The sequence below is a fragment of the Dicentrarchus labrax genome, unplaced genomic scaffold (genome assembly GCF_905237075.1).
Source record: "Dicentrarchus labrax unplaced genomic scaffold, dlabrax2021, whole genome shotgun sequence".
In the NCBI taxonomy this organism is placed as follows: Eukaryota; Metazoa; Chordata; class Actinopteri; family Moronidae; genus Dicentrarchus; species Dicentrarchus labrax.
This window is the reverse complement of record NW_026136718.1, coordinates 5237754-5526111: the sequence shown is the minus strand read 5'-3', so window position 1 is coordinate 5526111 and position 288358 is coordinate 5237754. Positions and strand designations below refer to the sequence as shown.

General features: G+C 39.6%; 8 protein-coding genes and 1 non-coding gene across 17 annotated transcripts; 3 read left to right on the top strand and 6 right to left on the bottom strand.

Annotated features, from left to right (window-relative positions):
- The first annotated feature begins 54916 nt into the window (after nucleotides 1-54916).
- Nucleotides 54917-106324, top strand: atp11b (ATPase phospholipid transporting 11B (putative)). 4 transcript variants are annotated; one of them, XM_051376964.1, is made up of 31 exons: nucleotides 54917-55292; nucleotides 63283-63399; nucleotides 64338-64427; nucleotides 66039-66119; nucleotides 66470-66577; nucleotides 67938-68066; nucleotides 68483-68586; nucleotides 69586-69633; nucleotides 70137-70201; nucleotides 70739-70820; nucleotides 70918-71068; nucleotides 72398-72595; nucleotides 73490-73648; nucleotides 74035-74222; nucleotides 75837-75905; nucleotides 76048-76121; nucleotides 76434-76537; nucleotides 77502-77683; nucleotides 79527-79730; nucleotides 80298-80451; nucleotides 80619-80721; nucleotides 80819-80964; nucleotides 81306-81365; nucleotides 81982-82109; nucleotides 82452-82590; nucleotides 84730-84795; nucleotides 85277-85380; nucleotides 86431-86596; nucleotides 88096-88181; nucleotides 91942-92078; nucleotides 94979-95078. In XM_051376964.1, the coding sequence occupies exons 1-30, from the start codon at nucleotides 55266-55268 to the stop codon at nucleotides 92027-92029; spliced, it is 3420 nt and encodes a 1139-aa protein (XP_051232924.1). In that variant the 5' UTR covers nucleotides 54917-55265; the 3' UTR covers nucleotides 92030-92078; nucleotides 94979-95078. The 4 variants fall into 4 exon arrangements, with proteins under 4 accessions (XP_051232924.1, XP_051232923.1, XP_051232922.1 ...); XM_051376963.1 differs by lacking the exons at nucleotides 88096-88181; nucleotides 91942-92078 and adding an exon at nucleotides 101109-106324 and having other exon boundaries at nucleotides 54918-55292; nucleotides 94979-95142; XM_051376962.1 differs by lacking the exons at nucleotides 88096-88181; nucleotides 91942-92078 and adding an exon at nucleotides 101109-106324 and having other exon boundaries at nucleotides 54918-55292; nucleotides 94979-95269.
- Nucleotides 106325-106975: 651 nt separating this feature from the next.
- Nucleotides 106976-116444, bottom strand: mccc1 (methylcrotonyl-CoA carboxylase subunit). The gene is made up of 19 exons (XM_051376975.1): nucleotides 116164-116444; nucleotides 115656-115699; nucleotides 115077-115216; nucleotides 114765-114860; nucleotides 114343-114464; nucleotides 114004-114151; nucleotides 113801-113922; nucleotides 113586-113697; nucleotides 113391-113472; nucleotides 113162-113289; nucleotides 112861-113044; nucleotides 112423-112532; nucleotides 112065-112281; nucleotides 111886-111972; nucleotides 110575-110624; nucleotides 110178-110315; nucleotides 109624-109731; nucleotides 108748-108819; nucleotides 106976-108658 (listed from the first exon to the last, which is right to left on the bottom strand). The coding sequence occupies exons 1-19, from the start codon at nucleotides 116217-116219 to the stop codon at nucleotides 108521-108523; spliced, it is 2154 nt and encodes a 717-aa protein (XP_051232935.1). The 5' UTR covers nucleotides 116220-116444; the 3' UTR covers nucleotides 106976-108520.
- A 295-nt stretch (nucleotides 116445-116739) lies between these two features.
- Nucleotides 116740-122826, top strand: si:ch211-198n5.11 (methylcrotonoyl-coenzyme A carboxylase 2). The gene is made up of 13 exons (XM_051377031.1): nucleotides 116740-116906; nucleotides 117684-117779; nucleotides 117943-118107; nucleotides 118189-118385; nucleotides 118563-118741; nucleotides 118848-118928; nucleotides 119752-119930; nucleotides 120039-120261; nucleotides 120548-120639; nucleotides 121242-121398; nucleotides 121745-121867; nucleotides 121966-122175; nucleotides 122321-122826. The coding sequence occupies exons 1-13, from the start codon at nucleotides 116887-116889 to the stop codon at nucleotides 122405-122407; spliced, it is 1809 nt and encodes a 602-aa protein (XP_051232991.1). The 5' UTR covers nucleotides 116740-116886; the 3' UTR covers nucleotides 122408-122826.
- Nucleotides 122827-123119: 293 nt separating this feature from the next.
- On the bottom strand, nucleotides 123120-131282 carry LOC127350407 (retinal Mueller cells isomerohydrolase). Its single transcript, XM_051377032.1, has 14 exons — nucleotides 131176-131282; nucleotides 130363-130445; nucleotides 129371-129521; nucleotides 127720-127827; nucleotides 126951-127092; nucleotides 126679-126826; nucleotides 126484-126565; nucleotides 126181-126313; nucleotides 125627-125769; nucleotides 125410-125539; nucleotides 125039-125153; nucleotides 124649-124743; nucleotides 124383-124494; nucleotides 123120-123953 (listed from the first exon to the last, which is right to left on the bottom strand). Exons 1-14 carry the CDS (start codon nucleotides 131184-131186, stop codon nucleotides 123790-123792), a joined length of 1617 nt encoding a protein of 538 aa, XP_051232992.1. The 5' UTR covers nucleotides 131187-131282; the 3' UTR covers nucleotides 123120-123789.
- A 1888-nt stretch (nucleotides 131283-133170) lies between these two features.
- Nucleotides 133171-143223, bottom strand: depdc1a (DEP domain containing 1a). 2 transcript variants are annotated; one of them, XM_051375711.1, is made up of 12 exons: nucleotides 143011-143223; nucleotides 140983-141248; nucleotides 140707-140851; nucleotides 140401-140528; nucleotides 140020-140150; nucleotides 139705-139752; nucleotides 139392-139529; nucleotides 137959-138972; nucleotides 136472-136644; nucleotides 136124-136300; nucleotides 135630-135836; nucleotides 133171-134799 (listed from the first exon to the last, which is right to left on the bottom strand). In XM_051375711.1, exons 1-12 carry the CDS (start codon nucleotides 143062-143064, stop codon nucleotides 134671-134673), a joined length of 2610 nt encoding a protein of 869 aa, XP_051231671.1. In that variant the 5' UTR covers nucleotides 143065-143223; the 3' UTR covers nucleotides 133171-134670. The 2 variants fall into 2 exon arrangements, with proteins under 2 accessions (XP_051231671.1, XP_051231672.1); XM_051375712.1 differs by lacking the exon at nucleotides 137959-138972 and having other exon boundaries at nucleotides 143011-143221.
- A 2141-nt stretch (nucleotides 143224-145364) lies between these two features.
- On the bottom strand, nucleotides 145365-145436 carry trnah-gug (transfer RNA histidin (anticodon GUG)). Its single transcript has one exon. It is a non-coding gene; the product is annotated as a tRNA-His (tRNA).
- A 641-nt stretch (nucleotides 145437-146077) lies between these two features.
- On the top strand, nucleotides 146078-166782 carry aspm (assembly factor for spindle microtubules). 2 transcript variants are annotated; one of them, XM_051375710.1, is made up of 27 exons: nucleotides 146078-146481; nucleotides 146635-146778; nucleotides 147402-148947; nucleotides 149413-149508; nucleotides 149667-149768; nucleotides 149875-150021; nucleotides 150162-150401; nucleotides 150514-150581; nucleotides 150697-150838; nucleotides 151590-151720; nucleotides 152591-152766; nucleotides 153877-154022; nucleotides 154825-154910; nucleotides 155024-155236; nucleotides 155710-155914; nucleotides 156502-156650; nucleotides 157130-157258; nucleotides 157574-157768; nucleotides 157959-160510; nucleotides 161387-162623; nucleotides 162825-162974; nucleotides 163114-163305; nucleotides 163710-163902; nucleotides 164472-164626; nucleotides 165933-166109; nucleotides 166267-166439; nucleotides 166533-166782. In XM_051375710.1, exons 1-27 carry the CDS (start codon nucleotides 146206-146208, stop codon nucleotides 166633-166635), a joined length of 9123 nt encoding a protein of 3040 aa, XP_051231670.1. In that variant the 5' UTR covers nucleotides 146078-146205; the 3' UTR covers nucleotides 166636-166782. The 2 variants fall into 2 exon arrangements, with proteins under 2 accessions (XP_051231670.1, XP_051231669.1); XM_051375709.1 differs by having other exon boundaries at nucleotides 157959-162623.
- Nucleotides 166783-167608: 826 nt separating this feature from the next.
- On the bottom strand, nucleotides 167609-189989 carry cfhl4 (complement factor H like 4). The gene is made up of 16 exons (XM_051377463.1): nucleotides 189821-189989; nucleotides 189362-189544; nucleotides 188823-188928; nucleotides 188599-188675; nucleotides 187888-188076; nucleotides 187534-187722; nucleotides 186353-186538; nucleotides 179032-179211; nucleotides 178457-178644; nucleotides 175686-175770; nucleotides 173731-173904; nucleotides 173116-173283; nucleotides 172305-172472; nucleotides 171535-171558; nucleotides 170035-170214; nucleotides 167609-167991 (listed from the first exon to the last, which is right to left on the bottom strand). Exons 1-16 carry the CDS (start codon nucleotides 189888-189890, stop codon nucleotides 167807-167809), a joined length of 2352 nt encoding a protein of 783 aa, XP_051233423.1. The 5' UTR covers nucleotides 189891-189989; the 3' UTR covers nucleotides 167609-167806.
- Nucleotides 189990-191639: 1650 nt separating this feature from the next.
- On the bottom strand, nucleotides 191640-202092 carry cfh (complement factor H). Of its 4 annotated transcripts, none has more exons than XM_051375714.1 (15): nucleotides 201926-202092; nucleotides 201614-201796; nucleotides 201297-201402; nucleotides 201063-201139; nucleotides 200700-200882; nucleotides 199519-199701; nucleotides 199187-199381; nucleotides 198898-199071; nucleotides 198283-198450; nucleotides 197471-197638; nucleotides 196426-196587; nucleotides 194209-194373; nucleotides 193581-193775; nucleotides 193329-193496; nucleotides 191640-192154 (listed from the first exon to the last, which is right to left on the bottom strand). In XM_051375714.1, the coding sequence occupies exons 1-15, from the start codon at nucleotides 201993-201995 to the stop codon at nucleotides 191928-191930; spliced, it is 2424 nt and encodes an 807-aa protein (XP_051231674.1). In that variant the 5' UTR covers nucleotides 201996-202092; the 3' UTR covers nucleotides 191640-191927. The 4 variants fall into 4 exon arrangements, with proteins under 4 accessions (XP_051231674.1, XP_051231675.1, XP_051231676.1 ...); XM_051375715.1 differs by having other exon boundaries at nucleotides 191640-192073; XM_051375716.1 differs by having other exon boundaries at nucleotides 191640-192028.
- Between the last annotated feature and the right edge of the window lie 86266 nt (nucleotides 202093-288358).

Below are 288358 nucleotides of genomic sequence, written 5' to 3'. Positions count from 1 at the left end.
CTTACTTTTTGATTGGTAATAACTGTTATTAGTGGCACTGAAGTAGTAATTTGCTGTGTTTCTCAATATTGGGAAAATCAGTATTATCACTGCAAGACATGTTATTCTGAGACAACACTCACGATTGTAGTCGTACAGAAAATTAATAAATAATGTCACTAGGACTAGAACCAACTTTGTGGCAACAGTTTGTGTTTTGCTCTAGGTCTATGAAGACCTTCGGTGTGGAAGAACTTGACAGGCCTGCACCGAGCTCTGACATCAACCCCATTTGCACCTTTGGGATTGACAGGAACACTGATTGTGAGCTGATCTTTATTTCCAACAGTGTTGGAGCTCACTAATGCTCTTGTGGCTGAATGGGAGCCAATGCCCAAAAGCCTCGTTCTTAAATCTGGTGGAAAACCTTCACAGAAGATGTTCAATAATCACTTATTAGTGTAATGTTCCGGTGTCTAGGTACTTTGTTTGTGTGTCCACAGACTTTTGGCCATCCTTTGTATAGCATTAAACCCCCTGTTGATTGCAGCAAATTAGAAGCTTAAAAAAAGTACAAAACCACGTCAGACTCAATTGAACAACTATAAGTGTGATGTTAATGTGTTGCTTTACTTGTTCCACAGTGTAGGCTTACTTTTATTTTGAAAGGGAATCCGGGGGGGAACCAATCTCTACTACACTCACAGTACAGTGTCCCATGTTCAGGATTTTTTTAGTTTAGTCTTTCTTTATTTTTGAGCTATGATATTTGTCATGCCAAAATGTCTTTAAAGGTTCAATATTAGTGTTGTTTTCGGACTTTGGTATTGTTTGACTCAGTTAATTAAGTTCTCCTTTCTCTAAAATGCACACTTGTTACTGTGTTGTTCCCCATAGTCTTGCTGTCCTCTGGAACTGGTACAAACAAAATCCTTTAAACTGACCATGTAGCTTGAGATGGCTTTCAAATGATTCTATGTTTACATGAGTGATAACACCAGAAAACATATATTGCTTATCATTCTACTTTACTGTATAATAAATCACCTCTCAGCCACTGACAGTTTTAGCCATTTATGAGTTTTTAAGCTCAATAAAAATACAAATGTTAACAGAGCAGTTTTCATTGATTTCAAGTGAACCCTGCGAAGATCACGGCTAGTGCTCATTGATCCTGGAAGTTGGGGAACCTTTATAACCCAAAACACCAGATGAGACAGTGAATGTCATCATGTATTCACACCTTAATGTGAAGACTAAACAAACCAAACTGTGCACATAGTTTGTCGTCTCCCCCCCCCCTTTCTCTCTGTCAGGCGGTTGAAGCATTGGACTTACTCTCTTCCTGTGAGAAGAGAAACTTGTGTTTGTGGGGATGGAGGGATGAAGGGATGGAGGAAGGAGAGGAGGGAGAGTTCTTGGCTTCTTTGTTTCCAAGCCTTGATGTGTGACCAGCAGCTCTCCTTCCCTCCTCCTTTCCTCCCTTCATACGACATACTGCCCAGCTCCTCTCCTTTTTTCTCCTTCCCTTCTTTCACTCTTTCCATCCTGCCTTACTTAGCCTTCTGCTTTCTTGTCACTTCTTTCCTCCTCTCCGCGCCTCTCCTCTTTCCTTCTCCTCCTCTTCTTCCTCTTCACCTCCTCCACCTCTCCTCCTCTCTGCCCACCCATACTGTCTCCACAGGGAGCTGCTTCACACTGAGAATGAATCAAAAGGCAAAGGAGAGAAATATCCTTTCAACATGCGTGCACACACACACACACACACACACACACACACACACACACACACACACACACACACACACACACACACACACACACACACACACACACACAGACCAGAGGACTGTGTGGGAATGAACCAAGGGGCCTCGCTCAAATCCCTGTCTCTAGGCAACCAGCAAGGATATGCTGGGGGAACAGCATTAAAGTTGGAGAAAAACTAAAAAAACACACACACACACACACACCGCAAACACACGCACAAAAATACACACACACACACACACACACACTTTCTCTCTTTATTTGTAAAACCAATCAGAAATGTTGCGCAATAAAAAAAAGGAAAGGTGAGTGTGAGTGATGCATGTTGTGATAGTGTGTGCTGAGAAATGATTAAGTGTCACACTGAGTGTTGACCTTCAGAGGTTTGACTCAAAACCAACAGTGATGCAGAGGTGAGCAAGAGCGCAAGAATGTGTGTGTGTCGGAGGAGTTGTGTGAGTGTGCAGCGCTAAAACTGAATCGCAACAAATAGTCACTTGTGCTTATTTTGTATGTGTGTGTGTGTTTTTATGTGAATGTGTGCGCGTTCATTTGTGCACAAATGTGTGTGTGTCTCAGTGTGTGTGTGTGTCTGCCACCTCTGCAGCTGGCCCTCCATCAGCAGATTAATAAGCTTTGTTGCCACGCCGACCGGAACCTAGTGACAACCATCCAGACCCGAGGCATTGTGGGTAACGGACTGACTGGCCGCAAGCTGGCCCTGTTTTTACAGCTCTGTTTTGTGCCACACCGCACTTCTATATGTGTGTGTGTGTGTGTGTGTGTGTGTGTGTGTGTGTGTGTGTGTGTGTATGATGGTTAATTGCTCCTCTCTTGCCACCCTTCTCAATGACATCACTGCGGTCACAGATGTTTTTTCCCACTTCTAGGACCCCTGGACACACACACACACACACACACACACACACACACACACACACACAGACTCAAACACACATACACTCACACACACAAGAGCTCAGGAAACACTTCCAGGCTTTTGACTCGCTCTCTCACTCTGTCTCTCTTCGTCTTTGTGTCTCTTTCTTCTTTCCTTCCTCCTCTTAGCATTTCCTTTAAATCCTTTAAATTTCTCATCATCAGTGCCACAATATTGTGAAAAATAAACCAGTTTAAAAGGGGGGGAAAAAGTAGTTTTATTGTTGTTACGTTGTAGTTTGGTTTTTGGTGTATTACCCAACAATGGAACATGCTGTGGTCACATTAAATTACTTTGCAATTCTTAAATTTGTCTTAATCTCTCCAGCTACCATACACTATTCTTTTTAAATTCTGAATTACTCACTGTTTGCCCCAGTGATTTAATATTACATACACATTATTCTATTAAGGTACAAGACTGACGAGAGACAGGTTTTGAAAAGAATGGTCGACCGCAGAAAACCCTGGATCCTACATTTCCCATAATCCAACTCAATTGTGTCTTTCATGATTAGAACCCCACACTTTCTCTTACAAATTTTAAGCCCCCACTTGCCGAGGTAACATTGGAATACTGGTAAATTTAACATTATGTGTAAAATTGGTGGAAGGCCCCTTTAATGTTGGTCCCAATCAGTCGACTAAACTGTGTGTGTGTGTGATCATAATGCAGAATTGTCAGATCAGGATAAGAAAGCGAATTCTGTCTTAAAGACATTCAACTTTATTAGGGAATAGTGTAGTCAAACTCTGACTTCAGTCTTTTTATTTCTCTCTCTCTCTCTCTTCCAGTGATGTCACATGTCCTTGTCATGTCTTTTCCATCTTAAAAAACTCTTTATTACTTCCAACTTTCAATGTCACTCTAGCTTTATATTCATTCACTCTTGTCCTACAGTATAAAGTATTGACAATTGTTATCCGGGCTCTGTGACTCTGACCCTTGACCTCCCATAATGTTGGTTGTAACCTTGGTGTTCTAGCTTTTTCAGGTCATTGTGTTGTTTCAGCCATTGTGAGTCACGGTTGCTGCTGACTTCTAAATGAGATGTATAGTCAGATCTGAGAGAGTGACATACAGGTCAAGACCAAGTCAATCCAAGGGGAGGCTGAATCCCACTTGTGACAAATGTTGTTTATTGAGTTGATTCATCTTTTCTTTTTTGTCAATATACTAGAGATAACTCAAACAAAACTGATAGAATACAAAGATTTATTTCTTTCAAAATCCAAGACAAAACTTCATCTTTGTCCACTTAAACAACTTTTTCTCATTTAGAGTGGAGAAATACATTTGATAATGATGTGATACTTACGTTAATGCTGAAAAACACTGCTTTAAAGACTAGAACTGAGGCCACAGAACAGACATGAGTAAAAAAAAAAGAGAGTTTCAGACGGACAACAGGCAAGTGACCTTCCGTCAGTCTGAAAGACAGGAGAAAGTATTGTCTTTGCCCCTAAACTCATCTGATCAAATCAACAAACTCAGTATTCTCTCGTAACTGCCCACTGTCTCATATACCTCCCTCTCTATTTTAGTCTTTTACTGTCCATTTCTGTCTACTTTCTGTCTACTTTCCCAACATTTATGTCCCCCTAACTACTTTTCTCATGTCTTTTTCTCTGTCATACTTTCTCTCTTTGTCACAAACTCCCACTACACTCCCTCCAAAGGCGTTCCTCCCTTGCTCCATTGCAAGGCCATGAAGTTGCAGTGCCCCCTGGTGGCCGACTGCAGTCACAACAGAGCTAAAACAGAGCCGGTCCTTAATAAGTAGATATTCTTTCATGCTTTTCTCTTTTCTTTTCTTTTGGTAGCTAAAGAAGAAGTTGATGGACCCCCTCATCGAGCAGCACAAACATCTGGTCATGTGGGTATTTAATTTTTTGAAAATCAGGATCGGGTCTTTTCAAAATTGACAGGGAAAGTCTGGGAATGTGACAACTCATAGAACGTCAGAAAATAATAAGAAATGTTCTAAATGTTTAACTTCACAGGAAGTAGACTATGCTTTGCGTTTTTTTACCTTGCACTACAGTTTTTGGACCATCCACTGAGAAAACATGACTTAAAATAAGGCTACAGAATGAATAAAATGAAGGCAATATGAGATACGGGATAATAGTATGAAAGCCATAGAAGCATTCTGACTTGAGCAATAGAGGAAATTTTATGCTGAGATCACAAAAATCATATTTTAAAATGACTCCAAGCCGCTTTCATCTCTGGTCTGTTTGTGAAACCACATTAAAGCAGCCGCACCAATAGAAAATACCAACTTCTGTCTCGTCACAAGGAGTATTTCTGTCAGATCATTTCCCTCACTTTTAATTTCTGATGCTTCTCCGAGCGGCTCTGAAGTTAAATCACTCTCTCCTCGGGCGTAATAGAGACATGTGAAACCACTTGCAGAGCGTTTTTTGGCTCAGGTGTGATTTCCACAAACAGGCAAGATGATTGACATTGGCTGCCAGACAAGAGAACATTTCTCAGTCAGCACATTTGTATTATGACTGCAGAAGAGGACAAAATAGAATAGAACAGAATAGAATGTATCGTAGGAGGAAAAGAATGGATTAGAATCAAAGTAAAAGTTGAAAATCACTTGACATTTGGTCTGTGTTAAATTATCCATGACTGAATGCCGCAGACTGTGGGCCTCAGTGAAAGCTACTTTGTCTGACTGAGCTCTGTCTGTCTTAATGAAGCTAAAAGAGTCTTAAACAGCTTAACACAGTCTTCAGGTTTCTACCTGTGTAAGGCAATACAGTGAGTGTAATGATGCACAGAGCAACGCTGTGTGTGTGTGTGTGTTGTGTGTGTGTGTGTGTGTGTGTGGACAAGAGAGAGGAACTTTGTATGTACTTTACTGTATGGTTGTGTGTGTATGAGTGTGTATTGTGTGTGTGTGTGTGTGTGTGTGTGTGTGTGTGTGTGTGTGTGTGTGTGTGTGTGTGAGACAGCACAGGCGAAAGCAGAGACGACATCAGAGTCCATATTAAAGGATAATTACAACTAAACAACAGGAGACTGTTCCCATGAAGAATCCTGGGGGATTATCACTGCTTATTGCTCCTTTACATTGTAGAGCTTTCATGCTAGTGTGTGTGTGTGTGTGTGTGTGTGTGTGTGTGTGTGTGTGTGTGTGTGTGTGGTGTGTCCCATTCCTCCACCTGGCCTTAAATGTCCTCTTCCTACTCACCTCACCACAGAGTGATGAGAATCTCTCCATGTTTCATGCTATAAAAAGTTATCTTTATTGCCCTTTTTCCTACTTTATTTTCCCTAAATAGAAAATAAGTAACTTCTATTTGCATATTAGGATTTCCAATTTCTAGCAAGAACAAAAGTAAATAAAAACTGTAATTTGAGTCCCAGCTTTGACACCAGAGACCAGGTTTTGCATCCCCTTTTACCAACATCTACCTGAACAAATCCATCCATTTGAATCCAATTTGTTATAGAAGGACTTGTTTTTCTAAAGTCACCTGCTTCCCCTTTACATGACATCAATTTGTCATATCTCTTTTTCCCTTCCGTATTTTTCCTGGCTTAGAGGCACTATGCCAGGGGGACTCCAACGGCAAATGTCAACACATCAGAAAAAGTGGTGTAACCACAAAAGTGATGAGCAACTGGAGGAAACATTAACATTCCCCAACAACAAAATATTATATATAATATATATTTTACATATCAAAGAAGACTTTTTATTTACCCAACATTTCCTGTAATGCATTTATCATTATATGTTCACGTTAATATTTGGCGTATGTCAAAGACTGAAAAATTTAGCTTACTGCTGCTGCACTGCAGGTTGTGTACCTCCGTCTTTTGATATATGTTTGTGCATACACTTGTACACCACTATAATTTAGTGGTTTGTAGCTGGTCTGACCCCTTGCTGTGCTTGGTGACCATTTGTTGACAAGGTCAGTTAATGTTCTCTGGGGGTTGTCAGTAAACAAAATAAAGTGTTTTACATAGTTTTTTTGTGTAGCTTATGCTTAAGAAAAAAAATTTTTTGTTACTTTTATTTTCAGGTGGTTAAGTTCTAGTACATCTGAAAAAAAGAATCCATTAATATTGCATCCAGTGTTGATTTCTATACAAACTGAAAACTTCATTGAAAGCCATATCGTAAATGTCCACGTCCTACAGCATCGTTTAGGGGAGGGAAGCAAAGTGATTTAAAATTACATTTCCCAATATTAACTAAAGCCTGTTTCACTCTTCAAGATCATTACACTTATTCTCTAAACAGAGTTTGTGTGTGAGTCAGAAACGCATTTTCTATAGGTTATAATGAGCCTTTGATTGCGGATTATGATCAGATCCCACTTTACACACCACACTAGGACCAAACAATTCAAAACATGGGAACATTTGACTGTAAAAGCACTGTTTAACTTTGTTCACACAATACAATACAGAATGATCCTATCCTGCTCTATTATCAACTAACAGGTCTTGTCTCACGATACTTTGCTGAGATTATTTTTTCACATCACTCAAAACAGCTTTTTAAACCTCATAGGAAGTTCATGTCTTACATTTATACATTTCTAATACAGCATTTTCAGAATATTTAATGAACTGATGAACACATTAGTGCCTGCAAATGATTTGTGAATCTTGCTCGTGGCTTCAAATCCAAACAGCATTAGTCACCAGAATTTAGTCACAAAACTTGCAACTGGATCAGTGAGATCTTAAAAAAGTTCATCTGTCCTTCGATGTCACAGCTCCGTTGCTGAGCTCTCCCTGTGAGACAAAGCCCGAGCCCCAGTAGAAAATTAGCGCATTTAGCTGTCATCGCTCAGCTCGCTTTACAATCCCAACCAGCATTCACACAGAGGGCCTTGGCCTCTTTTCTCTCCCTCCATCCATCCACCCCTCCACCTCCCACCCCCTACCCTCGCTTGCTTGCTTTCTTTCTTTGAGTAGGAAAGGCGATCCCCTGTATAGCGCAGAGATCAAGACAGGAAGGTGTAAACTGCAGATAAATGTGATCAAGTGTCTCCGCTATCACAAGCCCTCACATCGGAGTGGCTGGCTGGCTGGGTTTACCTCCCCCCTCCTCCCTCCACACCAACATGGATTAGCTGCCCCCTCTTTGTGCCTCTCGGTGGAAGCAGACAGGTAGGAGATGAGGAGATGTTCAGTCATTTTGGACTTGCAGACCTTTCAGACCTGCTCTCACAAGTAAAACGACACTGAGCGGCTATCATTAACCTCGTATAAACCTCTCAGTGACTCAAAGGTCATTTTATGGCCTGCTGGACAATTTAGACAAACCAGAAACAACTTAAGGAGATCAATACAGAAAGATAACATTATATAACATTTAATGTAGAAATAGTATGGTTAAAGCAGTAGTAGTAGTAGCAGCGAACTAAAGATTATCCTAGTCGACTAGTAGTTAATAGTTCAAGCCATGGGTCATCAAACTTATGATATTAATTTAAATACATATATATTTTAACAGCCGCATGTTAAATAAAAAAGCAAAAGTGATATTGATTCTGAATGTTTCAAAACAACCAGGAAGGAGACTGAACATTTAGTTAATTTATTTCGGCAGTACAATAACACACGTCTCATTGTTCAAAACACAGAACAAATAACTTCCAACTTTACAAAAATGAATACCTGTGGAGTCATCGATATGATGTATGATGTCTAACATTATTTACAAATCATCTCTCTTTCCCACTTCACGCCTCTCCTACCCCTGCCTGAACAGGCCGTGTCTTTGTCTTACCTGGAGCCGTAGTGCTGGTTGGAGCCGCTGTAAATCACCTGGCTGTGTTCTGTCCCAGTTGCGGTCACTGGAAGGCTGCTGAGCTGGGCTCGATCATCCCACTCTAGCTATGGTGCTCATTCCGGCCCAGTTCCCCGGCAGCTGGATCCCCCATCCCGGGCCTGAAAACCTCCTCCTGGCATTCCAAAGCTCCTATGCTAGAGGGTCAATCAAACCTTTCCCAGTACTTCGGGCTCACAGTCCAGGTAATAGACAGCTAATAGGACAGGACAGTTAGTAAGAGACTTCCTGTTTTCCAAGAGAAAATATCTGTGTAGCAATAATCCCCTGATACTTTTGTCCCTTTGACAAGGCACAGCCACTGAACAAAGTTGTTGCTTTTCTTTTTTTGCAACTCTCTGACTAATGAAAAGTGGGTTGACTAAGACTAACAGTTTAGTCGATGGGACAGCAATAAAAAATAGTGAACCTCTGTAACCATATACTATTGTGTGATATATTGATACTATTACTGTTCCTGTACAATAGTTAAACATAGATTCATTGATTTCTTTTTTTGGCAACTTGCAGGCAGCACTACAAGCTGCAAACTCAACACTGACATATTATCATCTTATTGAGTTGATCTGCTTAACACGTTAGCGAAAAGTGGCTCATTTACACATCCAGCTGTGATATGGCAAAATGAGCATTAACTTGGAGTTGTGTTTATGTACACATTACAAAAGTAACAAATCAGTCCCTCTAGGGTTTTGCAGCCTTTGTGGGGGATTGTTGCAGCCTAAAATGCCTGATTTCATGGCAACCTTTCTAAAAGATTGCTTGTTTAAAATCCTACTTGAGTGAAAGTTGAAAGTAGCTCATTAAAACATAGTTAAAAATACTTAATAACGTCTCATCTAGCAAGAGTTGCACGATAAATAGGCAGAGGTGATTTCACTTAAGGCAGCGTCAGTGAGTTAAAAAGTGAGCCTACCAGACCAACAGACGTCTGCAGCCCGCTCCCCATCCCATCAGGCCTGAGGCTACGTTAGCCGTTACTAGCAGACCCTAATTCACTATCTAAACTATCGGCAGTCAAGTTGCATTGTGTGCCAGCTTTTGTCACTGAAGAATAATGTGTGAAATAAATAACTAAATACAGTTCTGATTGGGGGGGAGGGGGTTTAACTGTCTATTGTGATTCCGACAATGATTGGTGGAGTACTCTGTTAAAAAGTTGAGAGGACCAACTTCAAACTAAATACTTTAAAGTATAAAATCAAACGGAAGAAGTGACACAATTTTACTTCTCTCTCTGTCCGTTCACAGTCAATGTAATTATAAACTCTGCAATACTACTTTTTATCTACAATCCTGTTATTACTACTTTGTGAAGTGATAATAAAGTGACTCGCCTTATACATTTTCATGTAGTTCAGTGTAATCTAAGTGCAGGTCAGCAGGGTCGGGAACAGTTCAAGGGTTGAATCCTTGATCCTTTATTTAAAGGTTGCAAGAGATCTCTGTGTCATATCCGCAGCTTTGCACATTGGGGCTCATTTAGAAAGCAGCTAATAGAAATACTGAAGCTTAGACAACACTACAAAGTAAAAGAAAAGAACATTATATCTCATTCTCTGAGAGGTAAAAATCACTGGTTGAAAACAAGAGTGGGTCTAATAATTTTTAGATATTATTTCCATGATAATGGATGCTAATTACATGAATCTAAGCACAGGGTGTAAAGTGCAGAACACTGCCAATTGTGTGCCATTGAGGACAATTAGCAAAGTTTGAGGGATGGAAGGGTTCATGTCCTTGTCTTTGCACTAATGACCCGTACTGTTTGACGAGCAGCAGATGGATGAGATAAGTTTTAACACTGAAAATGCTGTGCACCACAGGACTGGCTGCAGGTTCCCCTTCTAGTCACCAAAAAGCAAAGCAGTAGGCAAGAAAATACTACTTTACCGTCACTGGTCTGCTAAAATACCACTTTGTTTTAATGTGCCTGCATGATTACAGAGTCCCTTTAAAAACAGAATTACATTTGTTAGAAACTGTGATTTTTACTTGGTTTGTGTTGCACCTTGGTTTAATTAATTAGTCTCAATCAAAATGTGATTCTCTGACAATGTCTTTGACTACTCATGCTGCAAGCTATGGCACTATTACCGCAGGTGCTACCTCTATTAACGAACATAATATGTCTTCGTACATACATGCACTTTGACATTATCACATATAATACGAGATAGATATTTTTGCCACTGACAAAATTACTCAAGAAAAGGAGAAAAGGTAAGGAAATTCCATCACATGCTTGTGTTAACATTTTCATATGTCCTTCCTATAAGCATCTGCATTGTGCTGCCATTGAATAGGTGACAAGGTTCATCTTTGTGGCCACATAAACTGAATGAAAGGCCACTAGCGTGCAAAACATATGGACTCTGTTTTCCACCAATTTAGCTCTTTCAGAGGTATGAATATACGTCTGAGTATAAACTGCACTATTGACACTTCTTTTCTTCCACGTTCCTTTTTTTGCTCCATCTCTCGCTCGCTCGCCTTCTCGACACTTCACGTGTCTGATAAACCATTTATCCCTCCAAGGACGTTTTTCCCATCCGAGCGTCCATCCAGTGAAATTACACACTCAACACATAATGGATTCTGTTCCTATCGTCTCAGTACAGAGAGACCCAGAACCCACATCTGCTCCCGAATACCCCAGACAATAAACAATTCACTGCTCATGCTCAAATCTCATTTTTCGGACAAAGTCTTGACAATAAAAAGAAATAAATTACGCTGCCGCTGAAGGGGCCGCCTTAGCCATCCTGGAGACGTGGGGAAAAGTTTTTCTCAGAGTTTTTTCGCGGCGAGTAGATTCCTCTGAGCTAGCCATTATCTCAGGGAGGAAGTTAATTAAAGTGGCCCAGTCTGAATCAATAGGGGAATTTGCTGCCGCGCGACGGACAGACCAACGGACTGACGGGAAGAGTGGAGTGACGGCCATGACACCACTTCAGAAGAGAAGATTAGCCCAGAGACAAAACTCTCGGCTCTGATCAGCCCTACAGTGCGGCTCTCCTCCTGGATTACTCCTCTCCCACCCCTCCCTCTCCTCTTTTCTTTTTCTATCTCTCCCTTTCTATCCATCCATCCACGCCTCCCCCATCCTCCATCCCCAAAAGAACTTGAGGAGGCTTGTCTTCAAAGCTCGTCCCCTCCTTCCATCCCTGTAATTCCTCACATCATTACCAAGTTTCCAAAACTTAATTTTAGCAATTACACATGCAATTAATTAATAAATGTGCTGTCATTACAGCCCCTTGTGTGATCTGAGCCCCATGAATGGGAGGTTGAAATAAAGTGGTCAAATGAACTGGGAGGGCTTCAGAGAGAGACAGAGGGAGGGAGGGATAGAGGGAATGAGATTGTTATTAAGGGATTGCAGAGTTAATCGGTTGAGGGGCTGCTGCTCTATCAGAGGCAGAAGTCTGCAGGGAGAGTGAACGAGAGACAGACAGAGAAAGAGATAGGGGACAGACTGAGAGTGAGAGCGAGACAGAGAAGCGTACAGAGAAAAAGAGGAGCAGAGGCAGCGACAGAAGAAAGGCAGGATGGTGAGGGCGGAGAGGCAAGAATTAGACCAGAAGAAACAGGAACAAAAGAAAAACAGAAGAGGAGAAGACAGAAACAAAAGACAATAAGGGGAAAGGAAAGAGAAAGGGGGGGTGGAAGCTCTATGGAGCACGCTTAGTTCAGGCAGCCGGATTATTAATGAGATCAGCGAGTTCTCAGGTCACTACAGCAGCATGAGCAGCTACGCACAGGCAACACACACACACACACACTCGAAAACAGCAGTCTCGATAGTCTTCGAGATATAAGTTTGAACATATTTCGAGACAAAATTAATAATGAGAAACATAAAGTAACATCATATTCATTAACATTGTGGCAAGGCTATTCTAAATGTTCCAATTCCTTTTTTTCTTTAGAATCAAAACTTTATGAACAAGTACACCAAAAAGTGTTTTTTGTTTCCTGTAAAAGGAATTAAAAAAATTTCTAATTTCTAAGTTGACGAATAAAACGTGACCAAATGTTCCTTTTCAAAAATAAGTTTCGTTACAAACATAACACACATCTGTAGTTTGATTTCTTCTTATGTATTGCTGTGACAGAGCAGTTTCCTGTGTTGCTGAAGGATCTTATCTGAATGTTCAGCATGGAAACACAGGCAGACAAACAGGGTGCTGACTCATTTATCACTTCAGTGTGTTGACGGGAATCACACCTGATATGAGGAACAGGATCGAATTACAGACGTGTGTGTGTGTGTGTGTGTGTGTTTGTTTTAGTTGGATATCAGATGTACAAAATGAGAGCAAAGTCCATTAGCCAATATTCCTGCTTCATCAAGCTTCACGGAGCAGAAGTGTCGATGTAGGATGTATAATCACATGACGTGTCTCATGGAAACCTTTGACCTTTTGGCAAAAAACATTCACTGGACAGTCGTGACATTTTCATGGTCTGAGTGTGACTGGATTTGCCAAAAGAAAGTTACAAACAGATCCAGGTGTGGCTGTAGTTTTGCTAAAATATACAAAATGTAAGCTTGTTTCTGTTGCATTTTTGGCAGCCTACACCAGCGTCTATTGAATCCAGAGCTGGTATGGTGCTTTGCTTTGCAACGACTGGTGATGCTGAAAGAAGGAAAAGACCAAAAGTCCCTGACGTCGTGGAAATACTCCACAGCAAAGCCAAAAAGAAAAACCTGGACAGAAACAAAACTTTGACATCATTTTGGAAAATCAATGGCACCAACAATATCAATGCAGTAAGTGGTCACCAACTGGTCACAAAATAAAAGATGGTCAACGGTTAAAGCGTTATCACCATCAGCACCCACCGATTGTTATATTGAAGATTCATCAACTGACTCATCATGAGCATCTAACAGTTTCAGTTTTATGAGATAAAAGCAGAATCTAAATCTTTAGAAATCTAAAATTCCTTTTAAATCTCTCGCTTATGCAAAATGTGAGACAGATTTCATAAATTGTACAGTACAAACAGAAAAAGCTGACAAAAGACAGAGGTGCAGTATAAAGTGTCCAGAGGCTTAATGAAACCTCTCATGTTGAATGAGGAAAGAGGAAAACAAGATTATAAACAGAGGAGAAACCAAATGACTCTCTGTGTCGCCTCTCTGCTTCTCTAATCTGCTCTGAGTGCAGGCTGCTCGGTCGGGATGAATTAAAGATGAGGGTTAAAACAACACAGGTTCCAGGGTTAAGAGGAGAGGAGAGGAGAGGATTAAGAATTAGATCTAAAGTTGGTTGTTTTTTACTCATTCTGCATCTCTTTTTTAAAGTTTTTATCAAAGAAAATCTATTATAAATTAGTCTCTGGGCTGTCATGAATCCACTCTCACTGCATCAGTGTGTTTACCAGTTCAGGATATTCATTTTAACTCACTGTTCTACAGTATTTCTCCTGGCTTTACTCTGACAAAGTGTGTTTACCTCTGTCAAAACTGCCAGTATGTATGGGTATGGTCCGCACTCTGCCAATTCCATCCCAACACGCCCGCCTGTCAAAACAACAACTCTCCCTCTTTTTTAAAGAGAAAAAGGGTAATTCCATGAATTAAAATGCTTAAATGACAGTCAATCAGGCTTGTAATTCCGTCTGGTATAATTAGAGGCTGGGAAAACTAATTACAGCGGAGAAACCTAACTCTCCTCTCGCTCCCGCTCCTCTCGCTACTACAGCAACCCTCATCACTGAGATCAGGTGACAGCTATCAAACTCGTTAGGCTGCCACGCACCGCCACACACACACACACACACACACGCACACACACACACATACACGCGCTGTGTGGTTGAGCGAGCAGCTAGGCCAAAAAGAGATGGAGATGAGGAGGAGGAAGATGAAGGGATAAAAAAAAATAGCACTAGGTAATCAAGAAAGAGTGGCGACAACAACAGGTTGTGTTCTTAATCAGCAGCACAGAGAGGGAGACAGAGAGGGAAAGATGCACAGGGATGAGGTAAAACAAGGGAAAAAGAGAGTAAGACTATGAAGGATAAAGAGAGATACAGTAAGGGGGGGTGGGGCAGGGAGAGCATATAGACTGAAATGTAAACTACTTTGCATCAGGTTGCTCTCACCTTGATTACTGCTGGGAAAAGCTGTTTGCACTAAAAATAAAAAATAAAAAATTAGAAAATGTTTCTGATTATGCCCACGACCTGCTTACCCATCTAAATGACACAGCCAGCTGATAATTAGTTATGGCTATAATTTACTGCTTAAACTGCAGAATAACTTAATTTTGCTTAAAGTACTGAAGGACAAAGTCCTGGAACACCAACGCTGGAGTATAAAGTACTTCACTACCAGATGCTGTGCAATAGCATCAAAAACTGTAATAATATTGTGCCAAACTGGGTAGTGAAATACCAAATAATGTAAATCTGTACTGTAAAGTATTGTGGAGCAGCAAGTGTAAAGGAAGGTTTATGTATTGGTCATGATTCAGAGAGTGAGTGACATGAGTATGGCTCTTCCTTTTTTGCTTTTATAGATGTTCACTAAAAAAATATAAAAAAATTAGCACATCCCTTTACTATCAGTGCACCGATACGTTGTTCTTTTTTGATTAAGGAAAACAAAGTTTACCATCAACAAGGTTATCTTGCTCAGAGACGCTTGAGAAGAAAAATGCATTGAGATAGAGTAAATGTAATTTTAAAATAATTGTGATTGTGCATTTTTATATAATTTACTTGTTCAAAAAAGATAAATACGGAATACATTTATTTATTTTTTAAAAAGAGCCCTTGAAATGATGGTGTTGGAAATGATGATAATATGGACAATTCCTTGTGTCTGACATTACAAAACTTGCTATTAATTTGGATGAAACGGGTAATTCCACAGTTGTTTACTACACTTCCCAGGATGCCGTGGTGCCTTTAGACTCACAGCTGCAGTAAACTGAGACCTGCTTCTGGTTGGTCAGTTAGCAAAAGCCTGTTACGTTAAACACTCTGTAACATTTAGCCCCTTTTACTTCCCCGCCATGACACAGTAATGACCAGGTATCACCTTGAAGACAAACTCATTACACCGAAACCAATTGTCCAAAACCAGGTTTCTTAAACTACGGGTCGGGACCCAAAATGCGCCCGGGGGCCTGATTCTGGGCTGGTTTCCTTGTGAGGAGAGAAACAGGATACCTTGACTCCCTTCCAATTTAAAGCCACAAGCTTTTTTCCACTTTGCTCTATGTAGTAAAGCTTTCAGTTAAATTAATAAAATGAATACATTTTCCATGTTTAAGTGTAAACAAGGAGAGTGAAACACCTTTTGTTGGGGCATTTACAACCACACATAAAAGTGTTTCATTAGAGCTCTGACACATTGTCAGCTGAGTTTGTCTGTTTAATCTTATTTACTCTGTATTTACCTGTTAACCCCCCATGTGTCGTTGGCTCTCCGGTGAGAAACTGGCTAAATGTCACTCTACGTTCTCTCCAAACCACGTTGTGAAAGTGGGTGGGGGACCTGTTTCCAAGGCGACCAGGGTCTCATTTTTCGCCAGCGGCCCATTCCCAACCTGTTACCAAATGAGCCGGAGCAGCACCACTGAAGCTTCAAAGAGCAGCAGCCTCGGAGCCGCCACGGGGGCCACTAATGTCAGGAAACCCAATACTGCAGCTAGAGCTGGAAAATTTCAGCTAAAGCTATACGTAGACAGATGGAGAGACAGAGAAGTTGTTTAGTGTTTGATTTAGTGTAAGGAAATATAAATTCTGTCTTATCCAAATCCATTTTTTCCCCCCTGTTTCTATGTTCTATCTTTTGTTCTTACCAAACCCCAACTTCTGCTGATGGATGTGCACCTAATCCACATTTTACTTTCTGGGACTTTTCAAAACTTTGCGTAAAATTCACTTGATAGTTGCATGGAAACATTCAGTAACAAGTCTCTTCCTCATTCCCTCTTCATCTACCTGCATGTCTTGCTGTCTTTCCCCCCCCTCTCTCATTTTCCTTCGTGCCTGGAGGTTGCAGAGCTTCAAAGTTTATTTCCCTCCGTGTTAACTTTGGGATGGATGCTTGAAATGGAGAGAGGAGAGGAAAGAAAAAGAGAAGAGAAAGATACATTGCAGACTAATTTGAATAAAAAGAAAGACAAATTCTAGGATTTTAAATAAAAGTACAACCATGAGTTGCAATAAACTTAGGTAGATTCAGAGATTGTGTGACTGAGTTTCTTGTATCTGAATTACAAGTGATCAAAAGAGACTTGAGCCCACCCATATTCCCTATATATGAGTGCATATTTAGAGGTTAATTACTAAAGCTGATTCATTAACTATTCATTTTAAAAAATAATAACATTTCTACTCCGACGATGGTTCGAAACCATGACAAAACATCAAAATGTTTCTTCTTTCGTAAGCTTGTTTTTGGGCCTTTCAGTAGAGTGGATTCCACAGTACTTACACAAGTTAAACTCCTTACAACTGGTTTTCACATAAGAAGCCAGGAGCTGCTGACCACTGTGGTTGGTTTTAATGTCATAACTGTCAGCCTGCCTGTCATCTATGTGCAGCTTAAGCGATCTGCTGACAATCATACATATTGTAGAGCATTGTTGACATGTGGCAGGATGTCTTTTTCTGTACTATGGTTGTAGAGTGGTTTCGCATTGTATTTTACTGGGATCTATTGACAATTCTGTACAAGGATGTGTGTATGCGAATGTGTATGTCATTATCATGACTGCACCTGTAATTCCACAACTGTAATTAGATGAAGGGTCCACGCATGCAGCACAAACAGTACGACATAGTTCATCTTGTAAGGATTGCTTTTTGTAGTCTTTGTGTGTACATGATAACATTAGTTTAGTTTATTTCTCAAGTGCAGTACATTTTAATAAACACACTGAATCCCTGGATTGGTTAAAGCGTCTCCTCAAAACCCACATCTATAGGCAAGCCTTTTCATAGATCACCTTCTTTTGTTTGTGTACTTGTCTTTGTCTCTCCTTTTTAAGTTACTCTGTTCTTCATGTTCTTGAGAACATGTATGTTGATACATTGAAATCCTTTTTTTTTTTTCTTTTATTCATGACATATTTTTTCTAACCACCTTTTATTTACCAAATGCAACAGTTCTGTCAATGTACCTGTTAGTTTTACAGTTTGAGATGATCCCTGTAGAGGAGCAGGGAACTGTTTTTTGTGTGTGTGTGTGTGTGTGTGTGTGTGTGTGTGTGTCAGTATACCTCACTACAATCTAGGGCATGAGATGATATTACAGTACATGCACACAACACTGACCCTGTTTTCTCTCTCACAAGCACACCTAACAGTATATATCAGTTTATGACATGGACAAACTTTGTAAGCACCTTTTTTATGCAGCATGGACTCACATTTTAGTTGTACGTGTGTGCCCACGTGTGGTCGCTCCTTCCCTATCTCCCATATGTGCTGTTTACAGTAGCTTTGGCTTTTCCCTGGAATTGCTCTTGGGTGTGTGTGTGTGTGCGTGTGTGTCTGTGTGTCTGTGTGTCTGTGTGTTTTTGTGTGTTCACTGAAACAACAGCTGGAAAATAGAGGAGTCTCCTGTTCCACTCTCTCTCCTTCCCACAGCTCTGTTTCATGACAGATTTCTGTGTTTTTGGTTAAAAACTAGATAGAGTAAAAGAATCAGGCTTGATCAAGTTTGGGAGGGTTGCTAAATTACATTCCCCACCTCCCGCAGGAAAGTGACACACTTCCAGCCTCTATTCATCTCCACTTGTCCCTGTGGACGTCTTCTTGTTCCCTCAACCTGGCCTGGATGCGTCCGTTCATCTGCTCCCCACGTATCCACCTCTGTCGATCCATCTATCTGTCTGTCCATCCAGGCCTGTGTTCTCTCACCGGGGTTTGATTTCAGGCTGAATCGACGCCCTGTAAGACGAGTCGAAGCCAGCGGCTCCATGGAGGCTCCAGGGAGGGGAGAGGGGGCGCGCGGCCAGGTTTCATCCCAGGGAGGGTGCAGTGTTCTGGGGTTAGGAGTGGCCCGGGGGGCCCCTGGGCACGATGGAGGGACGGATGGGTGGATCCACTGACTGATGATTGTGTTTCCCCTGAGGCAGAGAGACATAGATCACAGCAGGTAGAGCGAGTGAGGAAGAGAGATCGCTGGGTAGAGTTAACTATTTCATGCATAACACACTTTGTAGAGAGGACTCATTGCCCCGTACACTATTTGAACCGGGGAAATCTTTATGAAAAAGCATACAAGAGTATTTGAGACTTTAGAGTCAAATTAAAGAGACTATCCTCCCAAGAAAAACAACAGATTCTGCTGTTTAAGCAAATGTAACAAACTAATGTTCTAAGTTTAAAATGACAAAGCAGTTATATGAAGTATGAGTCTTGTCTTTCAGGAGTGAAGGAGGAAATAATGCAACTTGATTATAGAGCCACAAACTCTGCTGAGGGAGGAAGCTGAGGTGGTTGAATGGGCCAGCAAAATGTTGAACATTGAGATTTTCTTCCTGATTCGTACCAACAGTCTCAGCTTCTCATATCTTTCCTTAATATTGGCCAGTTATTTTAAACTTACCTTTCCAGAAACCCTAACCAAGTCATTTTTGTGTGTAAATCTAACCAAACCTTAACTGTAGCCATTTCAGATCAGGTTTTATTTTTGCTCCTGAGGGATGTAGGAATCAGAGAGCGTGCACATAGAAAGGCAATCAAACCCAATGCTGCTGAAAGGAGCAGTCACTGACTGTGGCTGAAAAGAAGAGACACTGTCTGTACTGCCAAGTGACCATCTAGAGGGTAACCACGAGACACACACCCAGGTCTGATCAGCCACAATGGGCCTGCCCTGGCTGAGAGTGTCTTATGATAAAGGGCAGAAACACCCAGAGACGTTGGGGTACACAACTGAAGATGTGCTGTAACATTGGCAACAACACCCAGTGGTCATCTCCAAGAACAACCTGACTCACATCAATTGTAGTGCAGATACTGAAGGGACTGTAATACCCAGTCCTACAATAGTGAAATGATTGATTCATTATTTGTATGTAAAATAAAGTTTTTTGAGTTGCCTTGGAAAAACTTGAGTGGTCCTGGCACAGACCCTGGACCTCAACCTCATCCAACACCTTTGGGATAAACTGGAATGCCGTCTGTGAGCCAGGCCCAACATCAGTACCCACAACCACACTAATGCTTTCATGGCTTTATGGGAGTCTCTGCAGGCAGGTTCCAAAATCTTGTGGAAAGCCTTCACAGACATCTTAATGCCCATGGTTTTGGAATGAGATGTTCAACAAGCACATATGGGTATAATTTAAAGGTGTCTGCATACTTCCTTCGGGTGTCCACCTACTTTTCACCATGTTGTGTATGTGTGCGTGCTAGCAGCTGTAGTCCCTCTCAGGTCCCTATAGGACTACGTTGCTATGGATACCAGAGATCAATTAGCCCTGGCATGTCTTTTAATCCGGGCTAAATCATAACAGCTCCGGTTGGATTAACTCAATTTATTATTACAGGACACTGCTACCACTTATTCTCCGTCTCTTTCTCTGTGCCTTTCTGACTGTGTCTCTTCCTATATAATAAGTGACGCTAACATACCACACAACCCTTTTTAACACCAAATATAGATTCAGTTTCCACTTTAAGAAGGCTGTTTCATTAAGATGAGCGGTGGGAAGTGCTTTTTGGTGTAATCCTACTTGTCAAATTAACATCAAAGAATTGGCATGAAGAGACCGAGAGGAAGAACAACTTAGAGGGAGAGAAATATTTCCTGTAATTGACAGATTATCGAACAAAGAAGTAGAGTGATAAATTAAATTGTGACTCAGTGACTTCCGTGGTGTTTTGATGTTGCAGTTGGCACAAAGTTGGTGTGGTTACGGATGTGTGTTTGTGTGTACGTTTGCACTTCCGAAAGAACTATCAATCAGATATTGTGTTTAGTGTTGTCGCCTTTTATCTCGGATGTTGTTCTGGTGAAGTTTGACTTTCTGCAGCTGTCTCTTTGACTGTTTCCCTTTGCTTGGTGTCACTACTCACCAACAAAGCAAACATCTTTTTTTCTTTCAAGGAAAGTGGAAATGTAAGTTTAATTTATAATTTTATGTACACAGAGGATTTCGTTTTAACTGGAATGAGCCACTGTGCCACACTGTTGATGCTTTTTTTTTTTTTTTTGGAATATTAACAAATAGCACACATTAATTGCTATTTAAAATGTTTCTCTTATAACCCCCATTTTACAACTCACTCCTCAGTGCACTTGTTTTGGACAAGTTAGATATGGATCTGATACTAAAAAAAGAAAGCGAAGTGGGTTCAACTCTTGACTTTTTATGACACTCATAATTGTTTTTGTTCTTTTTTGTTGGCTTGATTGTTGCTTGTCTGACTTTAGACAGGTTTTTCTTGTACGTTGATTGTGTGGTCTGACTATGAATGAGTCATGTCCTCAGATCAGACAAGATTAATATCTGACGGCTCATAACACCTTGGAAGGAAGTCTGAGATGCATTTAAACCAGATGTCAAACAAACATGTATGAAATGTCAAGTATAAATGGGGCCTTGATGATAAGTTCAATTTCAAATCATCTTATGACAAAGTGTAAGTACCTGTGTGTTTACTCTAGCATAAAATTTAATGACAGAGTGGAGTAGTGTATGCAAATGTTTTTCATTCACGTCTCTTTTATGAACAACCTCATTTTTTCCAGGTCTTCTGACACTGAGTGACAGTCTGACTTTGTCACAGAGGGAACAGCATTACTAGCCCAAGGCCTGTGTCACTGTGTTTGCGTGTGTGTATGTGCCTTTGCGTAGAGAGAGGCAAGCAGGGGGGGAAGGTTCACCTCAGCTTTGAAGCAGTCTCAGGTATCTATGTGCCAGGCAGGTAGACAGGCCGCCCTCAGCCTATAGTCCATGGTACCCTCTGTGTGTGTGTGTGTGTGTGTGTGTGTGTGTGTGTGTGTGTGTGTGTGTGTGTGTGTGTTTCTGAATGTGTGTGTGTGTGTGCAGTAGTAAGTCTCAGGGGAGGTCTCTGGTGGTCGCAGAGCTCTGTCTGATACATGAAGGATGGTCCCCCGCTCTACTTTCTTTACCTTTCTCTACTTTCCACCGCCCACTATTTTCCCTCTGTCTGTCTCCCTCTATCACTCTTTACTCTCGCTTCACCCCTCCCTTCTCCTCCTATTTCCTCCCCCTTCCCCTCATCTCTGGCCTTCAGCTCTCGTTTTTTTCACATGCAGCGTCCTAATCAAAAGACTACGGTTGAAAATGCATATTGGAATGAATTATTAATAATAAAAAACATATTTTTGTATTATTATTAAACACATAATTCATCACTGTCCTTTATTGTGTTATCTTGATGTACTCACAATGACAACTAAACTTAACTAAACTAAATAAATACCTGCAAAATATATGTGAAAACAAGCAGAAAAGGCTTTTTTTTTTTTTTTTTCAGTAGAATGAACAAAATGAATTATTTTTATATATGATTCAAACATAAACTGATGCATATTTAACAGAGTTCTCAAACATGTTCTTTTTTTTAAATCTTGACTTGAAAGTGTTTTATCTTTATTCTGTTGGGTTGGGCACAACACAGACACATGGCAAATCATGAGCTGAAAGAAAACACTTATATTCATGAAACCCTTCATGTTCCCTCTTCCATTTGTCCTTCAGTGGCCCACTTTAATATCCTCAAGGTCAGAAGAAGCTGTTCCTTCTCTCTTTTGGTTGTTGTGTGCTCTTCTCTGTAATGGTTTTGGAATCACAGGATTTTTTTCAGATGGTTTGTTTGACCCTTCTACATACAGTATTATTTCTCAAGGGGAACACCAGGTTTCGTCACAGCCTGTAGCCCCAATCATCCATCTTTTGTTTAATATACATATATATCATACTTGTATTATCTATTATAGATAGGAGTAAGCATGTGCATACAGTTTCTTAGCTGGTACCAATTTTCTTAAGAGTGACTGATTTTGCCCACTAATCCCAAATGTTATCCTATCATTTCATGTTTACAGATACAACTTAATACACCGTCATTTATATTTCTGTTCCGATTTTAAAAACAGATGATTTTTGTTAAGATGCTAAGGAAACTGTTGTATTCCTTCAGAATCATATCAGTTCAGTATTCCTCTGAACAACTACAATTTAATACTTTAACTTTAACATGCGTATCTTATCATTTTAACATATGTGTGTTCACAGCAGATGGCTATGTAAAACATGATCAAAGACTGACAAAGTGATAATACTGCAGATAGTTATAGCTGATTAATGACGTGATACCTGGATGTTGATGTTCCTAATGACAGGGCAGACCGTTACAGCTGAATTATGCAAAAGGCAGATTTTCTGGTGCTGGCCTGACAACTGTCGCCTCTCACAGCTGTCTGTCTGGCTGTCTGCCTGGTTGTATCTGATCATATAGATAGATGGAGACAAGTCATGCATAACATTTCCAGCATAAAGTATGAGAGCACATAAAGTTACAGCTTGGCAACAATAGAGCAGTATTATTGCTTTCTAGAAAAAAAACACACTTTGTGCTATTGAAAAGTAAGCACCACCTTTATTTCCTTTTCTTTATATCCATTCCTGCCAACTGTGGGCTCAGAATTTATTGTAGAAGGGTATATAAGCAAAGCAAGTTTACAGTGAGCAACAATAGGAAATATAAAATATACTTTATTCTACTGCAATCCAAACAAGGTCACTTTTTCTATCACAGTAATAATCTGACAATTCTGACAAGGGACCCATACAATACTTATATGTACTTTTTAAAAACAGGTTCATTAAGAGTTTCTTGGTAGTTTCAGTAAAATAAAAAAAAACTGATAAAGAAGTTCCTCAATTGTTTTTAGCCTTCAACTATGACCCACTTGCAAGCTGTGAAGAGGTAAATGAGACAGGGAATAGGTCGTTCACACCCACACACACATAAACACACACAGGGGCAAAAACCCTGAGGCATGTTGGTGAGCTGAACGGGTGCATGGGTTTGTGGGTGGAGGGTTGTCATTACTGCACCATATGGAGAATAGTTAAAGTCAGAATCAGGCATATCTCATAATCTCTTTTTTCTCCACCCTTCTTCCTCTTTTTATCCATCATCTCTCTGTCTCCCCTTCAGTTCTTTCCATGTTTCTTCAGAACAGCTTTACAATGCAACCCACTGGTATCTCTGTCATTGATTTGTGACTTGATAATAGAATACAATTGACACGTTTTTAAAGATGTGTTTGTTATGTCATACATCAGTGGTGTTGTGTTTATTATTAATCCCATTCCATCCATTGTCAGTATTATTTTATCATCAGGTTAAGAATATACCATGTATTCAGGATTATACCATGTTATTGTATTTATTATATCCTATACATTGTGTACATCACTGTGCAGTGATTTCAACTTTGAATCACCTCCTACCACCTCACACTTTTCCTGCTGAATGTAATTTATTTGTACATTAGTAGTTTACCATCATAGGCAACTGAACTTTGGAACTCCTAAAAATCCCAATTTTCTCACTTTACAGCCAAAGACTCCTCACCTAACTACCCTCTACTCCATTAGCACATAGCAACTTTAGCTCATTCTGTTTTCCTTTGTGTTTGTGTTTTGTTAGAGCTGCAAAATTTGATGTTCTCAATTGGAATAAAGAGCAAACCTTTAGGAAGTCAATGAATGGATGTCAGTATTAAAAACAAGTTACAATATGCAAGTTTAATAGCACAATATGTTGTATATATATAATATAATATATTCCCAATTATGTTACATATCTGACAGGGCTTTCACACCAAAACATGTGTTTGATATTCACTGTATGGGCAGTGCCATTTTCTCCAACATGCTGCTTTCTCAGGCAGCTGCACAAGGTATGGCAGCACGTTTTATACTGATATTTCACCAGGTTAAGTAGCAAAATGCGCTGACCTCCACAATGTGTGACCAATGTGATTCTGTCATTGACAATAGGCAGCAGTTATGACAGCAACAATTTTAATGTAGAGAAAAATGTTGGAAAATGTATTTTTGTCCATCTTTAAATTCCCACATTTATGACATGAACTGAAGTATTGAGAAAAATAATGTCCTTCAGCCACTTCAGCAGTCAGATTTTAAACCTGTTCTTGGTTCAATAACTCTGCAAATGCTGTTGTGGATGACTTACTTGATAAAAAGCAACATGTGCACTCTTTCTAAACATGTCCAAGGCTTTTGAACGAGTGCCCAAATAATTGATAAAGGTGTCAAGGATCAGAATTAGGCCCCCTTTTTTGAATATGCCATCGGCAGCACTGTAAATAAGGTTATTAAGGTTACGGACAGCTTTTGATGCATTGAGGATTGCAAAATTTAAAAATTATAATTGGATTCTTGTGCTAAAACAGATCGTTTTTTCTCCTTTCAAAACAGAAAAACCATTATACAATCCTCTGTATTGTTTACGTTAGATTATGGAGATATATTGTAATTTTACCACAGTTTGAAAAGGTTGAATGGTCATCACTGATATCCAAGTGGTTGAGATATTTAAATTTCTCAGTTGACACCAAATCATAGCTATAGGTTAGATTTAAAAGCTCTGCACACCAATACTGTACTGGGAAAGACTGGCTTCCAGTACTATGCACCTTACTACTTGAATTAATTCCAACATAGCTTGAAGTTGTAGACACTCATTCCTCTGAGGAACTTCAAAGTTACTGCCTTATAGGATTATGTACTGCTCTTCATTTTGTGCTCCACCCTCCACCCTTGCGCATTTGATCTAAAACAACCGTAACAAAGAAGGTTAATAATTTCTATATAGAGTTAATTCAACTTCCTGTTATATTTTATTTATTGTTCTTCAATATAATATTTAGATTACTGTTCTTTTTTACCCATTTGGATGGATATTTACATTAGATTTGGACACATTCCAGAGGGTATCACAGTAGTTATTAGCTACAAGCTCCCTCCGTTCTCTCTTCCTCTTCTCGGTAAGAAGATGACAACCAAGTGTGTGTCTTGGTAGATTCAGTCTCCTCCCTCCTCCTCCTCCTGTATGTCATGTTGGTGTGTAATAAACCTCCTCTCTGCGCTTCCATCTCACTTCTGCCTCACTGTCAGTGTGTTTGTTGCTATGAATGGGATTTAGTGTCACACACAGAGAGCCAAGGCTTCTTAAAGCATGTTCTCACACACCCCTGTCCCTCCCTAACCACGCTACGTGTGTGTGTGTGTGTCAGGTAGGTTAATGCAGCCCTGTCATCGAAAGCCTTATCACTGTTGGACAGGATTCAGCACTCCACCTCAGTGTCAACTTAACACACAAGTATGCACATACACACACACACACTCAAAATACCATGACTTATTCCTTGGCACCTCATTAACGTTTCCCTGAAAGTCATGACAAACACCAACAAACTTTATTTACTTGTCAAACATCTGTGTGTGTCTGCATACTGTATATGTGCTCGGAAATGCCCAAAACATTTTTACAACCATGACTGAGTTGTGATCTTTCTACCTCAAACGCAGGGTTGGCGTTCAACAAAGCGATGAGTGTAGTTTGGGGTCTTATGGTGTTTATATGTACTGTACAACTGAGTTAACAACATAGACTGGACTGAAATTAATGATATTTAGGTTTAATAATTTAGAAATATCTTGCTTTTATCTGCGCTTTAACCAAAAATTGTTTGGTATTTTTTTATTAGGTGTTGTTACTGGAGGCATGTTCAAAAATGTTGTCACCCCATGTTCTATGTAACTGTTCTCTTTCTACAAATCACAATAACTTTTTGAGATAAAGCTTTAGATTTTGGTCCATGATGTAGTGTAACTCTTCCCAATTTACTATAATTTTTTGTACAAAAGTATACCTACAGTAAGTCCCCACATTAGTACCTCATTATTTGCTAACTTCACATCTTGTTCCCTTTACATGTATAAACGGGTGACAGATTAAAGGAAAAACCTGAATGAATGAGTGGAGTAAGATTAAAAAATGCAGTTGCTTTCATAAAGGACACAAGGGGTAATTGAATAGTTTGATGAGAATAAAAATTATGTGAAGCAATTGAACATCCATGGGGGGATGGAGATGGTTCCAGAGGCTGGAAGGTTTGTGTTAATTTTTCCCTGTAAGTATATATCTTAGTACGCAGCTACTATAAAAAAAAATTACACTGTAAATTGGGAAGAATTGCACATGACATGAACAAACTAATGCCTGCACACACATCAGTCAGAGCATAATGAGCATTTTATTGGAATTGTTTTCCTGTCCATCTTATAAATGTACAACCAGTTTTCATCGAATTTCCATTTTGGTCACCACCAAAGTTTGAGAAAAAAAATTACTCATTCATTTACTTTGGTTGCATGCCATTTCCTTCTGGGCACATACAGTGGGTACAGCTGTGATCTTATCTGAGATTGATTTCCAAGTCATGAGAGGGAACAAAGCAGCCCAGGTGCAGATCAGAAACCCAAAAGAATGCGGCTAAAAGTGACAGACCTGCAGAGATGTTGATTCACAGTGGGTTTGGCACCATAAGCAAACCTTTCACATTACAGATAGTCATCTGATTCAGTCTTAATAACAAATATTGTTGATTGGAGATTCAAAGGATTTTTAACAGTCCATGAGTTTTAGCAGGTGGCAATATTCTACAATATGTTTCTTATTATCCATCCTGAAAAGACCAACATCAACAATGTTTGTCTATCAGTACTTCTTGACTTCCCTACCTGTCTGAGGCTTTCAGCTCCAAGCCTGGTGATTTCAGTTTTTTCCCCTCCTACTTTGCCTCACTTCCACCTTTTATCCTTTGATATGACAGGCCAGTCTTTCTTCAACACAGAACCTATCTGTTAACTGAAAGCTGGAACATGAGGATTATTGTAGCCTCTTATTTGATGAACAGACACACAATCTGTTTTACCCTGCGCCTATGGGGTGCCCATTTAACAATATCCAACTTTAATGATAATATTAATGTGTACCAAGGCGAGTCAAGCAGAACAATTAGAGTCAAGCAGCCACAGAGTGTTTGGCAGCTTATCGCGGCGCTGCTACAGTCAAAGACAATTGGTATTATCTATAAAACAACTTATTACGCAGACTATCAACTCAAAGAGGAGAGAAAGCTGCACACACAGACATTCACAAACACATTTATACACACAGAGGCGAAGACACACATAGGTTTATCTGTAAGGCCAAACCTATCATTAACCCCAGGGGTCTGAGTATTAAACTCTTCCTCCTGACGGACAAAAGATCCACCTGAAGAGAATAACAATCCCATAACTACTGAAGAGGGAGCCTGATAGCTATTTAAAAAGAGAGAAAGCCACATGAAAAAGATAAATAAGCTGTGGTTGCCTCCTCCTCCTCCTCCTCCTCCTCCTCCTCCTCCTCCTCCTCCTCCCTCCTCCCACTCCCTCCACACACACACCCTGAGGCTCATGAGTAAAGCCTCAGTATCAGGTGAAGCCTGATTTGGAATTAGCACCATTTCTATTGTCAAAGGCCTTTTATGTGTCATATTAGTTACAGAGAGACAAAGGTGGGATCGAACCAGCGGAAACCAGGTACAGGTAGGGAGAGAGGGGCAAGGATGGAAAGACTGAGGGAAGGAGAGCAAGAGAGAGAGAAAACGGAAGCAGTCATGTTAATATCAAGCTATTTTTCCATTGAGGTCAGTGGGACAGGAACCCCTTGTGGCACACACAATGACAAAACATATCGCCCAAAGGGAAGTTCTTGTGACAGGTAAGACCGCTCTACCGTCCCCAAAAACACACAAACGAAAGGAAAGCCTCACATTTGGATGGCACTTTCAATTTATTATAAGAACAGTCTCGTTTTATACTTTTAACCGTTATTCCTGTCAGTCATAATAACATTGTATTGTTAATTGCTGGGATCTGAGAACACTACAGTCAGGTTTTAAACAAACCCACAGCTTAACCAAATGTATTTTAAACTTAACCGAACATAAGGTAAGTAACTTAAGTGGCTCGTACACTAATGATAAAATGGTTACCCAAATTGTCCATTGTACATCCATCACAGTTTACAGTCTTCCTGGTTCAACTTTGACCAGTCATACTTCCCATAGATGTGCACATACAGTTTTTCTGTGCAATAACAAAATTATTATCAACATTTCAGGAGTGCTCTTTTTTTAAAGGGAGTGCTTAATAGACTAAATAGAGTGTTTAGATAATTTGGCTAAAAAGGGTTGTATATGTAACCTGATTATTGGTGGCACTTGCTCACAGGTGTATTTATAACATCAATTTGCCTCCAAGAATGGCAAAATGTGTTATTCTTTTATTATATTTTTCTAATACACCAACTTCATTCAGAAGGTGCAGGTGGCAACAGTCTTGTCTTTCTTCTATTGCAGTTTACTGTAAATGCAGCCAGAAATGTTTTGAATATTAGCGAGGTGAGGAGCGGAGAAGAGAAGAGCTCCTCCACCCAACCCCAGGGGAGTGAAATGGGAACAGGGCTGACCAGTATAAGGACCCAAGGATGAACAATAAAGAGATATTTTCCCTCCTGCTCTTCCTCTCTGTCAGAAAGGAAAGGTGAAATAAAAAATGTTTTGATAAAAGCTAAGTGATATCAGTGATGGTCTAGTCCTGTTCTTGTACCATTTTAGCACCTTGATGGGACCAAATCCAAAGATACACTAAGACTGGCCAGTGTGTATCAACCACATTGTAGGGACAACCTGTTTATACAGTCACATTGTGGAGATTTGACTTCCACATGGACAGAAGTCTGATTCCAACCATTTATTTTAGGGTTTAGACATAGAGTTTTAGGGGTTAGGTTTAGGTTTAGACATTTGGCTCTAAGGATAAGCCTCAAGATTATTATGAAGTCAATACAAATTGCAAATGACAACAGGAAAAAAAAAGTGTGAGTGCAAACCATCCTATGCAGGTATGTGTGCTATTGCTGCTCCGCCATCTCTAATTAAACTGCAGGGACACTGTCTAACAAGAATCTGTGGCAGACAGAAGCCTTGATAGACTGCTGCTGCTCTCTCACACACAAACGCATACACACAGACAAGGTCATTTTTGACAGCTCTAACAGCAAACCTTGAGCCCCCGACAATTCCAAGATGCAGATCTTCTTCAGTCTTCTTCGGTGAGCATCAAGGTAACGACGTACATTCAGTGCCATCCAGCTGCTTCGATAAACAGCGGGAGTGGGTGACCTTGGTCGCCTGGCATGTTTCTCTATCACAGGGGCAGAAACTAACTTGGAGGTCATGTTTAGTCAATTTAGTCAACTGCAAAAGCAAAAGGAAAATGATTACCATTGTGCCTCTGTTTGTCCTCAACTTGTTTGTTTCTCTGTTCGTTTCTTTGTTTAGTTCCATACTTCATTGTAACAGTATAGGTACTCGTCCAGGGGTCCCCATTCATATTTATTACTTATTATATAAAATTGGATAGCATAAAAGAACATATATCAGTACACATCCTTCACATTCATACTCACAATAAGACTCAATACATAACAGTTACTAAGACACACAGCAACCAATACCAAAGTCTGTAAGATACATTTTATAGCTCTATAAAATAATTTAATCTCTTACATAATCAAGAAAAGAAATCACAACGCATCTACTAAGTCACAAATAAAAGTGGAACAGAATAGTTCTCTACATCCGTAGCAACTCTTCAGCGGAATAAATAACAGAAAGTCATATAATGTTTCACACTAGTCCTTGTGTAAACAAATACAATCTTAACTTTTTGTTTAAACATGAATTCCAATTTGTCCAGGCTCAGCACCCAGCTTTCTTCTTCATCGGTATACAGAAGCTGGCTGAAGTTACAAAGGAGTGTAGTGCACATCTGCTCCTCTGGATATCCTCTCTCTTGGATGGGTCAGCTGATATATTGTAATGCAGTAACTTTTTTACTTTAAAGTCAGTAATGACATCGCATTTGACATATTCCTTCCAGAAGAAATGGGCATTTTCCATTTATTTTTATAATTTTCATTATATTTGCTATTAATTACTACAGTAAAAAGAGAAACTCTACAAAGAAGAAAAATATGTACAGATTTATAAACGTATTATGTTTGACTTAGAAATGATTAAGTTGACAGTTGACAGGCATCTATTCTTTCAGTCATTGCACATTGGCACACACTCCTCCATGACCCTGAACAGTATACATTTGTAAAAAAAAAAACAATGGATAGATGAATGTTTGGCATCCAACTTTGGCAAGATGATAAATAATTATTAAATTTTTATAAATCTGTGCTTTTTTAAAAACCTTTTCTACTACAAAACTTTCTTTATGGAATACAGTTTTTCATTCTACTTTGAAGTTCAAGGGTATGTCACGAGTTTCCTCAAAACATGCAGGTTACAGTTCAGTTTCTGTTGGGGCCTCGTTTGGGTAGAGGGCTTGTATGTTTTGGCCACTTTGGTTACATCTCTAATTTCGGTTATGAACTGACAAAAGTTCAGTAATACATAGGTTTTAACCGTTTGATGCTGGCATGCTTCCTCTCTCCCATGGTGCTCTCTGGTTTCATGGCAGGTCAGGGTGGCATGAGAATGACCTGGCAAGAAGGGTCAGAGGTCACAGGGTCAGGGCTAGGCTCAGGTACGGGGGTCCGGTTACACATAAGGAGACAGGAGAGGGGTCTTGTCACTCACTGTCAGCAGATCACAGCACTGAACCATAGCCTTCACCTCGCTGACAAATCTCTCAGCACTGCAGCCTGCACATCCAAGGACCAGAGTCAGACCAGGAAACATCAATATGGATCAATATTAAGTTACTGGCCTTGAGATGACAGAGACTTTAAATCAAACTATATGCAAATGTCTTAGTTGAGTTTTTCAACAAATATTTGCAACTACTGCAGTTATATGTTACTGTTATATGTCATGTCATTTTGTCCATTTGGCACACTTCATCATGTCATGTCACAATTAGTTTGTTTTTGTTGGGTGCACTGGACTATGTCGGGACAATAGCAAGTATAACCAACACTGAGACAAAAGAACATAACTCAACTCAAAAATTATAAGAAATACAGAATTGAAATAATCACAATCTTGTACTGATGGATGTCAGATCTTTATATGTATCATTTTCATTAAAGTTTTATAAAGACATTTATGTGGACCCCAGGAAGATTAACTACTGCTGATGTTAGAATGGAGATCTACACTTTCAACATTACTTTATTAGGTACACCTGTACAATCTAATGCAATAAAATACAATACCGTTGTGGAAAACAGTACAAGTTACACCAAGTCTTACCATCTTATGTTGTTTTTATGAGTGCTCTGTACATATATCACATCAAGATATTTCATGTTTTAGGTTACTGATCACTATGATATGTCATGTCACATGTATGTTATCTGTTATCTGATGTCTAAAGCGGATTTTGATTCTGATTCTGTTATGTTGACAATTTCTATTTGCACTCCCACTAAATCTTTACACTGTATATCTAATATAATATCATATTCAAATCCACATGTTCATATTGTTCAGAAGGTTTAAAGCCTCTCTGCTTTTAATCTCATTCTCTGTCTCCCTCTAGTGCTAACTGGCCCCTGACTGCTGAATTTGGACAGTGAGCAGCTTTGTTTTCAAACTACACATGTGATGAAACAAATCTTACTTATTCTCAAAAAGCACTGTAACCACTGCTGACCTCCAGAAGATCAGCGTAAATGGCCAAAAGAGAAATTAACCAACGCAAACACTAAAAAAGTAGTACCATAGTAATTAGACTTGTCAGTTTTCATTTGGGATATTCAGCTAAACAAGGGAAATTATTCTGTAGTAGGTTGTTCCAACATGTCAAAGTGTTTAACCTGAGAACCGCAAACACACACAGAGAGACACACACACAGATTCATCAGGCTTTGGGATCCAACAGCTTAGCATGAAAGCAAAGGTGAAACTGAATCTGTAAATTGCAGACCAGGGAAAAGGAGAGAGAGAGAGAGAGAGAGAGAGAGAGAGAGAGAGGGTGAGAGGGATAGACACAGAGCTGTTATCAGAGCAGGGGTGTGTGTAACCTCATCCCCCTACTAAAGTTTCCTGATCGAGTCACCTGACCGTGGCCTCGGGGTGTGATTGGCTGATTGGCTCTTGCAGCCAGGTAATGATGTAAGGTGAGTGTGTGGGAACGGGAGAGGGTGATAAACCTGTGTGTGTGTGTGTGTGTGTGTGTGTGTGTGTGTGTGTGTGTGTGTGTGTGTGTGTGTGTGTGTGCGTGTGTGTGTGTGTGTGTGTGTGTGGGAACAGGGTAGGTTGATAACAGCTTTTCCCACTGCTGCCATATGACCCTCTCACCTGCCTACCTAACACTGGTTATCACCAAATCCTACACAGCAGGAGGTCTGTGTGTGTAGGTGTGTGTGTGTGTGTGTGTGTGTGTGTGTGTGTGTGTGTGTGTGTGTGTGTGTGTGTGTGTGTGTGTGTGTATGTGTGTGCGTGTGTGTGTGTGTGTGTCTGTCTGTCTGTCTGTCTGCAAATTTGTGTGTGCTGATGGAGGGTTTGTGTGTCTGTCTGTGTGTGTATGCGTTCATTGGTACATCTGGGTGTTTGAATAGCGTGAGTGAACAGAAAGTGTGAGACTTAGGAGAGTTTTGCAACTTAGAAAAAGAAACATGAATTTAGGTTTCAACAAAGAAATCAAATACAAAAGTTAAAACCTTGTATTTCACTGTTACAATACCTGCTATAGAAACATTTATATTTGTATCTCCATCTTTTTTATGACAAATAAAAATCTGATATAACTGGCGAAGCCTCCTATTGGCTCCAGCTAAGTTTTAGATTATGAAATGAGGACTACAGTGAATTCCACCGTTACAATGTCGGAAACAGGGGTGCAGCATCCAACAATATCTGTAACTTTCAAAAACATTTTCATTCACGCCAACTTTGCAAAGTTATTTACCAGGTTTGTGCAGGTGAGAAAGTATGCAGCACTTCTCCACTTTTCTTTCTCCGCTTTGGTCCAGAATAAAATATCTCAGCAATTATTGGATGAATTGCAATGAAATTTTGTGCAGACATTCGTGGTTGCCAGATGATAAAGCCTAATGACCATGAGGTTACCATTGATTTGATTTGATTTTTGTGTCATGCAGACAAAGTGCCCAACCCTCATGGGCCAAAAACATACAGTTGCAACGATCAAACATTTGATTCCATTATGAAATTACAAATTATACATTATAACAAAATATTCTGCCCTCTCCCAAGCTGTTGACATTAGTGATTTTCAATGAAATGTCTATCAATCAATATTAATTATTAACAACTATTGAATGGGTTTCTGTGACAATTGGTCATTCATGAGCCACACAGATTGACTTGTAATGACTTATTATTTTTACTAAAAACATCTCACAGGCCAAAGTGAACCTTATAGCAAGCAATTTTAAAGAAACTTTAAATACCTTGTGATTCTGTGATTTTGGATCTGCTTGCAACTTCACCAAGATTGTAATTTCTACTCTTGGAATTTATATAATAGTGTATACATATAGTCCATACTCTTCCCCCCTTGCTCCTACCATGCTACCCCAGCGACCCCACACACACATTCTGAAACATATACACGACCAACAACAGCTTCCAGTCACCCCCCACCACCATCATCAACACCGTCCAACACAGTTCCCATCCTAGTTGCCCAAAACCTTAATTGATCTTGGCCAGTGTATGTGTGTGTGTGCTTTCTGGACAGAGGGAGAGTGAGACAGGGATAGAGGGAGTGACAGTCAGTGGGAATAGATTTTCTGGGAACTGGGAGCCCCCACGAACACCACACTACATTTAACACACGCACATACACACAAACACACTCCTTCCCCCCTCGGCCCCTTGCGCTGGAAGAAGCTGGCTGGTTCTCAGACACCTGGTCATTACCATTGCTAATTAGGTACCATTAATCAGGTCTGTAGGAGTGTGTGTGTGTGTGTGTGTGTGTGTGTGTGTGTGTGTGTGTGTGTGTGTGTGTGTGTGTGTGTGTGTGTGTGTGTAAGTGGTGTGTTTTTATGCATGTGGGCTTGTGTGGGAACTAGACAGTAAACAAAAAAGAGAGTTTTTTAAAAGACGGAAAGTGAGTTCTTGAACAATTACAGTTATCTCGTTATATCTCCCTCTCTTTCTTTTCTGTAACCTTTTTGTAAATAGATTTTCTACGCTTTCTTCCAGTTAATGTTATAACCAACAAGTCCTCCAATTAAATGACAAAATCTCGGGAATGATACAAAGATGTGTTTTGTGATCTGATGCCATCTGTTGGCGGGATGATATCACATGTCTGTGCCTTCCAGAACTGTAACAAATCATGGTTGAAAAATAAATCCTTTTTTATGATGTGACAACACTATGGTTTCATTAGTATTAGGCACAAAAATGACACCACATAAAAATGTATTGACTTTTTGAAATGGGACACAAATAACAAAGTCATGGGATGTCCCCTTTCTATTTACTGTATAACTTGCATAAACACATCTTACTTTATATCATGGTGACTTGAACTTCTTGATTCTGATTGGCTGACAGGTTTTCATTATTTTCTTGTTACAGACAGTATAACTGAACAGTTTAATGCTTAATGTGCTTTATGTTCAAGTATTACATTTTAGGTAACAATATCATCCATAACTGGGTTTTAGCAGCTGTTTAGCTAAAGAGCTAAAACTAATTCAGAAAGGTATGGAAAATGCATTTTGGCATCAGTATGGTTAATATTATGACATATTGTTAAGTTCTTTTTTATGCACAAAAATATTTATTTTGAAGGATTGTGGCATAATAATCTTTTCAGTCTTTAAAAAAAACCTTCATGTTGTGTTATATTATTTTCTACTCTGTACTGTTCTAATAAAAATTATTCTTTGTGCAACTATTTATTGATTCAAAAAAATTTCTAATTTCCAAAAAAGAGGTTAATTTCCTTATTTACACTTACTTTAAATATGGGGTATCTTGAAATATTAATATCATGTTCTTCCAGTAAACTGGAGTATTGATGTCTTGAAAAATATACTGTGCATTATATACACAAATTTCCATTTAATTCCGCCTAGCATATTTAGTTTGTGTAGAAAATGTGTGATCCACAATATAATTACAATAAAGTATTTCTTGCATGCACTGAATTCTGTTCATATGACATAAGTTCCTAATGACTGACCCACCAGCTGGTCAGAGGTTGAAGAGGTTACATTGCTGCACACAGAGCCTCTTTCCTGAGAATTTCTCATGACAGAAAGATTAACACACAGTAGCCGTTAGTTTGTGTGTGTGCATGTGTGTGTGATGATAATGAGTGAGATGCATCAGTGAGCTGTGTCATCCAAGGGCACTAGGGAGGGGGGGCGGTTTAAAATCAGCGCGCACACACACACACACACACACACACACACACACCTCCCAGTGTATCGAGCACATTCCTCCAGTGTGAGCAGTTGCAGGCCTCCCTCGCCCCACTCACTCAACCCAAAACACAAAAAAAAAAAAAAAAATTTGAGGAAAATAACAAAAACCTTCCCATGTTCTGAGTCGTCTAATTGGATTTCATTGAAGCAGAAAAATTCAGATTCGGCACAGAAATGAATCTACTGTAAACATATTTGGCTGCATATATAACATACAATTGATATTGATGATGATTATTGATTATTATTGAAGTACTTCCAGGATGCATGTTTTTATTGCTACTCCAGAACTATCCTGAAAAATAAGGATAAATAATTTTCCTCCATGTCGATGAATTGTTAAACTAAACAGCATTGACTTCCAGTGGTCCCAATGGTTGCTCTTTTACTCCAGAAACTATTGGTCACGTCACAGAGAATACGTCCATTTTTATATATATAAAGTCCATGTACCAAACATATGAACCTTTAAAGGACCAGTGTGTAGGATTTAGTGGCATCTCGTCGTGAGCTGAAACCCTTTGACTCAACCAAGTATGCAAAACTGGTGAAAAATGTGAATGGCCCTGTCTAGAGTCAGTGTTTGGTTTGTTCTTTCTGGACCAAAAACATGGCGGTTCAACATGGCGGACTTCGTGTAAGAGGACCCACTCCCTCTGTAGAAAAAACATCTCATTCTAAGGTAACAAAAACATAATGATTTCTTATTATACACTAATGAAAACACAGTTATGCATATTGAGCCTATATTCCATATCTCCCAGTACATATGCTGGGTAATATATTCAGCCATGGCTTAATGTATGTTTACAGCAGCAGGATTGGGATTAAGTCAAAATAAACTGCACTTGTGTTCATTGTGATGAAGTAACATGTCAACCTGTGCAATAGTCGGGCTCATTTATTTGTTTTTGGACAAAAATGGAGTTTGGCGCAGAGGAATAAGCAAAATCAGGCATTGATACAAAGACAGTGCTTGTCAGGAGGAAATCATTATTGGTTTTGATATTTCCCTGGGATTTGTTTACAATGAGAAAAAGTCAAATTTAACAATCCTCATCTTAATAAATGCTACAGTGAGCTGAACATAGTAATTAAGGCCAGTTCCATTTGAACCAACAATGAATGAGAACATACATATACTTTTTTCTCTCTTTCTACTTCATTTGCTTTACTTCTGTCTCTCTCTCTCTCTCTCTCTCTCTCTCTCTCTCTCTCTCTCTCTCTCGCCCACACACACAGAGACACACACACACAGCTACACTGTGTTTGATGACCCCCAACCAACCCTCTCTTGTTAAGTACAGGAAATTCCTGATGGGTGTAAACAGTTGTTTATTAGACTCACTGCTAATTCACACATACAAGCACACACACATTCACACACATAAAACCACACATGCGTTAACTAGCAGCATGTATACACTCACATAAACAACACTCACGCACACACACACACACACACACACACACACACACACACACACACACACACACACACACACACACACTCTCTCTCTATAAAGGCTGCTTTACTTTACAGACAGCTACTGTTCCCTGCGTGTGTGTGTTGTCACCTTGTTAACAGCTTTAGTTATTACTTCACACCTCTGTTATATGGGACTAATGTGACCCCACACATCAACACACACAGTGTTTCAGTGTGTGTGCATGCATGTGTATGTCTGTGTGTTTCTCACTAATTGAATCTGTTATTAGACATTGCAGCTTTATTATACTGACCATGCCAGTCTAAATGTGTTCACAATACATCAGAATATATTAAAAATATACCAGTTTAAACATGCAAGTTTTGGAAAAAATGCTTATTTGCAAAGCTGTGAGTACAGTAAAGTCAGATGGAATTGTTTTGTTTTTACCCTTGCTTTAACTTTAATATGATTCAGAACAGTCAAAGAAAATAAATCAAGATCACTCGAAGTGTCCCAAAAATGACCTTCGTGTCCATCCTGTGATGACAAGAGGGTGATGACTCCACTGTCTCAGGCGTAAAGGAAGCCTTTCACATCCAAAGTGTCTAATCAGGTCCGGGATATGGCTGTCATAAACCAATCAGAGGTGTATTAAGACAGACGTGGAGCCAATAGGAGAAGTGCTAAGTGGCTAACATACAGAATAAATGGGAGAGGAACAGATCAGAGCCAAGCAAAACCTCACAACAAGATACAAACCATGTTAGACAAAAGATTACTTTTACATCAGGGAATGAGACAGAGCGTTATTCATCCGCGCTGGGTTATTAATAGTATATTTCAATAGTAGCCTCACGACTGGCAATATTCATTATGACTAACAGTGCTTGAATGAACTGGATATATTAAACATTTTGTATGAGGCCAAAGAAAGGCCAGGTGGAGCTTGCAGGACGTGCAGCCCATTAAGTAATTTATGTGAAACTGTAACCTAGTTAGCGATTCATCTGTTGGTGACAAGAAAAAAGCTTATTCATTTTATTCACTCAAAGGTTGGTCGGTTCATCTCGGAAAAAAGAGAAATCACAGGTTATGAAATCTGCATATTCTTTTATTCCATTATTTCTATTCCCTTTTCCATCTGTGGTGTTAAATTAGTTACAGACATGTAAACTGGACACAACAGGACCCAGCTGAAGCACTGAAATAAATTAGTTACTTTCATCATGTGTGTCATGCAATTTCATCTTTTCAGCGTTCCTCTCATTCTGCACTGTAACCCCCAAGAAAAACAGAAATGCTGAAAAAAATATTCCTTAAAAATGTTTCAATACTAGTACACAAAGTCTATTTCTACAGTCTATTTTCCTCCTAACCGCCTGTAGCTCAGTGTTTGAACCGTATTACAGCAGATAAAACCCATTCGGCAGATCCAAGGCATGTGGGAGCCAGATTACCAAATGTTCCACACCACATTAGTCCCATATTACATTAAAATCACAGCACTTTGGGTTTCATTTCAAAACATACCCAGAAATTAAAGCATTAATTACTGTAATGATGGTAATCTGAGGGAATGTGACACCACGTTAGAGCATGACAGATTTAGAGTATTTCTGAACGGGGCTAATTTAAAAATGGTTTAATTCTTGCAGAGGTTTGAAGCTGGTCTAGGAACTGTGGGGGATTGTTTGACACGCTGCCATCTTGACTAAATAATGACACACCAAGAAGTTCTCTCAACTTATTTTAAGTCTGGTTCAGTCCAGTAGAGGGGATGGCAGGATGGCCAGGTTGGTTTTAGACAAGGATTTAAGAGGTTTGTTTCTGGAGACGTAAACCCTGCTGTGAGCAAGTCGGCTGCAGGGAAACCATAAATGCTGATAGCACTACAAAGACGCTATACAAGGCTTTTAGGAAACATGAAGGCAGTTAGGGGTTTTCAAATGTTAGTGACGGTGTGATGGATTGCCCACTCTGTACACTTATTCGGAAGTAAAACTTTGAAAGAGATGTTTAAAGCTGTTTTAGCTCACATACATAACATTCACATTGTAGGTTGCATGCAACTATTGTAGGGTATGTTTAAAATTGTGTTTATAGCTGTTCTGAATGGCTACTCCAGATGGCGGGGTGAAAAGCATGCAATCACAGAAACGGCAAAATGTGTTATTCATTCAAATAGGGACAGTGTTGTGTACTTTTGGACACATCTCTTCTTAGGAGCATTCATGGAGTTGCACTCGCTATAGTAGTTATGTGGAGAATGACAAATGAGAGCTTAGGAGAAGCATACTTTTGCACCTTAGCACACATGACTAACCGCTACTTAAAGGACTAGTGTGTGGGATTTAGTGGCATCTGGCGGTGACATTGCACACTGGACCTTTGGCATGTTCGTTGGATGGTCGGTTTTAGAAAGACACAAAAATTGTCGCTCCACTAATTCGATGTTGGTTAGATGTTGGGAGGATGCGGTTTTAGATGCTTCTCCATGCTCTGACAAGCACTTTGTTTGAAGCATATTGACGCATTTATACTTACAAGTTAGAGGTTAACTGTATCCTTATGTTTCAGATCACAATATTAGCACCTTGAAGTTGAGCCACAGTTCAGTAACCATACCCAGAATGCATCTTTTTTTTCATATATACATTTTGGCTCAGGACTGGCAAAGTACATCTAAAAATTGTCAGACTCCTTATCAAAGTAAGAAAATAATGACCCTGGAGACAGAGGGAAAAAAACAGGCCAGTCTTTAAATCAACCCTACATGTATTATATTGGACTCAGAAGTGAATGGAAATCAGTGCTGGAGCTGCCTACGTTCATAGCCAATTCAGTGTTGATGGTCAGGAAAAGCCCCAGAGGCTGTAAACTGACTTGACTTGGCGTAGACCCCGCTAGCTTGAAGGCCACATTGGCGTGAGCCAGGGATCACACATGTTGGTTAAAAGGATTGATTGGAAAAGGTTCTTCATTTCATTCAGGCCATGTGAACAGTAACAGACTGTAAAGCAGCAGAGTCAAGTCTTGGCTCCCGAAAGAGTGTCTGCACAAATGTGTGTGTGTGTGTGTGTGTGTGTGTGTGTGTGTGTGTGTGTGTGTGTGTGTGTGTGTGTGTGTGTATAATTCAGAACCAGAAGTAGCACCAATTCGCTAAGTAGTCCAGTTGGAGTGACAGAATGACTAAATGGTCCAAAACGAACAAACAAAGATCCATATGCCCATACTGTGCATATGCCAGCTCTCTCTCTCTCTCTCTCTCTCTCTCTCTCTCTCTCTCTCTCTCTCTCTCTCTCTCTCTCAGCAGGCCAAGTCAAATCTTGTTGCTAGGTTTTACATGCTGGCAACGCTCCAAGCCACTCATGCATTGGAGTGGACTGTTGGACTCTGTCAGACGCGCACACACACACACACACACACACACACACACACACACACACACACACAACCATCATATTTATCATGCAAAGCAAAGTGAAAGCTCCCATTGATAGTAGAGCCAGAGCGAGACGGTAGCAAGACAGGCAAAGAGGGAGAGAGAGACAGGCAGAGTGAGAGGGAGGGAGACATTTTTCTCCCCTTAACAACCATCATCTTTAATCACCACTTCTAATTTCTCCTCCTGTTGGCTGTCACAGGCTCCAGATCCAACTCCCCGTCCATGCTATTAGCATTTTGGAAAGTGAAATTAAGTTTTGAGGAAGTAAACCATTCAGAGGGCTGATACGGGAACAGCACTTTAGAGCAAATAGTCTAGTTTGTGTGTGTGTGTGTGTGTGTGTGTGTGTGTGTGTGTGTGTGTGTGTGTGTGTGTCACGCTCTTGCTGCAAAAAATACTGGGATTCAACCTCGGTTATTCGACAATGACTGTATGACATTAAAGATGCTATAATCAGTATTCTGTAACGTGAACTGGATCAATAGTAGTGACCAGCGCACAGAGATCTATGACCCAACTCTGCATTTCCCCCCAGCTCGAGCATTTGACCCTCTTTCAGCTGAATGTTCAATCTCACAACACTCAGCATAGCAGTTAGTAATAGCTGATGAACATAGTGGAGCATTTTAGTGGCTACCTTTTAGGAGGTGGAGACCAAAATCAGAGCTAAAAAGAGAGTGAGTAATGGATTTACAGTAGTCATTTAGACTGAAAAGTAACACCATAAGGAATGCTTATGTTGCCCTATATCTAATGGATGTATAACTACTGTGGTGTACTCTGGCTGTTTGAGGGGCAGGAGCAAAACATTTAAAAAGGGCACCAGCGAGCAGAAAGTTGTGATGCACTAAGTAAAACAGCTTTGTCAGGGTTCGGATAAGCACCTTAGAGGGAACACTACTACGTTTTTCCACTGGAAGTACACCTTAGATAAAAAGCCCTTCATCACCACTTGTATCTACCATAGAGACATCCAACAGGGCACTTGTAGCATGTTTACTGCCGCTGCTTTTCTGACTCAGAAAAATGTCACACAAACAAGTTTTTTTGGTTTAGAGGTTTTTCTATGAAACTGCCAAACAGGGAAGATCTGTGACAGAATCTAACCAGATATCGGGACTCAAGTTCAGCTGGAGACAATTAAATACAACATTGCCTATTGTTCCTGCTTATGTACAGGTATGGTACATTACAGTTCTGTACATAGTGTAAATTCAATATACAAAAAGCTCACTGATCTATCTGGGGACAATTTTGGTGTCTGTTGACCAAAAAACAATTCCACCCACGTCCAAAAAAGTAAAATCTCTGAATGTTAAACTTTAAGTCAACCAGAAAGATACAGACACACCTGGGTGGGATTTGATGGGAGGAAGAATGTGAAAGTAGAACCTGTACAGTCATCAACATGTCTGAAGCAGGACAATGACTAGCCTTTTACCAGCTCATGCTCTCGTTTTCTTTCTCTTTGTCCCTGTAGAGCGGTTTTAAGTAACAATAGATGAAACAAAAATGCTGCAAACAACTTTGAAGCATTTAGAGGCAAATATTTACTCAATTTGAAAAAGGCGAGGCAGGAAGGTCTCATAGATTCAGGTGCCGTGTTGAGTGTGTGTGTGTGTGTGTGTGTGTGTGGGTGTGCATGTGTGTGTTTCCATTTTGGGTTGGGATTAACGTCATTACAAAGAGACAGCAGCTGCTTCAGACAAACAGCAGGTAAACATGGAGAGAGATTTTCCTGTGTATTTGCGTATGTGTGCCAGGCCAATGTAAAGAGAGCAGTTACCTACAGGTGTAGAGTAACATTTGGCAGATTAAGGAATGATGCAAACCCTGGGGAAACACATACACAATGGCACACATACACACTTTTATACTAGGAGCAGGACAACACAAGGTAAATGTGAGTGTCTGGAAGCACCTCTTGATAATTTGCATATGTTATTTGTGCCAATAAAACTGTGTGTGTGTGTGTGTGTGTGTGTGTGTGTGTCAGGTAATAATAGAGATTCCCTGAAGACACTGTTTCTAAAGTATAAGTGCATGTCATTCCTCATAAAATCATATACTACAAGTGACAGTCAGAGGGTTAGGAAACCATGCGGAATCAAACAGTGAGGTAAATACCAATGCAGCTCTGGAAGCAGTCCGGCTCAGTGCTTATTGCTGAGGATGTATCACCATCTAGTGGTTGGAAGGAGAACTTGTGGAGCCTCAAGATGATACAATGGAAAAATGTATCTACCTATGAGGTAAACTTTGGATTTGGACTACGTTTATCCAGTTCTCCAACTGCTGTTGAAAACATTGCTCAGTGCAACCTCAGGTTTCTCCTTTTTGTTTTATGGCTGTCATGCCAGATTAAGGCACTTGTTACTAGGAAAAGAGAATTGAACATTTAGTTCTGCAGCTAATATAACTCTACTGAAGTGAGATCACTGATTGCAATCACATGATCACATGCTATGTTTAGTAGTTATGTTTGGAGTATCCTACCATCTTTACTAGTCTTCAGTATATAGTAATATAATATCATAATTTCTGGCTGATGATATGAATGAGAAAATTTAAAAATAAGAAAAAAAATGTAATGCATCAAATTATATCTTAATGTTATTGACAGTTTACGTTAAGATACAGTTTGATTTGTTGTTTTTTTAAAGAAAATTCGCTTCATAACATGTGAAACAAAGATTTGAAATAAATGTTCTTATTTTTTACTTATAACATAATAAACACTTCATTATTATATCAGTAATGGCAGTCAATGCAGTAATTGTCATTACACAACATTAAGCAGATATTTATGACAGTAAAACTGACACAATAAAATATGAAAAGTGGTGTAAATTTTAATTTGATAAGATATTTTTCGTATCATTTCATGTTATGTCAAAGGCGTGAAGAAGACCTGAACTGCCACCATCATGAAAAGTCTATCTAAACCTAAAACAATAAACCATTGTAGATAAAAATAAAGATGGTATCCTTAGTTCAGCTCCTTATGTAAAAGAACTGATAGGACTAAATCTTGAGAAAATGTAAAAAATACATACTTACGTACTTTACTGACACAAGAACGTGAAGCATTTTCAAAATAACACGGATCTTATTACATACATTTACCCTCAGGAGATGAATGGCAGCTGTTTTAAGGTGCACATGTGCTCTAATTCTGTAAAACCGGATGTTCAGAATAAGACTTTAAATATGAATTATCTGGCTACTATTGCTTATCAGCTGTCTATGTGATTATTCATGTATCATCATTCAGCATCTTCCCAACCACACACACACAGTCATGTAATTATTGCAAACAGCTTGAAGATAATACGGTATTTACGTTAAGAAGTGAGACCACTGAAAGACATGGGCCAGTTTGAAGCAGGCCTCACAAACACACACACACACACACACACACACACACACACACACACACACACACACACACACACACACACACTTTTATGTACAGACACTTTTCAAAAGCCCCTCACTTTTTTCCTGCTTTGTCTTTGATAGTTGTGGGTGTTTAGCAGCATGCTGCCTCTTCAGAAGAAAAGATATGGGGGTAGAGAGAGGGACAGCAAGAAAAAGAAGGAAAGGGGGAGAAGCAGGTAAGACAAATGTTTGGTCTGTGCCTGATAGAGGCTTCAGGTAAACATGCTGGTCTGCCTGCCTCCAAACACACACCTGACTCCGTATGTAGCGGAGAGAAAGGGTAACTCCATTTCTCTTTTTACCTCTATTTCCAGTCCAATAATATTAATTGGGACGCACCAACTATTCATAATTCATATAATATTTGTGTGTAAAGTCCTTCCTAAGCTAACAAACTAGTGATTTACTTAAACAGATTGCAACATTAAAAGTAAGGGGACATTTCATTGAGTAAAGACTTAAGTAATGTGTTAATCAAAAAATAATTACCTTTAAGTAAACTGTAACATAACTTCCACATACCTGATTACACTAACCTAACTATTAACATTATTTGGTCATTCAATCTAACATTATTGACATTTGCATGGTTTATCTATTAACTGTTATTCATCATTATTAAAAAGCATTTTAATCAAGTCTCAAGTCAACCATTAGCCACACCTCCATTACCTCTTTTACTCCTCACTCTAATAAACTAGTTCACTAATGTTAGCTTTGTCAGTTGGTTCAGTAAGCTGCATAAGAGGTATCCTACTGCTTGGAAATATTTAGTTAGGAAGTAATCTGTACATAAGAACTAGTTTGTGTGTTAATTTAGTTCTAATCTTATTATATTGTTATAATTATTATAACATTACTTAGGATCTATTGTCAGAAATAGAATATACTATTTATAGGTATGTTTTTATTGGTGTTTCATCAACTGAATATAGGAGTCATGTTTTTGTTACCTTAAAAATGAGGTAAACATCCACCGTAATTTGTTCTTTGTATTTGGAAGGTGAGGGTGAAGCGAGGGAGTTGCAGTCTGCAACTGCATTGCTAGATGCCACTAAATCCTGCACACTGATCTCCTAGAAGTTTATAAATTACCATACAATTGAGCGAGCATAGAACATCCCTTGAATGCACACTCCAAAACTGGATTTGACCTGGAAGTGTCATTCAGCTTGACCCTGCCTTCCAAATATGGTCAGGTTCCTTCCCAGCCTGGTAATCTGTCCAGACATCCCTGTGAAACAAATCTGACCCCAACACCTTGCTTTGAGTGTGACCTTCTGAGTCATGTTGAATTATTGTCCCCTCAAGGTTTATCATGTGCTCAGAATCTGCAAACCCTCTGAACTTACAAAGCTGTGAGATCTCGTTTCAAGCCTGTTCAATTATTTTTTTAACATTGATTAGCTGTAAATTGCACAACCAGTAGCACTATGACATTATGTGTTCTGTCAATCACATACATTCTCTCCATGGATTTCATCAATGCTCACACTGGTATTCTCCTATTTTTTGCACAGACACACACACAGTAGCAGTAGTAATGGTAGTATCAGGCATTACTTCAGTCAGCGCAGATAAGGGAAGTTGTGAAACGAACTGTGCAAATCTTTCCACTTCAGCTCAAACTCAGTCTCATATCAAAGCTGTGGAGCGATAGCGGCTCCAGTTCGCACACACAGTTTTAGATAGACTTGGCAACTATGTTGGTGGTCTCGCCCCCTCTTGTCTGCCTCACTTTTAGATTAGCCTACTGACTGACTGGTATGTACGTCTCAATTGCCAGACATCATAGTCAGTCTCTTAGAGGCAACAGTTTTTGGCGAAATTCGATTTTTTTAATGTTCTCTCAACTGTGATCGTCAACAGTTTTTTTGATGTTCTGAATCTGAATTAATTGATGGAATTAAATTGAGGAGTTTTATTTTTCATCCATTCAGCTTAATACAATGATCTATATGTATTGTACTTCATGTAGCACACGTATGATGATTAAAACAAACATTTGATTTTAAAAAGTGCATCATTTTGGGAGAGCTCAGAGAATACGTAAATACATAAAACTTTCAATATCTTTCAGTACATCAAGTACAACTTTTGATACAAATTAGTTTTAGTTTATTACAGTTACCAGTATTTACATAAAAATATGTTAAATAAAAGTGTATTAAACACTTATATTATATAATGAAACTGCATTAGAAAACACATTCAAGAAAGTCCCTTGAAGATCACAATCACTGCTTATGATGATAAAATATCTCCTTCTGCACAAACAGGATGTATTAACTACTTCTACTTTTTTATGCACCATGAATGTAGAAGAAAAACTCTTTAGTTTTCTGTGTGTGTGTGTGTGTGTGTGTGTGTGTGTGTGTGTGTGTGTGTGTGTGTGTGTGTGTGTGTGTGTGTGTGTGTGTGTGTGTGTGTGTGTCTGTGTGTGTGCGTGTGAGCCTGCAGGTGTGCCATTTGTGTGTGTGTGGGACATTCTCTCCTGGTGCTGGAGCAGAACAAACATGGATTAAAGCCACACCATCATGCAGGTACCAACAACTCCCCGTCCATCTACACACACACACACACACACACCCACACACACACTCATGCACTCAAACAGCCAGCTGCTGCGGCTTACATGATGTCAGGGCCATTAAAGTCATGTACCTGGAGAGGGCAGACAGACAGATGAAAGGCCTGTCATTTAAACACAACGAACTATTAGAAGGCTTATAATCGCTGATGGACAGACAGGTTTGATCCCTCAGGCATGGAGGCTGCAACAGCCTGTAAGGTAGAGAGGATTTTATGAGTCTATGAGTCTAACAGCATGCATTTTACACTACACTATGAAAAACAAGTAATTATTTCGTTTTCTATCATTACTGAATCATAAAAGCTGCAGTGTGATGAAGATAGGGCCAGGCAATGCTGCAAGTCCCCCTCAACGGGTATGATTGATGACTCTGATGTTAGCTAAGTCCTTTACAAACACACACACATGCACTTGCACACTCGCCTACTGTCTTAGTTTGGATCTGCGCAATCCATCGGGAGTTCAACCAGAGGTTTTCCTGATAACATTCACACATATGTACAGTTGCACATGCACACCTGTGACTTGGCTGGCTGTTGCATCGCGTGCACACAAGCTTTACTCTAAGTCTTGTAACAAGGACCAAAGTGTTCCAAAACTGTTCCAGTACTTCTGCAAAAAGTCTACAGCTCTCTTCACTCTGGGAAACATTGATATATCATCATAGTTACTTACTTTACTTCAGTACAATTTGCACATATATTTGCATATATATTTTATTTGACTATTTACATTTTATGCTACAGTAAAGATCAATTTTTACTTTTTGCTGCAGCACATATACAGCCATTTAGCCTATCGTTACTTTGTTTAGATATTAAGAATTTGCTTCCAATCAGTTTATTAAAAAATGATGCACTGTTACAGATTACAACAACAGTATGTGGTGAGTCAAATCAGCTTCATTTCAACCGGATGCAACCTTAAAATGCTACTTTTATGTTAATGCCTCATCAATAATCCAATAATTTAATATATGTAATAATAATGGAATAAATAAATACAGCAATTTGCCTGAAAATTGAGTTTCTAACTTTTTACCTTTAGTAAAGGATCTGAGTACTTCCCCCACCACTGACTAAGTACATACAACTTAGCACTAAGCTAGCTGCCTGCTAAAACAAACCAGATGCCACTGAGCATGTCTGAACTCATGTAGACACACCAGTCCAACACCAGCTGCCGCTCAGTCAGCCACAAGCTGGGGAGCAAAGAGGAGAGAGGATACGGGCCCCCGGAAAGGCCAAGGTCACCAGGGGTCAGCGTTACCACAGCAACGTCAAACACACACTCATGCATTCACACAGGCAGACGCATGTTGTGAACTAAAAGGTTACCACAGTAACTTCATACAAAGCACACATACACCTCATCAGGAAGAGAACGAGTGTGTGGTTGACTTCGGAGGGTTTACACAGTTAATTACGGACACCTTTACGTATGGAGGCCCTCAGTGTCTCTCACTATTTGTATTCTCTGCTTGTAAGTCCTTTGTTTATTCCGACAGGAAAGAAAGAAGACTGACTTCGGTTTTCCTGGCACACATCAATAAAGAGATGATCAGTTTAGAGTTCAGTGACCAAAAGGGCGGAGTATATAATATGGTGATGACTGGAGCAAATGTTATTCACACAGTGTTGGAAAATCAACGTTTTCTGTGTAACTCTGAGTAACACTGACGATGTGACATTGATTTGACTTTTACCAGCAAGATTTGGCTATTTTTTTAAAGCAAAATGTGGAAATCAAATCACATTGAGCTTTGAACTTTTAAATGTGCCCCATGTAAATATATTAATAAATTAAATTTCTGAAGATCATACATGACTTTTCTGTCATAACAACTCTTCTATCTGTGTGATGAAGTCGTGAACTAACTCCATCACAGACAGGATTTCATCTATACCCTCCTGAACCAAACGTCTCAGAAAATGTGTGTTTGTGTATGTCAGAATGATAGAGGGGCGAGGGTTTGCGTTTTCAAGCAGCTGCTTGTCCTGGTAGAAATGAAGCAGATCGGAAAAGCAGAGAAGCACAGACAGCCCCTTCCCCACACACACATACCTTCACATCCTAACCTTGTGACATGAGATACAGAGCAGTTTAGGTGCTCTGTGGGTGGCTGTACTGCGGCAGCTGCCACATGGCACAGTATCTGGAGACTGTATCGCCAAAAACTATGAGTCATCTCTGAGATTCACTATCTGTTAAGTGAACAACAAATTGCATCACTGAGAAATGTGTTGCAATGGAATAAACTGCAGAATAAGGGTGGAGATAAAAAGCTGCTGTAAAATTACACCAATCCTATCAGGTATAAACCACTGAATATGAACGACTTGCAAAATTTAAAATCCCTAGTTATTAAGATTCTCAAGTTTCACACTGTTTAATGCAAATACTTCCACAGGTCTTTGTAATCATTGAGATAAGCTAAAGGAAATGCAACGTGTTGTTCTTGCTGCATTTTGGTTGGAAAGAAAAACACTGCACAGGCTCTCTCCTGGCTCGTCTTCTGCCTCCTCTCAGTGAAAGGAAAAACATACTGCACTGTATGTGGATTATTTATAAGGATTCGAGTTCATTCAACGGTGATCCATTTGATGCACACACACACGCACGCACGCACACACACACACACACACACACACACACACACACACACACACACACATACAATTTGTCATCCATGACCAGGTCCAGTGAAGTGGATGAAGAGCTGCCTTCCCTCCGTCTCTCCGGGTCACAGACTAAGGAGGTCAGGGTGTTAGGTGAAGAATTAGTAGCTCCTTAGGAAACCCAATACCACCCACCTGGCCACACACATACACTCTCATACACACACACACACACACACACACACACACACACACACACACACACACACACACACACACACACACACACACACACACACACACACACACACACACACACAAAAGTAGAGCTGCTGTGATTCACCCAGTTGTGACCAACTGCCTTTGGGAATCGTATGCAGCTGAGTCACACACACACACATACACACATACATTGGCACAAATGCCTTAAAAGCATTTGAGTTTTGCAAATGAAATCTTATCCTCTTACTGACTTACGTGTCATTTTTTTTTTTTTACAAAATCCATTACTGTAAATTGCATCTTGTAGTTGTAACACCTCAGTTTGTCCTTAAGAGGGAGACTCACACCACATAACTGATCTCCAACACAGCTTTTACTTTAGTAAAATTAAACGTAATTTACAGCTGTTGTTATTAATACAATGTCAATAATTGATGTTTTCTAGAATGCAGTAATATCCATTGCTACTTTTCTCAAAGTCCATTGTTCAACATCTAGAAAACTACACTAAACCACATCCTTTCTTAATGCCTTAAATGCTTGCCTTGATTTGAAAGCACTGTTTTATATATTTATTTCTTTTAGACTAATGGTCAATTGGTATTGATTCAGCCATCCTAGTTTAAAAGCCAATTCATTTATTTTCTATTTCCTAAGGGGCAGAGTGGCCATTTCAGCCAGGCTCCCCGGTGTCCTAGTCCTCACAGAGAGACAGTTATTCATGCTAATGCAACAAGACAGACACTAATATACACACATATAAAGTGGTACCCGAAGCCTGAGCAAGCAACCGTTACATAGAAATAGGGGGTCTTGGCAGAGAGAGGGAGAACTTGTCCTAAGCCTATTAGTACTATTAGAGATACTTGGTGGTAATGATTGAAAGCCACTTAGCGCTGGTGTATTTACCAAGAGGATCAGCCACAGCTTGGTTAAACAGGCCTGATGGATTAACTCAGTCCAATACTGAGACGTGTACACTGACCATGAGGAGAGGAGGAGGAAAGATCACTTCCATTTTCTTCTACTGCATGCCAAAATCTACTACATAGGAAGCAAACTGATGGATGTGGCAAGAAACAACACTTATATAAAACCACGTGAGCAATAAGTTTGTGAGTTTTATTATTTTCAGAGAAAAGGCAAATGGATTGTTTTAAATTAAAATTGAAAGCCGTATTTTAAAATCCCGTCGGAAGACTGTAGTTTCCTCTTCATGTACAACTGAACAAGATTGTTGACTTACATTTTTATAATTAATCAATAATAATATTGCATTAACACTTATACAGTATGCAGGTTTGGAAGTTTGGATGCTAAATGGTAAAGATGCAAGTATTTTACCTCTAAGTAATGCTAAACAACTATTTTATCAATAAAATGTAAGTGCAGTTAACTGCTGTCCCATACATTAATATGACTGTATATATGAGTCTAGATATTGTCTCGAATTAGCAAGCAAGAAAGCAAAACTTTATTTATATAGCACATTTCATTCCACAAGGCACTGCACAGACCGGAAGTTGCAGTCACACAAACTATATGGATAGCATAAAAACAACACATTAGACATTACACAATCAAAACAGACACATAATATGAGTTAATAATCTTTGTTGGGTTCCTTGTTTTAAAGGCAACATTGCAGTTAAATTAAATTGAACTTATTTATCGCTTATATGAATTAAATTAATAATAAATCCTGCTAATAAAAGTGCTGCACTTAAATGCAAATCTGAGGAACTTGTACTTTAGATGAGAATTTTAATTTCATGCTGCTTTCATGTTAATTTCATGCTGCTTTCATGTTCACTTCAATATAAGATGGTAATTATTTCATATTAAAGTGCTGCTTACATGTTAATCAATTTGTAATCATAATCCAATTATTGTTATTGTTATTATTATTATTATTAATTATTTTTCTACTTATTTCAATATTTTTGGGGGCTTTTTATGCCTTTTATTTGATAGCAACAGCTAATGACTGACAGAAAAGGGGGAAGAGAGAGCAGGGACGACATGCATCAAAGGGCTGCAGGCTGGAATCAAAGCTGGGCCACTGCAGAGCATGTGCTCTACTTACCTACTTTTACGTTAGCAGTAAAAAATAAAAAATAAAAAGTAAATCATTTAAAGCAGGACTTACTTTTAATAATACTTTAAAGGTATTTCTACACTGTGGTGTTGATACTTATTTCTAAATACTTCTTCCTTTGTGTGTGGAAATACTGTTTCATGTTCTAAAAGCACGAGTAAGGTTCCCCAAAATATAGTCACATTGATTATACCAATTTTTATCCAAGGTACACAGTTAAAATGAATTATGAGTAGCTAGGCCACACATGCAGGATTTCTACCCTTATCTGTGCAGTATGGTGAATAATTTCAACCTGTTATCCCAGAGCATTTAATATGACAAGCACTTGTAAGATAAAAGTATAACAGAAGCGAAATTCAATACGGAGCTGGGAAAGCAGCCAAACATTATCTGGTACCTTGCCATCCATTTCCATGACAAACATCAATGGCATTGTGGATCACTGGCCAGCAGTTTTCTGTCTAAGGAATGATGCTGTGCATTAAGCATACAACATTTCAACTGGCAGCCTCTGTGCGTGACCACAGTACATGATCTGCCTCATGTTTCATGAAGCCTAAAGTATATGAAATTAATTCAGCTAATATAATTTGTGTAATGTGAATTCAAGACATAAATAATAAGGAGAGGTTCTGTAGAGTGCAAACAACAGTATGGCACAAGGGATACTGAATCTAAGTATATTAAACTCCAAACAGAGGGATTAAGTTAATGTATTTTTCTGATGGTACAACATGTATAGGTTTGGCTCAAACAAAACATCACTACTTTTACTCGCCTTGTAACCTTGTAACTCTTGGAGATTACATCTGAGGGTTATAAGGGAAAGATTTCCTCAGTCCCTGAAAAAGTTGATATTTACAGATGTGAGTGTTTTCATCTTATCACCAACAACATGCATGTCCCTGCCAACCTCTCACATTAAAGACTAACATAATGCATCCAATCCAGCGGTGAGATGGGAGCTCCCAGATGTTGCTGCTGCAGTGGTGTTATGTAAATCAGTGTAACCTAGAGATTACCCTGACAGTCACATGGGTAGGACCGCTGGGCTCAGGCCTCACATACAAACACAGACAGATAGCGGATTACCCGCAGGATTTGCAGAGTAAAGCTGTCTTTTTATGATGCGTTTGTGACATTTCTGCATTTGCTTGATATAAAGTGGAAAAAACACAAAAAGACACGTGGCACTGGCTATTGTATGTGAAAGATGAGTGAGACTTGAACCCAAGATGTTGCAAACACTGTGGCACACTCAGTGCCTTACACTGCTGACTCACAGAGTGGCCTTAAGCTGTCTTAATCCTGGAGATAAATGTGCGTTGGTGGCGTTTGGTTTTTAGCCTTACTGTGTTTTCCTGGTTTTTTAAGAGGGCTTTCATGATGAAGAAGCCAGTAAGGGTTTGTGTGGTGGTGAGCTGAGTCACACAGGCACCTTAGGAACGAACATGAGGGTATTAAAAACAATGCAAAAACATGCAAATACATTTGTGTGTTTCACTTCTTCACTCAGCCTGCCAGAAAGAGGGAAAAAAAAAAACTTTATAGCTGCAGCTGTTCTGCTCCAAATATAGCTGCTGGAACACATTGATTACACAGGATATTAACATTTGTCATTTGCTTCTCTTGCCATTGATGGGAACATCACTTCAGTCTTTTCAATCATATACAGCATATTGAATCAATTTAGAAAGCACACCATACAGCCAAACCTTCCAAATACTGACTTGGATTTTCAAATGTCTGAGCATTTCTCATCCCCCCTGTGTGGTATCATTTATTATCTATACATTATTGACTGATTGGGATGAACTGCAGCCAAGTTTTCGAGGAGGGAGGAAACAGGAATTGATTCATCACTGGGAGAAAGCCTCTAATAAAAGGATGACCTCACTTTATGTGAGATGCCTTACAAGAGACATTCTGGAACAACACAGGGACTGGATAGCATCGCTGAGAGATTCAGAAGAAAGGGATAAAAGGGGGACGCGAATGAATACGAAAGGGACTCGTTTTTCAGCTCATGTTCAGTTAGGACTTGCTCCACGAGATGAGAAACAAATTCTCTCTGGCTTAAGATATCTAAAACACACTTGGAGTAAGCAAATCCACTTTAAGTCTCCGCTCTGTTGGCAAAGAGTATTCACCCGTTTCAGAAGTGCAGAGTAAGCAGTCTAGAGCCCCGCATTATCACAATTTGCCGTAGAAAGTATTAGCAGTTTTGCAATGCAGTAGGACCACTTAAAAGCACCACTGAATCATATACAGTATATCTACTTATGGTGTATGTTCAGAGCCATTCAGCACGACATGAAGAAGACAAACTTTACTTATTGTATGTTTTAATAGTCACTTCAGATGTTCTTATTTTGTTCATGGCTGGATTAACTTTCTGGGAGACTCAGGTCAACAATGAGCTTCTGGGTTTCCAATAGTTTCAATATCAGCTAAAATAATCAATAATTAATAATAATAATAATAATTGATACGGGAGACCAAAAATCCCCAAAAATTCAAAATAGGTCCTAAATATATCACATTTTCTCAACTCAAATGTTAACAGTAATAACTTTTTTTTTTCTTTTTTTTTTCTTATCTGTTTCTTATTTCTTGCTGTTTTTTTTGTGTTGTACGGTGTCCTCGAGTGCCCAGAGAGGCGCCTCTAATAATTTAATGTTATTATTATTATTATTATTATTATTATTATTAATGATGGCCCATTCATTCTTTCCAAGTGTCCCAGTACAGTCTGACAGTGAGCCAGCCCGCACAAAACAAGGACTCTGAAACTAAAGCAGCCATAAATTAATTAATTGTATTATGGAGAATTTGATAATCCAGCCTATATCTTTATTATACATAAAACATATAATGCACGGATTTTTTAAATTAATTATTTTTTTTTTTTACAGCTGTGTGTGCCTACCTACCTGTCTGTCTGTCTGTCTGTCTGTCTGTCTGTGGACGCAGACAGGTAGGGGGCGTTGAGAGGCCGCTAGAGAGCAGCCAGTGTCTGCTCAGAGCTGTGTGCTGGCAGGGGGAAGCTGATCGTGGCGGAGCACAGATGTAGTGTAGGTCGCTGGGACTCCGTGGCCAGCCGTCTGTCACTTTTCTTTTTTTTTATATATATATATACCGGAGGCTCGTTTGTGTGTCTGACATTAACACGGAATGGGAAAGACCGGATTTAATTCCTTGCACAGTTACGACGCATGAATGTGTCGCGTAAATGCGGCGGAGAGGAGCTTCCTTTCGGGGGGAAATATTTATGTTTCGGGACGGTTTTTGTTGGAGTAGCTAGTTGCTAGCGCTGGGGCTAGCGACTGTGCTGGCTACTTGGGACGTATTTATTTTCTGCAAGGATGCTACGGTGGATACGACAGCAGCTGGTAAACAACAACAACAACAAAACAACAACAAAAACACTGCTCTTGTTACCTTTCTTACAAACGCTAGCTCTCAGCTATTTAATGCAAAGGCCAAGCACACGGAGAGCTGTGTTAACTTTTATGGGGGTAACATTTAGCAGGCTAACGTAGCTGTTGCCGTGTGTGTGTGTGTGTGTGTGTGTGTGTGTGTGTGTGTGTGTGTGTGTGTGTGTTTAAACATTGTTGTGATGACAGCCAGGTTACGGTTAGCTACCTTACTAGCTAGCTACCGTTAATTAGCTGACAAAAGCGGGTTGAGGTTGAAACAACAGTCGGGCTGGTGTTGGGTTTATATTTTGAGATGTGGGTTTATTTATTTTAAGTTTAAGTTTAAGTTTAAGTTTAATCACAGCTGGTTGGTTTCCCGCTGGTAAAATATAACTGAGAGCTAGCTGGCTAACAAACTTGTGACTTAACTCCTATAGTTTACGACTTTACCTCACTCGACTTATTTATTTGTGCCAAGAAAAGAAACCAAACTAACTTTAACAAGTAGTTGGATATTAGTTTCAACTCTCGAGCAATAATTATAATAAAATTAGCACCTCTTGATTAACTTTCACCACCGGCCTAGTGTTGTTTATGTTGTGTTGTTAGTGTAAATGTATAAAACTTGGTGCAATGTTAACAGCCTATGAATATATGCTGCAGAGAGCATCCTGTATTTCCTGTAATCACCTGTTGTTTGCCTACAAACATGGCTGTGTGTTGACGAGTAGTAACCCAGAGCAGATACAACAATACCGGTCCTTGTCAGGCAAATGAGTCCGGTTTGATTCTGATTTTAACTAAGATAATGTTGCCAGGACAAAAAGGGAGAGTCACAGGGGACATAGCAGAAATATGCCAGAGGAATAAATGATCTGTGTTTCTTTGCAACCCAACAACACACCACAAAAGGTTGGTTACGTGATAGGATAGGAGTTAATTACTCTTTGTTAAAGTAGAGCTCATTGTTTGGATAAGATCCTGCATCGACATACAGTATAAATGAGAGTGGTTTGGCTTGAAGGGTGTGTGTGTGTGTGAGCATGTGAAGGAGACATGCCCATGTGAATGAAATAATGAGTGCATCTTATGAGATTAGCCACACATTGGCCAAATTGTTGATGTCGCCACAGCCTGTGAGTTTAATCAATGTTAAGGTGCTTCTCCCACGTCCTAGTCACTGAGTACTCCCTGTACTTTAGGGTTGGGTTATGTGACTCTTGCTCAGCTGTAAGTTTGTTAGTCAGGTACAAGTTCTCTTTCTGCTTTTAGAGGTCAGTTTTGGGGCCTACGCTTTTGTAAAGACCACCAGAGAGAGTTTGACTCCGTTAAAAAAAAAAAGGTGTCCTCCACCTAATTTCAGATAGCACCGTTCATTTGACCCACCCCATATAAATTGACCTGCCCAGTTAATTAAAAGTGTAATTAAAATGCATCTTAATACAATTGGCCTAATGAAAAAGTTTGTCAGGTGCATTTGTCTGACCTTGATATCAGCTGGAAGGTAATGCAGTTATGTTTATTCGCTTATCAGTGGCACTGCTGACATTGGTCCACATTAAGAAGGAAAAATAGGAAGATTCAAAGTGTGGTAGACTTTTTTTTTTTTTTTTTTTACATCAGTGGTGCTGAAATCATGCTTGTAATGTTGCACTTGCATCATAAAAGATCAACCCTAATTACAGTACAAGCAACAGTAGCAACTGGGAAAACCCTAAGACATCTTGTTCTGCAAGTATGACATGGAAACATTTTGTCAACTTCATAATAACTTCAGTATTACCTATGGGGAGTCACAGTGTGCAGTCTATTATTGCTGACTATTTGCTTTTTATATTGAGTTCCTATCTCCCAGGCAGCACTTGGTCCATGCCCACATGGTATAAAAGTAAACTCACATGTTCAGGACATCTGGCATGTGTGACCTGGCTGCTGAACAGCAGCTGGTGTAATGTAAGAAACTAAAACGTTCAGGTTGTCCCTTCTCATAACTTTAGTGATATATTATCATTGCTTGTGTTTTGAGTCTTATTTCCCAGAGGCGTTCTTCGCAAATGTGACGCTTTTCTGCAGCAAGGCTTGGTATGGCTGATTTAGGATTTTGGAGATTGCTTTACTGCACTAAGAGAGAAGAGTTTACAGCTTACAACTGCATTACATAGCAAAGATAGGCATAAAAAATACAAATATTTTTTTTTAAAATACTCACTTTGATGAATTGTCGGTATCTCAGTCAGGTTGCATTCTGTGCAGGCTTTATGCCATATTGAAATGAATACAAGCCTTAAGCTGTGTGATGTAAAAAGCTGGACATTGAGATGATTATGTGGATAAATGTTATTTGGTATAAAATTACACGTATTATGCATCTTAGCTGGTTGAGCGTACAGAATGTCCTTCACTTTTACAGTCTCATTCGGCGTCGCTCTCAGCCGTTGCTGCAGCAACCCTAATAATCCACTATATTAAAGCAGACAAAACATTTGATAATTAACTATCCCATCCTGCTCTTTGATAAACTTCTTAAAGTTCCTTTTAATCTGTAGCTTTGCTACTCATTTCATGTCACATGTTGTTAGATATCTTATTGGCATCATGCCTGCAGTCATGTTAGTATTGCTGTTGTCATCAGTAATACCGTCAATAGCAGCACCTACCGCATCTGACTACAGACAGTCTATTGCTCTCTCCCTCTCTCTCTGTCTCTCTCTCCCTCTTTGTGTTGCAGTCGTTCTGTCTTTACTGCTTGCTCTTTATTCGACTCCCTCTCTCCCTCTTTTCCATCTCTGATTAGTTCATCCCATTTTATTAAATGTCTCGTACACTATGATACGACTCAGTGCGTTGCTTTGGTTGATGCATTCTCCTGCCGTCGCCCAGCCATTGTTCAGGGCAATGATTCCCCCAAGGTACTGTGGGACTTGTAGGCCTTATGCAGGGAGTAATTACCTGTCGGCCTAAAAATTGATGGGGGCACGAGAGTTAGGGGACAAAATAAAAAGTCTGATTACAGCTGTTTGCCACAAATCCACATTGAAATCATTGCTATACTGCTATACTATTGATATACTGTCACAAAAAATAGAATGAGGCATGTTTCTTGGACACTTTAACTTCAACAGGCTGAAGTGTGCAACAAAAAGTGCAATATATTAAATATTTGGGACTTCTTCCTGATATTCAATATCAGCCTCTTTGCGCAATCTTAATGGTCTGAAAGCTTTGAAATCCTTCTTTAACTCATCTGCTACTTGTTATATCCATCTTTACTTTTGGGATTGGTATAAATTATAATCGGGGAGATAAAAAAATGAAAAATGGCTCTTACTTGGATTCACCTCATTGGTGTATTTAATGAAACGGCTAAGTGCCCCTAATATGTGCCAGTCATACCTATCCTTCAGCCAAATATGACATCAGCTTTGTGCAGTTTTCAGACATTTCTACTCGGTCTGTTATTTCCAACTTGAGGCAGTCCCAAATAACAAAATCTGGCTCTCTCGTCATAAGGTTAGGTCTATGGCTCATCATTACTGTTGCTTCTCAAGTATGTCAGATTGCTAAATAACATCTGAATGTTTAAAAAAAACCTACGTGTATTTTTATCAAGACAAGCAAATATTAAAGTCACAGACTGAATCCAGTGCATATTATATATTTTTAATTAGGACTGCTTCGTTGCTGTAGTGCAGCAGAGGTGTGCTACAATATATCTGGATCAAGTAAATAAGTTCTGTTTTGGCTGTATGAATGAAATGTATCTCTTGGGTATCTTGTATCTTGGGTAGAGTTAAATGACAGGATGCATGCCCTGAGAATCAGCAACAGCCTCAATCGGTCGCCAGTGTGTTTTTCCACAATTTAAAGTCCTTTTATTTTAGTGATTTAATTTGTTCCTCCTCAAACATTCAAAGGATAAATTGACAAGTATATGGTTTACCTCTTTAAGGTTAATGCAGCATGGTGCTCTGTGTGTGTAACACGTAACTGTATTCTTATTGGCATTATTTACAGGTAAGACTCATTTGCTTGGCATTACTGAGATATTGTGCAACATTTTTGTCATTTAATATATGCTGCCTGAGTTGATTCAGGATGGGCTCTAACACAAGGGCAATAAATGCTCTTTACTCTTTAATTGGTTTTAAAATATCCATTCCATGTCATTAACCGCCTGATAAAAACTGACCGTTAACACTTCAGTCTTATTCCAAAGATATCCTGGTGTGAGATTACTGTATTTGTATGATTATTTATTGTTCGTGTTACAAATCACTTTGTGACAGATTGATGTCAGATGGCCAATTTGAGTGTTGGGCCCTGAAGTGTGTGTGTGTGTGTATGCTCACAGCAGACCTTGATTGGAAAACAAGACACAGCATGACATTTACCATACTCTCATCCTGTTTGAGTACTTGCTGATCTCTAGCTAACAGTTATGCAGACATTTATTATCCAAATCATGTGAAGAATAATGCAATGATGTGTAGATTCTTCAACATTGGCCAAGAGGAACATTTTTACATATCATCCAACTCTTTTAAATTGCCCTGGAAGTAATCAGTCTTCTGCACTATTGTTATCCTTTATTGGTTGTTCACTTGCTAGTTCCACAAGATGAACCAGAAATGGGTGAGGTCCCTTAATTTCACAAGGCCACAGCTTTGTTACAGTTACACTGGGCAGTTGGAGTATGTCCTCAGTCAGCAGTTAAGCTAACTTAAGCTACTGTGTGCAAACATACTAATGATTAAGGAACTTGACTGATGGTTGATTGATGTGGTGGTGAGCTAGAATCTCGGACTTTGCAGACTGTCTAAAAAAAACTGGGCGGAGAAAGGGAAGAAAGTTTCTCCTCCAACAACAACAAACATCAGGCAGAAATCATGCAACTGTGTATTAAGTAAGATGTTTACCGTTGTAAAGTACAAAATTACCATTATCCATCTGCAGGGTTGTGACAGGTCATTGATCAATGCCAGTGACTCGACAGTGGCTTACGAAACTCACTTCCTGGCCCATCAGTGTCTGCAGTTCCCAGGCCATATCGGTTGATTTAAAAGCCTGCATTACTTAATGTCGGTTTAAATGTAACTGCCTCATTGGAGCCGCTCGGCAGCCAGTGTTTACAATAGTATTAGTATTGGGTAGGGTCCTGTTTCCTACTGCAGTGAACTCTGGTTGTAGAGGGTAAATCTAAACTCTGAATGCAGGACTGTATGTGCAACCGTCATGCAGGATGTTGCTTTAAAGGGTTTTCATGGTTTGCATGCTCAGTTGACCTTCGCTAAAATATTGAACAGAGTTTATCTCAAAGACCGGTGAAAAGAAAAGTCAACTGAACAAAATTCTTTGCGCTGATAAGAGTTGTGTTTTTGTTACAAATGGTCACATGTTAGATACCTCCCATAACTTTCGATTCAGTGGTTAGGCATTTTTAGGTTACTATTTAACAAAGGTTAGAGTACTATTTAACCAAATGTAACACTGCAGGATACACTGAGATGTTTTAACCAGGGCTCATTCATTTACTCTAAATTTGTGAAACCTCCTTTATCTTGGCTGCATTTCCCTGGTCGGGTATTCATAGTGAGTTGGGCAATGTTTCCCCGACTGACTCAGTCAGTACACTGGTTATACTGGTGTGGTTGAAGTATATATGTGGTTTTAAATCCAACTCTCCTACTGAAGGTCTGTGCATCCACTCCACTAATTTTACTGGTGTAATTACTGTTAAATGACCTGTTTACTGGTCTTGGCGAGTGCTACTGTATATGTGAAAGAAGTTGCATAAATGCTGTTGTGGCTCCAGAGCTAAATCTGATAAAGTGATCTCACCTGAGGCAGCGTCGGTTGGGGTGGAGATGAAGAAAATCTGGGCGTGTAGAGTTAGACACAAGCGAGGGTAAGCCTTTCTCATGTAGACCATCTTTTGAAAGCTGCGAGCAAAGTGGAAAAGAATGGATCAGAGCAAATGGAAAATCCTGAACATATTGTTTTAATTCCTAAGAGTGGAGCACTAGTTTCATGCCATGTGTTGACAGAAAGGAACGCTGTTTGTGCAAAGTTAATTCTTTCCAGCTTATGGCTCCTTGAAAGTGTTAGTGTTAGTTAGTGTGTGTGTGTATATATATATGTGTGTGTGTATGTTCAAGTGGGAAAGTGATATCTTAAAAAAAAAAACTGCTGTAGTCTAACAAGCATGCTGTTGTCCTCAAAGCTTAGTGTTAGGTGTGGTGCATTTATTTAACAAGTAATAGGAAAGCAGCAGCAGATGGAGAGCTTGAGAGTGTGAAACAGAAAGGAAGTAATGGTTCACATGTGTCCCTGAAAGGGGGTGAATCTGTGTGCTAGTGAGTGACGTGGCCCGGATACATTCCTCTGTGTGTGTGTCGGACCTACGTCATACAACATTTGCAAATATGATTGTGAGCATTTGCTTTAACCTTCTTAGTAGAGCAGACAGGTAGGGTGTGACACACAGTACAGTGGCAGAGCATTGTGTTGGAACTAAGCCAGAAAAAGTGCATCTCTTGGTTTTGGTCTGCAGATGAATGGATGACAAATGACAAACATTAAATGTACATATTGATATCGCATTAATAATTAAGACCTTACATTTAATGCGTTTTGACATTGATGTGTGTGGTTTAACTATGCTGAAATGACCACACCTGGTTTCCATTTCAATTTAAAAGACTGATCGAGCTTTTGCATAAATCATGTCATCATGGTTCCTCTTAATCCCACCTGCTGGCTAAATAACTACAGCTCATCACCGCTAGCCAGCTACTGTAGTGTAGTACTGTTCTTTTGTGTGGTTAAGGGTAAGACGGTTTGACAAGGCTAGAGATTAAACATTGATAAATGAGCTGTGCTAGATGTTTGGCATGTTTAAATGTATTTTATTTTTTGTCATTGTGCACATATTACATGCGTAGGGCTTCTATTTTTGTCTGGTTTGAATTCAGGGCTGGGCCTTAAATAAGTTCTCTTGCTTTCATGAACAAATTGTGTTGCTGGTCAAACTTGTTTTAGCCAGCTACACAATGAATTGAATGGAAACATACAGTAACAAACATTAGTAGTGCAAGAGATGTTCTTACTCTTGCACACTGTAAGTGTACGCTATCATCTGTACTTGTGTGTAGCAGCAGTGTAGTGTTTGGTACTATAGGATGCTGCACCAGACCAAATAATGGCCCATAGAGATATGGCTTTACCAGCCCAACTACACAGAAACTGAAACTACACTGAATAGAAGCATGAAATGTTGCCCCAGGGTAATTTTAGTGTGGTGTAGACTTTCAGGTGTTAGTCATGCTTCTGCTTAGTGCCAACAGTATAAAATGACTATGAAATAAGGTCATACAGTTCCCTTCCACTATCTTATTCTTCATTACAGTCAATTGCTTGTAAGTTTGATTCATTTTTAATGTAAGTACTCCTTACTAATGTAAGACAATTGTATTTTTTATGGTTGTTTTGCATATTTGTGACAAGCTTTTTTTCACCGACAAAGTGTCTGATTTACACTAGGATAGGGTGTGAATTTCCAAACATTTGCATTATACATTAATAAGACCATATGATAATTTCTCAATTTCCCAAAATATTTAAAATTTAAATTTAAGACGCTTTTACCAGTAAATCTTGGGCATTTTTGCTTGAAAAGTGATCCAAACGATTATGAAAGTAGTTGTCATTTCTGTCAGTTGATTTAATAAATTAATCTGCAAATTCTCTCAGCTACACACGAGTGTACATGAATGGACGTTAAAGGTCAACACTCAAGTGCAGCACAAATGCCCTATTTATAAAAGTTGTATAAAAGAGTTGTTTATGTCAGTTGTGCCAAGATAAAATTGGTGAGAACGGATGTACTAAGACTTGTTAACCTGCTGTCCCCTTTTTTCTGCCCCACCCCTCTCCCTCTCTTCTCATATATCCTCCCTTCCCTCAGGGCTTTGACCCCCCTCATCAGAGTGAAACCAGGACGATTTATGTGGCAAACCGTTTCCCCCAGCACGGCCACTACGTACCACAACGCTTCGCTGACAACAGAATCATCTCCTCCAAGGTACCAAATGTTGTTTAAGCCAGTATTGGAATTTTCCCAGTGATGTTATCACTACAGGATTTCATGTTAGTCAGTCACAATGACATTTTTTTATTGTCTACATAATAAAAGGTCTTAAAAAATGTTTTAACTAACATTATGAATCTTGAGATCTTTGATTTATTTCTTTTCTTTCTTTTTTTAAAATGTTAAAAATCATGTTCTTAAATTCTGTCATCACCACAGAAGCACCATGTTGGGACATTGCATGTTTAGCCATAGATTTAGGTGGTTTGAAGCATGAGCCAGAGCAGTGACAGCAACCATGGCTAAAGAGAAAGTGTTACAGAAGCTCTATAAACTCCTCATGAGCTGATTTCTGGCACCAACTTGAACAGTGTTAAAGAAATTAATCTGGAGCTCTGGTGTAGTGGGAAAGAGATAAGGAGTGAGGCACAATTTGTTGATAACAGGATCAACTCAAACAAAAAAAACTTTTGTGTTAGTGAGAGGATTAGTAGGTCGGTTGGAAGATTGTCTGGACAAAAGAATAATAATCTAAAGAGGCTGCTGCCCGGCACCAGCAGTGATGGCTGTCATTGATTAGGCAGTTGATTAAGTAATTGACAGTATGGTTAAGTCACCTGGGTCAGAATTAAATTGATTTAAAGTCATGCAACAAGCAGCTCAAATAAAAACAAGGTTAGTATTGGTGCAGCCATGGTTTTTTTCCTTTAGCTTTTTTTTCCATGCTGTACAGGAAGTGATGAACTGAAAAACAAGAGTGAAACAAAAACAGGTCTGGTGAATGTTGTACTGAGCACAGCTCGGTGAACCATTGAACCAGTGTCAGAATCACAATTATTTGAAGCCACGCTAAATACTCTCCTGCAGATACTCTGCTTAAATAACCTTTCCTTAGTCTTTGTCCTAAATGTTGTTTTTTCTTTCTCTTTCAGTACACAATTTGGAATTTTGTCCCTAAGAATCTGTTTGAGCAGTTCAGAAGGATAGCCAACTTCTATTTTCTCATTATCTTCCTCGTACAGGTAATAACGCTCACAAATGCACACACACACAATTCATTTTTGCAGGTACATGTCCTCTTCAGTCAGATGGTGACGAGTCAAGTGTGACCTCAGTTTTCCTCCCCTAAATACAAATGTGCATGAGTGAGTGACTCATCGACTTCTAGAGAGACAGGTCTGCCTGTGCATTAAAACATTACACCCACACATTAAGTATTATGGGTGTCTTTACAGTCGGCCCTAAGTGTTAGGCCTTCACTATGCATCAGTCAGCCTGTGCTGAAGTAGGATTTGGCTTTCAAATTTTCAGGCTTCTCCTTATTTATGTGGGTCTGTGTAGTGAAGCCAAAGCAATCGACTTGACTCTGTCTCAGTCTCTCTTTTCGCCCCTGCAACTTGTCAGTGAAGCTGAAGTCAGCTTAGTTTCAAATCACCGAAAGGAGGACCTCATTTCATCTTGGCGTTGTGAACATGACGTTTTCTTAGATGGCCAATTTGACCACTTTTGGATGGCCCTAGATGGATTCCTAGATGCCTGTTTCCCTTGTGAAATAAAGAAAAGTCTTGGTCTCATTATAGTTTATGTAAATTCTTATGCTAGAGTTTGTCTCTTGTTACTGTTGGTTAAAATGTTCAGATAAAACTTTGGTGTGTGTTAGGTACCCTGAGGGGTTTTCTCATAAACAAAGAATACATCCGATGTCCCTCACCTAAAGCCGCCATATTTATCGTTCATCAGTTCATTTTCTTAAGATAAGATAAGCTACGACCCTCTCGTGTCAAGCAGCACAGAGCAGATCGCACTGGCAGGAAATCAAACACAGAAACGGCATAGACACAATTTCCAACAAAGCGTGTGTAAAACTGCTTTTTCTGCTCAAAATCAGCTTGTGTGTTTCCGCTTGGATTTTAAAGTTTGGTTCAACCAAATTGTCTTGACCCCCGCAAACCGTGATGTAATATGCAAGACTCTGAGGTCTATTACATACGTTGACAGTCCTTAACAACCCTAACCCTCCCAGTAAATGTTTTAAATATGCTCGGAGGGTATGTATGTGGATCTATAAAATGTTAAAATGTAATCCAGGAACTAATAATAGAAACACTAAGAGGACGTTCACTGTGCCTCTTTGTTCTGTGCTTAAGCTATCATAAGCTAATCTGCAAAAAAACTTTATATATACACCAGGGCGGATTGGCATCATGTACTAACCACAACGTCCCCGTTTCCAATCTTTAAAAAAAATGTCCAAAAAAGAATAGTTGAAAATATGTGAATCAAAAAGTAAAATGGTATTATTGTTAACATTTGCAGAGATGGCTTGGCTTTCATTTTTGTATCATTGAAGATTTGTGCAAAATATGTGTGAAATTTTATAAACAAGCTGAGACGTGTCTGCTGCAATAAATGTTCCTATGAGTGTAATTCTTAACTGACAGTTTACCTTTGAGGGAAGTTGTAGGGGTTTCCTGTTTGACACATCAGCCACTACTTCTCTTTGTTGTGTTTCTAGTTGGTTTGTTTTCTCTCCAACATGGCACACCCACTCTTATTGAGTCTCTGGTGTCATTTTCTTTCTGCTACAATTTGTTGAACTCTCTCCACCACTGCCTCTGTATTTGTCTTTCCAGTTAATGATAGACACCCCAACTTCCCCAGTCACCAGTGGTCTGCCTCTCTTCTTTGTGATCACAGTAACTGCTATAAAACAGGTGAGAACACAACTTAGCTTTCCTCTTTGTTGGGCTGAAAATGGGGAACTGATATACATGCACAATTCAAATGAGAGTAATTGTAGTCAAAGACTTGTGATATCCTGCTTCGACTTTCAGGATTTAGTTGAATTAAAATTGTTCAGGAGAACCATTTTTGTAAATTTCTTCACTCACAATGTTAAATATATGATGCTTTATTCTCTAACTAGTAATGAACTGGGTATTGGTATAAAAAGATGTGTTTGGAATAACTTAAACATCAATGATTTATATCCGTTGATCACTGATTAGTCATGCCAGCATTGCATCACCAGTTGCTGTATGTGATTGAATGTATTTCGTCATAGGGCTACGAGGATTGGCTGAGACACAAGGCGGACAACGAGGTGAATGGGGCTCCAGTGTTTGTGGTTCGCAGTGGAAGTCTGGTCCAGACAAGATCCAAGAACATCCGGGTAAAATGGCAACTTTATTACTCCAGTTCACAAAGCTTTACTCGAGAACAGGAGAATACTTCTAGCAAAGTGAAGCATTGTGTTTGTTAATGGGGAAAGCCTGTACTTAAAGGACCAGTGTGTAGGATTGCAACACCCTCGCCTCACCCGCCCATTTCTAGCATGTAGAAGAAACTACGGTGGCCGCAAAAAACTCAAAAGGCCCTGTCTTCTGCCAGTGTTTGGTTTGTCCCTGTGTAGAAACATTGGCCCGGAAACAACCGTAGAAGAGGAGCCACTCCCTCTGTAGATAAAATCGTCTCATTCTAAAGTAACTAAAACACAATTATTCTTATTTCCGGGTGATTATTCACTAATGAAAACATACCTTTGAATATTATGATCTATTTCTGCCAATAGATCCTCCTAAATGTTACACACTGGACATTTTGAAATTACCTAAAAATAGCTTTTCACGGTGCATAGCCAACAGCCATAACTAACTTAAGCTTAGCTGTTAAATTCCTGGTGCTAGTGGTGTTTGTGTGGAGCTAGTCTGTATAGAAAGATAACATAAGATCATCATTTTGTCAATGAAAAGAGAACTGTTTCATATGTTAGGATTGCAAAAAACTGGGGCATTCATAGTGTTCAACACAAGTGCGACTGGAATGTTCTGTGAATGATGCATTTGTTGCAGTAACTCGAGTCTCTACTAATGCCACTGTTTGTTTCATGTTAACTGTGTATCTGTACTGGACTGGTTGGCATTATTTGTCTTTGCAGGCCATCATTTTCCTGAATACCCCTAATATACCATAGTGACCATTTTTTGAGCCGCTGGCATATTTACAGCCCACCCATCAGCAGGAGGAGTTTTTGCTGCCTCAATAAGCCTGTAACTCAGAACATTGCAGTGCACACAAATCCTCTGAGGTCAGGCTTCTCAGAGACACTGTAACTAGTGTGTCTGGAGCCATTGCAACGCTACTTAAATGACATGTGTCTTTTTTTTGTCAGCTACAGCATGCATATATCTCCTCTGCAAATCACCTGTGTTCTCCTTTTGAAAAAATAGAAACCAAGAACCAAAAGGCAGTAATTTGTATTCTTTATTTTTTGGCTTTGTGAATGCACCTTCTAGTTCTGCATTAAGCCAATCAAATCTTGGATAGAGCATTTTACAGACCAGATGGACACACTGAGCTAGACAGGAGCCTGCAACATAACACAAGACCACGTCTCCCCTTCTTATCTAACTTACAAACATTAACATACGTATTGTTCTGCAGCTTGTTGAACGAGTGGCCAAACAAACATTCACTGGGAAACAGTGCCCTTGACATTTTGTATGTGTGTGTTTTTCTGCCTGCCCATCCAGGTGGGGGACATTGTTCGTGTGGCTAAAGATGAGACATTCCCAGTTGACCTGGTGTTGCTGTCATCAGATCGTGAAGACGGCACCTGCCACATCACCACAGCCAGCCTCGATGGAGAGACCAACCTTAAGGTCTGCATGTGGGAGTGTGTTGGCTTTATGGGTATATGTGAGAATATTTGTGGTGTCAAAAAGGAAAGACTACTATTAATCAGTAGAAGCTCAAACAACCATTTGATAAACAAGATAGCCTCACATCCAGAACCAAACCTGGTTGCCAAAACTGGAGAAGCCAACTGGTAGAGTGTAAACACACAAGTTACATTCAGTAAAACACATACATACATATTAGGTTTGTTCTTGAGGCCTCAAACTTTTTGTAGATATAAAGCTTTATGTCCTAACTGTTTGTTCATGAGTTCTTTATGAATGAATGAATGAATGAATGAATGTATGACCTCTACTAAGTGTTTTTGTCCAATTTTAAATAATATTTCCCTTCCATCAGCATTAAACTGTATTTGCACGTTGTGTATGTATGCTTGTAGACTCACTACTCTGTGGCGGAGACAGCAGTGTGTCAATCGGTGTCCCAACTGGAGGCTCTGCAGGCTGTGGTGGAGTGTCAACAACCGGAAGCTGACCTATACAGGTAATCTGCATCTGTGTGTGTATGGACACCTTCAAGGTTCGAGCACAAATTCCAGTGTGAAGTCGCATACAGTAAACCCATACAATAAAAGACTACACCCAGCTAAACACATTTTGGAACATTAGAAATTAAGATTAAGATTCTGCCTTTCGAAATCCTCATTCCTGAACCTGTTGTGTTTATTCTATTTGGTCTAGCTTTTTATTTTCAATTGTTTATCTATCACACTAAGCACTGTATAGATAATTCATTTGACTGATTTCATTCCCTGGAATTGCCTAAGAACCCCTTGAAGTCTCCAGAACCCATTTTAAAAACCACTGTGATTAATGCGTGTTCGAGATGTGTTATTAAATGTGTGATGGGGTGAGATGACTTCATCACCTCTTAACAACCCCTGTTTCTCTTGTCTGTCTCAGCTGGCTACTTCAGGATCGATCAGTATATTTTTAGATCAGGCAGTTTGTTTCAGTGGCAGTTCACGCCCTCCCTCCTCTCTTGGTTACTGTCTCTCTCTCTCACTCACTGCATTTAAATGCACTTAACTAACACAGCTCTTGACCGCTTTTTGCAGTCATTTCTTCAACATCATATTAAATCAGTTTAAGGGATTAAGTTAAAGATTGTCAGAAATCTGCTGGAGGAACCTGATTTTATAAACTTTACCAGGTTTCCTATTGGGTTGTTACATGTGTGCATGGCAAACACTCCAAATAGGGAAAGCATAGCTGTGGCAGCAGTGCAGCAGGATAAAAATGAAGATCTGTACTCGTCATAATTCGTCCTTGTTTTCCTAATAATATAATCAAAAATCCAACTGAAATGAAAATAAACTAAATATGCCAGTTCCCTCTCCTGAACAGTTGTTTGTATGGTGTAAAAGCCATCTGGATTTCTTGTATTTGCACGATTCTTACAGCCCAGTTTCCTGTTTACATGTGAACTCTGTTACTCTCTCTATCATATCAATCAACTAAAATGGCTTTGGTTTTTTTCTAGGTTTGTCGGTCGGATTACAGTGACTCAGCATGGAGAGGAGATAGTAAGGTGAGACCAGAGTCCAGCTGCTTTGACTAATAATTAGATTAATGTTTATATAAGTGCTAGACAAGACAAGACACTACTTGACAGACATCTCCAAAAGACAGGCTTTGGATAAAGGGCGTTCTGATTAATGTAGGGAATGGTATCAAGGTTACAGACAAATTAAATGGGACATTACTTGGTTGAAACATCAAAGCATGTCTTTGTGAATAGTTGTTCATGCAATGTGCAGGCTTTAGCACTGGGTTACAAAATTACTAACCACTGGTCTAACGAAATGAAGCTGTCAAAGATATTTAATCAGCAGTGGGCTGCGATGCCACCAAGACATTTGCAGCTATATGAAAATGATCAATTACACATACAGAAGATGTATGAGACTCATAGACTGCTGTTGAGTGTTTTAATTTATATCAAGGTCCTACTGTGTCTTGTTTGTACCCAAATCCTACAGCCACATCCATCTTTGTCTGTATTTATGTTATTTTTGTTTGCTTTTATGTCAGACCGCTGGGTCCAGAGAATTTGCTGCTACGAGGAGCCAGGTTGAAAAATACCAAAGAGATTTTTGGTGAGTCAATACAGTTGGAATGAAAATACAGTAAAAAGGTCCTGCAAAGGCATAACCTCTACCTAAAAGGAACGCAGCTAGGGAAGTCTCAAGTTGAAGTGAGAGTTAAAGAAAGACAACATTTAGCGGCTCCAGAAGAGGTTGTTTCTGAATTGCTTCCAGTGGATATTGCAAGCATCAATGAGAGTTGACACAGCCACGTCACAGCTTTGACACAAACAAGCCATGTTCAGTGGACATTACGGGTAGGACAGGCCACTCATTATCATATGGATGAGGTCTGATTATGTTAACTGAAGACTGTTTGTGTAGGCTGAATCTTAAAAAGACTTTTATAGGAATGCCCCAATGCTTCACTAGTGTGTCTCTGTATCCTGTTTGTCTATCATAGTTTGGCATAGAGAACCAGAGCCAATGATCTACTCTGGATACATGGATCATTTTTATGTCTTATTTTCTCATGATTTCATGCACAAGTCGATCAATAGTCTAGTGGTCTAATGTGGTGTAATAATTTAACCAACTGTGCTGTTGCAGGTGTGGCAGTTTACACAGGGATGGAGTCCAAGATGGCCCTCAACTATAAGTGCAAGTCCCAGAAACGCTCTGCAGTTGAGAAGTGAGCTCTTTCTGTTGTCTCTCAGAGTAAAAGAAATATTGCTGTTTTGGGATATTCTTACTTAAACATTCAAATTTGAAATATTTTCCTGTGTCAGGTCCATGAACACGTTCCTAATCATCTACCTGGGCATCTTGCTGTTCGAGGCCATCCTCAGCACCATCCTGAAGTATGCCTGGCAGGCTGAGGACAAATGGGATGAGCCTTTCTACAACCAAAAGACTGAACAAGAGAGAAACAGCAGTCCGGTTAGTCAGCTTTCCATTAAGCACCAGAAGAATGCATTCCTATTGATTTGATTTTGTAAGTGGTGCAGGCTATCAGCCCCAGAGATAAGATGAGGTAAGATTTTAGCCGACATTCCACTTCCTTCCACTTCATCTCCTCGCCATATATTAATGGATATTTATTCATAGAGAAAGTTAGTGAAGATTTAAAAATGAGCCCACGCTTGAATTCACGTGTATACACATACACATACAGAGTCCTACAAGGGTGCTAGTAGGGCGGTTTTAGTGTCTAGATTATGTGACAAGGCATGAGAGGAAGTGCCTTTCAAGGGGCCAGTCTGCCGGCCTATCAGCCTACCTGCCAACACTAATCAGTCAGAGAGAACAGCAGCCTCCATGTATTGTGACAGAGGGGAATAAAAATCGCAGTTGTTCACTCGCCTTCCTTCTCCCTAGAGACAGAGAAGAATACCAGTAACAAATTAATGGCTGTGTTTTTAGATTAAGTATAACAGGTGCTCCAGAAACCTGCTGGCACTGTTACACTGTATACCCTCTACCAGTGACTGCACATCTCCACATCACAGCTATCTCCTCTCTCCTGGGAATCTACCGGTCCTTCAAAAGCCTGAAAAATGTCTAAATTTAAGGGCTAAATATTACAATATCTAAATCCACAAAGCACAACTACTAAAAGACTGTATTTGTTCTATTCCATGATAGGTACAGTATTTTTTGTTGCATGTCCCGTCCGCTGCTAGACACCAGTCATTTTTACTTTGATTTCTTTATTTTGTTAAGTAACTTAGTCAGAGCTCAAATCCATATCTAACATGTCATAAACTTGGCTTTTGTATAACTGCGGATATTTTCAGTCTGTGGCCCTCGCTCACTCTCCTTCCCTGTCACATAAAGTAATTAACTCCTTAATGGGAATGAATTACCCTGCCTGCTTTGATTTAGAAGGATCAGTGCTGAAGCACCATCACTCTGTGCGGCTTAGATGTGTATTAAGCAATTTTTTTTGCAATCTTAATCTTTTCTTCCACCTTCTAAAATGATCAGTTGCATTAAAAAAGGCTGAATGGAAACTGCAAAATGTGACATGAAGTGCAAAATCATTTTGTGCAGACTTGGAAAAAATGTAAAAGAAGAAGGGAAAACAACAACAACAAAAACATTATTGCACATTGTACATCAGACATGCCAAGTAAAGAGATTTGTCACCCTGAAGTGTAGTTGGTTGGTTGGTTTATCCTCCTGTCTTGTTTCACTGCTAATTTTTGTCATTATGTTGCTCTCCTGTTGTGTCTCACTCTGATGAAATCTACTCTTATCCTTCTTTAGATCTTGAAGTTCATCTCAGACTTCTTGGCCTTTCTGGTCCTCTATAACTTCATCATCCCGATCTCGCTCTACGTTACTGTGGAGATGCAGAAGTTCCTGGGCTCCTTTTTCATTGGCTGGGATTTGGACCTTTACCATGAGGAGAGTGACCAGAAAGCTCAGGTTAACACCTCTGACCTCAATGAGGAGCTGGGACAGGTATGGATTAGAAGTGCAGGAATACATACATATAGAAGGGAGTAAAGATACATACATATAATTTCTGTTTTTGTATTGTATATTTAAACTGGGCCCTATTTTTACATATTTTGGGGGTCTAAATGACTAATAGGTACAAAAAGCTCTGGAATTGGTCCAGGAGATTTTCTCAATTGGAAAACGGGGCAAATGCACCTGTGAGTATGTCCACTAATGGTGCTTGTTTTTGCCACTGACAGGTGACACTGGCACTGCTAAGATTGGTAGAAGAGTCTGACAACATTATGGAAAGGATCCCTACAGAGATAGACCTTTTCAGACAGCCTTTTCCAGTGGGGAACTGCTGGTCTACTACTGCCTCGATTAGTTAGATAGTTAACACGTTACTTTGAACTAACCCTTTAAAACACACACACACACACACACACACACACACACACAATAACACAAACAAACTGATCAGAGGAGTCTAGTGACTTTCAAGAGAGGCTTTAGTTCCCTGTCGGAAAGGGCTTTCTGAAAAGTTCTGTCTCTGTAGGGATCCTTTCCATAAATGTTGTCAGACTCTTAAAGTCTGAGCCTGTCAGTTGCAAAAACAAGCACTTTTAGTGGACATACGTCCGTGCCCCCAAGGATTACATTGCAGCCAATACAGCCCATTTCACCGTTGCCGACTTACGCAATCTAGTACACCAATTCCAAACTGTGTTGTATCTAATAGTTATTTAGACCCCAGAATATATAAAAATAGAGCTCAGGTTTTAAAAATACCAGAATTACCCTTTTAGTACACAGTGAACACATAAAAGTTCCTTTTGAATAGGATTAAAGGGAACTTGAACTGCACAATACTGAACTTGTGTGTGTGTTTATGTGTGTGTTTCTGTTTTTTAGGTGGAGTACGTGTTCACAGATAAGACGGGTACGCTAACTGAAAATGAGATGCAGTTCCGTGAGTGCTCAATTAACGGAACAAAGTACCGGGAAGTTAATGGCAAACTGATACCTGAGGGAATGACTGACGATTCGCCCGATGGTTCTACGCCTCACCTGGTAACTCACATATATATGCATTACATTCATATTCTATTTTTATATACACATTCTATAAATGTGCATTATTCTCAGTGCTTCTGTCAAACAAGCACAACCATAGCATATGAACAGATTAAGCTCAAATGTCGGGGATGGCTTTTGTGCCTCGAGCCGTTCATGTAATCAACAATAGATGATCGGAGTATGCACAAAACTTGCAAACATACAGTATGTGCATTATATGCTCTGCACCCCTTCCCATCAACATCTGCTACAGCTAGAGGCTGCTTTTTGCAGATGAAGTGACTCTGAATCACATCTCCTATGTTTACAATGACATACATTATGTCAGATCTGATGGCGTTTGTTCCTCTTTTATCCTTCCCTGTTTTCCCTCGAACCAGATTGGTGATGAATTGTTATTCGTCAAGGCGGTCTCATTGTGTCACACGGTTCAGATCAGCTATGACCAGCCAGACTGCCTGGTTGGGGGAGGAGACCCATTCTCCCATGCAAACGGTTTCTCCTCCACTCACATGGAATACTACGCCTCTTCACCGGATGAGAAAGCTTTAGTAGAGGCAGCAAAGAGGTAAGGTCACAGTAGACTTCTCTTCTGTGAGAACCAGCTAAGATAGCTGATCCTGAGCCTTCATCCCAGCTGTTTCCACCAACCATCAACAGTACAGCCCCATTTGATGCATGCCTCACATAATTAGGAGTGATTGCACTTCACAGCAAATTGAAAGCACTGAAAATGTAGCGTAACTCCAATATTCATGTGTAATGTGGTGTTACACAGTACATGGGTCTGTGATTGTTACAGCTCAGGAAATGTGTACATGCCAGTCATGGTCTGTGTGCAGGGGGGTCAAATGATAAAATAAAACAAAACTTATGATAGTAATGTATATTGTAATGTGTGATAATAATGTAAATGCCCTTTCTTAACCATCGCACTAAATCCTGGATGTTGATGGTGATGATGTTAGATATTTTTCTTGTACTACCTGTTCTGACAGTGTGTCTGGCTGCCACTTGTGGAGGTTGGACTGCAGGTCAAATGCAATGTGGCATTATTTCTTACTCACTTGTCCATTTTATTGTCACAGAAATGAAGTACAGGCAACAATTTAATGTCTAGGGAGTTGTAGAAAATCCTCAAGTAGGTCTGTGTAGAAAATTGATTCTTCTGTACTGGTTTAGTAAAGGGTAGTTAAAGACTTTGAAGCTATAAAACTCCTCCAGTTCTACAAGAAAACAATGGAGGATTGACAGTTAAGAAATGTGGCTGTGTAGCACCCATCTAAATTGTCAGACTTCATGATGCACGAATGAGTGATCCTGGCCAGTGTAGTTTTTACACCATCAAACTAAATTATGTCGAGTAGTCAGTGGCTGCACCCATGACCCAATGCTTCCATGCTCCATTGAGCTGCAGCCGGTCTATTTGTTTTGATTTAAACCGAAAGGAGACACAGTAGGAACCATAAATCATAAATCACTCAGAAATAAAACACTCCGTTGCAATCCCATTAAAAATGTAACCTCAGCATAAACTCAGTGGCAGTGCAATTAAAAGTAACTCATCATTTATAATTTAAAATTCCGTAAAATGAATAGCATGTGACTGACGCAATGCAAACAGCTTCATTAATTTTGTTTTATTATTTATTTCTGTCACCGTACACATTCAATGAAAAACCACACCATCGGCCTTTGGCTGCATATTTTTTGTGCTTGTGTGTTTCACATCGTTTTACTTACACAATCCAGATGACAATAGGATTTTTTTTCTTTGATTTTCTTTACCTTTCCATTTGTTGAGCTGTTGGTGTCATTCTTTACTGTGATTAGCACAGCTGTTACAACCCGATTAGACCAGTGATGTGACTGGTTACTGATTATTTATCAATCACCACATTTCTGATCTATATTTCACCCCACCCAGACCCTTTTTACTGCGCCGCTGCATACATGAATGCGCCAAAATGGCAGGTGCGCTTTGAGATGCCTACACAGTCTCCGTGCCCACTTGTTGTGCTTGCCCAGTGCTATAGCAAAAGTTACATTTCTTATCTTTTGTGAAAGCCCAATTACCTAACTACCTTAACACCTTCCAAACTCCAGATTTGATTTTCACCCGTGCTTTAAAGGTCAAAATGTCCAGATTTCTAGTTTTGACTGCTGTTTCTTTTTTCCTCAGGATCGGAGTAGCCTTCACTTGCTGCAATGGAGATACCATGGAAATTAAAACATTTGGCAAGTCGGAGAGGTACATCTAACCCTGTGCATCTTTTAAATGACAAATACCTATGCAATGAAAATTAGCCATGTAGTTTGTTTAAGCTACCTGTGAAAAAGAAATGTTCAGGACAGACCAAAGTGACTTAATGTGATTGTCTCTGCTCTCTCAGATATAAACTGCTCCATGTATTAGAGTTCGATGCCAACCGCAGGAGGATGAGCGTCATACTACAGACACCCTCAGGTAACTCCACCTTACACTAAAGCACCAGTGTTTTTAGCATCATTGACAACATTTTGACTGCAGCAACAAACAATGAAAGCTTGACAAAAGACAAATTGATCATGAGGTCAAACAGAAGACTGGAAATTAAGAAACATGAAAGGCTAATTATAAAAGTTAACACCACAAGAAATCCATGCAAATAAAAATACATTAAAATGGTTTGACAGGGTGGAGATAAATGTTTCATAAATTAGTAAATATATATATCATATTTAGTTTTTGTATATATTTACCTTCTACATTTTCCTCTTGTTTCACTTGACTTTCAAGGGGGCACGGTGCTGTTCACCAAGGGTGCTGAGTCGGCCGTCTTGCCTTTCGCTACCGGTGGTGAGATAGAAAAAACGAGACTGCACGTTGACGAGTTTGCCTTGGTGAGAATAATATTTTTACATAAGTCTTTGAAATGTATATGTTGTCTCAGTATGTTGTCCAACAGCTTGTTCTATTACAGCTGTATTATGCATCCATTGAGTGGGTAGTGATCAGAACATATTTTCTGTGAATCTGCACACAATCTGGACTCAAGGGAGTTATACTGACACAGTATATTCTCTACACTTGATCAACAGTACTTATCTTACTCTTTTAGATTACATGCACTTTATTTTGTGTTGAGTCACAAACTACCTGTGACACAGTCTGTGGAGTTCATATGATTATCAATCTTCATCTTTTCCCTACACGAAAGACAAGTAGTTATTGTCGACCCTTCGAGACACATTAAATAAACTTAATATACCAGACTTGCTACTTCAGGGAATTTCCTCACAGAAAAATGTCTCTTTAGCTTATAATGAAACCTTCTTAATATCCATATGTTCACAATTGTGCGTCTCTGCGTGTGTATGCCTGGCATTTCCCGGCGTTGTAGTGATTGCTTTTGGCTCTGTCGCTCTCTGTTCTCATTAGACTGTAAATTCTTCACCACAACAGCCACATACACACAAACACAAATCCACACGTATCTAGCCCCCACATCATGTCATAGGACGTCAGTACCCAGGAGTCGGTGCTCTGGACTGGGTTGATTTGTGGTCGTCTAGCCCTCAGGCTGGTTCCGTGATTTAAAGCCAAGCTTTGATAATTTGTTTTTCTGTTCTTTCACTCTATGCCTCCATTCATCTCCCTTTCCTTCTCTTTTCTTATCCACATTTTCTTGACTTCCTCGCATTTACCCTTCCTCTCGACACAAACTTATTTAATATGGTTATATATTTTTCTTCCTTTAATACTTATGTTCTACTTTCTTTTTGTTATCTATTGTTTTTTTTTATCTTACCTCTTTCTCCTTTATATCTCTATCCATCACCCTCCCTCCTCCTCCCCCCACTGCAGAAAGGTTTGCGGACCTTGGTGGTAGCATGTCGCCACTTCAGCCCAGAGGAGTACGATGATGTGGACAGACGTCTGAACGCTGCCCGCACCGCGCTGCAGCAGAGGGAGGAGAGACTGCAGGAGGCCTTCAGCTACATCGAGAAAGACCTGCAGCTGCTGGGAGCAACAGGGGTTGAGGACAAGTATGGAGACTTAACAAATACATTGGAATATATTGGTGTTGTCCCTTCTGAAAACTAGTTCTCATCCCCTCGTGTATATGTTCACAATCAGTTTATCAGTACATATAGAAAGCATTAGCACATTGCAGTGTTGACTGTGTTTAGGTTACCGTCTTTGGTCGCTTCTAATATATTTGTATGTATATTATATTAACTCATGCACACATGGGAAGAAATTTATTCTAAGTCAAGACTTCCATCCTTCCATTATCGTCCTGTGATCTGTGGTCAGGACGCAGTGATCGAGTAGGTCAAGTAAGGCACTCCTCAGCAACACCTTCCAGCTCTTCCCTGGAGATCCCGAGGTGTTGAAATATATATATATATGAAATATATAATCCAGCCAGTTCTGGGTGTATCCCGGGATCTCCTCCCATTTGGACATGTCCGGAAAACCTCCAAAGGAAGGCACCTAGAAGGCATCCTTATCAGATGGCCGAACCACCTCAACTAGCTCCTTTCAACACACCTCTATGACTAAACCTTTAAAACTAATGACATTCCCATTAGTCCCAGCTGGATTTTGTGTTAAGTGCTAATTAGCAAAAGTTAGGAAAAACATACTTAAACATCAGCATGTTTGCATTGTCTTAGTGAGCATGTTAGCATCCTTACAGTAGCATTAGGTTAAAGCACTGCTATGCCTAGATGTTGCCTCACAGAGCCAGTGGCTTGGCTGTAGACTCTTCAGTCTTGTGAAAATGTTTTGTTACTATAATATCTAGCAATCAGCTTTTTACACTAATTTATACACTCAATAACGATGGGAGTCGCTCAGAGCTAGAGAAGTAAAGAATAGATAACCAAACTGGGGCATTATAAAACAGTCAGAAACATGTGGCCAAAAAACACACAGATTGAGAGAGTGGGTGGGAGAATCTCCAAAAAAACTCACAATGTATAGTCAGCAGAAAGATAGAGACGTCACCTCACTGAGCCTCTCTGGAAATAAATGTTGATATGTGTTTGCATCCGCTCACCATCTGCTCCTCACATAAGCCCCTCGCTTCTCCCACTCCGTTTATTTTGCTGCTGTCTCTCTCTTTTCTCTCCACTGCTCTGTTTCTGTATCTGGAATGAATTCCTCCTCAGGCACACATGGTCACAATCAAGGGATCTTCTCCATTATGGAAGACAAGACTACAATTTCCCTTTGTTCTGAGGCTCATAGCATAACGCCAATAGGCATGAAGTATTTGAACATATTCATTGTCTATTAACCTCTTTAGGAGTATTAACTGTGGTCAGAAATAGGATGAATATTCTAACAAAACAAAAAAAATCTGTGCTGTGCAATGTCAGAGCCAGTTTTCACCCTCCTTCATTCATAAGACATGGATAACATAAAGCCAACTTTGCACACTGAGAGCCCTTAGTTTTATGCAATGCTGTTTAAGCAGTCTAAGACTACCTACCCACTACCTTTGTCTAACCATAATGCATACAATATTTTTTCTTTGCTTCTGCATTTTGAAGCAGATTTGTGCATACTTAAGGACTTTACTTGGGAGATAAAAGGAACTTTAAGAAATGCAGACTTATTGCCAATAGGTGTATTGAATTATTGACACTGTACTAGCAAGCCTCCAGGGCGTGTCCACGTTACGCCCACAGAATCAAAACACCTGGTTTAAATGCCAGCTTGCTTCATCACCTCAGTCAAAAAAAGTCTAAAACAAATTTTTCTTTAGGTTTATGTTACACTGTGGGTTGACCTCATATAATTCTATATGTGAATTTGCATGTACAAAACACATAACACGATTACATGATATATATTCTCTTTCTCCCATGTCTTTCTCAGACTCCAAGACAAAGTCCAGGAGACCATTGAGGCTCTTCGGCTGGCAGGGATCAAAGTATGGGTGCTCACAGGGGACAAACACGAGACGGCAGTCAGCGTCAGCCTGTCCTGTGGCCACTTCCACAGAACCATGAACATCCTGGAGCTGCTGCAACAACGCTCTGATAACGAGTGTGCTGAGCAGCTTCGCATACTGGCCAGGAGGTGAGTGTGTGTGTGTGATTCTTTTGTCAACAGAATATACACAGTGTATCTTAAAATACATTTTGAGGCCTTGTATTCTGAGAACATCTTTAACTATTAGAAAATAGGGTTTTGTTTTAATTGGATATTGGAGGGATTTTATAAGACATTTGAATACTGTCCTGTCTGAGTTTCTGCAAGGAAATTAAGAAGTAGGCAGGCTGAAATTGCTACAGTTTCCCAAGTAAAACATATGTAAAAAGTTCTTTATGTGTGTTTACTATATAGTCTAGCTCTGAAACTGAACCTAAACATCTTAGTTCCATGTCCTACAACATACTTTACATATACAAAAAATGAAGTTGTCAAAGCTTAAAAGTGTTCTACGTAATTAATCTTTAGAATACAAACAAAAAAGTTGAATGCATCTGTGACAAATGTGCATGAAACAAAGCATTTATATAACGAAATAACGTGCTGGTGAATCGACTAACAGTAAACTCTTATATGGCATTAGATGGTAGTAGTTGGTTGTCCATCTCCTCTCATATTCTAATGTTCTCTGATTCTCTCTCCATTGATTTCCAGGATAAAGGAGGATCATGTCATACAGCACGGGTTAGTCGTGGATGGGGCCAGTCTGTCTTTAGCGTTGAGGGAACACGAGAAGCTCTTTATGGAAGTGTGTAAAAACTGTTCAGCTGTGCTGTGCTGCCGCATGGCCCCGCTGCAAAAAGCTAAGGTACCAGTCCTCTGCCATACCCACACACACACACACACACACACCTACACACACACACCACCCACCACCCACCCAAATACATTGCCCTCATATTTGAAATGACTTTTTCAATGGTCACAGCATCATTTCAGGGGTGAAATTTACTCATGTCACTTTGTTCTGTCCAGGTGGTGCGTCTTTTAAAAACATCTCCAGAGAAACCCATCACCCTAGCTATTGGGGATGGAGCCAATGATGTCAGTATGATACAGGAAGCTCACGTGGGCATAGGTAAACACTTAGCACACACACACCCACACACACAAAGTCTTAAATCATATTTTGCAGTGTGTCACATGTGTGTTTGTGTGTGTGCATGTGTCTCCAGGTATCATGGGGAAGGAGGGTCGTCAGGCCGTGAGAAACAGTGACTATGCAATTGCCAGGTTTAAGTTCCTGGCTAAACTACTGCTGGTCCACGGTCACTTCTACTATATTCGAATAGCTACGCTTGTACAGTACTTTTTCTACAAGGTAAGACTTGGCTATGATTACAAAATATTTTTCAACCTTACCTGCACAATCTTAAATGAATAGCTATAATAATCCAGTGGACTCACTCACCTTAATTTCTGAAAAGAATAGGTCTTTAGTAGCTTAACAGGTTTTCAGTGGTACATTACATTTACATTACATTACATTGAGGTATTTTTTTTTTTTTTTTTTTGGAATCTCCCTGTTACACATTCATTTATGGATTACATTCTTTATTACAGAAATTAGATTTGACATCAGCTGCTAACAAGACTTCCTTTGACCATACCTCCTTTTTCTGCAAAGTTTAATGTTTCTTTCCTTCATTCTGTCTTTTCTAGAATGTGTGTTTTATCACGCCCCAGTTTTTATACCAGTTCTTCTGTCTGTTTTCACAACAAGTAAGTCTCTTTATCGCTCCATCTCTACACTCTCTCCTATGTCATTGTGGATTTGATTGTGGTTTTAATGTCGCCCTGTCTCTCATTGACTTCATAGAATGCATTCATGAAAATACTGAAGGTTTTTTGAGATCTAGCAGTTTGATATCTAGATTGATTTAAAAAAATTTAATTTGATAGCATTTATAAGTTTCAAAAGCCTCAACATAGAGTAGAGTTTCAGTAATGACTTTTACTTAAAGCTTATCATTAAAAAAGCTTTCACATTTTGCATTTAAACTCATCAAATATTTATTTAACATAGCTTTAGAACTTATGTTAACTGATTTATCACACTATTATTAACATTAAGTCGGTTACTAAAGCTTCATCTGTTATTAAGATTACTGTGTTGGACCTAGACAAAATGATATCGGCCCTATAAATAAGATTTGTATAATATTTGACTGCGATACGGATACAGAGATACAGAGGCAGTCTATGCCACATTATAACATGTAATATCTCTAAAACATGTCTCAAGTCAGGTTAGTTTACGTCAGGTTAGATGACTTAGATATGTCAATTTAAGATAATAAGTTGGTAATAAGTGAAATGTTGTCTCTCTCCATCCTAGACTCTGTATGACAGTGTTTATCTGACACTGTACAACATCTGCTTCACCTCCCTGCCCATCCTGATCTACAGTCTGTTTGAACAGCTGGTCCATCCACACGTACTGCAGAATAAACCTGGCCTGTACAGGTACATTTACATGTAATGTGTAGGTGCACACTGTAGTTTAGTATTAACTGTTTGCGGGAAGCTGCTTTGGTCAGTTTTTATATATAGTATTTTAAAAATCAGTATGTCTTCCATAAATTCAATAACCAAGAAATCTAGTCCTAAATACTACTTCCATGCACAATGTTTGACCTGCTGTTTAGTAAAAACAGCTAATAGGAATTTTATGTAACATTTTAGATCAGATCAAAACAACATGTTTTTTATTCGGTACTATTAACTAGTTCATTACAGTAAAACATGAAATGTATTTTGATGCAGAATATCTAGAAAGATTTTTTTTTTAATGGTTGTTTCCAACAGGGACATCAGCAAGAACTCTCTGCTGTCTTTCCGGACGTTCCTGTACTGGACTCTGTTGGGCTTCTGTCACGCCTTTGTCTTCTTCTTTGGATCCTACATACTGATGGGAGAAGACACTACACTTATGGGCAATGGACAGGTGTGTCCTTGGCTGTGTGCTCATGATGTACTGTATTTATACTCTAGTAGAATCCCTAGAAAAGAAATTGACCCTGCCGAGATAATTTCCCATAGCATATTAAGAAAATGTTGCGTTTGGATTGTAGGTTAGAGGACAACAGGTGTGTGTGTGTGTGTGTGTGTGTGTGTGTGTGTGTGTGTGTGTGTGTGTGTGTGTGTGTGTGTGTGTGTGTGTGTGTGTGTGTGTGTGTGTGTGTGACTGTGTGTGTGACTGTGTGTGTGAGTGTGTGTGCATGTTATGATGAGTTATTGTTATTGATGGGGCTGGTTGCCTGCTGATCTTTCTTCAGTGACTCCTCTAAATTTTGCTCTCCTCTTATTTGTATCTTCTTCCTCATTCTGTCATTTTGTTTAATAGCCTTTTAATAGTCTCTTCGTCTCTATTACTGTGCCAGCATGTATGTCATTCACTTGTTAATGAGTAAGTTCTGGTAATCTTACCTTTTCTTCTTATCATATATTCTGTGTCTATGGTCCTTCACCAAACCTGTTTGCTGCTGCATATCTTTGCCATCTTTCTATCTGTTTGAAGTTTGGTATTTCAGAAAGCACTCACTCCTATCGCTCGCTTGTCTTTTTCTTCTATCTTTTGTTGATTACTCTTTTTTTCCTTCTGCCTTCACGCTGTGCATGTCTTCAGATCTTGCGAGCTAACAGGCAGCTGGTAAGAGTCTGCTCAACAGTCGAATGCATGTCTCCTGGGGGGGTTAATGAAAGGACTATCGAGATGATTCCTCAACACACTTTTGTCTTGCTAATGATGATGTAGAATCTATCTATGCTCTATAGAATATTTACATGTTGCCTAACCTTGGGTGCTATCCTGCACTATGAGTCACAAAACACAGATTTTGTTTTCCTTTTAAACATTGAAATAAGCAGTATGACGGCAGTTATAAAACATGCAGTGGCTCATTGAATCCTGATGATTCTGGTAAATTGTAATCAGTTTTGGTTTCTCCATTTTGTCCTGAAGTTAATTGAGTGTTCAGTTCTCAGTTTTCATGTGTCTTGATCAAATGCAGTATTAGTAACCCTCCGTTGAAACAAGTATCCATTCCAATTTTAATTTTTTTTCTAAATCACACTTACAGACTGAAAATGTAAATTCACGCATAGATGAATCATTACCTATAAACACAGAATAACAAGGCTCACTTTGTGCTTTGATTATGACAGATCTGGACGAGGTGCAAGGTTTATATATATATATATATATATATATATATATATATATATATATATATATATATATATGTATATATGTATTACCAGTGCTGTCACTAGGGTGTTGAAAGGTGGGGATAGTTAAAAAAGCCATAGCCATAAATGGCCCATGTAAACAGGTCATAACAAAGGGAGCCTTTTTATCTAGAACAATATCCCTTTGAGGGGCAGAATTGTTGTCTGCTCGCCCGAGTGTTTCTGTTGATGCATCTTAAGTCTTCTCGGTGTTGTTTTCAGCATTCAGACTCCAGCAGGGTCCTGAATTGGCAGGCAAAAAAAATTATTCCCCCCACAGCTCTCAACCTATAAGTAGAGTGATTCTCATAGCAAGAGGTGGAGCTTCCAACCGTAGTCACACAGTCGGAGGGAAGTGCCTCATATAGACTCCGAAATACCACTGAACTTGTTAACCGAGGTCGGTGCCTTGTAGAACACAGCATTGCTCACCTTGTCCCATCTGTCCTGATTCCCACCTTTAATCCAAATTCATGGTTTACTTTAACAGTTTATAGTATTATACTATGCTAGCAGCATAATCAGTAAATATCAAATACAGCAAATGTGACTGGTGTTTTGGCTTTCCATTATTCATTGCTCATTCAACTGTCTAAACAAAATGTATATTTCAATAATATGTTCTAATCTAATAGTGCTGGGTCAAAGAGGAGTAATATTATGTTAAGAAGAAATTGTAAGCTATCAAAAGTTATATAATAATAAAAAATTGTATTGACCATACAATGATCTTACAATATTGTGATATTGCCAGTAGCTGAGTCCATGCATGTAAACATAGCCACTATTTCTTTGTTTAATCGTTGTGTGTAATAATGTTGACAGTGTCCTTAACAGTTGTATGTCTGTTTTACAGATGTTTGGAAACTGGACATTTGGAACGCTGGTCTTTACAGTCATGGTCATCACTGTCACATTAAAGGTAAATTACACCAAAGCTTATGCTCTGGCAACAAATGTTATTAGCGATTATTTTAATATTTCCCATTATAATTTTTATCCCAAACATCTTATAATGCCCTCTGTTTTGTACTGTTCTGTATTTAGCAAGCTAAAGACTTCGATATTATACTCTGGAATCAGTCAGCCAAATTAAACATAAAAGGCAATTTAATATTGGGCTAAAAACCATGTTTAGGTCCACAGGGACACACTTGTATTGCCACAGTCCCAATATGAAATACAGTATGTTGTGAAGTATTAGGATGATGTCAGTGGCCATTAACAGGAGAAGATTATTTGTCACAGTTGGGGGTCAAGGTCTTTTTTTTTTTACAGCACACAGACCGATTGCTGTAGTTTATTGATGCCCTACCTGTCCATGTCTCAGTGTTTTACACCTAGCTTTATTTTCCTCCCCCTCCTGTGTCTGTGTGTCTGTGTGTCTGTGTGTGTAATGACAGCTTGCTTTAGAGACTCATTTCTGGACGTGGATGAACCATTTTGTGACATGGGGTTCGATTGCCTTCTACTTCATCTTCTCCCTCTTCTATGGAGGCATCATCTGGTAAGAAGGACATGTCTTTCCTTGTGCTTTTACCCTTAAAGAAAATGTTTTGCCAAGAAGTTACATGGAGTCTCTGCTCAATTTGGTGTGTAGGTCTAACATAACACCTCTTAAATAATTCCTACATTAACACACTCATGTCTTGATTCCACTTGGTGTGGCTCGATGACATCGCACCTGTGACGCTGTTTTATTCATACACTCCACGTGGCTTCATATCACGCTGGGAGCGTTTCTTTATTGACTTACTCAAATTTAGCTGATTTGGTAATATTTCCTTACATTTTTGTTCTTTGTAGCATAGTTAAAGGCTTTCTTTTTTGTCTGTTTTTATGATCAGCAATCTGAACCGGGTATTTTATTTTGAAATTTGACCTTTATGCCATTTCTGTGTCTGATTTTGTAGTTAGTTAGTTTGATCTGCACTGTGTAATTTAAAATTCCATTAAAAATACACCTGCTGTGTATTCTCCGTGGACCAGAGTGGAGAACTGCCTCTAGGATGCTTCTGGGACACTTCTAAAATCCCTGCTAAATAGGTGCACATACTTTATTATGAGCCCAATGCTGAGGCTTGGGTTAGGTAAATCATTGAGGCTTTGACTGAATCAGCTTTGATTATCTGGTCGTGTGTTGGATTGATCAGATCAATTTTAACCTCTTTACCGTCCAGTGAACTCATAGGCTGGCAAGAGCCCTTCCTGATATTGGACTGTAATTGATATTTGTGGTCTGACATCTGCACAGGGGATTCAATTCTGTGGTACCAGAAAATAAAATCATTCAATGAGCAAGACTCAGCCGGCCAGCGCGATCATTTACAGTGAAGAGGGCCGAGCCTGGCTGCCCACGTCTGTGCTTGTTTTGAAAGGCTTTAGCTGTGTCCCCAGCCTAAGCCAGCTCTGATACTAATTTAGGCAAAACGGTGCTGTCATTTTCACACCAAAACAAGTTGTTGATGCTTTCCACCACTGATACAAAGCATAAAAATTATGGCGTTTGCCTTTCTTCTGCAGTATGTAACCATTGTGTTCCTTCCACTCTCTCCAGGCCATTCCTCCACACCCAGGACATGTACTTTGTATTCGTTCAGCTGCTGTCCAGCGGTTCGGCCTGGTTTGCCATCATCATCATCGTCATTACCTGCCTCTTTCCTGATGTGGTGAAGAAGGTCTTCTACAGACATCTGCAGCCCACCAGCACACAAAAGAGTCAGGTAACATGGGGAGGAGGGGCAGAAAGTAAGAACATGTAATCAGAGAAGACTTCTACAGGTTGATGTCTGGGAACGTTTTTGTTAAGAAATCCAGCCATTCCTCTGAAGTGGATTATGCTTTCTTTGGTAAAAAAGTACAGGCTCTATTTCAGATTGGCTGGGATTTAAAAGGGCTCATCCAGCATTTATCTTTTTACTTCTCAGAGGTTTTCTTGCGTTTCACCTGCACCTTGCTGGCCCGACACAAAGGTGCAGTATAGTCACTCTAGTCACAGCAGTTCTCAAATCACTGTTTTAATAGTGTTTTTGTGAAACACTTTTTCTTTTACAATATTGTGCCTTTCTCCTGGATGTCCACTCTATGAATGGCAGATGTCTTGTTCTTCTCCAAAGTTGTCTTTTAGTAGTGAGTAGCATCCAATCACAAACTGTAACTTGCATTATTTTAGCTAACTGTGGCTTAGTGACCAAAGCCAAGATCACATCCTTTTTGCCAAGGCCCAATAATGATTCAAAGAAGGCTGAAAGATAGGATCAGAGAAAGTCGGGCCAGGAAAGTAAAATAAATCAATCATTGCGTAAATGTTGCAGTGGAATCAAAAAGTTTGTCTGCATTGTCAGCATATTCAGAAACATTAAGCTTATTAACTTTGTTAGCTTCTTAAATTTAAATCAATAGGACCAATTAAACAGCTGTTCATTACCACAGTTGTAAGCTAGTCATACCACTTGCCTTGTGAAGAACGCTAGACAGCAACATCTATAGTTTTGGGCTTTTCTATAAGATCTGCATGGCCAGGCTCAAACGTAAAACTCATTAAAGGTAATAAAAAGGCACAGGGAAAGCCAAACACACTCCTGTAGTTAAACTGTCTTCTGTGTGCAGTGGTAGATTTAATACTTATTCCTACTGGTATCACAAAAATGGAAATTATATTTCCTGTAATGTGACAAGAGCCTGGAGGAAGAAAACAAACTAAAATGTCACGGTAACTCAGATTCCAGCCAGAGAGAGAAAATGTTCTGTGTGTCACATTGTTTAAATAGTTCATTATTTTCTCAGCCTCTGTGGTCATGAGTTACCCACTTCTTTACAGGAACAGCATGATGTTCAGTTGCACACCCTCACGCCACATGACTTATTTATGTCCCAATACCCACAAAAACATGCACAAACACACAGTGTGCATGGTCACCTCTCAGCAGACACCTGCTGTCATTGTATTGATTTGTCCAGCTGGAGACTGTTTATGTTTCTAACTTCCTCCTTTCAAAACTTTCCTCTTGTTCTTTAGATAAAGGGAACTGCCTTTTCCAATCCTATGTGGTGTTTGTTGTTTCTGCTCTAACCTTTTTCCCGTTTTGCCTGTGTGTGTGTGTGTGTGTGTCTGTGTGCGTGTGTGATGGAGGTTCTAAAAGTGGGTTTAGTATGCTTGATATCTAACCTCTATGTGTGTTTGTTCTTCCTCCTATCCTCTCTGTGTGTTCTCCCGGAGTAGATGTATTCCAACCGTGTGGCGATAGGTGATGACTTCATCGCTCTGCAGCCTCTGTCCAGAGCCAAGAGCCAGCTGGGCAAAATTAGGTAGAGGAGATGAGACTGCTTCAGTCCTGGGCTTAAAATACATCTAAAATCAATTCAAATAAAAGGAGTATCCCAGGAGTGCTTCATTCAAAAGCAATGTTTCTATATTAGCAGTTTTTGTCAGCCATCGTTACTGGCTCCCTGCATTGATGCTGCTCCTTCGGAATTTAATTTCACTTCCATTAGTATATATCTATATCTATATTTATGTAGATATAGATATATTTCAAACATTTTAGCATATATTTTTCTACAAACCACCACACATTTTTCTTGTTTGTATGATTTCTCACCTATTTCAGAAAAGTCAACAAATCTTACATTATCTGACATTAAGGTGTTGAAATGTATGAAATCAGTGACTCAGTTAAGATATTACAGGTCTAAATTTGTACTATTCAGTAATATGTCTATTTGCATTGCATGTTCACTTTTAAAATAACATAACAGAATATGATTAGCACCACAAAAGCATGTTACATACTGTACCTTTCTTTCCTGCACCTACTTAACCAAACACAACTTTACATGATTTCCCTTGACAATTCATTGGTGGGTTTTTTCATATACTTGTTATGAAACGTTCACACTTCAGAACGTCTTAAAAAGTCTTACTTGTAGATGTTTGATGCAGAGGTTAAGATGTCGGGTTAGAATGTCATAGGCAGCATAACATGGACAGCATGTAAAAAGTATAAAACCTTGCTTTGTGATGAAAGCACTCCTGTTTATGATCGATCATGAAATACTAAAATGTTCTTTCTCCCAGGTCTGGACTTGATTTAGTCCTACTGAGGCCTGTTTCTAACACTGGCAGTACACTGCAGAGATGTGTGCTGTTAATGTTGGAGCAGTTTATTTTGTGTCATGTCTGTGACTGCATGCCCTGAACAAGCCAATCAGCATTCTCCGTGATTGGGATGGGGGGGGGGAAAATCATATTTTAGAGATAATGCATAAGAATGTGTCATCAAGCATTTCAGTCGCTGCATGTGTTGCAAGGCTGACATAAAGAATGTGTTCTGAGACCACCACCCCTCATGCCTGTTACAGCATGGTACTGTCATTACTCCGCCTCACTGCATGAACAAACCGATGAATGAATGAGCGAATGTCAGATCACCTGGGAATCCTCATTGACTTAATTTTTACTCTTCCCCCTGCACTCATTATAAATGTGCAATGTTGACATAGAGGGGACCCTAGTTTGGGTCCTAAGTCTTAATTTCTGAAGCTCTGTTCTGACCGTAAAGTCCTGCATCTGCATTTGTCCCGAATCAGCGCACCTGGTCAGACCTGCCTCCTGACCATCCGCTAGTGGTCGTACAACCACAGTCTGGCATGCAACGCTCATGTTAAAGTGAAGCATCATACAGTTGCATGGTGCAGCCCATCAAACCCTACCTTTTATCTATAACATGGTCCGCCCTCTTGACCTATGTTCAGACCAACACCCTCAAACTGGATTCACCACTTGAGACACCTTCCTCACCTCAGAGCTGTCCACCTGCATGGTTTTAGCAGACCCATAGAACAAGACTGATACCCCACCGCAACTGCATGACAGACTCTTGGACTGGTCCGGGTTGCCTTGTACAGCAGCATGAGGCTGTCCTGTCAGAAGCATGACACTGCTGTGTTATTGTCACAAATATTTTAGACTGAAGACTTGAAGATCTTGTTCTGTCATAGCAGATTTCACTATAAACAGCCTACAAGGGAATGCTAACAATAGTGTGAGCCCTTTGGTGAAGGAGAAAAACCAAAAGCCAAAAATAATTCTTGATCTTTGACAGCTCTGTGTTGACTAGTAGCATAAAAGTATCAATGTGTTAGCGTTTTAATATGTAATTGTCAAATATCATGTGGATTATCCTTCTATAGACAAAAAAATAATGAAATTGGCAGATTAATTCATAATGAATATAATTATTTCTTGCAGCCCTAGAGTGTTTTATTTCTTTACAATGCTACTGTTTGCTGCATGCTTGCTTATCTTTACAGCTTTATATACCTTACAGCTATATGGCATGTTAATTTGGATGGTTCTGTAGCTGTTGCTGGAAAATGCTACTTCATATTTAAAATAATATCCTGTGTTTACAGTTGTTTACATTACGCTTCACCAGTATACACATTGCTAAAACTAATGGAGTCTAATACAACATGCCTTAACAAAGGTTTTAATGCTTACTACTTTTTTTTTTTTAACTGTTACAGAGATGTTCATGCAACTTAATGGTCAATTTTGATGCTCAAAAACCCTTTGATTGAGCATTAGTAGATACATGGGTAAAATCAAGTGCACTAGTTTTAGCTTGTGTATCTCAAAAACTGGCAACTGAGTGTGTATTCCAAGTCACTAACAATGTAGGTAATGCAGGTCCCATCCTACAAACTCAGTGAGCAGAAACAAACTGTAGACTGACTTATCTTAAGTGTTTGTGCATTATGGTAGGACACATTATGCAAAAGAGATCCTATTTCCACAGTTTGAGTAATTTGTTTGCTGAATTGCTAGAACTACACCAGATGCTCTTACTAGGTTCAAAATCAAAGCGTGTATTCATGTTAATGTGCTGTATAATGCAATTTATTCAGTTCTGTTGAAAGAATTCCAGTATCTTTCAATCTTTTTTTTTTTTCCTAATTAGATTAGAGGGAAGTAATCACAAAAGAACCCAGGGTGCTCTCTTGGGTTTTTCGTTGTTTGCCTACTCTGTAGCTGATAGATTCAGCAGCAGGTTAATTGCTTTGGATACTAATAGATTTGCTCTTATCTATGCTAGAAGGATCCTTTTCCCTCAAGACATCTTTCTTATGCCTGCAGCTTCTTTCTGCTCATTTGTTGCTCAATTTTTCAGCTATTTCTGAGCTAACCGGCTTTCTCACCAATGTGTTCAATTGTCTCTGCTTTCGTGAGAAATTAAAGCCCTCCTCAGGTGACCTCATCACCCCACTCAAATTTTCTGAAGGACCTCTTCTCAAGCCGTGATTCATGATTATCTCCCAGTCCCAATTAAAATGAGGTTCAGATCTGTCGCAGGGGAATTAGTCCTGAGATACACATTGGTGTCACGTGTGAAAAAGCAGGAAGCAGCTGTTTTTTAAATTGCTCTGAACTCTGCTTTGTTGAAGTTTGTTGGTGATGTCATTTGTGAAGGGCTTTAAAAAGTGGACTAGCATTTATTGGATATATCAGTTGCTATCTACTGTATGTGTAAGTGTATTAGGACACTGTAGAGAGGGTCAGGAATTTGATCAACTGGCCCCCTACAGCGCGGCCTGGACTGATTCGCTGACTAACTGCCCGCTTGTTTACTAACTGACTAATTAATCTGCTGGTCGGTAAATAAGCAGCACTGGAAATCAACTGTATCTGCAGTCTTTTGGTCTTGTATTGAGTCTATAGGTTTATGAAAAAAATTAAAATAATGCCAGTGGTATGAGGTGATTTAAAATTTTGCCTAAATGAAAATCACCTGAAAAATAACATTCTAAAAATCACATATAATTGTGTTTTTCGAAATGTATATTTAGTTTTTTGCGAAAATTCCTAAAATGGTAAACAGGGAAACTACATTTAAACTTCATAAAGACTTCATATGAGACAAAATGACTAATGTAGATATTTTTGCAGTGCAATTGGTTAGTTATCAGGCTGGCTTTACTGGTTATGTTGCCATGTTGTGTACTTGGCTGACTGATGAGCTGTTTGACTAGCCAGCGGGGCTCACTGTAAGCATCTTGTGTCCTTCAGATGGAAGAGGGTGAGGGTTCAGTCGGCCCAGAATATGACCCTGTTAAAGCCCAGCGGAGCCCAGGGGAGGACAATTGGCACCTGCTAGCTGCTTATCCTCCCCCTGCTGCCCCCGGCCCAGACCCCTGCTCCCCTAGGTAGTACCATACTTCACTCCCATTGTCCCCCTCGTACTGTCAATGCCCCAGCATTTTGGCTTCACCTGAGGATCAGCCAATCCTGTGCACCTCCCTGACAGCTTCAGTCACATATGCCCTTGTATTTGGTTAAAGCAGCCTGCACCTTCAGTCATTCACCCATGGCTGTACACAGCTGCCCCTGCACTTCCCTTCATATGTAAAAAGACTATTCCTGTTTGTCTCCCTGTTGGTCCCACTTATATATATATATGAATGACCCCATCCCCTCCCAACTCCATCCATCCCTACCCTCCAATGAATAACCTCATCATTCCCTACACCTGTATGACTGAACCCGTCTTCCCTTACCCAATCATGATTGTCCCCATCTTTTCCTTTTCCGGTCTCAATTCAACGCACACTGTTATTGATCAGATCTGGGTTCAGAGTTTAGAGAGAGAGAATGCTGTTGGCATGCTGACTTCATTGTCTTTGCTGTAGTTTTGTTTAACCATCTAATTCCGCCATACTCAATAATAATACTCCATATTGAAGGCTGAATAATATATCACAGTCTGCTTGTAAGTATTTAATATCTCATATAATCCCTTTTTGTGTTTGAAGTACAATTTGAAGTTATTTTCTCTTTTGTTCAATGATTTAAGGCTTTCAGTGTTTTGTGTACTTTGTAAGCACCATATGTCACACTATAAACCCAAGATCATTACATTTTCTTACGCTAAAAGATCATGCCAAAGATACAACATGATATTGTGCTAAAAGGACAGCGACATCTCAACTTCAGCTGAACTCTGTAGCTATCTAATTTAGTGAATCAGCCAGGTCATGATGTCACCCATATAGCTGTCACTGAAGCCTTGGTCCTTTTACGACAAAACCCTCAATCCGGGCATCGTTTTCTCGGAAAACCTCATTTTACAAGAGAACTGTTAATAATACGTTTGGGCTGGTTTTATTGCGGGCATCGTGTTGCTGCTGCTTCTCCAGAACTAAAAAATTGCTTGCACCAAACAGTTCCTTGGAAATTTCTTGTTCATCTTCCTTAAAAACAACACTTTCTTAAAGTTTTATTGTAACATGACATGCCAAACTGCAGGATCTCAACTTCAAGCCGTCCATTGCTTCTGATTTACAAGCCCTGTGATGACTGATTGCTGCTTCACAAATTGATACAATTGGTTACTGGTAGATGAATTCGAGCATTATCAGTCATCTTAGAGTTAATGAAAAGCGGACAGTTTTTATCACCCATGGTTATACCAACATATATACACCAAGGACACTTCACAAACAGATAAACAGTGGTCTAGGATACATTACCATCCATGGCTACAACTGTGTCTTGGCCGCTGTCAGTGCATTTACTGTGGTTTGGACTGCATTTCTGTTTGGAATAATCACAATCTCCAACCTTAATTTTTCTTTTTGCTATGGCAGCTGACTGTTGTATTACAGAAACAAGAACAAAAGCAGTATGTTCTCATAGAGGAAGAGCGACACCATGCATTTATTATCCAGGCACACCTGGCACTGCCAGGATTAATCATATTCAGTTTGTCCTGTCTGTGTTTTGCTGTTGCCAGCCAAGAAGCAGAAGTTTGGTTTCATGCCAACAGTCAGTCTCCAATTTCTGCCGCAGAGAAATTTAACAACAGCAACATCACAATCAAAAGCACTGAGGAATACACAGGTCACACATTCAGCTAAAAAAGGTCAGATATTTCTAAACCATAACCAAGCATCTTAATGTTTACATAGCTCTTCATTTGCTAAAAGAAACTGGAGATTTTAAAACTTTTCGTAGTTCAATTGTTGCTGTAGCCCAGAGTTGAATTTTAATCTTAAGAATTAGTAAATTGATCTATGGACTTATAAGAACCAGGTAGGTCACTAAAGCTAGCTGAGGTTAATCTGTAATTATGTTTTCCTGTTATGCTCTAGAACAGGAGGGTAAAGGATGCAAACTACCCGAGTGTAACCTCATACTCTGTATCCTCTTGGTCTCTCTGCTCTTCACTTTCTCTCTTTTACATTGCACACTCTCTCTCTCTCTCGGCTGCTGACTCAGAGCACAGAGACAGAACAGAGCTACCTGATCCTGCAGGTTTCTAGGCAGCAACTTCATTCAGCTTTCCCTACCAATGCATCACTAGCTCATTGAAAAGTTTGATTAGTCATAAAGTATATGTCTTATTATTTAGACAGTGAGAGGTTTCTTTGCACTGCAGGTCAACTTTTACATTAATACAGAAAGGGTTTTGTAGTTTTATACTGGTATGAAATAAACTGGATGGATGATGATGACACCGTCTTGTTTCTTACTATGTACATTTAATCACGCTGGTGATTTCACTACTTATGTCAAAACAGAAGTAGGCTGGATGTCCCAGATCTTTGATTGGACTTTCCACTATTAGAAACCTCGAATAAAGCCATTGTAGAAACTCACGTTTAACATCCTTTCTTTGCAAGAACTCCAAAATATACTGCAGAACATTTTGATTTAAAAGTTTGGGCTTTTTCATCTGTTTTCTCAAAGATTTCTTTACAGGTTTTATGATTTCCATATTTATTTGCAACATTTCCGCCCTTTGTGTGGCATGTTTTGAATGTTTTCCCTGTATATCATTGTTCCTGTGACAGCATGCCATATGTCATCTTCCAGTCATCCATCATCCTGTCAGAATGTGACAGCAAACGTGTATTGTGTTGGTATTCATTTCTTCTCTTTTCTCCTCTTTCTCCACTCACTTCTTTTCTTCTCTTTTCTTTTGTCCTCCTTTCTTTGTCATTTTTTTCTTACCCCCACTCTACCACTCTCCAACATTTCACTTCACCCTCTCCTTCTGCTCTTTCTCTGCCTCTCTGCCCTTTCACATTCTTTCTCCTGCCTCCAGTCTTTATCAGCCACCCAGGCGCAGGCCCTCAGCTGTGTGGAGTCCCTGTGCTGCTACCAACATGGGCAGAGCGGCTGTTCCCGCCTGGCCCGCCTCCTGGAGCAAATGACCGGGCAGTGCCAGTCCAGCGCCAACCATTGTCACACATCCAACCGCAGCAACAGGTGGGGAGGACGGCGACAGCAGGAAACTATGATTATGAATCCTGATGAACCCTCACCACCTCTTGGTTTCAAAAATTTGGGCTGCACTCCCGAGTATTTTAGCCCTTAATGTGGCTACAACCGTACTGTAAGTCTTCAGATTTGTAGTTGAGCATACAGTTGTGGTGGAGCAGGGTTTCAGACAGTCAAAGTGACTGGTTTTAGGGTACAGCTTAGCATAAATTTGGGACAGCAGCCCAAACGAGGAGTTCTGCACTCAGCAACTGTGCTATTGAGTTTCTTATTTCCATAAAAGTGTGTGTTGGGAGGGTCTGGAATCAGACCATTTTGATTTACTGGGAAGAAAGGTGTGCTTAATCTCATATCCACAGTAGTGTACTATCAGAAATATATCAGTACACCTTGTAACCAAAATCATAGAGACCAATGACTGAATAGATTGTGATGGCCATACTTTCCACATAGCATGCACACGTGGATGTTTGGCTGTTTAGCCAGGGTGAATTTGGATTCCAGCATTTTTATTACGGCCCCCACAGTAGAGACCTGCTGCGATATACAAGCACCTAACAGGTCTCAATATTACACCACGTAACCTGTCTTGTCTAGCCCCTACATTAGGGCGGGTCTGTTTGTTAGCCCATGTGTCTTTGTCCTAATCATCTATGCTATGATCTGTTGTTCTGTCTTTCCTCTCTGTCTCCTCTGTTTCTGTTCAACACTCCCTTAAAATCAAAGGTTGGTTTCCAAATTAGCCTAATTAGCCTGATTAGCCAGTTTTCAAGGAAAACTGCCTAACCTGTAATGCACTTTAACAGATGTCTATATGTCAGTTATTAAGTTGACTTATTAGCTTTAAGTTGACTCCTATATTGTTCAGTAGGTCCTCCTGTTCATTGGAGGGTTTCTCCACTTGAGATGAGAGGCCTGATAATGCTTAGCTGGTCAAATCATATGTGATCCGAACACCAAATCTGGGTGTGAACATCTCTAGTATGAACCTTTGAATGAAGAGATGTGAAAGTGCTTCATAAGTGACGGGTTGTGGTGACTTAACTTTAAAGCTGCACTTGGCAATATTGCATTTTGGTGGCCCTAAGTTGCAGAGAGAGGTATAAATAATGAAACATGATGTCAGTTTACTGTACAAAGTGAGCCCTCAGTAAGTGCAGCTAAAACTGCCTTCTGTTGTGCTGCTTTACTTTGTGATAAAGGATGATAAAGCATCGACAACTTGATTTTTATTTTATTTTTTCGATAAAAAGTTTTTTGCCTAGTGCAGCTTTAAAAACAAGTGAGCTGAGTTCACATTTTGCTGGACTGCCCAATCTGCAGTTTCAGTGTTATTGTGTCTTTTTAACCTGAATCCCAGTGACTCAGTGGGGTCATTGATTAATCGATCTAATCGGCCCTTTCTGCTGAGCAATCAATACTCCTCAAAACAACTTGGGACACTAAGTATTGATTTCATCAGTAATGAAGATGTAGCATTCTTGTTCTTTGTGTGTGAGTCTTTTGCAGTGGACCTGGCACAGAGTCGGGTGGTGTCGGCACGCATGTTTGTTCGTTCATGACTGTATGTGTGTTGTAAAGGTAATGACAGCATGTTGGTCAAATAAGAGATGCACTGTTCCTCCCCGCCCTCCCTTCAGCCCCTCTGGACAGCATCCTCTCTGTGGTCGAGTAGAGGACCGGGTCATCCCAGTCAGTCAGGCCTGGGGGATACGGCAGACTTATGAGCTTTCTTGTATTAGTGACATAAAATTGTGACTGGCTATAACAACATCTTCTTGTAACAAATGATATTCTGTGCCAGGCCTGTATTCAAATAAGGAACATCTTAGGCATCATCTGATCATTTTAAACTTTGATACAGCCAGTCAGGAGCATAAAATAGATCCTACATTTTAATATTTAAACCTTTCATCAACACTTAGACAGTGCTGGGTTTGATATGCACCATTAAATAATCTATTTCAATTGTTGTCAGGGTCACTGGAAGAAAGGAAACTCTTCCCATGCTTCGGGCTCAAATTACCACTAAATGTTTGATTCAATTTAGATTAATCTCTTCCTGTGGGAATGATTGATTTGTTTTCTGACCTTGGCACGAAGCAGCCGATTGGATTCTTCCAACTGAGCAAACGGCAGCCAATTTTTACCCCCAAAAGCATAAACATAAACAATGAACATAAGTAAAATGCTCTGCTGTGGTCTGCTTTATACTGAAAAAACGAAAAGAACACAATCAACTATTAAAATTGGGGACAAATTGTTTTCAACATATCTTCATCCGTCCCTCCCCTCCCTCCTTCTCTACCTTCTGAGTTTGAGGAAATAAAGCAGAAAACCACAAAGAATGAATGAAAGACTAGTGAGACTCAGCCCACATTTGGCCTTAATGCTACAATACTGCCATAGGGGAAAGGGAATATATCCACCCAGTCCTATATAACATGCTTAATGACTGGAAGGGACATATAGCAAGCATATTTAAAAACATATATAATATAATATATAATATATAAGTATTTATCTGTTATATATTCGAAGCCCAACTGTAGCTGGCTGCTTGACTTGGCTGGCAGTCGTTGAATGTTGGCCAGAGCTAAATCACGGCTAGAGGCGACAAAGCAGGAACGGACACGGATGTCAGGAGTCAAAGATGTTTTTCATAATGAGCGAGATACACACGCCTGTGTGTAGTTGTCAAATCCCGGCGGCTGCGTCTCCATCCAAATGTCAAACAAATTTTAGCGAGACCTTTAAATGTGAAGAAATAAAAAATAAAGTGCAGATGAGGAAGGATGTTCTATTGGCATTTCCAAAACGCTTTCTTGAACATGTGAAAACATAAACTAAAGAAATGTACTTGGTATTATTTGAATGCACCAATTAACATGCATATATCGTGTTGTGCAACAAAAGTGAACCATCCTACCTGATTGTTTCATCATCAAATGTAATTCGAAAAACCAGTTGGTTGGAAATTTGATTAAAAGTTGCACCATCTATTCATCTTTTATAACTTAATGCATTATAATTTGGAAAAATAATTCTTGGATGGAAACTCAGCTTCTGTCTGACACCCCTTGCTCCTCCTCCTCTTCCTCCTCTCCCCTAGAACTAGGGGACCACACCCTAAACCAGAGAGGCTGCTGGAAAATGTAGTCTCAGAGAGTCTTTTTTGCTACTTCCTGTATCTATTAGTCTTTTTCTACTGGATCCTGAAGCCTTATATGTGCTTCTGAGAAGAGGCCAACTTTGAGGGCATGCTCGTTTTATAACCAGGGGTGCTCCTGGTGGGTGGAGTTTACCTTCTCCACAAGTTTATATTCGAGTATATAACTCCACCTGTCTTGTCCACTACCGGCTACAAAACAAGAATGCCCCAGACTCTGTCTTGTTGCATGGGGGCTGCTGTTGCCTTTGGTACTTTGTATACAATGTAAACCTGTATGTATTCGTGCCCCCTCACACACTCCTCCTCTCACACTTGTCTTTTTCTGTCTTCTGTGTCCCTCTGTGTCTCTCTGTGTCCTCGTCCTTCTGTGTCTGAAATCTGCATAATGTTGTTCCAGATTAATTATTCATGTGCTGTTAATGTCCCCCGTGAGCTTCGTCTTGTCAGAAATCTGCCTGTTCCGTTCTTTTATTGGATTCATGTTCCCAGCGGCCTATCCCGACAATGTTTTTGGTGCTAACGTCCTCTTTGTTCTGTCGTAACCCGGGGAGCAAAGATGGTTTTAGCACTGAGATGTTTGAGTTTGACCCCAGCCCTGGTAGACAGCCGAGCTGGTGATGTAGCACGTGAGAGTGCCTCCAGTCAAACCACTATTTGAGTCATCAGCCTATTTAAAGTCCCTGGGTTGGCCCTGTTTTCCTGTTCACCAGGTCTTAAAACGGTTGTCTTTATCTCAGAGAGCAGCGGTAAGGGTCACAAGTAGAGCAGCTGACATTTAGAAATATCATAAGAAATATGTGACGACGTGGATGGACAGGCACAGTGATTGAGGTGAAGAATATTTGCAGTCTTCCTCTCGTCGCATATTCAGCCACAAAGCTATTCAGCGTGCAAAAGCTGCACCCACATTTCTGGCTTTCCTCGTGCTGTCATGTGAAGATCAGGTGTAGCAGCCAGAATGGAAGCGCTGTTTGAACTCAGAGGATGTTGAACCGCAGTTGCTTTGTTTCCTCCCTGCTGGTGCTTTGAGGCAAGAAGCTCTGATCGCTGACTACTTTGATGTGAGTCAGCGTGGCGGTGGTTGGTTTTGTTGTGACCTTTTACGATTCCAACTGTGGCGATCTGTGACTTTCATGATGCATCCGTGTTTTGTTTTCTTTGTGTTATCCAGGCAAATCACTGGCCATTTGGTTTGAAAAGGTTCTGAATGATCTACAAATGGATGCGATTGTGTACTAGATCAGTCTTTGTTAAGACACTTCCAAAGGAGATCCAGCTTGCTAAGCTAATAACAGAACGGGACTCTAATAGAAATATAAAGTATAGCATAGATTTTATACCAGATGCATATATGTTTACTCTTGTGGGAGATAGTATGATACCTATTTTTCTAGTAAAAAAGTGAAGATATTAGGATGTTATTATTCATATATATAAGGATGTATATTTTACCTGCAGAAAATCCGATACTAGTCCTGGTTATCTTGAGAGTGGATATGTGAGGCATGAATGTTGATGATGCTTGTTTATCATGATTTATTTTCTCTTTATGATGACAATATTTATTTTGATCCATGAGTTGAGTAGCTCAAGTCTCACCTCCTCCCTCCACGAAGAATAAACCAGAGGCCGGTCATGTGAACAACCAGCACAAAGAAATGTAATGGGATAGATTCGTGTTTTAAGAAGCATTTGCAGCAAAGAACCTTTACCATCATTTTTGAAGCGTGAGATCAGAGACGTGCAGTGTTTAAGGGCTAATGAGGTGTCTCTGAGCAGCTTTTTTTTAATCCCAACCTTGAGAGCGTCTCAGCACCAAAGCCTTTGCATCATTTGCATTTCCAAGCACTCGGCTCGAGTCCACACTGCTGCTCTTTCCATTAATGAAGCAGCATTGCAGTGGATATACCTAGTTTTTGTTTGATCCAGGGTATCAGCAGGTCCTCAGGCTGCAAATTTTAAGGCCTTAGTGCAGTAATTAGTGACCATATTTTGTATAGTGCGCTCATGTGTTTTCTTTGTTCTGTATATACTCTTAAAGTTTAATACATAACAGCATTGGTAGTACAGTGTCCTTGCACCTGCTTTACTGAACACAGATGGACGTCAGTGCCCCTCAAACTTATTATCCCGCTGTACTTTTTCCTCATATTCCAGTTTAGGTGTTTTAAAAAAATAAAAACTCAAAAACTCAGCTAATCTGCTTCATCACGACTGTGTGGGTGTAGTCTCATCACCACAACTTCAATTACATTTGAATTTAAATGTTGCTTATCTCTTATAAATAGAGATACCCTTTTCAACTGAGTCCCACCCTCTTCAAACCAGTGAAAAAAGCAGGCTAGAAAAAGGAAATAAAATAACCAAATCTTTTCTAACTTTGGCAAACAATAGTGAGTTCTTGTCGGAACCCATTGCTGATTGAAAATATGTTTTCGGGGTCTTAAAATTGAATTTTCTGGGACTGACCCTACCTAAATAGACCTGGGTTAGTGAGAGTTAACGAGGAGAGACTTTTGATACTCATCACTAACACCATCACACCCATTACTAACGCTTCACTCTTCCATCCCTCACTCTCTTCCGCTTCTGCCAGCCCTGATGGTGTGACATTGTAATCGCAAACCTATGAACGACAGTGTGTTAGCCAGTGATAGCCGAGAGGCCCCACCCACCACCATACACGCACACACACACACACACACACACACACACAATTACACATACACACACGTTCACTGCGTCAGTCTCCTAACCCTTAGTCACTGCTGCCTGTTTTCAGGTCTTGGAGCGACACAGAGAACTTCTACTCCAACGATCGCACCATCCTGACGCTGTCGCCCATCGAGGCCACGCACTGCTGACTCCCAGGGCCACTGCCTGTAACACACAAGAGTTTGGGGAGAGCTACTGCTCCGCTATGAGTCATAATCACGCCCCCACCCCTCTTGCCACCATTTTATAACCCCCTACTTCAGTTTAAAGTCGCAGACTGGAGCCGTCGCTATATGTGAAACCAAAGGACTCGTGCAGCAAGCTGCTTTATCCTTCACCAGTTTGTTTCCCCGAAAGAATCCATTCTTAGTAGAAAGGTTGAGAAGGACGTCAGATGGGAGCTGAAACGTGGAATTGTGGAGCAAGTCAGTGTGGCATGAAGCAGACATCTGCGGAGCTACTCCTGCAGGAAGATCTGCCCATAATCTGAGCAGCAACATCACATTCCTGCTGTTTACAGGGGATCTGCAAGTCCTGCAAAAGCATCGGAAAACACCATACGTAAATTCTGTACCTGTTTAATAGTTAAAGATGTGTCAGCTCTCTGAGATCAGCACAGGTACATGAACTCTCATGCAGCTATTTATTATTCATTTTAAGTACAGTTGCTAAACTTATTTTTTTCTTGCGACGGTCATCAAAATGAGCTTCTACTGCAAGTCTTATTTGTAGACACAGAATGGGGATTCCTGATGATCTGGACTTTTTGCTACAATATAATCTAATGTCAGGCATCAGTCACGCTCGAGGCATTGCAGCATAAGGACTGTGACCTACCTGAGCAGGTTCTGACATGCTTGTAGACACCAGCTTTCCAGATCGTCCGTGTAGCACCAGGACAGAAGCTCCGCAAACTACATTAGAGGAAACCTCAGAGGTGTAGCTGCTAGCTGCAATTCCCAACTTCATATTGCTTCCATAAACAGCTACAATGACTTCCTCTTTGAGCTGTTGGCCCTTCGCTGCACCATTGTTTCTCTTTCAGATGGAAAGGGGAAAGAGCTATACCACCCTCAGTCCTGTAGCATTCAGAGCCTGGCTGGCCCTAACTGCTAGACTTGTCTCCCTCAGACCTACAGTACAGACCTACGATACTTTGCAAGGAGATTTATCTCTGCAGTGGAACCAAAGACCAAAGGATTCAGACTGGAGTTTAAAAGATGAAGTGTTTATTTTTGTGCCTGATTGTACAGAAGCTTATATTGTTCAGAAGACTATTATTGTTCGTGCTGCTTTCTCGTCTGACTGTTCAGGCCTCTGTCTCCCCCCCCCGGCGCTTTTGCCCTGAAGGAGGCCTGATGGGGTCTGTTTAAAAAGCCATACATTTTCAAGAGGTTATATTATTGATAGATTATCGAAGGTACCGCAGATAGAAGCTGTTTGAGCCTGTTGTTGTTTCTGTGTTCCCCTTAAATGCCTTTTCTCATTCAGCCCGGTTAACAAAGGCATCTCAGCATTGAAGGCCACGATGCTCTGGGAATATTTTTTTTAAGGTAAAGTTTTTATAACACACAGGAGGTAGAATCATCCCTCTTGGTTTGCTTGAAAATATTTCCCCGAGTATCGGATCAGAAAATGGTACCATTTGGCTTTAATGGTGAGATGTTTTTCGGAACCGCAGCTGATACACGTCGACCCAGACGGCGGAATGTCTCTATCTTTAGAGAGATAGATATCAGATAAATAGAATTCAGCTTCAGTAACGATGCAGAGCGTTTGCACAAGTCACATATCAAAATCACATTTTTGTTGTTTTTCTCAAATCATTGCTTGTTTCTCACCATTGAAATCATCTCATGTTTTTGCTGTTACGTTGTTCTTACCACATGTTGATGAAGTGTGTGTGTGTGTGTGTGTGTGTGCGCGGGGAAGTGTTGGTGTGTTTCTTGTGTGGCAGCCATGTCGAAGGAGGTACGGTAGCCTTGTTGTAAGCTCTTGCACGATCTCAGCGGCCACATGCTGCCTGCAGGTCAAAGGTCAAGGTTTGTTCCTCTCTTTGTCCCAAAAAGGAAAAAAAATGTAAATGAGGAAAAGCTCGACAGTTCTTATTTTTTAGCAGAGTTCAGTTGAGTTGAGTGTAATGTAGGAACCTTTCAAGACAACCGTTTTAAACTTGACATCAACAGCCACACAACAATGACCGGTACATGCCTCGGCTCACACAGGGAATATAGGATGTTTGTGTCGCTACAGTAACTGTTCAGAGACATTTAGGTGTTCCTCAGCAGCTCCAAATCAGAGGGTCAATAATGTTTTCGTCAGTCAGTTCATTGAATATTCTATTTTCTATAAGGTACACGTTTGATGCATAATCGGGCCTGTTATATCCTTTCTGTTCATACAGGTGGCAAAGTGTCTATTTATTATCGCAGTACTTTTTTGTTTCCTGTGTTTTTGTTGAGCCTTTTCTTACATATCAATATATATATATGTGCGTGTCCTGTTCATGGCCTGAATGCAGCAACTTCCCAGGATGTTTTACTTGATCTTAGAGATGTAATCAGGAGGTTGAACCTCCATCGAAGCTATTTTTGTTTGACCTGAAAGGTGACAGCGTAGCTGGGAAGCTGTCAGCTGCAAACCTGAATGTTAGTTTGTTACAGGACATTTAAAAGGACACTTGGGAACTTCCAGTTAGATCACTCCATCCAAAAACCCAACAGTTCTTTTTAACCATTTGAGCTCATATATACTATTAAAATGTCTACCTGGATACACCTGTGATACCTGCAATCTGTACCTGGATTAGGAAAAATAATGCTGTTTAAACAGTTCACCAGTTTTATACATAAAATGTCAGTTTAGCTATCATAGGATCACTACCCAGCATGTGAAAACAGTTGTGTAATGTCCTCTGTGGCTCTGAAGGGAGCTCAGAAATCCACCCTGATGTCCTCTTGAGTTAGAGTTGAAACTTGTAAAACTAGGGGCATGGGGTTGGAGGGTCCAGTATCTTTGGAGCTTCAAACGAGAGGCTTAAATTCAGGATATCTTGGCCTCTGCTGCATTAATGTTGACCATTCTTTTTTTCTATGGAACTTTATGGAAATGCAATACTAAATCTAAGAGTACCCCTTTAAAGGGCACATTTGATGCAGCAGAGGCAGAGATGTCCTGACTCAAGCACCGGATCCTGCAAGCATCCAGCATCTGTCCAACTCCACACAAGTCATAAGCGCAAGCTGCGATAACAGAGTTAACTTAGAAAAGCTCCTCCAGAGCACAAAAGTAGAAAATAGCATACAACTGTTTTCACAGAAGAAGCAGTCCTGCCTTATGACAACTAAATGTTTCCAACATTGATGCATACAAACAGCAAACATGCAAAACCACATGCAAAGCTGATCAGAATTGTGTGAAAAGATAATCGTCAACTTAATGTCAGAGTGTGAATTCCACTGAAGGTCAGTAGTTGACATTATTGAATCATCCCCCAGCCCTGGAGGTGTCAGAGTCAGCCACGATCAAGTGTACAATATTCACGCAGGGAGTTACAAACCTAAAACTGGACATTCCTCCTGTCTGGGATAAGCATTAAACTCTGTGTTCAGGGGGGATTTAGGGGAATCAGAGCTGTGACCCTGCAGAGTTATTACATGATATCAGAGCAGATGGCAGAGGAGGGAAGACGAGTCCTCCCTGACCAAAGGCAAATAAGGCAGCAATGTGCAGAAACACCTACAGTGTTAGAGTAGTTCTGATGCCCCCTTGTGCTCACCTACGGAAACCCAAAGTTTTCAAAATGAAACCATGATGATATAAATAGGTGTGTCCTATTAACAGGGATGTACAAATAAATGATAGTGATGTATGATTGACAGAGAGTTGGTGATAAAGAGCAGCATTATAATGAAATAAAAATGACCTGCAATAAAACACTTACTGTGAAAAGAAGCAAGATGAAGTAGTTTTAAAAATTTAATGGACAATTTCTTGGTTATATATTTCTCATTTGGACACTTTGGGTCTCTCATTCACCTCTATTGAGAGTGGAAACAAAGGCACCATCCAGTCTCTGTTATCATCCAAAGCAGACAACCAGAATACGTGTAAATGCAGTTATGTAACTGTATTTTATCAAGACTGTATATCCAGGTACAGATTTTATATATAGAGAGAGAAGTTCATTAGAATTGGGGCCCAAGTGGCGCTCGAGCGATATCCTTACTGCTGTTTATGCAGAAAACAGAAGCTATATTTTTCTAAGATCATATCAGATGTGAAATTAACCAAGATGTGATTCTCCGAAGCATCACAGCGCTGACGTCATCCAGTCTTCATCACGAGAGCGCAGTGGGGTTCAAACACGAGGCCTCGGGTACTTCTAGAAGCAGGAGATTGCTCAGCCGGATCACTTTTATAAATGGTAGTTTAATATTTTATCAAGGCTCGACTAACAGATGATGATCATGTCATCCATCTGAAAGCCTCCCCCGTCCACGTTTAATTGGATTCCTTATTAAAGACGCCAAGAGCTGTTCAATTCTGTCATCGGGCGTGGTTTTAAACCAGATATTCCTGCTTCTGGAAATATAGGCCATAAATGTCACATGTGTAAAGAGCAGCATTAGCGGTACAGCCATGTGCGTCCTTCCCTCGAGGAACTTAACAATCTGTCTCTTTCGTTTAGTCTTTATAAATACAAATGATATCATTGGCAGTGACCAGACCTACTGTCTGTGATATTAGTCTTCAGAAATGATCCTAAACTATTCAATTTAAGTTTTTATGGTCATTGGGAAATTTTATTAAGGGTCGAACAAAATCTAGCACTGTCGGGAAGTTTTGTAGGAACAGAAGTTTTGAACTGAAAACCTGGTGACGTCAGTGCAGAGATGCTCTCGGAAAACTCAGCCACGGTTTACAGACACGAATCAAATTAAGGTTTCCTTGATCAAATCAGCTAAAAAGAGGAGTCTGAATTAAAATGTCAAGCGACCAGTTTTCTGCAGCGAAGCGTCCTGTGACTCAGCACCAGCCAGCGCAACACAAGGCTGCAGATCATGTCAGTGCTGAACAGTTTGTGGAAATCATTTTTAATCTCATCGATAAATCGTGCTGCACCAGACGATTAATAAACCACCATCATCACTCTTCGGTCTGATATCTGTTGATGTGTCTGTCTGTCTGTCTGTCCTCCCTCCTCCTCTCTGTAAATCTGTCTTATAGCTGATGTTTATGAAGATGCGGTTCTATTTACGAAATAAATAAATTTTTAAGAAATGTGTCTTTGGTGTGGAACTTCGTTTGAATGCGCTGTTACAAAAGCAGACGTTAACTGAGCAGAACCAAAGAGAACGACAGCAGAGCGGAGCGGCTCACGACTGATAAACAGCTCGGGAGAAATCTCCATGTAGTTAATGAAGGAGAGAGCGAACACAATTAAGACTGTGTGTCAGGCAGATAGCAATTAATGCAATAAACTCAGATTCACTCTTACATGACGATCTGAAGGGCTGCTCAATTACAGAGTACAAAGTTCAATTAAAAAGTTCATTCTGACTCACAAGCTGGCAGTTTGCACAGCTACTGATATAAAAGCACACAAATAGGACAATGCAGCAGTCAGTAAAGTAACTGGGGAAAATAAAAAAGGCAGTTTCATGGAAAACCAATGATCTACATGGGTGTAAGTTTTATGCTGTATTGGAAGTGTTTTTTAATCAGTATTCCTCAGTTTTACAAGAGAAAGGACTTCAGTTACTCTGATTAGACCTCCTCCACGTTGAGGTGGGGGAGTGGAGGGTGAGGGAGATGTCATTCAGTCCAACACAGACATGAGAAGAAGTCTAAATCAGCCAAAATAACACTTAAAAAAAAAATTGTATTACACTAAGCAATCCATCAAACACTTCATCAAATATGACATGGGGCTTTGCATGTTTTTATTATTTTTATTACAGTATCTTACCATTAAGATACCTTATATCATTTAAAAAACACAAACAAATCATCTGTCAAACATCTACAAAATGAACACAGGTGTTTATTACTTTTAGTCTACAAGGCCTCATAACACACCAGTTAGTAAGGAAAGCAGGAGATCAGCAGAAACGGGTCAATTTCACGTGTCGTCTGCGAGTTAAATCAGTTGTGCTGATGGCGGATTTACACAGAAACAAACCATCTGTCTGTTTAAAGCCCCCCCTGACCGACATTTCATCCTTTACGGGTTATTTTAAAATCAAAGCCGAGTCCGGTCGTGAAAGTCATTTACTAATTCTGGAGTGTTTTTCTGCCTCCCAGATTTAAAGGCCTGTCTCTTAAGTGCAATGTTGTGGTGTCCTCCACATTGAGCTTACAGCCGACCTCTGCGGTTTTATGGAGTTTGGAGTCAGTCTGGAAGGACACGATTGTACATTTTGAAAAACTGGAAATCAACAAACCCCAATATAATCTATTACCACAGCAGTAATAAGTTCAGCCTCTTTTCTCTAATGCCCACTGTGTCCAGTAAAAATCACGGTGCGGCTTCCAAGTGTCCATTTTTGTCTCGCTTTAAGCTTAGTGACAATGCATTATTAAATACTGAGAGCTTTTATGATATTTACAAGTGGTAGGGCAGTTTTCTTAACTCATAAAGGAGCCACATTATCACACATGGCTCTTATCGGACCGTGACTCGGTCAATAACTCCATGACCCTTTTCCACAAACAACCAGTTTAAAAGCATTACAAGTTGATTTTAAGGTCATGTAAATGTGAAGTTGTCCTCCTCCGTCATCAGTAACTATTCCTAAAGCCCGCTATGGCATAATTCTGCAAGTATTTAGTCTGATTTTTCACTTGCCATCCCACCTACTTTATTTATTATTATTTATTCATCTTCTGCCTCAGATATGCGTACACTGTTTGACAAGCGGGTGTCAATCTCGTCAGTGCGAAAGGGTACTGATGAAGAGAATACCAACTCTTATACTAACACAACACCACTGACAGAAACCCGTACAGAGGGGAGATTTGAGGGAAGAGCAAAACGATTCAGATTCACTGATTACTGCAAACATACAAACAAAGAAAAAAAGAAAAGAACAGAAACACTCAAAAGTTCTACGATCAAAATAAAGGTAATCTTCTGATGTGTAAAAGGCAACTGTACATGAGAGATTTTTGCTATGAACCTTTTCACTGCTGTCAAACCGGGTAACATTTCAGGTCAGTGTAACCGCTTTTGACAACCCTAAATGCATTGTGGGTCCCCGGGATGAAAGTTGTTGTCTCATCCATTCCAGACTGAACCAAACTCCCTCCCAACTGATGATTCAGGTCCTGACTTTAAGAAATATCAATCATGTGCTGGCTCGACACCGCCCTCGTTCCTATCGGCTCGCTTTCTCTCCAGTTGTCACAGTAACTAGTTCCGGCTCTCTCCTACCTGTCAGTGTGTATTTGTGGATGTGGTTGTGTGTTTGAGTCTGTCTACTGGCTGCTCCCCTCCCCTTCCTCCGCCTCCTCCTCCTCTTCCAGTTCCACCAGAGGAGCGTGGCGATTGGCCTGCGAGCCCTCGCTGAAGAAAACCTTCTTGATCACACCGGACTTGGGCGCCCGGATCGTGTGCTGCGGATACGAAAACAAACAGCGTTACAAAGAGCGCGCCTGCGATACGTGAAGGCGAGAATGTGTGTCGGGCGGCAGGAGGCGCTCACCTCCATCTTCATGGCGATCATGACCATCAGCGGGTCTCCTACAGCCACTTTGTCTCCGGCCTTCACCAGCACCTGAACACAATACAGATTATTATTATTATTATTATTATTTGTATGGACATCTCAAAGAAGCAGACCCATAATGCACCTCAAAGATAATGAAGGAATTAGCTTTTTATTTGACTGGATTGCTGTAATTCTCTTTTACAATTTGTGAAACCATCTTTAAATTCTTTGCAGTCAGTCTGCTCTTATCAGTCTCCTTACACTGGCTGCTGGTTCACTTTAGTCGTAAGTAATAATAATACACTCAGAGGTGTACCCATAAATAAAAATAATAGAGCAGGTGGAGGAATAGATTTGTATTTTTTCCCCCCCTATATTACAGTGCTCATATTAGAGCTACTTACAACAACCGTTTCACCAGTGAGTTAGTGGAGGCGTGGTGTGACGTTAAAGTATTGTTGCAGTGTTTGCTGGGTTGTTCGCTCATTAAGCAGTGATTAAATCAGCTGACAACACTGAGCGTCAAAGCGAATTAACAAAACCAAACAAAGACTCATAAAGTTAAACTAGTTTAAAGACTTTGGGTAAATACACTGTTGTTGTCTCTGGAGTTAAGAGGACATTTTATCATACTAATTAACGACATATTCATTTGGTAGCTTTAACAGTGCTGGTGCAATAGGTGGATGTATAGGCTTTGTGGTGAGCCAGGCTAGCTGTTTCCCTCTGATTCCAGTCTGAAAGCTATGCTAAGCTAACCACCCTCTGGCTGTAGCTTCAGCTAGTTTGGCTGGAAGAAAAATAAAACAGATTCCTTTGCTTTGAACTCTCTGCCAATTACTATCCATATGCTAATACAACAGAACTCACCTTCTCTATGGTTCCAGTCATGGGGGCCACAGCTCCACCCTGGGCCCCGGAGCCGCTCACACCGGCCAGATACTTGGGCACTGGAACAGACACCTGGGAGCTTCCCTCCTGTAGAAAAGATATAAAGATGTGACAGTTAACTGGCAGCTGAGGTATTTGGACGCTCTTTAATTCCCCCTCGTGTCCCCCCCCGTCACTTGTCTTAAAAAATGACAGCTGCCAAAGACAGGAAATAGAGACAGTTTCTGCTGACAGCTGAAGAGTAGTTCTCGTTAAATTCACTGAGGAAAGTGGAGTTACAGCTTCTACAAAATCTCTTATTTTAAATGAAGTCGCAGTAAATCAACTGTCAACAGGAGAAGCTGACACACTGACATAAGCCCACCTAATAAACTTACAATGTTTGGGTTTCAGAAAAAAAGCAGAAGCGCCAAATATTCTCTGGTTCCAGCTTTCTAAACATGTGCCTTTACTGTTTCGTCTTATGTGATACTAAACTCAATACACAGATTAGAATTGTACATACCCCCTCAGCAGTAGTGGGAGGAACGTACCGTGGAGAACAGGTGCACTGTATTGTCCAGGATAACCAGTTTGGGACGAGACTTCACACCATTGACGGAACAGTGCAGGAATGTCGCTCCACTTTCCATCTCCACCTCTCCGGTCACATGATACACCTCCTCGCCAATCTGAAGGGGGGAAACATTTATGATAAATGTGAAGGCACTTTACTTTTCAGAAAACTTTAGCTCAGTATTCAGTTTGCCAAATAAAAGCTGTGATATGTGGTTGAAAGCTCCAGAAAGAGCTAGTACAGGGACCTTGAGTTGGGCCAGCAATTCATTTTCAAGTTTAAAGGGAATTTGTTTGCTCTTATTTCTGCAAGAAAACAACGACAAATGAAAAGAGCGAGGAATGATTATGGATGCAGGACGTATTCCAGCTCACCTGCATCGTGTAGCTTCCATCGCTGTTGTACACGGCGACCACATCAACTTCTACAGACACAAACACGAGAGATGAAATGTTTTGTTATTCTGAATGTCCGAACAGGCTCGACAGGAGGACAGAAGCAAACAAGAGGCGACAATGAAGTAACTTGATGCAGAGGCAGTATCATCGCACCGACACAGCAGCGACCGGGGGATTTATTTTTGGCCTCGCAGTGACATTTTTAATAGAAACATTGAATAATGAATATGACTTCATTAACAAACTGTCACCGACCGGACCAGCTCTAATCTTAATTATTCAAACAGTCATTAAATAAATCAGATTCAGTTATGAGTCATCCCTAACTGTACTGATCTGCTTATTAAAACTAACACAATGCCATTTCTTCAGCTAATTTAACACATGATTTAACTGTAATCTCTATCATTCTATAACTGTAAAGCATCATTAACATTAATATAGGAGTACACCTAGCTGAAACCAAAGCAGTGTAATACAACTATCCTGCAATGAAAGTTTTAAATTCAACTTTAAAATAATTTCCGAGGATGTATTGCACTATACAGAGAGGTGTCTGTTATTCAGCATACTTCCACTGATATAAATGGGATGGACAAAATAACTGAAACCCCCATCAGAGGGAGCCAGAGCACAAGGTTTTTGATTGTTGGGATGCAATGCTTTTAAATACACCTACTTCCTGTTAGCCTCTGTTGCTAACTTAAAATCTAGTACTTTCTGAAGCACAAAAGGATTTTCAAATTATTCTGGTGACAGCCAGAAAAGAATAGAAGAAATTTTGATCCCAGCACCAAGGACATTAGGCTGAAGTCCATCGAAGGATTAAAATAAGGTTAACCCTTTTAAGTCATTTATTGAGGTAAAATACAAATATTTGCTGATCTAGTGTCACAATTTAAGATTTGCTGCTGTTCTTTGTTTATATTTTGTACATTGAATATTTTGGTTGTGGTCTGTTGGTGGGATAAAATAATACATTTGAAAGTGGTTTTGGAAAATGAATTCAGCACAGATTCATCAAGTAAAATAGTCAAGTGACAAAAAAGAAAATAATTTGTTGCAACCCCATCTGAGGTGTAATCTAAAGTCTCTGGTCAAATGCAGACATTGAATTCTGTAGTGCATTATGTAGAATAAGAACACCAAGTTAAACTACTAATAATTGTTGATCCTGTTGATCAAAATCTGGCTCACTATTTTCTACCTTTATCCCTCATGCTTCATCTCCCCTCTCTTCCTATACACTAGGGGGCAGTAAAGACTCACCAGCTGTCTGTTACTTACTTTTATCTCCCAGCTGTAGCGTCATGTTTCTGTTAAACTGAATGTTGCTCCTCCAGCCGCTGCTGGAGCCAAAAGGGGAGAACGGGTCTGAAAATCACACACAACCACGTACAGTTAGGATACCGTCGCTTTTTCAAGTCATATGTGCTATAAATCGTTTTGTGCTGTTATCCTCTCACCGGTGGAGGTATGTGTGAACTCTTGTGTGTGCTTCCTCTCCTGCAGCACCAGGCCCAGGGCCGCCTGGCAGATCGTTTCCCCAGAAGGAGTTCCCGGAGTTGGGAAGAGGTCAGCGTAGTGCTGAGGGATGAAGCTGGTGGTCACGTTTCCAGCCTCAAACTCCGGGTGGCCGGAAAGACTCAGCAAAAAGTCAATGTTAGTGTTCAGTCCCACGATCTGAGGACAGGGACAGCAAAGAGGACAGAGAGGATGAATTACAGGCATTTCTAAATGTACTGTATAATCTAAATCAAATGCTACACGTGGGGACTTTTCAGTTGACAACATGAAAGCGTCATTCGTCTGTGTGTGTCTTACATTGTACTGTCTTAAGCAGTACCGCAGCTTCTTTAAGGCAGCAGATCGGTCTTCTCCCCACACCACGAGCTTGGCGATCATTGGGTCATAATGTGCAGACACCTCGTCCCCTGAAAAAAATAAAAAAATAAATCATGACAGAAGGTAGCATACTGGACACTAGGTAATGCGATTCTAATCAAATACACTTTTTTTTTTTTTTTTATTCAGCGAATATCTCCTCTTGGTCCGGTCGTGTGTCAGGTAACATTAAATGACTTGCCCACAGATATTCAGCTTACTTTCTAGTTTGCCAAGATATGCTGTTGTTGTGATGTTAGCTATAGTAGCAGGAGAGTTGTGAGTATTGTTGTTCGGAGCCGCTCTGGGTCAGTTACACTATCTGCTGTGGAAAACTACACATGTGAACACAACCAGAGTTAGATCTAGACTCCCTACCATCCCTGACTCCAGTCTCTATGCGTGTGTGTTGGTCTGGTGGAGGGGTGGAGAGATGCAGTAGAGGCCCCGCCCCTGGAAGGAAGTCGTTGTTCGGGTCTTCAGCGTAGATTCGAGCCTCAAAAGAGTGTCCCCTTAAAACGATGTCGTCCTGGAGGAGAGGCAGGCGCTCTCCTGCTGCCACCTGCAGGAGATTAAGAGTGATCAGTGGGACTGAAATCAAAACTTTTGTTGACAAAAAGGTAATGTTCTCAGCTAGCAGTCAGCATTTCCTCCATCTTTTTTCCCTCCTCTCTCTCACCCTGAGCTGCCACTCCACCAGGTCCGTTCCAGTGATCATCTCAGACACAGGATGTTCCACCTGCAGCCTGGTGTTCATCTCCATAAAGTAAAAGTTATGCTGGGCGTCCATTATAAACTCCACCGTACCTACGCAGGAAGACAAACAATAAGATGTCAACATACTGTGTGTTCTGGGTCTGATGCCCGGTGGTGAGGTGTGTTTCGGTGTTTGGGTTCGTGTGTCTCACCTGCCCCGACATAGTTGACAGCCTTGGCTGCTTTGACTGCTGCCTCTCCAAGTTTCCTCCGAACCTCAGCACTAATACCAGGCTGAAAGACACACACAGAGAATGCACAGCGTGAAAATACAGTAAAACATTCAACAGTTGACACAAAGCAAAGCCGGGGGGGATTATTCCAGGAAAGTGGCTCGACTCACTCACCCCTGGTGCTTCCTCTATGATCTTCTGATGTCTCCTTTGGACGCTGCAGTCTCTCTCAAACAAATAGACAGCGTTACCGTGCATGTCCCCGAACACCTGAACCTCCACGTGTCTACAGGAGACCGACAGGCAAGAATGAAATGACAAATTTTTAAGTGAACATTAATAAACGTAACAGGATAGTAGAACTAGCGGTATGAATGCATGAATATTACCTGGGATCTTCTACAAACTTCTCAACCAACATGACGTCATCGTTGAAGGATTTTCTGGCTTCTCGTCTCGCGGACTCCAACTGCTCCAAGAAGTCTGAGTCTGACCGTGCAATACGCATTCCCTAAACACACACACAAACATACACACACAAGGTTATTTTATATTTCCTCAAGGTTATTTATGCTTTCTCACATCCTCTCACCTTCCCTCCTCCCCCACGGACTGCCTTAATCATCACAGGGTATCCTATCTTGGCAGCCTCTGCTTGCAGCCTCTCATTTGATTGGTCCTCTCCATGGTAACCACCAATGATTGGCACCCCAGCTGCTGACATGATGTGTTTGGATGTGCTGAAAAAGGAGATAATATTAGTATTAGTCAATAGTATTTATTTGTTTTTATTCAACTCCTTTCTGTAATACATACATTTTCAATAACATTTTGAGTTAGATACCAAAAAACATTTATTTGATGTGATATTAATCAGAGACAACCGGAGAGGGAGTATACATGCATATTGTTTTGTGTATGTGTGTGTTACCTTTTAATGCCCATGTCTCGGATGGCAGAGGAAGGTGGCCCAATGAAGATGATGCCTTCCTGTTTACACGCCTCCGCAAACTCTGTGTTTTCTGACAGGAAGCCATAACCAGGGTGGACCGCCTGCACACACAAACAACTCTTTTTTAAAAAAATAAAACATCACATTTAACAATTTCAAAGTTGTTGTTTGTTGGCTCACTGACAAATAATTCAATGTGAAGAACACTTGAAGGTGGGGTAAGCGATACCATGACAACTACCACGATACAGTCCAAACAATGACACAGAAAGTAATGCTTATCCCACCTTTAAAAAGAACTAAACCTCGTAATCTACAGTCAGATCCTTTAAGCAGGACTAAGGGGAAGTAACAGCATTAATTCTCTTTCCTAAATTGTTCACAAGTAGAAGATTACTTACATGTGATCCAGACTTCTTGGCCACTTCCAAAACTTTCTCCATAGAGAGGTAACTCTGCTGGGAGGGCGGAGGGCCAATGTGGTAGGCTTCATCTGCCTAGACGGGAACCAAAGCAAGAACAGACTGTTTCTAAATGAACATAGCTATAACTATTAATGGGCACCACTTTAATGCCAACACGCTGTCTCGTTGTGTTTGTCAAAGCAGCTGCAGAAGAAGCAGAAGTACAGAGAGCAACGACCGAGAAGTAAATGACAACAGATGCTAAAAAGGACACAGGGATTTGCAAGATGGAGCGATCCAGCGTCTCACCATGGCCACGTGCATGGAGTGTTTGTCTGCGTCACTGTACACAGCCACAGAGCGGACGCCCATCTTCTTGGCCGTGCGCATCACACGACACGCAATCTCTCCTCGATTGGCAATCAGCACCTTCTCTATCCTTCCAACCCCTGGAGGAGAAGACACAACAACAACAAAAAACACGCTTTACTTAAAACTACACATCAAAGTTGTAATGAACCATCACTCTCATTGTTACTAGTTTTAGTTATTTACCAAGCTGACAAACAGAAACATTTTCTACTTCCAGCTTTTCAAATGTGACGGTGTCGCTTTGGTTTGTTTTATATGATTGAAAACTGAATATTTGGGCGTTTTGAAAATGCATTTGCCATTATTTCTCTCTCATTTCACATTTTAAAGACTAAAAGGTTTTATTTGATTACATCATCATAACACTTAAGTTAAAAAAACATCTCCTGCACTGCAACAGAAAATGTGACCTAACTCAGCTATTAAAAGACAACCTCTCACAAAAGCTCTCAATGACAGCAAGTTTAATTATGGTTGCTTATAATATTGATTATTATTAACATTTCCTTCACTCACCTCCTGAAACAAGCCTCACGCCTCTTTTGGTCCATGACAATTTTCTGAGGAGAGAGGCAACAAGATCAGCACCATTCAAATGTCTACAGAGCTGTGAATGACAGCTGGTAAATGGACGTGTGGCTAATGTATTAAATATATATATTGTAACCAGAAAGCAAAACTAAATACTCCCAACAGTGTGTCAGTAACAGGAGCCCTGCTACCTGACCTTGCTCGGCTCTTATCTGACTCTTTAGCTCGTCTGATGGGGGGGGGGAGCACATTGTTTGAGGGGAGAAATAATGATTTTATATCCAAGGTCAGACATCAACAGTGGCAGCAGATCATTTACAATGTGGAGCTACACCAACACAATCTGTCAGCTTAGCTCAGACGTACGGTAGCATTAACATTGGTCGCCTTGTAGAAACTTGACGTGGGAAAAGAAGGTGAAAGGCAAAAAAAGAGAGATAGTGTTTGGTGGGTCGCATAGTTTCAGGTGTTAGAGCAGCTCTGGTGTACTCACTGTGTAAATACCCTCAGTCCCTGCAGAGTTGGGAAACTCAGAATAACTGCAGCCATAGCTGCCAGCTAACAGTCACTGATGCTAGCCGCTAAGGTAGCTAAGTGACCAGCTGAGGAGGAAAAGGCGAAGCGGTAATTCACCAAACAGCTCATACACAGTTTAGTTACATTTACGCTGCAGCAAACCACTCAACTTTTAAACAAAAGATCAATAATAAAGGATTTAAATTACACAATCGCACTTATATACTGCCACACGCTTGTAAATGTCCGTATTTATATTTATGAACCTTCCAGGGACTCGTAGTATCGCCAGCCAATGAGAGACAGCGATAAAGAGGCGGGGAGCTGGCTGCAGTTACCAAACACCACCACCAGGGGGCGGCGTTTCTCTGTCAAACAGGTCGTGAATAATTCATTAATAAAGGAGAAATCACATGTATAGCAATGTAATAAAACTCTCGGATGCTGCTACTTTTTGTGCTTCCACACAAACAGCCGGATAAAATTGTTTATAATGTGTTTAATTTAATTTTTAATGTCTGTATAAGTTTATTGTCAATCTGCAGTTCCACACCACTCCAGTAGTGGGCGGTAAGGCGACTATCAGCCAATAAACAGCAAGTCAAGGAAGAAGATTTCCCATGCATAGCTCACTAATATTTGTTTCTTGGTGTTTAACTTAGAGCCAGCTGTGTCACTGGTATTACAAACACACACAGACATGTACCGCTGCATGTCGAGGTAAGACCCGATGCCTCACCTCTCTTGTATTTAGTATGACTACATGCATTTATCTGTCAGACACATGATATGTCTTGGTGACCTTTGGCACACATGGCTGTTGTTTTTGTGCAGTGTATTCTAGCTCATTGTGCAGCCCTCTGATGTACTGACTGTTTCCCTCTGTACTGCTGGGTGTGTGAATAATGTATGCAGCCCCGAAACTGACCCAAAGTCTTCAAAGTCCAAAATATAAATGAATACGCCAATAACAATGACTGTTAGTTTAAGGGGTTAAAGTGAACTTTATATTTACTAAAACGCGTTATATATATATATATATATTGTGTGTGTGTGTGTGTGTGTGTGTGTGTGTGTGTGTGTGTGTCTTTGAGGTCTCAGCAGCCTCCAAAATGACCATAAAGTTCTATCAGCACCACTTTAAAACAGTTTAGAGTAAAGCTGAACATTAAAGCCCTCATGAAGGTGGGTTTTATTGCAGGGCTGTTGTATTATATTAGTTGTAGATAGATGTTCTTCATACACTGGTAAGCCACTGTTATTCAATGCATTGTACAGTTATTTATTTCTGCACAAAGTAATAAAAACCCCATCAAATGAAAGGGTTGGGGTTATATATATGTGGAATCCTAAATGTGAAAGAGTTTATTGTGCATATGTGTTAAAGCTTTAAAGCTACAAAAAATAACTGGTGAGTGATTTCAGATGCATGTGTTCAGTTGTGTTCTTTGTCTCTCTCTCTCTCTCTCTCTCTCTCTCTCTGTCTGAATTTCCTAGGAGTGTTTGTAGCACAGTGAGAGTGTGTCCCGCCTTTGCGTCTCCTTACACCCAGTCACCATCATGGACAAACACAGGAGAGGAGAGACTTCACAGGTGAGTAGATTGTCTGTTCTTGGATCCATACGCTATCTGTTTCACTTAAAAGGTCCTCTATCTGGACATTTTGCAGAGCTTTCAGCCATATCTCATGGCTTACAAAACTCTTACTGACAGTGGATCATTCCTGTTAGGAATTATTATTATTCTTGTGGTGCAGGGAGGCGAAGCAGGATTGGCAGCGTTCAGTCCGCTGTATGAGCTCTGCAGCCAGGAAGAGGAGAACTCTACGCAGTGCCTTCCCGGTGCTGGAGCAGCCCCTCCAGCCCATCCACCGACACGTGTATGAAGCTAACCTCCGAAACAGCAACTCCTGCCATAAGAAGTAGGCTCCTCTCTCATCAGTTACTGAAATACATCTATAAATGCATGTCACTCACTATCTCTCTCCCTCTCTCTCTGTAAGGTACATGGAGTTACGTGAACAGGTAATGAAAGGAGGAGGAGAAAATGCCATGACCAGACACACCCAGAGGAACAGGAAGTTGCTGGTCAGGGATCGGCTGCGCCTCCTGCTGGATGATGAGGACTTCCTGGAGCTGTCACTGTTTGCCGGTCTGGGTCTGCCATATGGGGACATCCCTTCAGCCGGCTGCCTGACTGGTCAGAAACCACTAGCTGCAATCCTGTACCTTTGGTACTAACTATAGACTGCATAATCTCACTAGACTGACTACAAAGGCCTCAGATTTACTCAACCTTAATTTCACAGTTAGTAAGTTATATCCAACTGTATGATGACGCATGTGTATCACTGACTTATTATATGTATCAATCCAGGCATCGGCAGGATCAATGACCTGTGGTGTGTGTTTATCGCCAACGATGCCACAGTGAAAGGCGGCACAGCGTATCCAATCACAGTGAAGAAGCAGCTGCGGGCACAGGAAGTAGCAATTCAGAACCGCCTGCCTTGTGTTTACCTGGTCGACTCAGGAGGAGCTTTCCTGCCACTGCAGGTTAAAACACGCACACAGAAGTGTTTTCAGGAGATCTGAATGTTAGCTGAATTATACTGACTGCTATTTTTTTTATCTCTAATTCTGTGTGTGTCTAATTATGCAGTCAGAGATCTTTCCTGATAAGAACCAGGGAGGACGGACGTTCTATAACGAAGCCATCATGTCTGCCATGAAGATCCCGCAGGTAAAGAAATGTAAAGTACAGGTCTGCTTGAACAGAACAGGATAAAAATGAACAGTTAAATGTGCTACTAAAATAAACACAACGGAGCGTATAAACAATATATTAAACAGAACTGTATGATAATGTTTTCCAGTGCATGTGTTCTTGGTAGCCTGTTTTAAGGTTCCCTTTATTTTACAGTTTTAAGTCAGAGATATACCTTCTTTTTAAAAACACATTCACGCCACAGACGCTTCGTCGTGTTTATTTGTAAGGATGTGCACAACCAGCGAGTGCTGGGCAATATACCGGATGAACAGTGTGCTGGTTTTAATTTCCTGCATGATTTTTTATGTACTAAAAATAATGTGATGCAAGTTTTTGATCATACCGCCGAGCACTACAACCAACGCTCCAAACGGATGCAGGATACACGAGGCAGCCCTCAAGCACACACAAACACAAACACATATTAAAAAGCAAGTATATCTCCAGCCTTAGCAGCATCTTATGTACTAAATACCTGACTACATAAAATTCAATATTGTTCTAATCTAAAGCTTTAGTTCATATAAGGTAGAAATGCACAAGGCTCATATTTTGGAACTGTAGCCGTCCAGTTGTGTGGTATTTGAAACAGCATACTGTCAGACACTTGGACCTGCTCATTAATGATGTTTTGGACTTCTATCAAGTAAAATTTTGATGGTTAAAGGATCAAATTCTGTTGATAAAGACAGCACAAATGACCAACAGTGTGGATTTTGTGATAAAATTCAAATTAAGGTAAAATTTGCATTCTTTTAAATTGCTATTTTGATACAAAAATCGAATAATCCTAAAGGTGGCGGTGGTGTGCGGGTCGTGCACGGCAGGTGGAGCTTACATCCCCACTATGGCGGAAGAGGCAGTGATGGTGCACCGGATAGGGACCATATTTCTGGGAGGACCACCACTTGTCAAGGCTGCCACAGGAGAAGAAGTCACACCAGAGGACCTCGGAGGAGCAAGGCTACACGCCGAGTAGGTCTATAAATCAAACCAGTCTTTAAATACCTAGTTATTAAAGAAGTAAACATGTCAACAAACAGTTCACATCATCAAGTCTGTCAATTTATCTTCTGGTATCAGGGTGAGTGGCTGTGTGGACTATTTTGCCTGGGAAGAGAAGGAGGCGTACGATTACACCAGAAACATTATATCCACCCTCAACTTCCAACTGCCCGAGGAAGAGGAGGAGGAGAATGAAGAGAAGATGAAGAAGAGGAAATCGGAGGAGGAGCCGCTGTATAGTTCAGACGAGCTTCTGGGGCTTGCTCCCAGGAGTTATAACTACAGTCTGGATGTTAAACTGGTACAGTAATCAATAATACATACACACATTTGCTCTGTAGACGGAGTAGTTGGCATTAGAAAGGGGTCATTCTGGCTTAACAGTCTGGGGGAAGAGTGCCATCTACAGGCAAACTTAATCATTACAAAAATAAAGTCAAAACTGTTTCTCAAAGTGGTTTAATGGCATGTTGCAAAAACACCCCAGTGATGCATATTATGATGCGGTTGGTTTCATGGTTGTCATATTACTGTCTAAGTGAATTAATAACTTAAAGAATTAATGCTGTTTCTGTCTGTCTATCCAGGTAGTCAGTCGGCTGACAGACGGGAGCCGCTTCCAGGAGTTTAAAGCTCGCTATGGAACAACACTCATTACTGGCTTTGCAAAGATACAAGGGTAAAAGATACACACACACACACACACACACACACACACACACACACACACACACACACACACACACACACACACAGACTTCAAGTTAAAGTCTTGTTAGAATAATAATTATGTAAGGGATAAAATGGACACCTATAAGGGCCTTATCACCATTAATATATATTTTCATGCGATCCATATTCAAAGTGTTTCATAAGCCACAACTTTCCCTGGTTTCCCTGGTAACACCTGAGGTCAGCAGTGGACTAGCAAACGGGGCATTTTCTCTTTGGTGGCCTGATGCACCTTTTGGGGTCACTGTGTTTTGCACAGTGTTGTGTTTTATCATGCCAAGATATGTTGCCACACCTCTACCTCTAATTAAACAATAATAAACTAAACTTTACCAGTAATACCAGCACTTGGAGTCTTCCTGACACTTTGATAAGTGACCATAAAGGGTTTCCTTTCTGGCAGGATTATGTTTCCACATACAGCCAGTTAATCAGTATAGCAGTTACCCCTCAAACTCTTCAAGTCTGTTTTCTCATTGTTTATATGGGGTGCTGATCGAGCATATTCTCGTGTTACATGTTTTCTTTCTGTGCATATGTCTACGATAGCCACCTGGTGGGAATAGTAGCCAACAACGGAGAGCTGTCAACCCAGGCCGCACTGAAAGGCAGCCATTTTGTCCAGTTGTGTGACCAGAGAGACATCCCCCTCCTCTTCCTCCAGAACACAGCACCTGCAGCAGCTCTAACACTCTCACCAACGCAGGTATTCACTCCCAGTAAAACACACACACACACACACCGGCTTGTTTAAATACACATATTTCCAGATACTCATACTAATACACTGTAAAACTCAAAAACATAAATAGTTCCTCTGCCTCTTTCTTAGCACTATATTTCTAATAGTATTTATTTAAAAAACGACATCAAAGAGAAAATGGTTGAAGTAGTACCTCCTGAATGGAAGAAAATTATGAATGGCGTGAGGAATGGCAAGGATATAGGGGAACTGATCTTGGTCAGTGTCAGCCGAAGTCACTTTTATTTACACATGTTTTGTTTCATATCTGTATTTTCTGTGTGTTTGTGTGTGTTAATCTTTCTTCTAGGCAGAGATAAACAGTAACCGTCTGAAGGCTCAGGGTTCAATGATGTCAGCAGTAGCGTGTGCCTCCGTCCCCAAAATCACTGTGGTGATTGGTGGTTGCCATGGTGCTGACAGCTACGCCATGGTGAGTGACTCAATACCTAAACGTTACTGACATTCCTATACATTCCTATACATTATTATTCCACAATAATTTGAACCTTGTTTCCTGTTTGTCTTTAGTGTGGGCGGGCCTTTGACCCTAATTTCCTGTTCCTGTGGCCGAATGCTAGAGTGGCGTTGACGGCTCCGGGTCACTCCGGCTCCCTGCTTCCCCCTGAGAGTGAGCAGGAGGATGACCTGAACAGGAGGTTAAAGGAGGAGAGCTCAGCCTTCTACAGCTCCGGCAGGCTCTGGGATGATGGAGTTATTTTGCCTCAGCACACCAGGAAGGTAAAATAACACAATTTTGTGAGAGTTTTAGGCTTTCAGAGTGTTCATAAAAACTATTTCCAGTATAATTTGAACTTGCCCTTTCGCTTTTTCCCCGTTATGACATCTTTTTGCGCAAATTAATCCGTGTGTTGTGTGTTTGTAGGTTCTCGGAGACTGCCTGGACATCATCAAACAGCAGCAGTATCAGCTTTCTACTGAGAAACTGCAATCAACACTTCTACGTATGTAGAAGCCTCCACCCTTCTCCTCCTCACGCCCTCTGGACAACACAAACCTCTCCCGATATGTGCAAAGGAGTTGCACCAAAATAATGTGTCTGAATTTGATTTAATTGATCATCCTAATGAACCAAATCATTTTTAAACCTGAATAAATTTATTTTTTTAAATCTTTTTTTTTTGGCCAGTTGGGGGCAGCACAAGAAGCTGTGAACTCAATAATAATGTCTGATTGTCTCAAAAACCTTAAAAACAGTTTATAGACTATGATTAACATTATAACTGCTGTACATTGTGATAATTTAATGTCTGTCTCATTTTTGCACATGACAGTTTTCTTGGAATAATAATTGTAATAATACACTTGTATTTGTCTGGTAAAATATTTGTGTAAGAGAAGAAATAAAATGTTAATACCTTTTTTAAAATATCAGTTGCAAAAATATTTTGTATCTAAGTGTTACCCTTTACATTAAAAGGATGAGTTTTAAATATACAAGTACTATTTTAATTATTTTTAATAATAATAATTATATTTTAATTATGAAATCAAGGATAGAGCTACAAGGTACTGTTCAATTAAAAGAAGACATTTTTCATTGCAATCAACATACACTGCTAACTCGGAGCTAGCTCAGCAGCAAGCTTGAACCCAAGGAGTAATGAAAATAAGATTAATTACAGGTTATTTAGCTAAATAATAAATGTACAAATAAAATGAAAAAGGGAAAAATAATCCTTTAACTTTAAATATCAACACTTTATGTTTTACAGGGAATTTGTCTGTGTGTAAAGTGACACTTGTTGGTGCCAAAAAACTACATTTGAAAGACTCAACAGCAGCGTCTCTTTCCAGGAATCATGACCCGTTAGTCCAAATAATCCAGAGCTGGTTATGAGCAATTTCATGTAGGAACTATTTTCTCTCTACGTATCACTGCGCAGAAGGAAACTTGCATCTACTCATAGACGAAAGGCTCGTGCTTGTGACTGTGCAGGATGTAAACATTAATGGTGTCCTCTGCTGAGCTGTAACATTAGCAAGCTCAAAAATGCACACTTTGTTGAAACTGCGTACAGCAAAGTCTGGATTATCTTGAGTAAGGAGTTCTGGAAAAAGAAATTGCTCTTGAGTTTTTCAAATGTATTTTTCAGATGCTATGAGTGCCAAAAGCAGAGCGCCATCCGGTTCCATAATATTCAAGAGAAGGCAGACATCTCTGCTCCGATATCTCCAAAACTCAGCAACTAACACCAAACATTCTAGATGGATAAATAGCACTTCAGCTAAGTGTCCCTTTAAAGTAACTGTTGTTGGCTTCTGAGGTTCAGATCTGGATCAGAGACATAGTTGGCTGGCAGGCAGGAGAGTGAACCTGGTGTATTGGCCGGGTTAGGATGAAGATCGGGGTTGTGGTTTGTACATGCCGTGGAGGGTCACAGGGATGATGGCGTTGACCTCTGCCCTGGCGAGCTCTGTCAGTTTCATGGCATCCAGCACCAGCAGGAAGCCAGGCCTCTCTGCACCGGGCTTCACCACGATACTCAGCAGCACACCTGAAACACAGAGACAGACGGGGGTGAATGTGTGTATGTGTGTGTGTGTGTGTGTGTGTGTGTGTGTGTTTCCACCTCAGATATGATTAGAAAGAAGCAGTGGTGGAGGAAGTATTTACGTATATAAGTAAAAGTACTGAGACTACACTGTAAAAATACTTTGTTACAAGTAAAACTGAAAATGTTACTGAAGTAAAAAAATATGTAGGTATAATCAAGAAAATGTACTTAATGTATGCAGACCAATGTGCTGTATGTTTCACTTGTAGTTATATATAGTATATGTGTGTGTGTGTGTGAGAGTTATAGTGTGTGTGTGTGTGTGTGTGTGTGTGTGTGTGTGAGAGAGAGAGAGAGAGAGAGAGAGAGAGAGAGAGAGAGAGAGAGAGAGAGAGAGAGAGAGACAGAGTGTAATTATGTGTCTCCTACCATCGTCCTCCCCTGTGGCTCCAGGTGTTGGTACAAACAGCGGCTCTGATGGGTAACACTCTTCCTCTTGCCACACCCAGGTCTCTTTGGTCTGTACGTTCAGCTTGACAATCTACAGCATGTCACCAATAAACAACCAACAGTCTTTGTTAACAACAACATCAGTGCAACCAAACACTTTTCTTTCTTTCTTTCTTTCTTTCTTTCTTTCTTTCTTTCTTTCTTTCTTTCTTTCTTTCGTCCGTGAATGATAAAAGTGCTCCTACCCTGTCGGGGATGAAGTGGTTGAGTCCCAGGCCGTAGGCGAAGGAGTACTTCTTCCCACAACACTGAGAGTAGTTAATCTGTGGAAACTCAAAGGCTGAGAGAGAGAAAGAGACATATACAAAGAAAGAGACCCCTATAAATACATATACATAAACATCATGACGAAAAATTATATTCAGTACATTAAATAATTATAATTATTTTCACCTTTACCAGCTGCAACATTAAAGTGGTGAATACGTTAATACATTAGTACTTCTTCTTTTGGCATTTTAAGGTTATGTTAATGGTAATAATTAAGTACTTTTACATGAGTAAAGGGTTGAATGCAGGAATGTGTGTGTGTGTGTGTGTGTGTGTGTGTGTGTGTGTGTGTGTGTGTCAGTCACCCTGTCTTGGTCCAGAAAAGAGGACTTCAGGTTCCAGCCAGATGGTGCCATCACTAAGAAGAACAGCAGTTGCTGTAGTGTAGGACAGAGATACCAGATTCTTCCCCTGCTCTTCCTGATAACACACACAAGCACACACAAACTGTTAGCACACTCACACTATAGAAGGGTATTTTACCTTTTGGTTTATGGGAAAAGTTGTGACTTGAATGAAATACGGATCCATGATCAGGTCCTACTAATTAGAAAGAGAGGACTTCCACACAGACATTTCAAAATAAAAGTTCATAAAAGAATGCCATACAACCAGTAAATACATTAGTGATGACATCGCTAACTTGCAGTACGTGTGTGTGTAGGTGTCGACTCACCCTGTGTATATCCAGCGGCAGTACGTATCGTCTAACCTCGGGCTGAGGAGCTGTCATTGCCGCTTTCTTCACTTCCTCCCACTCCTGCTTCAGGTTGGCCAGGTACAGGTAGTTATACACAAAGTCATGGCTGTGGAAAACGAGAGAGAGAGGTCAGGATGAGACAGTTATACTGATCATGAAGCACTCACACAGACACACGCAGGGTCACACCCACCCTTTCCACGTGCAGAGGTCAACAACGATGAATCCCTGGTCCTCGTAGGCGTTAATATGGTGGAAGATGTTGAAAGCTGATGTTCTGAACTTGTGGCTGCTCATGTAACCTGCTGAGTCCTTGGTGGCCAGGTGGAACCATGTCTACAACACACACACACACACACACACACACACACACACACACACACATTGATCATTGATCATTTTACATTTCTTTGTGGTCATTTTGTGTCTCTTTGGGGGGTTTGCGTCTCTTTGCCCTCATTTTGCATCTCAGTGGGGTTTTTTGCATCTCTTTGTGATCATTTCTGCATGTTTTTGTGGTTGTTTTGCATCTCCCTGTGGAGATTTTGTGTAACTTTGTAGTTGTTGTGCATGTCTTTGTGGTCATTTTCACATTTTTGTGGTTGTGGTTTTTTTTTTTGAGTCGCCCTGTCCAGTAATTTTTTTGCACCTCCTTGTGATCATTTTTTGAGAGTCTGGGCCAGGGGCCCTGGGTCTGCAATTCATCCAAGATGCTAACAAACTTGATATTAAATTAAACTGGCCTACCCCCAAGCTTTCGTTGGATTCAAAGCAATCCATGTACGTAGCTCCTCTGATGCTCCAAGCCGACAGGAACTTGAACAAGTTGATCTTCACCGGCTGCTCCACAAACACAAAGTAGTTGTCTGTCATGCCGAAACTACAGACAGACAAGCAAAGAGAGACAGACACGTACAGATACGTAAGCAGCAGTAACAACTCTTTGAGCGGTCACAGACACAAACTGAGGGTTTTTGGCTGGTTTGGGAGAGTTTCATCAAACAGTTACAGATGCATTCATTGTGAGAAATGGAAGAACTAACTGGGTACCTGTGTACATAGGAGGGTTTTAACCTCTCACTGCTGGGTAGTTGAACCACAATTTGGGATTTCTCAAGAGGATCTGACTTGTCTGGAAACATAGAGACAGCGTGTGAATCAACATTAGAAGGTGTGTGCATGTGATTAAGTCAAATAAACTCAGTTCCTTCAATTAAAAACGAAATCCAGAGGAACAAGACTCACCTTTCTGAGCAGGTGGGATCTTGATGATATTATAAGCCAGACTCATGTTTTTGCCAAAGCAGTTGCCGATGTTATAGACTGTGCCATCTGCGTCAGTGTGGGGGTGGGCAGTCACCCCATTCACTGAGAGGTACTTACACAGGTCCACCTAATATAAATACATGCAGCACACAAGACAGAGAAAGAGCCGCATCAAGAAACTCATTCATTATCAGTGTAATACCGCCTGCACGTCCAAAGAGTCAGCATGATGTAAACCAATCAGCTCTCACCTTCTTTAAAGTCTCCAGCGAATCAGGATCAACTTTAGTGATGTAATTAGTCTCTGTGACAGCGTAGAAGTCTTCACCGACTGGATAGATGTTCACTAAGCAGTTATCAGTCACCTCAATGCCTCTGAAGTAAGTAAAGAATCTGCACAGAAACAAGACTGAAGGTCAATCAATATCCAAACGTGTGTTTTATTAAAACAGTTTCATATAGTATTTACATTATTATAATACTGTGGGACATTGGATGCTAACAACACATGTATAGTATTCATACAGAGCGTACAGAAATCCTGAATACGTCAGTTAACAGACACACACTGTGATTAAAACTCTCTGGAGTCTGAGGCCTACCACTTTTGGGATAGTTAGACATTTTTATATTTCACCAGTCAAAAAAACACTGACCCCCTAAGTGCTACTTATTCTTATATTCAGCGCAAACTCAGCACCAACAACCTGACCTGAGAGAAGTAAGAATGCCATTAATCTTTTTTTGTTTAAACCAACTGTAAACATACATTTTTAAAAAACCTATTTTTAAAAAAACACATTATAAACATTTCTTGGCAAAAACCTGGAGCTATAAACCTTGTAAACATAGGTGTTGGCAACAACTAGGTGATTAAATCATTCAGAAATATTATGAGGTTTGACTACATTAGCGTGAGAGTGGGAATGATTATTTACACACAGCGCCTACAATATTTGACCGATTGAACCTCAGTTGTAAACTTCAGTGTTGTTGAAAAGGTCAAGGATAGGGGGTTACCTGGAGAAGATGTTTTTGCAGGGATCTGGGTAGGCTGCTGTTCCAAACTCTGTGATGACTACTCTGTTCTCCGTCATGGCACGAACGTATGCATCCGTCCTGATAAACCTGAGCAGAGAGATTACACATATCATGTGCCAAAGAACCATAAAGTCAAAAGATATTTATCGTCTATTAACAGTGAAGACTGCATCTTATACTGTCTGAATCTGCTCCTCTCCCTGCAGCCTAGCACTGAGACAGCATTACTAAGAGTGTCAAATGACATCCTTATGCATGCAAACAAAGGTAAACATTTAATTTTTTATGCTACTCAGTTTATCTGCTGAGTTAAGGCTGCATAACTAGGTTGGAATTTCTGGTGAAGCTTTAAACTGGTTTTCTTCCTATTTCACAAATAGATTTAATGTTAATGTTAATGTTTGTATCAATAATCATGTATCCTCCTCTGCTTCCCTGATGTGTGGTGTCCCTCAGGGGTCAGTTCTTGATCCAATTCTCTTTTTATTGTACATGTCCTCTGGGTCATTTGTTCAGCCCATGCTATTAGTGGTTCAGCCCCTTTGTAGACGTCTCATATCAGTGTTATGCCGATGATACACAGATCTATTTCTCTGCAAAACACAATAACCTGAATCAACCTCCCTCTATGACTGCTTAGCCACAACCAAAAATTAGCTGTCTCTCAATTTCATCCACTGAAATCCTGACAAAACAAAACAGATTTTAGATTGGACCTGACAACACTCAAATATCAAACCTACCTACAAATCTTGGAATAATCTTTGACCAATATATGATTTTTGACCATCATGTTACTAAGCTTGTCCAGAACTGTTTTCTTCAACAAAAAAAAAATCATTAAATCAGATGTTTCTTGTCTTCCACAAATCTCAAACTATTAATTACACTTATATTTTCTCCTGTTTAGATTATAGTACAGCTGCATGATCTTTCACCCAGTTACATTTCTGCTCTATCGTTCCTCATTCCACTCCTCGACCGCTTCAATCCTCAAATCTTAGCGTTTTATCCGTCCCCACTCCAAACATATATACATATATGATATATATATATATAAAACTTTACTCACTCAAACGGTCAGTGCTTTTTAGATTTTCATAAAACACATTACTGACTCTGCCCAACAGACAAAACTTCTTCTCAAAATGAGTTGGAAGAATGATTTTTGTGGTCTGGTTTTGTGTCTGAGTGGTTTTTCTCTCTTCTCTTGCAACATTCCGGTTTGGATGAATTTACTTTCAACTCTTTTCCTCAGCTGCACAGAACTGCATTCCTCTCTGCACTAACAAAAATCAGATGTCATAAAAAAAACCTGCAACAGTATTTGGATTTGGATAACAAGTGATAAACAATCGAGTGTGTGTGTGTCAGATTTGTGAATTTATGTTAAAAAAATGTCCAGCAATGTTAAGACAACATTTCTGGACCCACTCCTAGCACCAGATCCATCTCAAAAACTATTTCTAAAGAAAACACAAGAAAAAATACATTTCAAAACAGCATAGAAAGAGAAAAGACAGACAAGAAAACATGTAAAAACACACATGAAAACTGGTAATCATCTCCCAAATTCCAAATGTGTGGTTTAAGATGTCCTCTGCTTTTGTAAGGTAATGAAGATTCTTACTTCCTGTAGTAGGTCACCTGACTGTCCTTTAGGTCAAACTTGTGCATGAGAGCCTGTCCATCAAACAGGTGGTAGAAGGGTTCATCTCCGATCTCGAAAAGACCTGGACCCATTCTGAGAAGACTGCCACCCAGCCATGACGGTATAATACCTGCAAACACACACACACACACACACACACACACACACACACACACACACACACACACACACAGTCACGTGCTATTGTTCAGTTTTATTGTTTCTATGCACAGGACTAGAAGATGAGATGAGACAACACATTAATTAGTGAGATTAGAGGTGCTAGTATGCAGATTATTTTCTTTCACAAATTCTGTGACCCATCCGATTCTGTGATCAAAATCCTGTAGAACTTCAGTTGTTAGCCATTTTATTAAACATTCTTTCATACTTTGTATCATAATTTCTTACAATAGGTGTTAACATAAATGTCACTCTAGAGTATTATGTTAACAAATTTCGACAGCTGTTCGATAGCAGAATGTGTGACCCTATAATTCAGATGTTAGTTTCACAAAGGGTCACAAATTCTAATAGCTAGAATAACAAAAACTTTAGGTCTGTCTGTAAAGCTCCAAAACCTCATCTGACAATATATGGTACCACAATGTTTGGAAACAGCTTCACATACTGGAAACAGTATGAAACGTTTCTAGTAGCTGAAAATCCTCGTCAGGTCACAACATATGGTGTGACACCGGATGTAGCCTTATATTTGGCAGACATGGGAGTGATATTGATCTTCTCATGTCTCAGCTTGTAAGAGAATAACTGTATATCCCATAATTCAAATGGCTCCTTCAAGAAAATCTGTCAGCCTATGTCAAAGTTTAGACCTGATAGTCTAAGGTGGATCATTGCTATGTTAGTTTACAGTAGAGTTGTACTATTGTCAGCTTTGAAATCAAGAAAGAAATAATGAATAGGCTGCTTCTATAGTTAGTTCCTACCACTACTATAATAGTTCCTACCAGTGATCTTAGCAGGTATCGGTTCATTCAGCTCCTCCACTGTCTCAAAGATCTTCTTGTAGCCTCCAGCAGGATGCTCCACACTGGAGAGGAAAATAAAACACTGAATTTAAAGAACAACTCAATAACAAGACCAAGTCAGAAAAAAGTTTTAAAAGACATGGTTTCTTTTGTGTTGTATGAACACTTTTCATATAGAGCAGGTCTAGACTCCTTACACAATTCAAACTCCATCTGCTGAGGAAGATGGTGTGATACCATCAAAAGCTCCAGAATGTATTTGTCAGTATGTGTTTGCATGAACTCCAAGATCGACTAAAAAAAAAAAAAATCACATCAGCTACAGGACTTAGCATCCACTAAAACTGACCCTTATTTTGACATCAAACCGGAAAACTACAGCAAACAGCACAGCTTGTCTGCATCTGCTTTGATTGGTAACAAAACCAAGAAGTTCAAAGACAGCAGCTTTTTCTCTGTTACTTAGTCTGACAGATGTTTTTGCAGCAGACTCTGGTTTTAGCAGGTATTTCACTACTGCAGCAATACATTTTCTCTTTAATCTCATGTTGAGAGTTTTGTTTTTAATCTCTGGTGGAAAACTGCATAGTTCACCATCAAATCTTTTTCTCATTCAAGGAAAACAACAAACGTCACTGAGTGACGTCTACAAACTGCTTTCACTTATTCATTCCTGAGAAACCAAAATATGAACCTTGAAAGGTCTTTTTATAAAAATATGTTTAGTCTTTAAGTTTTTGTATCATCAAACCTGAAAACTACAAGAGAAAAGAAAGGGAAAGTTTTACTCACCGACTGACCATGCTGCCGTATGTTCTTCAAGCAGCCTGTGAAAAGAGACTCTGGCTTGCATTTAAACCACACAGATTTCCTGTGGTGAGGGATGGAAACTGGGCCCCCTCCACCCTTTTCCTCTCGTCCACCCCCTTCTCTCATTTTCTCCTCCCCCTTTCCATCCTTCCTCATTTCCCCCATTCCCTCCTTTCCTCTGCATCTCCCTCTCCTCCCCCATTTTCCTTTTAAGCGTGTTTCTCCCCTGTCCCCTGCTTTGCCTTTTCTTCCTCCTCCTCCTTCCCTGCTCTTATCCAGAGCTGAACAAGCCAGCTTTGTCTCCTCTCCTTTCAGCCGTCTGGCCCTCAGCTCCATGCAGAATGTTCTCTGGGCCCCCGCAACAAGGTCTCTGGGAACACAAACACTCACTCACCTACCAATGATGTGGGTCAAACTAGTAAAGTCAGCTTTTAAAAGCAGTGTGTTAGTTTTGTTGTTTGTACATGGATATGCGTGTTGTAAGAATCCTGTCTAATTAGTTCCAGACAGCCTTTACAGACACTCAGAAACTATTTTAATTGGCTAGCCCCGGAGGGGGAGGGAGAGCAACAGAAAGAAAGAGGGAATGATTAACCATGACTATTTTTTTTTTGTCTTCTGTCATTTTGATAAATGAAAGTTGACTGCTGAATAGAAAGATGGAAGGGTGGATTCTAATGAATGGTTACGTGATAAGGGTTGATATGAGCAGTAATCTGTCCGTTCCTGCCGAGTGAAGAAGTGAAGTTATGCTTGTCTTTGAGTTTTTGTTGTTTTCAGCCGTGCTCATGGCTCCAGAGATGGCGTAGTCAGTCTGACAGTCCACCACTTCTCACCACTGGTCCAGACTGAAACATCTGAATAACTGTTGATGGATTTTCACGGACCCTTGAACAAACATTCACGTTCCCCTCTGGATGAATTGTTCTAACTTTGGTGACCCGTTAAAGGACCGGTGTCTATGATATAGTGGCATCTTGTGGTGAATTTGCAGATTGGCCTATTCTGGGCTACTGCAGGAACATGATGGTTCAAGGTGGCAGACTCTGCATAAGAACACGGTCCCTCTTTGGATAAAAACGGGTCATTCTAAGGTAATAAACTTTTTCTTATTTTCAGGCGAAAACACTAATGAAAACATACCTATGAATTATTACTTTCCGGCTGATAGATCCTCCTAAATGTTACACATTGGACCTTTAACTTTCCATCTAGCGCCATAATCAGATCAACATTTTTAATTTATTCAATACTTTTACAACCACATACCCACAAAAATAATCACATTCACATCAGACTGACAGTCAGTGTTTTTCTCTCTCTCAAAAAGTCTGTCCTGTTTAAAAAAAATAAAAAAAACATGCAGTGGAATCCAACTTATTTAGAGGAGTTCCTCCTCTTGAGAGCGTCAGAGTGCTAACCAAATATGAAAACAAGTCAACAGACTGTACTGGTAACGTACACAGGGGGAAATGTTTGTGTAAGGATGGCACCAGAATAAAAGACGGTGAGACTACAGGAATGTCCAAAAGGAAAGGGATAAAAAATTGTGCTCAGAACATTTCACAGAAACAATTTTGACGTACTAAAGCCACTGGATTTGGCTTTAATCCCATTATAGTATCAGCGTTATATTAAGGGTGGAAGGAATGTAGTTTTTATTGTCTGTTCAGGGGCCAGTCTAGTATACCTGGCACAAGGCTGCAACTAATGACATATTTCTGTTAGAAAATGGTGAAAAAAAAAGTTTCCCAAAGCCTAAGCTGACATCCAAACCTCAAAGATATTCAGTTTACTGTCATAATTACTATTAAAGAAACCAGAAAATAAACACATTTGAGAAGCTGAAATACAATGAATTAATTATCAAAATAGTTTTAATTTGATAGCAGACAACTGATCGATTAATCAACTAATGATTAATTCATTTCACAAACCCACACACAAAACTGCAAACAGAAACAGGACAAAAGCATATAAATAGAACAGGTTTATTTTCCAGGACTTTGCATAGTAAACAATGTAGAGGAAGAGTACAACTGTGTAGATACATACTCCTCCGTAAAAGTCTGCTGATGAGTGCATATATATGGTGAGGCATACATACACAAACACACACACACACATCTGATCTGAGGTATAGACAAACATATGAGGGTAGAACTAATACTTCATATAAGATAAATATAAAAAAAAAAAAAAGGGACAGCTTGAGCTTTTGAGCCAAGCTTGTTACATTTCCTCTGACACTTGACATAATATGGGTTCTGTATTGCACCTCAGTTGACTAAATACCTGTTAGCATCCATCACTGGCAATTAACGCAAGCCATCCCAGACAAGCGGCTGTCATAACAATAGGTACAGACAATAGTCACTTCACTGCTTTCAAATGATTAACGCAGTAGTTGAGAAAACACTTTATGAGGCTTTATTTATAAGCAGTAGCAACCGTTTACCCAGTATATGACAAGTGTCGGGTGAAACCTTCTTTAGGGAGTCTAATTTGCATTAAATATGTATAAATTAACCATTCTTATGATTGACATGACTTATCCCAATGCCTAAATCCAGTGCAAAACATTTCTCTAGCCAATAAACTAAGAAGGGATGAGTTAGGGATAAGACACACAAAGAATGAACAAAAAGAACTGGGAAAGGTGAGCTCTATTTAAAATAACTGAGATGTACATGAAATAACTGAGATCCTTGAAACCGAAAGATCCCATAAGAGAAAAACCTAAAACTTTACTGTAAAATGCTTTAAAAACACACCACACAAGAAACATGAAGACTAAAGAGCATTTCAAATAAAACTTGAGATTCAATGATGTAAAAAAAAAAAAAGTCTATAAAAACAGTTAACGTGACAAGAAACATGTCAAACAAAGACGTCTCTACCACGGCTCCCAATATCATCGCTCATATAAATTAAGAAATCTATCATCTAATTATGGCCGTACCAGTGATGTCAGAATTGCCTATTTTTTTTCTCCCAAAATGCACTCTGAAGCACACAGTCACACACACACACACACACTTTCATTCAGGTCAGTATCAGCTAGCAACAGAGATGACAGGTGAGAGGGGAAATAAAAAAGGGTTTTGAGAGAAAATTCAACCGATCCAAATGAACACAGATACTACAAAAAAAAAAAAAAAAACCCTGTTATATTGAAACACATTAACTAACGTGAACTTCTCTAAGGAACCACTCTCTGTCTGCCTTCATCTTACTCAGCTGTCAACGCGGTACGCACACGCACACACACACACACACACACCATTGTAGAAGTCATCCAGCCTGCATTACCTCTTATATTAGCACAGCAATAAGACACAACAGGAACAGTATTTCGAATGTCACAACAAAAAGTTAATGGCTGCAAAGAGAAGTCTCTTAGAATCAGTGCAGTAAAAGTGCAGCAAAAACGATGGAAATACTGGCTTCTATAACGGTGACACCTGCATGGTTAGTTTAGTTCCTGATGCTGAAAGCTTTGGTCTTCTTAATGTTGAGGAGGGGAGGTTTAATCTTTGGCTTGTTGTTTTCCCGGTCTGAGGAGGGAAACCGACGGCGGTAGATGTCTGGATACTGCTTCTGAAACTAAACCAAAAGACAATAAAACTCATTATAGAGTGATTGACCATGTCCACACAGCCATGAGAGTACACATACTATTAATTCCATCATCATATGTCCGAGAGGATCTGTTGGACTGTCTTCACTGACGTCCATCTATGCAGACACCCAGTGTGGCAACCATCAGTTTAAGTATATCAGTGCCTTTAAGAGTAACTTGACACCAGGCTGAACAGTAGTGTTTCACTGCCCTCTGCTCACCTCTAACAGCCATTAGTGATGTCTGCAACTTTACTGCTAGATGCCACTAAATCCTGCACACTGGTCCCTTCGGTTACTCTTTATGTCCTAGTTGAAACTAATGATTGCTGAAATCGAAGGCTAGTAAAAACTGCTGCAAAATGTTACAAATGACCACAGACCTTTTTCACAGCAGCCATTTTGACAGTAAATAGTCAGGTCAAACAGAGTCAGGGGGCTGCTACTGTGCATATTGGCTCACTGAAAAAAAAAAGGCTCTGCTACACTAACTGGACCTTAATTACTGTCACATGTTCGGCCATTTTCAACTCACAAAATGATTTCCATACATTTGGTGAGAATGTCAACACCAGCATTGATGGGTTTAATCACAGCAGTCATATTATTTTGTTTACGGCTCAAAAAATGTGCAGTACGTCTTTAATAACTCAAATCAAAAGATGTTTATGTAATGTGTTCATGTTAAAGAACCAAACACTGGCTGATTGGATAAGGTGCTGCCTGTAACTTCATGCTTATGATAAAGAAGCTTCAGGTATATATATAGTGAAAATACAGATTTCTGACTGAGCATTTGAGGAGTGTTTTGTTACCTGCTTCAGTTTCTTGCGTCTGTCCTTCTCACTTATGTTTTGGTCTGTCAGCAACATCTCCAGCAGCTCCTCCATGGCCTTCTGGGAAGATTCCAGCTTTTGCTGTTCAAACTCTGCGCCACTAATCTGATGGCAGAACGCGTAGATGGGCATTGGAGCGCAAACTGGATCGCCGCCATCCACATTAGGAACACCGTCGACTGGAACCTGTGGTATCAAAGAGAACATCTGTATGTCTGTGTGGATTAACTGTATATTCAAAAGCTGACAAATTATATGGTCTGCTATATTTTCAACTACATTTTTACACATTTTATACACACATTACACAATGTATAATACATAGATTTATAAAAAACAAACATAAAGTATAATTTAACATGTGTTTATGCAACACTGTAAAACATATCACTGTACAACCTATTATACTACTACATGAGGTATCTGTGTATGTGACCTCAGGATGCATATTCTGTAAGGGGCTACGGGTGTACCTGTACTGTACGCAGATACTGTATACGGTCGCTGATAGCACTGAGCAGGTACTCTGGGACCGAGAGGATGCTTTCTTGATGGTCCATTAGAAAGGACACCAGTCTGGTGGCTAACAGCTCGTCCAAATCACATTCCACGGCGCTGCCCAGAACGCAGCCTGAAAACGTGTGAACCATCTGGGAGGAAGAACACAAATTACAGATAAAGACAAGCAGTCAAAACAGCCAGTAAAGACGCACAAATTCATGTATTTAAAAGGCAAATAAGGAAAGAAACTGTGAGCATAAACCAGCCGAGCACAGTAAGATATCTAGAGGAAAGAGCAACACGTGAATTTTGTTCCTCACCAGTGTTCGGGTGCCGATGGCCGGGTGGAGGCGGGGCATGTCCACGTTCTGGCTGATGCGTGACATCATCCTCATGAGGAGCTGCAGCTTCCTGCGGGAGGCGGGGGGGAGGAGGAGGGTACAGAGCTGCAGGGCCTCAATGGCCACACGCTCACACTGAGGCTGGAGAAGGCCTGACACACACACACACACACAAACAGAGCTATACTCAGTAGTGATGATGATGATGGAGATGGGTGAATTCTGCAGTACAATCAGTACAGAGACAAACAACAGTGGGATCACTCTTGATGGCCACATTCATCCATCTCCGCTACATCACATTCACTGGATTAGACAAAACAAATGGATGAATGGATTGATGAATGACAAGATTAATCAACTACAGTGGAAGATGAGTCAGGTGAGATATATGAACACATTTTATGTACTGTCATATGCAATGTGCGTCCCGGTTCATAGCCCTGATATCTCCTGGAATATGCGATAGAAGAATGTTGAAAATACAAACTTGCTCGAGGGTACGAAATGTTCTTTCCAATTTTTGCTGCTCCACAGTGCAACTGGTGGCTTTGTATTGTCCATAATGAAAAAGACCCTTCTCCATCGGATTCAATTGTTCTTTTTGCTACTTTACCGTACGTTGTTATTTTTCCATATTTGTAGGTTGCTTGGAAGAATTCCTACCATCCACTGAGTTTGTATTTTCAACGTTCTTCTTGGGACAAATTCTAAGTGGATCTATGTCTGAAATGTTCCAGGAGATATCCATGCAGATAGTTATGGTGTTGGATCCGGGCTGCCTGGTTCATTGCCTTTCTTTACAGCACTATACTAACATCTTGTGAGTATCTGTCTCTGTAAGGTCGGATATCTTTGCTTTTAACTACGCGTTCGAATGATGGCTGCCTCGTGTATCCTGTGTCCTTTTGGACAGGTGCATGTGCACATCCTCGGAAATGAATGCAACGTGTGGCTAAAAGGCACATGTATCTCTGGCTTACGAATGATCTAATGGTTTCTAAAGTCTCAGGTTCCCTTAACGCCTCTTTCAACATATTTTTCCCCTCATATTTTGACCCCCTTTTACTTGGCAAGTAAGAGACAGGTTCATTTTGGAGAATCTTTCACTTAAAATGAAAGAAAACTTGCCAAAGCACATTGCAAAAATCAAAAGGAAGCAGACAGAAAATATAACAAAGCATGACAAAAGCAAGCAACTTAAAATGCGCTTTATACCTTAAACTACAATCAAAGAGTACTATCTACCAGTACTTTCTTTCATTCCTTTCTCCTGCAGACGTGTTTATTAGAACCTTTGAAATGTTAAATAACACACACCACCAAAAAGTGAAACTTCACCAATCGAGGTCAATAGGAGTTTGCCATACCAGTAGTGGTTAGAAAGTTAGATGGGAGTTAGTTTGATTACACATTGATAGACAAGCAGACACACAGACAGATAGATACAGGGGAGAGGGTCTTACTGTGCTCAGGTTTAGGTTGGGGGGGCTTGGTGCTGCTGGTAGGCACACAGACAGGCGGTTTGAACAGGCAAATAGGTCGAGACTGCCTCGACACATCCAGAGAGCTGAGGCAGCGGCGGAGAGCGGCGGGTGCAGGGCGAGTCCAAAGATTAGAGGTACTGGAAGCGGGTCTGGGCCCGCTAGGTCCTGTGGTAGCGTGAGGCCCTTGTACTTTGGCCATAGCAGATGAAGAAAAGGAGGCGAAAGGATGATAGGAGGAAGAGGAGAGATGACAAGAGGACAGCGAGGGAGGACGTGAAGCTGAGGAAGAGTGATGCTGTTCAGCAGGAGTGTTTACGTTCAGGCAGCTGGTTGCCCGGCCCTGCCATTTGCTCTCCTTGACATCTTCCTCCTGGGTTTCTATGACAATGTCCAGGCAGCTGCCTACGCTGCGTGGCCGAAAGGTGCGCGACCTTTGTGCGATTGACAGTCCCGCTACAGAAACTACAGACTGTCTATTTCTGGGTGTGCCTCCGGTAGTATTTTCAGAAGCAGCGGGGGTTGCTTTGGATACAGGTGGGAAGTCTGTATGACTGTGGAGTGTTGCGGCGTCAGGGCTGTCATCCTGGCTCCGGTTGCTATAGGCACAGGATGCCAGGCTGTCATTGGACAGAAAAAGCTGTTGCCGGGTGAGAGGGGCAGAATCATCAAGGATAGTTTCCAGTGAGCAACTCCTGGTTTGAGGTCTTGTTGAAGCAACGGTACTCAGGCTCATGCAGCTGCCTCCTAACTGACCGTCACCTGCACTGGCAATGCCTCCTTTCAGCGCAGCCAGCCGTGACTGAAGCTTCCCACCAAGCACCTCTGTCATCGGCGACTCCGTCTCATCACATGTCCCCTGTCTGAGCAGCGACAGGAGGAGACACTCTGTGGAGCGGAAAGAGGTCTTGGCTGGAGGGGGGGCTGAGGGGAGGTCAGGCTTCTTGCGTTTCCCACGCTGGTGTATCGTGGGCGCCGCAACATACCCACAAAACACTGAGAGCAGATGCAGAGACAGAGAGAGTCAAGTGGTGCAGGCAGAGGGTCAGTGCAAGCAGACAGTGAAGGGGAGGGAGAGGGTTTAGTTACTTCAAATCTTTGGTCAGAGACAACACATAACAGGCATACACACAGAGTACAGCTGCTGACATTGCTGTTAGGACTCCACAAACAGAAGTGACAACAACCAAAACCTCTGTTAGCAGTCAAAGGGCACTGTTAGAGGTCAAAGCACGCAACCACATAGTGGAGACAGCACGTCAACATGGCTGAGCAACATATGCTGCAGACAATCCTGTCAATTTCGGCATCATTTTCTAGTAACATTAGAACTAAGCCTCTTAAAAGCGCTTCCATTTAACTGCTGTTTCATGGTCAGGAGTGACAGCCTGATGAAGTTAGTCCACAATACCTACCCAGGACGTTGATAAATAGTTCATACAGTTCGTATGTGAGTAATGGCTGCGGAAGGCTGTAGAAGTAGTCAGACACCGTTTTGAAGACATCTCTTTCAAAGCCGGGATAGGACGGCTGTGCGCTGTCGTACTTCGGCCCTAGAAATAAACAGCAAGTTACTGCAGCCATCGGTGAGGACGGTTATACTTCTCAAATCACATTCATAATCCCAACACAAACCTATGTATGCGTTTTAATTCATTACATAGTATCCTAATCTTCTAGATAAATAGTTTATTTTACCGAATGTTGCACATGCTCGTTACTACTCACAGTTGGCCAGGCTCTTCATGGCAGACAAAACCCAGTGTGGAAGGTCATCTAGAGAGATGATTAACAAAGTTAGGCTTCTTGCCAGTTATAGTTTATTGTACGGTTTGTGGGTTGTATCACCTAAAAAAGGAGTCCTAATAATTTCAGTCAGGTGGTCAAATACAGTTTTTTTTTTTTTTAAGTGAGCGGTATACATCTAAGTATGAATTGAAGGATGTGTTCAATTAGAGAGCCAAAGACACATTTTAATACCATGTATTATGATTTTTGTGCTTGCTTGTGATGTAAGAGTTTTCCATTGATATATAAACCTACTGGTCTTGTCGTCCAGTGTGACCACTCCATGCTTGTTGACTTTGGTCATGTTATGGATGATGTTTTGTGGGTTTAAATAACGGTGGTCTAAAACCTCATCAAGAGACGCAACGCCCAGAATCCTCTGCAGGCTGAAACACAAAAAACACACGGTTTAGTTACATAATAAAACCTCACTACCTCAGTCTACCTCACTATCTGCTTTGTGGACTTTAACCGTTGCTTAGGTCTCATGCATCAGATTCTTACTTATTCTGCAGGCTATTTAAATTAAATAAAACATTGTGTGACAAACTTGTAATTCCAGTCCAATAACAATATAATGAACCATGTCTGTAACACAAGAAAGTAATGGCTTTTTTCAGTTCAGTGTGTCAGTACTGGGTGAGGGTGATGTCTCTCCAGATCTCTCGTTCGTCCTCCACTGTCAGCTCTCGTCGCTGCACCTGCGGCTCTCCCACTGGCTGATTCCCACTGGCCCCTGCTTGGAGGGCAGGATCTACATTTTCCTGGGAGGCCAAAAAAAATCAGAGCATGAACCACCAACATACAATGGATTTTTATCATTTTAGTACAAACCTGTGACTGTAAACTAGGATTTTGTCTTGAAAGTGGCTGATTGATGTTTTTTTAAAGATTAAATTGTGAATAACATAGATAATATAGCCTATATCCAGTCCAGCTCACCTGTGACTCTTTCTCATTCTTTTTGATACTCCTAAACTTGAAGAAACCTTCCTTGTCCCTAAATGAAGGCCTTTTCTTAATGGAGCCCGGGGCCGAGGCTGAAGCTGGACGAGGAATGGGCTTCAAAGGAGAAGTAGACGGGAATCTGGGAGAAAGGGGAGGACATGGGGGGAGTACAATCAACATCAATCTTTACATATATTTGACAGCATCTATTCAAAGAATTAAAAATAAAAATGCATAAAAATTAAACGATTTCTCCAGAACTCTGCCTACCTGTACAGCATGTTGTTGTCCTCCAGATCCTCCGTGCCAAAGCGACTCTTCACATCTTCGATCACGTGGTTCTTCAGAAACTTCTTCAGGAGCTGCACCGTCTGTTGCCTGGTGACATCGGGGCCAAAATTGCTGTTGTTACGTAGCAGCTGGTGAAGCCAATCCACAGCTGCAGAGGCTGTGAAGCAGGAGGAGTAATGTCGGAAGTTCTGGCGGTGTTTCCTGAGGGGCATACCCGCCCGAAACAAGCGAGTCACCTCATTCCACTGAAAGAAGACAAAGAGATGTTTAGTATAGTACAGTACAACTTATAAGCAAGGACTTTTCACTTTGTGTTGATTCTGGCGCCCCCTGTGGACAACACCGTAGTGTTTGGTCTCTGTTCGTTTACAGTATTAAACTGAGACTGTTTCATAACCAGTTAAAAACAACTTGTAGTATGTTTAATATTCAGACTATGGTTCCTGTAGGACATTCTTAACAGCATGGACCAGAGAAATAGGGATGATTCAAATTCATTGATTAGTGGTGATAAAGAGTAAAACCTCCAGCAACAGTACACATTTATTGTGAGACTAACAGTTTGGGCCTGTGACCGTCCCCGGGGTCATCCCAGAGCCACCGGTCAACACGTCATTGTAAAGTTTGTCTTTGTACTACAAGGGCTGCTATTTCCCACCTCCATGCAACTTGGAAGTACATGAATTTGAATAGCTGAGCTGTGAACCTTAAGTCAGAGTACCCCCCCCCAAACTGGGGCATTGTGAGAGGCTCTTCTGACATCTTACAGATTAAAAGATGGCTAAAATATAAACCTGGCTGACAATGAAAAGAATTTATAAGACATAACTACCCTGTTAATGTCTCATCACCCCTGCTTTAGTTCACACACTGTCCAGCAGCCAGATGTCTGGCTTTAATTGGTTCAGGGTGAAGTTGTGTTAAAATAGCAGCTAATAGTTAGTCTATCTTTTTTTTTTAGACAAAAGAGGGCAATTGAAATCACTGACAAGGCATTGGACTGGGATTTTATAAGTTAGTTTTAATAGAGCTGATACAATAAGACATTAAATTGATTAGTCGCCTGTAGGGAAAGGATAACATACAATATTATCGTGTATCACAATAAAATGCTTGTTTTCATCGTGGTAAGTTTCCATTATGGTGATAACTGAATATCCTCACATGGCTTGACTTGAAAAAGCAGTCTAGCTCGCCAGCATACAGTCCTATATTGGTTTCCTTATGCATTTTGAACAAGGGGACAACAGGGAACCCACATCTTTCCAGATACAAAGGTTACACCTGATGTGTGGAAATGGTAGAGATTCAGAATAATACAGATACACAACAGAGATGAGGGGATGCAATAAATGTATGTGTTTCAGAACTAAATATAAGAAGATAGCATAAGTTATATTTTCATGATTATCTTGATAATATATAAATTATAGATATAGAAGATAACTAACATTAAATGTTCATATCGTCCCATGCCTAGGTGACTGTCAAAAAAAAAAAGATTTTTCTAACAGTGGATGTTTTAATATATCTATTAAATATATTATACAACGTTATATATATTAAAAATTGAAGAAGATATTCCACGTCCTCAGTTTTGAGTAACTTTAGAAACTCCATGTCCTCAAAGACAGTTAAACTCACGTTAATATTGTTGGGTTTGGGACTGTTGGTCGGACAGAAACATTTTATAGACCCACAATATATATTAAATCGATTAACAGAGATAAGAAAAATAAAATAATTGTAACGTTGAAGCCATAGTTTCTAAAACATTTCAAACACGGAGAACAACATATCGTTAGTAGGAAGAGCTCATGAAAGTGTTACTGAAGACTTTTACACAAACCCCCCCCCCACAATAAAGTGTGTAGTTTATTTTAAAACCAGCTATATCGCTGCCATTGACAGTAATGTTAAGTCTTCATGAATTAAGCTCGCCATTAACCAGCTCCAGCTAGACTAACTAACGTAATGGCGTTATGAGCAGGCGATGTTTGAACTTACCAGTTTGGTGGCTCGGTACGGCCCAGGGGTGATAACATGAGCACTCATATTCATCCGCAAAAGTGTTCACTTCATCGGCTGTGACAGGAGGCGAAAAATATCCATAACTCGGGCGGGGGGGAGGATTTATGGATGTTTTGCTACCAGCTTTGTGAATGGCAGCGTTGGTGAGTCTCTCTGTCTGCTTCTCCCCCGTCGGTTCAAAATTACGAGCCGCGTCCTTCTGGCACGGGATTGGACGGCGGGCGGGTCACGTGGTCGGCCTCGAACTGAGGGGGGGGAGAAAACACAACAAACCGGAGGGCAGCTAGAATAAATAAATAAACTTTAATAAAAAGGATTTTACTGTGTCAGAATATGTGCTGTCAGCGGTCAAAATGCGAGAGTGTTTTACTGTTAGTGTTTTTAACGTTGATTGTTGTGCTTCAGTTTGTCCACTCTATTGTATTCACTGAGCTCACACTCTTTTATTAGAGGGGGGGGTGATCACCAGTAGTGCCAGACAAAAGACAGTGGAAGTTAGAGACATTTCCAAAAGGGATAAACACTGGGAGTGCGGGGTTAACTCAAGCCACTGCTATAGGCATGCTAATGAATGGAAACAGATACTAACACACACACACACACACACAAAAAAAATCCAGCTTTCTGCTTTAAAAGATTCCCACAGACAAGTAAGACATATACAAAACACTTGGATTAAAAAAACTCCCTAATGGACCTATTATTCCTACTTCACTTAAAAGTCTTTTCTCAGTCTACGTGCACCGGAGGTTTCAAGTTTCAGCATCACACTTGTATAAAAATGTCTATTAGAGTAGGATTGTTGTCTTAAAGTCAGATTTACGGTAAGTGCAACAACAACAACAAAAATCCCCTGTTTAGCAGATGGATCGGCAAACAGGCTTCTGGTATCAAACTTTGCACATTCCTCATTGTGCACAGTGCAGGTCAAACATCACCACAAGTGAGGGTGGGGTTAACTCAAGCCACTGTAATAGACATGCTAATGTGCCCAAACACTAACGCAATAAATCCAGCTTTCTACTTTAAAGATCTCCCCCCAGATAAAGTATGACATATAAAACTCTCTTCTTGGTTTAAAAGATGTTTAGTCTCTAACAACCCCCACCCCAACAAAATATGTAAATATTGTTAATATCAATGTCAGCCTGTGTTTCTCAGTGTGCACTGCAGGTTTCACACTTTCACTACTCGCTGTGTAAATTGCATATTGGACCAGGATTAACTTTCAAACTGGTTTAGAAAACATCCCCTCTTTAGCAGATGAATCTGCAAACAGGATTCTGTGGTATCCGGTATGGTAACTTTGCACATTCCTGATTCTGCACAGAGCAGGTCAAACATCCAAGTAAAGCCTCCCTTTTTCTATGTATACCATTCTAATCATTTAAATTAAAAAGTGCAAACTGGAGGACATTATAAAGCTCATTTGACCCTTTGTTCTTAATCTCCCTGCTAGTTGCTGCTAGTGCAGTTGTGTGTCTGTCGTTCCCATGTTCTGCTTATTTCAATAGCAATGTTGCTTAAAAAAGCAAACCACAAACCCACTGTTAACCCACTGTGAGCTTTGAGGTACAAATGCTTCTCTCTTTTTTGCTGCTCTCCGTTACACAATGCTTAATCACCTCAATATCTATAGAAAAAGATAAAATCTGATGCTTGAATACAAAGCACAAGGCCTTGAAAGGGGAACATATATTCTGAACCAATACACTGTACAAGTTTATACTCAGCTCCTAAACACAGCTGCCCCCAGCTGGTCATCCTGGGTGCCTTCAATCTCCACCCACTACTGGGATGGCAAAGCTGAATTATAACCTGTGTACAAAACTTCTTTTACAGTGTGAATTTTATTTATATATTCATCTTCTGGTACATTAATATCCCTTTGCTGTTGAAAAGTGCTCTATATATAGAAATTATTATTTTTATTGAATGGTGTTTAAACTGTCGTTTACAACGTTATACACAGTGTGACTGAGAATAATGTACATTACTGGATTAAAATGATTGATGCATTGCTTTGAGGTGCAGTTACTTTCATACTGCAGTTGGTAAAGGTGCAGCTAATTGCAACTACAGTTGTCACATTTATGTAGTAGAATAAAAAGTACAATTTCCCTCTGAATTGCAGTGGAGCAGAAGTATAAAGCGGCAGAAAGTGGAAATACTGTATTTCTGAAGGAAGGGCTCTTATACAATGTCACTTTTTATTGTGGAAATCAGGTTTGCACTCGAACAATCCTCGCAGGTACAGTTTTTAACAGTAATTTCATGTGTTTGTCAATACTTATTATCTCCAGAGAAACCTGTGTAACGCCTTAAAAGACTGCCGTGACCCGGATTCGAACCGGGGTTGCTGCGGCCACAACGCAGAGTACTAACCACTATACGATCACGGCGAGCTGTCGACCAGGTGATACAAATGTGGTTTCTACGAAGACACTTGACTTCTCTAACAGTGCACACGTTTAGTTTTGTGACATATCCCAGTTAAAAACGTTAATTTGTGTATTCAGGCACAACATGAAGTTATTATTTATGTCAAACACAGAATTAAACCCGAGTGAGCATCAACGTGCACCTTGAAGTAAAGATCGCACACACAGACAGAGAGATCACTCTGTAGGAAAACGTCGGACCTATATCTGGTTTAGTGGAGATACATAAATAACTCGTGTGCTCTACTTCACGGACATTTTAGACAGTTATGTTTTAGTTGTTTTTATTAAAAATTACTTTCGAACTAGGAGGAAATGGCAAAAAAAAATATAAGAGTAAATTAGTCATTTTTATTTAGTGGTGTCGTAAAATAAGATTAGAGTGATACATCTTCGTTTTTTTAGCTTCTCAGATTATAGGCGTGGCTTAAGGCAGTTTAAAAAACCTAGTCGTTCACTGATTGGTCGCTAGCTGTGTATTCATATGGATTCGATCTGTTCTCTCTCCCCATTGGACAAGAGGTTGCCCTCCCTCGCCTGTCATTGGCTGATTAAACAACACAACCGATTTCAAACCAGATCGTCAGTGTGTTGTGGACGGAAGCGTGTTTTAACGTTTGCTTTAGGGGCAGAACTACTTCTAGTAGCAGCGCACATGGATTGCTAAACGTTTTAACTAACTTCGTAACATGTTCTTAGCTATTAAGCTACTGTTATTTTTACATTTAACATGGCTGAAACGGTAACTGCATCGCGGAGAGGAGTTTTGGACTTCAGTCCAGTAAAGAGAGACGACGCCAACAAGGAGAATGATGTTCCGATTTTGAGTTTGATCCAGTTTTCAAAGGCTCCGTTTGTGACGTTTGGATCGGTAAAGTTGGGATCCTCCAAATCGGCTGTTTTGCGAATTGAGAACCCTACAGAGGATGCAGAGGCGGAGGTTAATGTCGAAAAGATCCCCTCAAGTAAAGGTTTTTCTGTGGACCACAACACGTTCACGATTCAGGTATGTATATTTCTATACTTCAGAGCCCGTGGACCAATTGTGATGCACAGGAGCTTTATTATGCCACAACACAGCAATCAATATACACTTCCTACTGCATCCACTGTAAAACTGCAGCTGGACCAAACCTTTGCTTGTGCTTTGTGTTTGCAGCCTGAGGGTTCATTCAGTTTGACAGTAACCTGGACTCCATCAGAGGAAGGTGGAATCAGAGAGCTCATCATCTTCAATGCCAATGGGGTCCTCAAGCACCAGGCTGTTCTGCTGGGGAGAGCAGAGGCACCAAAAAAGAAAAAGGTAAATATCCTCAAGCTGAAAAAAAGAGCCTACATTCAAATATTTGATTCTGACAGAGCCACAGCCATTAGTAGGATTCACAGAAAATAACTTGGCAACTAGTTTGGTAATAAAGGAAGTCGTTATTTTAAATTTAAAAATTAACAAGATGCTTTTTAAAGCTGAAAAAGTGCAGTTTTTTCTTTTTTGGACAATTTGTTGGATGTTCTCTAGGGAATTGTGATGGGTATTTTTGAACTGTTTTCTGATGGTATATAGCCAAAGAGATTAATTGCGAGTATAATCAGCATAATAGACTAATAGATTATGAAAATGTTAATCAAGGAGCCCTAAATTCAGTCCTAATTTGTTGTAGTTCTCAAAAGTGTGGTTATATTTAAGTTGCACATTTACAGTTTAGTTTTTTAGTCAAAACTGCTCAAAATATTTTGCACACCTCTTTACTTGCATATTGCATATAGTGTATATACTTTTAATTTATAGTCTATATTTTCTATTATATTGTGTAATATTCTTATTTTGTTTTCCTATGCTGCTGTGACTAAGATTTCTCCTACGTGGAATCGATAAAGGTACATCTTATCCTAACACGGTCATTTACATGCTTTTCTTTTGTGTTTCAGAAAAGCTTATGGGACACAATCAAAAACAAAAGAGAAGGTGAGAAAGTAGCTGCACCCAGGAGAAAGAAAACCGATCAACCACTGAAGATGGCAGCCAATAAAACCTTCCAAGTGTCCAGAAAGCCACAGTACAAACGGGACAAGCCCCGCAGCCCACTTGTTTCTCTCAACGAGGGCAAAGCTGTCAGAGAGAGGTCCCTCTCGAAGCACAGTCCCGTTGACGATTACCCTCAGATATCAGAGGAGCAGAAGGCCTTGAATTCCACCTTGAGGCAACGGTCTCTGGTCTCATCAGACCAGGAGAATATCCATCATGTTCAGAGGAACTCTCCTCTTGTCCTACTCGTCCCAGCCGGAAAGCTGATGGACTCTGGCAACATGTCTGCGAGCCCAGATGCTTTGGCGGGCAAACCTGAAAGCAAAGATCTTACCAAAATGCTCAACAGGACGCTGTCTCCTATTGGGACGCCAGAGATGTTTAGGAAGCTCATGCCTCACATACAGTCAGATAGCCCACTTTCTGCTACTGTAAAGTCTGTGGCTGATGCTGATGGCGGCGATAGTGTGTTAACTGGAAGCCCAGTTCTCTCTTTGAAAGATGCACTGGCCCTCATTGACTCTGATCTGAGCCAAATGAACACCAGTCCTCGAGACACTAGTTCGAGCTGTGGCTTTTCAGATTCGCTGGAATCCAAGAGTGGGAATTGTGACCGTGGACCTGACAAAAACCTCCTCAGAGCTTTACCCGATAGCCCGCTGGAGTTCAACGAGCCAAGACTTACTTTCTTTGTCAGCAAGAATGCTGCGAGTGAGGTTGTTGTCTCACAGGCGGATAAGTCTACGGAAAGGGTGAAAAAGGCCTCTTTTACTTCTGCTACAGTGACCAAGAGCAAAGCACCAGTGGAGGCAAACAGTTCGAGTGGAAGGAAAATAAAGAAGTCAAGGCGGAGGCTCTTAGAGAAAACACTTGAGCTCTCTGATGGCAGCAGTCAGTGTGAGTCTCGACCAGACACTCCAAGCCTGCCTGTTATAGACCCAGACACAGGGATCAAGGGATGGCTAAACCCTGAAGCTGCAAGCTCCCTGTGTGACGACAGACATCAAGCCCAGCAGTTTATGTACTCCAGCTTGACTCCACAGCTCGACAGCCCCCTTCCATCTATTGCTCCTGCTCGCTTCTCTTTCTCAGTCACTTCCCCTCCTCCTACACTCGCTGCTCCCATTGTTTTTACTGCCACCTCTCCCTCGCCTTTGGGCTCATCTTCTCCTCTACACCTCAACTCCACATCAAACCCCAGTGTGTATGAGCTGTCTCCAGCTGTTCCCGCACCTCCGCCCATTCAGGAAGACTCATTTCCCGTTTACATGGCCGTGAAGAGCAAGAAGAGGAAGAGTGAGGAGTATCTAAAAAGTGATGGGAAGGTGGGGGATGCCGCGAAAACAGAGCGTGCCAAAAGGACCAGGGTGGTAACAGGAAAAACTGAGCCCCCAAGATCGGTCCAGGAGAGGAGAAGTGCATCACAGAGGCAACAACTGAGAACAGCAGGTGAGCAAATGTGAAATATGTCTGTCTTCTTAAAGGTCCACTGTGTAATATTTAGGAGGGTCTATTGGCACAAATTTAATATAATAAGCACAACTATGTTTTCATTAGTGTATAATCGCCTGAAAATAAGAATTATTGTGTTTTGGTTAACATAGAATAAGCTGTTTCTATCTACAAAGGCAGTGGGTACACCTCCCATGGAGGCCGCAATGTTGAACGTGAACCACCGTGTTTCTACAGTAGCCCAAAACAGACAAACACTGACTCTAGATAGGGCTGTTGTTGCACGTTTCCCAACCACCATATTTTCTCCTTTGCACCTAAAAGGGTGAATCAAGGGAGTTGTAATCTGCAACTACACGCTAGATGCCACTAAATCCTACACACCGGACCTTTTTAAACACCTGCTGTATTTCTTGACACTCTGTATTTACTATAGTGCTTTACACCCCCCCCCCTCCCCAGGCTCGGTGCGCTCCATGACTTCATCATCTCTAAAAACTGCACGGCCTGCGGTTCCTGCCCAGGCAAAGCAATCAAGCTCCAAACTCACTTCAAGAGGTATAAAGTGATGTTTAATTGCCTTCTGAAGGAGAATACCTCTCACATGAGAGTTCTTTGCTGTTCTTGTGTTAATGTATAAGCTGCTGTTCAAATCATATTTATTTTCAAAACTTATTTATGATGAAATGCACAATGCCTTTGTTATTTGCTCACAGGTGCCCTGTCTCTAAAGTCGTTTGGTGCTCGATCTGTGAAGACGGCAAAAATTGTTGCTGTAGCACAGTCAAAACTGACCTTTGTTAAACCAGCGCAAACAGGTATTTGATGGTAAAATATTGTGACATGAGCTTTTGTGGTGCGTTAATGCACATTTTGCTTTTGTTTATCTTGCACCTTTTATTTTATTTTCTGCTCTGCTCGCAGCCATACCGAGACACCCGATGCCATTTGCTGCCAAGAACATGTTCTATGATGAGAGGTGGATTGAGAAGCAGGAGAGGGGATTCACATGGTGGATCAACTACGTCCTCACCCCAGATGACTTTAAAGTCAACACTGAAGTCGCTAAAGGTAACATCCATTCTGCAGGGTTTCACTACTCTAGAGTCTGAACAATAAATGAGTGTCTAAGCTCTTCGTGTTTGTACAAGGGACTGTAGAAGTCTAGAAATCTCGAACATGGCCTTTTTTCCCGTTTGTGTCTTGTGTAGTGAATGCTGTGTCCATTGTCATGGGCAGCGATGACAAGTATAGTGTGCCCAAAGCTCCCACCAGAGAGGAGATGTCTTTTAGCACCTACACGGCCCGAAGGAAGCTAAACCGCCTCCGTCGTTCTGCCTGCCAGCTGTTCACATCTGAGGCCATGGTCAAGGCTATACAGAGGCTCGAACTGGAGGTGGAGGCCAAGAGGCTGCTCGTCCGCAAAGACCGCCATCTTTGGAAGGACATCGGTAAATGAACAGTCCATTAGGAAGCCTGCATGAAGTTGTTTGTAAATGCTCTTAAGTTCGTATCAAACCCTGGATAAGTCTGAAAGTATTCTCGTTTTTCCTTATCTTTTAGGTGAACGCCGAAAAGTCCTCAACTGGCTTCTTTCATACAATCCACTGTGGTTACGGATTGGGCTTGAGGTATTCTGATACTACTATTTTCTTCTACTTTTTAACATTTGTTTTTCTAAATAATGTTGTTAGTTTCCTCACTATCCATGCACTGCTTGCTAATTGCAATGTCACTCATTCTCAGACGATCTACGGGGAGCTGATCTCACTGGAAAGCAACAGTGATGCGTTAGGTCTGGCTATGTTCGTCCTCCAGCGGCTGCTCTGGAACCCAGACATCGCTGCGCAATACAGACACGCCAAAGTGCCTAACCTTTACAAAGAAGGTAATGTAAGAGCGTCGGTTATTGTGTCGTGTGACCCGGAGACTGTGCTGTGTTACTGTTAGGGTTGCAAAAAAATCAGGAACTGTTTGGTGGTGGAGACTTCCCTTGGGTATTAGTATATTTGAATCCAAAGTAATTAAAGGGATATTGAGCCGGTCGTCAGCTCAGGTTTTGTTTCCCCACTTCCCACACAAGCCGAAACATAAACCTCTTATGCCATATCCTAAGCAGACATATAGATATACACCCACTATGATGCAAATTAATCATTAACAACTTGGGTCTGAGTTGAACTGAAACACTGTCCTGATGACAACACAGCTATGACATTTTCATTTTTTTATCAGTCATATAGGCTAAAAAGGGCCTACGACTGAGACTCAAAAATTAATGAATGTCTCACCTTTTAAATGTCAAAGCTGATCTGATGCCGTCTAGAATTGTAAAAAAATGTAGAGCTGCAACCTACAGTTCTCTACGGTTGTTGAGCCGTTATTCATTAAGTCTGCAAAACGTCTGTCACACTTTACCAGGAGTCCGAGGTGACAAATGTCCAAAACTCAAACATTAGGGAATTTACAATGGTATAAAACAGCAAATCTGCACATTTAAGAAGCTAGAGCACACATTTTTCAAAGGATAGCTTTTGTGGTCCTTTTAACTCTGTCAAATAAGGGAAGAAATGTAAACCGATGAGAATTTCCTTCTGTAGTATAACAAAACATATGTCTACATCTCTTTCCTTGGCTAGGCCACGAGGAGGCGCTGTCTCGCTTTACTCTGAAGAAGCTGCTCCTGTTGGTGTGTTTCCTGGACAAAGCCAAAGAGTCCCGGCTGATTGAGCACAACCCCTGTCTGTTCTGCCTGGATGCAGAGTTCAAGGTAGGCCAGTCGCTGTCCTGTTAAAGTCATATTAAAAAGTCAAATTATTTTGTTAGTTAGTCTTTTATATAATTTAAGTATTTGTATCTTTTTAGTTTCAGATCTATCTTGATGTCATTATTCTGACCTGAGGCTGTTTATACCAAAATTAAGAGGAACATTTTTTTATTATTTAACATAAATATAAGATATAAAAGCTATCAAAGTCCGGTAAATGGATGAATAGGTTTTAGATTGCACCATTTAACTGTTTGTGACAAGTGTCTGTGTTTCTGTGCTGTCAGCAGATCAGTCTATCTGCGTCACACAGTGTTGTATGACTGTGAGTGACTGCAGTTCTTATTTGACTACCTTTAACTACCCCTTTAATGATTTGCGAGCTGAGACCGACACTTGGTTGGTGCTTTCACACTCACGCACCAGCGTTTGACAGCTTTCGTCCCATCCCAAAGGAACTGTACTAACCAAACAAACATACCGGGGTTCGTTTTAACCAAACCAAACAGGTTAGGTGTGAAAGCAGAACATTTTATGCATGCCGCTTATTCTCAGTTCTAAGAATAAGAGCAAAATAGGCCTGTTTTTGTCGGTTTTAAACGAGAATGAATAACAAATGTGAGGCTATCTGCCCTTGTATCAGCGCGCTGGTGTGTATTCTAATACAGGGGATCACAGACCTGAGAACCATCCATATGTAAACCCCACATTTTCCACTATCCTCATGTTTTATGAATTTTAACCCATCGTTCAGCTTAAGGATGAAGACTTTTTCACATTACATATTTATTACTGTGGTTCCTCTCATTAGATATTTGTGTGTTACATTAACCTCTTCCATGTTGCATGCTTCTTGTTTCTTTTCTTTTACAGACAACTAAAGACCTGCTCCTGGCCTTCTCCAGGGACTTCTTGAGCGGAGAGGGGATCCTCCCCCGGCACCTAGGCTACCTCGGGTTACCCGTCTCCCACGTTCAGACGCCCCTGGACGAGTTCAACTTCGCTGTGAAGAATTTGGCAGTTGACTTGAAATGCGGCATTCGTCTAGTGTGAGTGAAACGTCATGAATTTTAATGTGATGCTCTGATCCCCGTTGGGATGTTCGCTTTTCTCAGAGGTCAGGCTCAGCTTCACGGCAGTATCCCTGCAGCTGTTTAGGACTCAGCAGCAGAACTGTTATAGTCCAGGATTTCCTTCCACAGATTCTCAGCAAAGCATGCTCTCTTTAACAGCCCTGCCGATGTTACAGTATTGCTCACTGATCATACTGCAACCATGTGTCTGTGTGTTTTTTTTGTTTTTTTTTAAGTTTTTATTTATTTATTTGTTTGTGCGTTTACTCCTTTTTAATGCACAGAAATGCCGGTTGAAAAATGTAATGGCAAAGACTTAGCATATAGTTGCAGAGTAAATCTCCCTAGTATTCTTTGACTTATTGTAGACTCCTTCTTCATGGGTCTTCCTCTGGCTTTAAGAGGATTAAGTGTGAAAAGGCCTCACACAGCATTTTAAGGTGAAACGAATCAAAAGAACAGCATGATCAGGAAAAAGGCAGACTTAACGGTCAAATATACTCGGACGTGGTGCGGTTCTTTTTTTTACTACACTGGGTGTCTGCATGCTTACATGGTTGTTGGGCTCTACGCCACACAACTTTGGAAAGCACAGGAACCATTTCTAGAAGAATCTTTCAAAAGTAAAAAATAAAAAGCTGTAAATAATCACTGATATATAGTTCTTTGTTGGATCAGGTTGGGGGATATGACGCCATATATCTTTATTTTTTTTAAAGGTAGTTACACTCAAAGCCAAGCCACCAACAGAGGTTACCCTGAAACACGCAGGAATTAAATGATACTGGATTTTATTATGGCTATTCTTTGTATCAAAAGGTGATATGTATTAAGTGTTAAGTAGCTTTTTTCTAAAGTTGCTTCCTGTGTAGATGTCTATGATGATGTAGATTGTGGTAATTTGAGATCTGAGCATCTCAAACCATCAGCCCTATTTGACTCTACAGTATAAGGGAGATGCCAGAATCATCAGAACGATGAGTGAAAAAGTGCCACAGCAACAAGCATGTAAGATGTAGAGGTATACAAAGATTCTTATGCATCACCTTTTATTAAGTGTGTTTTCCATGTGTGGCTTGCTTCCAGGCGAGTGATGGAGCTCCTCGTCCAGGACTGGAGTTTGTCGGCCAAGCTCCGTCTGCCAGCCATCAGTCGCCTGCAGAAGATCCACAACGTCGACATGGCGTTACAAGTGCTCAAAAGCAAAGGGGTCGACCTCAAGGATGAACACGGTAATTATGATTTTTCTCCCAGAGCAAACTGCAAAACCGGGAGACTGTGAACCTGAAAGAGTGTTTGGCCTCCACAAAATGAGATTCAGTGGGGGTTTTTTAAGTTCTGTGTGATGTTTTCTTTCACAGAAGTGTTACATATTCATTTGGCTTTCATACTAGGCTGTATTTTCCACCACTGTGGCACTTTTTTATGGACATTGTTCATTTACTATGTTACTTCACACAAGCATGAACACCATTTCACTGCACACCTTTTGTGTTTGATCACAAACAGCTGCACAGCAACATAATTAGATTGCTTTGCCCTTTATGACGCTGTGTTGAATGTGTGTGTGCAAACTTTTGGTGACAGTATTATTTGTGCCTGTGCACTTCTGCATAAGTGAACATATGTCAGAGTGACTAAGCAGCCCATGATGAAAAGTACAATTTCAACACATAAAAGAAATTAGTAAAGTAAGCACAATAACTTTGCCCACTTTATCAAATCAAAGACAATGCTTTAAACTGGCTATTTTAATTAAGAAATGTCTTCAGTAATACAATTATTCACAATAAAAATGTTCAAATCAGTCTGACAGTTATTATTGTTGGTGAAATTGTGAAAAGTGACAAATCACTCATTTCTAAAGCTTGATGTTCAAAATTCAAAATCATAGGGTCAAAACCAAAGCTATTAAAAAGCAGAAAATACAGATGTTAGACAAGAACAAACAAACAAAGGATTGCTGTTTTTGAGTTATAAATAATTAATAATAATGAATGATCAGTTATTTAAGCCTGGTCTCTTTATTTTCAGGCTCCATCATCGATTCCAGAGACGTTGTGGACGGACACAGGGAGAAGACACTGAGCCTCTTGTGGAAAATCATCTTTGCGTTCCATGTGCGTGTCCGGCCTTATTTCCAATTGATGGTTAACAACATTCTCATTCAGTCATTTTTTTTAAACCTGTGGAAAGAAAAGATTGATATGCTGCTATCAAATAATCTGTTAAGGTGGAGGTGATTTTGGACGAGGATCAGCTGAGGGAGGAAATTTACTTCCTGAAGAAAACCTTGAGGACCAAGCAGAGGCTGATGTCTCTGAGGGCGGATCGGGGCCTTCAGCCAAGTCCTGTGAGGACCAGGGCGGCGTATGAACACAGCAGCACTAAGGTTACCCTGCTGATGGACTGGGCTCGAGCTGTGTGTGACTTCTACAGTCTCAAGGCGAGTTTGAGTTTTTTTTTTTACTTTCAGCTCTCGTGCAAAAGAAAACACTTAGATTTTTTGGGTTTAATTGGTTATATTGGTTATGATTTCATTCTGTCTTGTTAGGTAGGATGCAGTGTTGTACTTTGTCATTTGATTTATTGAACTGGTTTTCTTTTGTAGCCTTTAGTGCTATGTCTTTGGTTGTTGTTTTACATCAAATCACTTTCAAGAGTTAAAACTTTAGTGTTTGGTTTGAAATAGCCCTTACACGGGCTGGTACAATCGGCTCAGACTTTGTCTTGACAGATGATAGTTGCTGAGACATTGCTGACCTCATCACAGCACAACCTGTGTCCTTTGTCTACCACCAAAAATAGTTTCACTGTTTTAAATCTTATTTTTATAGCTACATTACTGTCCCAGTCTCAAACGCCCTCACAAGTCCTTTAAGAAAACAGTAAATGAAGTGTGTTGTCTTATCTGTGCAGGTGGAGAACTTCACTGTGACGTTCTCGGATGGCCGCGTCCTCTGCTACCTTATCCACCACTACCACCCCAGTCTCCTGCCAGAGAAGGCTGTCAGTCAAAGCACCACTCAGACCGTGGAGTGTTCACAGAGGGGCCGCCTGGAGCTCGACTGCTCAGCCAGCGACTCCGACAACTCCTTTGACACCTTGCCAGCCGGCCTGAACGGTACTTGTCTTCTGTGTACTGTGTCTTCAATGCAATATTCTGTCTGGATGCACTTGGATGTGTGTACACACAGACGTTTGTGGAGCATTAGTGTGGAAAACAGGGAGTCTGATAAGACGTCTGTGGATGGAAAAGAAATCTACAAATGCTGACACGGGAATAAACCATAATTTGTTGCATTGCATGTTTCATACAATCGTTGCATTAGTTAGGGATCTTAAGTTGTCTTCATCTACAGAAATCTAGGCTGTTTATTGGTAAAAAATATTAATTGAAAAGGTCCTGGAAAATGTTTTCTAATGAAGAGTGGAAACCCTGGAAGAGTTTCAAGTTATTATAGTCCACTGAGAGACATTTGGAAATTAATTCAAGATTCAACTTGTGCCAAATTTCTGCCCATTTTCAAGGAAAATATTGTTTTAATTTAAATATATTTATAATTCTAGTGACATAAGTTTAAAAAAGGCACGAGGCAGCATGTCACGGCTTAAAAGTTAAATGTGTGTTTTTGAACTTGTATGTGCGACTTTTAAACAAGATCGTAGTAACTGAGTTGTGACTGAATTTTTTTTTTTTTTTGTGAACAGGCCCAGATTCTCCGTCAGTGGAATTTAAAGAGCTGCTAGAGAATGAGAAAAACAACTTCAGAATGGTAAACTCTGCTGTGTCTTTCCTGGGTGGGGTCCCTGCCATGATCAACCCAGCTGACATGTCCAACACTATCCCCAATGAGAAGGTGAGACCAAACAGAAGGTTTTCTTTACCCTCTGCAGCAGCTATTCAGTTTTTTGGGGGTATTGGATTCCAGCACTGGCACAAATTGCACGCAGCACGGATGCTGAGCGGCTGTTAAGCTTTTCATTATCAGAGATGAGAAGTGAAATAGACTGAGCTGCAATAAGGCAGTGATGCTTATCTTTGCAGATTCCTTTGTTTCCCTGGCACTAAAGGGTGAATAAATAGCAACAAAAAAACATTGGGCTCGACATTGTTTAAACATTTTGAACATCTGTATCGGCCCAGTATTTCCCAGTCTATTCTTCTATAATGTAATGGTTATATATTATATGTAATGTATTTAAAAATATATATTATAGGAAAGTAATCCTACCTTTTTTTAACCAAAAAAAATTATACTAAAACGTGTCTGATGATTGGTGTCCAGACCGACTGGCTAAACCTCTTCCTTCATCCACATCTGTTGTTTATTTCCAGGTTGTGATGTCTTACCTGTCCTTCCTGTGTGCTCGTCTTCTCGACCTGCGCAACGAAACCAGGGCAGCTCGGGTCATACAGGGCGCCTGGAGGAAATACAGATTAAAGAAAGATCTACAGCTCTACAAGGTTGGTTCAGTGTCTTGCACAGTCTTTATCTGATCTATACCATTTGTTTTGCAGTCGTGGGTGACGCACTTTATTGCGTTTTTATTTTTGTGATATATAGTTGTCGAGCACAGGTGTACACACCTGAAAATGAGTCCATCTACATCTTGCTTAAAGCACCTATACTCAATGTTTTTATAATAAGAATGTATCAAATGAGAACGTGACAAGAATTACGAGAATGACTTGTGTTCACAAGAAAAAAGCAATTAGAAAGAAATATAAAAGATAGATTTGATAATTGACATTTGACATTTTGATTTTGTTTGTATACAGGAAAGAAACGTGGCTGCTATGAAAATCCAGTTAGTTGTGAGGAGATTCCTCGAGAAGTGCAGAGTGAAGAGGCAGAATCAAGCTGCTGGTATCATCCAATCAGTCTGGAGGGGTTATGTAGCCCGCAACAGACTGAGGCTGAAAAAGCAGGCTCAACTTCGGGCTTTGCAAAATAAAGCAGCAACTGTCATCCAGGTGGGTGTTTATTACATATGTGAGGATGAAAAGGGCTGTTAACATAAAAAAAAAAAAAAATATATATATATATATATATTTGTCTGTTTCATTGTCTGTCTGTTATGTTACAGCAAGGACAGCTGCTTCATAATGAAACCTGCTTGTGTTATTGTTCTTTGAATAAATTGTTCTTATCTTGTCCCTACAGGCTCAATGGAAGATGATTTCGGCGATGAGGGCTTACTATCGCCTCAGATACTATGCCATTGTTGCCCAGAAAACTGAAAAGGAAAACCATGCTGCCACGGTGATACAAGCTGTGTTTAAGAAATGGTACAAGGAAAAAATGGCTGAAAGAGCAAATGCTGCTGTAAGAATTCAGTCTTGGTATAGAATGCAGAGGTGTCTCCATCAGTATAAAAAGATCAAGGCAAGCACTCTCCTCATTCAAGCCCAATATAGAGGTCGCGCACAAAGGCGCTGCTTTCGGATGTTGAAGCTGCAGCACCACTCTGCTATTGTCATTCAGAGTGCCTTCAGAGGGCATGCTGCCAGAAAACTGGTCGCAAAGATGAGATGTGCTACAGTCACAATCCAGCGTTGGTTCAGGGCCTCTGTGGAAAGAGACGTGGAAAGGCAAATGTTTGTGAGGATGAGATGTGCCGCCATTACCATACAGGCAGCTTATCGTGGTAAAGTGGCGCGGGAATCCCTGAAAAAACAGCACAAGGCAGCAACAGTGATCCAGGCATCTTTTAGGAGGTATGCTGCCCAAAGGCGCTACTTTCTCTTGAGAAAAGCTGCAGCTGTGATACAGCAAAAGTACAGAGCCACACTGTTGGCTCGTGAGACAAAGAAGGATTATGATGCTCTTAGGAATGCTGCACTCACTGTACAAGCTAACTGGAGAGGCAGAGCTGACAGGAAGAGGATAGAAAAGAGGCATCAGTGTGCAACACTGATACAGGCTTACTACCGTCGGCACAAAGCAGAAGCAGAGTATAGGTCCAAGAAAGCAGCTGCTGTAGTCATACAGCATCGCTACAGAGCTTATGTTGCCGGGAAGGAGATGAGGAAAGCATACCTGCACAGGAGAGCAGCCTGTATTACTCTCCAAGCTGGATTTAGAGGCCTAAGGGATAGAATAGAGTTGAAGAAAAGGCACTGGGCAGCAACTGTCATCCAGTCTTCAGTTAGGATGTTTTTATGTAGTAAACAATATATTCTCATACAAAGTGCAGCGATTATCATCCAAAGCCGATACAGAGCTCTTGTAGCCTGCAGGGCACAGCAAAATGAATACAAAGTGCTAAAGCAGGCTGCTATAAAGATACAAGCTGTGTACCGGGGATTTAGAGTGAGAGAAGACCTAAAGAAGAGGCACAGGGCTTCCACAGCAATCCAAGCTCAATTCAGGATGCACAGAATGCGTATGGCATACCTTGCCACAAAGTGTGCTGCCATCATTATTCAAGAGCACTTCAGGGCCAAAATGCTCAAGGATCAACAAATGCAGAGGTACACAACAATGAAATCTGCAGCTGTACTCATCCAGGCAGCATATCGTGGCTACAGGGCCAGGAGGAAAATTGCAGAGATGCACCGAGCTGCTACAATGATTCAGAGAAAGTTTCTCACCATCCGAGATAGGAATAGGTTCCTCGCTATCAAGGCAGCAGCTTTGGTTTGCCAGCAGAGGTACAGAGCAGTGGCCCTGGCAAGAAAAGACCATTTGGACTATCTGGTAAAGCGCAGGGCAGTCATTTGTCTGCAGGCTGCCTATAGAGGACGTGAGGTCAGAAAGCAGATGCGCATCCAGCATACGGCAGCTGTAACAATTCAGTCTCAATTCCGAAAATACCAGCAAAGAACCTACTACAAGAAGCTCCACTCGGCTGCCAGTGTATTGCAGGCACGTTACAGAGCCAACAAGAAAATGAGAGAGGAGATGCAAGCCCTGAGTGCCAAGAGAAATGCTGCTGTTGTCTTACAAGCTGCCTTCCGTGGAATGAAATCTAGACAAATCATCAAACAAAGGCACCAGGCTGCCAGTGTTATCCAGAGAGCTTATGGAGCACACTATGAGCGCAAGCAGTATCTGACCTTGAAATCCTCTGTCCTCACCATTCAGCGGAGGTATCGGGCCATTGTAGCAGCAAAGGCACAAATGAAACAATACCAGCGTATGCGCACAGCAGCAGTCCTGCTTCAGGCAGCATACAGAGGGCAGCAGGTCAGGAAAGAGATTGCTCATCGCCATCAGGCTGCCACTATCATCCAGTCTGTATTCAGAAAGCACAGAGAGGTAGTCAAATTCCAGGCCATGCGTCTGTCTGCCATTATCATCCAGAGACACTATCGCTCCTGTATTCTTCAGAGGCAAGTAAGGGAAAAGTTCATAAAAATTCAACAAGCCACCATTATTCTTCAGGCAGCTTACAGAGGTCATTGTGTTCGAAGCAGCATTGCCAAGATGCACAAGGCAGCTACTGTCATTCAAACAAACTTCAAGAGGCATAAGCAGCAGTCAGCCTTTAGGAGACAACACTGGGCAGCATGTGTCTTACAGCAGAGGTTTAGAGCTCAGAGACAGAGAAATGTTGAGATAAAACATTATCAACAGCGCAGGGAAGCTGCTATTGTGTTACAGGCTGCATATCGTGGAATGAAATCGAGATGGATCATCAAACAAAGGCATCAGGCTGCCAGTGTTATCCAGAGAGCGTACAGAACACACTGTGAACACAAGCAGTATCTGACCTTAAAATCCTCCATTCTCACCATCCAGCGGAGGTACCGGGCCACTGTAGCAGCAAAGAAACAAATGCAAAAATACCAGAAAATGCGCAGTGCTGCTATTGTTCTTCAGGCTGCATATAGAGGCCAGCAGGGCAGAAGGGAGATTGCTCAGTACCATTGGGCTGCCACTGTGATCCAGTCTGCATTCAGAAAGCACAGGGAGGAGGTGAAATTCCAGGCAATACGTCTATCTGCCATCATCATCCAGAGACACTATCGCTCCTGTATTCTTCAGAAACGAGACAGAGAAACGTTTCTAGAAAGGAGACATTCTGCTGTTGTCCTTCAGGCAGCATACAGAGGGCAGCAGGTCAGAAAGGAAGTTGCACGTTGGCATCAGGCCGCCATTGCGATCCAGTCTGCATTCAGAAAGCACAGAGAAGAAGTCAAATTCCAGGCCATGCGCCTGTCTGCTGTTATCATCCAGAGATACTATCGCTCCTGTATTCTTCAAAGAAAAGAAAGGGAAAACTTCCTAAAAGCGAGACATTCCGCCATCGTTCTTCAGGCAGCTTTCAGAGGTCATCTCGTGCGAACCAGCATTGCCAAGATGCACAAGGCAGCTACTGTCATTCAAGCCAACTTTAAGAGGCATAAACACCAGTCATCTCTCTGGAGACATCGCTGGGCAGCCTGTGTCCTGCAACAGAGGTTTAGAGCTAAGAGACAAAGAAACATTGATATAATACATTACCAAAACTGCAGAAAGGCAGCCATTGTGTTACAGGCTGCATATCGGGGAATGAAATCCAGGCAGAACATTAAACAAAGTCACCAAGCTGCCAGTGTTATCCAGAGAGCTTACAGAACACACTGTGAACACATGCAGTATCTGACCTTAAAATCCACTGTTCTGACCATCCAGCGGTGGTATCGAGCCACTGTAGCAGCCAAGGAACAAATGCAAAAATACCAAAAGATGCAAAGATCAGCAGTCCTCCTTCAGGCAGCATACAGGGGGAAGCAGGTCAGAAGAGAGATGGCTCGCTGGCACTGGGCGGCCACTGTGATCCAGTCTGCATTCAGAAAGCACAGAGAGGAAGTCAAATTCCAGGCGATACGTCTATCAACCATTATAATTCAGAGATACTATCGGGCCTGTATCCTTCGAAGAAAAGAAAGGAAAAACTTCCTAAAAGCTAGACGGTCTGCCATCGCTCTTCAGGCTGCTTTCAGAGGTCATCGTGTGCGAGCCAACATTGCCAAGCTGCATAGGTCGGCTACTGTCATTCAAGCAAACTTCAAGAGGCATAAGCAGCAGTCAGCCTTTAGGCGACAACGCTGGGCAGCCTGTGTCTTGCAGCAGAGGTTTAAAGCGCAGAGACAAAGAAATGTTGAGATAAAACATTATCACGAGGTTAGGAAAGCTGTCATTAATCTACAAGCTGCCTTTCGTGCAATGAAATCCAGAAGAATCATCAAACAAAGGCATCAGGCTGCCAGTGTTGTCCAGAGAGCCTATAGAGCCTACTCTGAACGCAAACAGTATCTGAAATTGAAATTGTCCGTCCTCACCATTCAGCAAAAGTATCGGGCTACTTTAGCAGCTAAAGCACAAAGAACACAGTACCTGGAAATGCGCTGTGCAGCCATCATTGTGCAGTCAGCATACAGAGGGCAGCGGGTCAGAAAGGAGGTTGCTCATTGGCATCAGGCTGCCACTGCGATCCAGTCTGCATTCAGAAAGCGCAGAGAGGAAGTCAAATTCCAGGCCATGCGTCTATCTGCCATTATCATCCAGAGATACTATCGCTCCTGTATTCTTCAAAGGAAAGAGAGGGAAAACTTCCTAAAAGCGAGACATTCTGCCATCATTCTTCAGGCAGCATTTAGAGGCTGGTGTGTCAGGAGGGACATTAGTCAACAAAATCAAGCTGCCATTGTGATCCAGTCATGCTGGAAATGCTCAGTGCAGAGGCGTATCTTCCAAAGAAAGAGGGAGGCAGCTGTGAAACTTCAGCAGAGGGTGCGGGCAGTGCAGCTGGGCAGGTTGGAGAGGAACAACTACACCCAATCGAGGCGAGCTGCCATCACACTTCAGACACACTGCCGGGCCTGGATTGCAAGACAAAAGGTAATGAGCTTTATTTAAAGATCAGTTTGCTAGAATTTTCTTTTCTTCCTTCCTGACATCTCTGGTGGGTAGACAAATTTGAAATGAATATACTAGAAAGGAGATGACCATATTAAAATGTGATTTGTAGTAAACAGGCTAAAAAGGCAAAACTTTTTTGAAATAGATTTTATAGTCCTTTGCATGCCTTTTGCGTTTCAGGTACTAGAGGTAGCCAAGGCAGAGAGAAGGCTCCGTTTTACGTCGGCGGTCTTCCACCATCTCAAAGCCATAAAGATCCAAAGAGCTCTGAGAGCCCACTGGGCTTTGGAGTCGGCCAAAAGACAAATCCATTCTGTCATCACAATACAGGTACAGTGAGGAAGAGCCCACAATGCCATTCTTCAAAAGTGAATACGACACTGAAGAGCCCTCAGGTTATCTGATGAATTTAATTCAGTCAGTCAATGAAAAGCACACTTCTTAAAATGATTCCCCTGTTCTTTTCTAGCAATGGGTGAGAGCGAGGCAGCAGAGGAGACGGTATTTGGAGGACAGGAGCAAGGTGGTTACAGCCCAGAGAGCTGTCAAGCGCTGGTTAGCTCGTCGCCACAAGGCTGCGTCCGTCATCCAGCAGGCCGTCCAGAAATTCCTCCTTCTCAGGCGCCAGAAGAGGGTTCAACAGGGCATTGTCAAAGCTCAGGTACTATAGCCAGTGGTGTATTTGATAGAGCTGACTTCCGTACTTTTAAAGGAAGGTTCCAAATTTTTTAAGTGTCTTTAAAATAATAGTCAGGTGCCCATATGAAAATTTGAATTTGTTTTTATAATCTGTCTTCCTGTTCATACTGGAAAGTAGGTAATCCTTTACTATTGTGCTTTCAATGTGAATGATGGAGACAAAATTATTTTCATTTTGCCGTTAATCTCGATTACTGTTATTACCATAATTTATAACAACTAACTGGTTTGAATCAATGGAATATTTCAATCCACACAAAGGCATAAAATGGTAAACCTCCTCTGATCCAATGTACCCATGATTCGCAACTAAGTAGAGTTTTTCTTTTTTTGTCTTTTTTTTTTCCCCTCTCCCTCTCCCTCCAGGCTCTGTGGAGAGGACACCGCTCCCGCCGACTGAATGACAATCCCAAGGTGGTGAAGCTGAGACACCGTTTGCGTAAAGTCTCCGCTGACATCCGAGAGGAGGACAAACTGTGCAACAAGACATCGTCTGCCCTGGACTATCTCCTACGATACAAACACTTCTCCTACATTCTAGAGGCCCTGAAAAACCTGGGTAAGGCTTTTGAGTTTCGGGAGCAACTATAGAGCTCCCTGCTACAAACATAGTTTAGCGGGAATGTTAATGCGGATTCTGCCAAGACACTCCATTTCGTTTTAATTTTACAGTTGTATCTGATGTATAGGTAGTAAAACAAATCCTGTATTAGGTCATGTATTAAGCCAAAAACAACTGGATTTATGCTTCCGTGAGGCCTCGCCCAGCTCTCGTCCGATAGATCCTGAATACTGATATCTGCAATAGAGTTGAGCATGTAGACTTTCAGAAAGTGTGCGAGACAAAGTTCCTCTTTCTGATGTTTTTGGTTGTGTGTTGTAATAGCAAAATGCTTGTGTCGTCAAAATGAGACCGAGTTCATTACAAAAGAAGGTGGTTAATGTGTGTTGTGTCTCATAGACAAAATAACTTTACTGAGCATCCTTTTCTAATATACTTTTGATTACGTGGACATGATCTCAGGTGTCTTGCCTTTTCAGTACTGCAGTTTGTCCCGAACACTAACATAAAAAGTGTGTGTTTGTTTGTTTGTTTGTGTGTGTGTGTGTGTGTGTGTGTGTGTACAGAGACCGCCACCAGGCTGTCCCCAGAGTGTTGTGAGCGGCTGGTAGAGAGCGGAGCCACAAACATCATCTTCACACTCATCCGCTGCTGCAACAGAAGTGTCCCCTGCATGGACGTCATCACCTTCTCCATCCAGATCCTCCTCAACCTCTCCAAGGTACAAACCTTGTCAGACACACGCTCACGGTGAAACATGAAGAGGATGTGAAATATAATTGGTCGACTTTGTAAAAGCTGCCTGAAGGTATTCAGTTTTAGTTCTGCTGCCTATAATGTTAAAGGGTAACTACTATGGAGAGCCATTTCATTCAGAACCCTTCAGCTAGGCTACCAGCAGGGTATTTGAGCGGAGAGCGTGAGCAGCTGGGCTTTGAATTGTGCACAGCAACTCCTTTGCTGTTTGTTTTGGTAGATGAAAGAAAATCCCATGTATGCACATGAATTATTATTCATATATGATTGTATGGGCAACGTGACCATTTCAAATGCTTAATTGTATAGTTCAGTATTTGGGGGTGGCGATCCTTCCCTTTTTCTAGGGGTGTACCATTTTAAGTTTAATGCTCTGCCTTTTCCCATTACATAATTACTCTTTAAAGTGTACCTACACCCTTCAGTTCTGCTAGTTCCCTTGCTCTCAGCAAATTTTAAAAATACATCAGAGACTTGCACTTTAGAGGGCATGGCCTTGATACCAACCGGAGTGATTGACAGATAGCTGCTGTGCAAATTCATAGCTGGTTCTGCTGTTGTAGCTAAGCTAACAGCCCAGAGAGGACAATTTAGTGTGTGCGTGTCTGAGTCGAGGTAAAAATTGCACAATGTTTATTTTTTTGATTTGTTTACTTTGATTATTTGCAAGTCAAGTTAAAAGTCCACAAAGCAGACTGTTGTAATACTTGTTGACATGAATCATGTAGCCTCAATCTTTATGTCTAGTTTTGTGGGGTGGGGGGGGGGTTGCTTCTTTCCTGGCTGTTAATTAAGAAGTCTCTCAAATATCTTCAACAGTTCTAAATTATTATAATTCATCTTGTGGGGGACACGAATGTGAGAACCAAATTACATTGTGATCCAACCAAAAGCTTTAGGGACAAAACCTCAAGGTTGTCCTGGGGACCACGGATATCTCAGTGCATCCAGTAGTTATTGCAATACTTAATTTTGGACCAAAGTGGTTAAGAAGACTGCTTTTGTGAAGTCTCAAATCTTTATCCCCCAGTTTTGTCTGAACAAGCAGTTAATTGATTCTTGGTCCATGTTTGTACCATATTCACTCTTTTCTTTCTTTCTTTCTTTCTTTCTTTCTTTCTTTCTTTCTTTCTTTCTTTCTTTCTTTCTTTCTTTCTTTCTTTCTTTCTTTCTTTCTTTCTTTCTTTCTTTCTTTCTTTCTTTCTTTCTTTCTTTCTTTCTTTCTTTCTTTCCCTCTCCTCCACTCACTACTGCTTGGTTTCCTCCTGCAGTACCACAAGACCATTGAGGCAGTGTATTCGGTGGAAAACTCTGTGGAAACATTGCTTGACCTGCTGCAGAGATACCGGGAGAAGGCCGGGGACAAAGTGGCAGAAAAGGGGGGCAGCATCTTCACCAAAGCCTGCTTCCTTCTTGCTCTCCTCCTGCAAGACAATCATCGTGCTGTGGTTCGTAGATAATATACCATACAGACTTTAGGAATACATTTTTCCAGTACTTTAAGAAGATGAAATGGAAATATAAAATTCAAATTTTACAGGAAGCGACTATTGTAGTTAGAAATATGTGTATATATATAATGCAAACTTTTTTTATTTTCTTTAGGAGGTCATGAAGCTACCCAAGGTCTTGGATCGGATACGCAGTATTTACCGCCTCACTGCTCGCAAACACAAGATGGACGCAGAAAGAACTGTTGTCAAACAGAAGATGAGCGCGTCAATCAATGGAAGCTTCTTTGCCCAAGCAACGCCTCGTAAATCCCGCCCTGTGCCAAAGTATGTATATGTATGCATTTTCCCAGTACTTTGTGTTCATCCAGTACAGTCTGTGTCTGCAGTGGTGATTGACATCCTGTTTTTGATTTTCAGGTTTGCACCGGAATGGGTTCTCAGAAAGGACAAGCTTAACGATGTTGTGGACCCTCTCAGGGCCATTCAAATGGTGGCAAATACACTCTCCATTGTGTTGTAAATAGACAAGCTTTTAAATTGTGATCCGTCATGTAATTTTTTTCCCCCTTCAGAAAATATTGTTATATGTATTGCTGTATTGTTTTTTTGTTTTTTTCAACACATTTCCATATTTTCATGTATATATTAAATGGATTTGTTTCTTAAACATGGGCCAGTTTCATATATATTTCTATTGTGTTAACCATAGATTGTATAAACAGTGGACAGGTCCTTGTGTATAAAAAGTGAAGCCAGTGTGGAATTGCTTTAAAGCTGCATTCTCTCTAATCGCCTATAGGGGTCAACTCCACAGTTTGCAAGAAGTGGAAATGGAGCCTTTTCACTTGAGTTATTACTCCAGAAATCCTTTTCCTACCCTCAGCTAGAAAGCAAATAAGTATTTCCTAAAATGTCCATCTTTTTCTCTAAATTATCAAGAACCGATACTTAAGTAAACATATGCATTGATAAAATATTATTAAAAAGATGTGAATTTGAATATCTACAATTCCATGGCAACTGGGAAAAATCTATGTTTTGATAAAGATCATGTTATATTTGAAAACTCCAGAGCAGCTCCTAAATTGACCTGAGGTGGTCAACCCGAACAAAGTTTGCCATATGACACTGTGGTCTTTCAAGTCACATGAACTTCAATTTCAGCAGACATTAGCAGCTATACTAAGTCCTTAATTTTGTCTACTTTCATTTTGGTACACCGTCTATCATAATTATATCATATAATTATTTAATGTCAATGGAAACTGCTATCAAACACCAACCTTTTATAGCTTGCTTTACTCCAAAGTATGTATAAATTATATTTAAACAATTTGATATAAGAAATTAGAAATGAAAATAGAACCAAATAAACACCGCATTGAATCATTTCTATAATTATAAATGTATTGAGCTATGTGCAAAACAAAATGGTGAGTTTTACCCCAAAATGTGGTATATTACGTATGTGGAAGGCAGAAAAGAGGCTGGGAGATCATGCCTATTTTTATTAAAATTTCCATAGTTGACAACATTAAAGTGGAGATGGAAGACCAGTATTTTTTTTTTGCAATCTATACATTTATTTGGATCCACATTAGCTGCTAGCAAGGTACCAACTAATCTTCCTGGGGCCCACATAATTGTATGTAAATAAAGGTTGAACTATTTCCTCTGTATTTTTCAGTGTCTCACTGGCAAGTAGGCAGGAGAACCACACCGCCATTACACCTCTGACGCATTGCCACTGCACCGACAGGAATTCCTCTGGCACACCTGAACTCAATTATTTCATCATGAGTGAAATATTTATTGTCACTGGATTTTAAAGTGATGTTATGTTGTCTAAAGTCGTCTTCATTCACAACACACGGTTCTGCAGGAGACAATGGAGAAAAAACATTTTAATAATTGCAGGAAGGTCTGTAAACAACAATGCATGCAAGAAGTTTGCTGGTGTTGGGCGGCAGTTGTGACTTTTTTAACACGTATAGAACCACAATCTTTAGATCTTTATTATCCTAAAAGTATTGTGGCCCTAAGAGGTCAATGCGCTGCTATCTAGGAAAACGTGCAAATTCAGAGACATCATTATCACTTTGACAACACGTGCAGCATTTAGAAAACATGCTGCCAATACAGACAACACAACAGCTTGCAGAACACTGATTTAGTGTTTATGACAGATATTAAACTTTACTACCCGGTTCACCAGTGATGGAAGACCTGTAGCCTGCATAACAATCAAAGGCATTATTATTCTAGAAATATCTATATCAGTATAGGATACAGTAGGCCAAGCATTGCAATGATAATGATATAACATCAGGTTATATTTAGTTGTGCCATTTGTTTTTGTATTTGTTAGCAAACAATATTAGTTTTTTTTCCTTCCCAAATTGGCAGAGCTTTTCAGTAATATGTTGTTTTGTCTGTATTTCCATTGTATTTTCTTAAAGCTGCACGTGTTGTCTAATTGACAAGGTTTACTGAATTTGCTTTTTTATTTTCTGAAGCTGCAATGTGCTGAGCTCTCAGGGCCACATAAAGGCCTGGTCACACCAAGAAGAAGTGGCACAATAAAATCAATCTTTTATCTTTTATGCAATATTTGGATCAAGAAGCTTGGTGGCAAACTAATTGCTAACCCTCCAGCCAGCAGGGCCAGCACTAGTCAGTCACAATAACTCTCCGAACTTCTTTCTTTTTCCTCTGTACTGGGCCTTATCGCAATGTTGAAGGAAATAGCATGCAAACAACTGTGGGATAAGCAAGAAAGTTCTAGAAGGAGAGCGTTATGAGTGCTTGAGCAGAACTAGTGTAAATTTGAAATGTATAGTGGGGCTAATTAGCCACTGTAATGAAGAATTTAACAATGTTAACTGGGTTGAGCTAAGCAGCAAAAATATGCTACCAGTACATTAAGCACTGGAAATGATCGGACTGCTCACAGCAGCACGTGAGAGAGGGTCACGTCTTTTGGTCAGATGAATGTTATATTAACTGGACTGGATCAATTTTGGTGAGTTTCTCGAGAGACAGAGAGAGAAACTAAGGGCTTCATGAAGAAAAGCTGCCAAATGCAAAAGATCACAGAGTCAGTTACCATGGTATTTGTTCTGTATTTCCCTCATCTCACTAAACCCACTTTCTGGAGAACTTCCTAGAAAGACTTTGAGCATAATTCATTTGCCTGTTCATCTCTGTTGCAGTGTTTTAGACTGCACCTTATTTGTTTACAGACTTCAAGAGAGGGTAACGTGAAGGCACATAATGTAAGTTGTGCTCTTGCAAGCTGCAGACGGATTATTTTTGTGTGCAAGTGTGAGAATAGTTTTCTTCTTTTTTACAATAGGATTTGTGGTGCACTCAAGCACAAAGTCAGCGCTCTCAAGATGGCTTGCTATTGGTCAACTGCACTGTAATGTGTTGATCAAACTTGGTGCAAAAGTGGAATAAAGTGGGTTTATTTGCCTGCTGTGAAAAAATCCATTAATCATAGGCCCATCCTGGACCAAAACATTATGTCACAAGAAAAAAACATTTCCAAAATGCCCCCATTTCCTGTTTACTGTTATGCACCAATACACCATGCAAATTCCTATGTGAAAACCTACTTAGCAATAAAACTGATTCTGATTTTGACAGATTTTGTAAAACTCAGGCCTTGAATCCCTGAACATGTGGGACAAACCCTAATCCAGAGTCAAAGGTTAACAAACTTTTTTTTTTTTTTGTCAATAAGCATAATCCAGGCAGACATTATGTTACCTGCAAAACCTGCAAACCTGTCACATGCAACCACTGGAAACTACTTTGAAACTTATAAAACTATAACTATACCATAATAATATAACAATAAAAAATAATTGCACAGAATGCAGTATGAATATTAGGTAAAGGGAGAACTGTAACTTACTGAGGCATCTCATATGTCCAGTCCATTCTCCATTGATACAGGTTCTGTAAGGCTCTCCCTCCATGGTGTAGAAGCTTGGACACATGTATTCAACTGTTTCATTATTGCTGTAATTACTTTTTTTTGTGTACTTGAGGTCTCCATCTGCAAGCAATGGTGCTGTCTCACAACCCAGAGGCTCTTAGAAATATGTAGGTACAGATGAGGTACACGTTTAGGTATTATATTGTAGCAAATCACTTTTAAACAACACACACACACACACACACACACACACAGAGAGAGAGACAGGTGACCTACCAGGCAACCTATATAGACTGTAGCAAACGTCTAATGTCAATCAGCCATAACATTATGAGCACCTGGACACCCTGGTGGTCATAATGTTATGCAGCCCCATATGCAACAAACTGTGATGTACTGTGTGTTCTGAAACATTTCTATCAGAACCAGCATACAGTAGCTCGTCTGTTGGATCGGACCATGACCCTGTGGCCGGTTCACCGCTTTTCCTTCCTTGGATCAGTTTTGATAGGTACTGACCGCTGCGGATGGGAACACCCCACAAGAGCTGCAGTTTTGGAGATGTTCTAACTGGGTCAGCCAGCACAGTCTGGCCCTTGTTAAAGTCGCTCAAATCCTCACACTGCCCATTTTTCCTGCTTCTAACACATCAACTTTGAGAACAAAATATTCACTTGCTGCCCAATATATCCCACCCACTGTCAGGTGCCATGATAACGAGATAATCAGTGTTATTAACTTCACCAGTCAGTGGCCGTAATGTTATGGCTGATTGGTGTATGTTGGCACACCTTTTGGGTGAGGGCTCGACAAATTCTTAAATCACACAATATTTTGCATTCAAAAAAGACAAGCAACCTCAAAAATAAATACAAATCAGTAAAACTGTCATAAAATGTCATACAAGAGATTATCTACTGTATATTTGTATCTTCTGTAGAAGGATGACAAACTATGTGGAAGCATTACATATGTTATCTGGCCTGGGAACGCCTTTGAATAAGAGGAAGAAAATGGTTGGATTGATGTTGCTAATGCTGTACCTTTTATAATTTGAAAATATAACAGCTTATTTACATATAGAAGTGGTTTCCAACCTGGGGGTCGGGATCCCGGGGTGTAAGTAAACTTGCACTGAAAAGTACATATAGTAGGTCTATATTTGAGCATTTTATTCATTTCCTTAAAGAAAACTAAATAAAATAGTTTTGTTTAGATAATTTATAATATTATTTAAGATATAAACATCATAAGGGAATGCTGAAGATCTGACCACAAGCTGTAGAGCCTTCACTCTCGTCCTGGCTGTGCATGGGGCTGTTATATGCAAGGCACATTTTTCACATCACTGGCTGTAGATTGGGCATATATATCTGATCTACTGTCCTCAGACCGCGGTATACATGTACAGTATGTATAACGGAAATGAAAGGAACAAAATATGAACAGTGGATTAGTTTTTCTGTACTGCCTTACCTGGACAATCTTTGCATGTTATCGCTGAAAACAAAACAAAACACATTTAGTTGAGTTTAGCTTGTGCACTGAGAGTTTGAGAGTGTTTATGGAGTTGGTATAGCAGATTAAGATATTTTAGTTCACTAAATATAAGTGTATAATACATTATCTTATTATAACGTAACACAAGTAAAACTTGGAATGCAGGACTGTTACACATATATCAGCTTTAACATTATACTATTATTGTATAAACCAAAGTATCACATATACCAGTATTCGAATGGTCCCTGTCGGAGCATTTATATGTATGTACAGAAAATCACATTAACACAAGGGGAGGATTATAGCCACCAATAGCCTTTTGTTTCAGTGTATCTATGATTTAATCAAAGTAACCACATAGGATCAACATGTATCATAAATTTAAGCTTTGACAAGGCATGTTTCCTACAGTACAGGCAGACTGAACATATCCGGTCTACTATCTTAAGGTCGTTGTAAGGAGGGCAGAAGCATTGACAGTACATATAATGGAGAGAGCCTCCGGGTCTGTAAAGTGAAAGTCAATGTCTTAAATCTGCATTCTCTTATGTAATGGCCAGCAGGGGGCAGGCTCCATTGGCTGCACTAAAAGACCAATAGTCCATGCAGTCTTACGGAGAAATGACCTGACTTCTTACTTGTTTATGGTCTCAGCCTCTAGTTTGAAGCTTCTTTCAAACAGCATAATAAATAGAAACAACAAAACATCCCAACAATAAATTTGGTTTGCTGTATTTCATTACCTGTACATTTTGATTTCCCAGTCCAACCATTTGCCTTGCAAATTCGGTGAGGACTTCCTTTATAACCTTCTGTGCAGGCATAATTGATCCGCTCATTGTATTTGTATTCCCACTTGTGCTTGTTGTCAAACTCTGCATTATCGATAGCCTCTCTGATGCATGTTATTTCTGAAAAAAAAATGCAGTTGTACACATAAATACAGAACAAAGAGACATACAGACATAACCGTTGGCAATGTGGAGACTATGGACTTCAAGAGATTAAGAGTTGTGAATGAGAGTGGTAGTAGTAGTAGGATTACTACAACGTAGAAACGGAGACTAAATAGGCTAGAATAGCAACACAACTGCAGAGAAAGGAGTGATGACCTGCTGACTATTTGGTGGTACTTAAGTATGTAAAATCAAAATATAAGGTTTATATTTCACCGTTGTCCCATTGTTCTCACTTTATCTGGCTCTTTTTTCGAGTAGTAATAAACTGTAGGTAAAATAGTCCACTGCATTAATGTTAACGTTAGAAGACATGTCTATTCCTAATATGTATACTGCTGGATCCCAGTGCTTTTTTACAATGTGAATAGTCATTCATAGACATTCAGCATTCTGCTCTGATAGTTTCTGGCCAATGATTGCAGAGGGAGCAAGGACTTTATTCAACAGCTGAGAAATTGAATCTGGATCCTGGTTCCTCCAGTGCAGTCTTACGGAGAAATGACCTGACATCTCACTTGTTTATGGTCTCAGTCTCTTGTTTAGCAGCTTCTTTAATACAACATAATAAAAAAATGTATTTGGTGTATTTCATTACCTGTACATTCTGAATCCCCGATCCAACCATTTTCCGTGCAAATTCGGGAAGGATTTCCTTTAAAACCCTCTGTGCAGGCATAATTAATCCGTTCATTGTATTTGTATTCTCTCTTACGTTTGTCGACAAAATCTGCATTATCGATAGCCTGTCTGAAGCATATTATTTCTGAACAAAATAAATAAATAAATAAATGCAGTTGTACACATAAATACAGAATGAAGAGATATACAGACATAACTGTTGGCAATGTGGAGACTACGGACTTCAAGAGATTGAGTGTTGTGAATGAGAGTGGTAGTAGTAGTAGGATTACTACAATGTAGAAATGGATACTAAATAGGCTAGAATAGATTAGATGCTCAATAAATATGGCACCTGAGGTTTTTGGGCGTGAATGTGACATAGCCTCGTACTTCAGGGGCGTGGAGTAGCAGGCAACGTGAAACATTTTTTACAGATTTTTGTTTTTTGGTCTACAGGGCAGCCTTTTGGTGGAGAACATTATTAGAGTAAAACAGATTGATAACTGGACCAAAGATCCTTCCTAACTTGAAGAAATATCAACACAAAATTAACAGTAATGTCAAAAACACAAGCTTAACTTCACAGTACCTTGACAAAGTGGATTTGGACTCCACCCATCTCTGGTGCATGTGGCCACGTTGGTGCCATCTGTCCCCTTGTAGCCTCGCCTACAGGTATAACCTATAGTCTCACGCAATTTTACTTGGGTCCAGTATTTTCTCCAGGAAGTCACAAGTGGATCATATTTGTTGCATATAGCCTCTAGAATAAATGAAAGATTTGTGTATCTTAAGTAAAATGGGATTAGATTAATAATCATAATCAATTATACACACACATAATCTGTCTTTGGCACTAGAGCCCATGTAGTTTTGTACCTTTGCATACCGGTGTGATAGTCCATTCTCCAAATTCATTGCATGTAGTTCTTATTGAGGTGTCCCTGAAGGTTAAAAATCCAGAACTTCTCTGTACATCTGACTGTTATTTCGTCACCAGGTGAAAACAGACTTCTGCCAGCAGGTTCATACATGGTTCCTTCGATTGGTGGCAGGTTCAGTTGACATTTTATTGCTGCATTTGTTGGGAGATTAAACATATTATTTGTTAGTTTGATGTAGACTATTACCATGACATCCATATATACAGGACCAGTTTTTGCAAGTCAGTGTGTGATGCAAAAAATTAATGAAATTACTGTTTATACGTACATTCACACATAGGTGCAGGGGTCCACTCTGCTCTCATTCCTACTTTTGTGCATTTTGAAGCTCTCCCTTCAGTGCGTTTGTAGAAACGATTGCACTCAAAATGCAGGATTTCATGTTCCTTGTACACTCGGATATCTCCAGTCACAAAACCATTTTCAATATCTGGTACTGTACATTCTATCGCTGTTGAAGAATACACACACAGGCATAAATATAAATGGAGCAAAGCCTGCAAGATAGTTTAGGCAGTCAACTCAAGCTGCACTGCTATACACACATGACATGCCTCACACTCTATAATCCCTAACCAACACACACCTTTCCAATCTGGCGGTCTATTTAAACTGCACAATTTTCCATCTCTCCCTTTAATCTACCCTGCATCAGTATTGCTGCCTGCTGCTCTGTAAGCCCCACCACCACCCCAGCAACCATCTATAGGCTCCGGCTAGGGGTTTAAGGTATTTGCTCCCCAATATCTCTATGTAAATGTCTGCGGGGAGTAATGAGGTTGGAGACGCCAAAATCTAACTATGCCATAATGCTGGAATAAACATTTGTTAGTTTGATGTAGACTATTACCATGACATCCATATATACAGGACCAGTTTTTGCAAGTTAGTGTGTGACGTAACCAATTAATGAAATTACTGTTTATACGTACGTTCACACATAACAAGTTATGCACTGTGAAAACTGTATATAGGCTATAATTAATCCAACGGAAAGTTTTGTTGACATTAATATTGTCATTAGGTTATTGACTACATTTTTAAACAGGTAATTAGTCCATTTATTAGATTACATTTTTGAAGTAACTCTCCCAGCTCTGCTTACATAGTATTTTGCAGTTACATGTTTTGTGGGGGGTGGGGGGTCAGGCTCACTTCTAAGAGGGGTCAGGGAATGGATGGTAAATAGAGATGGAAAGAGACAGAGACAAAGGTGTACAGCAACAACTATACTAGCAGAAATGACTAATGATGATGATGATAATGATGACAACAACGACGCCAATAGCCGCAACTATGGGGAATGAATAATAATAATAATAATAATAATAATAATAGTAATAATAATAATGAATATAGTAATCATCAAACTATATTGCCATGGGTTGCTTCCTCTAGGTCCCCAAATCACCTGGACATTATTGTCCAGGTGATTTCTAAATATTTCTAGAATCTATCTAAAAACTGTTTAAGTGTACAGCCTGTAAGATAGAAAAAAACTAAACAAAAATGGAATTTTCCATATTTATCCCCACAACAAAACATTTAACAATAAATGAAATAGTAATATCAAAAGGAATGTTGAACCACCCGGTCTTACCTTGACTTTCCACAAAGATGAGTGTATGCATCCACAAAAAGAGGACAAAGCTTCGGGTTATTGCGTTCATTTTCTCTTCAGTTCCCTGAACCGTCAAACAGAAGTAGAAACTGGAGACTGAAACACTGTTATACGCAGACAGAGTTGTGGATCTCACAGGCAAAAAGAGATTGCCCAATGATTAACGCAAGTCTGTTCCAGCCTCCAGCTACAATCTCAGGCTCAAAGGGAAGAGAATAAAAAGCTGATGTGACCACACACAACACCTTTACACACCCTACCCCTAAGCCTGAAAACACCTTAAGTTGGTATACTCAGATTTATATTGTAGAATAAGCTCACTGAATCATGGAAATGACTTAACAGATTATTATACTCACATAGATACTAGTCTAATTTTAAAGGGTATTTTGTAAAACAATGCAATAGTGTTTCAGTGGTTCATGTCCTGCACTGTAAGGCTTTGCTGTATTTATCATTGAGTGACAAATAAGAGTATTCCTGTAAGAGTTTATTTTCTAAAAACTTTTTTTAACATCAGATTCAGATACTTTAGTTAAAGGTCCAGTGTGTAGGATTTAGTGACAACTTGTGGTGAAGTTGCAGATCATAACAAACTGAACACCGCCTGCTGCTGTATTTGATGACCTGGGAATGAGAACGGGCTGTGAAGTGTGTAGGAGAAACTACGGTGACCACGAAACATGGCAGACTCCATTGAACGGACCAGTGGTGCCGACAATTCATTGTATAGTAACAAAATCACAGCAGTATTATACGCCCTTAGTAAATGCTTTTATTGGGCCTCAAAGCTCCAAGACCATGCATTTTAAATAAGTCCCCTGTCAGATCAAGATGTCCCCGATTGCATAAACATAAATCTAAAGATCACTTTATTGGTGCCCAATTTCAAGTATATAATTTGTGTTGAGGCCTGCGCACACATTTAAAGTAAAACTATCCATCCCCGCTATCTGATACCCCTCATCCCTCCCACCATATTAAACAAAAACATCTTTCAAAGAAATACTTTTAGAATAAAAAATACTTGTTGCGATTAGTTTTCAACCAATGCAGGTATTAGCATTAGATAATCAAAGTTGTGGTGTATAGGTCAGATAAACAGGCACAGGCAGCCAGGAATGAGAAGTAACAGGTTACGTGTAAGCAGAGTACATTCAAAAGCTGTACCATTTAAGAAATCATGTACAGACTGGACAAAAGAGGCTGAAGTATTGATTCTTGTGGTTGCTACTCCACAGGCTGATCTACTGACATTACATGTTAAACAAATTTGGGACAGAAGATTGATCAATAACAGTATATATTTACCTATTTCCTCTGTTTAATCATTTACATGTTTGTCCAGCCAGCTCATGTCACTTCCAGTTAACTAAAGCTTTTACTGGCAAGAGGGTATGGACACGCACCCCACCATCAGAACAGCCACACACTCTCACTGTACCAAAGGGTCTTCTACACCTGATCTCAAGTGTATTACTACAGGCTAAATATGGGCTTTTTGTCATGGATACATTATAGTTCAATTAAATAAAATCTTTATCGTCCATGGAGGGCAATTCTGGATCAGCTTAACCCCCCACCCCAACCTCAGGTGAAACGCACTGCACAACAAGAAAGAATACTATCACAAATGAGAAACATGCTGTGCATTCAAATATACACATTAAACAACAAATATCAGCAGACATCATGTTTAGAAAGTACAAGCAAGAGCATGCAAGCAATGAATACAGTGCAACAATAAGAGGTGGACTATAGTTGACGGTTAATGGCAACTTCTGCTTTAGGGATAAAGGAGCCTTGAGCTCTGGACTTCCTGATCCTCTGGACCCCATTCCTCTGACCAGAAGGCAAAAGGTTGAGCTCCTGCTGCAGGGGGTGGGATGGGTCAGCCAAGATGGACATTACCTTTCTTACCAGGTGTCTATTCAAAGAGTGTTTTCAGGAAGGCGGCAAGTAAGACTTACGTCTTTTTCTTAGTTGATTGTTTGGTACATGTGTGTTGATGCGTATGCTGTCTGGTATGCCTGTGACTTTGCATTCTGAAAGGAGTCGTAGTGATGAAACCACAGAGAATAATCACCCGACTCTGCGGTTCCCTCAGTTCTAGCTTTATGGTGTCTTTAGCTCGTTGTTGATTTGCCGGCCCGCAATTTTACTATTTTGGTTCATTCTCACCTCTCTCATAGTAATGGTAAATGGATTGTACTCATATAGCACCTTTCCAGTCTTCCAAACCACTCAAAGCGCTGTACACCACGTGCCACATTCACCCATTCACCCATTCAGACTGTGATGGCAACATACATACACCAATCTCAAAGCACTTGGATATGCCAGGTTTGGTTATGCTTTTCCATAAATATGTTAATCATTGCTCTATATTTTTATAGTTTTCTAAACCTTTTCTCTTTATGTTGACTAAAATAATAGTTTGTTGACATACTGTTTCCTGTTGCCTAGGAGATTAGGGAGGGATGGGAGAATTTGGCTCGACACTAGACTTCCTCAAGAATGAACATGTGGAACGTAGTCTTTACTCTCCAAACATATGTACATGCTTATGCTTTTAAAGGCAGAAAACAGACCAAAAGAGAATATATATGTTTTATTAAAATGACCAACTACAGCAGTGAAGACACTGGATCAGTCCAGAACTGGTCTAACTGTTTACTTTTCTTAATCATTTACATGTTTGTTCAGCCAACTGATGTTTATTGCACCAGACTGACTCAAAATCTTTAAATGCAAGTGGGCAGGCTCATCTCACCATCATGACATGTCTGACGCATGCCTAATACTCTATCATGTCTTCTTCCTCGCACACACATGAACTCAAGTTGATCATTATGGGGTATATACAACTTCCTTATATCTACAAATCTGAATATAATATTATGTGCCTTTATTAGTTCTTCATTCACAGTACAGGGTCCTGTAAGAGATAATAAAGAAATACAATTTTATTAATTTTGAGGAATCACTGTACACAGCATACTCCATATAACATTAATCCTAGTTCTAGGAAACTAAATACATTTTCCCAAATGTAATCAGTAACATATTCTGTTACAATACTCAACATACAGTGAAAATAAAAAGTACAATATCTCCCTCTGAAATGTAGTGCAGTAGAAGTTTAAAGGGTCATAAAAAGAAAAGAGTCAAGTGAAGTAAAAGTACTTAAAAACAGTACTTGAGTAAGAGTGGTTACAGTTACATTCTACTGCTGGTAATGTGTAATGGCTCTACATAATTCATAAATAATGCAAAATACTCTATAGAATGCAACATGAAAAACATAAAGGGAATTGTTACTCACTGAGGCATCTCATCTGTCCAATCCATTCACCATTGACGCAGGTTTTGTGAGGCTGACCATCCATAGTGTAGTAATTTTGACACATGTATTCAACCCTTTCATTATGGTTGTACTGGGATTTGAGAGACGCCCTAATGTCTCCATCTGTAAGGGGTGGTGGTCTCTGACAGCCCACAGGACCTACAGTAAATATGGGCAATGACAGAGAAAGAACAAGTTTCAACAATATTATCACATTTATGACTATAAAGGCATTTTCACATGGAGGTCTTTGACTCTGATCAGCAGTCGAACACAGTCTCGGGGAGTAAAATATTACATGTGTCCGAGTTAAGTAATCAGATTATTAGCAGGATTACACTTTTAAAATGCATTTAAAAATAAAGAACGATACACTACCATGCACATGCGCAAACATTACAACACTTCACAAGTCTTACAACACCACTCTGGTCTCGAGTGAAACCATAGCCAATCTTACAGTTGTTAATTCATTGTTATGGCCTCTTCAAGTTCAATTGGTGGAAATTTCACCATTACTTTATATTTAGAGCAGAAAAGAGGACCAACATCACAGTACAGTTATGGCCATCAGCAAGTTATGCACTGTGAAAACTGTATATAGGCTATAATTAATCCAACGGAAAGTTTTGTTACATTAATATTGTCATTAGGTTATTGACTACATTTTTAAACAGGTAATTAGTCCATTTATTAGATTACATTTTTGAAGTAACTCTCCCAGCTCTGCTTACATAGTATTTTGCAGTTACATGTTTTGTGGGGGGTGGGGGGTCAGGCTCACTTCTAAGAGGGGTCAGGGAATGGATGGTAAAGAGAGATGGAAAGAGACAGAGACAAAGGTGTACAGCAACAACTATACTAGCAGAAATGACTAATGATGATGATGATAATGATGACAACAATGACGCCAATAGCCACAACTATGGGGAATGAATAATAATAATAATAATAATAATAATAATAATAATAGTAATAATAATAATGAATATAGTAATCATCAAATTATATTGCCATGGGTTGCTTCCTCTAGGTCCCCAAATCACCTGGACATTATGATTTCTAAATATTTCTAGAATCTATCTAAAAACTGTTTAAGTGTACAGTCTGTAAGATAGAAAAAAACTAAACAAAAATGGAATTTTCCATATTTATCCCCACAACAAAACATTTAACAATAAATGAAATAGTAATATCAAAAGGAATGTTGAACCACCCGGTCTTACCTTGACTTTCCACAAAGATGAGTGTATGCATCCACAAAAAGAGGACACAGCTTCGGGTTATTGCGTTCATTTTCTCTTCAGTACCCTGAACCGTCAAACAGAAGTAGAAACTGGAGACTGAAACACTGTTATACGCAGACAGAGTTGTGGATCTCACAGGCAAAAAGAGATTGCCCAATGATTAACGCAAGTCTGTTCCAGCCTCCAGCTACAATCTCAGGCTCAAAGGGAAGAGAATAAAAAGCTGATGTGACCACACACAACACCTTTACACACCCTACCCCTAAGCCTGAAAACACCTTAAGTTGGTATACTCAGATTTATATTGTAGAATAAGCTCACTGAATCATGGAAATGACTTAACATAATATTATACTCACATAGATACTAGTCTAATTTTAAAGGGTATTTTGTAAAACAATGCAATAGTGTTTCAGTGGTTCATGTCCTGCACTGTAAGGCTTTGCTGTATTTATCATTGAGTGACAAATAAGAGTATTCCTGTAAGAGTTTATTTTCTAAAAACTTTTTTTAACATCAGATTCAGATACTTTAGTTAAAGGTCCAGTGTGTAGGATTTAGTGACAACTTGTGGTGAAGTTGCAGATCATAACAAACTGAACACCGCCTGCTGCTGTATTTGATGACCTGGGAATGAGAACGGGCTGTGAAGTGTGTAGGAGAAACTACGGTGACCACGAAACATGGCAGACTCCATTGAACGGACCAGTGGTGCCGACAATTCATTGTATAGTAACAAAATCACAGCAGTATTATACGCCCTTAGTAAATGCTTTTATTGGGCCTCAAAGCTCCAAGACCATGCATTTTAAATAAGTCCCCTGTCAGATCAAGATGTCCCTGATTGCATAAACATAAATCTAAAGATCACTTTATTGGTGCCCAATTTCAAGTATATAATTTGTGTTGAGGCCTCTGCACACATTTAAAGTAAAACTATCCATCCCAGTTATCTGATACCCCTCATCCCTCCCACCATATTAAACAAAAACATCTTTCAAAGAAATACTTTTAGAAAAAAAATACTTGTTGCGATTAGTTTTCAACCAATGCAGGTATTAGCATTAGATAATCAAAGTTGTGGTGTATAGGTCAGATAAACAGGCACAGGCAGCCAGGAATGAGAAGTAACAGGTTACGTGTAAGCAGAGTACATTCAAAAGCTGTACCATTTAAGAAATTATGTACAGACTGGACAAAAGAGGCTCAAGTATTGATTCTTGTGGTTGCTACTCCACAGGCTGATCTACTGACATTACATATTAAACAAATTTGGGACAGAAGATTGATCAATAACAGTATATATTTACCTATTTCCTCTGTTTAATCATTTACATGTTTGTCCAGCCAGCTCATGTCACTTCCAGTTAACTAAAGCTTTTACTGGCAAGAGGGTATGGACACGCACCCCACCATCAGAACAGCCACACACTCTCACTGTACCAAAGGGTCTTCTACACCTGATCTCAAGTGTATTACTACAGGCTAAATATGGGCTTTTTGTCATGGATACATTATAGTTCAATTAAATAAAATCTTTATCGTCCCTGGAGGGCAATTCTGGATCAGCTTAACCCCCCACCCCCAACTCAGGTGAAACGCACTGCACAACAAGAAAGAATACTATCACAAATGAGAAACATGCTGTGCATTCAAATATACACATTAAACAACAAATATCAGCAGACATCATGTTTAGAAAGTACAAGCAAGAGCATGCAAGCAATGAATACAGTGCAACAATAAGAGGTGGACTATAGTTGACGGTTAATGGCAACTTCTGCTTTAGGGATAAAGGAGCCTTGAGCTCTGGACTTCCTGATCCTCTGGACCCCATTCCTCTGACCAGAAGGCAAAAGGTTGAGCTCCTGCTGCAGGGGGTGGGATGGGTCAGCCAAGATGGACATTACCTTTCTTACCAGGTGTCTATTCAAAGAGTGTTTTCAGGAAGGCGGCAAGTAAGACTTACGTCTTTTTCTTACTTGATTGTTTGGTACATGTGTGTTGATGCGTATGCTGTCTGGTATGCCTGTGACTTTGCATTCTGAAAGGAGTCGTAGTGATGAAACCACAGAGAATAATTACCCGACTCTGCGGTTCCCTCAGTTCTGTGGAGCTTTATGGTGTCTTTAGCTCGTTGTTGATTTGCCGGCCCGCAATTTTACTATTTTGGTTCATTCTCACCTCTCTCATAGTAATGGTAAATGGATTGTACTCATATAGCACCTTTCCAGTTTTCCAAACCTCTCAAAGCGCTGTACACCACGTGCCACATTCACCCATTCACCCATTCAGACTGTGATGGCAACATACATACACCAATCTCAAAGCACTTGGATATGCCAGGTTTGGTTATTCTTTTCCATAAATATGTTAATCATTATATTTTTATAGTTTTCTAAACCTTTTCTCTTTATGTTGACCAAAATAATAGGTTGTTGACATACTGTTTCCTGTTGCCTAGGAGATTAGGGAGGGATGGGAGAATTTGGCTCGACACTAGACTTCCTCAAGAATGAACATGTGGAACGTAGTCTTTACTCTCCAAACATATGTACATGCTTATGCTTTTAAAGGCAGAAAACAGACCAAAAGAGAATATATATGTTTTATTAAAATGACCAACTACAGCAGTGAAGACACTGGATCAGTCCAGAACTGGTCTAACTGTTTACTTTTCTTAATCATTTACATGTTTGTTCAGCCAACTGATGTTTATTGCACCAGACTGACTCAAAATCTTTAAATGCAAGTGGGCAGGCTAATCTCACCATCATGACATGTCTGACGCATGCTTAATACTCCATCATGTCTTCTTCCTCGCACACACATGAACTCAAGTTGATCATTATGGGCTGAATACAGCTTCTTTTTATCTACATATCTGAATATAATATTACGTGCCTTCATTAGTTCTTCATTCACAGTACAGGGTCCTGTAAGAGATAATAAAAAAATACAATTTTATTAATTTTGAGGAATCCCTGTACACAGCATACTCCATATAACATTAATCCTAGTTCTAGGAAACTAATTACATTTTCCCAAATGTAATCAGTAACATATTCTGTTACAAAACTCAACATACAGTGAAAATAAAAAGTACAATATCTCCCTCTGAAATGTAGTGCAGTAGAAGTATAAAGGGTCATAAAAAGAAAAGACTCAAGTGAAGTAAAAGTATTTAAAAACAGTACTTGAGTAAGAGTGGTTACAGTTACATTCTACTGCTGGTAATGTGTAATGGCTCTACATAATTAATAAATAATGCAAAATACTATATAGAATGCAACATGAAAAACATAAAGGGAATTGTTACTCACTGAGGCATCTCATCTGTCCAATCCATTCACCATTGACGCAGGTTTTCTGAGGCTGACCATCCATAGTGTAGAAATTTTGACACATGTATTCAACCCTTTCATTATGGTTGTACTGGGATTTGAGAGACCCCTTAATGTCTCCATCTGTAAGGGGTGGTGGTCTCCGACAGCCCACAGGACCTACAATAAATATGGGCAATGACAGAGAAAGAACAAGTTTCAACAATATCATCACATTTATGACTATAAAGGCATTTTCACATGGAGGTCTTTGACTCTGATCAGCAGTCACTCACAGTCTCGGGGAGTAAAACATTACATGTTTCCAAGTTAAGTAATCAGATTATTAGCAGGATTACACTTTTAAAATGCATTTAAACTGTTACAACAATTGTTAATTCATTGTTATGGCCTCTTCAAGTTCAGTTGGTGGAAATTTGACCATTACTTTATATTTAGAGCAGAAAAAAGGACCAACATCACAGTACAGTTATGGCCATCAACAAGTTATGCACTGTGAAAGGGCTATAGTTAATCCAACGGAAAGTTATGTTACTTTTGTTTTCATTATTATTAGGTTACTGACTACAGATACATATTTTGTGGCCTAAATGTAAAGCTAGTAGGTAAATGTAAACCACAAAACTAGAGACAAATGAGTCATTTCTAGAAAAGCTCTTTTAGTCTCTTTCTTATAGAAGCCAATACATAGTATCGATGCACTACCAATTTATGAGTTACACCTAAACTTTATTTTAGAGCTGGTTTAGACAACATTTTAGAGAGGTGGGTACATTCAACTTCATGGTAAAGTTGGTTTATTTTAAAGCCAGTGAGAATGTCTTAAGTTAGAGTCATTTTCAGTGACGGCTGGTGGAGATTTTGGGTGGGTGGGCTAACAAATGCATTACACTCATCAACACGTCACACAGCAGCAACAGCAGCATCGCATCAAGTTACAGCAACGACATTGTATACTTTGTTATAGCAAGGGCTCTACGGCAACACTGGGGAGACATACCCAAAAGAATGACCTGATGCAACAAAAAAAACCATCTCTCTCTCCTCTGTACACATCAGCACATGCCAATTGTGCTACGACAACATTATAGAAAAGTACCAGAAACAATTTGCAACACCATAAATCTATCAAACCAAAGCAAAATTAATTATTTGTAGAAGAGAGAGTTGTTTCAGAGCTTGGGTATTCCCTATTTAAAACGCCGCTCACATCGACGGCCTTTCTGTGACGCAAACAGGTTAATCACCATGTCAAACTCCACTCTGCTGTACCTCACCATCAGCTCACCTTTCAGTTTCTCCCTGCAGATCATTGGGTAATGTGCACATGCAAAGACAACAAGTGCCTGGCTTTCTCAAAGCGCACTGTGAGGCTACTGACACATAATCAGAGCGCCACATCCTGTGCGGTGTTACAGCGGCTGCAGCTGTGTCCACATCTGGATGTGGCTGATGGTCATCTGTGGTCAGCAGTTCAGATATGGAGCACGAAAAATTCTCCAGGCCCTGTCTCGTTTTGAGACAATCTGTGGTCTTAGACGTGTACTTTGCAACCTGAGTGTTTGACAGGTGATCAGCTAATTGACTGTCTAAAAAAGAGAACTGGAGTGAAGTGGGAGATTCGTCGGACTCCCGCAGAGCGAGCTTGTGTCCCCCACAAAATGTAATACAGTCCACAGTCCGTGATAGTGAATGTCTGTGTTTCTTTACCAGCTCGTTGTGACTCTGTTCAGGATGCAGTGACCCTCATTAAGCTGACGGTCGATGTTCACTTTACCCAGCAATCACAACTTTATGTTATTTCCAATGTGGCTTGTGCTGCATTCATGTTTCCTAATTTTGTCGGATAAATATTTTAAATTCACAATTCCTTGTTGGGTCCAAACCGAGTCTCCTCCAAACAGCAAACATGGAAACGAGAAAAGTGAATTCCTAGCTACATTTGCTGTAAGCCAGTCCTGAAACCACGGAACACAAAACTACAATTTTGTGTTATTTGTACATCGTTTGGATGATGTGTTCCCAATCTCTGTACTTCCAATTTTTTCTCCAAAGACTTTAAAGAAAATTGATTAGAAAGTAAATAATCCACCTCGTTCATGTTCATGCTAACGCCCGCCATACTAGCCTCACTGTACTGTAGTTACTGCGCTGTGATTGGTTGAAGGTCACTGTACTGTAACTACTGTGCTGTGATTGGTCGAAGGTCAGCCTTTGGGCTAAATGAAATTAGCCCAAATGGGCAGCATATGAAGGGGGCGTGTCACGACACCTGTCAATCACAATCGAATGAAAGCTTGCTACTGTGCTTGGGCTGAATACATTTAGCCCATTCAAAGGAAAAAACCCAAGATAAATCATATATCCTGTTTTTTTTCTGTCACTTTTTGGTGCTGTTGCTGCTCTAGGTTATACCAAAATTCAAAACAATATGTTCTAAGGTTATTAATAATAGTTTTTCAGCTTTACTGTAAAAGATAGGGGGGGCTTAGCCCCGTATATACCAGCCATCCCTGGTCATTTTTATGAAACTTGAAACATTAAGAAGCAATAAGAATACTGTAATCTAGGGCGGGATAGCAGGGCAAATGCAGAAAATCAAGCCCTCTGAGATCACTGTGCACTGTGGGAAACATCTGAAAGTTAGGTCATGGATAATATTCTCTCATCATTTCCCCAGATAAGGCTAAAAGGCAAGAATTGATTTACCTGCACATGTTGGGAAGGGATGACTCCACTGTCCACCTGGTAAACATCGAACCACTTCAGTCCCCTGAATACTGTGTTGACGCTGGCGGCAAGTGAACCTTAAACTTTGTCCTTCTCTTAGTCCATTTTCTGGTACATTTGTGTTGAGCTTTACGCTGGGTGGTACATGTGCGACTCTGCAGTTCTCTGTTTTGAAAAAGAGAATCTGTTTTATCAAGAAGTTTATACAGTTGAAACAGTAGCATATTAGACATAAAGATCTGATTCTTGGTTTTCATTAATTCAAATATGCTGCAATTTTAAGTTCAAATCTCTGTAAATGTATGTAAACTCACTACTTATATATACAAGTTTCAATATGGATGTCTCTTTTCTATTAAAGAGGATATAATCATTCAACAGTCAATGTACTGTGTGTTTGTGAAAGGAGTCGTAGTGATGAAACCACAGAGAATCCTCACCCCACTCTACAGTTTCCCTCAGCTCTGTGGAGCTTTATGGTGTCTTTGGCTCATTGTTGATTTGCCGGGGGCAACTTTGCTGTTGGTGCTAACCGCTCATTAGAAATGAACTAATCCCATTCAGACATGCTCACAGGGAGCAATTTCAGTATCTAGTATAGTAGTAGTAGACCTTCTGTTTAATGGATGAACTGCTCTGAGCCACAGACACCCCAGATGTGTTCACCAAAACAATTGGTGGGGACCATACAGAGCTGAAGTGTGGACATTGGACTCTCATTTGCCACGTGGCTTTACTCAAAACACGATAATCCAATATGATAACCAGTGTTAGTGATGTTCCATAGCTTGTTTCTGGTTCCCCCAAGTAGCAAAAAAATCCCAAAACAAAACAAAAAAAAAATTACAAAACAATTACAGGTTCTATTATTGCTATGTAGACAGCAAAATTACTTCCTCTTATTTTGACCTGTTGTCACTCTCTGAGCTTAGTGTGATCTTTCCTCCATCATCCATCCATCCCTGTGTCTCTTATCTATAAACAATCATAAAATATTTGAATATTGTCCTTTCAATTCAATTACCATACATTTTGTTATTTTGTCCTGTGAATCTCTGTACTGTGTCTCTGTACTGTGAATTAATATTTAATTTAAATATATAAAGATGAGTCCACTCAAAAGCATGAATGGGATTAACTTCAAATGAGAGTGAACATACCTGAACAAGTTGGAAAGGGTGTATTCCACTGCCCAGTTCCCAAACATTCAATTTCTTCCGACCCTTCCAGTAAATGTGGATTATTGCATCGAAACTGTAATTTATGTCCAACCTTCACTCTTTCATTTGCTCGTTGTTCTCCAATTACATTGAGATGACTGGACATCACCGCAACGACACAAGTGACGTCTGGAACAAATAAAATATTATCAAATGAAAAACATTCTGTGGTCTGGGGTTTATGTCCCACAGGGGCCACCCTTTTAATGTATGCAGGCATTTTAGTTCATTGTGACATGCTTTACAATTGGAAGTATCACATTAATATTGTGTACAGAATAATTATTTTATTACCTTCACAAGTAGGTAATGGCTCATTCCACTGTCCATCGTTTCCACATATCAGCCTTGAACTGCCATTTAGAAATTTCCCATATTGACAGCTGAATGTGAGGAAGCGGTCAGGAAGTATGGGTTCATCGTTTTCTGGTAAACCTTTAACTATTAACCCTCCATCTGCAGGCGGGTAGTCACAGCTAAAAGCTGAGTAAACACATCAGCCAGGTCAGTGAATGAAAAAAGGCAAGAAGTTGATGTATATTTTATCAGCCAAAATCCCACACTGGGGCTTTAATGGAGAGAAGAGCCTCCCCATTGAGTTCCACAGTAGGAGGGGTTGTTTTTCCACATTCATTTTCAATGATACCCTCATTGTTACTGAACATAGAAGCAAGGACTCTACTAGATAATCTGAGAACCCTAGAGGTTTATGTTATGACCATCAGTTTTCATTTTTCAGCTTAATTTCTGAGAAATCATATTTTGTTGTTTTGGGTTTTGGGTGCATTAAAATCAATGAGTCAAAATCTTTAGCTCCCACCTGTCATTAGCGTAATAGGATTTTATGTTTCTGGCCCCAGTGGACATTGGGAGTTGTTAACCTCTGTCCCAAAGTTTTTATGTGCACATGCTTGTACAAACAACTTGCCAGTGCAGCTTTAAAGTGCAGCTTTAAAGTTGACAGTAACAACACAGAAGCAAGTTCTGTCAATTACAAAGACTTACGATCACATATTGGCAAATGATTGCTCCATTTGTCCAGTTTACAAGTCCTGGTGTCAGTCTTACTCACCATTTGATACCTGCAATGAACAGATCCGATGAGATGCCCTATACATTTATAATCAGTATTTACAACTAATGATTTATAACAGACACGCTTACAAAGGCTGTGATACCGGTATTTCTAGTTTCTATAATAATAATATAATAATTACAGATCCACTTACCCTTCATTACAAAAGTATTTGACAGTTGTTCCAAAAACAAAGTCTTCACCGTGGATAATTTGATAATAGCCATTGGGAGTTTCCTCAGGAAGTACACAAGGCTTTACTTGAAAGAAAAAAGAGGTAATTCATCAACCAATCAGTTTCATCAAGTTTCACAAGTCATTTTGTTAAACCCAGTTTTGAATTTTGCACCTTATTCTTTATTGGACTTTTGTTAAAAGCACTAGCAAACTGACAGTGACGTGATTTTGTTCCAGCTTAATTCTTTTCATAAAAACACTGTTTCATAAAAACACTGCAGAAGCCATGTTATTATTTTGTAGCTTTGAAGAGGTAGGTTGATAGAAATTACTAGAAATTGTTATAAGCAAAATAATGCAGCATTTTTTTCCAACTCTCTAGTTACCATAAATTGATTAATTGGCTATTTAATTACAATGATGTCAATAGTAATGTCAAATTAGAATTTTTGGGAATAAATAAATCTCTGTTTGTTGTAACCTCCAAGAACAAGAAAAGAAAGCCATTTAACTCACAGTAGCATTTTCCCTTGTTGAGTGCCACCCAGCCTTCGTCTGTACATACAAATCTGATGGCTGGACCCGATATGTAACCAGTTTCACAAGTGAATCGTATCACATTTCCTCCTTGGTACTCATCTTTTTTAGTTTCTTCTGACACGTAGGCATTAGAAACTTCTGGGACCGCTGAACAAGTTACTATCAAACAACAAAATGGGGAAAAAAGAAGAAATTGGACATTTCTTCTCAACAGTTGTGGGCTACAGATGCCATTTTTCGGAGCCATATCAAAACATGTGAATCAGAAGATCTTGAAGTATGTGAAGAATATACTTCTGGAGACTATACTGTGCATACTTAAGCCAACTATCCCACTATACACTCATCCTGCAGTAATAAGACAATACCACAAATCAAAACATAAAATATTCACACTTCTAGAAAGCCAGTATTTAAAAAAAAAAGGTTTCTTACTATTCTGTGATAAAGGAACTTGCTCAGTCGTCCACAGTTGAAGAAACAAAAGGATTAAAGGTGACCACATTTCGACAAGCAGCTGTGCAGTGACAAACAAGAGTCTCACTGAGGCAAACTCCTCTGACAAACTCAATGCAATTCCTATGTTTTTGTCCCCAGCCACAGTCAACAGGGAGCACTAAGGGTCACAACATTTGCCCAGTGGGATTGCACAAGGCTGTATGAACACAACATGACACAAGGGAACATGCACAGCCTGCACTGTTCATATAAACAACACCACAAGCTCTGGGAAAGTCCACTTAGAGTATCTTTCGAGCAAAGAAATGTATTTCTCTGCTATCACATCAAATTAATTCATAAAATGCTGCAAGAGAGTCTCCTTCTTCATATTTCTTACAGGACCCTTCATATTTAAAGGTCCCCTTTACCCCAACACAACTAGAAAATAACTTACTAACAACTCTCTGAAAACAACACTAAGAATAAAAAAAAACCTACCTCTCTTGACATGCAGCACATACAGACAACTTTAGGACTATTTTGAGCTGCATAAAAACAGTTTAAAGCTAAATGTCTGATATGTTTGTAAGTATCTGTCTGTTCTGTTAGTACTGATTACCACATTCAACTTGGCATGAGCAGTGTTGATAATACAGTACAAAGTCTGTTTTAAAAATCGTTTGGATCAGTCAATGACGCAATTGGTACTGTTGGTACTGAGAGAGCAAAACAGTTTATTTGCACTATAAAGATTCATACTTAAAAGTTCACCAAATGAGAAATGCTGCTGAGGAAATATAATTCCTTCAAACTGTAAGTGTCACTTGTGTTACTCAACTTGAGGACATTGTATTGACCTACATTAATCCTGATTCCCCAGTTTTACTATAATCTAATTTTAACCAAAAACCCTTAAACATAGAGGGCAGATTAAACATTTAGCCCTACAAACATTTCAAGGATGAGCACAATGAAGTTGTGCAGTTTAGCTATAGTATTTGCTATGTCATGTAGGTAAGGTAGTTAAGTATAGATAGTGGGCCACACTTTTGAGAGAGATGACTGACTGAAATATATGTTCTGCCAAGATGAAACCTGATTTGAAAGCCCAAAGACACTTTTGATATGTTTGTTTGGATTCTCTGTGGCCCTCATGGCCCCCTGTGAATTCCTGTCCTGGTATGAACTGATGTTTGTATGTGTGGTTGTAAGAAAGCTCTGCACAAACAACAAACAAACAAACAAACAAACAAACAAACAAAAAAGTCTCTTTGGACATTAAAATGTATATTACCTTTTCAAAATGATTTATAAAGTTCTGCACCAACATCTTGGTACAAGTATTTTATACACTACATCAGGGGTAGGCAACCTGTGGCCCCACAGTCACATGCAGCTCTTTCGGTCCTCTCTTGGCTCCCTGTGGCTCTGATAAAAAATTAGATGGACACGAAAAACCTTTGCTTTTAACATTTTCTGTTTACTGTTGTAGGCCTAAAGTGATTCTTATATTGTCAAATTGTAAAAATGTGTAGCCTTTACACACCACAAAAAACATAATTGGCTGATGTCCCATCTACTATAATGGGGGAGCAGGCTTCATGACCTATACTGCTGTCAGCCACCAGGGGGCGATCAAGATGTTTTGGCTTTACTTTTGGGGCGCTGTCATGTCGTCCATCTTATATTGATGGTGCAGACCTGGTTGGTTTGTCATCCATATTATGCCAAAACCTCAGTAGTGGTGGTTACTAGTCTTGAGTCTAGTCTAACTAAGAATTCCTTATCCAAAAAATGAAAATTGAAAAGTACATAGACTCCATATACTGTATTTAGTCATTATACAAATAGAAACACCAAACAAAGCATTTTTCTCATCTTTCATTCAATATGCCAGAGCTTCATCATTTCAGATCACACTATCATACAAACAATTGATTCAATCATTCAGTGTTGCTCTTTCCAACAATCATATGTATTAGGATCATGTATGACATTTAAGATATTACATCATTATGAATAATGCACATGGCAAATGTTGTCTTTGTGTTCTTCCCAAACAATTGATGCAAAAAGATCATAGAAAAGTTCAGCATTTTTACTAAGAGTCCTTCAGACCATCAGCATTAACTGCAGGAGCTGCATCATCGGCGGGAGCTGCAGGAGCTGCTGTATCTGCAGGAGCTGCATCATCGGCGGGAGCTGCTTTATCTGCTTTATCTGCAGGAGCTGCATCATCGGCGGGAGCTGCTTTATCTGCTTTATCTGCAGGAGCTGCATCATTGGCGGGAGCTGCTTTATCTGCAGGAGCTGTATGATCGGCGGGAGCTGTGGTAGGTGCCGAAGGTGTGGGAATTGTGGGATAGTTTCAAAAACAAGCAGTGAGGGTAAATCAGGCATCCACTTATAAATAACCTTTAGGTTTTGAAATAAAACAAAGCTATTATGGTTCTGAGGTGTCTTTGTGTTGTGTGAGTCCTCTGAGGATTTTTTTAACCAGGCATGTTATAATTTATTTTATTTTATTACTCATGGTGTTATGTGGTCCTAGGTTGCTGCATCACACCTAGCACCCACCCTCGTAGGTGCCAGTCTTTCCCTAAAAGGACACAGTTCAGTCTGGTACCACAGTAGTCTGATCACAACTCGTAGATATGAATTTATGATATTCGCCTGGAACGCAACTCCACCATGATTAGTACTCACATGAAGTACAGAGACAATTACTTTGGTAGTAATTGTCTTTTGTCACAAGGTGCAGATTGACCAAATAATTTTAAAATCACAGTCTGACCCAACAATGTATTTGTCACTTGGTGTTTAAGACGCCACTATGGACAAAAGTGTCTGTCTAATGAATAAATGTCAAATGTTAAAAATACTATTCAAGCAATTACAAATATGGGCAAACTTAGTTTAGGTGTGTTTACCCTTCATTACATGCTTTGTGACATCCAAAAGGATAGATTTGTATTTTAATCTCTCTTAAACGGCAAGTGTAGGATTTAGTCGCATCTCGAAGTTTCAGAATACAACCGACTGAATACCATCACTCCTTCCAAGCATGTAGGAGAAACTACGGTGGCTTCGAAACTCTCGAAAACTGTCAATTTAGAGCCAGTGTTTGGTTTGTCTGTTCTCAACTACTGTAGAAACTTGGTGGTTCAACATTGCAGACTCCATGAAAGACTACCCACTTTCCTGTGTGTGCTTCTCAAGAAAGCATTTCCTTGCTGAGCTGAATACAGAATCCCCCTCCCCCCCACAAATTTTGAACTGACACATTTCTTCAAGCCAGTATGTTCCCTTTACCCTTGCTGAAACACATTATAACATGATGGAGAGCTGAACCGCAGCTTGAACTCAACAGCAACAAACCACCAAACACAAAATGTAATTTAATTTACACTGTTCTTTTATACATTCATAATAAATGAAAATCAGCAGGCTAAATGGCTTGACTGTGACTGAATGACTGTGAAATGCTTTTGGCTTTACTTACCTTTTGTACATGTAATGTTGTGGTCCCATTCTTCATTTACACATTGAAGTGTATGCTGTCCCTCCATTCTATAACCTGTACGGCACTCATAAGTGACTTCAAAGTTCTCTTTATATGAAGTCACAACTGAATTCTCAACTTTGGGTGGGAGACTGCAGTTTTGCAACGCTGGAAGAGATCAACACATTAACAATATGAGGTTACGCCCTGTAATCTTTTTTTATAAAACTGATAAAACAGAATAGGACTCACGTTCACAGATTGTTTCGAGTGATGATGCAGCCGAACGCCATTGTCCCTCATTACAAGTTAAGATGTCAAAACGAGGCCGGTATCCTTCGTTACATGTAATCTCGACCCTTTCATTTTGTCTATAACCATAATGTTGAAGTTGATCTCTCACTTCCCCATTAGGAATCACTGGAATTTTTCCACATTTTGTTTCCTCTAGGGTGGATATTATTACAAACATACAAAATATAATATCAGTAACACACAACACAAAATTGATACCAATAATAAATAAACAAAATCTTTCCTTTCAAAATCAATGAAGGTTTACGAATGTTATCAGGAATAATTGGTTTATTTAGCTTATTGTACAATATGTTGTGGCTGTGTTCGTACCCGATTTAGTTTTCTAAAGGAACTCACTGCAACCTGGGATTGGCCTCACTTTCAGAAAATACTGATTGATTATATCCCTAGGAAATCTTTACTTATTCCAACATATTTAAATTTTCCTTTTAAAAATGATGTACAGCTTGTCACAGTTGTCAGTCAGCTCAGAGTTGATTCTCTCCATCAAAAGGCCACTGTGGCCAGTTTGCTTCATGCTGGTTACAACAACTAGACCTGTAAGGCATTAAAGATGACTTACCGATGCATCGTTCTGACGCAAGTCCAGACCACACTTGGCCATTACATTGGGCGGCACCCCACCAGCTTTTTGTGAAAAGCTTATAACCTGTAGTGCAGGTGTAGTACACAATGCCATCGAATGGGCCAATTACAAATCCATTCTGAATTTCAGCTTTTGGACATGCTGTCAATGAAAAACAAAGAAAAGAGTTATAGCCAGATGGCATCACTCAAAAGAGAGAACAACACATTCTTAGCCATACTAATGGCAGGTTGGTTTGTTTATTTGGTCCATCAATTTGGCCCAGTCTGAAATATATCAGAAAGTATATAAAATAAAAAATAAAATTTGATATTTGTGTTGCCCTGAAGATGAATCCTACTGACTTCAGTCATTCTCTGACTTTTCCTATAGTGCCAACAGCAGGTTTACATATGTGGTAAAATGTGGCATGTCTCTACAGCTGTTAGATGGACATGGATTGACAATGACTTTAGTTCACAAATTCATGTTCCCCATTTCTAATCAATTTGGTGATCCCCTAACTCTTAATCTAGAGCAAGGGTTTTCAAGGTCTGAAATGAACAATTTGCACGCCTCCACCCCTCACCCCCTTAATTTACTTGCTTAGTTTTGTTGACTTAACTCAGGACTTGAGCCACAATAGCCTAACTTGTATGACATAAGTTCAGACTACACCAAATACAAATACAAATTTCCCCAAACTACTGTATCTTCGGACCTTCTCTTTAACCAAATCACAATATTCTATGTGATGTCCTTTTGATAACTAATGTAATAACTGATGAAATACTTCTTCACATTCATTGAGCTTCCCATGAAACTGTTCGTAGCCCCACTGTTGTGGGCCAGCCTCCCACTTTGAAAATCTGGTCTGGAGCCATCATCTAGAAGTAAAATTTGACCAGTACTGCTTTATGACCAAATGCCTGAAAAACTGATGACATCAGCCTTGACTGTACTTTTTATATATTAAATGTTAAATATTAGCATGCTAAGTCACCTGACTCTTTTTATTTTCTGTCTTTAGAATAAATTAATTTCAGTTGTTTTAAAGTAGAATCAATTTGCCATTCTTCATTAGTGAAATGACCAAATACACATCTCCTCAAGATAATTGGTTAGGTAAGGTAACAGGTTCTTGCAAACATCAAACCTCTACACCTTTTACTGTGTCACTCTGTTGTTTAGAAATAACGTATTTAAGTGAAATATTGCGATATTTAATAACACAATGTTAGAGTTAATATATTAACATTAATATATGCTGTACTCAAAATGTACTTAGAACATCTGGCATTAAGATAACGAAGATGTTTCAGCATGTCAAACACACACATATACATATATATATATTCATAAATAGTCTTGTGCCTGATATTGTCCAATTTGATCTCTCCACCCTCAAAACTGTGTCCTCCTTTTTGGAATAATGCTATGACCATAGTTTTTAGGTTGTAGCAAGTGGTTTTCACATTATTTCTATTGTATTTTTTTTTTCCTTTTGACTTTGATTTATTAATGTTTTATAGTTTTTATTGTATACATATTTAGCCTTGCATGTTTTTTTTTTTATTTCTTTCAGTGTTGTTCTAATTTTGCTATGGGAACCAGCTGGCAGCATGTTTGTATGAAAGGTGCTCTATAAATAAAATTGAGTTGGGTTGAGTTGAGTTTTTAGGTCCTAAGTAATTGCTTGTATGCACTTTATTGCTCCCAGATAAGATAACTCCAGGATTAAATAACTTCCCTGACACTAATTATAAATCTGAAATATCATGGTTGGCAAATGAAGGCAACGTGGAACAAAATTGTGGAACGTGGAATTAAAACTCCGTTTTTAATCATACAGTGTAATGGTTAATACAGAGTATCCATGACTTAACTAAAGGACCTAGGATCGGTGTGTGTCATGGATTTGAGCTTAGACAGTGCAGTATCTTTAGCAGAGGAGTTATGTGATCCATTTTTCTAGTTTTAGTTAAGACTCAACTAGCTGTAGCTTTCTAATGGACTTTTTAGGTAATTCCTTAAAAACTGAATTACAAAGCGTGAGTGAGAATTCAGCATCATGAAGACTTAAAAAATGTCTGACTTTAGCAATATTCCTATAATATGACAGGGGTGGCCAATATGGTAGTTTCTTAAAATGTACTTTATATGCATGTATAACAGAAATATCAACAGTGAATATGTTTTTCTGTACTTCCTTACCTGAACAAGCTTTTTCCCCATTCCAACCTGATGCCCCACAAGTTCGAGTAAAACCTCCCCCACTGTTGCAGGTATACTCAGCCTGTTCATTGTATTTGTATTTGTATTTACCGTTTCCCTTAATGACTGCAAAGTCATAATATTCTTTGTTGCATAAAATTGCTGAAAATAAAACAAATAACATTTAGTTATTAGCTTGTACACTGAGGAGCAAATGGAAACAACATATTGTTTATGGAGTTGGTATATCAGATTAAGATATTTCAGTTAAGTAAAATACTCAGATATTTCACCTCCAGTAAAAGTTGCAACTCTACCATGTTAAAGCAAATACTGTACATGTTACAGTCCTGCATTTCCAGTTTCACTTATGTTATGTTACAATTAGACAAACCAAAGTACCATATATATACACCAAATGAGATACAACAGCGAATACAGTTGCTAGGTCCTAAGTAAGGTCCTTTTATTGCATCTCAAAGCTCCAAGACAAGTCCCCTGCCACTAATTATAAATCTGAAACTTCATTGCATATTGGTTAATACATGTGTCCGTCTTGAAATTATGCATAGTGTTTGAAACTGTATCACATTAACAGAAGGGGAGGATTATAGCCAAAAATAGCCTTTTGTTTCAGTGTATCTATGATTGAATCTAAGTACCAACATAGGATCAACATGTATCATACATTTGAGCTTTGACAAGGCATGTTTCTCACATTACAGGCGGACTGAACATATCCGGTCTACTGTCTTAAGGTCGTTGTAAGGAGGGCGGAAGCATTGACAGTACATATAATGGAGAGAGCCTCCGGGTCTGTAAAGTGAATCAATGTCTTAAATCTGCATTCTATGTAATGGCCAGCAGGGGGCAGCTCCATTGGCTGCACTAAAAGACCAATAGCATGCAGTCTTACGGAGAAATTACCTGACTTCTTACTTGTTTATGGTCTCAGCCTCTAGTTTCGAAGCTTCTTCCAAACAGCATAATAAATAGAAACAACAAAACATCCCAACAATAAATTTGGTTTGCTGTATTTCATTACCTGTACATTTTGATTTCCCAGTCCAACCATTTGCCTTGCAAATTCGGTGAGGACTTCCTTTATAACCTTCTGTGCAGGCATAATTGATCCGCTCATTGTATTTGTATTCCCACTTGTGCTTGTTGTCAAAATCTGCATTATCGATAGCCTCTCTGATGCATGTTATTTCTGAAAGAAAAAATGCAGTTGTACACATAAATACAGAACAAAGAGACATACAGACATAACCGTTGGCAATGTGGAGACTATGGACTTCAAGAGATTAAGAGTTGTGAATGAGAGTGGTAGTAGTAGTAGGATTACTACAACGTAGAAACGGAGACTAAATAGGCTAGAATAGCAACACAACTGCAGAGAAAGGAGTGATGACCTGCTGACTATTTGGTGGTACTTAAGTATGTAAAATCAAAATATAAGGTTTATATTTCACCGTTGTCCCATTGTTCTCACTTTATCTGGCTCTTTTTTCGAGTAGTAATAAACTGTAGGTAAAATAGTCCACTACATTAATGTTAACGTTAGAAGACATGTCTATTCCTAATATGTATACTGCTGGATCCCAGTGCTTTCTTACAATGTGAATAGTCATTCATAGACATTCAGCATTCTGCTCTGATTTCTGGTTTCTGGCCAATGATTGCAGAGGGAGCAAGGACTTTATTCAACAGCTGAGAAATTTAATCTGGATCCTGGTTCCTCCAGTGCAGTCTTACGGAGAAATGACCTGACATCTCACTTGTTTATGGTCTCAGTCTCTTGTTTAGCAGCTTCTTTAATACAACATAATAAATGTATTTGGTGTATTTCATTACCTGTACATTCTGAATCCCCGATCCAACCATTTTCCGTGCAAATTCGGGAAGGATTTCCTTTAAAACCCTCTGTGCAGGCATAATTAATCCGTTCATTGTTTTTGTATTCCCTCTTACGTTTGTCGACAAAATCTGCATTATCGATAGCCTGTCTGAAGCATATTATTTCTGAACAAAAAAATAAAAAAATAAATGCAGTTGTACACATAAATACAGAATAAAGAGATATACAGACATAACTGTTGGCAATGTGGAGACTATGGACTTCAAGAGATTGAGAGTTGTGAATGAGAGTGGTAGTAGTAGTAGGATTACTACAATGTAGAAATGGATCCTAAATAGGCTAGAATAGATTAGATGCTCAATAAATATGGCACCTGAGGTTTTTTGGGCGTGAATGTGATGTAGCCTCGTACTTCAGGGGCGTGGAGTAGCAGGCAACATGAAACATTTTTTACAGATTTTTGTTTTTTGGTCTACAGGGCAGCCTTTTGGTGGAGAACATTATTAGAGTAAAACAGATTGATAACTGGACCAAAGATCCTTCCTAACTTGAAGAAATATCAACACAAAATTAACAGTAATGTCAAAAACACAAGCTTAACTTCACAGTACCTTGACAAAGTGGATTTGGACTCCACCGATCTCTGGTGCATGTGGCCACGTTGGTGCCATCTGTCCCCTTGTAGCCTCGCCTACACGTATAACCTGTAGTCTCATGCAATTTTACTTGGGTCCAGTATTTTCTCCAGGAAGTCACAAGTGGATCATATTTGTCGCATATAACCTCTAGAATAAGAGAAAGATTTGTGTATCTTAGTAAAATGAGATTAGATTAATAATCATAATCAATTATACACACACATAATCTGTTTCTGGCACTAGAGCCCATGTAGTTTTGTACCTTTGCATACCGGTGTGATAGTCCATTCTCCAAATTCATCGCATTCAGTTCTTACTGAGGTGTCCCGAAGGTTAAAAATCCAGAACTTCTCTGTACATCTGACTGTTATTTCGTCACCAGGTGAAAACAGACTTCTGCCAGGAGGTTCATACGTGGTTCCTTCGATTGGTGGCAGGTTCAGTTGACATTTTATTGCTGCATTTGTTGGGAGATTAAACATATTATTTGTTAGTTTGATGTAGACTATTACCATGACATCCATATATACAGGACCAGTTTTTGCAAGTCAGTGTGTGATGTAACAAATTAATGAAATTACTGTTTATACGTACCTTCACACATAGGTGCAGGGGTCCACTCTGCTCCTGTTCCTACTTTTGTGCATTTTGAAGATCTCCCTTCAGTGCGTTTGTAGTAACGATTGCACTCAAAATGCAGGATTTCTTGTTCCTTGTACACTTGCTTATCTCCAGTCACAAAACCATTTTCAATATCTGGTACTTTACATTCTATTGCTGTTGAAGAATACACACACAGGCATAAATATAAATGGAGCAAAGCCTGCAAGATAGTTTAGGCAGTCAACTCAAGCTGCACTGCTATACACACATGACATGCCTCACACTCTATAATCCTAACCAACACACACCTTTCCAATCTGGCGGTCTATTTAAACTGCACAATTTTCCAGCTCTCCCTTTAATCTGCCCTGCATCAGTATTGCTGCCTGCTGCTCTGTAAGCCCCACCACCACCCCAGCAACCATCTGTAGGCTCCGGCTAGGGGTTTAAGGTATTTGCTCCCCAATATCTCTATGTAAATGTCTGCGGGGAGTAATGAGGTTGGAGACGCCAAAATCTAACTATGCCATAATGCTGGAATAAACATTTCAAACGTGAGTTGTCTGACTGAACTACACTTGTTCATGAAAAGGCAAATATTTTGGGACTGTATGGAATTAAATTCAATGGTATTAACCACGAGTGACAGTTTGAGCATTTTTTTTTCATGATGCATTTTTTCAAATTAATTCCTGAGAACATACTACAGTTCTGATTTACTAATGTATGGAATAATCCTGAGCAGCGTTTCCAGCGTCCCCGGTTTGCAGCTGTGGACCTTTGTGGCATTTCATCTGTACTTTCTTCTGTTTTTTTTAAGGAAATAAACTGGGGTCATTCATTCTCAAAAGAAAGAAAGTTAATACTTATACCAAAATGGCAAACTATCACTTTGAGAGGTGTAATTTCCAAGACCATAACAATCATTCATGGGGTCTTCAGTTACGTTTCAGTTTGAGATACATTTTAGTTTAAACTAACTGTTGGTTGTTATGGTCATACATGGTGTGTATTAGGTGGCCAGTAGTTGTTTTTAGTTTTACTCACTAGCTACTGGGTAATAGTGGTTACCACGGTGTTTTAAGCATGTCTGTGTGGGTTATTGTCTTCCCCTTTCCATCTCTTTTAACCCTCCTGTGCTTCCTGTTTTCATTTTGAACAGTCTGCTTTACCTTGGCATATAGGAACTTTGCCAATCCACTCTCCAGTTTCATCACAGTACATCTCACGAGTCCCAATCAGCATGTCACTGTTGGACTTGCAGCTAAATCGAATTACATTGCCATAGGTTGCTTCCTCTGGGTCCCCAATCACCTGGACATTATTGGCCACATGAATCACTGGGCACTGTTGGGCTTGAAGGATAAAACAAATAAACTGGTTGACCAAAAGGCTTTCAAAAGACTTCAGACTTTCAAATGTATTGACCTCTCAGCAGGTAAGCAATACAGTTTTAATATTTCTAAAGGATAATAATTTCCATTTCCCAATGTGTCAGGTAACGGATGAATAAGATCTGTTATTTCAGCTCTTACCTTCACAGACAGGAACAACACCATTCCAGCCTCCAGCCATGCAATTCCGGTAGTTTGTGCGACTGACCATTTGATAACTGAAGCAAGTATAATGTAGGAAATGGATTATGGTAATGTGTCATTAAGATGAATATAAACTGAAAACTTGTTACATCACAGGGATACAATAGTGGGAGAGAACAAAGATACATAGGAAACAACAGTATATATGTGTGATTATTAATATTTTTATACCCTTTGTGGCAGGTGTATACAACTTTTGACCCAAAGACAAAATCCTCTCCCTTATCCAGATGAAAATCTGCAAACTGGGCATCGCCAGGATGACCACATGATTTTGCTTATAACACAAGAATGAGAGAGAATATGAGTAAATATATGTTTGATGCAAGTGGTTCTTCCATAAAAGACCATATTTTATTCATATCATATAATACAGTCAACCTTCTTTGGCATTGTGCACTCAAACCACTGCATTGACTGCATTACATGTTGCATAGTAAATGTTTATTTCTGAAAAGAAATACTGAATGTTAAAGATAGGAACTTACGTTGACATTTATTGCCCTTAGGCTGCCATTGTCCCTCAACACAGAGGATTCTGTAAAAGCCACTGTAGCCAACAACGCAGTTCACTCTCACTTGTCTTCCGCCAGGGTAGCTGGCCTCCAGATCACTTGTGTCAAAATTTGAATCATACAGGGGGCCCTCTAAAAACTGTTTAAGTGTACACTCTGTAACACAGAAAAACAAGACAAAAACAAAAGTAGATTTTTCCATTCTTATCCCCACAACAAAACACAATAAATTAAATGCTAAGATAAAAACTGACTGCAAAAATTACTTGAACTACTTGGTCTTACCTTGACTTTTCACAAAGGTCAGTGTATGCATCAACAAAAAAAGGACACAGCTTCGGGTTATTACGTACATTTTCTCTTCATTACCCTGACCCTCCAAGCAGAAGTAGAAACTTGAGAATGAAACACAGTTATACACAGACAGTGCAGGAAAAAGAAGATTGCTCAATGATTTACGCAAGTCTGTTCCAGCCTCCAACTACTCAGGCTCACAGGACACAGAAAAGCTGGTATGACCACACACAATACCTTATATGACACACTCAGTCCTTAGCAAAACCTTGAATACACCTTATATTGATGTATGACTAAGATTTACATTGCAGAATAAGCTAGTTGAATCATGGAAATGACACAGATCTAGTGTATAGGGTATTTTTAGTTTTATATATTTTTAATGTAATGCAACAAGAGTTTCAGTGGTTTCAAGGCCCTGCATTATCAGATTTTGCTATGTTTATCATTCATTGACAAAAAAAGAGTATTCCTGTAAAAGTTTATTTGTTTTTTTCCTCCTTGGTAATCATTTGCAGTCAATCAATTGAACAAACAAAATGTTGCATTTCAGCAAGTCTGCTATGGCTCTTCTTGTCTAGTATATATAAAACTGAAAAAAAGACCAAAACAGCAAGTCGGTTCACCACTAGATAAAAATATGTTCATTATATAAAACTAACCTGAGTTTCTTTTGTGTGCATAATTGTCACTGTTAAGACACAGTTTATACAAATGTTTGTTGGTTGATGGCCTTGTAAAAGTAGACACAGCTGCCAAAAGGGAAACAAATAAGTAGATTCTGACCTCTAAAACGTACCTGTTAAGCAATGCATGATTTGCCTTTATTTCTCAATATGACAATTGTTTGGAACAGAAGTTAGGTGTGTGTCTGTGTCACTGGAAATGTTTTTATATTGCCCTCACTCATTCCTCAGAGCATTTGTTGTGAATTTGTGATAAGGAACTATTATGATATTCAATCAGGAAGTGGGATCTGTAGGTCAGACGCAAACAAAGTCTGAGGCACAAAAGTATTTACAGCTATATTTTTTCCTATATGCAACATCTTTTCACTGCCTCCTGAGAAAATTACACAATTATTTGCCTTGCCTTTCCTGTTTGTCAGGGCAGTTGGCATTGGGAGATAAAGTTAATTTGTTGCTATACTATTGGACTATTTCTGTTTACTGTTTGAGCTGTGTGCTTTGCAAACTACCTTCAGAGAGAGATATGTGGAGTAATGTTTGTCTGACATGGGTTTTGGAGGGCAGGGTTGTTTCGACAGAAGTTGCAGAATTTGTGTGCTGACGTTTAGTATCTTTATATGTAAAGAATAGACATTTTCTTTTGTGTACAAGCCTCTGAATCAGAATCTACTATGTCATCATGGGACACTAAAACTAAAAAGTTTATTTTTAATATATCTTCTCTTTATGTTTGTCTTTTTGAGATAATACAGTATAGAGGTCATTAAGGGGGAAGAGAGAAATGGAGGAAGAAATGCAACAAAGATGTCTACTCAAACCAGTGGCGTTGCAATTACATGATCAGCATCTTAAACCTCTAGGCCTCAACATCGCCCCTAAATCCCATTTTTAGGAGACTCGAGTTTGGATGGCACCGAATGAAAACTATAATATATAAATAAAACTAAATAAATAAATTATTGCTGCAAAAAAAAAACAAAGTAAATATTAAAATGATCAAACAGAATGTGAAATAAAAAATGTATTTACTGCAGGTTATAGGAGCATAACATGGACTGGCCCGTTTTAAATTCGTTGGTTCTAATAGCAGTTCAGATTAAACTACCATGCTAGCAGTTTATTTCAGTTAAACTTCCATTACTCCTTGATAGGGACTATAACAGTGAAAACAGTGTCGGTGAAATGTACTGACCTTTATGACTCTTAGGACCTTACAAAAAATATGAATTCACCTTTATTATAAAATAATGGTTGACCAAAAGGATCTAGGTTGGGTTACTCAAGCTATTCACAAACTCACTAAGTTTGTGTAGAGCTAACCCCCCTCCCTTCCCTATTTTCACTATCATCTGTCCAAGAAATGTGTAGAAAGTTTACATTGTTACAGCATTTAACAGCATTTCTGTGTATCTGCAACGTGAATGCATTGCAATTATGACAAGCTTACCCTCTGACAACTTGATAACAAGGAGCATCACTTTATATATCTTTTACATGTGTTACTGATTTCAGATGTGTTTTCAACAGACGTGTGTTTATTCTTGTTCATGTCTCTCTGTGCAACCACAGCACATGTAGACACAAATGTCTACCCATCCCCTAGAACAGACATCAATCATTAAAGACTTGGTCACAAAAAGTGACACTGACTGGACAATATCTTATGTTTAATTTATCCTTAGCTCAACAGTGACCTCCTGAGGTTTCTCCACAGAGACAAAACACTGACAGAGAGGACATTATAAACTCGAGGTGCCAAAGCATAGTCGCAACTGTTTTCAATAATGTAATAAACAATTTTTATGCAAAGCAAGTTAAACATTAAGTTAACATTAAGCAAATGTTCCTTGAATCAGGTTTATGAAGTCAATCACTGGGGCTGAGAGACCGACAGGCGGATATACAGAACAGAGGTTAAAACAGATGGCACTGAATATTCAAATTATATGCAATTACAGACAAGCAGAACGCAACAGATATAAACGACAACGTGTTTAGGTCTTCTACAAGAAACAGTCCATCTGCTGGATGTTCATTTGAATGCAGTTTTAAACAGAAAAATATTTAGAAAAGAAAAAGAAACGAACCAGATTAAAATGTATTTGAAGCAGAAGTATTTGTGTAGGATTTTTGACACAGACTACCTACAAGCTACATGTAAAAAATAACACAACCTATTCAGTGTCACACTGAATTCAACCATTATTTTAACCCTGAAATACATTGAGACAGAGACCTCATTTGCAATACACTAGCCGAGTGGTACAGTGGTTTCACTTAACTTTTAGGAGTAAGGATTATTATGAAATCATTAGCCACAGAAGAGGTGCAAATTTTCCAATAAATAGTGGCCAACAGATGGGTGAGATTATAGATTTTAAGTTTGTTTTTAGTATGTAAAAAAGGTGGATAAAATATCAGAAAAAAATGATTTATCATAGTTTCACCTTTATAGTAAGCTAACAGAAATAACAATTCTTAATTTCTGTGGTTTGTGGGTCAGTCTTGTTCAGAGCACAGCTGAGATGCAACTGTGAGAACAGAGGCAGCTTTAAATCCCACTGGGTCACTCACACTCTATTCCATTCCCACAGCGGCTCACCGTGATAGATGTAAGGATGCACTTACTGTATAGTGATGGTGCATTGGCTAAAAATATCCACCTATATATGGATTACTAAAGAGTCATAGAGGTCATGGGTACACAGGGTACACAGGGCACAAACTGGATAAAAACTGTAGCCATTCTACATTTGGATACAAATACATTTAGAATATTAATCTCAAAATGTGTAAAATGTGTGTTAAACATGATCAGAACGCACATTGGCTCCTGGTGAACAGCAGTATTTGGACCCTTTCCCCATTTCTCCACTAGAGGACAGAAGCGATCCATAAGGACACTGGAGCGGCAAACTGAGTGGGAAATGAGGAAAATGAGAGAAGCAAATAAATAAATAAATAAATAAAATACACGAATCAATTGGAATATTTTAAATTACAGATTTTCTATTATTAAGGCATGGTTGGACGGGAACAAAAATGGACACCAGCTGGTTTTATTACTTCCAGTAACCCTATTATTGACCTGAACTTCCCTGCTCAACCGGTTAGTTTTGGTTGCACGTTAAGGAAAAATATGCAGGGGACATAAAGGAAAAAAGCAATGCAAGCTATCTGACCTTTACACTGTTTATGTATTTGAGGGAGACCATTCTCTGTGCTCTGTTTCAGCAACTGTGCTTCACACTCATTTATGGACATATCCAGAGAGGGGATAGAGGGAGTACTAAATCCTGACTATTTCGGCTATTTCTGCTGCTGTGGCCATCTTTTACTGCACACAGACTTCAGCTCTACACAGTAACTACTGCAAAGTGTGATAGAAAAACATCTCCTGTTAAATGTTTCCTACTAAATTTTGAAGAAAACTAAATACAGTTAAAATAGTATTAGACTGAATGAAAACAAATGATTTGAATTTTTATTATAAACCATGCATCTTTCCCCTCATAAAGTATGAATTTATATTATATCTAATTTTCAGCAAACTTCTACCAAGTTCATAAAATAGTGTATGTAAAATATACATGGTGTTCAAGAGTTAATAATATAAATAATTTATCTGGCTGATATAATTAAACTAAAATGTGTCCCATAAATAATTCTGCTACTTTTTAATTTTAGGAAATTTTAACTTTCAAAAAATGAATGAATGAAGAGATTTTCAGTGCTGGTCAGATGGCATATGTCTTTATGTATCTGACATCTAGAGCAAATATTGTAAAGCTCCTGATGAACATGGTTTCTTAGTGGATCTGTTTGAGATGGTGGCTGGAGCAGCTAGCATGTTGTCTTTAGCTGCTAGGATAATCCAAGCCTGTTTATTCAACAGGATGAGCATGAATGTTTAAGCCCGCAGCAAACAAACAGCCAAGCCCTCCCTGAGGATTTCAGCTTAATGCTAATGATATACAGTAAGCAGTAACATTTTTTCTACAGGTTAATGAACTGGGTGTTTGTAAGCCAAGCGAGAGATTTCCATTTCAACTCCGCAAAAGCTGATGTGAGAAAATGACAGATTGTCACGATAAGCTTAGTTTTAGCTGTCATTGGCTTTCTACAGAGTCGATACTCATTTATGTTCCAGTGCCTTTCCTACTTTGATCCTCATGTTTCTTACAGCTGACTGTCAAGAAGAGAGGCCCAGCTAAAACACATGGCTGACCGACTCAAATCCGATCTTTCTCTTCTACGCAGCTGAGCCTCCTGCAGCTCTTTGCTCACAAAGGAATAATGAATGATTCAGGGTGATGAAACAGGAGGTCGCTACAGAGTTCACACCCTTGTTTCAAAAAACCCAAACGTGACCCATCAATGCAGCGGGTACATTACTTATTGAAAACAGACAGACAAAGCAGTGCATTCAACACCACAGCGGTCAGAACTAACTTTAAGGATGGGCAGTGAAACGAATGTCAGAAAGAAGATATGTGAGATTGCTGTTAATATTGCCAGGCAGCCAAAACATGCCAATATTGTGCTAGGATTAGATTTATATTGCTGATAAACAGGCGGAAATATTGATTGATTGCCCCTTTATTACAGTGACCAGCAAGTGTTGTCCATATCCATGTATTATCATACAAGATCCTCTTTGACAGCTATCTTTAAACTGGCTGTGATCTATCGACTTTATAATAACAATGGATCATCAAATAACAATACGAAACAGTGTGACAGTGTGAAAGGAGTCGCTTGAAGTGCTGAACCTACAGAGAATTATCACCCGAATCTGCAGCTGCCCTTTAGACTTACTGAGCTTTATAGTGAGTTTCAGTTCATTGTTTAGCTGTCTGATAACTTTACTCTTTCAAAAAAATCTCTAAAACCCATGTGCACTACTTATTCAGCACCAAACAGACAGACACAGTTTGCGATGAGGTGGTGAACATAGTGGAGAATTCGGCAGCTATCGAGCCAGTGGTGTAGTGGTGCTTGGAGAAGCGGGTAAACTCTTCATTCATTTCCCAAAGTGGCCTGTCCAGCAAAAGATAAACACCCTTTGTTATAAACACTGACATGTAAAACTACTCTTGCATCTTTAGTTCACCCAAAAATGGGCCAGTAGTATTTACACATTGTCACTTAACTTCAGTTGCTTGACTTCAGCCAGAGAAGAGGTGCAGATTTTGCAATCAATACTGGCCCACAGATGGGTGGGACGACTACATAATCATGCATTTTGAGTGAAGTATTCCTTATTCCTTATTCCATTCAGTCATGAAAATGTCTTCACTATCCTAGGAAAAAAAATCAACTCAGCACAGAACACTACTGAATGAAATCAGAGGGGAATTAAAAGTGGGTATACCAATTTTGGGTTAATATTTGACTCCAAATGAATGATAACTTTGCTCTAACTGCTGGATGTGTAAAAAGAATCTGCTGTTCAACTGTGTTGTCATGTTTACACTCTTATACGCCTTACCTAAGCTATCTTCAACCACTAAATGTGTAAAGAGAACTTTAAAGTTTATACCACTTCCACTGTGATCTGGAGGGTGTTTCAGTGGGTTTTCTACCCCAACAAGAAAAAAACTGCAAGAAAACCTGGATGTTTAGAAAGGTCAAAATGTTAACATCTCTAATGTAGTCTAAAAATTCTGGAAATGGGTCTTCAAAATCCCATATCTGTCCAAAGTGAGTCTCTGTCTTTCTCTGTCTTTCTGCTCTGTCAGCAGTGAAGGAACTAAGAAGTTTGCAAAGCTCACTGCTTTCACAGTTCTCAGACTACCGAAATAATTCAACAATGCAGCATGGGAAGCTGATGTAACCAAATTAACTTTATTTCCTGAAGGCAAATTCTTTGACAGGCAGGGAAAAAAATGCATTCATGGGGTCATATTGACTGTTGGCAAAAATCTCAGCTTACATATGAAGTGTATCGACCTTCAAAAGTCCAAATTAATTGTGGTCTACTATAATATTTAGGTTCTAAAAATCAAAGGTAGGATTTTATTTTTGCATTAATAGTTATAACTATGACTCTGGAGATTTGAAAATAAATCAATGGCAGCCTTGTTGTATGACAGTACAAGTACTAGATTTGGGTGCTTGCTGATACTGAGTACCACTACGATTACTTAAGAATACCATTACAGTTCTAACAATGTCTTTTAAAACATTATTTGCACTCAATGTTCCTTATTATTTTCGTTAGATGTTCCATATTTGTGCAAGGAGCAAGAAGTCACGCCTCCTCTTGACATACATAAACAACCGTCTTCCAATAAGCAACCTAAATTAAAATACCATGTCTGGAAGAAGTAAAAAGCTAACCAACATCAGTCCCATATTCTATACTATCCATCAATACTCAGTAATCAATAATAATCTGATGCCAATGCTGCACAGTAAACAGACTAGTTTCATTAGAGTATGGACTGGAGTATTCACCCAGACCATGGTATTATCTTCAATAACACACAATGAAATCCAAAATACTGTCGTTAAAATGGTTCATTTATAGTTCCGTTTTAGGTATTTACACAGGTGACTGTTCACTCAGTTTTAGGTCCCAATGCCACTCATATATTTTGGTTGTGGATTAGGTTGGTTAGTTTGCCCATACAAAGAAAAACAATTTGATAAATCTGTACTTTTGAAGTCATCCAGTTCCCTGGACTTTCTAATCAGCAAAAATAAACATATTGTACTGCTCTCTTTCAGCAGGCCGCAAGTATTTTTTAAATTCAGCAGTCTTTTATCAGTCGCAGAGCAGTTGGCAGCATGACACAGGGGCATAAAACACCAGGCTAGAATGAGTTATTGATTATTACAGTCTGTAAGTGTAGAATTGTCATCCTTAGGGAAAGGTTTGGAATAAGAAAGTCAGGGATTTTGTGGTCTAAGCTCACTTTGAGATGAATGGTACTACAGAAAAAAAAACATACCGTAGCTGCATCATTGCCACCAGGAGTTGTTAAAAGTGACAAGAATATAGAGGACAGTGGTGTTGTATGGTTTGAAAGTAATACTTCAATTTGAGGATGTGGGATGACTTTGCACCTCAAACAGCAGACTGATTTGGTTCTGGCCTATACCTAATCCCCGGTACAGTCAATTAACTTTAATTCCACAGCGGGAGAGACAGCGACAGGGTTTTCCTGTGGTCGACTAACCTCAGTAATAACTCTTCATTAGTTCAGAGAGGACTGAAAGGGAATGAAAGGATTGCTGTGCGTGATTCTCCCACTGAGCTTGACAACGTTGTTTCTGATTCGTGTGATGAATGCCTCGTATATGTCTGCAAGAAATACTTGTCACTTACCTTAGGACTGCAGCTTTGTCACTGAGTTGGGAAATTGCACTTAGTGGATTTATGTGCACAGTAAATTGTGTTAAATGACTGTGGAGTAACATGTGAGCAAAACGTGAACTGTAGGTTCTTTTTCACCACAATTGCATTGTAATTAGTTGGCGAAAAAGCAAAGCACAAATTCAATGAAGCCATTGTAGTACCACTTTGATGGACCATTTGTTGAGTTTGAACTTAATCACTAGTATTACTTTCTCTTTCTTTTTTTTGTGTGATAATTTTTTATTGAAATATATCACACATTTTACCCCCTTCTTTATCCCCTCAATCCCCCTTAGCACATACATACACATACAAAGTAAGTTTGAAGAATATATTTTCAAATGAGAAAAATATTATGATTGATTTGCTGGCTGTGTGTTTATTGTGATGATGACAATGAGTCTGGTGTGTATGGGAATTAGCAGTGCAGGTAGGAGTTTGAGAATAGAAGATGTTGCTCTTTAATAAGAAATATGGATAAAAACGGTGGAGCAGCAAAGCAAAAGCCTATAAGGAAAAGGATATCAGAGCCAGTGATCCTCAGAAAAAAAAAAAACCGACCATCTAAACTTTTTGAAAAGTCGGGTGCTCGACCAAGGAGCCTCGTGGCGAGGACGATGCTAAGAGCAAAGAGGACAGTGACGTTAATGTTAACCCAGCAGCAGCCGCTACAAGTTCAGCTATCCCGCCTCAGACCAGCATCCAAGAAGATCTGATGATCAGCATGACAATGAGGCAGAGAACCACAGCCCCGTGACAGCCGCCTGTTCAAGTGCTTCACTCCCTCCATCTCCACTTGTGCCCTACACAGGCGACCCAGCCCGACACCGAAGCAGATGGTAGAGATCCTGTGGCGGAAAGGCTAATGTTATCAGTTTAGTAGCCCCACAATTTATCTATCACTTTTTAAAGAAATCTATTTTAACCATACTTTAAATAACAATGTCCAACATTCAGGCCAGGCACCAGTATTAAGTGACTGAGGGGGCTGTAAAAAATTGTTAGCGGGATTTTTTTTTTTTTTTTCACAAAATAAAATTCTAAATAAATAAAATGATAAATCTTAAAGGCTAAATAAAATGGCTACTATTTAAAAATACATTTAAAGATTTAAACCTATATTTCCTTTGTTTTTAAGTCTAATGTAGACAACAATCGGGCGTAAGCCTGCAGTGTAATCCTTCAGGGCAGTTGTGCACCGACGATGAATGTCCACTAAAGGTCCTTGTTTTTGCCACTGACAGGCTCCGATTGTCACTATAAGTCTAGTTTCTGCACAACACCTTTATTGTGAATATGATTATACATGTTATTTGCAACATAATAGAACAGAAATAAGTTATCCTACAATGACCCAGTTGTAGGTTGGTCAGCTGTGTTGCTTTTGTGTACTACACAGTGTTGCTAAAATCCCTACACTGGCCAGGAAACCGTGTGTGTGCTTTTTTGCCTTTGCATGAGTGAGAAGTATTGCTCGATCTTCCGTCAGCAAGTATGTAATTTCTTTATACCCTTAAGCATGGCACTTAACCTGCCAGCTGCTCCAAAAGCAGGAGAATTAGTTTGAACCTCATTGTGCATGGGCAGTATCCACTGAAACAGTGTGGCTCACAGTCTTGCCACAATATGTGTTTTCTGTGTTTGTATTCATCCTTTGCTTGGTATTTAAAGGCTCAGGCAGGCTTCCAAGGGGAGGCAGGTCAAAGGGGGTGAGAGTGCAGATGTATTTTTCTGTTCTCCTTTACTTTGCAAATGTGATTATGTCCTGCAGCCTTTACACTTTTGGCTGCTCATGTACAGGACTACAAAGGAGGTATTAGACAGCAATGGCTTTAATGCTGCAAGTCACACTGCACCCATGAGACAACTGTAAACCTACTGTAGCTTTCCACTGCAAACCTCTGGCACAGCACATCCTGTAGACTCTCCCTGATGTCAGTTTCAGTGGCTCCCCTGGAGACTCGATCTAAAATCAGTCACTCTACGGGGTCAGAACAAAATGGAGCCAACTCACTGCTGCACTATTATTTATAGATGGCCCTGTGATCATGCTCAGCTGCAGCAATTGCAGCGTCACACAAAACCGGGTCACTGAATATGTATATGTTCATGCATCCTTACAGACGTTGTTGTTAATGAACTCTGGCAGGGAGACGTGCACTCAAGTCATCACCGGTGCTGCTGTGTGACACTCTGGGATACAATAAGACCAAGTAAGCATAGAAACACTTTGATGGATAGATGACATATTGACCTGATGGCTCCAGTTGATCTCAACTCTTGTTCCTTTGTCGATCATCTGCCTTCATTTCTTCTACAGATAATATAACAGGAACTGCTTTATGTACATCAAGGCAACCTTGGTGTTAGGACCTTATGTAATAAAGCAGACAGACCCTTGAGTTGCTTGGAGTGGCAATGTCTGACTGTCGGTCGACACACCACTGTGGTCCAGATTGAAATATCTCAACAGCTGTTCTGTATGGACATTCATGGTGCTCAGAAGATAAATCCTAATGGCGTTGGTGATGCCTTTTCTTGTAGCGCCACCATACAGTTGGGATGTGGTTTTGAGGGAAATGTTGGATGTATTACCATGAAGAATGGTACAGGCATTCAAGTCCTCCTCAGAATGAATTGTAATAACATTGGTAACCCCCATGCTTTACTAGCTTTACATCTAACGCTATGATCGGGTCAAAAGTTTTAATTTGTCCAATACTTTGGTTTGTGAAGGAAAAGGAACTCCCATCAGCCTCAACTGTACTTTGTGTTTCATGCTAATTAGCAAATGTTTGCATGCTAACATGCTAAACAAAAATGGTGTACAGGGTAAAAATGATGCACCAGCATGTTAGCACTGACATTGCAAGCATGTTAGCATGCTGTAGACTCTTGTTTTTGTGGCAGAAAATTATATTTGAAACTTTTATTTAATAAAATTCTCAGGAGCAAATTTTAAAGGTAATATAAAAAAGCTCCTGTCGTAAGTTAACCTTGAGCTAACATTATTTTGTCAAGCTATGAAGGTCAAGACTAACTTTCACACTCAGTATATCAATATAACCTACTGTATATGTATCACCACACTTTTTATCATAGATTCCTAACTGCTCCATGATGAAGTCAGTCAATCAATCAATTAAAAAAAATGTTTTATTATACTTTAACTTGTGACCTTATATTTGATTTTATTTGTTTATATTTCTGGGGGCTTTTATTGCCTTTAATGAAAAGTGACAGCTGAAGACTGACAGGAAAGAGGGGAGAGGGAAAGAGAGAAAGAGAGAGAGGGGATGATACGCAACAAAGGGCCACAGGTCGGAGTTGATTCCATGGCCACTGCAGTAAGGAATCAGCCTTGGTACATGGTGTGCCACCAGTGACCTAATATTCTATTCTAAACAAACTCAGACACACTATGTTTTTAAAGTATAATTAATACATCAATCAATCAATAAGACCTTAATATGACATAAGAAGCAGCTGAAAATAAGATAAGGAAATACACTAAACAAAGGTTACTTGACTTCCAGGTTGAACTTAACCTGTAAACAGAAACATCTTAATTAATTATAATAAATTATATTCTTTGCAAACCATGAAGATATGATTAAGGAACCACTGTCATCATTAAAAAATAAATCCTTATATAATCCTTATATGGTAAATATACCATATAATCAAATATCTTATAGAGCATATATATAATTAATCCAATCCTCAAGTCATCAAAGACTGCCACTGCTCAGTGGCCCTCTGCTTCAAAATATACGCTGTAGGTATCCTGTCAGCATCATTTCTGGAAGCGCCTGCTGTCGAAGATAGATGACGTAGTGCCTCTCAGGTGCTTCTCTTGTATTCAGAAATAATGCGAGAGAGGCACCTACAGCATCATATTTTGAAGCAGATGGCCACTGACCAAGCAGCAGTATTTGATGACTTTGGAGTGAGAATGTGTTGGGCTGGAAACGAGGTTGATGGTAGCAATTGATGGTGAGAGTAAACCAAAACAATACAGTTGTGGGCTTCAAACCCAAAATGGGGCTAAAAGACATTAAAAACGCTCCATAGAGCTGCAAAGTTGGTTAATAATTCTCCTTCAACAGCATCTTTTCACATTACATGTACATATATTTAGTCATGTTTGTTATTCGATCTATTGTTATTATAAAAATCTTGAGTGCAGCTTCAAATACAGTTTACCCATAATTACAAGATACTTTAAGAAATATTTTCTCTACTGTCTTAAAGTGCTGTCCCATGGTCACTAAAACATACTGATATCCATCTCACTAGAGATGTGAAGAAGCATAACTTCCCCTAATTTCTTCATGTATGTCATAAATCCAAACAGTATTGCTCAGTGGTAGGTTAGCAGTTGTTGTGCATCAGGTAAAAAAACCTGATTGTAAAACTCAGAACTAAAATTTATTGTCCCATTGATGTTTTGAAAATCAGACCAGAAAGTCTCTCCTGTAGAGTATTTTTCCCCAGAAAGGCAGAAGTAAAAAAGATTTATGAAATGTTTTACTCAAGCAGGTATAGTGTTAACTCAGCTGAATTGTTCCACAAACTGGAGCAAGCACGAAGAAAAGTTTTTCTACTTTGCCAAGGTGAGGTGATTGTAGATTCAAGGTATTTTTGTTTCTAAATAGATAGATAGATAGATAGATAGATAGATAGATAGATAGATAGATAGATAGATAGACTTTATTAATCCCCAAAGGGAAATTGGGTTGTCATAGCAGCCAGGTACATTAAAATACAAGAAAATACAACAATAGAATAAAATACTTAGATAGAAAAGATAAAAAAAGATAAATATGTAGGTAAGGTGCAAAGAGTTGAAGTTGCAAGATGGTGGTAATAGTAGTTATGACATGATGGTAGTGTTATTGTTAATAACAGTATATACTAATAACAGTATATAATGATAATATTAATAATATGTATAATAATATAATAATAATATGTAAAGTATATAAAATGATGACTGAACAGATATACATGTATACACATAGATACAATATAATAAACAATATAGAACATTCAAATTTCATAAAATCCACAAACTGAACAATAGCACATATATAGTGGATCACTGCACATTGTGATAGGTTGTTTGCAAATATTGTGCTTTGTAACTTCTCTCCTTGTTCAGTTTTCCCCGGTGTCAGTTTGATTCTAACGTCTCAATTTAGCTTTGATAGTTGGAAACTGTGGCTTATTTTTCAGTCTAAGTTTATCTCCAGTTGCATTTTCTTCTGTCTATGAATAATTGATCTGATGTGTTTTAGAGACACTATCTGTTACGTTTGCATATTGTGCATGGGTTTGGCAAAGCCCCCCCACAGCTACCACTGGCATTTTATCTTCTGACCTTTGATGTTGTTTTTAATGTTCTTTCTCTTGAAACTTAAAAAAAAAAAACGCCCCAAGTCTTTGTTACTGTCACCTAAATCCAACCCATGTTATCTTGGAGACTGTGTTGTCACTTCTTATCTGCTTTTTCGCTGTTGGTGATCAACAGAGTTGGGTCGAGCTAGTCTCTGCCAGGCGCTATCTCCTTGATTCCACAACCTTATTGTCTGCAGAGGCACGAAAGACCTTGTCATGAGAGTGTGCATCAACAGCAGCTCAATTGCACCGTGAGATTTAAACTGCACCATAGCCCTGTAGTTTTATGTTTAGAATCATAGTTGCACAGTGCTAAAACTAAAAATAGAACTGAAAAGCATGCTGAAGTTAGCATATTACATTTTAATATAACATAGATTTGTCCAACATGAATGACAAATCTTGCAGGACTAATACAAAACAGTACAAATGTCAGTACAGAAGAAGAAAAAAAAGTCTCTGGATCCCATTAAGACTGTATAATTTATGATTTTAAATAACTTGTTTCTCACAGTTAGAACTCAGGTGACAGGCTTCTAAAAAGGGAGATTATGGGTTGCCAGTGGGAGTAGAAATTATCTCTTCTGAATCCAAATTAAATTTTGTCAAATTTTAAGGAATGTCAGGAAATAACAGCCAGAAATAACATGAAGGCGGAGTCTTCCGTTTCCACTGAAGCAGTGTTTTCAAAGAATAAAACATGTTACATGCTGTGCTGCAGGTGTCCTGAATAGATTCAGCTGGAAAGAAAATAAACCCAAACCCCAACCCCTCAGAAAATGGGAAGTGTTTCAATAAAAAGGAAGCAGAACAGTTAACGTTCTTTACATTAGGGGGTCAGTTCATCTGAATTAAAACAAAAAATATTTTGTCACATACAGTCTCCTGAGTGGTCTCTATACGCAGACAGTTCAGTCAGCCTACTCACATTGAATGAATTATCATATGAATGTAAAATATGTACAGTGTGATATTTAGCATTCAGGCTCCCAGTAGGAAGCATCTATATGGAGTATACATGTTCTCCCCGAGTTTGTGTGGGTTTTTTCTTCTAAGTGCTCTGGTTTCCCCCACCGTCAAGAACATGCGTGTTATGTTATGTTACTTCTCCCGCTGGGTGTACACGAGTGCAGTGTGTCAGGGTGTAAAGCTTAATGGGAAAACAGTACACACTATGACTGCGTGAACAAGCTTCCAGGCTTTACTTAACTTTTAGTGTTCTGCGCTGGAATTTTGACGAATCAGCCTCTGAAATTTCCTTTGCCACCATAATGTAATGGATGTCCCAATACAGTCCTCAAACCTGCTGTCAGCAGTTTCCTATTTCTGCAGCAGAAATATGTTTTGTTTAAAAGTTCCCAAATTATGATGACAAAACGTTGACATTAGTGTTGATATTTTGGCCACGGTAAGAATGGCAATGTTGGTTGATTGGAAAATTAGAAAGAATTACAAGATCTTTGCTCATCCCTTAACGTTTCATCTAGCAACATCTCCAGGTCAAAACTGTCCAGTTCTTTAGTTTATGTATATAACCAAATACTTGTGTAAAAAATGCAAATGGCATTAAGTTGACTGTTTATTACAATAGTAGCAAATGTAACATGGTAAACATTACTGTATACTAGGGATGTGAATCCTCACCACTGAGGCCGATTCGATACACATCTCGATACGCTACCAGCGAGACGATACATTAACAATACATTGGAGCCCCCTGCCGATACGATGCGATACGATTCACCTCTGTTCACGATGCGATGTGATTCATGAATGATTTGACAACGATTTGACTTTATACAATGTGATTCAGTTCGATACGATTCAACACAATACAAGAATTTACAAGCCCACATCTGGTTTCTAATGTATTTGACACTTGATTGTTTTCTATAAAGCAAACCAATAAATCCAACTTAAAAAGAAGATGCAATTCAATGTGGTACAGACAGAGGATTGTTTTATTCCTAATAAACACTAAATCATAAACAAAAATATTTTTTTCATTACATGTGTTTTTAATCTCATTCTCTACTTATACAATGTATACATCTAAATGTATTGTATCTGGGCAATTTCTTTTTGGCCTCTTAATTAAAAAAACAAAACAAACACCATTTCTCAGGTCCTTTTACTAATAGTGTTCTCTGTCTGTAATTTCACAATGTTTTACAAAACACTTATAAAACTTCAACATCAACAGTGTGCATTGTGCAAATAACTTCATCATAGTGCAATGCCCATACTACTGCCTGCCAGACTGATGTGCTTGAGCTGACACTCTTCTAGTTGGCTATAGTGATGGTGCGTTCAAGGTGCCTCAAAAACACGGGTGCAGAGGAGATAAACTATGTAATAATCGATGTAACCATGGGTTTTACCGATGCAGACACGCAAAGAAAGATACATTGCGCATTTAGCTGGCAGTTGTATCTGATGCACACAGAAGCTACCGGTGCACTCGCATCGCAAACGTCTGTCTCGGACCACCGATTCAAATCGGTGAATCTCTCCATCCCATACCTGTTAAATATCAGCATGTTAGCATTGTCACTGTGAGGATGTCAGCATGCTGATGTGAGCATTTAGCTCATAGCACCATTGGGCTATAGTGCAATCTTTTCACAGCAGTGGCTCTGAGTTAATTTCCAGGGACCGTCAAATGGTTGTGAAGAATAAAATCAAAGACCATTTGTAGGAGACAGTGTGCAATGAGAGACCGTGAACACCAACCTGATTATTCTGGGGGGTTGTGACTCTAACACAGAGTACAGTGAACCACATTCCTGTGCGTTTGGCAGCAGATCAGAGTCAGCACATAAAGCCATACAATCTACATGCCTGGATACCAGTACAGATATAGTTTCACATCTTTTTGTGAAATGATGCTTGAACACATGTAAAGTTTTTGAAAAAACCAAACAATGTGTTGCATTGGCTTCAACTTCCCAAGTGCACACTGCCTTTGTCAAACTAGCATAATTCTTCTTACAGCAGCTGTGGGATCCGATGGAACCTGTTGACAGTATCATGTGATTAGTTGTTTTGCCTTGTGGGAAAACATGTCCACCTCTCTTTCTGGTTCAGTGCTTCTGTTTACATCTACCTACTAACATCTTGTGGTCAGCACATCACACCTCTGGCAGGGAGCGTCAGCAAAGGAAAAACACAGAGCCGCAGAGAGCTTGAATACATTTGTATGCAGCAACATGTCTGCCTGGACATGTATACAGTAACAATCACCCACTATAAGGGAGAGAGAGAGAGAGAGAGAGAGAGAGAGAGAGAGAGAGAGAGAGAGAGAGAGAGAGGGGAATACATGAAAAGCTGGCGAGTCTCACCCTCCTCTCCAGTCTGAACATGTACAGAGCCTTCTATTCCCTAAGCTCAATGCCTCCGCTTTTGATCCTGTCAGCTCTGCGCGGCTCTCTCGGACGGGTCACCGGATGAGAGCTTTGGGTCTGGCTCCTCCACAGGGAAGAAACCTGGACCTCAAAGAGAGGTCAGGAAGAGAAACTCAAACCCCAGGTCCTCAGGGAGAGGAGACAGACTGCTTATCAGAGGCTTATCAAGCCATGGAGGGTTATATGCACAGTCAGGCCTCTGAGAATTGGTATTAAAACTGAAGAGGTAAGAGGGAGAGCGCAAAAGGGAAGAAAGGATGAGGGATGGGAGGAAGAGGGAGTGATGGGTCAGTCAGAAGGGGTTGGATCTCTGAGGAGAGAATAAAAGACTTTACTTTTAGATGAGATGAGCTTCATTGTCATCAAGTAAGAATTTACTTTGTCTTTTTAATCAGCTTCTCCCCAATTTATCAAAACAGACACAGAACAACTGAGAATTGATGGGATGCGATTTAATTTACTGCAGGATTCTAAACACTTGAGGAGCTATTTCACTTTCATCAGAGACCCTGATTCACAGACTGGTCTGTGGGGATTTTACCCCAACTTCAGTTGGATGACCACTAATGTGACCTCACAAACTGGGAGGGAAGACATACAGGGTCCAGAAAATACAGACTTGTTTCCAAGGGAGCTACTTTCAAATACCTTTGATAAATACACAAGAGGTCGACTTCACAGAAAGGTTTGTAGACACAGAGATGTGGCTTAAAGGTCAAATATATGGAAAATGTTATTTAAAGCTCAGCCACTGGACAGGCCAAATGGTTGAAGAACAGCATTTCTGCACTTTAAATAAATTGTATAAAATGAATCCTTTGGACTTACTGACCACAGTAGCAATTTGCTGATGTAAAAAAATTTAAGCTGTAATCAATATTTTTATATTAATAATGGGTAAAATAATGTAAATGTTAAAGTGGTAGTGAAGAACAAAGAACAGACAAAATGATTTGCTAGCTGGTGAACGTAGTGAAGCATTTGGTAGCTAAAGAGACAGCAGTTGGTAGAGACCATAAGCCAATCACACTTAACGTGGCATCTAAACCTCTCCAAACTCGTCGTCCTGTTTCTTCATTTGCCGGTGGATTAGCAATTCTGACTTAGACAAAGTGTGTGGGTATGCTTGTGCAATTCTTTGTAGCACTTCATGGTGAAATGGACTCTTGAACCTCTGAATAAGCACTGAAGGATAAAAAGAAAATACCAGCTCACACTGAGAAACACCGATACACAGAATGCTTTTCGTTAGCCTGAACTAATGAGGCCTGTTTGGCTATAGCAAAGAAGATTCAACCATATCTGTATGCCCACCAATTATATCATCTTTCCAGCAGGGAAACTGAAGTATATATTGTGCTTGAAGAAACCAGCCGGAGAAAAAAATGCCTTACAGATACACAGATGTGAACATCAAATTGCATCAATATCAAGGCTGGAAGAGTGGAGGCCTCTGAGTCCTGCGGGGATTCAAAGAGACTGTTTTAGTAGCAAAAGGAAAACAAACATTCTCTTTGCGAGGAAGGCAGTGCACCAAGAGCTCAAAATAGAGACATCATTCCACACCCCCCACCCCCCACCCTCTATTTCACAAACACAAAAAGATGCAGTTAGGCCTCTGCAATGTTTCTGCAAACTGATTTAAGTTTAAAAAAAATGTTTATGACACAGGAATGCAAGGTTGACCAAAGAGTGGCAAAGCTGGTGCAATAGCTCAGCCCAGTGTGTTTCTGTTAGCTGGCTGCATGGTTTGGGGTCTTACAGAGCTCACTGTGCTTACTCCAACATGCTATCTGAGGAAGACACACCAGAAAATCCTGTACCCACACAACGCCTACATTGCAGTCTTATTGCAGTCAAACCTTGTCTGTTTTTCCACTTAAAGCCTATATTTTGTGTGTTTGTGTAGTTTTTCTTTCAGGACACATTTATTGTTGTTTTATGTTTTCATGATGCATAATTTGTCAGACATTGTGTGAATGTAACAAAGCCTTTATATCAATTAACAGTTACAATTACATTTTATTTATATTGCACCAAATCATAATATTAGTTTGGACAATTTTCATATAGAGCAGATCTAGACTGTACTGTTTTTCAAATTATTTACAGGGACCTAACAATTCCCACCACGGACAAGCACTTGGACAGCGACAAGGACAAACTGGGGCAGAAACCTCTTGCAGAAACAGGCTCTAGGTGGGTGGCCATCTGCCTCGACTGGTTGGGTTTAGACATGGAAGTAAAAAGTTTAATGTCTAACCTTTTATTCCTTTTTTTTTAGATGGTTATTAGTATTTTTTAATTTCTAAGGCATTCTGGTGAAAGTACTTTATAATTACATAGAAATTACACAATGCAAGTTCTAAATTTGTAGTTTGAAAGGAGTGAACTGATAAAGGTTGCTTTTGTTTAGCCAGCACAGTGTTTTCTGTTGTTTATACTTATGTGCACATGCACATTTGGCATCTTGTCTAAGTCTGGATTGGACACTGGTAATAGAAAAGTAATAAAAGCTAATACATTTTTTTTTATCCATCCATTATCAACCGTTTATCCAGGGTCGGGTTGTGGCAGGGTGCAGAGTAGGTCCCTCTCCCCAGCAACGCCTGCCAGCTCCTCTTGGGGGATCCCGAGGAGTTGCCAGGCCAGATGAGCTGTATAATCCCTCCAGCAAGTTCTGGGTCTACTCTGGGCTCTCCTCCCAGTTGAACGTTCCTGGAAAACCTCTTGTTCACAATTGATGGTAAAACGTCAGGATCGATGCAGACGTTGCACCGGACCGTTGTAGTAAAGAGGTAGCCGGTCCGGAAGGCAAAGCTTTCAATTTACTAGTTGATCCAACCCTGACCTATGGCCATAAGCTCTGTAGTAACCAAAAGAATGAGAAAGAAACAAGTGGCCAAAACGGGTAGGGTGGCTTTTATTTTTGAAAGATTTTGTAAATTAGATTAAATCATTTTAAATGTGTTAAATCTATTTTAGTGTTCTTTATTTTCCCTGTTCAATATAACCTGCTTTGTTTAAATTTGCTATACCATATTTTTCTGGCCACTTTCGGGTCAAGTTGTGAACAGAACCTTTACACCACCTTGTAAGTGAACATCCTGCAGTTACAGAGTAACATTATCATTCATTTGCAGTCGTGTTTCTGGTCACCTGGTGAATGTTAAGTCCATTATTCACTCTCTTTTAGCTCTGTCTTTGGTCTCTACCAACTCCTGAGGGAAATATCTCGCTCTTTGGCTGCTAAATGCTCCACTATGTTCACCAGCTAGTCACTAACAGAGTGTACAGTGGGTCTCTGAAAACAGCTGTCTCCTGCGGCTGAACACGATGCAATGAAAGCAAGAGTGAAGCAAAGTAAAGTGAAACAGTAAAGTAGCAGCCAGGACAGCTAACCAATGAGCAGAAACTATAAAGCTCCATATAGGGCAGTGGACGATTGAGGTTCATCACTACAAGCGACCCCTTTCTCACATTGTTTTCACATTGTCATTTGATACATTATAAAAATACCAATTGCTTTGCTGGTCAAGTGTGTAACTTTTAGGAGGATCTATTGTCAGAAATGTTACATAATATTCATAGGTATGTTTTCATTAGTGTATAATCACCTGAATATAGGAATCATTGTGTTTTCAACCTTAGAATGAGCCCAGAAGAGACAAACCAAACACTGGTTCTAGATAGGGCCTTTCGCGCTTTTCAAAGTTTCACGGCAATAGGAGTTTCTCCTACACACTTATTATTCCCAGGTCATCAAATGCTGATGTGAGCGCTGTTAAGTTACCTGCAACTTTACCGATAGATGCCACTAAATCCAGTCCTTTAAGATATAAACAAAGAGTGAATGATAGGTATTTTTAAAACCTATAACCCCTATTGTAGTTAGGTCATAACTTGTTCCTTGCCTTTTGACCTTAGATTAGACAAACACACTGTTTAATTAATTTCTTACACTTTTGCTCTTGTGTTTTTAGTTTTAAAAACAAAACAAAAATTAGATAAGGAAAATGCACACTGTATTTCTCTTATTAGAGCCCCTTACAAACTTGAACTTGAACATATAGAGAAATCTGAAGCTTGACGGACCCACTGTACTGAGCTACGGTTCCTAAGCTATGAACTGTGCTATGAAGCAGTGTTTGGGGGCAGGGTTTAGCAAACAGTAAACTCTTCCTTCACTCTCAGATGCTGCTGACAATCATCATCAGTTCTCATGCCCTCATAGAGACCAGATTTTATTCTGTTAGAAACCTGAAAGAATATATATATATACACACAAATAAGGTTCTGTTAAATGTGACCAACCACTGGCATCTGACTGAGAGAAAGCACAAACACAGAATTTGACAGAGCTCGTTTAAATGAGTAATTACAATGCACCATTTAGGTAAGGCACTCACCTGGACTTAATTTCATAACAACTGTTATTTTGACTAATTGATACCTACTGCAAATGTAATCAGCAGGAGCAGAATGGAGCTCTAATTGTCAGATGCCACAAAGAGTACAAAGAAAAAATAAAAATAAAAGGAGAGCACAGACTTAAATCCTTATTTCTCATATTTTAGCTCATTCCACCCTTAAGGATTTCTAACCTTGACTTATTCCATCCCAAATTCCACACTGTTTATTTTATCATTTTAATGGCCATGGCCTTACCTTTGAAAATATAGTCTGTGGTCGATATTCATAGCTATTTTAGAGGTTGAGTCTGTCTGATAACAAACCAACAGCATGCAATAAACCAATATTGCAGATAGGACTGCAAACATTTGCTTCTATCTGCTAATATTACACTCACAGTGCGAGCAGATATGGCTTGAATAGATTTAAATTATTTACACAAAGTGAAACATCAAAACACTTTGCCAATTAGAGAGCCAACAGGTGCAGAAGGGCGGTAAAGGTCACCTTGGATGTGATTATGTCTTAACATTCATGTTCCCATCATCAAAATGCCTCTGTCCCTCAATCGGTATTCCATCTGGCAGCGCTGCGGCAAATCAACCTATCACAATTAGCATATGAGTCGTTAGGCTCATGAAGGTGCGTGTTTCATCTTGTCCCTCTGTTGCTGCTAATAGGAAACCTCCCGTTGTAAAGCGCTAACTTTTGCTGAAGGTATGAATGAGCAGGATGTTAATAAGCACAAGATGGTTTGCCTTCTTGCTGTTATAAGAGCATCAGGCCCATGCACTCAGTCTGTCTTCCAACACCTCGGCTCTTCCTCTATGAGAAATGGCAGATCTAATGGGAGCCAATATGGGCCAATGGTTAATGCATGAGAGACGGTACTTTAGACTAATGGCAGCTGCAAAGTGCAAAATCAGGCCATATGAGGAGAAAGAGCAGTAAGAGGCAAAAAAAAAAAGTGAGGGGAAGAAATGACAGTGAAAGTGATTGAAAAAGAATGGTAGATGAGCAGAGTGAGCAGAGTTGATGTGTGGGCCGGGGTGGGTTTAGAAACTTTTGAATGGGGGGGGTCAAACTGGGGGTACATTTAAAGCCTTGGTACTTGGCATCATTATTAATATTAATAAATAGCTGCTTCTTCTAGAGCTAAATAGTCTGCATGTAAAAGGCCCCCCACCACTCTTCACGGTCATTTGTCGTTTTGAGTCTGCAGTTATTTTCGTCACTTTGTAGTTGTTTTGCATATTTCTTTGTGGTCTGTTTTTTGTAATTTGATTCCAAAAATAATGAAAAGAAATGTTGTACAAATGTACTAACAAGCCAACTACCTTTCACCCTCTGACTCTGGTAGGAAGCGGGATCTCTCTGCTACGTGTGGGGGGAAAGAGAGACGGGAAAAGAGAGACATTCCAGGGATGTGATGTCAGTCCGCACCAGGTCTGCACATATTCAAAGGTTTCAGGTTGCTCGGGGGTGAGAGAAGGTGCTGATGCCCCGAACTGCGTCACATCTACAGAGGTAACAGATAATAAGGAGTGGGTGTCTGACAGATGACCTGCATTAGAAACCGTGTTGCAGCCGTGTAGCTAGAAAAAGACCGTGTGATGAGTGTGGTGAGGGTTGAGTGCGGGTGCAAGAAATATTCATGACTCACAAACTAAATGACTTTAAGGAAACCTTTTTACACAGCAGCATTCATCAAGTGTTAATGAACAGCTGAAAGGGTACAAATGCAAATGCAGGGACTGGGAATGGGAAATGAGAGAGACAGATGGAGAGACAGAGAGCGTGAGAGAGAGAGAAAACTATCATCGCTGTGATGAATGAGGGTGGTGGCAGAAGCCCTCAGGCGATCACTCAGTCACTGAGACAGGCTTCTGTGGCCCTAACTTCATTATCATGACACAGTCACATCAACACACTCCTTCAGATAAGAGCACAGCAGAACTCGGCTCAAGAAAGGATCAGTTAAACTGGTCGGGGTTCAGTGGCTTGTCACAGATAGAGAGGATGGCTCGGTTCTATTCAGGCTTGAGATGCCTGTCAAGGCTTCCGGTACATTCTTTGGAAAATTTGACACACTGCATGTCAGGGTTATACTGATATTGGCTTTTTACATAAATTATGTTAGGAATGATGATTGTGTCAGTTCAGTTCACACAGATCATATTATTAAATGAAATAGTTCACGTCCGTAGTTCACAATTTAGAAATCTGAACGAAAACTGGTGCGCTGCTTTCCAATTTGTTGACAATTTTGCTTATGTTAAAACTTGTTTTTTCAGACTTGGCAGGCACTTTCTTTTTTCCATCATTAAAAAAAAAAAAGTCCTTCATATATTCATACCAAGAAGTACCAAGAGCTGCATCTGAATTGCCAGTTGAAACACGTTGCTGTGCCAGCATGCCTGGTGTCATACGACTCACTGTTAACATGTTCACTTTCATTAGTTGCAAACGTATACATTTAGATCACCAAAAACATGAGCACCTTAAATTAATCTGCACTTCTAGCTTTGCTCTGTGAACTTTCTTCATATTATAGCAGACAGTATCATACTACCTTCTTGCAGTATTATACTTCCTTACTGGTCTTATTAGGTGTTCTTAGAATCAAAGCTGGGAAGGTGAACACGGACACATTTTATTTCTTATTGGCCAATTCTTATCAACCCATGCAGAACAGTTCCCCTTGGCATTCTTCAAAGAATCCAGTGCCAACAAACAAGGACTTACGCCTTGAGCCCTGGTATTTATCATAATTGGAATTCATATGCAATTTTGTACCAGTTGTTTCATCTTTGTCAATTTTGTCCCTGGGTTAATTTTGCTTTACATTGATTTCCATCCTCCTGGGCGATTTGCAGCAATCTGTGTCTAATTACTCCCAGTTTGATTGATGAGGTGCTGTGGCCTCCTGTGCCTTTGGTCTTACAGTGAAATGGACACAGGTGGTACTGTAAGATGTGAATGCATCTCTTTCACACATGCAGTACAACCCTTAACTTATCTAGACACGGACAATCTCTTGTTGTTTGCTATACACCGATCAGCTATAACATTATGAGCACTGACAGGTGGAGTGAATAACACTGATTATCTCGTTATCATGGCACCTGAAAGTGGGTGGGATATATTAGGCAGCAACATTTTGTCCTCAAAGTTGATGTGTTAGAAGCAGGGAAAATGGGCAAGCATGAGGGATTTGAGCGACTTTGAAAAGGGTCCATATTGTGATGGCTGGATGACTGCGAACTAGAAAGGTGGCTAGAGAGTGACTCAGCCAAGAGAAAATCCCCAAACTGAAGTGACAACAAGCTAGTGCATGCAGGGGTTCCTAGCTAGCTCGCCAGCCACCTGGTCAGTCACGCTAACAAACCCTGGTGGGAGTTGGCTGCAGCTTTCTCAAGATACCAGTCTCAGACAAGAGGCCATTATAAAAACTCGAACCTGTGGTTATCTACCTTGTTCTCCTGTGGGGTGTTTTGGTGTCAGATAGATAAGTCTCTTGCTAAGACAATTGGTAACTTGACTAGTATTGATGGATGTTGATGGAGCAGGTTTACTGCATAGATTTGGCCACAAAGGTCTCTGATTTCCCATTTATATTTGAGTTCCATTTCTTTCAGACATTTGCCAGGAGCAGCCTTAAGTTCAAGTTGGGCCAGCATTGCTCCTATCCTGGCTGATCTGCCTGGGTGGATTATCTCAAGGTCCGCTGCACTTTAATCCAAACCCCACTCTTCCTTTTCCGATGATGGTAAGCTATATAAGTTTTGATTTAGGTTAGTTTGTGCTGACTTCATGTTATCTCATCAAGCATCCAATTAGTTCAAGTATCAAAAAGTTAACCAAGGTTGTACTCATGAATTATTTTGAGCTAAATCCCTTTTGAATTATTTTTAGCCATATTTTTTATGTCTACATAACTGCACACCAAACACTGACTTTGAGTTGTTGCCTACATCACATTTATAACATGTTTTGAAGAGTGTGTGTGTGTGTGTGTGTGTGTGTGTGTGTGTACATACATACATATATATATATATATATAGTCAATTGTTTTGGGGTCGTGGGGGAATTTTCCAAAACAAATTGATGTTGCATTGATTGATTGTGTGGGGGTCTAGTGACCCCCATAGTGGGTAATATATAGTACGGTACATATCCTAATACAACTTTCAGAATCAGAAATACTTTAATAATCCCCGTGGGGAAATGACTTGTAGGGGGGAGAAAAACAAGAGGAGAGGGGAGGAGAAAAAAGCAGCACCCAGACTCTGCTCCTGTGGGGGAGTACAGGGTGGGACTGGGAAAAAACCTCAGCAACATAAGCACATATGATCACACTTAAACATAAAAACTCAAAGCAACTTGCAACGGGGGAGGTGGGAAAGGGGGGGTGGAGGCGTACCAGCGCAGACAGGCAGCCGCGGCACAGCCAGCATCGGGGGTAAAAAGCGGCGAAGGCGTGGGGGGGTGGGGGGATTAGAGGGGTGTGTTGTATATGCGCATGTGTAAGTGTCCATGGGTGCGTGTGTGCACATAAGCCTGGAGAGTCGGAGAGTTTGAGAAAGGTTATGTGGGGACAGGGTTGTTCTTTTCCTGCCAGGTGGGTGCATGTTGACATAAAATGACAGGAAGACCCAAGGAATTGTTTGCATAACTGAAACCCAACGACATGTACCAGAAGTCTTGATCATCGACTCATCATTGAGGCATCATTAAAAGACACAACAGTTTCAGCAATAAAGCCTTAAACATTAAAACAAAAACAGAAGTTTGAAGGAGCTTGCCTACTGGCAGCAGCATCTGCTTGTGTTTCCATTGTCAAAATGTTGTCATCCAGTAGAATTGAAAAATGTTGGCTTATTCTTTAAAAATCAAAGCCAATCACACATCATTCAATGATGTTTCAGCAATAAAGCCAAAAAAGATTTGAAGGAGCTTCTGGACACTGTTGCCACAAAGCTGTGCGCAGAATCATGAGAAATTAAAACGTCTGCTCATGGCCTGTCAAGTGTGCTTAACGTGGTCAACAGGGATGAGTTGAAGAGGCTTTCAAAGGTTAATCAATGGAAAATACAATCCTACTAATGCTTTGTGTTGCCTGTTTTTTATGGTAGCATAACAAACTTAAAGGTAATGAGGGGAATAGTTTCCATGGTGGCTAGCTGTAAGCTGTAAATTGTGAGCCCAAAGATACATTTTGCAGTTAATTGAAATGTGGGAGGTGGGAATATAAAAGGTCCGTATCAAATATTTATGCTGTGAATTAGCCTCTTTTCAAATGTGAATGAGAACATTGCATAAAATATGCATGAGAGGATAGGTCATTATGAAGCAACTTACACCATTTTTAGCTCACTGGGAAAAGACAGTGAATCACTGTGTTTTCAGTGAAAACACTGCAAATAAGATATTAGAGGAAACAAATAGTGTTGAATATAATAAGGAGACAAATTCAACATGCAATGTATATATTTATGTACTGTACACTCGTATAGCAAAATATATTTAACTTATCTAAACATCAAGTAAAGGTGATGAGAGGAGTTTTCATTTACACACACCCATCATTGATTTCTGAGGATGCTGGATACCAAAGGGCCCTGACTAATAAAGGAAATGAGCAGTTGTGAACAAACTGTCCCCCAAATTACTGACATCTGTGGAAAGCAAGAAAAGGTTATCTCAGAAAATGTAATCATCATAAAGCCAATGAGCCGTACAGACCACACAGCTCACTGGCTGGGGAGAGCTAGGTCAAAATGTATTACTGGCATTTAGAGCAGGTGTTGTTTGTAAATGCTTAGAAAATTAAAGCACTCTAAAGTAATCCAGGGACTGCAATAGATGCTGTGTGTACAGTTAAAATGACTTCAAGTGTGCTCTTTATGGTCTAATATTGAAAGATCTACAAAGATATACAGTTTAATTTTAAATCTGTTAAAACAAATAGAATAAAGGATAAGACTGGAGTAATTCATGATCTAATTAGGCAACTGTTGCTACAAGAGGACCATCAATCCTGCTCTTAAAAAGATAACAAGACTAAGGGCAATATTGTCTTGGTGGTGCAACAACAGATATGCAAATAAATCTGCAGCCTCTGATTTGATAAGTGCAGATCCAGTGTGCCCTTATGTGTCCATGACTGTCTACTGTGTTTACCTTCATTATATCCTCGCCTAATAATATAAACTTAATAGGGAAACAATAAGTCAAAACACTGTTGATTTCAAACATTCTGTTATAAGAACATTATTAGCAACCAGGCATGGGTCAGACAGAGATGCGATCGGCATACTTGAAGTGTTTGGAGGTCATGGCAATCATCTAATAGCTGTTAAAATATGTAGTTCTGGACCAAAGTGGGGGACTGACCAACCAACCATCTGACATTGCCATCCCAAGAGCCATGCTGCTAGCAAGGCTAAAAACAATGGACAGTGCTACACTGGGTCTTAAAAAGTCGAAGATAATCGCCACACAATTAGGTACTCTTCAAGATGTGGCAAGTAAGACATAAAACAATGATTACTAGGCTTATGTTAAGGTCACAACCCTGTGGACAGCAATCCCAAGTGTTCTTAGGCACTCTGATGTGAGTTAAAAGTCCTTTATTAAAGCATCAGGGACCAATGTCTTTCAGTTGGCCCTTACAAAGAGTCTCCTGAGTCCAAACACAGTGGTTTCTCACGGGTTGATAAAGGACTTCATCAGACTGCCTCAGATCTCTTGGGATTGGTGACCACAGGGTCATGGGCTAAATGTAAGCTGAGCAATCATTGGTTTATCTCTACAATTCTGGTCTTAGTTGCCTTCTTGTGGTGTACCCAGCAGATCCACTAATAGTCTCAAAGGATTTAACAAAGGATTTGTACAGGATGACTGTGTTGTGTTTTCTCTCTCTCTCACTCACTGTCTTTTAATTTATCTTCATTTTTGAGATTTAATTGAACTTAAATTACTATGCCCTCTCCCTCCACTCTTATTTTGATGGCCCACCAGCAATAACCAGGTCAAATTTACCTATTTTGCAAGTTGTAAAAGAAGTAAATAAATGTAACTCTCTTTCCACAGGGATCATGTAAAAAAAGTAAATGCTTTCTACAACTGTACAGCAATTAAACAATTAAACCCCTTTTTGACACTCTTGAATAAATGAGCCTAAAAAGGTACATGTGCTTTAGAGACCATTGCTTAAACTTTTATTAACTGAATAAATTAATGTACATGCAACAAGGGGCCACAGGCTGGAATCGAACATGGACTGCTGCAGTAAGTACTCAGCCTTAGTACATAGGGTGAATGATCGGTGCACCCCAATCTTCAACAAACAAACATCTGGTTGTTCAGAGCAACACACACTGAGTTTCCGATTGATGCCTTTGGCCCTGCAGGGTTCGGTCATATTTTTTGGCTTTGTGTAAGAACTGGAGAGAAGGCGGCTGACTGGGTTTTTGTTGCTGGTGCCTGTTTCTCTTTGTTCTTCACAAATTCATTGTAATGTTTGATGACCTCTCTTTAGGTGCGTAATTCAATTTTGTAGTGTTGAAGGGAAAGACCGATGCTGAGCAATCGTTGCAAATAGCAACTTTGTTAACCGTTTCTGAAACTTTAAATGAGATCCACATTGCAGACATAATTGTTCTTCTCACAGACCTGCTGACGTTGTCTTTGGCACGCACACCCTCGCACTGGATGACACAGTAAGATCTGAAACAGGTTTACTTTAAGCAAAGCAGCGAGTGTTGCAACGACAGTCAAGGTTTGGAATGCTACGCTGAACTCTAAATCAGTTCCCATGCTTGAGGCATGTACAATAGGCGGTGCTGCCAGAAACATAAATCCACCTTAAACTTTTACTATTGCTTCAACCAACTGAGGACATGCATCCCCACAGACTGAAGCCTTTTGTATGCATTTGACAAAAACAAGAACATATTCACAAACACATACAGACTCAGCAGGCACATTGTGTCCTGTAATGCACTCATGTCACCCCAAGAAAAGTGGCTGTGCATCAGTCGATGGCTTTCTGACGGCTCAGATGAGGCACATTTTCTGAATCAGGAGAAAAACCTTCCGATATGGCGAGACAAGCTGAGCCTCTAATCAGCGATTACTGCCAGGCTGAGGGACAGAGGGAAGAGAGGCTCCCCAGTGTGTCTCAAAGCTTATCAAAGCCTTCACATAGACTATACAGAGGTGCACAGACATACACGCCTACACTCATTCACAGTGTTCACTGAAGGACACACAAAGACAGGTTACCAGACCCTCATGGACATTGAAAACACACTGACAACATGGCAACAGTTAACACACCGTACCCTCAGCAATGTTACAGTCCCATTTTGGCCGATCAAGAACAAATGTTTACTTACTTTTTCACCTGTAATTATCAAAATGTGTTATTCTGCTTGACAGATGATGAACAAATATATAAGAAAATAATCCTGATTTCATTCTGGGAGAAAAATCCCTGAAAATATTCTAATTAAGTTTTTGACTTGGTTGATCCTCTTTTGGACAAAACAAACAATTCACCAACATTATTTGTAATGTGAATATACATGTACCAGTACATATATAAAATAAGTTAGATGTAGTTTGAAATTGTTTTAGTATTTTGCACCAAAAAAAAACACACTACAAAAATCTGTATATGAATGTAGAGGGCAAGAGCAATGTTGACGCATGCAATCCTGCCTCAGTATCATCAAAAAATTAACCTATGTAAAATTAAAAATTTGATTTGTCACTTTCTTGATCCTTTTTCCATTTGGGATAAATATGTCTACATATGTTTAGACTTTTGGCACCATACACATCATGCTTTACCCCCCCTTTCCCACTGCCACTTCATACAATCAGATACTATTGGGCATCAAAAGAGCATCAACAGAGTAGAAGAAGAATTTGCCAGATGTTGAGGAGGTTTAAATCCATCCATCTTTCCAAGATGCCTCCATAAGCTTTCTTCCTCAATAGTGTAACTACATCAGTCACTTATATGGTCTGTCCCTTGTGATAACAGCAGCTGAAATTACAGTGAAATTTGTCGCCATTCTCCCATGTCCCATTAAAGTAAATGCAGGAAAAAGCATCTCTAGTGATTTCAGCATACAATCATACAGAAGGTGCACTGAGCTGTTGTAACGCTTATCTGATCTGAGAACTGTGAAGATGATCGAACTTGTCTGCGGGGTTGCCACGTGTTTCTGGGAAACCTGAAAATTTAGAAAATGGTTTTCCGGTCATGGAAATACCTGTAAATGTATTAAATGACAAAATATCCTGGAAATAATTTATATGCCTGTGGAAATGTCCTGAAAAGGTCTTGTAGAATTATTTCTTGAAAAGAGTGCAAACCTGATCGTGCTTGTAGTTTATACGATTCATCCAAGTGTGACGTTATGGATCATGGATTAACAGATCATGGCAAATGGAGATGCCTATACACCAATCAGCCATAGCAATATGACTACTATGGTGCCCAGGTGGTCATAATGTTACGGCTGATCGGTGTATAGGCAGCCCCATACCAACAAACTATGATGCACTGTTTTCTTACACCTTTATATCAGAACCAGCATTAACTTTTTCAGCAGTTTGAGCTACTGCCTTTTGGATCAGCCTTCACTCGCCATGTGCATCAATAAGCCTTGGCCACCCATGAAGCTGTCACCGTTGATAGGTACTGACCGCTGTAGACCAGGAACCCCCTATAAGAGCTGCAGCTTTGGATATGCTCTGACCCAGTTGTCTAGCCATCATAATTTGGCCCATGTCAAAGTCACTCAAATCCTCACGCTGCCCATTTTTCAGCTTGAGGACAAAATGTTCACTTACTGCCTAATATATCCCACCCACTGATAGGTGCCATGGTAACCAGATAATCAGTGTTATTCACTTTACCTGTCAGTGGACATTATGTTATTGCTGATCGGTGTATGTAACCAAGTAAAAATTAATATGTATTAAATCACTCCTGGATTGTATCCTGATATGAGACATTTGAAATGACGATTGTAAGTGGGACCTTCGTGTAAGCCAGGATTGTATAGATCTAGAAAAGGGCAGAGAGAGATGCTGAGGTGGATGTTGAAGCAATTCGCTCATGACTCCTGACCCCCCCAAAATTTGGGCAAATCCAAACTGAATGAAAATGGCCCTCTACTGCAGTGTGACAATGAGTATGTTAATGTTAGAGTGACCTGACCTGACTCACCTGACTTCGACAGCAGTCTAGAAATTACAGTACAAGGATATCTACAGTGTCATATTTTGAAGCAGAGGGCCACTAACTAAGCAGCAGAATTTGACAACTTAGGAGTGAGATTGGTTTGAATATTGATTAATTAATTCAGCTACAAATAAACATATTCTAATGTACAGCAAGTACAGCACCAAAAAGTCACTGCTCCTGATTGATATACATTTCTCACAAGTGGCTGCTGAGGCAGAACAGTCAAAGATCATCATCGCCAGCCCAGTGCTGCGGCCACCTCTGTAATGTGTCTTCAACTGATCCTCATTCTGCTGAAATGCAATGTCCCTGCTGAGGTTAGCAACCATGAAAGGACCCTTGAGTCAGACCCTGACCTGCTGGGTCCACAGCTGAACGATTACGCATCCCTGAAATGTGTGACATGAATCCTGATCAGGCCGAGCTGCTGTGTATTCTTTGCTGCCATCCAGAAGGGAAAGTAGCCACTCAGCTAGTCACAAAATAGGACAAATAAAGCTCTACTGCAGGAACCTTTGCAGGAATCGAAGAACCTTTTAGGAACTCTGAAGCTTTACCTGCATTTCAAGAATGGGAACCAGGGTCTAAATCTCATGCCTATGCCCAAAAAGTTATTCAACACCCCTGCTGTGTGGGTAGTACTAATACAATGGCTAGATGTGCTGAAAGCAGTCAGAGACATTTCCACTACAAATGTGAACAAATGTTCCCATTCCTAGTTCTGACATTTTGAATATTGAGTATTTTCAACATTAAAGAGTAGGGTGAGACCGCAAACAATGACAACAAAAAGCCAATTTCAACAAAGCACAAGGGTTAATGCTCTAAAGTAGAAAAACAACCAGATAACACATGGCACATCATTGGTACTTTAGAGATGGGCACCTTGCCTTTCTCCCTTTGTATCACTCCATAATTCTTTTCCAACACCAATTCAAACATCAAATTCATACAGCAGTAAATAACAAACAGAGAACATGACTTCTTTAATCTAAAAATTGTATCTCAAACAAAGATTTTGCCTTTTTATCTGTTTCTGGTAATTTGCCTAATCTTTGCAGTTCCTCTGATGCAAACGAAACACAAACAGTATTCAGTTCCTGTTTTGCTTCCTGAGCTAAGTTCCTGCATAGGGCTCCTTAGCTTTTGAATAAAATGCACCAGCGTATTGCAAGACTGCTGTGTGGTCCACCTGCAAAATGTTAGCTTGTTAAACACCTAGTCTGGCATTCAGCTTAACAGGCAGCCAAACTGCTGGAGAACAAGCAGCCAAGACAAGCTGGCAGCTAAATCGTCGGCCGGTGTCATCTCAGGTAAATAGGAGTCCATTTGAAAAAAAGAGACTCCATCCTCTGCTGTTGTTTTCACAGTGAATTGAAAAGTGGGCTTGTGCTCCATCAGAGGGCTGCCAAGGAAAAAAGAAAGGGCCCTGGAGAAAGTCTAAGCGATAAAGCACTGGCATGGATACAGCCACCCGTGACTGTATAGCACAAAAAAGTGGAGGGTAGGGAGGGTCAACTACTTTCACTGGCGGTGTACTCACATTTACCAGTACTCAAAACCATATTGTAGTGAGCTATAGCAGTTTTGAATAGGGGATTTATTTTCAATGTGTGGCTGTTCACAGGTGTTTTTTCTCTGTCATTTCTAAAAGCTCTGACACGTTTTAAATAATAAAAAAAAAAACTGTCTGGCTTTTAAGCATCTCATCCATTTGCTAGTCCTGCAGAGCCTTGAGTCTGAGCAGATTTTCACAAGCCCCCATAATCATTTGGTGCAGGATGTGGACAAAGCATAGAAACAGAGTGAAACCAAATGTGTTCAGTTAGCATGAAGGCAATGTCTAACAATGCATTTTAATGAAACATTCCCCAATTCAAAGGGTATTTTATGATGTAGCTATACAGTTGTGCTCATAAGTTTACATACCCTGGCAGAATTTGGGATTTTTTGGCCATTTCTCAGAATATGAATGATAGGTGAAAAACTTTTCTTTCACTCATGGTTAGTGGTTGGGTGAAGCCATTTATTGTCAAACAACTGTGTTTAATCTTTTTAAATCATAATGACAACAGAAGCTAGCCAAATGACCCTGATCAAAAGTTTACATACCCTGGAGATTTTGGCCTGATAACATGCACACAAGTTGACGCAAACGGGTTTGAATGGCTACTAAAGGTAACCATCCTCATCTGTGATCTGTTTGCTTGTAATCAGTGTTCGTGTATAAAAGGTCAGTGAGTTTCTGAGCTCCTGACAGACCCTTGCATCTTTCATCCAGTGCTGCACTGACGTTTCTGGATTCTGAGTCATGGGGAAAGCAAAAGAATTGTCAAAGGATCTGTGGGAAAAGGTAACTGAACTACATAAAACAGGAAAGGGATATAAAAAGATATCCAAGGAATTGAGAATGCCAATCAGTAGTGTTCAAACTCTAATTAAGAAGTGGAAAATGAGGGATTCTGTTGAAACCAAACCACAGTCAGGTAGACCAACAAAACATTCAGCCACAACTGCCAGGAAAATTGTTCAGGATGCAAGGAAAAACCCACAAATAACTTCAGCTGAAATACAGGACTGTCTGAAAAAAAGTATTGTGGCTGTTTCAAGATGCACAATATGGAGGCACTTGAAGAAAAATGGGCTGCATGGTCGAGTCGCCAGAAGAAAGCCATTACTACGCAAATGCCACAAAGCATCCCGCTTACAATACGCCAAACAGCACAGAGACAAGCCTCAAAACTTCTGGAGACCAAAATTGAACTTTTTGGCCACAACCATAAATGTTACATTTGAAGAGGAGTCAACAAGGCCTATGATGAAAGGTACATCATTCCTACTGTGAAACACAGAGGTGGATAGCTGATGTTTTGGGGATGTGTGAGCTACAAATGCACAGGAAACTTGGTCAAAATTGATGGCAAGATGAATGCAGCATGTTATCAGAAAATACTGGAGGAAAATAAAGCGCCTCATCCACACCCACCACAAAAGACTTTAAGCTGTCATTGATGTTAAAGGGGACAATACACGGTATTAAGAACTGGAGTATGTAAACTTTTGATCAGGGTCATTTGGCTAGTTTCTGTTGTCATTATGATTTTAAAAAGAGTAAACACAGTTGTTTGATAATAAATGGCTTCACCCAACCACTAACCATGAGTGAAAGAAAAGTTTATCACCTATCATTCATATTCTCTGAAAAATGGCCAAGAAATCATAAATTCTGCCAGGGTATGTAAACTTATGAGTACAACTGTATATCATGTGTTGATGACTGTTAGTAAAAACATGTTCTGCACTAATGCTGTGAGTTATCAGTCAGTAATCAGGATAGTATGATAGAAAGCACTAGCTCAAGGGCACTTTTAGTTCCTGCTGTTAGAATAATTTGACACAGATTAATGCTTTTTATATTACTTTAAGGTCCAGTGTGTAACATTTAGGAGAAAATGCAGAAATGGAATATAATACTCATAGATAAGTTTTTATAATTACCTGGAAATAAGAATCGTTGTGTTTTTGTTGTTTTTATCTACAGAGGGAGCGGGTACTTTTCCATTGTGGCTGTCCCAGAATGGACAAACCAAACAGTGGCTATAAAAAGGGCCTTTTTAATGGCCATCGTAGTTTCTCACCAGTGGTTTGAAGGCTGAGCTGAATTCAGATGGTTGCAATTCTGAAACTGTAGCCCATTTCTGTCAGAGCTAATACATGTTTCAGCAAAAAATTCAAAATAAATGACAAATGAAAAACAAAAATGTAGTTGGAAGATTGAAGGAGCTAGCCTGTGGTCCGCAGCGTCTGAATGTCTTTGCCATAGTCAAAATCTCCTGATCCAGTGAATTTTGGGCTAGCCCGTTAAAACGACAAATGACACAATCTTTAATGATGTTTCAGCAATAAAGAAACAGATTAAAACAAAAATGTAGCAAGTTTGAAAAAGTTACCAGCTGCTGCATCTGCATGCTCAGCCGTTGCCATAGCAAAATATATTCAATTAAAGTCAATGGAGGCTTATCCAGTCCCTGTTTATTTGTAACTCAGCATGTGTATATGGTGCAAACTCTATGCATATTTCAAAATGTACAGTATTACACTCTAGTCAACTGTACTTAAGCTCATTATAAAGGTGTGTACAGTTCACAAGTTACTATAACTGATATAGCATCTTTATATACTGTAACTCCATTCTTTAGAATGAGCTCATAATAACTTGTACAGTTCATGAGTTATGTATATTCTATATTTTAAAGCCCAAAACAGAAGGGTCATACAGCAATCAGACCTATTTTCTTCATTACAGGCTTCTCTAGTTTGTGGTGTGTTTTTGTATTTCTGATGTCTGTGAACTAGAAATCTTATGTTTGCATGTTTGCTCCTCTAAACTTTGGCCAAAGCCTACCTCATCATGACTGTTAATTAGTGGCATACAAAAGGTCCCAGAAGCCGCTTAATTGGTACTCCAGGGCAAAGAGTTAACAATAAATAAACCTCCAAGTTGATTTCTCACGAAGTGATAGCTCATTAGCAAACAGCAGCAAGCACCATAATCTAATTCCCCTTGATGTATTCCACTTTGGCATGTGTGATCGGGTCATGAAAAGTGAATTGATGAGAAGTCCTGAAGGACAGGAGGAGCTTTGGAGGTTCTCTTTCATAACAGGGCCGGCAAACTTTGAAGTGAGACTTTTAACAGAATGTCCTGAGGCTTGTACTTGTTCATTAAAGGTAAGGGACATCTATTTTTAATGTTACCAGAACTCTGTCAACAAGAATCCTTTTGATGTACATTAAAGAACCAGGGTTTTGATTCCCTAAATATAAAAGGGGTGAGGAAAGGCTGTCTTTGGTACATTACATCATTACACATGAAAGAGCAGTTTTACTTAGCCATGCGGTCAGTTTCAGTAATTCACCCCCCGTTGGTTTTCACTGTTTTTGAAATGAATGAAATAGATGTTAATGTAAACCCTATTGGCCACAGCTTAGCTTCACTGTGACAGGTGGGAGTAAAATGCGTTGCTAAAGGAATTCCTAACTGTAATAACTGTGTAAACAGACACAGGGCTTCATGAAGGAACATTGTCTTATTCTTATCCTAAACCTTTCTTACTTCTTAGCCATGCTAATGACTTGGCACTAGTAATGGCAGTGTTAATTGGTCAGTCAACCCCTTTGGTTCTGACTGAAATACCGCAACAAATCTTGGATGGACTGCCATGAAAATTTGTACAGGCATTAGTGGGAAAATGAATCCTGCTGACCTTGATGATCCTCTTAAAGTCTCGCACCACCATGGTGTTCACTTTTGTGGTTTTGGTGAAATGACTCAACAACCAACACAAGCATTAATGTTCCTCTCAGAATAAACTCTTACAAATGTGGTGATCTCTTTACTTTTCCTCTTGTGCCATCATCAGGTCAGCTTTTATGCTTTATGACTGAATTCCTTTCAGCCTCAGCTGTACTTTGTGTTTACTGGTATTTAGAAAATGTTAGCATGCTAACATGCTAAACTAAAATGGTGAACATGGTAAATATTATATGCTAAACATCCACATATTAGCTGAGAACATTGTCACTGAGAGCATGCAGACATTAGCATTTAGCTCATAGCACCACTGTGCCAAGTACAGGGTTGTATGACGTTAGACTCTTAGGCCAGATATATTATGTCCTTTAACTTCACGTTCACATGCAAAAGGTTGCGTGTCCATTGTTAGTGGTGCATATCCTCAGAAGACACATGTCTGCAGCATGAATGCATGGGTAAAGAGCAAGTACATGTCCGGCTTTAGTCTTGTTTCTGTCAGGTTTACTTAAGTGTTTAAAGTTGCATTCAGCCATCTCTCAAAGGATCAGTGATGAAATGTTTAATTTTTACATTTGGACGTGGGCTTTGGAGGGAGACCTAAAGGGAGGAGGTGGAATTCTTTCAGTTGGATACTTTCAAAATCTATCTGTCTCTTGTTAGTATCTCCAATGTTGCCTACCCTAGCTTCAATAGTTTAAGAAGGGGACCCTGCAAAAATGAGAACATTTTAATGAGACAACTGTTGAATGTGACAAATTCTCTTAGGTAATTTGTACGTGCTACTAATTAACAAATGTGTACACTTGGCTTGTATTAGACCTGCATACATTGGGGATTTTAACCTCTGTACTTGGCCACAACAAAGTTCTGCAGATCATGTCCTCAGTGAGTTATCATACATTTCCTCATAAATATTGTGTCACACATTTTTAGATTATCTTTCATTTTATAACATTTGCTTTTTTTTTTTTTTTCCTTTTCAATTTTCTTTAATCCATTCATCCCATTTAAGAAACCAGGCTAATAATTCATACTTCTCTGTGTTCTATACACGACATTTTCTGTACTTTTCAAAGTTTCCACAATACTAAATTAGATATTTTGCTGAAAAATACCTTCTGAATAGTACAGCCAAAAGACTCTGTGATGGACAAAGAAAAGAAGCGCGGCATTCACAGAGTACAGGGCAGGAGCAGGGATATTCTTTTGTGTCTGCCTTTATTACAGAGAAGATGAGCCTAAGTCTGGCAGACAGTGTGGAAGCGGCAAGGTTATACAGAGGTTCCCTCCGAAAATGTTCACTCAGATACAATTTTAAAAGCCCCTCCTGTAACTAATCCATGAAATAGGCAAGATCCAGACAATCTCCTAACTGAGAGGCATGGGGAGGTTTGTGTGTGCTTGTGTTGTGTGTGTGCGTGTGTGTATGACTGTGAACACGACCCTGTGGTGGAAGAAAGAGAGCGGGCAGATTTTCACACATTCGACACATTTACTGGATGTTCTCCAGGCTGAAGTTGCACCGGCAAACAAGTGGATTTGTGTGTTACTGATACCACTGTTTCCCTCTCACAGACAATATGAGACGGCTTTACAATCTTTCACAATTACATGACACCTCAAATCCGCTCCAGTCCACTGTCGCTTTGGAGCCACTCTCCTTCTGAACCATACTGTTCATTGCGAAAAAAAAAAAAAAAAAAAAACAGAATTAAATTTTCAACAGTGCTTTTTTTTTTTTTCACACCAAACAACCTGCAGGAAATAACAAGAAGGTAGTGTGAGTATACTTCTTGGGAAAGTAATTCTCTCAAACCAAACTGAATTTAAAACAGGAAAAGTCCCTAACACATATTTATGAAGCTTGTAGACCTGCCTAGATATTAATTAATTAGAAGGCCTTCAGAGATCTAGAAAGAAAATGTGGTGTAAAATGTATTTCTCTTCTGAGATACATTTTTCACATAATGTGTCTAATACTCCTTTGCGATGCTTAAAACACTAACAATTAAGTTATATTTTTTAATTAAATCTGCAGTAATATTTGGTTGTTTGTCAGTCCACCATTTCAGACTGAAATAACTCTATTAAAACAATTTGATGGATCATTTTATAAAAATGTGTCAACACGTTCATGATCAGAGGATAAATTGTAATGCTGGCATTCCTCAGAGATTTGCTCTTGCCTCTTTATCGGGTCAAAATTAAAACTTTTTAGTTGTTGTTTAAGAGTGTATACAGAAACAGAGGTGAGCACACACCAAAGAAAAGATGTCTTATACAAAATGTGATCGGCCATGAGGAATAATACTTTAGCTAAAACAATAGCTGTAATTTGGCTCCGTTATCCGTGTGTCTTCAAATTCCACCAAGAGCATTTCAGGAGTCTGTAGAACATCTTGCCTACCCAACGTTGTTGACTTTAGAATTTTGTCCTTTAAAAAAGTGCGTTTCTCCACTTCCAAGATTACCTTCTTGTCGTCCGTGGTGTCAAATCTTCTCTGACGTGCCTCTGGTTGATTGACGTCTGGCCTGGTGCCACAATGCTGATGTTGTGTGAAATTTGACCCCGAATCTGCACAGCTTATTTTATTTAGAAAATTGACAGAATTTCTACGCCTGACTTCCTGCCAATGCGATCTGCTCTGTGCTGCTTCACACAGTCGGGTCACTGCTTCCATCAAAAGTAGACCAACAGTGTATTCTCTGCGGAGCAGAGTGGAGAGATCCTTCTGGGACGTGCTGCGGTGCTTCTAGTGGAATCCCGAGCATTGTCTAGAACGGACGCGATCAGCTCCGGTTCCAGTTTGACTATTCATCAAAACAATTAGTGAGTTGTTATTGTCTTATGTGTGTGAAATGAACCAGATATTAAAGTATACAAGACCACAACAAACAAACAGTTGTTTGACTTGTTGCCAACAGGTCAGTGTCTGTTTACTGTTGAAAGAGTGATAATTCACTGTCTGGACTTTCTTCATGGAACAGTTCTCACCATAAATAGAAACTGCCCATATGATTTGAAGGAAAAGAGAGCAAGGGGAAAAAGCCACCAATAAAAAGTCTTTCAGCTAGATTGGCACACCGTGGAGCAAGCCAGGAGAGTTAAGTGTATAGAGAAAAAAGGACCGGCAGGCCAGTTGACCCGAGAGTCCTGGACATCGTCAAGGTCTGAGTGTGGGGACATGCAACAATGGTGAGAGCAGCATGCATGCAGGCCCTGCAGTATCTCACTTTGTACTGCCTCCTCTGCTGTATTTGTGGTTGACCGGCTCTGTCTGGGTCTGCAGGTTTTACATCCCTGTCCTCTTCTGCTGGGAAGCAAAGTGTGATGGTCGCTGTCCAAGGTGCTGAACCGCTACTGGTGCATTGTGGGTTCTCTATCCTGATTGTGAGCAGCTTTGTCCCTGCCATCACTTTAAACAAAAATCAATCAAGATTTTTTGGGGGGTCATCGCTATGTGGTGTTCTGCTTTAACTGAAGTATTGCCTTGTTCTTTTTCCTTTAGCCAACATTTTCTCTTTTCATCAGTTCTAGTAGGGTGTACTGTGTAAACTTAATGTAATGTGATTAAAATCTTGTTTGGTACTTGTGTGAATTTGGGATTGAGACTTAGATTGTAATACAAATCTATGACATTAATCACTCAGATCTTACTGGCGATAGTCTCTTTTTTGGTTATTGGCAATAAATCCCATTAAAAGAACAAAAACAGCAATATGTTAGTCTGTCTCTCACTACCTTCTGACCTTCTTCCTGTCTGTGGTTTTCAGCTCTAAGCCCTCTGGCACAAATATATTCTTTATTTTTTAAAAATGCTCAGTAATTTCCAAAGAAACGTGAAACTATAAGACTACAGTGAATATTACTGAAGCAGGAGTAGATGGTGCATTTGGTTGAGGACCACTTCCAGCAGTAGATTAATAGAGATTTGGCTCTCCAGTGAGTATTTACTGCAGCTGGACGATGTATGACTGACTGAAAATGAAGGGCCCATGCTCATGGTAATGAAGCAGCATGCCAGCCACTACAACGGTTTGGCTCGTTGATGTGTTTTTAATGGTTGTTGGACAACAATGGAGATCTGTGGCACAGGACAAGAAGATGGTTTTGGCTAGAGAAGCTGTTCTGCCACCGTCGGTAGGTTTCAGATGAACCTTCTGTTGCTAATAGCAACCACAATAGGAACAGCTCTGTGGCGGTTTAGCTGATGTTGTTACATCCTCCATCAGATCTGTGACCAAGCAAATATTAATAGCCATATTTTATCTACTCCCAAAATGCAAACAAACAAAGTGATGTGTTGTTTGTGAATGAGTCGTCTCTATGAGCCAGCTCCCTTAAGTGAACAATGGAAGCCAGCTCCTGTTTTTAGAAATGAATACAAGACAGACTAACAGTATGATCTTATAACATATTTGTTAAATGCAATCCAGAAACTTTACACTTTGGGTATAGACCAGTTTTTAAGTCTAGTTCTCTTGATACTCATGTTTTCTTTTCTGATTTGTACTCTACTGCTTCAGGTAAAAATGTCCAAGGCCAACTCCATTGGAAGTGTGTTTTGCTTGATGCATGGCTGAGCACCTACACCAAAAGTGAGGGCAGAAGAAAGGCAATACTTCTTGGCAGAATCAATTCATTGTTGGTTTTGGTATGCTGATAGATTTGTAGAAGGTAAAAGAAATACAGAATATTTGTAGCCTTTTCATTAAATCAGTGAGCTGTTTTTGTTGTGTACAATATTACATGTACATTTGTCTTTAACTTAATTAAGACTTTAGATTTCTTTAATGATGCTTACATTTTGAAAATGGCCTTGATTGAACTTGATTAATTCTGCAATTTCATATTGTCACTCCCATTTCTTCACACACATTCGAATCATTCCATTTGAGGGAATAGACAACAATGTTTATTGTTACCCAAAACTAAATCTAACCAAATTCTTAACCAGCCCAAATGAGTAAATTGACCTCAGACATTTGGTCCTCATAACTTTATAAATACTAGAACACAAAGGAACACTTCCTGTGAGTGCATGCCAGACAAACAACAGCTTTTGTTTGCTCATAAACCACAGAACACATCATTAATGGAGAGTGATGTTCATTTTAATCAAATAACAGATGACTGTAATTTAACAACAGACTGTATTCAAACACAAGCCAGAGCTAAAGGCTCATATTCCCAACAATGCAAGCTGCCTTAAGAATATTATTCCCGTATTATGAGAAAATTATGAATATTTGACGGCAAACCTCAGTGGAGCCAGCCACAACCAGGAGTCTCTCTGCTAGAACCCATTTTGAGTGGCATCTGCTGGCTTTCCACGGAGAGCTCAACTGTATTCTGGAAGCGGTAATTTCAGGAAATAAATTCAACTCCTTCGTCTCACACTGGGGGTTTCTGAAGTTCAAGAGGTCCTGATAATTTCTCGCTGCTTTGCAGAGAATTGTAGACCATTGGCACTCGCACCACCACAGGAACAGGAGAGAGCACGGACGCCGACAAAGGCAACAGACATCTATACATCTCTGGAGAAGAGCACACAGCTGTTAATTACTAATGAAGGACACACAGGGATTTCAGCAGACTCAAGGTCGACTAAATGAGAGAAAGAAACACAAACAGGAGAAAAAAAAAATCCCAGTGGATATATTAGCATGCAATTAAACCAGACATAATGAAGGTAATATTATTGATTTAATTAAGATAAAGTTAAATTACGTATGACCTATGAGCAGTGGAGTTCCATGTAAGGACAGAATTTAAGAAAATAACTTTTGATGCCCTTGCTCATATTCTCTGCCATAATGAAACTGTATAATTGGTTAAAAATACATTTCAAACCAAGAAAAAGACTGACTTTTGAAGAAATTAAATAAAATGACTAAATATATTACTGCTTAAGGCAAGTAGGTCCTTAATGTTTATGTGAGTTAACATAAACCATTTAGTGGAGTTTTTCATGACAGAATCATTTATTGCATATTAAACAGTTTGTCAGCTTGCAGCAACTAATTTCACAGCTTTAACATGATCACAAGTGGTTGTTTGCTGGTGTGAACACCACTGCAACAACATCATCTATATGTATAACAGTCACACTAATTATTATGGAGAGTGATATTGAGGATTCTTATTTTTCTAATGAGGGTGAAACCTTTGGTTGTAGCCACAGTTGTGTTTTAGAGTAATAACAAAGACAGAAAATGTCATTTTTTAAAAAACATTTCTGTTAACTCTGAATCTAAACAAACTACTATTTTTTTGTTTTCTAGTGTCGGATATGTCAAAATCCTGTGCACTCATTTAGAAAAGCAGGATAAAACTTTAGATGTTTATACCGTCTTAACCTTAAAAATAGGAGAACATGTATCTGATTATATGAAAGTAGGGTTAAAGGTTCCCTGTGGAGTTTTTGGTGCTAGGTAGCAGTTTTCATAGGAGTGGGTTTCCATTTATCACATGCACAATGATGCATATGCAGGTGAGCACAGGCGACACAATACACAGTCCTGTCAACAGTTTCACACTATTCCACTGATCTAAAAGTTTCAGCAACGCATCAACAAAGACAGGGAAGAAGACTACCAGCCAGTAAACATGGTTGCAAACAAGGACGACTTTTAAAATGTTTTAATGGGTGGGGAATGTAACACTAATGTAAACATAACTTTGTTTTTTCTTTACAAGAAAAATGCACAAGTAACCTTTGATTCCCCTTTCGTCTTAATCTGTAGGATTAACAGGATGTGAAACAGCAACACTGGATTGAGCATTTCCTCCTACACAGGTCTGGGGCACGAACAGGCTCAAATGAAAAGGTTCTTATTAGTATTGGTCAGTTACCATATCAACTACTTTAGGCTATAATGTTTTTAAATGAAAATAATGTTGTTTTTAAAATTTGAATGATTCAGTTGGTGATAATAAGCATTGCCTAATTTTTGAAGACAGTGTTTTTCGGACTGGATTCTCAGTGTTGTCCATAAGAGCGAGCAAACATTGTCTTGTGAATTGTCCAGAAATGACATTCAATATACTGAATGCTGGAAAATAAATTACAATTATATTTAGGATAGTGTTAATATCTGCATTGTTGCTATATATAATGTGCACCATTGACTCCATACTAAGCTATCTTTAGCCATCTAACATATCCACTCAGATAGTATTTTGCTATCAATAACGTTAGCTACAGGGTTAACTAGAGGAAATATTTTTGAACATGCATACACATTTATGCTGATGTGGCTCTTGTTGACTCTCCCAAAACTGTATCTTGCTACTTTATTACAAATACACCTTGCTTATGGACTACAATGAAATGTTTCTCAAAGAGTACTGACATTTTTTGTTTCCCCACTGATAAAGTGAGAGCAGACATACCACAGTCAAAACAATTTATGAAAGAGGAATTATTTCCTAGCCCAGTTATTAAGAACACTTTGTCATGAAAATTAAGTACTTTGAAATAGGTCACCCACGCTCCAATGAAACACTAAAATGCAATTTTTTTTTTTTTACAGGAATAGGGAGACCAATTGTGGATAAGACTTTATAGTTATAGTGGAAAATGAGTTTTATCCTCCTACAACTTCAGTGTTTTAAAATATCTTTATTTTCTCACCAGATTATATATATAGCTGACACCTGTTTAGCATTCACAATGGCCACATAGAAAGAAATGCTGACATTATTTTCTGTAATAAGTTTTGGATGTATATATGGATCTGGATATTTGGTGGACAGCAGCAATGGTGATAATGATGATGGTGATGAATTCAGATACCTAACCTTTGGACTGATGCACTAGGTGTCTAAATCATCTTCAAAAGAGTTTTAATGTCTTTTATCTTCTTTACTGAATACAACATATTCTTTACAGTGCCTTTCCAAGTGCTAGTGCTTGAAGAGATCAGACAGACTTTATAACAAGTTGAGATTTAACAGAGAAAAAGACACGTCTGATACCTGTCTGATCTCTTATGGCTTGCAGAGTGCTTCTATCTGATCTATGCATATTTCTAAGGGAGAATGTAAATTGGGGAACAGTGAGCTATGAAGTCCCTATGCATCCCTGCAGTCTTCATATGACCATTGATCCACAGAAGCACATGTGGTATTAGTATTCAAATTGAACCTTTTATTGCACTGCTGAGGAAAACTTGCAGCCTGTACAGAGAGACAACGGTTTCAAGGATTTTCTAAACGGCTCAGTCATTTTTCTGCTTGCTGAATAAGCCTACTTCCATTTTGCTTGTTTCCTTTTTCTGAGTTTCCTGGTGCAGACTTTGCTTTCGAATCATTTCAAATTAATTTCCCACTGCCTTGTTTTCAGTAGTTTTCCATGTGCAGTAGGATTGCATAATTTGATAGATTTAAATTATTTCATACACCCAGAGGGAGGGAAAAAAAACAGCCTCATTAGAGTGACAGATAAACCTCAAATACTAGAGCGGTTGATAAAAGGCTTGCAGAAAGAAATTTAATTACCTAAAAAAATGGGTAAAACAACAACTGCACTCCCAGGAAACAGATCACAATGCGCTGAATTCTTAAATAGCAACACAATGCCATCACATTGGCAAGAGAGATAGACTGAATGGTTGGAAAGCATTAATAAAACTGCCCAATTAGAACTTCCTCTGACTGTTTTGTGTGCAGACTTGGCAAGTTATGAGTCTGCGTACCGAAATGGTGCAAGGTCTAAGTGCTAATGAGGGATGATGAAAAACACAATCTAAGAGGTGTTATCTGCCTTCTATTTGATTTGTGCTCATTACTCTGCGACAGTCATTCTCATCACGAGGGATGATCTGTAATCTCCCTGTTCAGATGATGTCTTTCATGGATATTTCTGTCCTGTAAAGGAACTCTCAGGCCTTTCCTCCTGCTACATGTTGGGTGACTTCATTTCAGTAATGGCTGTCACAGTAATGAGTGACCGACAGGACAGACATGATGTGGCTGAGGCTTGCATCATCCACGTACTAGAATATGGTCATTAAACAAACTGTTCTTTATTTGAGGTCCCTGTCTATGAATCAGAGGCAGCACTGCTCACTCAAGCTGAGTCAGACTTTAGAAAGCATTTGGATCATTAAGGTGACTGTCCATTGTCTCCAGCAAGTAAAAGAAACCCATTGTAAAGGAGAGAAAGTGTATGAAATATTCCATTAAAGAATATATTAATACTAAATAGTAATTTCCTGTGGCCTTGAAATGTGTTCAATCCTAAAGTTTGCTCCTTCATGGTGGACTGCAGCTTTTTTCAACTTTGATTTAGCAGTTACAATGCATGCCAATGGTGGATAATGCTGCAGGAGTGGTTTGAGAAGTTTACAGGCATGTTTTGATGCCTTTTTTGATTCTTTGCCTCTTTCTGGCCAGGGCGACATTGCAACTCTATATGGGGGTGAGTGTGGTGCCTGGGGAAGTGGGTTTACTCTTAATTTATGACAACACTTATTTTTAAAGTGGCCTGTCCAGTAAAGGATAAACACCTCATGTTATAAACACATGTAAGACTACTCTTGCTATATTTAGCTCACACAAAAATAGGCTAGTAGTATTTGCTCGTTGTCACTTCTACTGCTTGACTTCAGGCTTCATTCTGAATTAACATAAGCCACAGAACAGGTGCAGATGTTCCAATCAATACTGGCCCAAAGACAGGTGAGACAACTACAATATTATTCACTTTGAGGTATTCCTTATTCAGTAACCCATGAAAATTGGACACTTACAGTATGTTATGCCTTCACCATCCTAGGGAAAAATACAACTTGCAGAACAGTACTGACTATTGCACATCAGAGAAGTGCACTACACCACTTAAAAAACCTCACCAAGTACTCCTTTTAAGAGAGGAAGAACATTTTATAAAAATGTATCTGAGCAGGTGGGTTCCATTGTAGAGTAGCACTGTTAAACTTGATCAAGTAAATATAGTGGTTTTGGATAACAAACAAATATGTCCAGTTTGGTGTGGAAAGTCACCATTTTCAATATGTAACCCAAGACCGTGATTTTTCCATAAACTTAAGCAAGTGCTGGATATAACTATACAAACCTCTATCAAGCTACAACTTCCATGTATCGATATTGTGTTGCAAGAGCAGATAAATAAAACAGGTCCACAATGACCATATTACAAATTTGTTTATTACAAACAAAGGCAGTTTTACAGTACGTTACAGTTAAATTCATAGTATGCTTTCCACACCGCAGAGCAGCAGAAATTAAAGACTGCTTATTTCATTCACAGCCTCCACTTTCACAGCATCCTTTTTCTTCTGTTTGGGGATGATGTGGAGATTATGTGAAAGCTGTCAGATGGAATCAGGTTAGTCACCAGCCAGCTTGCCGTTCAGAGATGTGACTGTGTCTCTGTGACACATACTGTACCATAGAAGCTTATCTCAAGCTGATCAGACCTGGCACTTTTCTCATGATCGCAACATATAGCAAATCAACAGAGGCAAATGTGCAGAATGCAAGACGAGGGTGTGGAAGTGGGTACTGCATGTGATACATTTCACACTTTGACTCTGTAATAATCAGCAAAAACAACTGGAATTTCAATTACAGTGGTGGCCAATCACTGTATTGTCAACCAGTACATTATATAACCAGGTTGTGTTTAGTCTGGGCAGATGTCAGTTTACTTAAAACTTCCAATGCAATGAATGGTCAACAAGTTATTACAGCATCAACACAGACCTTGGATGTACTTGTGTGTGTTTTAGTTCAGTAGGTTACAAATGAAAGGAAAACCTAACAAAAAAAACATAAAAACAACAACAAGTCAATAGAAGCTTGGCACTGAAAGCCTCTGGGATTTTACTGGAGGGAGGAACATTATTCTTCCTTCATTTGATGTTTAGATGATGGTGTTGTGGAGGGCTGTCTAACATGTTGGTCCAGAATAGGTTGTTAACTGGGTTAAGATCTGCTCACTGTGAAAGTCACATTTCATTTGTTCACTCAGGATCTTTCTACATGTTTTGCCATGTATCTGCTTTTTCTTTAAATTGCACTTATGAATATTTTGTATTAACATTGGATCAAATAATTATGGAATGTGAAAGATGTGAAAGGGGTCACACATGCTGACAGCTTTTGTTAGTTGTCACTTGTCACTTGCTTTGACTTCATTTGCAATTCTGCAGCATACTTCTTGCAGAACACTGAACGCTGCTTCTGACATTTAGACACTTCATTCAACAATGAAATTTCTTGCAATTACTGGGAAACACCTTGATTCAAAACGCAAATCACAACTGAAATTGGCAACACCTACACATACGAGCACATTATACATATCTACACTAATTGAACACCAGTCAGTCTGGGCCCTTGCACTACAAATAGACCTGAGGTAAACTCACCTGTTTTTTTGAGAACTTTGCAAACATGGAGGCAGTGAGAGCGAGAGGGAAGCAGGAGGAGGATGAGGACAAGAACAAAGAAGTCGACAGAAACCAGGACTGGATCACCAACTATAATACTGTAACTTTACAACTATGTACTTGCCCCCTTACTCTACACGTCTCAAGCCGATTGAAGAATTGTTTTCAGCTTGACGTTGGATAGTGTATGACCAACCACATGTCCACCTGCCTCTTCTGCAAGCAATGGAAAAGACATGCAGAGTGATTGAGGTGGGATAATTACGGTGATATTTTTTTCCCCCAATTGCCTAGCCAGGGATGGCGTTGCTTGTGATGTGTTCAGACCAGAGGGCAGGATCCATAAACCATCCTTTACGACACATTATTATACTATTTTTACTTACAACTGTACTATCATTTTTTTTTGTCCTAGTACAGTACAGCTCATGTTTTTGCCATTGCAGAAGTCTGTATGAGGACACTGATATGGTATACAAAGTACTAAAGACAGCAGTATTTTGTATAAAGTACATCAGTGTGTTGCTGCTGCTTTGAAATGCATGTAAGTAAGTTGAGTAAGCAGTCAGCAAAAACTAATCTTGAAGAAGTGACTATATAACTTATTTTTTTCACTTGTTTTTTATTTTTTCATTATCATTTTGTATTATTTTGTGGCTTTTGATTTTGATATCCAGTCATATCCAGTCATGTAGTTACTTTTATATTTCTGAAAGGCTGACCATTTTTGCATTGTTGTTTTTCCACTAGTGTATTTTCTGTTGAGTGATTTCAGAGGCTTACCGTCTCACCACTGGATTCCCAGTTTAATTTCAGACTCATTGACTGTCAAATTAGGGAAAAAAACATCATTAAGGGAAAAAAAAATGCAGGATATTTTTTGCCAGTGGCTAATGCTGCTGGACGAAAAGTCAACTGGCTGAATCTCACTTTACTAATTACACTAGATGTAGCATGTTTTAAGATTCAAATGAACACGAAATCATTTGAATTGGACACCAAATGAAGCATTCTTACTATTCACGCCTCCACTTTACATTTCTAGTGAAAATCTGACTAACTATGTTTCAAAGAGGCCTGATAACTCATGCATGCCTGTCAGGATAAATCACAACACACAGTTGACTGGGTGGAGATTCACTTTCAAAAACACACTCAATACATCTGATGTAACATAATTGATAATACATAGGGGATGCTTCCACAGTTGGGCTGCCACACGATGCAGACAATGCTTTGCAATTAAATTCTCATACCGTGGTGCTGAGTCAACAATCATGACCAAAGTCATCCATCCAGTAATAAGCCCTGGGTGCATAACAAATGAGTCCACATTAAATAGAGAACGTTGTGTTTGACACATGAAGGAGTGGCTCACTGTTTCTCAGGACTAATTGTCTCTCATTAGTATGAAAAGCATGACATGATGCGGTTTATGCAGCAAGGCAGCGAGGCGTGGTGGAGCTGTTTACTCACTTTTTCTTCTTGTTTTCATTTTCTTTTCTGTACTCAGGAGAAATACGTCTATATTTTGGTTTTTGGAATGAAATAATTATATAATATATAATATAATAATAAGGTCACTTCAAGAATCTGAGATTTAAGAGAAAAGTTAAAGTTAGTTGGTGCCGAATACAATGATATAATAGTATTAAATAATAATAATTGTTGGTATTGTATTATTTACTTGAATTAAGGAAATCAGAAGTACGGTGAAAATGGATGTGTTTCTTTATGTGTGACCTTCACTTTAGACGTCAGAAGTCCAAAGTTTGGAACGGAGCGGCAATATCAGTGTCAGTCGTTTGGAAATGGGGATGCCGTCAGAGACAGAAGGACAGAGGGAACTGGTCCAGTCGCCTATTAGGGCAAGAATCCTCCTTACTGAAGTGCCGTTTAGCAAACTACTGAATCTCTGCCCCCTACAGGGTTGTGTTCTGCAGCTGAACCTGACCTTTGACCTCCCTCTGGATATTCTTGTGCTTGTTCTTTCTCTTGTTGTGAGGATCAACAGAATGTCAAGCCTAAAATGCCTTCGTACAACAGTGTAGCTGAGGTTCATACACGTTTAAAAATATATGCAACAAAATCAAATGTGACAAGCGGCAGGGAGTCAAAGAACAGGACAAACTAGAAGGAGGGAGGCTGACCAATCAGGAGACACGGTCGCGTTCCCTGGAAATTATGTTCATACTTGGACGTATGTGAAGTACAGAATTTATGTCCAGTGCCTTCATATAGCGAAGTGGAAAACAAGGGTGTGGTTGTTAGTATGTGGCACTTTTGACTTTCATGCAGGAAACTGGAGTTTTTAAATCACGTAATGTAACCTTTGCAATTGAAAGACGAATGTATGGTTGACACAAGAGGTAACAGCAGCCCCGCCTGTAGATACCTGATGGATGGTGCAGGTTTTGATTTATAACATAGATTTTTTTCATTTCTAATTGTTTGCCATTTGGTTTTGCTAGAAGTGTGTTACTGAAGAGGAGAAGATAACTGAGGCTTTTTTCCAACTTGCTCTTTTTCTTCAATCTGGACAATCTTTACTGGCATCGGCTGTGGTGTAGTTATGGAGCCTGAACATAGCTGCTGTAGGTGAAGCTTCATTCATACCTCTGAATTTCAGAAAATATGCTGAACAGTACCTTTCTTAAGCATGATCCTGATCTTAACCAAGTATCTTAATCACCTAATCCTAATAATATCTTTATTCTTATTATTTTTATCTAACCTCAAAAGAGAACTCCACAAAAATTGCAGAACAGGAGATATTGTTAATTATTACTGACATTCTTCTTCCCTGTCAAAACCTTGAGCCTATGTTACCCACAATGCAACCACCCATTGAAAGTTTTGGGTGTGTCATGCTAGTAGCGGCTAATGTAGCCTTGAGCTGCTATCCTCAAGCAGAGAGAAGTAGCTGGCTACAGAGGTCTAGTATGCTCAATTCTTTCTAACTTCACATCCTTGGAGATTTTTTTCATTGCCAAACTTCCCCAACCGGCATTGACTCAAGTGACATCTCTCGAGGCCATTTATCAGATTTCATGCAGCTCCCTCTGGAGCCACAAAAGGCTTTCAAATATACAGTGGTGCTCCTCGGGACCTGTTAACAGACTTTATTGTATAAAACTGGTGCATTTCCCCCTTTATTTTTTCCCCCCAGGATGGCGAGGTCATGACCTTCCTATGATTGGCTTATACTGATGTACCCTAATCCTAACTAGCCTACATTACAAACTGGCAATAGGGTTGGGAGAGAAGTGGTGATAACTGGACTAAGCACACATTTGGACGTCTATGAAGTCTATGCATGCATGGGAAATTAATCAGTGGTTATTGATCTTAAATAACAGTTCTGACCTTGCCAGTTAGCAGCTTTTATAACAAACGACAGGGCATTATATGTTGAGAGTTTGTTAATAGTTTCTCATTAATGCCAGTCCTTAGAAAGTGCTCTGTCTCGAAGCAAATCCTCTGCGGCCTGAATAGTTTTGCCAATATTTCAACACCGGTTGGCAGCTAATACTTGAACGCTCTAAGATTTTGTATCCACAATGGAACATTAAAATGCATAAACAGTGTGTCCTCTTCCACTCTGGAAGTCATGAGAATCTTTGTGGCTCCTAAACATGAATGATTTTGAATAAATATGTATTATCCCCTGGAGCAGAGTTACTGGAGTATATTCATTTGGCATAGTTGATTGCCTTTTTCATAACCTTCGCTACCCTCATGTGCATGTTTTACGGAAAATAATTAAAGTATGACAAATATATACCTCAAGCAAGACAAAAACCATATATGAGATCATTACCCCATCAGCACTGGTTCTCGAGAAGCTTCTTGGAAGATTTTACATCAAAGGCAAGGAATTATATTTAATGTTGCTCTGTGTTTCCTTTACCAACATTTTTAACATCCTGTTAGACTTTTGTAGTTGCTAATGAAAGCAACGGCTAATGTGTTATGGAAAAATAATGAGACACATAATTTGAAGCTATTTACAGGCTTGTGTCATTGTGTAAATTGCCCTCTACAGTATCATGTCGGCCTCATTTTCAGTTCTGGGTTGTTTAACAATATCTGATAGACCTCAAGGCATTGTTAATAATCTTGTGTGAATGAAAAAATTACAAATTATAATCTTGTACTGTGGATAATTCTGATAGTATCTCAAAATCTTTATCTCTTCCTGCACCACCAGCATTAAATGCCACTTTTACATCCAAACATGCACACAGATCCACTTACATATGAAAAATGAACTGAGCAACCCTGGCAAGGAAGAGGAAAAGTTTTATGTAAGTGCACTGCTGATGAGCCTGACATGAATAAATGAACAGGTTTGAACTGAGTTCGTTTTGGACCCAGAGTTATTCCACAGCATCAATTTAACAGGCCCCAGTTGCAGCATCAAACAGGGTCATGGCTAATTACTATTCACTTTGACTAGAACTAAATAATAAATAAGTTATACGCTTATATAACCGAGAGCAGGGGGACGATACCAAGCAGCTCCATCAATAACACGACTGAAAATAGGCTCCTGCACTCTAAAGAATCATTAAAATTCTAAATATTCTAAAAAATAAGAGGGTAATAATTTGCATCAGCTCTTAGAGACATACAATAGGATGTAATGTAATAAAGTGTACGCAGTGAGCAGTGCAATTTCCATTTCAGGTAAAAGCTGTCGACCTATGTGATGAACTGAACTGCTTGAGGTTTTCAGTTAGTAACTCGATACACAAATCATCTGTCTACTTCTCTCCTTCTCTCCTTCTCACCTTGAACGCACACACAGACTCCCACCCACTGAAGCACATGTTGTGTTCGGTGCCGCTCTGTCTCGGTGGGGTAATCGCTGCAATCTATCTGGCCACCCACCACAGCAGGAACTACAGGCAGAATACCAATATGTAGCTACCACGTCTTTGTGTGACTTTATTTGCAGGGCTAATTATGAGAAGTTCTGGTAGTACACAACATTTGCATTCGTTTCTGCATAATAAACCTCCCTTCTGCTTGAATCCATGAATTTGCTATCTCCTCTTTTAAGGCGACACTACATTTTTTTTTTTTGCACGCTGAGCTAGATAATTAGGGACCTAATATCATATCAGCTTTACTGCACCTAAACAAAAATAAGGGTGTTTTGGAGATAACAAGGTACATAGGGTAGCTCTGAGAAGGTGCTAAAATGAAGCAACAGTTTGTCTGGGCAAGTAAGGGAGCAAGGATGGAACCCATTCATTAATATGTTTTCTTTAAATACATACGTATTTTTGGAGAAAGCTTTCTGCTAGAAAATATTATGTTTCTTGTTTGGATTTAATACTGTTTTTGCACTGTTTTCCAGAGCTCAACCACCAGTCATGGGTGGCGCTCTCTTATTTATCTGTTTGGTCTTTGTGTGCTAACTACCGAGTCATTATTCTGTTTATTCCAAAGATTTCCCCGTTTCTGCTGAAGCATCACTTCTCCTGCACAAAGGACCGTTGGAAAAAAAACAAAACAAATGTAAAGCTCTCATGAACTGTGGGTCGAATCACTCTTTTGTTATGTAAAGTAGCCATAGAATTGGATGTTTATTTATTAAAATGTTTGGGTCTATTACTTTGAAACAACAAGATAAGGTGCTTTTCTTTGGTGGTCCTATAGGAGGAAACAAAGGAGGACTCCTCAATAATATATGGGTGCATGCTGGTTTTGATAATTAATAGCATAGATTATTGATCCAAACTCAACCGCCCCCCTCCATTCTTCTCATGCCTAATCCTGCATATGTCCTTTATAATCAGTTTTTCATCTGCCCTTCTCCAGCTGAGCTGCAGGGATCATAGCACCATGAGCCACAGACCTCTAAACCAGTCCAGTAATCTATTTTCTTCGGTTGTGGGCATGCATGCGAGGTGCTATTCAGAAGCAGCAGCAGAGCAGTAAAGTCTGAGATAGTATCTAGCGATGATATCGATGACTACTCACACATACCTCATGGAAGTCACCTTGCACAGACGGTCAGGCAGGCTTTCCTGAATGCTGTGCTGATCTGTGTCACTCTTTACCTGTGACCATCCAGGAAACATCGTTTTGAAAGTGTATTTCCTGCAAATACACACAAATTTAAAATCATACACTCTGAGGACACTCCAGTGTTACACCCATATATATTTGTTAAACAGCTTCTTCCAAAACAATGGGCATTAATATTCTGGTTTTAGAACAAAATAACAATTAACTGTGCAGCCAAACCTTGATATATCTTAATCATCTGTGCCAGAGCTATTAAACTATTAAAAATACATAAATGAGCCAGAAATAGTGTACTCACTGGAGCAGCAAATGTGTTAATGTGTGTGTGGTTGAAAATAGCCCCAAATAAATGCACTATTTACTGCTGTCAGAGTAACCTTTTCTAAAAAATTCAGTGCGCAATTGATTTAGAAAATTAGGATTTTTTTTCCCTTGTTTAATTTGAAGTATTACCAGTGTTTAAGATTTAGTGAGATCTAGCAGTGTAGTTGCAGATTGCAACCATTTAAATACAGCTCAGCCTTCTAAATACATAGGAGAAATTACAGTCGGTGGCCCCCAAAAAAAATGCTAAAAGTCCAATCTAGAGCCGGTGTTCCAACCCACCAAAGTCTGAGGCCGTGACCACAGTGTTGGAAGCACACTATAATATTATTGTTTTCCATAGTTCATAGGGCTTCAGCAAACAACCAAAAACCAGAAATACACACAATTACAGGGATTGGGATGTCCACATGCTTTTGGCAATGTAATGTATGTTGAAGCATATGCAAAATAAGTTGCTTTGGGAATAAACTGTACAATTGTTCACAAATACTTTTAAAAAAATAAACACACACAGCGAGTCACTGTCATAAAAACGTCCTCTGGTGCTACAAACACCTGTGACTCATATCTTCTGGACTATGAGCAACAAAATAAATGTGACATGAACATGCATGCACATGCATTAGTACCTGTAGCACTATGTCACATTAATTTTGGACACACTCACACACACATTAATTCTGGGCACACAAGGGACACACTCATGGACGTACTTGGGGTAAAGGTCAACTGAACTTCACTATTCTTGAGCAAATAATAGATTTAACGCAAATATTCCCAAAAAAAGATTAATTTGGCACAGCAAATTGGGGAAACCGGAGGAAATGAGAAAAGAGGACTATATCGTGTTTTTTATGCTAAAGTAAAGACAAGCAGGAGACAAGATGAAGTATGGCATTTAGATTTCCTATTTATGGGCACTGCGTCGAGATAATTAGAGTTTGGAAAACTCTCAGAATATGGCCGTAAATATGGAAAAGGCTTTCATCTTAACTTTGTTTTACCTCCTTGACCTTCACTTCACTCCAGAGCACATTCAGACGTGGTGTTTATTAAAATATAACCATAAGGCCTGCTGCTGTCAGAGGAAATGTTGTCATCTCCCTAACTTCCTTAAAAAGCTACAACTCCAATGTGTAGCAATGTGTTTAAATGATGTCTTAAGCTTTTAACTTGTGCAGCATCCTACGACGTGACTTGATGGGAAAACACAAAAAAACATGGATCTATTTTGGTAATGGGGTGAAATGCCCTCAGCAATGTCACAACGACAGCTTGTTTGCCGCATATGTGTCCTCATTTATCACCGTACGCTGAATATGTGATTTTGTCTTCTCTTCTCCTGCATCAATGCAGGTTCACTGTGCACACATGGAGGAGAGGGATGTTGTTTGAGAAGCCAGTATGGAAGTGGGGTGGGGGTGTGTATAATTATCTGCTTCAGTGCATTAGCCTTTGGAAACTGATACATGGAGGGAGAGAGAAGGGGGGGAGAGAGATAAAGTAGCGAGTGTAATGTGTAAGATTGAGCTGGAAAGAAGAAGAGAGAAAGAAGGAGAGCAGTGAGTGAGAGACAGAGAGACTGGGAAGCAGTAAAGCGAGCCTGCAGATATTTCATTTCAAACTAAACAACATTAGTGTGCATGAAATACTTTGGATGACCATAACTATATTATATCGAAAATTCTCACTCACAAACACAAATGGAGAAGGAATGTCATGTTTCTCTCATGTTTACCATATTTTACTGTGGCCTTGCAGTAGTTTAACCTTTGTGTTGTCCATTACCTTTACTTCCTCACTGGTGAAAACGTAATAATAATAATAATAATAATAATAATAATAATAATAATAATAATAATAATAGCAACCTCAATCTTTTTGTCCTTTTTAAAGCAACATTTGGTGTCTCAAGAGTGCAGTTGACCTGTAAACCGCTGTCGTAAATATGGACAGCTGTACACATGCATTTGTTACTTTGCTAACGCAGCCAAACATTAAGCAAGTGCAACAATACAAGACATAGCAAGCCAGCTAATATTACTTAGCAGTCCACCAGCAAGAAGGCCAGCTCGCCCTCGGTCTTTCAGCTTCTCATTTAGTGAAGCACTTGTCATCGAGAGTCGGTCACTCTCTCCTTTTCTCTTCTTGAATTCCTCTGTCAACGTCCTCTTCGGTCTCTTCACCTTCGTCTTGGCAAAACAAAGTGAAGGCTGCACATCACGGACACTAGACGCAAGACTCAGCTCAATGATCAAATAAAGACGCCATTCGTATGAGAATTCTCATGCCTTCTGCCTTCTCTGTTTGCGTTTAAAAATCTCGCTGTTTTCAACGTGACTTCTGTCAATCAACTGGGGTGGCACCCAGGGCCAGTGCTACCCTGGCCACCCCTCTAGCTCCGCCTCTGCCTTAGAAGCTGCTGATCCCAGTTAAGTAGCTGGTCCAGCTAGTCCATAAGGACTTGGAGGCCGGTTACAGAATGGACTAGAGTAGGGAGTGTGGAAAACAGTCTTCATTTGCATTCCCTGCTTAGCATTTAACTTACTTTAGCAACAAGTAATGTTTTCTGTCCATAAACTCTGTAAATCAGACTTGTGACAGAGCAGGAGAAGTTCATAGGAGAACAGAGAATTGTTCACAAATATTGTTCTTTATTAAACATGGAAAACATACGTATGCTGCTACATTATAGTGTATTATAAACCATTTCTAATTGTTTATGTAGTGCATCCATTGTATTTAACTATTTTACTGCTGGGGTCTCTGAGACCTCAACAACATTTATTTTACTATAAAAGACTTCTGAAACATCATCACTTCAAAATCCTGTTTATAAGCAATTCTCATAATATCAGGAGCAGTCATGAGGTATTGAGGTGATGAAACATTATTATGTATGTGTTTGACTTGCTACAGAGGGTCTCCAGGACCCCAAACAGAACATTAGCATTGCATGTTAACAACATTCAATTCAATTCAATTCAATAGTAGTCAACATATAGTCTTATATGCCAGACTTTATTGAGAGGATGACAGAGCGGTGTATTCTTTAGTCCAGGTACCTTAATCTAACATTAACACAGCCAGAGACCATGTAGCCAATCAGAGAGACTTGCTTGCTCGCTTCGGGCGAATTAGAGAGAAAATCAATAGAAAAAAAATCAATACAAAATTGTTTTCTAATTCATATCACCCAGCAGATGAAACAGGCTGCGTAGATCCCAGTATACTAGTTTTGTCCATCTCCATCACGGTGATGGACAGTCAGCGACAGCAGTGACGTCAGGCGCTAATGAACCGTCCAATCAAAGCAACACGTGATTGTTTGTCAGCGTACATGTGGCTGCTGCGGAGCCACTCTGGAAGGCAGTCACAGCTCGTAGCCTGCAGCTAAAGATAGCACCATTCAACACAGATGAAATGAGGTTTGGAAAAAAATGAGTGAAAATCCAAATGGCCTGGAGATAAAACTGTGTGCCTGTTGTTCACAGAAATGGCTCTCGCTACAGCAATGAGGCAGGAAGAAGAAAAGGACAGAAAAGACTTAACAATACCGAGGCGCCATTATCAGTGTTGTTACCTGCAAATGTAGCAGTGCAACGGGTTATATTTATCACTAATGAGATAAATAATGCAGCTATTTGTCCACAGCTTAGCCCTGGAGTACTACATCAGCTCAGAGAAATGAGAATTCTTAGGTGTAACAACAAAACAACATGGGGGGGTTTAATGAGCCACACACAAGCAAATACAAATGAATGTCACAGGTAATGACTGAAAATACCCACATACACGTACACATACACATAGTAACAATTATATATAAATAAGCAAGTGAAAGCAAACAAGGTCACAATAGGAAGTATGAAAAAGAGTGATAATAAATGTACTTTACTGTCACCTAAATGTCAACAGCTCATTTCCAGCCGTCTTTCTGGATGGTTTTCATCTTACTGGGTTGCTGCATTTAAAGAGTTACGCTCTAAATGCAATGAACTTCAATCATTCCAACAGCTGTCACTCATCCTGACTGTGGCATGTGATCGAATCAATAACAAACTGAGACAAATATGGAGGAGCATTCATCAGTCGGGACTCTGATGCTGAACCGAGAGTTACAGTTGACGCTTTTCCCTCCAGTGTCGCCTCGGGAGCAACATTTCTAGAAAATTTCAGCAGATACACAGAGATACCGACAGCTGTCAGATACATTTATGGGTGGGAGTGCACTTATTATTGTACAGTACACACCTTATTCAATTATTTTTGTTATATATTTTTTCGTGATCTCATCTCTCTTTCTCCCTGGTTTATTTATGAAATATTTCTGCTCAGTAATATATAATATAGTAATATAGTGGCTGAACGCCTAGCAAAAGTTATACAAGAAGCAATAATTACAATTACACAACATTGATGTTTACTATATTTTATTCTGTTTAATGTGTTACTATTAATATGTACTATATGTATATACTATAAATACACTACATATTTATACAGAATGTACTGTAAATATCACTGTATGGCATCAGTCAATGCAAAACTGTCATTTGAACAGATGACTCAGCTGTCTTATTTATTTTAGTAACAAAGAAAGAAGAAAAGCAGAAACATCAGTGCTGTTTTGTGAGTCGGGTTGTTACAGGATCTTTAGGTGCGACAGAATACAAACAGAGGCTGATCATCAGCACTCAAATCTGTCTTGAATCTTGAACTGTCACATATTTGAATAAATCAATAAAGTGCAAATACACTGAAAAACAAACATGATGTTTTAGAAAACAAAGAATCTGCTGTCATTGCTGTATTATCTGACCACCAATCACAAAGGATGGAGGGATTGTTAAAAATTGGTTGCAGCATTAAAAGTTACCTTGAAATCTTCTTGTAAACACACAACAGTGATCTTTACATTCAATGTTTTTCCACCAGCATACAAACTTCCTTATAAAACATTTAAAAAAGTCGGTTTTAAAACTGATTTTAGACCCTGCATTATTTACATCTCACTCACTAGCAGTCTTCTCTGCCTCTGCTGGGTCATTGCTATGTTTGTGGGCAGATGTACAGCTCAAATTATACATTAAATTCAAATCATCTCAAATTAAAGTAAAATCTATTTTGAGTAGCTAATAAAGGAAGCACTCAGTAAGTTGACACCTGCACTAATGCTGCACAATCCTCCTTTTTGTTTTGTTTTATTAATTTCTAATGTATCCCTAACCTTGCATTTGGATCTATATTAGCTTCAAAAGTAACCATGGGCATGTGTCAGATCTTTTCCCTTCAAATATTAATACAATTTAAATTACATTTTTTATGAAATTCTACTAATCAGACAAACAAACAGAACCTAAAGATACAAGACGCTAGATGTATGTTATAATGTGAAGGATCAGTGTGGCTTTACAAGCATGACCAATAGCTCTGATCCTGAAATGTAATATGTTGAGATCAAAATGAAGCATATGGAAATGTGCTAGAAAAAAAATAGTGAAAACTGACTTTTTAGCACCTCATGCAGAATGCAGTGTTGTAGTTCCGTTCTCCGAGAGCACCTGTGACCTTTCTGTGGCAGCCTAGCCAGCCGGGGAGAGACCACAGGGCCAATTTATTGGCAGGCACAAGGCTGGGAAAACACAATTAGCTGGAAGAAGACCTCCCACCCTGAACAAACCCTCATTTCTACACAGACATCCTCACACCTGCATGGCCTTGGTCTCCGCTCTGTTTATCTGTGCCCCACTCAGGAAATGTCCTCACCTTCAGCACTGATCTACCGCGTGTGCATGCAGGCGGTAGTCATGCATGTCATTACCCTGTGTGGAGTTTTTATCTGCCTGTGGTTCTCTCCCCCACAGGAAGGAGAAAGCCTGCTCCCCCGTGAGCTGCAGTGTGTGTTCAGAGGAAGAACATGCATTTTTAAAACTCAACCCTGAGCACACTGCTGTCCTGTTACTTTTCTGCTGATTAGCCAAGGATGTTGGGGATTATCAGGGCCCGGGGACAAAACTACAAAAAGGAAAAGCAAAAAAATAAAATAAAAGACGGAGGCATGGTGATGTTTTAAAAAGAAGGTTTCCTTTTGAACATTTCGATGAGCGTGTGGAGCAGGGGACATCCATGTTGGACGGCCCAGCGGCGAAACCTTTGGCCACAGATTCAGAACTGAAGGGAAAAAAAAGCATGTGATGACTCACAAACGAACGATATAAAATTGAATTCACTGTGGCAGAGTTATAGCCATAGTGTATTTTTACTTTCACACATGCATTAGATGACATTACTTGATTTATTGCATTACATTACTGCCATGTGCCTAATGACAGCACAGTACGTATGCAAGTAATGCATATGCAAGTCTATTGCACCACCTTGCACTCCAGTGCACAATTTATTGTTGCGTTTGCCATACAATTGTGAGACAATTATGTACATTTTACATATTTATACATATTTGACATTGCACAACTCTATAATGCTACATATTATGTAAGAATGCACAGCTCTTATATAAGCTACTGCCAGCCTATTCAATTGTAATAGCCAACATGTTAGTAAAGAGTTGCATATTTGCATATCTGCATATTTAGCAGACAGAGAGCAACATTATCATCCCATTAGAGGTTTAATAATGTCCATCTTTGATATACAAGTGCAATGATTCACTCTTTAAAATACCAGTGTGTAGGATTTAGTGGCATCTAGCGGTGTAGCTGCATTGCAACTGGCTCGCTTTATCCTTCCCTTATTGTGACGGGTCACTTCCTGTCACCTTTCATCCGGTCATTTCCTGCAACTGTGATCTGATAACACTTGGTACCACCAAGTTATAAAACCCCCAGAAAGGATTTAAGTCTGGCACAAGGTCCTTCCTTTTCCTTTGAGATTCCTGGTGAGAACACCGCTAACATGAGTAATCGCAGTCAACGCAGATCCGTTCACTCTGCAGGGTTACAAAGCAATGGAGTGAGACGCCTTTCCTCCTGCAACCTGCACATGCAACAGTAAGGACTTTAGACGACGGAACCACAACTCTTTTCAGCCTGGCTGAACAGTGTATTAATGTTAATGTACTGATGCGTTTTTCATTCCAGGTATTATTATTTATTTTATTTGAACAGGGACAGTGCATTGTTGTGATGTTGATATGATTAATATAGGTTACGACTAACTGTATCTCTCTCTGAGACACTTAAGGTTATGTTTCACACAGACACTGTCTTTGCATGCAACTAACTGTCTTTTAACTTGGCACTAAGATCTAAGATCGCACGCAAGAACATACACGTCAGCTTGGCCTTGAGCAGGACACACACACGAGGACAGGAAACTCAAACCTTTCGCTTTTCACATGTTCCTTTGTCTCTGACCAACACGTGTTTCATGCTCAGTTTAAAATACATGGTCAGAGAGAAGAAAGAAGAAAGACACACATCTTTTCAAGCATGCACCCCCCCCCAACCACCACCTTTTACACACACACACACACACACACACACACACACACACACACACACACACACACACACACACAAAACTTTCTCTTTTAGTTAGTCATTTAGATTTTATATTGTGTGTGTGTCATCAGTTTTGCTTTCATTATCATTGTAATAAATGCTTGTGTTTATACATGCTGGCCTATTTAATTTCAGACAAATCTGTTTTGATCTACAGCGGTATTTCCAAACCCTTCTGACTTATGACCCTAGTCTTGTTTTCTTTCTCTGAGTGTTTTATTTGAAAGATCTTTAGAGGCTCCAGTATTTGACAGGGGGAAAAAAGCAAACATTTGGGGGAAATAAAAAGGCTTTTTGTCTAGTATTAAATCCTAAAAAAATAATAGTTTTTGAGTAGAATCAATTTCTTCTGAAGAATTTTCAAGAAATATGAAAGAGGAATACAGGGTGTGGCCCAAAAATGAAACTTATTTTAAACAATACTTACAACTGTTTGATTTACTTTTGAAAAAAAGTAGATTTACTTTGGAAAAAAAGTAGATATATTCTGACTGCACTGACTGACAGCAGATTTTTCTTTTTTTTCACTTGTTTTAAGTACATCAGACTTTCAAGTTACAGGCAAAAGTGACTGGGTAAGAAGGACATTTTTACAGTGACCCCTCAGATTTATTCTGGAGACCCCTTAGGGAGTCCTGACTCCCACTTGAGAAACACTAGTCTACACCAGTCTAAGATATAGAAATACATATTTCAACTCTTTGCCAAATCCTTCTGCACCAGAGTTTGCTGGAAATGGTGGCATGTGGGGTTGGAGACAAGATGAGATCCATGACACCCAACCATCCACAGTGTATATCTGGGCGAGAGACCCAAAAACTCTAAAAAATGGTGATCCTTTAATATTCAGTAATTTGATTAATGTAATCTATTGCAAGGTTTAATCACATCCCCACCAGGATTTTATAATATACATTAATACATTATGTATCCCCTAATGTTCCAAAAATTATTCTGATACCTATTGTTATTCTAATTCAGCATCTGACAAGTTACGGATTTAGTTATTGCACAGACTGGAGGGAAGAAAATCTTATAAGTAGAATATAAAACATTTTATATGGACTTAATGTGCCTGGAAACGTACATTCTCAATCAGCTTCTTACTAGAGATTTGATCCTACATGAACACACATTTGTATGCCTAAGTTTAATTAGTTTTCATGAGGTTTCTGTTTTTCTTACCTCTCACTAGTTTAAATGGCTCAAAAGTGATCTCATGTACTTCCATGCACCAAAAATCTGTTGACAGTTGATGGTTGTTACGAGCCCTGATGAAGCAGATTAGCTGAGTATTAAATTCCAAATAAATACCTAAAGATTTCTAAATTTAGATGTTGCTAATTTAGTCATGAATATATTTTAGCAAGAACCCCACCCACCCATAAATTAGTTTTGCTGTCATATTTCACTTTCAGATGTTTGACCTTCACTGTGTAGAATGATGTATGTGCAGAGTTTTCAAATCCATGTGCAAAAGGAGGAAAGTTTCACATTAAAACTGCGTTTAAGACATGCATGTATATGAGATAACTTTGTGACATCACAACTACAGTAGTGGTCCCATATGCAACTTACACAAGTGTTCAGTGATCATCTTGTGTTCAGCAATTAAACCCTTGAAGAAAAAATTATAAGCATATTCATAGATTCTGGATTTTTCAAATGGGGGAGAAGGAGGAGATTTAAATTCGAGAATTTTTGGGAAAAACATATCTTATTCAAAGCACAGTATCTTTAAAAAATGTCTGGAGGGGATCTAAAATTTGCATTTAAAAAAGTTTTAGGCCAATTTTTGTTTGTTTGTATTGCCTTAAAAAGCTCTCTTAGTGATTTGCTATATCTCTAGTTTGTTATACAGAGGAGGATGGTAGAGAAAATTGTTTCAAGTAAGGCGTGTCCTTCAAGTAAGGGGCGTACATTTGTTAGTGGTCGTTCTCACCGCCATTCAAGCAACTACTATGCATTTAGAAATCCCCAGACGATTGGTATGTGCTGAGATCTCCGATTGAGAGTGAGACAAATTAATCTTTTTAAATTGTACAAATGCAAATGTAGGCTATGTGGAATTGTGGAAGTAACACTGTTGCCCTGTACATTTTCCCAGGGACATTTTAGAGGGCATACATTGTAAATTATTCTGGTTTAAAATGAAGTATCTGTTGACCACAATGTGACACATGCCTTATAATATATTGTTGTGTGCTGATTCTACAATAAGTCTCCAAAGCTTGAATACACGCAGACAATTAATAACGTTTGCACTGAACCGCATCGCAATGAGAAATTTACCTGCCTCTGCATGGTATCGATGACATAAATTGCCTCTGAGGTCAATCTGTATTGTTTCATCAAATGCAGGTTTGAACAAACCAAGCTCATTTATCCTCCGGCCGAGACAAAGCAAGCATCCTATTTTATTTGTTGTTTTTTTTTTTACTTCCAGAGCCCTCTCAGTGTCTCAGTCAATACGCATTTGATCAAATGTGTGATGCTTCTGCAGCTCAGATTAATCTTTGCCACCTTTTCCTGGTCCTCGTCTGCCGCCCACTAGCATCGTGGCATCCCTATGAGGCCAGCCAACTGACAGGAACATAAGTCACAAGGCTGCATTAAAAACACATTAGGCCAGCGGAAGGAATTAAGGTTGCGCTTATCTGACGGAGAGTACCTGCTCTGGAATGAACTGAGTGCTGGCATCCTCATGCATCACCATCGCCTCTCTGACAATGTTGTGACTTATGGACTCACTGAATGCACTCCCAAGCACTTTTAGGGAGTCTAGGCAATATGAATATATTGGATTTATGAGATCTCAAAGGATCGCTGCCCTTCCTCGTTTCTCCTACATTTTTCCTCTTTCACATAGTCAAAGAAGAGACAGCATGGAGAAAGGAAATGAAAAGATGGAAGGAGGGGGAGACAGGGGTGGAGCCAAAGGGGTGGCCTGGAGATGCCATACTAGAGTCAAAGTGATGAGGTAGTTGGTTGGTTAGTAACATGGATGAATTCCTGAACAGGCCCAGCAGGCACAGGCCCAGGGGGCCCTGGAACACAACTCTGTAGGAAATGACTTCAAATCGGCACAAATCGGCCACAAAGAGATACAATTACCAGAAAAAGAAATAAATAAAAACAAAATGACCTCACGTGTATGCAAAAACGACCACAAAGGGATGCAAAGCAAAAACAACTTCAGACAAAATTACCTTAGTCTGGGTGTCTTGCTCCTTGAGAGGTGAGGGGCCTTTTACATGGCTGTGTTCAGTTGGCCATTATTGTGTAATTTATTCATGGATGTAGGCTATTTGGAATCAAAATCAGGTTGAAGGACCAGTGTGTACAGTTCAGTGGCATCATCTTGCAGATTGCAACCAACACTGCTTGTTAAATGTTGCATCCTGGACCTTTAATAAGTGCCAAGTAGGCTTTCAGTAGGTTGGCGTGGCAGCTATTCGGGTGAGGAGAGTGAACCTCCTCTTGAGCAGTAATTTGATTTCATGTGGCTCACAGTGCTCCGCCGTGCAGAGGGAAGGTCGTTATGGCAGCCATCTACCATCCATTATTACACTACTGGAGAGCAGCGTGATGTGTTCAGGGTGGATGATCACATCTCCACCACAGTTGGCTTCAGTAAATGTCCACCTCTGTTATTCATTAGTCACAGAACACAAGATAAATGGTGGAATTTAGGTTGGACCACCATTGTGTTTACATGTCAGAGAAACATCCAGGACGATGGTCACAGTCCGATTGAGGTGTCAACCGGGTTAAGCTGTTTATAGGAACCTTCGATACCATGCTACCCTAAATAAACTGTTAAAGGACTATTCTTCCCTTTTCAATAGCGGGTTGCTCCATACAAGGGACAAAAAATTGTATTATACAATTATATTGTGGGAAGAGCAAGCAGTACTTCCCAATACCAATACAGTACTTACTTGAAATCAAAATGTACATTTAATGCTGTGTGGGTGAAGATGGGGGAAAAAAGGCAGAAACTGTCCAGATGTAACAATGGGGTCTGACTGGCAAAGACTTCTCTTCATCTTTTTTACTGTGAACACAATATTGAATAAATTAATTTCTTTGTAACTCTTTAAGTCTGTCTTTCAATTCCAGTTTCTCCTGATTTAAGTAGCTTTAGTTGCTTAAGCCTGAACTGTTCACAGTGAGGTTTGTGGATTATCCAGACCCAATTCTTTAAAGTCTTGAGAATCACAATTTCATTCATCTCCAGTGTGCTGGGGTGGCTGCAGAACTTACAGAGGTGAAAATAAACGTCAACACATAAAACCAATATGTATGAGCGAAGAAGGAAAACACATTTTTTATGATTTTGTGATTTTGGTCAATTGACTCTGTAAAAGGTCTAATTTGTAACATCTTGGAGGTTCTATTGACAGAAATGGAATATAATGTTCATATGTTTTCATTAAAATAAGATGATTTGAACCGCCATGAATGGACAAACCAAAAACTAGCTCTAGCTAATTTGCATTTTTTGTGGCCACCATAGTTTCTCCCTCGTGGTTGGACAGGGATGGTGAAACGAGTAAGTTGCAATCTGCAACTACACCACTAGATGTCACTAAATCCTACACACTGTAGTCAATGTTGCACACACCATCATTTAGTGTAAGTACGGGCTGCTACCACAATGCTCACCAAAGGCTGTGCATCAATTTAAGACTGAAGCTTGGTTAAACAGCAACATTCAGTCATAAGGCAGTTGATGAGCTTCAATGAATAAATACTGTCACAATGGGAATGAATAAGCATTCTGGCCCAGACAACAGGACAGGTTACAGATTTCCTGTGTCCATTAGGAGGTATTGACTTTGTCTCTCTGAGTGCTGTAAGCTGTGATTGCAAATGACACGTTATGTAGTATTTGTTCTAAGATGCCAAGCACAATTCTTCCGCTTGCTATTTATTTCCCACAACAAACAGACCATGTAATTAAGAGACTACTTAATCCATCCCAAACCGAATACATCCACAAGATGGACAAAAAAGACCCCCCCTCTGCTTCTCTTGTTTATCTTAAACACACCACACACACACATAATCCCACCTGCAAACACTGGTTTATCCATTAAGGGGTTGCTTCATTATTTTTAGATAAATGTAGAAGACTTATGGGAAATTCTCCATTTGCAACAAGTCAACTCCAATGGCACCATTTGTTGTCTCTCTCTGTGGGTGCGTGATCTTGGCTCAGACATAGGCTGACACTGCATTTCAGTATGCAAATCAAAATGAATCCCTCACATACAGATGTAGCCATTGTATGTAACTCCTGCTTTGTACAGAGTGTGTGTGCACTGCAGGCAACTATGCACCACTGCTGCACTTCCACTCCTCTCCCATGAGTATTTGAAGAAGGAAAAATTCATATTTTGTCCTGTTTTCCAAGCAGTGGAAGGCACCAGGGAGGTTTCCTGGGACACACAGGCAAGGCACACTGAATTTTACAACATTTATTCAACTCATCAAGCAAGAATAAGAATGATATATGATGGAGAATTAGTGCTGGATGGTGCTGAATCACGTGTCTTTCTTATTTGACCACTCTCCGCTCTAATCCTCCCCCTTCCCCATTATTGAACATTTCCATCTTTTCTAATCAGAGCTTTGGCTTGTACTGTACATGTTCACATTCCTGCCATGACCCGTCAGTGTATTAGCTGATAAGAATAGATTGATTTTCTGCCAGTAAATGTAGCCATGGCAGGCTAAAACCTTGCCGATGATAAATGGGTTTCAGAGTTATCGGAGTGGATGAGTCGATGGGCTGATCAATGCCAAAACTCAACAAGGTCATTCCAGCTGAAGATAAAGCATTTGTTATGCAGATTCATCCAAAACGTCCACACAGTGTGGTCCATCAGATGAGTAAAACTCTCCAGAAACAGCACCTAAGTTAATGTCACTGTTCTGGCCAGAAACATAACTCTAAATGAAAATGATGTTGCTCTATAACTGCTGAATGTGTAGATACGGAACTGTTTGGTAACAAATTTCTCATATCAAGCTATGTAAAAGGATATTATGTCAGTGTTGTGTTCGACAGCCTCCGAGTGGCCAAAACAAAAGTTAAAATTAAAAAATCAGTCATTGCAGGTAAACAATCTAAGTACTTGTTCTAAAACTGAAAGTGAACATTTTGGAAGTATTGTCTTTATAACTACAGTAATCTATAATTTAATTTTAGTATTCATATTGCACATAGGTTACAAAGCTTCAGAGTAAAAGCATGACATACTGTATCAAACAAGCAGTGCAGTAAAAGAACAAGAACAAATAAATTCTAAAACACAAATAGCAGTAAGGTCTAAATTCACCTCATGTATCCAGGTCATCAAAACTGCTCAGCTCATAAAAGAAACACTCAGTCCAAGTGCTAAAATGATAAAATATCAAAACGGGTGCAGGGGCAGGAATATCTTGTAATCAGGACGTAGCTGCTTTGAAGCCTGCAGTGACACATTATTTAGCACATACATGATTAAGATATTTATATAACAACCATTTGCATAATGCATTATGTATGAGAACACGGAACTGCTAATAATTTAAAGCCAGGATTAGCCTACTTCATATCAATCATATCACTGTATCAATCTGAATTTTTTTTTTATCTCTAGTTCTCCTCCTCTTGGCCTTTTGGTAGGATTATGAGACACTGATAAAATAACATTTATGAAAGGTCAGAGATGGATTTGTACATGATGTTATTTTCAAAAAGAAATGCATGTTTTACAAGAATGTAGCTGGAGTTTTCTACAAGGGCCTGTAGCATCAACACAATCGCATAATTTAAAAGCACCAAGTGCCAGCAGGCTCTCTTATTAAAATGCCTCTACAGCATTGTATGTGCTGCGTGGCGACACTACAGTCCACTTGAATTTACCCCTTACCTGGAAGTATGCTGTAACAACAAGGTCAATTATAAGTTATCAACCCCCCGCCCATGTCAAGAGGCAAGCCAGAATTGTCTGCCTGAAAATTAATTTCCCAAATGAAAATGCACTGGGTTGTTTCCTTTCACCTGGAGGGAAAACTGGAGGAATAAAGCATCTTGGTCATTAGTATGTAGAAAATTGAGAACTAAAAAAAGAAGGAAAAAGGGAATTAGATACAAGAGATCAATCATTGTTAATTTCTCCAGGGAGCATACGTAGCATGGCGTGGGGCTATATTGATAGAACTGAAATAAGCAATCACATGGCTTTAGCAGAGCAAGTATCTGCAATATACATCAGTCTGTCTATACCCGTTCATGTTGATGACATTACATATACAAATGGTGCACGCTGCAGTTCAGATATCGGTATAACTCTTAAACAACTGATTACTTAATTCCCTCTGGGAGCTGATGTGAAGATTGTCAATAAAACATCCTCATTCCCAACAATAATAGGCGATAATGATATAATGTCTCAGTAAACAGTAAACATGCCAGCTAAAGTCTCCTACCGTGGCATAATGATCAAACCAGTGGGTTTGCTTTGTGTGTATTGTATTAACGCCGTTAATAACGCGTTTAACTGACAGCACTAGTTAACATGCTAACCCACTAAAACTGGGATGGTAAACATGGAAAGTATTATTTTGAGCGTATTAGTCAGCAACACAATAATATATATTAGTACGTTCCAAATCTAGTACAAGACCAACAAGACCATTTTATGATCAGTCACCTCACTGGTTAAATTTGGGTTAGTTAAAGTTAAAATGTTTGCCAACCATTTAGCCCAAACTGCTTACGTAGAGGTTTTGCTGCACAGTATCTTCACACTACTTCTGCCTTTGCTCCATATACAAGAGTTATAATTCACACAACAACAACAACAGAGTCACATTGTTCATGTTAAGTGTTTGAACCATTCATCCAGTGCTGTCAGTTTTCCTGGTGTCTGGGAGTGAAATCACTTTAAACCCTTTTCCATTTTTAAAATATTTTTTTTTTTGTGAAAATTGGTAGCAACCAACAACATGAGCCTTAATTATATAGCACAGGTTAGGACATAATGGCACAAGACTGAGCTGTGATTACATTAAATTACACAGGAGAAGACACTTCATAGGACATGACACAAAATGGTCTCTCTTGTGCTTCTGCTTCTGGCTCTGTTCATTTATTAAATCCTCTGGCCACCGGATGTACTCTTGTAAAAAGTACGATGGCTTCAATAGACCAGCAATCTTAATTGATGGAGAAACAAGACACTAAAGATAAATCCATTGTCAGAGACTTAGTAATTTAGGAAGAAATCTATTTTGCATGCTGTCTTAAATCACTGCCAGGATGTCGGTTGCTGCTTATAGGAATCTGATTACGGTTTGTAATCTTAATCATTTTTTTATTTCAGGTCCACCTTTTGATGTGCAAAAAAGTCCTGTGGGCTTGAGCCAAAACCTGCAGCATCATAGATCTAACCTTTTTCAGTTGTTTAATGTACCGTAAAAACCTTTTTTTTAATCCAAAAAGGAAAACACAATGTTTGCACTGCCAAAATGCTAAACCCCAACTGAGAGCTCAATAAATTATTTGTAAGTTGATTTTACATAAGCCAAATCTTCCAGAGCAATATGCCAAGGCTGCACGTCTGTCTGATGCCAGAGCACGAACTGGTCTCTTCCCTTTAAAAAGAAGACGGAGACAGTTGGAAAGAGAGAGCAGAGGCAGAGGAAAAGGAGGAGAGTAAAGTATGTGTAGAGAGGATCACACAGTGCAAGATAATGAGGGTGTCAAGATGGCTCACAGGAGGTGAGATCTCACCAGACTGTAACTCTGGAAAAGTGTCAACCAGGGATTAACCAAACAAACAACAAACAAACAAAACAAAAAAAAAAAAACCCTGAAAAATGGCACAAGTATGCAGTAAATTAAATGATTAATTAATGTTGAGTGTGTTTTCATTTGAAATGTCTCTCAATAATTCCTGTGTATGTTAAATGGGAGGCTCTTACATGACCAGTGTGAATGATTTAGTGGCATCTAGCTGTGAAGTTGCAGATTGCAATTAACTGAACACCATGAGAAGAAAAGTAGAAACGTGGTGGATCAACATGGCGGACTCCATGGAAGACGGCCCAGTAGAAATATATAGATTGTAAGGTAATGAAAACACAACGATTCCTATATTCAGGTGATTATACACTAATGAAAACATATCAATGAATATTATAGTCTATTTCTGCCAATAGATCCTCCTGAAGTTTACACACTGGACATCTAAGACTGACTAAATCGCCCAAGACAATTAAAATGTGTAAAATGTGTTGGATGTAAATGAAGTATCATCACCAGTATCACCAAAGGACCCGAGTTCAAAGGGAATGTGATCAGAGTAGCTGTTAAGTTTTATTTATATCTGCTGGGTCACAGGGTTAAGAAGACCAGTTCAGTATGTCTTTACATGAAAGGATAAAGAGAATTAGTATTCAGAGAGAAGGATACTGCTGGTGTGGAGTGGGTTAGAATCTCACAATGTTGTCCACGGTTCTAAAGTTTAACAACAGTAGCAAATATTTCACTTACAGAGTTTTATCAAGAACTGCAACTAATAATTATTTTCAATTTGATTAACCTGCCAATTCATATTTTGATTTAGAAAAAAATAAAATAAAAATTGTCAGCAAAAGGATAAATCAAATCCGGCTTGAACAATCTTGAATTGTTCCAGATAAGTACACAAGAACAGTTACTCAGGTATCAGCTGAAGTCCATTAAGGTTCAGTTCTCAAGCTGTGTTCCCGCCAAACGCAAATACAATTATTTATGGAGGTTGGGGCGCCCTGATAGCTCACCTGGTAGAGCTCCTTTCCTGTCTATCTTCAGCTTTCCTATCCAAATTCATGTGAATGGTGTGGACACGTAAAATTAGCAAGTTGAAAATATTGAACTTTGCACTCTGCAGTCTTGTGTGGGGAAGAGCGGAGAGACAGAGCCGCTGCTGGCCCACAAACAGATGCTTGTTCCCAGGGAGCTCTGGAGAAGAGAGCTGGAGCTTCTTGAGGAATAAACACCCATAGTCACACCAGATTCTGCTCTGATCTGGAGCCTTACCAGCAAGAGGACAGCTCTGAGTTTATTTTTTAAACTTTTGGGATTAAAAAGTAAATTTATCTTCACTCTGGCCTCTTAACCGGTCTGCTTTGAGCCACAGAGGTGCTCCCCCACTTGTGTCAGTCTGTGTGCACCCAGAGCTTTACAATACTACTTCATATTTATACAGAGACCAGACAAAAAAGGAGATTGCTCAGGAAAAGGTAAGGCAGAAAGTTGGACTACTTGGTAAGTGCAAGCAATTTGGTTTTACTTAAGTTAGCATAGCTCTGATCAATCAGAAGTCCATTAAGAAAACAAACATTTGTTTGCTTGTCATCTTGCAGGAAGAGCCAATAAAGTATGAATTCAGAAGTTTTACAATTCTGCATCATAATGTAGTTATTTCTCCATCATTTTTCAAATAACATTTGGGTTTTAGTAGCATTATTTGTGCGTATTCAGCATATTTGGCATCTCATTTGGAGTTTTTAACCGTTTTTAACCACAGCCTCTTCCTTGTTTATGGCCAGGTAGTAACAGTTTGCAAGGCTGGAGTACTACATCGTTTCGATCTTTCTTTTTTAGCCTGTGACTCTTTCTTCCCATTATAGGTGTTTGTTCTGGAGTTTCTGTTCTGCTTCATGTCCCTGTAATTGCCTTCACTGAGTTGTTTTATCCTTAGAGATCACCTGGTCCAATCACCTGCCTCCCCAGCTGCTCTTCATTCACAATCAGCACCAGTTTATATTTAGAGGGCACTGTATGCCACTTTTTGCCATATTGTTACTGTTGTTATGCTGCTGTGGTGTTCCTTTTACGTGTGTCTCTTTGTTAACTTTTCTATAATATCTGTTTCCTGTCTGATTGTTACCAATGTCCTTTCTAGTTTCTTATTATCCTATCTATTATCCTCCCAAACTTTAAACCTTCAAACATTTTCAGTCATAACTGCAGTGTCACTGTCTCCTCATGGCAGCTACCAAAATTGTGACCCACGCAAATAAATGAATCACCAAAAGCTAAAGAACATAGATTACCAAACATGATATTGACAAGAAGGAGACTGCTCAGTGTCATCTACCCAACTGAGTTGATCTAAAGCTGAAAGTCTGTAGAAAGGACAGAGAGCAAGACAACCTATTAGTTTTATCCAATTTATCACATCATTAGCACACAACAATAAAAACAATTTGGCAGGATGGTGGAAAACAATCAGTACTCTTAAATTAATGTAAGGCAAACTGCTGAAATTTGTCAGAAACTCAACAACCAGTTGAAGACAGCTATAATTCACCATGATTGTGGAGAGCTACGATTTCCTACAAAATTGGAGCAAAACTGGAAACAATGTCCTTTGAAAATTTACAGAACATTGTCTTCATTTATAAATTTTCATTTTATTTTTATTAAAGTGAGTCAGATGTATAAAGACATCACAGAAAAAAAGCTGACCTCAAGTGTTTTGTTTTGATGCTAGTGAACTGGTATCTAGTTACAATCTGCACCAGTTTGAGCTGGATTTTATTAGAAATACAGGTTTAATTAGTGCCCCTTTTAAGATATTTGGCATCACTGATTTTAACCAGTTTTAACTAGCACCAGACCACCTCTGACCAGAAAAAAAACAGAAAAGAACAAAAAAATGCTCATACACTTGACTAATCAACATATTTAACCGATTACAAAATGAAACACTTGTGTTTACATGATTGGATACACAATCTTTCATCTCATTTGGCTTTCTGTGAGGACAGTGAGCGCCCTTAAATACAACCTAGTTTTAGTTCCTTTCATTGAAACTCAAATATGTATAGTGATCTATGTTGATCAATCTTGAGCTGTGTTTTCTGTTGTCACTTATAAGAGAAAACTTGAGAAAATGTTACCAATTTTTGCCACAAGACACACACTTGTATGCAAAACTACCTTTGCCATTAATATCATGAAATCAGCAATATTATGACACGATATGCATCGCTCATGCATTATGACACATTATTATTAGTGAAATAATAATGTGATAATAAAGAAAATTTGCTGCCAAATGGAGTTTCTTGTCTTTAGTATAACACTTGTCTTAGACACATCGTCGTTGCTGCCCAGTCCCTCTGTGCTCTCCCCAGGACCACTAATTATCCACCCGTCACCTTCTTCACAGACAATGGCACAATTAAAACTTTATCGCTGAATAATCGCTTTACTGGAGACTGGGGTTTAATGACAGTGGGTGTTAAGGAGCAAATGAACCCTCTGGAGTAGAATTACTCCTTGGCAGCCTGGACACTAATCACAGTCCTTGTTTCAGAGAGACAGTTGTTAATAACAGCTGCCTCAGACTGACAGACCTCAGAATAGTGTTCTTGATGCACATCTTGAGGCAAAACGAGACACCTTAGCTTAATAAATTTTATTTCAAAGGACACATCACTGATGAAGGGGTACTAGTCAGATAATACTGATGACATCTTTTAGACTTGAAACTTTACAAAAGCCATTATTACAAATTTGGGATGTGGAGTTCGAAAGATGCAGTCAGAGTAATGATGTTGTCAGTTGTGCTTCTATAGGTTGTTCTGGATGGCATTGACAAACAGCGTATTTTAATGTTTAATTTACCTCCAGGTAACCTTTTGGAGCTTCATAGTTTTTGCAAATGATTGAGCCAAGTAAAAGATGCCATTAAAGTACATAATAGTTTACACTTATAATGTATTATAGACAGCAATAATTTACAATTTTGTGTTAAATTGTTAAACAGGCTTACCATGCAACACATATTTAATTTTGCCATGAGATCGCACACAATCCAGATCTTTTTTCTCTCAGAACTGGCAAAAAGTTCCAGCAGCCTTTCTGTAAGGATGTAAGCACACCAGCACCTTGCAAGTAAAGCTGAACTCTACATTAACACACATTGATACACACAAACACAAAACACACAAACACTCACCTCCACCCAGACTTTACAAAAGTTTAAATTGAGAAGATATGTATGCTTTATGAATCTCAATAAACCAGCTGTGTATGTCTATTTGTCAGATGTGCTCATGTCATTATGCGAGTCACAACTTGAGGTCTCTGCAGTTAATACTTTCTCCTCCTCTCCATCTATCAAAGAGAATGTTAAGCAGAGAGAAGATGCAGCCGTCTCTGGTCAAATATTGACACTCGGACTGTGACTGTGGCAAATTACATTTTCACACAATAAAGTAAATCTCACCTCTGCAATATTAGAATGGAAATAATTCCCCCATATTGACTCTTTAAATTGCAATTTGCAAAAAAAAAAAGTATTATTTATATATATATATATACACACACATTGCCTTGTCCTTTTTAGGCTTAAAGGTTAAAGTCTTGTACGCTTGTTGTGTTTGAGTCAATATATAATTTGATCTTGTCCTATATAGGTTGGCCTTAATCAGATGGATAGATTAGCTATGTATGTCTGTATCCTATCTAAAGAGATATGGAAAGAATATTGCAGTTGCAGTCCTTAGTCATGGCCACAGTAAAAGTCTTGTATCAGTCTCTTCTAACCCTGTGTCCTAGAAATTGTGTTTATATACAACAGCAGATACGTTTTTAAATTACCGTATTAGAGAAAAAGTTAATTACTATATCTGGATGGTTGCAAGATGTTGATACTGGACGCATCAGTGAAATCTAAATTGACAATTTGTTTGTTTCCCTACAATATCAGATCTTTTTCTTAGATGTTTTTGGGGCTTTTTTTATTGGACAGGAACAAGCCCTGGCTTCAATTATTATAAAAAGGGAAATCATTCCCTTAACCTTAATGCAAAACCAAACCACAGAGCAGACTCATCCCAGTGTCAAACTCTTGTGCTTTCCGACCACCTCTCTAAACGTGCAGTACAAAAATATAGCACTTCCACGAACAGTAGAGACCTGACAAGTGTATCTGTATATGCTCTCTCATCTCTGGTATACGTCAAGCAACATTTAATTAACTTTTCTCCTGTGCAGCATAGAAATGTACAGATATGTTTAGATTTCCGATTTGGTGTTTAGGTTTGCATTATTAAACGTGCGTGCAAGTTAATAGTATGTGCAGTGGTGTCTAGCGTCATATTTTAAAGGGGAGGTCTACTGACAAAGCAACAGTATTTGACGAGTTGGGAGTGAGAACGTGTTGTTTGAAACATGGTGTTTATGAGACAGGAATGAGAGAGGCGATTTGACCACACAGGCAGTGAGGGAAAACACCCAGAGTTATAAACACAAAGAGAGAGTCAGAGTGAGAGACTGGTGGCTGAGAGGTGTCATCACATCACACTCCAGCCTGCCTTCTTCTATCAGCCTTACAGCCTCCGGTGGTGTTTAAGTACCGCCACATTGTGTCCCTCTTGTCCTAGGGAACATAAAAACCACATGACTGCCCCTCGTCCTGTTTGTCACCTCTTGCAGACAAATAGCAGTGCATAAAGTTGTCACCATCACTGAGAGAAAATACATTATTTTACTTGCAGGATGGTGCATTTACCCAAACTGATAGTTTCCCCCTTCAGCCATTCGTTTTCAGAAGCATCTGTGAAAGAGAAGTCAGATAATAGCTCTTACTTTGGGCCACTCTGCCCCACTCCACATGGGATCTGAACCAGACACCTCCTGATTACTGCTAGTAGGTCTCTAGTGGTCCATTCCTCACTCAGCTGTCCAGTTCAATTACACACTGTGTTCAGTGAAGAAACGCAGGGAAATCTGTTGTTCTGCCCTGAGTCATATAGACACAAAAGGGTTCTTAGGTCAGCAAGTCCGCCTACACCTACACATCTCTGCACCATAGATGGCTCCTTTATTGTAGCCCCGACACGTGTTACTGTTTATTTAAATGTCTTGGAAGCCTGTCTCTTACAAGAAATACTGAAAGGTAACCCTGTTGTCAGTATTGCATGTTATTGATACAAGCCTAGCAAGAACATGCAATATGATGTTACTTGGAGCATTGGTCCGCTTAAGGTCATGTCTCATCATACAGTACACAATTGCACAATGAAATAAATATGAATTATACACCTTTATCCTATAAATCAACTTTTAAAATTCAATTGTTATAATACAATTCAATAATATTCTACACTCTTCTCAGGAAGGTTGTTTCAGCACTTGGGAGCCCTAATGGCAAACACTCTTTCACCTTTGTTTTTGTTTTTTAAAATCTGGAATTGGGAACCACCAAGACAACAGCATTTGAGGACCTCAGTGCCTGGGAGTTAAAAGGTCAGAGATGTAGTTTGGGGCCAACCCATTCCGGGTTTTAAAAGTGATAATCAAAATTTTAAAATCCTTTCTAAAACTAGCAGGCAGTCAGATGAAAGGATAGGTGTTATGTGCTCTCGTTTTGTAGTAGCTGTTAAAATCCTGGCGGCTGCATTTTGGATTAGTTGTAGAGAGGAGAGAGACTTTTTTTTGCTGCAGACGAAGAAAATAGAGTTACAATAATCTAGCCGTGATGAAATAAAAGCATGAATGGCTCTTTCAATTTCTTTCATTATTGACATGTTTGACAGAAATGATTTCATTTTACAGACGTTCTTTAGTTGACAAAAGACTGACTGGCAGATACAGTAACCTGTAACATTACAATTTTACATAATTGGAGGAGAGAGGCCAAACCATAAACAACAAAACTACACAGACATATGAAGACAGGCGTGTTGGCCATTTAGTGTAGATGCAGTTTTTTGTGGCTCATAATTGTTTTTAAGCTCTTACTATTTTTTTTTCAAGATTTTGCCAATATTTTGGCATTATAATTGATTTTAACTAATTTTTCCAGTAATTTGATGTAAGCACTTTGTGCCATTTCTCAGTGGCTAAACCTTAATTTCTACATTATCATGCATTTCATATTTTTCACATGGACACTGCAAAATAGTTTTTTTCTTATAAAGTTTTGTATTGCATAGGGTAGGACAAATGTTAAAATATCTTGGAGATAGTGAGCAAGAGACAATAAGTATTGCAGTATAATGGGGGAGTGTGTTTGTGTATGACTTGTTCTTCTGACTTCAGACTAAAATCATCCTGGAGGGGGCTTTCTACGTCCATAAACAACTCACTTTTTTTTTTCTTCCCCATTTTTTTTGAATAATATGCAGTGCACACACTCATCCTCTTGGACTTCACACACTCACTGTCATCTGAAAAAGCAGTGAGGGACCTGCAGGCATAATGGACCGAGGGTTGTAATCTCCATCACTGAATGTGCAAACTGACACACACAGAAATATGAGAGACCCACCTTGATTACGCAATGGATGCATTCATGTTGACTCAGTTTCAAAGCGTGCAATATTCTCTTTTAGTGAGTCGTTAAGTATAACCTCAAACAAGACAGAAAAACAGCTCCTGACATCAACATCTCAGCAAGTGTACCATATACTTTAGAGGCATGCTGCATTGATCTGCTGCTACAGCAAACACTTAAAGCCACCAGAATCCTCCTGGGAGTCCAACTTCACCGACTATAGAGTATGTACTCAGCCTGATAGCATGTGTTGTCATCATGTCAAAACGAATAGAGGGCCTCTTGAAGATCGGTGAGTCATAGATGAGGATAAAAGCATTGCTGCTGATGAGATTAAATGGCATCCTGAAACTTTTGAGAGGTCAGAGTTCATTCCTATTTATATGCCGAGGACGAGTCGGGTTCTCCATCCTCAAAGGTCAGTCTCATTAAACTCTGTCTTTAGAGTAGAGAAGGCCAAGCTTTCTCAAAAGTCAAAAGACTTTGCATGTAAATAGTTTCATTAAACCAGTTTTTATCAGCTGTCTGGTAGTTAAATGACTAAATTGTTGAGCATCAAATTGACCGTTTGTTAAATCCAGCCGCCTTTTGTTACTGTTCCTACATCTGTCAAGCTTTCCATTCTTGTTCTCTCACAGCACATATGCAGTCTGCAGTGACAACGATGGAAGATTTAACAGTGAGAATTCGTAGCTAATGACAATAATCAATATTACTTAACAAGAACAAATGTATCAAATGGCAAAGTGAAAACAATGTGACAAAGGGGTCACCTGAATGTGCTCATTCAATGTGCTTTCAATCATAGCAGCAGCTGTTTTCAGTAAAAACTTCTACAAATCCAGTACGCTACCCTCTCAGAAACAACAACAAACAGACACAGTTAGATAGGGGAGCACTTAGCAGCCAGATTTCCCTCAGGAGAGCAAAAATAGAGCAAAAGGAGAGTGAATTTCGAACTTACATTTGCCAGATGGCCAGAGATAAGACTCAAAATGAATGATCATGTCACTCTGTAACTGTTGAATGTCTAAATGTTCGCTATGTCAGTTTAAAAGGTCATTATATGTCAATGTTCTGTTCACAACTCGTTTCTGCCGCACCCCATCTTTGCAGTTTCTAGCTGAGTTGCTGTATGATGAGAAACCTGTAGGAGGGTAAAATATGTGTACAATGTGGCTACATACTTGAAATCCTGCTGTGGCTAAACCTCCATGTACCAGGCGGCGCCTTCACCGGCAGATGTTCAATTTAGAAGACATGGAAATAAAGAATTATTTATTGAACTGTGAAGCGAGTTAGCCCCAAGTGTCAACCTATCGTGACATCACCCATTGGTTTGTGAAGTACCATTTTGAAGCCTTGAGTTTGGCATTATGGTTGTCGCAAGGTTCTTTTTTGCAGCCAACTGTGAGTGGAGCTCGCCTGTAGCAGGAAACAATGGCAGATTACTTACACTAAAATATCTTTATAAAAAGATTTTAGGTGAGAAATAGGCAATGCAGTAACATAATGTTGAATCATATTTGATTAGCGCTGCCTAGTTTGAGAGTTTTTTTTGTGCAATGCCCTGGACGGACTCACTCAGAATAACTTGTCAATGAAAAGGTATAGCCACGCCCTAAAGCATACCCTGCTCTAAATGGGACCACACTTTACAAAATGGCCATCATGCTGTATGGAGGGAGACTCAAAAATGGTGATTAAGACCATAATCTCATTAGGACACTGTTTACTGAGGTAATAAATAATAACGCTCAATATTATTAGACTTCTTTTTTGCAGCCCATGGTTCTGCCCCCTGATGGCCATTATAAATAATGCAGGTTTAAGACACATTGGCTTCACTTCAGACCCAGAACCTCTGTCCACTAATTATATACTGTCAACGGTTACCCTTTGTATTATGGTGCAGTACAGTATTGTAAGTAAAAATGTAACATTAAAATGTTATTCATTCTAACATAACTGTTGAATATTTTGAAACTCACTTGCGACACAGTAGTTAGATTGATGCTTTAATATAAGTAATTCTAAAATATATTATTTATATATTTCAGAATTAGGAATAACTGAGAAATGTAACACCATCCAGTGCAAGTTTTCAGGAGTGTAATCTTCCCCAAAGAGCAGCAAAGCGTCGCCATTTCTCAAATTTCACTTGCATGATGGCTCCCACAGGGTTAATGTTCTTAGATTAGACTACCTTAGAGAAGATAAGCAGCAGTTTAATTAATTTGTTACACTTTTGTCTGGTTTTAAAAAGATGGTGCAAAAGACACCATCCTCCACGATCTTTAAATAGTGAGTAGCAGTCTTATTTGAGCCTCATGCACACCACTTCAGTATGTGGACAAATCAGTAAACGTGTTGCTTAGTTACGGTTGCTACACTATGATTGGACAATTGTTGTTTGGGGGAGTTATTTAGCAATCAATTAAAATAAATAATACTTTGGTTGGCTTTGATTCTGCTTGGTTTGATATAAATTGAGCCAGTTAATACAACACCAATTCAGCATGTTGTAATAGACATACAATCAATTTAAAGATAGTTCTCTTCATGGGATTGAACCTGGTCAACTGGTAAATGATGCATCAGAATCTCAAAGCCTGAGAACAAATGAAATCAGTTGATTAATAATAAATAAGAGTTTGTAATTTGCTTCAGGAAAGCGGGTCAGTCATCAGTTACCTGACACAGCAAACCTTTGCAGAACATTGTATTGATTAGCACTGTTCTGGGTGTACACAATCAATTATTGACACAAACATTTTGCTCCACTGTGGCTGCATTCTACGAAAGACAACAGATTTTACATTTTCAACAACCAGACTACTGTTGCCTTTGTTTAAATTTTATTTTATTTTTTACAAAAATGTCAAACTGATCAGCGTATTCCTATATTTTTACTACCACAAAATGTGCTATCAGAAAGTATTCTCAAAATCAAGTTGTTCACATTCTCATGTTTTCTGAATATTATGCCAGTGTGGTGATGTTTTTCAGAGGAACAATTTTGCCAGATGGTATGTCAAATCTTTTATGCTCATTATCAGAAATACACTTCCTCCAGATGGAAGGTGATACTTCAAATGTCTTTAAGTGCTACAGTGTGCAATAATACTGCAGTATATCACATATTTAACGCCATGTGTGTTTGGCTTATGATCAGATTCATCATCATGTAACAAGGCAGCTTGGTATAAGAGTCTCTCAATGTTCAGGTAGCCATAGTTGCTTGATTGTTACAATCAGACTGAAGAAGTGTCACATGGAGGTGAAGTGGTCCTCAAGTCACAATGATTCTCAGAATGATTTCTAAAAAAGATTTGTGAGGCATAAGACAGGATGGAGGAGATGTTATTCAATTTATTTAATGCCAGAGGATAGTAACATGGTTAGAATCATGAAGGGGACTCCGAAAACATTTTGATATGTCAAACTAGGAGAAGTTTGGGTGTGAATAATACAATTAATGATGGCTGAACTGCATTTAGCTCTGCCCTTTCTTGTTCATGAGGTATTGCACGATTTCGCAACCCGACCAGACTCTGGTATTGCTTCAGCCATCTAGTGTGATCTCACTATGATTGGCAGCACTATCATACACTATGATTATGGACTTGAGCAAGAAAATTCATTCTTGAACTTAGGGCAGGGACTTTCATTGTGACCAAGATGATGATTATGAATGTGATTTAGACGTGACAGTTTATCTGACCATGTTGGTCTGGGTCTCTTCCAGTCTGCGTCAGTTAGTTTTGACAGACAGCAGATAAAATCATAAATTGTGTGATATTCATCAGATCCAATTGACATGTTTGATATTTGGGACACATTGCCGACCGGTGACGTCACTTGTGTGTCACCCGAGGGAGACGTCAATCCTTCAGTTAAGTTTGCTCACAAAGTTCGCTCACCTCTAATTTCCTCTTTAGACAATGCAGTGCGTGTTTCCCACGGCCCACAACATTTGGCTTTCTCACAAGATTTGTCGGGGTCATCTACCACCACTACTCCAGTTGTCAGTCACCAGTCATTCAGTGTGTTGTGCAGTGTATTTACTCATATAGAGCAGATCATGCGGCATTCTGACTATCAGGGTCCATACTTTCATCTTTGATGTCAGAAGTGGTTGGTAAAATTTAAAGAGTTCAAATTAAAATCTTTGTCTGTGGATTTACGGGACACTATGCTTTTCATGCCCTTTCAGCTTAAAATCTGAAACTTTTACAACACAGATGTTCATCATATAAGATGCCAATAAAGGAACTAAAAAGGGAGTCTTAAGGTTAAACCATGAGGCTACTGCTTTAGAAGATATGGTGTATTTATGAACATATTTAAAGGACATTAAAAAAAAGCAAACAAGGGGCCTTTGCAAAATTGAAAAAACCAAAAACAATCCTGTTTTGTGATTTTGACCCTCAACAATATTTCTCAGCCTTCATAGCTCAGTTGTGGTGTTTTTCTCACACTCTTTGGTAATCAAAATGCCAGTAGGTGTGCATATGTGTCTTTTTTTAGTATCTGTATGTGTGTGTCATTTGAGGCAGTTCGAACAGAAACAAACAGAAAGGATGAGAAACCCTTGGTATGAAGGCTGGTTACCTGAGCACCAAGTGAGTCACTATGAAACCAAAATATTCAGAGCAGCAAGATACGGTTTACATAGAAATATGAGCACAAGCACAGAAAAAAAAAATCTGTAAATGTGTTGTGATTATGTTCGAAACACAGCTTTACAATTCATCATAAAATTATAATGTGCTATGTAAAAATCAATGGAATTATTATTAATTGGAACACCATATGTTTTCATGGAAATAAAGGAAAATGTTCCTGCAGCTAAACTACTTCAGTTGTGGCGATGTGAAACATCAAAGTGTTTAATATATGAGAACGGTATTCTTTTTCATAATGAAGCTGCTATCAGGATAGAACAGACTGCCTCCTCATACAAAAGGCTGAGGCAGCAACACGGAGAAAATATCTTAATGACTAATTACATTTTAAGATGTGCAAATGGTTTATATTCAAAGCTGTGACTACGCTTTAATCCTGTGAGCAAAGAACAATATTATTTCAAAATCCCACGCCGCCCATATGGGCTATTTTACATGACACAAATTAGTGGCCTTTTTAGTTTTTTTTCAATTGTTCTGTACTCTGTGCACAGCAAACAAACTTTGCCTTTATGGAAAGAATAACGTTGGGATTTGGTTTGTACATTTAAGAGGGGAATCACACAATCATTTAGAAACGTATGTGTGTTTTGTGACAGTGGTGGATTAAACACAGGCGCCGAGATGTGTGATTGAATTACACTGAAAGCTTGCTTGAGTTTTGAGGCTGTTCTCAGAGCCACCAGAATGCAATGCAGTTTGTCATGACATATCAAATGAAATTCACTGCTGTAGAATTATTAGACTGCTTGTCAGGGCGGAAATAATAATGCAGTCATGGTTTATCAGCGCTTTCAAAGGCTTGTCATAAGTGATGAAATATGGTAATTGTATTTTTAATATCAGGACCAAAGTGGGGATGGTGAATGATGCAGCGTTCTTGGTAAATATGGGGCTTTAGGAATAAATCATTGACGTTCCTATGAACTGCTAGCTTGTTTAACAGCATCTAATGGATAATAACTGACTGCAAAGCCTAGTTGGGAGCTGTGCACACATGGCTCAGCTTACTTCTCAAAGCATTCTCTGTGCATGAATGCTTAAATAAATAATATTTTTAAAGCAGTGGTGGAAGAACTGTTCAGATCCTTAAGTAAAACTATATCTCAGTGTAAAACTACTAGATAAAAGTAAAAGTAGAGCAATGTTATAACAATATACTTCAGGTATGTAATAAGACGTATATACAAACAGTCTGGTTGGAACAATAATGTAAGTCTGTTTTTTTCCACAAGAAAAGTTTAATTTCCACATTAAAATCCTAAATTACAGAATCTATGAATATGCAAAATGTGTTAATTTCTACAGTCTTCCTGCTAGACACATGTCTCATACAAATGAGATGTAGAAACCTGTAGCCAGCAGTGCACACTGAGAATGAACTTTACAGTGAAGTAGAAGTTGCAAATTGGACCTTCAAGTAGAAGTAAAAGTGCTCACTGTGCAGAAACGCCTCTCTGAATGTTGTATTACCATCTGTATGTATAATTGGATCCTTATCAATAATGATTATAATGACTCCATACATCTACAGGTGTTTTCAGTTATTCTGATATTTACCCTGTCCTTACAGGTGCAACAAAGCTAACATAATAGTCAGTCAATGGTGTGTCTGAAATCCCTCCCTCTTTACAGCAAAAAGTGCGCTATATTTACTGGTTATTCTTTGATTCTTTGAACTGAGGGCAATATATAGTGCATGGATTTCAATGCAGACACTCAAATACAGTGGTAAAGTAGTGTCCATAGCATGAACTACTTTCTGCTAACAATAACACCATCTGATGTGCCCCATTTGATAGATGCAGAGATTGTTATGCTCTAAGTGTGCAGCTACAAATTTGAATCCAATCATCATTTTGTGTCATCAGTGTACAAGTACTGAGACAGCGGTTTGCAAAAAGCAGTAAAGTGCACAGTACTTAGTTGTAATACATAGGATAAATGGTAAGGGGTAGATAGGAATATCCTATACACCATGAACAGTAGGCTTTTAACAGTTTGATCAGTGTGCAGCAGTTATAGAAGGCAAAATAAAAAGTGCAGGTGTAAGTACAAGTAACAGCAATAGATTATGGACATTTTGAAGACTTGTGTATTAATATCAAGAAATAGTTACTAAGTGGAAATAATTTTGGACACGGCACTGAGAAATCAAATAATTAAACAATTAGGAAATTAAAATCCCCTGTGTGTGTTTATAATAGGTGTTTAGGGCCTTTAAATAAAATCCTGTTGACATGTTAAAGGCCCTGCACACCTACAGGTGTTTTCATTGTGGTTAATTAGAGCTCTTCTCAGGTTGAGGTTGGCTATGTTTGTAATTACATGATGTCATCAACCTCTATGTGCTAATAATAATAATAATAAGTCTGAGTTCTCCCATTCTAACACGAGATGTCAATCAAGCACAGTCTGTACACGCCCACACAGTCCTGAGCAGAGGTCTCATCAGGCAAAACACGTGTGTGTCTCTGTCTGTCTCGAGGGGCCGTAAAGATGAACTTGGTTGAGGCAGAGATGGTTTTATTTACTTTACATAATGATGGTTAATTTATATACTCTGCACAAGTGGCCTTATCAAGTCAAATTTGTCCATAATTTTATTATATTTCATTTTAATTAATTGTATTTACGTCAAATCTGGTATTGTGGATGATTTAACCTGTTATGTAAAGTTTATTTGTTCTCAATTGCAGTGCAGCAACCTGGCTTTTTGTTTCACACAAAATTAGGCATCAACTTGTTTAAAACAGTAAGAGGTTAAAATATTTCTACCGCATTTTGTTCACTTGTTTACAGAAAAAAAAAGATTATAAAAAGGACTTCTACAGAAAAATTACTTTTGCCATGTAGCAATTATGTGTCAGTTTTGTGACCTGATGCATCATACCTGCTGGAAACTGGCCTGTGCTGATGGCTGTCTGTATAATTTTTAAATGGTGAACTGCCTGAATTAACTTGAAGTGGTGTTTGGCAAATGTTCTTGTGTCAGAGTCTAAGGCTTGTCTGATAGGTGATCGCCTAATTGTATGTGTTGTGTTGTGTTGTGTTGTGTTGTAGGGCCTGTGTGGAATCCTATCCCTACTTCTGCCCCTGTTGTGTGGGTGGTGTGGGGTCCTGTGGTAGTCAGCTGTGGGTCTGCCTGCGCCTCCACGACCTTGTCCATGTCGGGGCCTATCAACCTCCACCATGTTACCACCCGAGTGTGAGTCACCCACCTGATTCCACCT

Excerpts from the sequence above, each read along its gene's own strand:
- atp11b (XM_051376962.1), top strand. The coding sequence starts at position 55,266 with ATGCTACGGTGGATACGACAGCAGCTG. Across the intron at positions 80,965-81,305 it reads TACAGTACTTTTTCTACAAG|AATGTGTGTTTTATCACGCC; the intron begins GTAAGACTTGGC and ends TGTCTTTTCTAG. Across the intron at positions 86,597-94,978 it reads CCAGCACACAAAAGAGTCAG|TCTTTATCAGCCACCCAGGC; the intron begins GTAACATGGGGA and ends TCCTGCCTCCAG.
- mccc1 (XM_051376975.1), bottom strand. The coding sequence starts at position 116,219 with ATGGCTGCAGTTATTCTGAGTTTCCCAACTCTGCAGGGACTGAGGGTA. Across the intron at positions 113,698-113,800 it reads AAGTTTGTAGAAGATCCCAG|ACACGTGGAGGTTCAGGTGT; the intron begins GTAATATTCATG and ends GGTCTCCTGTAG. Across the intron at positions 109,732-110,177 it reads CAGTGCACCTGTTCTCCACG|GAGGGAAGCTCCCAGGTGTC; the intron begins GTACGTTCCTCC and ends TCTTTTCTACAG.
- si:ch211-198n5.11 (XM_051377031.1), top strand. The coding sequence starts at position 116,887 with ATGTACCGCTGCATGTCGAG. Across the intron at positions 116,907-117,683 it reads ATGTACCGCTGCATGTCGAG|GAGTGTTTGTAGCACAGTGA; the intron begins GTAAGACCCGAT and ends TGAATTTCCTAG. Across the intron at positions 118,742-118,847 it reads GAGCTTTCCTGCCACTGCAG|TCAGAGATCTTTCCTGATAA; the intron begins GTTAAAACACGC and ends CTAATTATGCAG.
- LOC127350407 (XM_051377032.1), bottom strand. Across the intron at positions 126,314-126,483 it reads AAACCCTCCTATGTACACAG|TTTCGGCATGACAGACAACT; the intron begins GTACCCAGTTAG and ends GTCTGTCTGTAG. Across the intron at positions 125,540-125,626 it reads GACCTCTGCACGTGGAAAGG|CCATGACTTTGTGTATAACT; the intron begins GTGGGTGTGACC and ends CGTTTTCCACAG.
- depdc1a (XM_051375711.1), bottom strand. The coding sequence starts at position 143,064 with ATGAATATGAGTGCTCATGTTATCACCCCTGGGCCGTACCGAGCCACC. Across the intron at positions 139,530-139,704 it reads CATGAAGAGCCTGGCCAACT|GGCCGAAGTACGACAGCGCA; the intron begins GTGAGTAGTAAC and ends GTTTATTTCTAG. Across the intron at positions 136,645-137,958 it reads CCAACCTAAACCTGAGCACA|GCCTTCTCCAGCCTCAGTGT; the intron begins GTAAGACCCTCT and ends TGTGTGTGTCAG.
- aspm (XM_051375709.1), top strand. The coding sequence starts at position 146,206 with ATGGCTGAAACGGTAACTGCATCGCGGAGAGGAGTTTTGGACTTCAGT. Across the intron at positions 149,509-149,666 it reads CTCCAAACTCACTTCAAGAG|GTGCCCTGTCTCTAAAGTCG; the intron begins GTATAAAGTGAT and ends ATTTGCTCACAG. Across the intron at positions 155,237-155,709 it reads GTGACTTCTACAGTCTCAAG|GTGGAGAACTTCACTGTGAC; the intron begins GCGAGTTTGAGT and ends TTATCTGTGCAG.
- cfhl4 (XM_051377463.1), bottom strand. The coding sequence starts at position 189,890 with ATGTGGTCACCTTTAATCCTTTTGTTTCTTCAACTGTGGACGACTGAG. Across the intron at positions 187,723-187,887 it reads GCCATTACCTACTTGTGAAG|ACGTCACTTGTGTCGTTGCG; the intron begins GTAATAAAATAA and ends TATTTGTTCCAG. Across the intron at positions 171,559-172,304 it reads TGGGAAATCAAAATGTACAG|CGATAACATGCAAAGATTGT; the intron begins GTAATGAAATAC and ends TTTTGTTTTCAG.
- cfh (XM_051375714.1), bottom strand. The coding sequence starts at position 201,995 with ATGTACGTAATAACCCGAAGCTGTGTCCTTTTTTTGTTGATGCATACA. Across the intron at positions 199,072-199,186 it reads TATCACACCGGTATGCAAAG|AGGTTATATGCGACAAATAT; the intron begins GTACAAAACTAC and ends CTCTTATTCTAG. Across the intron at positions 192,155-193,328 it reads CAACATTACATGTACAAAAG|CTCCCGCCGATCATACAGCT; the intron begins GTAAGTAAAGCC and ends CACCTACCACAG.